General features: G+C 45.5%; 4 protein-coding genes across 14 annotated transcripts in view; 2 read left to right on the top strand and 2 right to left on the bottom strand.

Annotated features, from left to right (window-relative positions):
- LOC147454864 (Tetratricopeptide repeat (TPR)-like superfamily protein) overlaps nucleotides 1-103,083 on the bottom strand; it is a 128,748-nt gene extending 25,665 nt beyond the window's left edge. The window contains exons 1-21 of one of the 3 annotated variants that reach the window (XM_086516681.1): nucleotides 102,774-103,083; nucleotides 77,752-78,244; nucleotides 77,393-77,666; nucleotides 77,248-77,310; nucleotides 76,958-77,174; nucleotides 76,830-76,886; nucleotides 53,969-54,178; nucleotides 37,667-37,867; nucleotides 37,364-37,486; nucleotides 36,919-37,002; nucleotides 36,721-36,771; nucleotides 36,553-36,648; nucleotides 36,332-36,472; nucleotides 35,917-35,997; nucleotides 35,543-35,820; nucleotides 35,265-35,439; nucleotides 35,064-35,185; nucleotides 34,918-34,972; nucleotides 32,928-32,993; nucleotides 32,349-32,573; nucleotides 32,171-32,222 (exon numbers count right to left, since the gene is read on the bottom strand). In XM_086516681.1, the coding sequence (XP_086372807.1) occupies nucleotides 32,171-32,222; nucleotides 32,349-32,573; nucleotides 32,928-32,993; nucleotides 34,918-34,972; nucleotides 35,064-35,185; nucleotides 35,265-35,439; nucleotides 35,543-35,820; nucleotides 35,917-35,997; nucleotides 36,332-36,472; nucleotides 36,553-36,648; nucleotides 36,721-36,771; nucleotides 36,919-37,002; nucleotides 37,364-37,486; nucleotides 37,667-37,867; nucleotides 53,969-54,178; nucleotides 76,830-76,886; nucleotides 76,958-77,174; nucleotides 77,248-77,310; nucleotides 77,393-77,666; nucleotides 77,752-78,244; nucleotides 102,774-103,010 (3,301 nt within the window). In that variant the 5' untranslated portion in view covers nucleotides 103,011-103,083. Of the gene's footprint in view, nucleotides 1-32,170; nucleotides 32,223-32,348; nucleotides 32,574-32,927; nucleotides 32,994-34,917; nucleotides 34,973-35,063; nucleotides 35,186-35,264; nucleotides 35,440-35,542; nucleotides 35,821-35,916; nucleotides 35,998-36,331; nucleotides 36,473-36,552; nucleotides 36,649-36,720; nucleotides 36,772-36,918; nucleotides 37,003-37,363; nucleotides 37,487-37,666; nucleotides 37,868-53,968; nucleotides 54,179-76,829; nucleotides 76,887-76,957; nucleotides 77,175-77,247; nucleotides 77,311-77,392; nucleotides 77,667-77,751; nucleotides 78,245-102,773 lie in introns of those variants that run through there. The other 2 variants (XM_086516682.1, XM_086516683.1) reach the window with 2 other exon arrangements.
- Nucleotides 13,455-14,186, bottom strand: LOC147454865 (uncharacterized). The gene has a single exon (XM_086516689.1). The coding sequence runs from the start codon at nucleotides 14,158-14,160 to the stop codon at nucleotides 13,567-13,569; it is 594 nt and encodes a 197-aa protein (XP_086372815.1). The 5' UTR covers nucleotides 14,161-14,186; the 3' UTR covers nucleotides 13,455-13,566.
- A 24,129-nt stretch (nucleotides 103,084-127,212) lies between the features above and the next one.
- LOC147454863 (DEAD-box ATP-dependent RNA helicase 17-like) lies at nucleotides 127,213-257,579 on the top strand. Of its 6 annotated transcripts, none has more exons than XM_086516675.1 (11): nucleotides 127,213-127,512; nucleotides 127,584-127,656; nucleotides 127,779-127,888; nucleotides 127,994-128,164; nucleotides 128,878-128,946; nucleotides 156,309-156,417; nucleotides 156,839-157,191; nucleotides 157,301-157,374; nucleotides 157,462-157,766; nucleotides 194,658-194,904; nucleotides 257,174-257,579. In XM_086516675.1, the coding sequence occupies exons 1-11, from the start codon at nucleotides 127,383-127,385 to the stop codon at nucleotides 257,438-257,440; spliced, it is 1,908 nt and encodes a 635-aa protein (XP_086372801.1). In that variant the 5' UTR covers nucleotides 127,213-127,382; the 3' UTR covers nucleotides 257,441-257,579. The 6 variants fall into 6 exon arrangements, with proteins under 6 accessions (XP_086372801.1, XP_086372803.1, XP_086372802.1 ...); XM_086516676.1 differs by having other exon boundaries at nucleotides 127,215-127,512; nucleotides 128,021-128,164; XM_086516677.1 differs by lacking the exon at nucleotides 128,878-128,946 and having other exon boundaries at nucleotides 127,214-127,512.
- A 12,775-nt stretch (nucleotides 257,580-270,354) lies between these two features.
- On the top strand, nucleotides 270,355-279,861 carry LOC147454862 (uncharacterized). Of its 4 annotated transcripts, none has more exons than XR_015188704.1 (5): nucleotides 270,355-271,279; nucleotides 277,427-277,778; nucleotides 277,875-278,454; nucleotides 278,939-279,278; nucleotides 279,354-279,861. XR_015188704.1 is itself a non-coding variant. In XM_086516674.1 (5 exons), exons 4-5 carry the CDS (start codon nucleotides 277,493-277,495, stop codon nucleotides 278,225-278,227), a joined length of 639 nt encoding a protein of 212 aa, XP_086372800.1. In that variant the 5' UTR covers nucleotides 270,357-271,090; nucleotides 271,217-271,279; nucleotides 271,778-271,830; nucleotides 277,427-277,492; the 3' UTR covers nucleotides 278,228-278,624. The 4 variants fall into 4 exon arrangements, 3 of the variants coding, with proteins under 3 accessions (XP_086372798.1, XP_086372800.1, XP_086372799.1); XM_086516674.1 differs by lacking the exons at nucleotides 278,939-279,278; nucleotides 279,354-279,861 and adding an exon at nucleotides 271,778-271,830 and having other exon boundaries at nucleotides 270,357-271,090; nucleotides 271,217-271,279; nucleotides 277,875-278,624; XM_086516673.1 differs by lacking the exons at nucleotides 278,939-279,278; nucleotides 279,354-279,861 and having other exon boundaries at nucleotides 270,357-271,090; nucleotides 271,217-271,279; nucleotides 277,875-278,624.
- Nucleotides 279,862-288,358: the final 8,497 nt, after the last annotated feature.

The raw sequence follows: 288,358 nt of genomic DNA, 5'->3' as shown, positions 1-288,358 counted from the left end.
CCTCGTATGACAAGTTTGTTTTGGAGAGGATTGTTTGGGAACATGGGCACTATGCTCAAGTTCTCGTCTTCGTTTCATCCACAAACTGATGGACAGTCTGAAGAGGCTAATTCTACTTGCTTGGATTTGCTGAAATGCTATGTGTCACATAATAAGGGCAAGTGGGAACAGTATTTGCCTATGCTTGAGTATGCGTACAACAATACGGTGCATTCGTCCACAGGCAAAGCACCTTTTGAGATTGTTGACGGTGGCAAAAAGGTTCCTCCCATTTTGCATACAAAGGACAAGAACTTTGAGGCAAATCGACATGTTGAGAACATGGATGAAATGCATAAGAAAATCAAAGTTGCCTTGGAGAAGACTCACGCAAAGCAGAAAAGGGATGCTGATCATTACCGTCGTGAATTACTGTTTTCACCTGGTGATTTGGTACTTTTACAGTTTGAAAAGGCAAGGTTAAAGAAGATGAAGGGCAAGGAAAGGTTATTTCCGAAGCTCAACATGCGTTACTATGGGCCTTTTCAAGTGCTTGATAAAATCAGTGATGTTGCTTATAGGCTGAAATTGCCTGACACTTGGAAGATTCATAATGCGTTTCACGTGAGTCTTCTAAGACCTTTCCTGGGTGATGTGCCAGATAGGAGGATCAACCAGAAGTCGATGAACTCGATGAGATCTTGGTACCTGAGCAAATTTTGGCAGATAAGGAAAGAAAAGTTAAGGGACAGGTTGCAAGACGCTATTTGGTGAAGTTCAAAAACTATCCACCTATGGATGCAAAGTGGATGGAAGAGCATGAACTGTCAGAGTCACCAATTATATTGCAGCTTTACCTTGAGGCCTTTGGGTTACAGCCTACATACGCCCCAACCCAACGTGTTCAAAGGAGGGGTAATGATGGAGCTAACACATCAAATGTACATGCGAATTCAATGCAAAAGAAGTGTGCATCGCTCTTCAAGTGTTAAACGTATAATGCTCACTTCTATCATAGATGAAAATGACAATAGTATGAAGGTCTCATTAAGTCATTTGTATCTATGTGTTATGACCTTTCTTGTGGGTACATGGGATGATAAAAGCGTGCTACCAACACAAGATCATCAATGGCATGTATATATGGCATCAATCGAGGACATTTGCGATTTCAAGAGGATACCCCCCTCTTGCGATTTCAAGAGGGGGGTCTGTCACGAGGACGTGGCAATTGCTAACCTTAGTTGTTGGTTTCTTTCCCTTGATTTTTGTTTAATTTTTCGGCCCCTCTTTTTGAAGTTGCAAATGGCTGGACACTGTATGGCCAATGTGAAACGGTCGACGGCCGAGAGTTTCACCTGCAGAACGCGAAGGCCTTGTCGGCACGAGTTAGTCGGGCCAACCGGCACTGGAATCCGAGCAGTAAAAGTATGTCTAGGCTCTACTCAAAGTTTAAAGAGAAGATCACCTGATAACAGGGCTACATTGCCTTTTTGGATGTGGTCCCAATGGTGATAGATGGTTAGATGACCAGTGGAAGGGCCATGGAAGTTTCTCCTAAAATTTAGGAAATTGCTATTTTGGGCCATGAAATCTGTTCACGTCATTAGCTCCGAAATGACAAGAGGAACATTTTATTACTGTGCCGCTAAGTCAACTGAGCAACCGGTTTAGATATTTTTAGACCGGAAGGTGCAAAACGGGAAACCCATGCATGAGTGCCATTTGGCACATTTTTGGGCACTTTCCAGCTTGAGAGAGAGAGAGAGAGAGAGAGAGAGAGAGAGAGAGAGAGGCGTTGAAATTAAACATGGGGCTGTATTTTCAGCAGTATGGTGGATTGTTCCAGGTACCAAAGCTACTGTGTGCTTGCCTACCCTCTATGTACAGGGAAGTGCAAGAACTAAAGCCTTGCACAACATTCATTGCTCTCTCTCTCTCTCTCTCTCTCTCTCTCTCTCTCGGACCCAGACCTGTTGGGGTGGCAGTGGACCATGCTCTTGTGTCGTTGACCATCTCTTTTCAGTTTAGTGTAGCACACAGGCTACGGGCAACAACCCCTACTCGCTACACCTTCACGCGGGAGACGGATTCTGTATACATAGATGGGATCTACAGACGCTTGTGCACAGAGGAGCCAGGGCGACCTTTGGAGGAGCCTACTACTATATTGACACAGACACTACATGAGGCAGCAGCAGAGGCATACCCACATACCCAACCTAAGCAGAGACGCCGTTCGAGGAGCATGCCCCAGAACAACTCGTATGATGAGGAATGCCGGGACACTAGAGCTAGACTTCAGAGGGAGGTGCTTTTGGGGAACATCACTCACAGACAGTCACAGATTGCCTTCCGACGCCTAGTGTGGCGGAAGAAGAGGGCATTTTTGGCTTGCCTAGAACAAGATCTATACCAGCTATTCTTAAGTCAGGACTCACGTGAGGCATGGCGGCTCTTTCATGAGCACTCCCACCCCCCTGCCATCACTTCTACAGAGGCCTGGGGCCAGTATGCATCATCTCTATACACAGCTCCTAAGCAGCCCCCCCTTCTCGACCCCCCCAATCCATGCCCACACACATGTGCTTTTTTCACCGCTGAGATGGTGAGGAAGGCCATTGACAGGATGAGGACTAGGAGAGCATATGATTATGATGGCTTAGTGGCTGAGCATTTCACGCATGCCCGAGATTTACTAGCAGAGCTTCTAGCAGTTATGTTTAACCGTGCCATGTGTGAGGGCTTGCCTGATACTTGGAGCTTATCTACTATTGTACCTATCTTCAAGGCGGGAGACCCTATGGAGCCTGCGAATTTCGCACTATCATGATTGGACACACATTGGCACGGTTGTACGCATCTATTCTTGAATAGCAGCTGAGTAGATGGGCAGAGAGGGCGGGGATACGCGCAGTCGCGCAGGTAGGCTTCAGGAGGGGCTTTTCTACTCTTGACCATATCTTGACACTCAGAACCATCATTGAGGAGGGCAGATCACGTGGGAGAAGGATCTATTGTAGCTTTGTGGATTTCCGCAAACCATTTGACACAGTGTCCATAGCTAGATTGATGCACAGATTACACCAGATGGGAGTACCCACTGAGCTCCTTTGGGGGGTCATGCATTATACAGGTCAGAAGTAGGGCATGTACGCACCCCAGAGGGTCTATCCACGCTGGTTTACTCCACTATTGGGGTGAAGCAGGGATGCCGGCTCTCTCCTACTCTATTTGGTATGTATGTGGATGAGGTTTCTGACTACATTGAGAGAGATGGGGATAGAGGTGCACAGCTGGCAGGGACATGGATTCCACTATTGTTATATGCTGATGATATTGTGTTGATCTCCGACTCTCCGGAGGGGATGCAACGTCACTTGGATGCTCTGCATGGGTTTGCCCAGGAAAGTGGTTTGTCCGTCAACCTTGGTAAAACAAAAGTCATAGTATTTAATACCACCCCACAGTGGATCAGGAGGTCGGCGCCAGCATTCACATACGGCCAGCAGAAGGTGGAGTATACAGATGCTTACACGTACCTTGGAGTGGTATTTAGTGGGCCAGCATTTTCATTGAGGAGGGCAGCAAAGACTAGATTGACCAGAGCCCATGCAACATTAGGTAGATTGGAAAGGATGTGTTCACAGGTTCAATTTCAGGAGCCTCGGACGAAGCTCTGGCTCTTTGACACTTTGGTGGCTTCTGCATTGCTTTATGGAGCCGAGATTTGGGGACCTTCACTGGATCATCACGGGAGGACAGGCCGTAGTGATGGATGGGGGGACATGGAGAAGCCTCTGGTCTATATGATCTCGAGGCTCATTAGAGCCAAGGCTTCAGTACCACGTGCTATTGTACGAGCAGAGCTAGCAGTAACGAGGCCCAGCTACATGGACACCCACTTGTCTCATGGGATACGATGTGCTATTGGCCAGATACGCACATCCTCACACCAACTGCGGATCGAGACTGGGAGATACAGCAGAGTACCAGCAGAGGCCAGGACATGCCTCCTGTGTGACATCGAGCCTGAGACAGAGTTGCACTACACATGCTACTTCCCCGTCTACTATGAGATACGAGGCCGCTTCCATTGCTTGTTCAGAGAGGGCTTTGGACCATTCTCTAGAGTCATGCGGTACGAGGATCACAGATGCCTGGGTTTGTTTTTGCTCGAGCTGCGCAGACACAGACAAAGCCTGATGAGAGGAGAGGCTAGCCAGTCTCAGAGACAGCTCACAAACTTCTTTAGAGCTGCCACTGGACACCCGGAGGAGTTACTACCACAGCAGAGCTCGTCGCCTCACACTAGAGGCACACTGATCGACTGAGCGATTGAGTTGGGGAGATCCAGACGCCCACGACTGCGGAGGACTACACAGCATCGACGGAGGCTGCATCAGAGGATTCGGATCACTTTGGTTCGACATGCACAACGCCCGGTCAAACTACTAACCATGGAGGAGATTGATGAGATCTGCCAGCAACCGATGCTGGATCTCCTGTGATCTAGCTATCCCAGCTAGCTGTTTAGCGCTTAGTTCACACCTAACAGTTCAGGATTCCATAGTATTTTTATTTTATTTTCATTTTGTCATTTTTGTCATTTTGTCATCTTGTTACTCTGACTTTGTATCAGATCCACCACATTGTAACTTTCTGGTCTCATAGGTCACTCAGGCCTTTTGAAGACGTTAATATAACATTTCATTTTATTCCATTTCTCTCTCTCTCTCTCTCTCTCTCTCTCTCTCTCTCTCTCTCTCTCTCTGTGTCTCTGTCGCCCTGCTGCACCCCCTGCCTCTGCTGCCCGCTGCACTCGCGCTCCCGCCTGCCGCCCTGCTGCTCCCGCGCTTCCCTTGCACTGCTGCCCCCCGCACCTCCCGCGCGCTGATGCACCTTAGCAAACCCGCGCACGCCCCCCCCCCCCCCCGCTTGCTCGCGCCTTACTCCTGCGCTGCCCCCTTACCCGCCCCCCCGACTGCCTTGGCAACCCGCCCCCCACCCCTTCCTCTACGCGTTTCATGTCTCCAAGTTTCCCTACGCGTAGCATGTCCCCCAAGGTTTCCTACGCCCTGTTCCCACCACTTTGCAACTTTCGGGCCTCATAGGTCATTATGCCCTTTTGAAGACTTTAATATAACATTTCATTTCATCTCTAACACACTTTACCCCCCCTCCCCCCCCCCCCCTCCTTCACCTTTGTTTTCGAGACACACACACACACACACACACACACACACACACACACAACTGAGCATATTGAGGGCACCTGGCCACACCGCCTTGCCCTCCACCACTCGTCGTGATCGCCACCAGTGTGGGTGCACACATACATCCAGAGACTCCCAACCACCGCGTCCGCTGCTAAGGTGGGTGCACACGTACACCTAACTCCCTTGCGGACGGCAACCAAGCATGAGGAAGATGAACGATAAAGCCGACCCCCTAGAGGATGTCATTCAAAAATGCAAAGAGGAGATGACGGAGATCATGACCAAGATGAACCGCAACCTCTGGGGCACAATAAACATACTCGAAGGACGCGTGCTGATCCAAAGAGCAAGATAAGCACGCTGGAAGACCGAGTGACGACCCAAGAGGAAGAGATCGCGTCACTCAAGAAAGAGCTCGTCGAAGCACGATCAAGAAACACACTGGAAGAGGGCGAACTGCAACCCTCACTAATCGAAGAAATCAACACGATCAAGGAGCAAGTACGGGCGAAGGAGAAGAGCAGCATAAAGAAATGACGACTTCTTGGGTGGATGTTCTTACCAAAACTCAACAGAGGGCGGACGAAGCCGAGAAATGGATCAAGGTGGCCAAGAAAGGAAAAGGCAAGGAGATAACGCCCACGCCCACACCCAACAACATTATTAATCAGAGACTAGAGGAGGAGCAATGGAGAAGGGTGCGCGCTTTACATGTGAGAATTTGCGGTTTTAAAGACAAAGGCAATGTGGACGAAGAAGTAAAAGAACTCACAACCTTGATGGGGATTCATGAGCCGACGCACACAAGGGCATGGAGAGTGGGCAACATAAAGAAAAATGGAAGCAGTGGAGAAACCTCAAAGGAAAGAGCACTCATTATCCGTTTTCCGTCCATGGAAGCAAAGAAGACATTCTTGAAGAAAAGACCAACTCTTAAAGAGATTGGCATCTTTCTCGGGGATGATCTCACCCTCTCGCAGATCGCTCATATGCAGGAAGTAATGCCGGAGATTAGAGCGGCAAGGGACAAAGGCAAGATCGCTTTTTACCGAGACAGAAAAGTGGTAATCCTAGAACGACGCTCCACATGACGGTGCGAGACTTATGGGACCACACTCAAAGTAGCTGCCTGGAACTGCAATGGATCTATGCGTCTTGATGTGGGTGCCTTTGAGGATAGCTTTACTGGAGGAGACATCATCGTTTACTCTGAGACACACCAGGCCCCGGGGCAATCCATGCCTCACATCAGTGGATACACTTGGGAGACGGCCTACAGACAGGAGACACGCTCAGAGCACAGAGGGCGGGGCTCGGGGGGAGTGGCAGTGTTATTTAGAGAGGATCTGCAGCCACTCATACATATAGTCCGCAGGGACGAGCAGGCTAGGTACATGTGGGTGAGACTGAAAGAAGAGACAGGCAGATACCTCCATCTAGCTATTTGCTACTTTCCCCCGAGTACATCAGTTTATGCATCACCTAAAGGTCAGTCCCCTTTCTCTATTTTGGATGATGACATACGGGAGTTCTCTAGGGACGGTGACATTATCATCCTAGGGGACTTCAATGCTAGGACTGCCCATCACCAGGTAGTGTTTTATGATACTTCAGAGGAGATGCTAGAGAGCTAGATGTTGCAGAGACGGGCCTTTCCAGACTATCACATGATGTGGAATGTATTGAGTATGGGCGACACCTGATACACATGGGCACTGCACATGGATTGGCCATCTTGAACAGCCTACAGAGATTTCCTACTTCGGGAGGTTTTACATGCTTCCCACACAGACATGGAGCCAGCACAGTGGACTATGTCATGGCACAGCCGAATCTCATCTCTAGTATCCAGGATCTCACAGTTGAGCCATCATCGAAGAAGGTAGATCTCATGGGAGACGGATCTATTGTAGCCTTGTGGACTTCCGCAAAGCTTTCGACACGGTCCCCAGAACTAGACTGATGCGCAGACTACAGGAAATGGGAGTACCCACAGAACTCATTTGGGGGGTCATGGCATTGTACAGATCAGTAGTAGGGCATGTACGCACCCCGGAGGGACATTCTACACCGGTTCACTCCACTATTGGGGTGAAGCAGGGCTGCCCGCTCTCTCCTACTCTTTCAGTATGTATGTGGATGAGGTTTCTGACTACATTGACAGCGATGGGGATAAAGGTGCTCAATTGGCAGGGACATGGATTCCACTTTTGTTATATGCTGATGACATAGTGTTGATCTCCGAATCCCCAGATGGAATGCAGCGTCAATTGGATGCTTTGCATACGTTTGCCCACGAAAGTGGTTTGTCTGTCAACCTGGGTAAAACCAAGGTTATGGTGTTTAATACCACCCCACAGTGGATCAGGAGGTCAGCACCTACATTCACATACGGCCAGGAGACGGTGGAGTACACAGACGCTTACACTTACCTTCGAGTGGTTTTTAGCGGACCTGCATTCTCACTCTGAAGAGCAGCAGAGACCAGACTTACTAGAGCCCACACAGCATTGGGTAGATTGGAGAGGATGTGTTCCCAGGTTCAATTTCAGGAGCCCCGGACGAAGCTCTGGCTCTTTGACACCTTGGTGGCTTCAGCACTGCTCTATGGAACTGAGATATGGGGACCTTCACTGGATCACCATGGGAGGCCGCGTCGCTCAGACGGATGGGGGAACATGGAGAAACCTCTCGTCTCTATGATCTCGCGGCTCATTAGAGCCAAGGCATCAGTACCACGGGCCATTATCCGAGCAGAGCTAGCGCCCCCCCCACTTGTGGTGGAGGCGCTCACCAGATCAGTCTCCTTCATAAACCGCACATGACTTCCTAGAGACAGATATGCTCGCAGAGCACTTGAATCCTCTCGACAGCTAGCCATATAAGGAGATACAACATGCTGGTATGGGGAGATGACATCATGGTTTCAGGCATATGGGTTCAGCAAGACAGGCTGCCACCATTCCAGTACTCATTGGATGCACCATCTCTCACTCTTACACAGTCAGAGATCACCAAGCTCATCCGCCAAGACTTGACCCAACTAGACACCAGGAGGACATGGATACAACCAGCAGAGGGGTACCAGCAGAGGACAGGACATGCCCCTATGTAACATGGAACCTGAGACAGAGCTACACTATACATGCCGCTGCCCCGTCTACTACGAGATACGAGAGCGCTTCCATTGCTTGTTCAGAGAGGGTTTTGGACCGCTCTCAAGAGTCATGGGATACGAAGATCAGAGATGCCTGGGTTTGTTCTTGCTCGAGCTGCGCAGACACAGAGATAGCGTGATGAATGGCGAGGTTAGCCAGTCTCAAAGACGGATCACAGACTTCTTCAGAGCAGACACGGGACAACCGCAAGAGCCACTCCCATAGCAGAGCTCCCCCCCGTCTCACACCAGAGGCACACTGATTGACCGAGCGATTGAACTGGGGAAATCCAGGCGCCCGCGACTATGAAGAACTACACAGCATCGACGAAGGCTACGACAAAAAATTCGGAGCACGCTGGCCAGGCATACACGACGCCCGGTCAAACTACTTACCATGGAGGAAATTGATGAGATTCGCCAACGAACGATGCTAGATCTCTTGTGATTCAGCTATCCCAACAAGCCGCCCATTATTCTGCTTAGTTTTTTGCTTGACTCACATAGACCAACTTAGGACCCCATAGTATATATCTTTGTTTTGTACTGTTGTTAGGTTATTTTGTTACTCTGACTTTGTATCAGATCCACCACTTTGTAACTTTCGGGTCTCATAGGTCATTGTGGCCTTTTGAAGACGTTAATATAACATTTCATTTCATTTCATTTCTCTCTCTCTCTCTCTCTCTCTCTCTCTCTCTCTCTCTCTAGCGTATTGGGCTCTCTCTGTCTCTAGCACAGGATCAGCTCTCTCTCTCTCTCTCTCTCTCTCTCTCTCTCTCTCTCTCTCTCTCTCTCTCTCTCTCTCTCTCTCTCTCTCTCTCTCTCTCTCTCTCTCTCTAGCACAGGATCAGCTCTACTGCTGCTGCTTGCCATCTGTAATCCAGGCAGCGCTCTCCACAGAAGGTCAGCAAAACACGTCCGCAGGCAAGTGGAGGGCTACGCACGCGGGTACTGCATGTTTATTTGCGCTAAAAAATCCACGTCAGCCTAAGGTTAACGTTTGACGTGTAGTGGGCAGCAAACGGCCAAGGTCTCGTGCAACTTCTACAACAGTGTACAAACAGGAACCACAGAGCACGACTCTCTCTCTCTCACCATTCTTCTTGCTGCCCATTGCTCCCGTCACCTGCACATTTCACCCCCATCACACCCAACCATAGTCTTTACACACAGCAGCAGCACAAAACACTTTCACTGCACAATATTCATACAATATGTCATCACACACACCTGCATTGCATCATTACTACATAGTGCTGCACGTTGCACTTTATTAACAGAAACAGCACCAAAAAAAAAAAAACAGGAGGTACGTACAGACTGTCAGCCAAAACCAAACAGCAGGAACAGGTTACAGATCTTCAGACCTATCAGATTTTCAGCAGGCATAGAATTTCCAGAATTGCTTCTCTCTCAGCAGACAGATTTTCAGCTAGATTATGTATGCATAATTGAGGACAACAAATATATTCACATGGTGCAAGTATCTTGAATAAACCAAAATGGGGCTGAGCCTCTGGATATTTGGCAGAGCAAACTGAGTGTCCCGCAGTGGGCTGTGGTAGTGTATATACCCGCATTCGGGTTGTGGTTATTACTTCTCCGCCTGGAGGCCATGAGCGCTTCGCCAGTGGAGGCCATGATCGTTTCGCCAGTATGTAAGCCCCATACGAAGGCAACCTTTGTGCTTACAAACAAGCGGATAACACAAATGGAAAGGGAGATGAAAGAATGGAAAGCAGAGACGGAGGGATGGTGGAAAGAGAAGGCCAACCTTCTTCAAATGTTCCTCAACGAAGGCGCACAATGGAAGAAGGAGAAAGAGGACTTGCACGCAGAGCTACAAGCACTTAAGGCGGATTCACAAGCACTTAGAGAAGAGGTCACAGCCCTCAAGCGAGAGCTTGCGGATAGAGTAAGCAGTGGACTGGAAGAAGGGGAAGTCCAGCCCTCGGTGATAGAGGAGATCAAGGTCATTAAGGAGCAGGTACGGATGATCACAGAGGAGGAGAAGTAGGAGGTGGTAAAGACGTCTTCGTGGATGGATGTGATCACGAAGACGCAGAAGAAGGCGGATGAGGCCGAGAAATGGATAGAAGTCGCTAAGAAAGGGAAAGGGAAAGAAACCACATCCGTTCCCACTCCTACAATCATCAACATGACTCTAGAAGAAGAGCGCGAAGGAAAACTAGAGCCTTGCATGTAAGAGTAACCGGTCTAAAAGACCGAGATGATGTGGCAGGGGAAGTTGAAGAACTTCTCCGCATGATGGGTAGTGAGGCTACTCATACAAAGGCATGGAGGGTAGGGAAGAAGACACAAGGCAATGGGGAGACTTCAAAAGGGAGAGCTTTAATCATCCGTTTCCCATCCATGGAGGCAAAGAAGGACTTCTTGAAGAAGCGCCCTACACTAAAGAAAACGGGCATATTCCTTGGAGATGACCTCACTCTCACACACCTTGCGCATATGAGAGACGTAATGCCAGAGATTCAAGCGGCAAGGGAGAAGGGAAAGACAGCCTTCTACTGAGATGGCCGGGTGGTGATTGTAGAGCGGCGCTCCACATGACGGTGCGAGACCTATGGGACCACACTCAAAGTTGCCACCTGGAATTGTAATGGATCTATGCGCCTTGATGTGGGTGCTTTTGAGGATCGTTTTACGGGAAGAGACATTGTCTTCTACTCTGAGACACATTAGGCCCCGGGGCAATCTATCCCTCACATTAGTGGATATAGATGGGAGACAGCTTGTAGACAAGAGACACGATCAGAGCACAGAGGGCGGGGCTCAGGAGGAGTGGCAGTGTTATTCAGGGAGGAGTTGCAGCCATTGATACATATAGCCCGCAGGGATGAGCAAGCTAGGTACATGTGGGTGAGATCGAGAGCAGAGACAGGCAGATATCTCTACATTGCTATTTGCTACTTTCCCCCGAGTACGTCAGTTTATGCACCACCCAGAGGACAGTCCCCCTTCTCTATTTTGGATGATGACATATGGGAGTTCTGTAGAGACGGTGACATCATCATTCTAGGGGATTTCAATGCTAGGACTGCCCATCATCACACAGTATTTTATGATACTTCAGAGGAGATGCTGAGAGAGTTGGATGTTGCAAAGACGGGCCTATCCAGATTATCACAGGATGGAGAACACACTGAGTATGGAGGATACTTGATAGACATGGGGACTGCACATGGATTGGCCATCTTGAATGGCCTACAGAGATTTCCCGCTGCGGGGGGTTTTACATGCTTTCCACACAGACATGGAGCCAGCACCGTGGATTATGTCATGGCACAGCCGAGCCTCATTTCTAGTATCCAAGACCTCACGGTCGGACCCAGACCTGTTGGTGTGGCAGTGGACCATGCTCTTGTGTCGTTGACCATCTCTTTTCAGTTTAGTGTAGCACACAGGCTACGGGCAACAGTCCCTACTCGCTACACCTTCACACGGGAGACGGACTCTGTATACATAGATGGGATCTACAGACGCCTGTGCACACAGGAGCCAGGGCGACCTTGGAGGAGCTTACTACTATACTGACACAGACACTACATGATGCAACAGCACAGGCATACCCACATACCCAGCTTGAGCAGAGACGCCGTTCGGGGAGCATGCCCCAGAACAGTTGGTATGATGAGGAATGCCGAGACACTAGAGCTAGACTTCAGAGGGAGGTGCTTTTAGGGGACATCACTCATAGACAGTCACAGATTGACTTCCGACGCCTAGTGCGGCGGAAGAAGAGGACATTTTTGGCTCGCCTAGAGCAGGATCTATACCAGCTATTCTTGAGTCAGGACTCACGTGAGGCATGGCGGCTCTTTCATGAGCACTCCCCCCCCCCCTGCCATCACTTCTACAGAGGCCTGGGGCCAGTATGCATCATCTCTGTACACAATTCCTGAGCAGCCTGGAGCGCGGATGATGTGTCGTGCTCTCTACAGTGTGGGTGCCCCTCAGTGCAATGTGCGTGACAATCTCACTCAAACAAATGGAACTCTCTCAAACAGAATGAAACACAGAAATAACGGATAACAACAGAGACACAACAGTGGACCAGAACATGTGGACTCGACTAGCTCAAAGAACCATGTACAGACTCTGGCGTGGCAGCACACTCAGCTCCAGCCCAGGACTCACAGGTACAAATGGGGTGTCGAGGCTCAGATGTGCAAGGATGGTAAAGCAGTGCTCTGTGTAAGACTCCCTCTAGACGACTACGTACAAGATGATAGGAGAAGATGATCATCGAATGACCCGCCGCTACTACTCATAGGTACCACCATAAAGAGCCACCAACGGCTCATAAATGTCAGCCATGTGATGACCTGGCCACGAGGTCCACTAGACCACCGTCGGTACCCTGCCACGTGTCACTTCCCAGCCCAGAGGGTCCGTCCAGTGTCCTTCCAGTGTGAACCACCCTAGACCAACTGTACTAATTGTGTCCTGTGAAAGACACTGTACCGTGATAGACACTGTAGCCCTACTACAGGTTGCCCGCCACAAGACCGCTCACCGTCTCGGTGAGAGGAAATACTGAAAAAACTGATCCATTCTTGCAGATAACCTTGCCACACTTTGCAACAACACCTTCTCGAAAGGAGGGATGACCATAAGCCCGAGTAACACCGCAAATAGGGTTAAGCTGTAGGGTTAAGCTCCATCATAATGGCAGAATAGAAAGGCCTTCTCAGCAGCAACAAGATGGCAACCATTTGCCATCTGGGGGAAAACTTGCAGGATGGCCGAAAAACATGCTGAGGCTGAGAGGGGTGGGTAGGCATAGATAGGGGGCTGGTTAGGGTCAAGTGGAAGGGAGGGGGTGGATAGGGGCGAGGGTAAGTGAGGGGGAGGGTAGGAGCGAATCCTAACTGGGCTGGGGCGAGACAATTGGATAGGGGCGAATCAAGTTAGATAGGGGCGAGCCAAATTGGGCTGGGGCGAATCAAGTTAGGTAGGGGCGAACCAAATTGGGCTGGGGCGAATCCAGTTACATAGGGGCGAGCCAAATTGGGCTGGGGCGAATCCAGTTACATAGGGGCGAGCCAAATTGGGCTGGGGCGAGAGGGTGATCTAGACTAGTGGCTAATTAGCATGAAAGGAAAACCAGGTTCAAACACTTGAACAGGCATTCCATCACACAACTAAAAGGACCTTGGTTTGAAGCTTCTACTTGCTAAAACACGATCAAATACTGACCAAACGATATCTGAATGTAGCTATATGGTGTAGTGTGTATGAAGGCATGTCTTCAATTCGACTTACCGACTCCATTGCCAGCTCATGTTCAAGCTGCCCACGTGTAGCCTTCATCACTACATTGAACTCCGTGTATGAAGCACGCATGGCAAGCCACAAAGTATCCATAACTTTGAATGTCACACAATACAGCAGTTCGAAGGCCATCTCGTCTTCAGCAAGAATTCTCAAGAAACAAACTGCAGCCCAAGACCTCGGCTTTCCTGACCAAAGGTCAAGCATTTGAATCAGCATAAAGGTGATGTTCACAACAGCAACTAAGAACGGATACTCCCACGTTGCTCTTCTACCTCCTTTCTTGTACAACAGCTGCTGAAATGTTTTCGGGTATCGTTTTGAGAAGAACAACAAATTCTCGAGAGAGATAAATCCTCCACCCCTGAAATCTGTGGATGGGTCGGTCCCTTGCCACCCCATATCTTTCCATTGACTGGAAACAAAGCCATTCAAGTGTGAGTTGGGAAAAGCAGCAAACCATAAATCCTTCAATACCTCACACAAGATCAAGAGGAAAGACTTCATAGACTTCAATTGCGTGTAGAGACTGTTTTTGATAGCTGTCATTCTGATCACTTCCACAAAGGGAGCATCTGAGTGATCAATCTCTGTGACCTTTACACTTGCCATTGACTGAGGTGGCTCATTGGGCTCAGCTACTGTAAGAACTTTGGAGGATGGAGGTGGGGTATCCTGAGGCAAAGAGTGAACAGATACCCCATAACAAGGCATAGATTGGGTAGCTTCCAACCACTGCAGTAAGTCTTCATCAGACCCATCAAGAGGGACCGGTTGCTCCAAGTCAGGGTTGGACTCTACTGACAAGGAGCTATGCTGAACGACCGGATCCATACCTCCTTCGAGACGAATTTGTTGCATTGGAGAGCCAGGAGTATGTATCCACATGGCGTCGTTTCCCCAATCGTGAAGTGCTTTTGTATGTCGCAACCATGGCTTACCAATCAGCAAGGGATAACCTCCCTCTACCTGGGGAAGATTAACTACCACAAAATACAAGTTGAAAGTGAAATCTTGTACCTTCAGAGGCACCTTGTCGACTATGCCCACTGGGTAGACTGTTCTCTGATCGGCCAATGTAATAGTGAAAGGAGCAGTTCGGGTAGGCTTTAGACCTAAGGCCATCATAGTGAATTCGGGCATCAAATTGATTCCAGATCCCCCATCAACGATGACGCCAGACAGCTGGTGCCCAAGAATAGATACAGTGAGACGAGGACTTTTATAATCGGTGAGAGGAGCACATGGATAGGAAATCAAATAAGACTCTGAGGGCTGTACAGGGAGGTGCCGGCCACTAGGCCCAGCCCCCGGGTATAGAGACTGAATGACTGACAGGGTGTCACCTCTAAGTGTTGCGTCGAGCCTTAGCATGTCGTATAGTGACACCTGCTGAAAAGTATTTTTCAAGATGGCTTCTGCTCTGGGCTTGGCGCCTTCGAACTGGGCTCCCTTTGGGACCTTAATCTGTTCCAAGTCAGCCACTGCTTCCAAAAAGGCTCCATCAATGTCAGATAACAGGGAAGTTGGTTTGCTCTGAGCAATTTTGAAGGACTCGTCCTTTGGGTCAAATAGACCAGCTTGAGGAAGTGGGGACTGGCGGGGTGGACCTGTGGGCAGACTGAGACCAAGAGCTTCTCTTTGTGCCCGAGTAAGGACACCAACAGGCTCCTCCACTTGCAGTGGCTTAACCACATGAGTAGCAGGTGATGGTTGAGGCACGGTGTTCAGAGTAATCAAGTTTATCTTCGGGAAGGTGAATTCTTGCTAGTTCTGAGTCGAGCTTGAAGACATGGATGCCCTTTGCGTGGGACAATCCTTACTGTAGTGATCCTTCGAATCAGGGCAATGACGACAAGGAGGGGACCCCTATGGCAAAGGACACTTGCTCTGATAATGCCCATATTCTCCGCATCTGTAGCAGAGTATGGGCCGATTGGAAGGACGAAACAGGGGACGAGGTGGTTGCTGCATGGAGTTGGAGGCTGAAGTGTAGAAGCTCTGAGGGGTTGAGGTGGCATTAGTATTATAAAAACTTTGAGTCGGGAAAGTACTTGACATACCTTGGACAGCAGGGGTATTGAGCAAAGGTGGCATGTAGTTGGGATGGCTGTAGTGGGAAACCATGTTGGATGCTGGTGCTAACCCCTGTTGGAGAGTAGGACCAAGACTTTGCTGTATTTTGTGCAATCCCTTTAGATAGTAGCAATCCTGACCCGATTTTTCGCAGAAGTGGCAATAAGAGCGAAGGGGACAGTCCTGTTTAGGGTGTCCTACAGAGCGGCATGAACTACACCATACCATAGCCTTAGTCTCCTGCTGAGACTTGAGCTCTTCTAACTCTCTTTTAAGTTGATCATAAGCCTCTTGATGTGGAGGCTTCTCCTGTCTGAGAGAGAAGGATCTCTCTTCGTGAAGGGCCCGCTGTAACTTTAGGGCTTCCAATTCCCTTCTTAAAGAAGTCAAGGGGTCTGATGGACTGTCCACGAGTACACGGGCAGTATCTAACTGTGGAGAGTCAGTGAACTGCCTTCTTGCTCCCTCTATTCTAGTAGCAGTAGCAACAAAGTCCTCCAGACTGGCTTCAGGACAAAGACTTTCTCTGAGCTTTTGTTGAGAAGTCTTAGGCAGAGCCTTCTCTACCCATTTCTTCCCCATGAATTCCCCTGGTTGCTGAGGTAGTTTGGCGACCAAGGACTTTGTTCTCGTCATGAGCTCTGCAAATGTCTCCTTGGGCTGGAGCAATAGGTTGGCCAACTCATCTAGAATCTTCTCTTGATAATCCCCTGGTCGAAAAGCTTCACAGAACTGCTGTCTTAACATGGTCCAAGTAGTAAAGTGGTTTTCAGCAAACTGCCTGTACCATTTATCTGCAAGACCATCTAAGGTGGACGGGAAGAGCACCAGGTATGCGTCTTCTCTGTTGAGACCACGACCTCTGCAAAGAGAGACAAACCTCCGAGCATGGTCGTCTGCATCTTCTCCGGAGAGACCTTTACAGGTAGGGAGCTTGATGTTCACCTTTGCCAAAACACTTGTGAGCTCCTCCATGGCCTCCTGCTCCTGAGTCTGTTGCTCCCTAGCTTGCTGTAACAAAATGGGGGAGAGCCTTACCGGAGAAGGTGACCTAGAGGATGTAGAACCGGTCGAAGGAATGGAGGTAGCCATATGAGTAGGTATGGGTGATGGGGTTAATATGCTTCTACTGGGCACCAAGGGTTGACGCCTTCTGTGGTAGTACTTCAGAGGACTCAGTAGTGCACTTTGACGCTCCAATGACCTCCTTGTATGTGTCATGCAGTAACCGCCAACCCCACCAAGCTTTGGGCAAGAAGACCTTCACTTGGGCAAGACAACCTTCACTTGGCTGAACATTGGTCTAGACTCTACTAGACTAGGGCGAGTGACTAGACCACCTGGCCTGGACCAGGACGAGGAAGACTAGACCAGGGACGAGAAGGACTAGACCAGGACGAGCACTGGGTGGACCAGGGCGAGAGAGGACCAGACCAACAAGGCGAGAGACTAGACCAGCTAGATTAAGCTGTCAAGGGTGAAACTGGACCAGACCAATAGGCTGTACAGGCGAAGCGAAGAAACCAGCTACTCAACAGAGTGAGACTTCAGTTGAGGTCCCACCGTGATCGCCAAAATGAGAGCACCTGTAGCGCGGATAATGTGTCGTGCTCTCTACAGTGTGGGTGCTCCTCAGTGCAATGTGCGTGACAATCTCACTCAAACAAATGGAACTCTCTCAAACAGAATGAAACACAGAAATAACGGATAACAACAGAGACACAACAGTGCACCAGAACATGTGGACTCGACTAGCTCAAAGAACCATGTACAGACTCTAGCGTGGCAGCACACTCAGCTCCAGCCCAGGACTCACAGGTACAAATGGGGTGTCGAGGCTCAGATGTGCAGGGATGGTGAAGCAGTGCTCTGTGTAAGACTCCCTCTAGACGACTACGTACAAGATGATAGGAGAAGATGATCATCGAATGACCCGCCGTTACTACTCATAGGTACCACCATAAAGAGCCACCAACGGCTCATAAATGTCAGCCATGTGATGACCTGGCCACGAGGTCCACTAGACCACCGTCGGTACCCTGCCACGTGTCACTTCCCAGCCCAGAGGGTCCGTCCAGTGTCCTTCCAGTGTGAACCAGCCTAGACCAACTGTACTAACTGTGTCCTGTGAAAGACACTGTAGCCCTGCTACACAGCCCCCCCTTCCCGACCCCCCCCGATCCATGCCCACACACATGTGCTTTTTTCACCGCTGAGATGGTGAGGAAGGCCATTGACAGGATGAGGACTGGGAGAGCATATGATCATGATGGCTTGGTGGCTGAGCATTTCACGCATGCCAGAGATTTACTAGCAGAGCTTCTAGCAGTTATGTTTAACCGTGCCATGTGTGAGGGTTTGCCTGATACTTGGAGCCTATCTACTATTGTGCCTATCTTCAAGTCGGGAGACCCTATGGAGCCTGGGAATTATCGCACTATCATGATTGGACACACATTGGCACGGTTGTACGCATCTATTCTTCAGCAGTAGCTGAGTAGATGGGCAGAGAGGGAGGGGATACGCGCAGCAGGGCAGGCAGGTTTCAGGAGGGGTTTCTCTACGCTTGACCATATCTTGACACTCAGAGCCATCATTGAGGAGGGCAAATCGTGTGGGAGACGGATCTATTGTAGCTTTGTGGATTTCCGCAAAGCATTTGACACAATGCCCAGAGCTAGATTGATGCGTGGATTACAGCAGATGGGAGTACCCACAGAGCTCATTTGGGGGGTCATGGCATTATACAGGTCAGTAGTAGGGCATGTACGCACCGCAGAATGTCTATCCACACCGGTTTACTCCACTATTGGGGTGAAGCAGGGCTGCCCGCTCTCTCCTACTCTATTTGGTATGTATGTGGATGAGGTTTCTGACTACATTGAGAAAGATGGTGATAGAGGTGCACAGCTGCCAGGGACATGGATTCCACTATTGTTATATGCTGATGATATTGTGCTGATCTCCGACTCTCCGGAGGGGATGCAACGTCACTTGGATACTCTGCATCCGTTTGCCCAGGAAAGTGGTTTGTCCGTCAACCTTGGTAAAACCAAGGTCATGGTATTTAATATCACCCCACAGTGGATCAGGAGGTTAGCGCCAACATTCACATACGGCCAGCAGAAGGTGGAGTATACAGATGCTTACACTTACCTTGGAGTGGTTTTTAGTGGGCCGGCATTTTCATTGAGGAGGGCAGGAGAGACTAGATTGACCAGAGCCCATGCAGCATTGGGTAGATTGGAAAGGATGTGTTCACAAGTTCAGTTTCAGGAGCCTCGGACGAAGCTCCGGCTCTTTGACACTTTGGTGGCTTCTGCATTGCTTTTATGGAGCTGAGATTTGGGGACCTTCACTGGATCATCACGGGAGGACAGGCCGCAGTGATGGATGGGGGAACATGGAGAAGCCTCTGGTCTCTATGATCTCACGGCTCATTACAGCCAAAGCCTCAGTACCACGTACTATTGTACGAGCAGAGCTAGCTGCCCCGCCACTAGTGGTTGAGGCGCTCACCAGATCTGTCTCCTTCATACACCGCATGTGGGAACTTCCTAGAGACAGATATGCACGCCTTGCACCTGAGTCCTCTCGACAGTTAGCCATGCAGGGAGATACAACATGCTGGTATGGGGAGATGGCATCATGGTTTCAGGCGCATGGGTTCAGCAAAGGCAGATTGCCTCCCTTCCAGTACTCACTGGATGCGCCGTCTCTGACTCTTACACAGTCCGAGATCACCAGGCTCATTTGCCAGCACTTGACTCAGCTAGACATGAAGAGGACATGGATACAGCCGGCACAGGAGTTGGGCACGAAGATGGCTTTCTACAGAGAGCATCTCCTCCAGCTTACGGAGGATGGTTTTGTGACAAGGCCCAGATACATGGACACCCACTTGTCTCATGGGATACGACGTGCTATTGGCCAGATACGCACATCGTCACACCAGCTGCGGATTGAGACTGGGAGATACAGCGGAGTACCAACAGAGGCCAGGACATGCCCCCTGTGTGACATCGAGCCTGAGACAGAGTTGCACTACACATGCCACTGCCCCGTCTACTACGAGATACGAGGCCGCTTCCATTGCTTGTTCAGAGAGGGCTTTGGACCATTCTCTAGAGTCATGCGGTACGAGGATCAGAGATGCCTGGGTTTGTTTTTGCTCGAGCCGGAGGAGTTACCACCGCAGCAGAGCTCGTCGCGTCACACCAGAGGCACAGTGATCGGCCGAGCGACTGAGCCGGGGAGATCCAGACGCCCACGACTGAGGAGGACTACATGGCATCGACGGAGGCTGCATCAGAGGATTCGGATCATTTTGGCTCGACATGCACGACGCCCGGTCAGACTACTCACCATGGAGGAGATTGATGAGATTCGCCAGCGACCGATGTTGGATCTCTTGTGATCTAGCTATCCCGGCTAGCTGTTTAGCTGCTTAGTTCACACCTAGCAGTTCAAGATTCCATAGTATTTCATTTTGTCATTTTGGCATCTTGTTACTCTGACTTTGTATCAGATCCACCACATTGTAACTTTCTGGTCTCATAGGTCACTTTGGCCTTTTGAAGACGTTAATATAGCATTTCAGTTCTCTCTCTCTCTCCGTGCAGTTATGTGATGCCCCACAAGAGGGCTCTTCATTTGACCTATGTACAGTTGTATGGGTCCATGGGGCAAGAGCCTCTTGCACAGGTACTGGATTAGCTAGTTGCTAATCCCCCGCCGGTACAGGTGAATTCGGAGAGATTTCACGCGAGAAATCTCGTCCGATTCAAAGGGCAAGTAGCCCTATAGGTGTGGGAGCGCGAGGATTTGCTACGGATGCGACTGGCTCGCGAAACGGAGCCCAAAACAGGGAAATAGAGCCTGCTGTGTTTTTTTGTACGTTTAAGGTTTCGACCCTAAAGGGTTTCTAATACCCCCAAAAGGTCCGGGGACGCAAGGGGACCGTTGTGCGAGTGATCTAGCGCACTTTTAGGGCAGCGAAACAGAGAATTCAGCGTGCTGCAAATTCTTGCCAAGTTTTGTAAAGTGTCCGTATGCGTTGGGAAAGTCACTTTTTGCGTCGGGATAATGTTTGTGAAGCGTCCTAGTACATTTATGCTACCGAAATTGGGCCAGATCAGGTCATTTTCAGCCCGGATTATGCAGGGCAACTTGTAGGAAATGACAGATTTTACTCTCTTTTGAATACAATACAGAAATACTGAAAGGGGCACCGGTCTTTGGGGCCAATAGGTGTTGGTGTCTGCTTGGTAGCGCTCTATCTTGCAAGCCGTGTGTGTTTGAAGTATCAATTCCCGTTACAGGTTTTTATTTGCAACGTTTCTTTGTGTCCAATAAAGTTTCGGGTGAAAGCCTACGTCTACCTCCCTACGGGTTGGTTTCATCGTATATAAGGATGTTGCATACTGACCCCACACATTAGGGGAAATAATCACTCGGGGAGGGGAGTGCTCATGAAAGAGACGCCATGCCTCTCCTGAGTCTCTACTCAAGAACAATTGCTATAAGTCTTGCTCCATTTGAGCTAGAAACGCTCGCTTCTTCCGCCGCACAAGGTGCCGGAAGGCTATCCGAGACTATGTGTGATTGATGACCCCTAGGAGAAGATCCCTCTGAAGTTGTGCTCTCGTCTCTCAACACTGCTCCCAAGACGGTGTCTCTGATCAAGGTGAGTGTGTGGGTATGCCTCTACTGCTACATCATGCAATGTCTCAGTCTGCTGCTGTACATAGAGGACCATAGATCTCTATATAAACAGAGTCACTCTCTAGTGTAAATCTATAGCGGGACACCTGAGCTGTACTGTACTGAAAGGTGTACACTCACTGGTTTGGGAGCTATTGTGAAATCCTGAATGGAGGGGATGAAGCTCCGGCTGTGCCATGACATAGTCCATTATGCTGGCCCCATGCCTATGTGGGAAGCAAGTAAACCCAACTACTGCGGGAAATTGTTGTAGGCCCATGTGAGGCTGTCACAAACTGCAGACATGTCAAGCCACTGAAGACCTAGCGGGTTAGGACTCCCCGAGCCTAACCTTAGCCGACTTGCAAATCCCGGCCAAGGGGCCTAAACCCTAGAAGCAGCAGAAGAAGACAAAGTTCTCACCAACTTACAGATCCTTGCCAAGTGGGCGACATATTAAAGCTTTACCAACTTATAGGACGGTCCGATGGGGCCCAAGTCACTAGAAGTAAAGCAAGACCCACACACCTGTATCTAGCTGATGACGTGGCTGTTGTATGGACGATCGGATTTTTCGATACCTTGCTGACATGGCACTGCTGTACGGCCAGCCCGCAAAACGCGCTGACATGTTGACGTGGCACTGTGCGGATTTCCGTGAATAGCACTGATTGCTTTTGCGCTAGCTTTTAGAGATCAGATGCTTTTAGACTTACAGTTTTTCATGCAATGCTTCAAAGGAGGCTACAGCAAAGGAGCCATACATTTTCGTCGTCTAGAGTGCAGATGAAGATGGATCTCCACTTCCCTCCCATATTGTCTACACATTGTACTGCTTAGTTCACACATTTCACGCCTTTCACCTTTCACACCTATCAGCTTACTTTAGGATTCCGTAGTATTTATATTTTGTTATCCTAGTTTAATTTATTTTGTTAATCTAACTTTGTATCAGATACACTGCATTGTAACTTTCTGGTCTCATAGGTCACTTTGGCCTTTTGCAGATGTTAATATAACATTTCATTTCATCTCTCTCTCTCTCTCTCTCTCTCTCTCTCTCTCTCTCTCTCAGGTCGCAGACACAGGCAACCACAGGTCGCGAACCCTAACTGCGCAGGCATCTGGAGGTAAAGCAAGACCCACACACCTTTATCCAGCTGATGACGTGGCTGTTGTATGGACGATCGGATTTTTCGATACCTTGCTGACATGGCACTGCTGTACGGCCAGCCCGCAAAACGCGCTGACATGTTGACGTGGCACTGTGCGGATTTCCGTGAATAGCACTGATTGCTTTTGCGCTAGCTTTTAGAGATCAGATGCTTTTAGACTTACAGTTTTTCATGCAATGCTTCAAAGGAGGCTACAGCAAAGGAGCCATACATTTTCGTCGTCTAGAGTGCAGATGAAGATGGATCTCCACTTCCCTCCCATATTGTCTACACATTGTACTGCTTAGTTCACACATTTCACGCCTTTCACCTTTCACACCTATCAGCTTACTTTAGGATTCCGTAGTATTTATATTTTGTTATCCTAGTTTAATTTATTTTGTTAATCTGACTTTGTATCAGATACACTGCATTGTAACTTTCTGGTCTCATAGGTCACTTTGGCCTTTTGCAGATGTTAATATAACATTTCATTTCATCTCTCTCTCTCTCTCTCTCTCTCTCTCTCTCTCTCTCTCTCTCTCTCTCTCTCTCTCTCTCTCTCTCTCTCTCTCTCTCTCTCTCTCTCTCAGGTCGCAGACACAGGCAACCACAGGTCGCGAACCCTAACTGCGCAGGCATCTGGAGGTAAAGCAAGACCCACACACCTTTATCTAGCTGATGACGTGGCTGTTGTATGGACGATCGGATTTTTCGATACCTTGCTGACATGGCACTGCTGTACGGCCAGCCCGCAAAACGCGCTGACATGTTGACGTGGCACTGTGCGGATTTCCGTGAATAGCACTGATTGCTTTTGCGCTAGCTTTTAGAGATCAGATGCTTTTAGACTTACAATTTTTCATGTAATGCTTCAAAGGAGGCTACAGCAAAGGAGCCATACTTTTTCGTCGTCTAGAGTGCAGATGAAGATGGATCTCTATGAAGATGGATCTCCACTTCCCTCCCATATTGTCTACACATTGTACTGCTTAGTTCACACATTTCACGCCTTTCACCTTTCACACCTATTAGCTTACTTTAGGATTCCGTAGTATTTATATTTTGTTATCCTAGTTTAATTTATTTTGTTAATCTGACTTTGTATCAGATACACCGCATTGTAACTTTCTGGTCTCATAGGTCACTTTGGCCTTTTGCAGATGTTAATATAACATTTCATTTCATCTCTCTCTCTCTCTCTCTCTCTCTCTCTCTCTCTCTCTCTCTCTCTCTCTCTCTCTCTCTCTCTCTCTCAGTCGCGGTCGGTTGATACAAACGACCGCGACTGAGGAGAGGAGCTACACAGCATCGACGGAGACTACAACAGAAGATTCGAGCCATACTCTCTCGACATCCAGAGTGCAGATGAGGATGGATCCTCACCATTTCTTCCATCTTTGTTTCACACACTGTTACATCCAGTTTACCGGGTACCTATTGTATCAGCTGCTACACCCACGTAGTTTTAGATTGTAGTAGTAGTAGTAGTATTTTGTTCCACTTCTAGTTCTTTTCTAGATCTTTTGTACCCAGACATGGTATTAGATTCACCATAGTGGTCTCGTACGGTCCCGTACGTTTTGTACACGTACGATGATGTGCGGTACTAAACGAACTAAAAAATATTAAGATGTACGATGACGTTACGTACGTTCAAAATAAAAAAACAAAGAATTCTTACGTTTAAGGCTCAGGCCCTTGGGTTTAAACTTTACACTTAAAGAAACTTGACATTATGAGATCTTCAATGGGAGCTTGAGAGGGAGAGACCCAATGGAGAGAAGATGGAGAGGCAAGACTCTAGTCTCTAGAGCTTGTCACTTGAGAGCTAGAACATGGGAGCATTGAGTAGTGAGAGCATTGAGAGCAATGAGCATTGAGAGCAATGAGCATTGAGAGCTTGGAAGTGTTGGAGAACAAGATGGAGAGGCATTGCTTAAATAGGAAGAGGCTAGAGCATGAGAGAGAGAGAGTTGGGCTGCTCAATGTAATCCATTCACAATTGTGAATTTTGCCCCACAAAAAAAAAAACGTACAAAACGTACGAAACGTATGGGACGGTACGTGACCCGCAGTACGGAACAAGACGTTCCGTACGTCGTACGAAAACTACCTTGAGATTCACTATTTTGTAACTGATTGGTCTCATAGGTCATTTTGGCCTTTTGAAGACGTTAATATAACATTTCATTTCATTTCATTTCTCTCTCTCTCTCTCTCTCTCTCTCTCTCTCTCTCTCTCTCTCTCTCTCAGGTCGCAGACACAGGCAACCACAGGTCGCGAACCCTAACTGCGCAGGCGTCTGGAGGTTTTCCTCACCAACGCGCAGCCATTTTGCTCATTAATCCCAACAGGTGCCTTGCGCGTTCTGCCCACCTATGCGAGCTGTCTGTCTGCGCGCCCTGCAAGTGCTGACATGCTCCAGCCCTGCACGTCTTCACCTCAAGGTGGTACCAAACGTATTGTACGTGGCGTATATGTACGTACTGTACGTTGTTCCGTACAGGAAAAAATTTTATGTACGTAAAAAAAAGTACTCTTGTAAAAAAACTGCAAAGTACTAAATTTTCTAGGACATTTCCAATAAAAAACAATAGAGAAGCTAACAATTTATAGAGACATTCAAAGACACATTTTACAAGACAACCATATACTGTGTAACTATTGCAAGAGATTTGGATTTTTATTTTAAATCAGCACTCTACGGGCTTCCCACACCCCAAAAAAAAAAAAAAAAGGCGTACGGATCGTTCCGTACAGTACGGAACGGATCAGTACGTACATTTTGATCCAACCTTGCTTCACCTGCAAGCTCTGAACGTGATCTGTCCTGCACGCACTGTGCGTGATTTCCTCGCAGCAGTACCCCTCAGCGTGGTGGTTTTGCCTCTGCGCAGTCAGCTCCCCGCAGTTACATACATCACACGCCCCCCCCCCCCGCCCCCCCCCTTTCAGCCCGCAAGTACATACAACCGGCAAAATTCAAAAAATTCCAGGAGGAGTTTCCACAAGAATTCCCACAGTCTCGGCTTTTCCGGATTTTCCGAACTTTCGAATTTTCAAAAGCCTGCATTTTTCAAAACTGTAGGGATTTTTACAAGGAATTTGAAAACTGCAGAATTCACAGAAATTGCACATTGACACGTACGGAAATTAAATATATGCCATGTAGGCTGAATGTGGAAACAAATGTATGCATAATGCGGTGCGTATAGGTCGCTCTCTCCTCTCTCTTAGAAAGTGAATCAAATAACTGAAACAAATAAGGCAAGAAAGATAGCGGCACACTACATGGTCACAAGCAAGAGGATGACAACCATTGAAAGGGAGTTGAAAGAATGCAAAGCCCACATGGATGAGTGGAAGAAAGAGAAGAATTTAATTCTTGAATGGAAAAAGAGGGAGGAACAGGCGAGGGAACTAGAACGCAAGGAGTTCCGGGATAAATTCAAGCGTTAAAAGGTAGCATCTCAGCGCTTAGGAAGGAACTCGACGAAACCAAAGAGGGAGGACGCCTTGAAGATGGAGAAATTCAGCCATCAATGATCGATGAGCTGAATAGTATACGAGCACAAGTCAAAGAAATAAAGGAGGAAGGAGAAAAGAAGACCTCATGGGTGGAGGTTCTCTCCAAAACGCAAAAGAAGATGGATGAGGCTGAAAAATGTATTGAAGTTGTCAAGAAGGGAAAGGGCAAGGAAATCCCGACTACACCTGACATCATCAACAAGACACTTGAAGAGGAACAACGAAGAAGGGTACGCGCTCTACACGTGAGAGTGACCGGCCTAAAAGATTCAGATAAGGTGGACCAAGAGGTGAAGAGCCTCATGTCCATGATGGGGGTGGAGAAGCCCTCGCACACACAAGCTTGGAGAGTGGGCAAGAAGAGTGAAGGTAATGGGGAGAGTTCAAAAGGACGGGCTCTCATTTTGCGCTTTCCCTCTATGGAAGAAAAGAAAGACTTTTTAAAGAAGAGGCCAACCCTCAAGAAAACAGGTATCTTTTTAGGAGATGATCTTACGCTCTCAGCTTGCACATATGAGAGAGGTCATGCCAGAGATTATAGCAGCAAGGGAGAAGGGAAAGTTAGCTTTCTACAGAAATGGACGAGTAGTGATTACAGAGCACCGCTCTACATGAGAGTGCGAGACCTATGGGACCACTCTCAGGATGGCGGTTTGGAACTGTAATGGTTCGTATAGGCTTGATGTGGGGGCCTTTGAGGATAGCTTCAGAGACAGAGACATTGTTTTCTACTCAGAGACTCATCAGGCTCCAGGACAGTTGATGCCGCACATATCAGGATACAAATGGGAGACAGCTTGCCGGACAAGCACCAGATCTGCGCATGGGACTAGAGGATCAGGAGGTGTAGCAGTTCTTTTCAGAGAGGAGCTCCAACCACTACTGCACATAGTTCGAAGAGATGATCAGGCCAGATACTTGTGGGTGAGGCTGAGGGCAGAGACTCGAAGTTTCTTGTACATCGCCATATGCTATTTTCCTCCCAGCACTTCAGTATATGCTTCATCCAGAGGATAGTCTCCTTACTCTGTACTTGATGATGATATCTGGGAGTTCTCCAGAGATGGAGACATCATACTCCTGGGGGATTTCAATGTCCGTACAGGCAGCTCACAGACGGTCTTCTATGACACCTCAGAGGAGATGCTTAGAGAGCTAGAGCCAAAGGAGATGGGACTTGAGAGATGCTCACACGACAGAGAGCATACAGAGTATGGGAGATACCTGAGGGAGATGAGGACTACTCACAGTTTAGCCATACTGAATGGCTTACCGACTTTCCCATTGTCTACAGGTTTTACTTGTTTTCCACACAGGCATGGGTCCAACACTGTAGACTATGTTCTGACACATCCGAGCTTTATCTCTCACATTCAGGATTTCACAGTGGGGCCCAGACTTGTAGAGATAGCAGTAGATCATGCACTTTTGACATTATCAGTCTCCTTTGAGTACAGTACATCTCAGGCCTCACGGGGTGGTAGACATCCACACTATACTTTTACACCAGAGACTGACTCAGTCTATGCAGAGGAGATACGTAGGCTTTTATGCACATCAGAGCCAGTATACACAGTGGAGGAGATCACATCTATGCTAACAGTGACATTACATGGGGCAGCGCGACAGAGGCATACCCACACACTCAGCCTCGTCAGAGACGTCGCTCTGGGCACATGCCTTAGAACAGCTGGTATGATGAGGAGTGTCGACAGAGTAGAGCTCAGATACAGCGCGAGCTTACATTGGGAGTGATCACCTATAGATAGTCTCGTATTGCTACACGACGACTAGCGCGACAGAAGAAGCGAGCTTTCTTGGTCCACATGGAGCAAGATTATATCAGCTCTTCCTTAGTAGAGCTTCAAGAGAGGCTTGGCGTCTATTCCATGAGCAGTCTCCCCACCAGTGATTACTTCTACAGAGATATGGGGGCGGTATGTAGCATCTTTATACACTGTACCTGGACAACCACCACTACCAGATCCACCACAGCCATGTCCGGCTACGAGCACCTTCTTTACCACTTAGATGGTAAAGGAGGCCATTGACAGGATGAAGACCAGACGGGCACAGGATCCTGAGGGTTTGGTAGCAGAGCACATTATACATGCTGGGGATTTGTTGGCAGAGATGCTTGCACGGTTATTCAACTGTGTCATGTGTGAGGGCTTCCCTGAGTCTTGGAGATTATCTACTATTGTACCTATCTTCAAGGCAGGAGACCCCACTGTGCTATGGAATTACCGTACTATCATGGTAGGACACACATTGGCACGTTTATATGCATCCATCCTTGAGCATAGGCTGAGCAGTTGGGCAGAGATTATGGGCATACGGGCACCTGGGCAGGCTGGTTTCAGGAGGGGTTTCTCCACACTAGATCATGTCTTTACACTCAGAGCTACCATTGAGGAGGGTTGAGCACATGGTAGACGGATATATTGCAGCTTTGTTGATTTCCGCAAAGCTTTTGACACAGTACCGAGGGCCAGATTGATGTGCCGACTTATAGAATTGGGGGTACCCACAGAGCTGATATGGGGGATTATGGCATTGTACAGTTCAGTGATGGGCCATGTACGCACATCAGAGGGGATATCTGACATAGTTCACTCCACTATCGGAGCGAAACAGGGATGCCCACTGTCCTCTACTTTATTTGGTATGTATGTTGATGAGGCCTCTGATTATATTGATAGGAGGAGATAGAGGTGCTCAGCTTGCTGGGACATAGATCCCTCTTTTATTATATGCTGACGATATTGTGTTGATATCAAACTTACCAGAGGGTATGCAGAGACATTTGGACGCATTGCATAGTTTTGCAGAGGATAGTGGATTGTCTGTCAACCTTGGTAAAACCAAGGTCATAGTATTTAATACCACACCACAGTGGGTTAGGAGATCAGCACCTACTTTCACATATGGGCAAGACAATATGGAGTACACTGATGCATACACATATCTTGGGGTGGTCTTTAGTGGACCGAGGTTCACACTGCAAGTGGCAGCAGACACTAGATTGACTCGTGCCTATGCAGCCCTAGGCAGTTTAGAGAGGATTTGTTCGCAGGTTCAGTTCCAGGAACCTCGAACAAAGCTATGGCTTTTCGACACTTTGGTCGCTTCAGTTATGCACTACGGGGTTCAAGTTTGGGGGCCGCCTGTTGACAGTGCTCGATGGAGTAATATGGAGAGACCCTTGATATCTATGATTTCTAGGCTGATTAGAGCCAAGGCCTCAGTCCCACATGACATCATACGAGCGGAGCTGGCTGCCCCACCATGGAGGTTGAGGCTCTCACCAGATCAGTATCATTTGTACACAGCTTATGGGACACCACCAGGGACAGGTATGCCAGGCTTGCTCTTGAGTCATCTAGACAGCTGGCATTACAGGGAGATACATCATGTTGGTATGCATAGATGAGCTCATGGTTTCAGAGGCACGGTTTCAGCATGGACAGGCTGCCCCTTTCCAGTATTCTCTTGATGCACCATCTTTGGCTCTTACACGGATGGAGACTACTAGACTCATTTGGCAGGATCTTATCCAGCTTGATAGCAAGAGGACATGGATAGAGCCAGCACAGGAGTTGGGTACGAAGAGGGTTTTCTATAGAGAGCATCTTCTCCAACTCACGACAGACGGATTTGTCACACGGCCCAGTTACATGGACACACGTCTATCTCATGGGTTACGATGTGCTATAGGCCAGATTCGCACATCTTCACACCAGCTTGGGATTGAGACAGGTAGATTCAGAGGCATACCAACGGACAGTAGGATATGTCAGTTATGCCATGCAGAGCCAGAGACAGAATTTCACTACATATGTCGCTGCACAGTCTACTATGAGATACGGGGACGCTTTCATTGTTTATTCAGAGATGGTTTTGACTCGCTAGATACAGTCATGAGATATCAGGATCAAAGTTGTCTCGGATTATTCCTACTTAAGATACAGAGACATAGAGACGCTCTATTGAGTGGGCAAAGACAGAGACAGTCCCAGAGACGCATCTCAGATTTCTTCAGTCTGAGTACCACAGAGGCAGAGGGGACACCTCCATCACAGAGCTCGGTTCCCACCCATACACACACCAGCGGTACTCTCATTGATCGAGCTATAGAGTTAGGGAGATCGAGACGACCGCGGCTGATGAGGAGGGGAGCCACGCAGCACCGGCGGAGATTGCGGCAGAGGATCCACAGGATTCTAGCACGACACCCAGAGTGTCGATCAGGATAGGCTTCATGCTACTGTTATATTGTATTATGGTGACATTTATCCCCACTTTGTACCTTTATGGCATGATACCATTGATCAGCCTACCAGCCATCCATAGGAGTCGGTAGCACTCCTATCAGTTTCCTTGTTTGTAGTTTTCCTTGTTTGTACCCAGACTTGGTACTAGACTCATCATTGTAATCAGTTGGTCTCATAGGTCATTTTGGCCTTTTGTAGACGTTAATATATCATTTCATTTCATTTCATTTCTCTCTCTCCACTTTGTACCTATATGGCATGATACCATTGATCAGCCTACCAGCCACCCATAGGAGTCGGTAGCACTCCTATCAGTTTCCTTGTTTGTAGTTTTCCTTGTTTGTACCCAGACTTGGTACTAGACTCATCATTGTAATCAGTTGGTCTCATAGGTCATTTTGGCCTTTTGTAGACGTTAATATATCATTTCATTTTATTTCATTTCTCTCTCTCTGGCATTCTTGCAAAAGCGGATGCAGAGCAAAGCACGAACTTATATGAACTCCCTGTTAGAAGTCCAGATTCTGTCAGAATGAGGCAACTTGAAAATGCTTGCCACAAAAACCATGGAAGACTATTAACAGCAAAGAGCAAAATCTTTAACAATTCAACCATATGGCAAGGCTTGGTATTGCTTACTTCTTTGATACCGTGTTGACGCAACGCAGCCAAATACTCTCTTTTGTAGAGTGCTGCATCGATATCATATCCCTCGTGGATATGGAGGTATTTGGGAACAACTTTGTAGTTGCCTTTCTTTTCATGTGCTCCCTGCCTTAATCATTGCTCAGCCTTGGCAAGATTGAAAAAGTCAAGAGGCAAAAAGGCCATTACTGACAATTTTGCAAATTATGTCTATCACTCTCTTATTGGACGAAAGCACTAATTGGCTGACAAGGCCAACAAGGCTTGGCAGGTCGAGAAATGCGCTGCTTAGTGGGGAGATGTATTGTTTCAAGGCCGGCATATTCAACTTCCTTAAAAGGGAAACATGTTTCTATGGCGGGTTATGGTGAAAGGGCTTGCATTGGGAGCGAGTTTACACCGCCATCGTCTTTCCAATGGCAGGTGTTTCTTAAGCACCACTTTCGGAGAAGACAATAGACATCGCTTCATTACTTGCTCTCTTGCCAACAAAATATGGGCCTTTGTTTTATCTGTCAGGTTTCATGTTTCTGGTGAATCTTTTTCTCCTCATGATTGGGTTTTTGGAAAGTGCTCTCACGAATGTCATCTTCAGCATTTCAGCTGCTTTTGGATATGCTTCACTACTGGGGTTTTTGGCATAATCGGACAATGTGGAATGCCTTTACTTTTTATGGTGCAAACGGTGTTCAACAGCATGTATTCAGGTTGAGAGGAATTTTGCTTTGGAATGTTTCTTCGCTCACCATTGCTGGGGTCATTTCTGTGGCACATACACAGGTCTGGAAAGATGGCAGCGTGGCAGAGACATTCATTGCATGATCCTCTAGCATGACTGCTTTGGCATCTTGGTTATGGGCTTTCCATGTTCATGTTCAATATTGGCCTTCTAGCCTTTGTACATAGTTGTTTGACCATGTACATTTCTTTTACGTGATCAATATGATTACACATTACGGAAACAAAATGACAGTTTTTTGAGTAGTTGTTTGACCATGTACATTTCTTCCAAGTAATTAACATGATTACACATTACGAAAAAAAAAACATGAGAGTGCATCTCTGTAACTTTCAGGAACTATAACGCAGGAAAAATTCTTAGGAAACATTTGATGCATGCAGAAGAAACCTGCCTAGCCTTGCCAACATCTCATATTCTTCAACTGCCCTGTGAGGATCTCCAGCCTGCAATAATGAGTAAAGGTATAATTGAGATAGCGTCACACTAGAGGTTTACATTACTCCTTTTACATGAAGAGGTTGTCTCTCTCAAGGTTTCAATTACTCTTCGCTATAAAAATCATTGTCTACCTTACAAAGCACTCTTGCAAGGTTCGTGCTAGCTGCCTGTTTCTTCACTTCAAAAACACTTGGTTTCAGGTTTGCTGGTCCAACATCCACCGCAGCCCTTGACATGCTGAATGCTGTGACTGCACACCTGAACTTTCCTTGCAGCTCACAAACAAGCCCTTTATAATTGTGCACTTCAGGAAGATGTGGAGCCTGAAGCACTGCTTGGCCAATTGCAGCATATACCTTAAATCCAAGCATCAAGTCAAAACTCTAACCATTAAGGAAAAGTGGCAAATACTGCACAAGAACTGAGAGTGGACAAATTTGGATGTGAAACAAGTCCCAAAAATACAACATTTAAAGTGAGTGAAGTTTGGCAAGCTGAGTAAGTCACTCACCAAGTAGTTGTCACAATACGCTAACAAGAAAAAAAGAGCTTGAGGTTGACAGGAATAGAACACAGACAAAAAACTAGGTAAATGCTTGATAGAACTAGTACATACAGTAACAAATGATCCTGCAGTAAAGCAAGCAGCACCAACGATACAAATTTTAAGAGCTGCTCAAACAAACAAAAACTTCGAGGGAATAAGTAACCTGTGCAGAGTCAAGTTGATGTGTGGCTGCCGCAATTTTTGCTAATCCTAACTGAAAATTTGCAATCTGGTAACAAGACATGTCAATTTCCCAAGGTCAAATGTTACTTAGACAGTTGAACCACTGTGACTGTGCTTCAAAATATGCATACAAAAATTCTAAGAAGACAACAAGGCTAACATGCAGTTCCAAAATCTTTGTAAACTCCCTCTTTAAGTTGTTGGCCCATTGAAACACACAGGAAAAGGTCTCATTCGAGTAACAAATACGCTCAAAAACAACAAATCACGTTAATATAGGACACATTCAAGATGGAAGACCAACTTATGATTCCCGTGTACTTGATAAACCGTGTGTAACTATAACAGCTCAGTCAAATCCACTCCCCCAATTCAATGCTTCAAAAACAAGGATAGGCACACTTTAGCAATGGGTCATCTGTAGTTGATGCACCCGTACTGCCGTGTTTTGATATCCCACAGCCCATAAATAGGTTCCTATGGAAAACCAATAGTCCTTTGTTGTGAAAGATCCTGCTAATTTCATCATTAATACTTACCAGTTCCCGACCCCAGGAAATCCCATAGTGGGGGGATTTGTGTGTGTGTGTGTGTGTGTGTTGGTGGGGGGTGGGGGGGATGTACATTTAGCGTCAGTTGTGTTCTCAGGCACTCCAGTTTCAATTGTCCCACAAGCAGGAGGTTTTAAAGATTCACAGATTTCAAGGAGGTGATGTGCTGTACTGTCTTAAACCACTTTGATGGAACTGAATGTGCTGAATATAACAATAGTCGATGGCAACACTATCAACCAACTTCCATCACAAATTCATATGCACATTGCACAACCTATAACTTGACCTTGCAACTATTCACAATCTCAGACTTCTTGTCAAACAAACCAGCCCCTCCCCCCCACTCCTCCTTTCCCTTCCCCCCAAAAAACAAAAAACATTTCTCCGTTTCCAGGATTATGATAGCTGGCTGCAAACTTGCAAATCACGAATCTTTCGAAGTTACAAACCCTTGATCATTAAGTAAAACCTTCAAACTATTCTTTTGTGTGCGTAGACTATTCATAAGATTAGTCATGCTCTCTTCAAGTTGACCACTGCCGTTGAAAGTGCTCAAGAATGCAAGCGAAGTTTCTTTTGTAAAGGTGGCCAATTGGCAGACAGTCTTTGGCCTACAAGCAACTGTTAGGTATTCATGACAAAACACAGCAGCTACACAAAGTTCATAAATAGTTTCCAGCCACTTAAACAATGTGCATCATCAGGTATCAGGAAATCACTGTCCTGATTTCTTGTGACGGTAATTGTGTGCAGTTGCAGTTGGCTTCTCAAACAAGCAGCCTAAGCACAGTAGAGTGTGGTGCTCCTTGGATAAATGTAATGTAGCACTGCTCAAGCTCTGCAGAATGGCTATGTACAGCAGATACTGGCATTTTGGATAATGTATAACAACCTTTCTGTGGAAATAGCTGATGTTAAGTACATCAATAAGTTGGCAAAGACCATTTCACGTTCCATTAATAGTTCCACAGCGCATCCATGCAAGGTGTCTTGATTGTGCTTGTAAAAACGACTTAGCTGATTTCAAGACGGACTACTATTGCAATCATAAGTACACACTTAGATTTACCTGCTCAGACCACTCTCAACAAACATTATAAGTCTGTACTGTAATCAAGCCACCAATACAAATGTGATGTCTTTGTCACCTTAATAATAGAAGTTTTTCTCATTGTTGGACGCAGAGAAAAGGAGAAAATGGCTTGCCTACAGAACAGCTTTTAGAGCAACCGTAACCCTCTTCCTTCTGAATGAGATTTGCAATAAACAAGCTTGTTCTCACGCAGGAATTTTTAATGATGCGATCCTTATGCAGAATACAGGAATTTCAGGGCAACAGAAACAAAATAAAGCAACACTTCCATAGTCAAAGAAGACTGATTCTACAATCAACCATATAAGTGTTTGGGAACTTACAGGTGAAAGCTGTGCAGCATACAAAATGTTTGCAAAAGAATCCTGTAAATCACCACTGCAAACAAAAAAGCTTTGTGAAGCTTCAAGAACCCTTTGTATCGAAGTAATCATTTAAAGCTAAATTACAACAACTGTGAAGAACATACTCCCTATTTAAAGAATGCATTTTGGACATGGCAGCCCATGTAAGACCTAATGTGGGATCAGCACTCCTAGCACGAGTAAAAGCTTCCTCAGCTAGCTCTTGTTCGCCTGATTTCAAATATAGCTGGAAAAAGACAAGATCTTACTATAAGTAACTTTAGCCTTGCCATGTCCATCTACACTAATATTTGTGTAAGACTCACCTGGCCAAGCTTTGCCCATGCATGCGCATGGTTTCCATCAAGACGAAGAGCTTGAATAAAGGCATGCTGTTGAATTGCCTTACTTTGTGCAACAATACCCAGACACACCCACAAATCTGCATTGCTGCTTTCTAGAGCCAGACCGCCGCACGCCAACAATTCTGCTTCAAGAGAGCTGTCACGCAGTCCCACTTCCCACTTAAATCAATGCTTTAATTTCAACAAGTAATCAAGTGAGAGCTAACAGCAACCCTATCACATGAGATTAGCATTACCACCTTGAATTTTTTCTGTCCTCCATGTAATGTCCGATGGCATCCAAACATGAGCATAAATCTGCATACAAGTTACCCCTCTCGGGTTGTAGATGTAGTGCATGCTGATAAGCTCGTTTGCTTCTAAGTGTAGCTTCCAGGCGCTGTTTCTTCCATGCCTTTACTGACGAGCCAAATGCATTAAAAAAATCTTTTTGATCTTGGCTATCCCTTGAACTTCTGCCGTGCCCTTCCAGGTTGCAAGAAGAAAGTTCCCAAGGCAAACACCTTGCGTAGGATAGCTACAGCATATAGAAATCTTCATTTACAAAAGCTACCACCAAACAATTTACATAATAAATGCAGTTAATGTCACTATGAAACTGCCTGAGAAGCACCTCAATATCTCCCAAGAGCTTCCAAAAGGACCCAATGTTCTCGCATGTTGTCAAACCACGAGAAGCCACCATGGATGCCTCCTAGTGAACATAAAGAGGACTTGAAACAGGAAAATTTGAGAAATTCCCCAGGAAAAAAAAAAACATTGCCTGCAAACTAGAACAATCTTCACCCTTATTTTTCCGCTTTCCTACCACAGGTTAGCATGGGGAACAGTTTAAAGACTTGATCTTGCCCTGATGCCCGTCAAATTCGAAGATAGGGCAACATCCACCTCAGGAAGTTTTGAAATTTGGACACTCTTCAATTCTCACCCTCCTTAAACACTCTTTACATGCTTCCATTTGTTTTACCCTCCTTAAACACCCAACCAAATTGCTTAAAAACCAAAAAGAAAACCAATTAAAATAGCACCTGCAAAAGAGAAGCACTCCACCGCAGTGCACCCTTGGAAATGCATTCATGAGCTTGACCAAGCAAAGCAGAAGCCAAGCCGAATAAGCCTGCAGGATGCTCGGGTACCTTTTCTACAGCATCTTGGAACATCAGCACGGCCTGTCAATTAAGCCAATATTTCACAATGAGACTCAGGACCCAAAACTAAAGTTTGGTTTCTTCCAAAACTTGCATCAGACCTTTCGGTACATTCCAAGCATCAGAAGTACATTCCCGCTTTGTTGAAGTGCATACAATGAGCATTCACCATTGATTGTAAGAACTCGACCATAGGCCTAAAAATTCATAAGACAACCCAAATGAATACCAGTTATATGCATCGAGCTAAAAAAATGTCAAGCACTGACCTTAAGAGCAGCTGTCAACATGCCAAGCTGTTGGTATGCTAGACCTAATGCCTGTCCACAGAAACAAACTATTCATAGCCCTACCACGATCAGCTCTAGAGGTCTTATGAAAAAACCTCATTTTTAGAAGGCAGGCATGTGATGTAGACTGTTTTATTTTGGACAGCAAGCAGTCGAAGAAGAAATTCCAGAAGTTACCCCCCACACGTCAGGACAAGCTGGATAACCTCTAACAGCATGCTGCAGATTTCTTGCAGCTTCGGGCCAGTCCTTTCTCCTCGCCTGCTCAAAACAGATTCACTTCTGAAAACACCTCAAGTAAAATAGGCTTCTCAAGAGCCCCAATGCAGAAAGAAAGCACAGCCTACCTCTCTGGCATACAACACAAACAAATTGCTACATAATACAAACAAATCTTGAGCATCACATAAGCCACATAATGGCGAGCAGTTTCTATAAATCTTGGTTCACTATGCAGGAATCACAATTGTTAATGAAATCACACCCTAAGAGTTTGGCATGTCCACTAAAAATACTAATAACAATCAAGCATCAAAGCCACATTACATTGATTAGGTATCAAGGTCAAAACCCTCTCTGTAGAAAGATGGGCAGAGAATGAACACAATGAGCCACTTATCACCTGAATGTAACCGAGGCGCCTGAAAGCCCAGAATGCACGAGGTGACTTCTCAGATGCTTCCCGACAGCTGGCAAGCTCCAGCATCTCTTGACCATCGCTGTCCATTAAATCACACAGCGCCTCCTGAAGTAACATAGTAGTGATTAGCAACAGGAAAAGAGAAATCTGAATAGTTAATTTTGTCTCCTGTATTGGGGTACTAGTAGCCTTAGACAAATATAATCTCTTGATCTTCAGTTTTTCAAAGAAAATTAGCAAAAAGGTCCTTAGCTTAGTTGAAAAATAGTAACTTTCTCATCTCACCCCTGCTTCACTGTCCTCACAATTGATGGAGACCGCTTTCTGGTAGCATCGAATAGCCCTCTTCAAACCACCAGGAATATCTTTATGATAGTGGCCAAGGGTGCGGAACACCTCATACTGGCTGGAGTCCAACCTTGCAGATTCCAACAAGTGACTTAATGCCTTGTCTTTCTCACTGTCCGACTTCCAATAACCGAGTCCCTATGTAATACAAAAATTGGACATCATTTATGACACAGATAATTCCTTCAAAGATTAATAAAAAACTATTCTTAATCTAGAAACAGCACAAAGCCCAAGTGTCATATGTATACACAAATGTCAAAAGCAAGTTGGCAGCATAAGTATTCCAGTTTAACAGACTAATGCAGTAACACCAAGAGGATCCAAGTGCGAAACAGTCAACTTATAGACAAAAGGCTATCCTGGCATCAAGACGAAAGCAGGCGAAAGTGTCCAAGGATCTTCACAGGGATACATGATGTTGCGGTTAAGATAACCCTTGAGAATCATAACTCTATCTTTGTTCTCTTCTGGGCACATAGCAGCACAAACTTAAAATTTCCGGTCCAACCACATCAGAAAGCAGCAGACAAGCATTGAAGCGACTTTGGGTTAAAAGAAGGTGGCAGGGTGCTTCTCAATGTTTGAGAAGGCCAAATTGAGAAAGATGAAGGGTGAGGAGAAGCTTTATCCATAGCTAAGTATGAGATACTATGGACCCTAAAAAGATCAATGAGGTATCCTTTGGATTGGAGTTGCCAAGTTCTTGGAGGATTCACAATGCTTTTTATGTGAAGTTACTACAATCTATCAAGGGACAAATGCCATAGGACAAGTAGTTCGAAAAGCAACTTGAGGTAGAAGAAACTACAGAACACCTAGACTTAATGCATGTCGGGCGCCCTCACTGAAGAAGCAAACTTACAAAGGTCATCAAGCGCATCTTCCAGAGAATCATGAGTTACGCGACGGTTTTTTGGGAAGAGAGCCACCGAGGATCTCTGCACAAGCATGGTTAGAGCAGAAGGAGATATGTGATGACGGTTTTCCCCAGGGATCAAGAGACTCTCTCTATGGTACGAGTTACCATATTGGCCCTGACTCATGATCAATCACTTGCTCGATCCAATGCACATATTCAAGAATGTGGGTATTCTGCTGTGGGACCATCTGATCGGTAGGAAAGATACTTTGGGAACCAGAGTTGACCTTAGAAATGTGGATCGTATGGAGCAACATTGGCTGCAGACAGCACCCGATGGATCGATAAAACTCCCTAAAGCGCCATGGATTTTGACAGGAGCATTATACTTGAGCACATCCTAGTGTGCAAGGAAAGGAAAGTAAAGGATAAGCTGGTCCATAAGTTTTTAGTTAGATTAACGCATTACTCTGCTTGATGTGAAGTGGATGGAGGAGGACGACTTGGTAGATGCTTCTCACTTGTTAGACGTTTACCTTGAGGCTTTTCATTTGACTATGACCATTCCAAAAGTCCATGTCGATTCAAGAGGTTGAGTTTGGAGCAGTGCGTGTTGCACGAGAGGTGTTACTCGAAAGGAAAGTGAAGGGTAAGTACTTAAAGTTTTCAGACTACCCTGCTCACGATGGAGAAAAGTGAAGGACTACTTGGCAGATACTCCTCAATTGTTAGAGCTTTACCTTGAGTCTTTGGATTTGGGTGCAAAGAGGCTTGAATCTGGTGCAATGCATGCCATACAAGAGAGGAACCACTCCACTTCGTTGTCACAGATCAACAACAGATTGAGATAGAGCCAACTATTTTGTTTCTGACATTTTGGGATATTGATGTGCTACTTCCTGGTGACTGCTATATGATACGTACATAGATTATTTTGATATGTGATATTAAGGTAGGAATTCTAAAATGTGCAATTGACGCGTTCAAACAAATGATGAGTACTCTTTCAATTGTATATTGTTCGAGTACATGTGAGATTGAGTGTTTGGAGTGTTTTGTCTCTATTCACCGACACGGTGATACTGATGGTTAAAATGATGAATTTAGTGCATTGAGACATATGTGCGAGGTGGGTGATCCCCAGGGTCACCATAAGGATCATCATCAGTATCCTCAGTACACTATGGGCAGTCAGCCCATAAGTACTGACAGCCTAGCGTTTTCCAGCATCCACCCTAGCGTTTCCAAGCGTGTTCATATCAGCACCTTCAGCATTTTGCATCCAATATTCAGCAATCCCCCAGCAGTTCATCATCAGATCAGCATTCAACATAGCGATTTTGCCACGGATCAGCATTTACAGTTTTCAGCCTCAAATCTATCATCAAAACCAGCGTTTTTCAGTTTTCAGCCTTCATCATCATCGTCATCAGCACCCTCGAGTTTCTGGCAGCTTCTGGTAGAGTGGGGTATCCTGGAATGCTTGCCACGGAAACCCATGCAGATTACGACTTGAAATTTTTCGACATCTCTCATCAGGTGTCTCTTCCCAAGCTCAAAACCTTGGAGGTCCAGTGTGATTGCCAAGTCTTGGGACTACCATCACTGCCACAGGAATATTGCTTGTCGAGGCTTGTTTCGACTATTCAAGAGTTTATGGATCATGCCGAGGTCGGCTACGACCTTATGGAAAAAACCTAACCCTAATTTTTGGTGCAAGGTTTCAGGATGGAAAGTCGGTCAACTTTTCGAGCTCGATTGATGTCGACATTGCTTTTTATGTTTGAATCTGTTTGAGAACTTGTTTAGTAATCCTGTTTGGAATTTGTATGAAGTGGACGGTATCTATTTCAAACCTGTCTTGGTGCCGATTTGAATTGTTTGACTCTAGTTTTAATACTGGTTTCAATGATTGGTGATTTTCCTCCCGTGGTGGTATAGTGAGAAATGCTGCTTTGGTATTGTCTGAACCTCGGACCGATGAAACCGGCCAATTCAATCCAAAAAGGGCGGTAGACTTTACTTCAAACCTTGATTTAGCTTTCACCCATTATTAGTCGTCTATTATACCTGCGCTATAGTGACACAAGAGAGGGGAATGGGATACAGATGCTAGAATGCAACTGTATGAGAAGACCAACACCAAATTGGCCCCTAACTTAGGCGCCCCTTTCGGCATTTCTTTATTGTTAAGAACAGGGAATAAATGTTGTGGATCCCTACAAGCTGCCCCGGACAAACTTGGCTGAATTTCAACTGTTCCGGCCTGATTTCGGCAGCATAGCTGCACTAGGACCCTTCACAGTCAGTATTCCCACGCATTGACTGACTTTCCTGACGCATACGGGCACTTTGCAAAACCTGGCGAGAATCTGCAGAACGCTGAATTCTCTGTTTTCAGCCCTGAAAATGCGCCGGATCGCCTGTACAACGGTCCCCTTGCGTCCCCGAACCTCCTGGGGGTATTAGGGTCCGTTTAGGGCCAAAACCCTAAACCTGCAAAAATACACAGCAGGCTGTAATTCACTGTTTCGGGCTCCGTTTCGCGTGCCGGTCGCATCCATAGCAAGTCCTCGAGCTCCCGCACCTGTAGGGCTACTTGCCCTTTGAATCGGACGAGATTTCTAGCGTGAAACCTCTCCGAATTCACCTGTACCTACGGGGGAAATTAGCCGCTAGCTAATCCAGTACCTCTGCAAGAGGCTCTTGCCTCGGCAATCACGCATGAACCCACACAACTGTACATTGGTCAAATGAAGAGCCCACTAGTGGGGCATAACATACTGCCAAAGAGGAGAGAGAGGGCAGTGCGTAGCATGCAGGGCATCACTCCTGGCACCGCACTGTGCATAAGAGGGAAAGCAAGCACTCCATAGCTCTTAAGTTGTGACAAATTCTGAAAATGAGCCTCTCCCAGCTTAGAATTCAGCGCCACTTCCTTCTTGCATTGGAAACTGCACCAGAATGTGCCACTTGGCACATTTACAAGCATTTTCCCGTTTCCGGGTTGCCGCCTAAAAATCTCCCAACCAGTCGCCCAGTTGACTTCACGGCAGAGTAAGAAAATGTTCTCCTTGTCATTCCGGAGGTAATGACGCAAACACATTTTCAAGTCCCAAAATAGCAGTTCCCTAAATTTTAGGAGATACTGCCATTGTATCTTTCTAGGTCATCCGACCCTCTTTGTACACTGCGGCCACATCCAGAACTGAATTGTAGCCTCTGTAGCAAAGGATTCCACTTTGGCTAGTCAATGACCCCACTTTCGCTAACCATAGTCTTTGTCCAACCTTAGTGCTCTCTTGCCCTCAGGCCTGGACTCCCTCTGGACAGTTCCACGCTAGCTATGCAATGCAGGGCAGTTAGATTTCCCGAGGGGTGTTTCGAAAAAGTGAAAGTAAATAGATAATAAAAAAAAGAAATCAACAAAAAGGATAGATAGTAGTCACACGCTGGTGACATACCCCCCTCTTGAAATCTCAAACGTCCTCGTTTGCATCTATGTCATACATGCTCCTAGTAACCACTGATGTATTCAACACCTGTGGACACATATACGACACATACATGCTCAGTGTCACCCGTGGTGTATTCAACACCTCGTCGACTCATGTATTGCCTACGTGTGAACCCTGTCCCAATGACATAGTGGTAGCTGCGCACTCTGCCATTGCTTTGAGTCACTAACTTTCCAATGACAAAATGGTAGCTGCACATTTTGCCACTGTTTTATAGTACACGTTGGATCCCGTAACACTTTCGAGCATACCCAAACTGACAGTTTAAGAATGCAGTTACACATGTACTCTTTAATAGAAGCAATTACTGTATCCTTGACAAACTGACAAGAAATACTCGCTTCTATAGCACTAACCAAACTTTTGGACATTCCATAAGAGCAATTGCCAAACTGACAATCTATACAGCTCTAACATTCATGTAACAGGTATTTCATTTGAGCTCACTTTAAATATCATGTACATCATTTGTTTCAGAAGCCATTGTCACACTGACAATCCATGTAGCTTTGAAACTCAAGGGGTCAAGGTAGGTTGCAAATCGAAGGCTTCAAGGTAAAGTGATAACACAGTTGGTGACTCTGCAAGTTCACCTTCTTCCATCCACTTAGCATCCATTGGTGAATAGTTTCTGAACTTTACTAAGTAACGCCTAGCAACCTTGCCTTGCACTCTGGTGTGGACGGAAAATTCTGTCCATCATCCTATTGAACGTAGCAGGAGCATTTGTGAGACCAAAGGGCATCACTACAAATTCGTAAAGGCCAAACGTTGTTCTAAAAGCAGTCTTGTGCACATCCTCTGATCTAATGCGGATCTGATGGTACCCACTCTTTAGATCTATCCTGCTAAACATAGCTGCTCCTTCTAATTTGTCCATAATATCATCAATTCTAGGTATAGGGAACCTATTCTTGATGATATTCTTGTTCAGTGCGCGGTAGTCGATGCACATACGCCATGAGCCATCCTTTTTCTGCACCAACAACACTGGAGAACAGAATGGAGATGAACTAGGCTGAATCAGCCCCTTTTCTAACAACTCCTGTACTTGGCCCATTATCTCTTTCTGCTGAGCCGCACTAACCCGGTACGGAGGCTTATTTGGTGGGCTACTGCCTGGCACCAAATCTATCGCATGGTCCTCGGGTCTCTCTGGCGGTAATTGAGACGGTAATGAATTGGAGAAAAAGTCACTATACTGTTGTAAAAACATTGACCTTTCTTTATCTAACACAGATAAATTTGATTCATCACAATCTGACACTTCACGTGCAAAAACCAAGTACGCAGAAAGATGCTTTTTCATTACAGAAGTAATAGCAAATGCTGATACAGTGGGAATAGACTCCCCTTTAAGCTTTACATCCAGAATGTGAGTCTTTCCTCTGCTCTGTACAGTGATCTTTTTGTTGTAGGCATCCATGATTCCCTGTACACGAAACAACCAAGGAATACCTAGCAAAACATCACATCCGTCCAGTGGCATGATGTAAAATTCTTCAGCATCTACATAGGACTGGATATGTAGGCGCAATTTTCCAATGATGGGCGTCACAGCCTCTGTATGGCCAGGACATGCCAAACCTGCCTCTGCTGTATACCCCATCTCTTCAGGTCTGATTCCCAACTTTGAAGCCAATTCTGGGGAGATAAAGTTGGCTTTGGCCCCTGGGTCAAAGAAGATAAGCATTGTTTGATCCCTGACCTTTCCCCATGCTCTGCAGAGCTCACTTGCATCTGAATTTGGCTTGTCGCCCACCATATCTGGCACTAGACCAGCCATGGGCTTCTTTCCTTTCCTCTCCTCCTTGTCTTCAGAATCAGCTGGCCTTTTCTTTGTAGGACAATTGTAAGCAATGTGGCCAGGCTGCTCACATATAAAGCATTTGTTCTCTGTCCTCAGGACCTTCTTTTGCTCTTCAGACTTCCGAGGAAAACGTCTTTTCCATTTCTTCGCTGGTCCCGTTTCTGATTCAGCCGAAGCTCTGCCTTTCCCTGCGTTGGCTGGCTCTTGAGTCACTTTAGGAACCTCATTGGGAACATGCTTCTTGGCTGAATTTTTCTTGCCTGATCCTGCCTTAACGCTAGTGTTAAATTCACAATCTTCTCCCTTGAGCAAACCATTGCCAGTGTTTGCTACCTCGATGAGCTGCGTCAAAGTAGTGACTTTTGTCTTCGTACAGTAGTTTCTCAATCCTTTAGGTAGGCCACAACAGTATTTTTCAATCTGTTCTGTCAATGGCACAAACCTATAGGAAGTTATTGGAAGTAGAGCTTTCCAAAACCTCCGATTGTAATCATCCAGATTTCTGCAAGTGGCAGCATTAAGCTGGTGCCATTCTGTCATGACATCTGCTTCAAAGTCATCAGATAACCATGCTGCTGCAAAAATCTGCTTGAAGTAAATCGATGTGGACGGAGCTTGCCCTTGAAGCAATAAAGTTGTCCACCATTGTCCCGCATTCGCTGTCAAGAAAGTGGCTGCCTTGCGGACCTTTGAAGCCTCTGTAAAGTTTCCCCCTACATAGGCCTTGTCAAACTGCTGGAGGAATGAGAGAGCCTTCTTCCTGTCATCAAACCCTGTAAAGGTTGTGAAAGACATTCCCACGCATTGACTGACTTTCCCGACGCATACGGGCATTTTGGAAAACCTGGCGAGAATCTGCAGCACGCTGAATTCTCTGTTTTCAGCCCTGAAAATGCGCCAGATCGCCTGTACAGCGGTCCCCTTGCGTCCCCGAACATCCTGGGGGTATTAGGGTCCGTTTAGGGCCAAAACCCTAAACCTGCAAAAATACACAGCAGGCTGTAATTCACTGTTTCGGGCTCCGTTTCGTGTGCCGTCACATCCATAGCAAGTCCTCGAGCTTTCGCACCTATAGGGCAACTTGCCCTTTGAATCGGAAGAGATTTCTGGCGTGAAACCTCTCCGAATTCACCTGTACCTGCGGGGGGAATTAGCCGCTAGCTAATCCAATACCTATGCAAGAGGCTCTTGCCTCGCAATCGCGCATGAACCCACACAACTGTACATTGGTCAAATGAAGAGCCCACTAGTGGGGCATACCATACTGCCAAAGGGGAGAGAGAGGGCAGTGCGTAGCGTGCAAGGCATCACTCCTGGCACCGCACTGTGCATAAGAGGGAAAGCAAGCACTCCATAGCTCTTCACCTGTGACAAATTCTGAAAATGAGCCTCTCCCAGCTTAAAATTCAGCGCCACTTCCTTCTTGCATTGGAAACTGCACCAGAATGTGCCACTTGACACATTTACAAGCATTTTCCCGTTTCGGGATTGCCGCCTAAAAATCTCCCAACCGGTCGCCCAGTTGACTTCACGGCAGAGTAAGAAAATGTTCTCCTTGTCATTCCGGAGGTAATGACGCAAACACATTTTCAAGTCCCAAAATAGCAGTTCCCTAAATTTTAGGAGATACTGCCATTGTATCTTTCTAGGTCATCCGACCCTCTTTGTACACTGCGGCCACATCCAAAACTGAATTGTAGCCTCTGTAGCAAAGGATTCCACTTTGGCTAGTCAATGACCCCACTTTGGCTAACCATAGTCTTTGTCCAACCTTAGTGCTCTCTTGCCCTCAGGCCTGGACTCCCTCTGGACAGCTCCACACTAGCTATGCAATGCACGGCAGTTAGATTTTCCGAGGGGTGTTTCCAAAAAGTGAAAGTAAATAGATAATAAAAAAAAGAAATCAGCAAAAAGGATAGATAGTAGTCACACGCTGGTGACAACCGACGTAGACGGGATGTCTGGAGAGCGTTTTGTTGTATGTTGGAAAACCTCTGAACAATGCAGACGGGATGTCTGGGGAGCGTTTGGTTGTACCAAACCTCTGAACGCATGGCCCGGACCTTTTTAGGTTATTTGCGGGGGGGATGACAAGGTAGTCGTTGAGCAGCTTCATACCGCAGACCGTCTGTCTCGGAGGAGTGCTCAGCGGCGCTATTCGTTGTGTCTTGTAAAATACATATGTGAGCATTTGTGTTGCATTGTGATGTGCCAACCACTGAACATTCCTTTTTGGATGAGATACTTCTGGGAAACCAACGACCCAGGATATCAACAGTTGCGATCTAGAATGAGACTCCTTATTTGTATGAGATACTTCTGGGAACCCAATGACCCAGGATATCAAGAGTTCCAATCTGGAATGAGACTCCTTATTGGATGAGATTCTTCTGGGAAGCCAGTGACCCAGAAATCAAGAGCTCGGATTTGGAATGAGAAAACTGATTGTCCCTTGGATTGTCCCTCGAAAATTTTTGAGCTAACTTGAGTTGTTTTGCAAATATGCTGTAATCGCGGACGATCAAGAAGAGGGGATGTCACAAATTGCTGACGTGTCCAGCCATTAGAGAATGGAGCCAACCTGCAGATCTTGGTCGAGAAGCCTAAACCCTAGAAGAAGTAGACGAAGTACCCTGTAGAACCCACATAACAAGCAGAATGGTAAGAACCACAATACCTCTTCTTCTCAATTTTCCACTACACCTAGAGCATAGAAATCTTCACCTAAGATAATAAAGGAAAGGCTAAAACTCAAGAAACCCCTAAGTTCATACCTCGTGGAAAATCTGCTAGAGAGAGAGAGAGAGAGAGAGAGAGAGAGAGAGAGAGAGAGAGAGAGAGGCACCATGTAGGGCTTATGGGAGAGAGAAGTAACACGAAGAGCTTAGAGGGCGACGGTGGTGCTAGCATAGAGGCTTCTTAGGCTGAAATTTAGAGTGTAATTTCTGCAATAAAGTGATCTCTAACGCGAGGGAAAAGGGCTGCTTTAATAAAAAATGAACTTGCCTCTTGAATAAGAAGGTTATGTGTTAGCATTAGCACAAGTGTCTTGCCACTTGTCTAAAAAGATAAATTGTCTTTGACAAGTGTCCTTGTATGTTTCAAGTGTCTTGCCTTTTGAAAAAAAAAGTAAAAGTGAATTGTCTTTTGTCTTTGACAAGTGTCATTACACATGTAACAAGTGTTTTGACACTTGTTTTTCTTTTGGAACTCTCGTTTTAGATTCTTATAGCCCTTGACTAAAAGTTTCTAGAACATTTTAGAATCGGGGGAAAACTAATAACAAAAAGATCAATATGGGAATCAAATGATTACTAAACAGAATATCAAATTCTATTGTCACATGACACATCCAACCCTATGTGTCCGTGGACAAGCTACAACATGATCAGGGTTCAGTTCAGTCAAGTCAGTCTAGAATAGGAAGGGATCCGGCACTTTTGTGAGTCTGTTCGCAGACCGTGCATGTCCAGACACTTAGATTAGATGCATATCCTCTGGTTGCACACAGCATGACCATCAGATTTCCATCAAAACCCATCAGGAGCATTTTTACAGTGCATAGAGCTATTTTCCCTATTTTTGACATTTTTCACTTATTATTTTTTAGTGACTTTTGTTGGGAAAGTAGGTAGGGCAATTTTGCTAAGTTTGTATATAGGGCCTACAGAGATTTCCCGCTGCGGGAGGTTTCACATGCTTTCCACACAGAAATGGAGCCAGCACAGTGGATTATGTCATGGCATAGCCGCGCCTCATCTCTAGTATCCAGGATCTCATAGTTGGGCCCAGACCTGTTGGGGTGGCGGTGGATCATGCTCTTGTGTCGTTGACCATCTCTTCCAGTGCAGTGTAGCACACAGGCCACTGGTCGCAGCCCCCTACTGGCTACACCTTCACACAGGAGACAGATTCTGTATACATAGACGGGATCTACAGACGCCTATGCAATGAGGAGCCAGGGCGACCTCTAGAGGAGCTTACTACTATACTGACATAGACATTACATGATGCAATAGCAAAGGCATACCCACACACCCAGCCTATGCAGAGACGCCGTTCTGGGAGCATGCCTCAGAACAGCTGGTATAATAAAAAATGCCACCATACTAGAGCTAGACTTCAGAGGGAGGTGCTTTTGGGGGACATCACTCACAGACAGTCACAGATTGACTTCCGACGCCTAGTGCGACGGAAGAAGAGGGCATTTTTGGCTCGACTAGAGCAGGATCTATACCAGCTATTTTTGAATCAGGACTCGCGTGAGGCATGGCAGCTCTTTCATGAGCAATCCCCCCCCCCCTGCCATTACCTCTACAGAGACCTGGGGTCAGTACGCATCATCTTTGTACACAGCTCTTGAACAGCCACCCCGTCCCGACCTCCTCCATCCATGCCCACACACATGTGCTTTTTTCACCGCTGAGATGGTGAAGAACGCCATTGACAGGATGAGGACTGGGAGAGCATATGATCATGATGGCTTAGTGGCTGAGCATTTCATGCATGCCAAAGATCTACTAGATGAGCTTCTAGCAATTATGTTTCACCATGCCATAGGTGAGGGCTTGCCTGATACTTGGAGCCTATCTACGATTGTGCCTATCTTCAAGTCAAGAGACCCTATAGAGCCTGGGAATCACACTATCATGATTGGACACACATTGGCACGGTTGTACGCATCCATTCTTGAGCAGCAGCTGAGTAGATGGGCAGAGAGGAAGGAATGCGTGCAGCTGGGCAGGCAGGGGTCGAGAGAGGTTTTTCTACTCTTGACCATATCTTGACACTCGGGGCCATCATTGAGGAGGGCAGATCCCATTGGAGACGGATCTATTGTAGCTTTGTGGACTTCCGCAAAGCATTTGACACAGTACCCACAGCTAGATTTATGCGTAGATTACAGGAGATGGGAGTACCCACAGAGCTCATTTGAGGGATCATGGCATTGTACAGATCAATAGTAGGCATGTACGCACCTCAGAGGGTCTGTGGATGAGGTTTCTGACTACATTGAGAGAGATGGTGATAGAGGTGCACCGCTAGCAGGGACATGGATTCCGCTATTGTTATATGCTGATGATGTTGTGTTGATCTCCGACTCTCCAGAGGGGATGCAACGTCACTTGGATTCTTTGCATAGGTTTACCCATGAAAGTGGTTTGTCTGTCAACCTTGGTGAAACCAAGGTCAGGGTATTTAATACCACCCCACAATGGATCAGGAGGTCAGCGCCCTCATTCACATACGGCCAGGAGACAGTTGACTATACAGATGCTTGCACTTACCTTGGAGTGGTTTTTAGTGGACCAACATTTTCATTGAGGAGAGCAGCGGAGGCTAGATTGACCAGAGCCCATGCAGCATTGGGTAGATTGGAGAGGATGTGTTCACAAGTTAATTTTCAGGAGCCTCGGACGAAGCTCTGGCTCTTTGACACTCTGGTGGCTTCTGCATTGCTCTATGGAGCTGAGATATGGGGGCCTTCATTGGAACATCACGGGAGGACAGGTCGCACTGATGGATGGGGGGGCATGGAGAAGCCTCTGGTCTTTGATCTCGCGGCTCATTAGAGCCAAGGCTTGAGTACCACGCGCCATTATCCAAGCAAAGCTAGCTGCCACCCCACTAGTGGTTGAGCTGCTCACCAGATCTGTCTCCTTCAGACACCGCATGGAGGAACTTCCCAGAGACAGATACGCTCGCCTTGCACTTGAGTCCTCTCGACAGTTAACCATGCAGGGAGATACAGCATGTTGGTATGGGGAGATGATATCATGGTTTCAGGCGCATGGGTTCAGCATAGACAGATTGCCCCCCTTGCAATACTCACTGGATGCACCCTCTCTGACTTTTACACCATCCGAGATCACTAGGCTCATCCGCCAGGACCTCACTCAGCTAGACACCAGGAAGACATGAAAACAGCAAGCACAAGAGATGGGCACGAAGATGGCTTTCTACAGAGAGCATCTTCTCCAGCTTACGGAGGACGGTTTTATGAGGATGCCCAGATACATGGCCAGCCACTTGTCTCATGGGATACCAGCTGCCGATCGAGACTAGGAGATACAGCAGACTACCAGCAGAGGCCAAGACATGCCCCTACCTTGTCCACTACACATGCCACTACCCCGTCTACTACGAGATACGAGGCTGCTTCCACTGCTTGTTCAGAGAGGGCTTTGGAGTCTGGACCACTCTGCAAAGTCATGAGGTACGAGGATCAGATATGCCTTCAGAGGCTACATCAGAGGATTCGGATCACTTTGGCCCGACATGCACTACGCCCGGTCAGACTGCTCACCATGGAGGAGATTGATGAGATCCGCCAGTGACCGATGCTGGATCTCTTGTGATTTAGCTATCCCAGCTAGCTGCTTAGTTCACACCTACCAGTTTAGAATCCACAACATTGTAACGTTCTGGTCTCATAGGTCACTATGGCCTTTTGAAGACGTTGATATAACATTTCATCTCTCTCTCTCTCTCTCTCTCTCTCTCTCTCTCTCTCTCTATATATATATATATATATATATATATATATATATATATATATATATATATATATATATATATATATATATATATATATATATATATATATATATATATATATATATATATGACTCACCAGAAGGTATGCAACACAGTTTTGCAGAGGATAGTGGATTGTGTGTAAACCTAGGTAAAACCAAGGTTATGGTGTTTAACACCACACCGCAATGGGTCAGGATCAGTACCTACTTTCAAATATGGTCTGGAGATTGTGGAGTATACAGATGCATACACTTACCTGGCGGTAGTCTTTACTGGGCCGAGATTTTCTTTGAGAAGAGCAGCAGAGACTAGACTAACTAGAGCTGGTGCGGCTCTGGGAGCAATGGAGAGGATGTGTTCGCAGGTTCAGTTCCAGGAACCTAGGACAAAGTTATGGCTCTTTGATACTTTGGTTGCCTCTACTATGTTATATGGGGTGCAGGTTTGGGGACCTTCTGTAGGCCAGGATGGTTGGAGGCGTATGGAGAAGCCCTTGGTATCTATGATCTCTCGGCTGATTAGAGCCAAGGCTTCCGTACCGCATGATATTATTCGAGCGGAATTAGCTGCCCCCCTTATGGAGATTGAGGCGCTTACCAGATCAGTCTCCTTTGTACATAGTCTATGGGATACTACCAGAGACAGGTATGCCAGGGTGGCTCTAGAGTCCTCCAGACAATTAGCTCTTAATGGGGATACATCATGCTGGTATGCACAGATGGCATCATGGTTTCAGACACACGGTTTCACCATGGACAGGTTGCCTCCTTTTCAATACTCTCTACAGGCACCCTTGAGGTCTTTGACGCGGGTAGAGATTAATAGACTCGTTCGTCGGGATCTGATCCAGCTGGACACGAGGAGGAAATGGATAGAGCCGATACAAGAGTTGGGCACAAAGATGGCTTTCTATAGAGAGTATCTTCTCCACCTCACGGGGGATGGGTTTGTGATTCGACCTAGTTATATGGACACGCATCTTTCTCATGGTGTGCGTTGTGCCATTGGCCAGATACGCACGTCCTCACATCAGCTCGAGATTGAGACTAGCAGATTCAGAGGGACACCAGCAGATAGCGGGATATGCTGCTTATGCCATCTAGAGCCAGAGACAGAGGTACATTACATATGTCATTGCACAGTGTACTATGAGATACAAGGCCGTTTTCATTGTCTATTTAGAGAAGGTTTTGGGCCTCTATCTAGGGTCATGAGTTATGAGGATCAGAGATGTCTTGGGCTATATCTACTTGAATTACACAGACATAGAGAAACTTTATTGAGGAGAGCTGAAGAGAGACAACCCCAAACACAGATCACTGATTTCTTTACGCTAGATATTGTACACCCAGAAGAACAGACAGAGGAGCAGCCAACAGTGGAGAGGTCTCCCCGCACTACTGGCATTCTCATAGACCGAGCATTGGAGCTAGGGAGACCTAGACGACCCCGATGGAGAAGAGGAGCTACACAGTTTCAAAGGAGGCTACAACAAAAGATTCGAGCCATACTTTTTCGTCGTCCAGAGTGCAGATGAAGATGGATCTCTATGAAGATGGATCTCTACTTCCCTCCCATATTGTCTACACATTGTACTGCTTAGTTCACACATTTCACGCCTTTCACCTTTCACACCTATCAGCTTACTTTACGATTCCGCAGTATTTATATTTTGTTATCCTAGTTTAATTTAATTTGTTAATCTGACTTTGTACGCATTGTAACTTTCTGGTCTCATAGGCTTCACTTTGGCCTTTTGAAGACGTTAATAGAACATTTCATTTCCTCCCTCCCTCCCTCTCTCTCTCTCTCTCTCTCTCTCTCTCTCTCTCTCTCTCTCTCTCTCTCTCTCTCTCTCTCTCTCAGTGCTCGTCGCCTCACACCAGAGGCACACTGATCGACTGAGCGACTGAGCTGGGGAGATCCAGACGTCCACGACTGCGGAGGACTACAGAGCATCGACGGAGGCTGCATCAGAGGATTCGGATCACTTTGGCTCGACATGCACAACGCCCGGTCAAACTACTGACCATGGAGGAGATTGATGAGATCCGCCACCGACCGATGTTGGATCTCTTGTGATCTAGCTATCCCAGCTAGCTGCTTAGTTCACACCTAGCAGTTTAGGATTCCATAGTATTTTATTTTGTCATTTGTCGTTTCATTTTTGTCATCTTGTTACTCCGACTTTGTATCAGATCCACCACATTGTAACTTTCTAGTCTCATAGGTCACTTTGGCCTTTTGAAGACGTTAATATAACATTTCATATCTCTCTCTCTCTCTCTCTCTCTCTCTCTCTCTCTCTCTCTCTCTCTCTATATATATATATATATATATATATATATATATATATATATATATATATATATAGGTACAATTGAGGCCGATCGCTCTCATGTTAGAGGACAGTATGTGAGGGATTGGGCTTCAGCGTCGAGGTCAAGACGCAATTGATAATTGTGTCAGTCTAGAGGTCACATATACTCTCTATAGAAAGGTGGTCCACCCGTAGCTCTTGGTCAAAGTCAAAATCCTCGCTAGCCGCGTAGTGACTGTCACTCCCTACATTATCTGTCCTCTCTCTAGAGAGTGCTCGCTTTCTGTCTAAACCGGACTTTCTCTCTCAAGCTGATTCTCTCTCCTTGGGAAATTTTTTTTATCTAGAATATGCAATTTTCTCTCTAAAAAGTGTGCCCAATCTCTCTCTAAAAATGGTTTTCTCTCTCAATAGAGGAAAGCAAATTTTTATCTCTACCTCTCTAATTCTTTTTTTTTCTACCTCTCTCTAATTCTTTTCTATTCAGTTAATTCGAGTTGTTTTGAAGTACTAAAGTTGTCTCAAGCATGCAAAGATTGGTAGTTAGCGTCTTCTTTCCTACCACTCCCAGAAGTGGTTACAGGGCTGTTTGTTGGCCTCATCCCTAGCAGATCCACAAAGTTCATAGAAGCCTTAGATACAAAGAAGGGAAGTGTTCTTGTTACATGAAACTACCGAAAGAATCCTCGCTATAAAACCAGTCTTTACAGAAAACACCCAAAACAATCTTGTGCATGTGTACAATGAAGATATCACATCACACAAACCTTAGCCTTTTGTATCTACTTTATGTATACCCAGAGGGCTCCTATAAAAAATGGTCAGCCAGTTTTGAGCTCCACACGAGAGTCATGGACAGCGGAAGGGACCATCACGACTACATTTATAAAAACAGAACAAAGAAAAGAATCCCTTCTTCAGTTTTCTCATAAGTAATCAAACCGACTGCTGATCAAAGCAAGGAGCTGTTGGTCAAGTTACTTGGTCAGCTGTCTTTTCAATGTCTTACTGCAATCGGCAGTTTATTCTGCCTGTTACAGGAGCACCAGTAGAGGCCGTCGCAGGGGCCGCAGACTGGCTGCATGCTCGCAAGAAGGCCATTAACTAGAGCTCAGCTATAGAATGGCACAGTCAATACTTAATTTGAACAAAAGAGTAAGCATTTTAAAATAAAAACTAGATCCTTTACCAATTTATAATGGTAGCTTGGATTTGATCGTTCGAGATTGACTGCTCGTTCAAGTAAAGTTGTAGCTTGTTCGAAGTCCTTCTTCAGATAAGCCAGCCAGCCTTGCTCAGCCAAGGCCCATGGATTGTTGGATTCGAGGCTAAGTAAAGAAGCGAGACCACTTGAAGCTTCTTGCACCCGTCCCTGAGTGAGTAAAATCTTTATCTGCCCCTGGAAACCTCCAAAAAGAACCTCAGCAACTTGCAAAGTACACAACCAATAATCATTTCGTGCATGCATTGAAGGTTTAGTGCAGTAATCAATGATTCCAGAGTATCTCATGAACCACCTACGCAACTCCAATCATTCATAATCAATAAGAAAAACATTTTTTGGTTAGTCCCATCTGACAAAAAAAAATATGGGTAGACTCTGATCATTAAGATTGAAGCCAGGTTTGTCGTTGATAATGCCCGTTAGTAAGTGTTAATCATGCCTTTTGCTTGCTCCTTATCTGATTCCTAATTAAGTATATTAAGGAAGACATTGGCTTCACAAGATCAAGTGCTTGCCAAAACCAAGTGTTTTTGTTTAATAATTTCTGAAGGAGGATAAAATATCCTCATATGTTGGATTCTTGTACATTGTGTGCTTCCTTTTCACACAAATAAAGAAACAAAAAAGAGCGAAAGATATAATAACATTGAAATAAATGTCCCCAGACCTCTACAAAGTACAACTGATGATGATATCTGAGATCTCTCACCATAAAATGTAACAAAGTAATGATATACAAAACTGACCAAGGTCTACCTGGAATAGAGGTGTAAAAGCTCTCAAATGACCCTAGAGCACAACTGGCAAATCATAGGATTCATTTTTGCTCAGGGGTAGTGGCTCCAGAGTGTGTGTGTGTGTGTGTGTGTGTGTGTGTGTGTGTGTGTGTGAGTGAGAGAGAGAGAGAGAGAGAGAGAGAGAGAGAGAGAGAGAGAGAGAGAAATGAAATGAAATGTTATATTAAACGTCTCCAAAAGGCCAAAATGACCCATGAGACCACACGGATACAATCTTGGTAGATCTAATCCAATGTCTGGGTACAAAAATAAAAATTTGTGAAGTAAAGTGAAAGACTAAAATCATCATCATCATCATCATCATCAATGCCAGGCGTAGGGCGTTGTCAGAGAAAGTACTGCATAGTTGGCTGAAGAGCTTCGTCAATGTCCGCCTCTGTAAATAGACGTACTGGGCGTCTCCCATGTATTGCTAGAATAGTCCTGATCTTTTGATGGAGCCTCCGTTGATGTCGTGGTCGCCCTCGTAGACGTGGGTGTCTAGCTCTCTAAAGCTCAATGGCTCTGCCAACTAATATACCTTTGGTATAAGTTGGCTCTGAAGTCTGTTGTAAAGCATGCTCATCTGGCTGCTAAGTCCTTGCTCTAAAGAAGTCAGTAATCTCCCTCTATGAATGTCTCCCATTGCCTGATCTCCTCAAGAAACTCTCCCTGTGTCTGCGTAGCTCTAGCAAAAACAACCCGAGGCATCTCTGATCCTGATATATCATGACTCTGGACAATGGTCCAAAGCCCTCTTTGAATAGACAATGAGTATCTCATAATATACCGGACAATGACAAATGTGATGTAACTATGTCTTTGACACTATAAGACACAACTGGCATAACCTCGCCTCTACTGGTATTCTCCTAAATCTACGAGTCTCAATCTCTAGCTGATGCGATGATGTCCACATCTAACCTATCCCATAGGATAAATGAGTGTCCATATAGGCCGGTCTGATCACATATCCGTCTTCTGCTAATTGGAGAAGATGCTCTCTATAGAAAGCCATCTTCGTGCCCAACTCTTGAGTTGGCTGTATTCGTGTGCTCCTCGTATCTAACTAAATCAAATCCTAACGTATGTGTCTAGTGATCTTTGTCCGTGTGAGAGATAGGGGGGGTGCATCCAAGGAGTACTAGAACAGAGGCAGTCTATCCATGCTGAAGCCATGTGACTAAAACCATGATGTCATCTACCCATCCCAATATGTTGTGTCCCCTCGTAGCGCTAGCTGTCGAGATGACTCAAGGGCTAGCCGAGCATATATGTCTCTCGGAAGGTCCCATAAATTATGCATGAAGGATACTGATCTAGTAAGGGCCTCGACCACAAGAGGGGAGGGCAGCTAGCTCGGCTCGAATAATCTCATGTGGCACTGAGGCCTTAGCCGGAATAATTTGAGAGATCCTAAAGACTAGAGGCCTCTCCATACATCTCCAACCATCAGTGCTACCAGATCTGCCATAGTCCCTGCCGATTGTGCTCCTCTACCACCATCCCTCCATACATCTCGAACCATCAGTGCTACCAGATCTGCCATAGTCCCTGCCGATTGTGCTCCTCTACCACCATCCCTCTCAATGTAGTAGCAACCTCATCCACATACATGGCAAATAGTGTAGGAGATAGCAGGCAGCCTTGTTTCACCACAATAGTGAAGTGAACCAAATCAGAAATCGCATCAGGAATTCTTAGCCATGGAGATTCTTAAAGAAGAAAGAAGCATGACTCTAGACGAAGTTGAAGCATTGAAGGAGCCATAGAAGACTTTGTGTCGCTTTCAGCACGGCCCAAAGAAGCAAGCATTGCAGACCTTTAAGAAGTTCAAGTACCGCACGAACCACACATCAAAGTGGGCCGACAAAGAGTCCCTTCAAGGATTCCGGATGCTATTGACGATCTCCCTCGACGCCATACAGTTCGGTACCAGTACCTCACTTTGAAAAGGAGGGGATGTCACGTGACACATCCAACCCTATGTGTCCGTGGACAAGCTACAGCATGACCAAGGTTCAATTCAGTCAAGTCAGTCTAGAATAGGAAGTGATATGGCACTTTTGTGAGTCTGTTCGCATACCGTGCATGACCAGTCACTTATATTAAATGGATATCCTCCGGTTGCACACAGCATGATCATCATCATTCCCATCAGAATCCATCAGAGGAATTTTCCAGTGCATTAAACCTATTTTCCCTATTTTTGACATTTTTCACTTATTTATTAAGTGACTTTTGTTGGGAACTGGGTAGGGCAAATTGGGTAAGATAATATATAAGCAAACCTGGGCTAGCACTATCTGGCAGAAGAGCAAGAACACAGGCCATAGGCAGCAGGTTCCCCCTCTCTCTCTCTCAACCAGGACCTTTCCCCCTTGGTGGCGTTTTTCCTCCAAGCAAGACCCTCAGCACCCTAGCGTTTTCAGCATCAGCCTCATCGTCAGAAAACCAGCGTTTTCAGCCTCAGAGACCAACGTTTTCAGCCTCAGAAAATCAGTGTTTTGCATCAGCAAATTCGGCGACAAGAAGCATCCCAAGCATTCAGTTTTTCAGCCATAGTCTTGTCCTCGTCATCCACACCGTCGACATCGACATAGCCCCATTTAGGTTTGCATCAGCATCTTGTACCAGATTGTGCAATCAATAGTAGACCACTCTCGCCATCGAGAGTGGGGCCCTTAGAGGAGGGTTTTACAACGTCTCTGGTGTTCGTATTCTCTTCTCTCTCTGTCTCTCAGTCTCATACACTTTCACGCACAGTGTCCATTCACTTTGTTTGTGTCCATTGCACTCTCTCGTTAAGAACAGAAGGCTCTCCCTTCCATAAGAACAAAGGAACCTTGAGCACAGTTCGGAGCACTCATCTTGAGCAAAGTTCAACATTCATTCCGCTGCACCTTACACATTGTGATCAGAGCTTTGATAGTGTTCTATATCACTCAAGGAAAGAACCACAAGAACCACAGAATTTTTGTTTGCTTGTTGAGGTCACATGAACCCAAGTTCACTTGGGCGTGTCGATTCCTAATCGTGTTTTTGAAGAGTGACAGGATACCCAAGAAAGAAGGGCTTGTCCAGCCTCCCCTTGTGCCTCTTTTCTCTCATTGAGAGCGTGCACTTAGCGGCCGGCCAATCGACGTGAGGTGGGAAAAAGCAACGTTGGTGTGAGCGCAAGGCCCCTAAGGGGTGCGCCCGCAGAAAAGAGTAGAACTCGGGTGAAGAGAAGATCCTTCTCTAACACAAATTGCAAGCGAAAGAAGAACTTCAAGAACCTCAAGACCCGCAAGAACTCAAGAACCCAAGAACCAAGACCCCCAAGAACCCAAGTTCCTCGTGAACTTAAGAACCCAAGACCACAAGAACCCACAAGAACCCAAGACTTCAGTGGATGGTCATCACTCGAAGCGGAATGGATACTTCGCTTGGAGGTGATAAGCATGAGAGAGGCGAAAAAGAGTTTTCCCCACCAGGAGGTTTTCCGACCCTCCCCCTTCCCCATCTACGCCAAGGATTGCACTAACTCCTATGGAGGAGTTGGAGATATTTATGGAAAGGAAGTTAGAACGTGAAGCAAGAAGAGTAGAAAGAATGGCAGAAATGGATCACAGTGTTGGGGTTAAGGCCTATGTGCCTTGACCGGTCGCCCAGGTCATGGGCGCCCGCCCACTGTTACCCTATACTTATAGTAAGTATATTGTATAGGGGGAGCTGCCACTTCACAGTCTCCCCACCCACATAGTGTGTGTGTCTCCTTCTTTCTCTCACTCTCCGTCTGTGGTGCTCCCCGATCCCCTTCAGCCAGGTCAAGGGCGCCCGCCCACTGTTACCCTATACTTATAGTGAGTATACTGTATAGGGGGAGCTGCCACTTCACAATCTCCCCACCCACATCGTGTGTGTGTCTCCTTCTCTCTCTCTCACTCTCCGTCTGTGGTGCTCCCCGATCCCCTTCAATTGGTATCAGAGCAGTGACCTTGTTGTGCAGGTTGCGTCTACGGATGCACAGGTAGAGCGGGACAGCTCTAGTGAGTCACAGCAGGATGAGTCATCAGAGGTGATGACAGAGATGACTCACATGGAGGCTGAGATGTCGGCTATTGTGGAGTCATTTCTTGATATGCTTATGCCAAAGCTTGATGCAGATTCAGGACAGATGGATACTCTTGGTACACATGTGATATGTGGTGGGCACGAGGAGTCACTCCAGAGCTCGGAGTCAGAGTGCCATGGTCTCTATGATAGGGGACAAAATTGCCATGAGTTGAGTTCTGAGTTGGAGGTGGCAGAGGTTGCTAGGGTTGCATCAACGTTCGGTGTCCTCATGTACGAGATGCTGATCTCGAGGCCCGACATAGCAGCTGCAGTGGGAGCATTTGCAGCAGGGTTGATTAGTTGTTCGATGATTGATCTCGGCATAGAGCATAGGGGAGGTTTGCAGGTATTGGACCGATACTTGCAGGAGTGCATGAGCTCTTGTAGACTATTTGCAGAGCATGGAGCTAGCTCTGTGTGGCTTCCGCAGCAGGATGTTTGTCTATCAGTAGAGCCGGATGCACTAGCTCATCGAGAGTCAGTGGGCATAGGTTGAGAGAAAATCTCACCTTCTATTAGTTGTACACTAGTAGATCTTGCTTAAAGGCACATTGGCCTTTAAGTGGGAGGTTGTTGGGGTTAAGGCCTATGTGCCTTGACCGGTCGCCCAGGTCATGGGCGCCCGCCCACTGTTACCCTATACTTCTAGTGAGTATACTGTATAGGGGGAGCTGCCACTTCACAGTCTCCCCACCCACATCGTGTGTGTCTCCTTCTCTCTCTCTCACTCTCCGTCTGTGGTGCTCCCCGATCCCCTTCACGCAGACACGCAGAAAGAGAAGCAGAAAGAAAGGCAGCCATAGAGCGTGAACATGAGCAAGCGCGACACATGCAAGAGTTGTTGCGACTCGTTTCTCAAGTGCAAGCACAAATGCAAGAGATTCGGGAAAAGGAGACTCTCGGTCTCTTCTTCTCCAAAGCATGATACACAAGATTTGCATGATGATTTGAATGATAATGATGAGCATGATGATTTGGATGATACTAACAAGCATGATGATTTGCATGATGACCACGATGTGATTTCTCACAAGCATGATGATTTGTATGATCAAGACGTGATTGTTCACCAGGATGATGGTTTAGTTGATGCTTTTTCTAGCGAAGCTAACCTCGTTGCAGATTCGTTCAATCAGATCTTGGCTTTTGAGTCAAGGTCCACAACACCCCCCCCCCAAAAGGCAGATTCGATCAAACACGACGAACCGATCTTGGCTCTCGAGCCTAGGTCCAAAGAACCCTTACAGGAAGCATTATATGTTCGAATGATTAGTAAGCACGCATTGTACGAGTGTTTCATTCGTGATCGTTTCCTGTATTTTAGTCAGCGTCTTTATTTGATCCCTTTTCCTAGGCATGACATATTGTACGTTGAGCACATTTCACTCATGAATGGGCACGAATGTATGCGGATTGTTCATGAAAAGCTGAAAAGCATGTATTCAAGGAAGTCACAATCCATGTCTCTTCCATGGCACGACACATTTGTAGAAAGAGCACAAGAAAGTATGAGCACCAAGCATAGGCATTTCCGTTGTGAATTGCTACAGTTGATTGCTTTAGATCCACAGAGAAAGATTCAATCTCATGGTTTGCGTGTGTGTGGTGAACGGTTTGGCACTCCGTCTATTTGTTCATCTACATTGCATACACGGTCTTTTAGGAAGACAAGATCACTTTACATGGAATAGGTATGTTCACGTTTTTGTGTTGGAAGTGGTTTCAAGAATTTTCAACCATGGAGATTCTTGAAGAAGAAAGAAGCATGACTCTAAACGAAGTTGAAGCATTGAAGGAGCCACAAAAGCCTTTGTGTCGCTTTCGGCGCAGCCCAAAGAAGCAAGCGTTGCAGACCTTTATGAAGTTCAAGTACCGCACGACCCACACATCAGAGTGGGCCGACAAAGAGTCCCTTCCAAGATTCCAGATGCTATTGGTGATCTCCCTCGACGCCATACAGTTCGGTACCAGTACCTCACTTTGAAAAGGAGGGAATGTCACGTGACACATCCAACCCTATGTGTCCGTGGACAAGCTACAGCACGACTAGGGTTCAGTTCAATCAAGTCAGTCTAGAATAGGAAGTGATCTGGCACTTTTGTGAGTCTGTTCACAGATCGTGCACGACCAGTCACTTAGATTAGATGCATATCCTCCGGTTGCACACAACATGATCATCATCATTCCCATCAGAATCCATCAAAGGAATTTTCCAATGCATTTAACCTATTTTCCCTATTTTTGACATTTTTCACTTATTTATTAAGTGACTTTTGTTGGGAACTGAGTAGGGCAAATTGGGTAAGATAATATATAAGCAAACCTAGGCTAGCATTATTTGGCAGAAGAGCAAGGAGAACACAAGCCATAGGCAGCGGGTTCCCCCTCTCTCTCTCAAGCAGGACCTTTCCCCCTTGGTGGCGTTTTTGCTCCAAGCAAGACCCTCAACACCCTAGCGTTTTCAGCATCAGCCTCAAAAAACCAGTGTTTTCAGCTTCAGTAGACCAGCGTTTTCAGCCTCAGAAAACCAGTGTTTTCAGCCTCAGAAAATCAGCGTTTTGCATCAGCAAATTCGGCGACAAGAAGAATCCCAAGCATTCAGTTTTTCAGCCATAGTCTCGTCCTCGTCATCCACACCGTCGACATCGACATAGCCCCATTTAGGTTTGCATCAGCATCTTGTACCAGATTGTGCAATCAATAGTAGACCACTCTCGCCATCGAGAGTGGGGCCCTTGGAGGAGGGTTTTACAACGTCTCTGGTGTCGTATTCTCTTCTCTCTCTATCTCTCAGTCTCATACACTTTCACGCACAGTGTCCATTCACTTCGTTTGTGTCCATTGCACTCTCTCGTTAAGAACGGAAGGCTCTCTCGTCCATAAGAACAAAGGAACCTTGAGCACAGTTCGGAGCACTCATCTTGAGCAAAGTTCAACATTCATTCCGTTGCACCTTACACATTGTGATCATATGCTCTCCTGGTCTTCATCCTGTCAATGGCTTTCTTTATCATCTCGGTGGTAAAAAAAAGCACATGTATGTGGGCATGGCTCTGGTAGATCTACGAGAGGTGGCTGCCCCGAGACTGTGTAGAGGGATGATGCATATTGACCCCATACCTCCGTAGAAGTGATGACTGGTGGGGGAGAGTGCTCATGGAAGAGTCGCCATGCCTCGCTTGAATCCTGGCTCAAAAACACCTGATAAAAATCATGCTCTAGTCGAGCTAGAAACGCCCTCTTCTTCCGTCGTACCAAAAGCTGAGAAGCGATCCGTGACTACTTGTGAGTAATGACTGCTAGAAGTACCTCCCTCTGAAGTCGGGCTCTGGTGAGGCCATTCAAAATGGTCAATCCATGTGTAGTCCCCAAATCTGTCAGAATTCCCCCATATCCAGTATGCTCTTCATCCTACGAACACCTAGCCAATCCCACATCACTGACATCCAACATTTCCTCTGAGGTATCGTAGAAAGCTGTCTGAGACTCAACGTCTTGGCATTGAAGTCTCCCAAAAGAATGACATCTCCATCCCTAGAGAACTCCCATATATCCTTATGCAATATCATGTAGGGTGACTGTCCCTTGGGTGATGCATAATGAGATGTGTTGGGGGCAAAATAGCATATTGCAATGTAGAGTGGCCTCTCTGTCTCTGCTCTCACTCTGACCAACATATATATGGCCTGCTCATCCCTCCGAACAATACAAATGAGGGGTTGAAGCTCCTCCCTGAATAGGACTGCCACACTTCCTGACCCGCGTCCTCTATGCATTGATCTCACATCTTGCCTACAAGTAGTCTCCCAATGGTATCTCGTCACTCCGCCAGGAGTCTGATGCGTTTCTGAGTAAAAAAAAATGTCTCTTCCATTAAAGCTATCCTCAAATGCGCCTACATCCAACTTCATTGATCCATCAGTTTTCCATGCTTCCATTTTAAGGCTGGTCCCATAGGTCTTGCACCGTCATGCGGTGCGCTTTTCCAACACCATAATCTCCCTCCCCTATAGAAAGCAATTTTCCCTTTCTCCCTCGCCACCTTGATCTCCGGCATCAGCTCTTGCATGTGTGCTACCTGTGTTAGAGTGAGGTCATCACCCAAAAATATCCCAATGTGCTCGAGTGTTGGTCTCTTCTTTAGGAATTCCTTCTTAGCTTCTAGCGTAGGGAAACGTATAATGAGTGCTCTTTCCTTGGGCCTTCCTTTCTCATCACTTCCCTTCTTGCCAACTCTTCAAGCACCTGTATGTGAGGGTTCAGAAATACCCATGCGCTTCAAGAGCTCTTGCACTTCTTCTTCTACTTTTCCAGTGTCTTTGAGACGTGTAACATGCACATGAAGGGTTCTAGTCTCTCTTTTTTGCTCCTCCTCAATTGTCATATTGATAATAGTGGATGTCATTGTGGCTTCAGGCATCTTATCTTTTCCTTTCTTTGCGTCCTGGATCCACTTTTCAGCTTTATCAACCTTCTCCTTTGTTTTGAATAGGTGCTCCGCCCATGAAGAGGTTGTTCCTACCTTCTGCTCTTCCTCTTCCCGTAGAGTTTTCACCTGCTCCTTAATGCTTTCGAGCTCCTTTATCATTGAGGGTTGATTTTCTCCCTCCTTTGCGAGGGTATTTTTGCAAGCAGAGCAGCGAGGTCTCCGTTAAGTGCTTAATCAATGCATCCTTTTCATTCATGCGTTCTTTCATTTTTTATTTCCAGGATTCAAACATAGCAAGAACATCCTCTAGTCTTTTTTGCATCACGCATTCCATTACATTCACTTTTGCCCTCGCAATTGTTTGCATTTCGGCCTTCAATGATGTGAACATCTCATCACGCTTACTAAGCATCTCTTTGTCCAACTTTTTCCTCATATCTACATACATAGCTTTTTTGTAAGTCTTCGCCTTTGCATAGATCTCTTTTTCAATGTCACCCTTCAAAAGGCTCAGCTCCGCCTTGATCATCACCTATACCTTCTCATAAATTAAGTCATCTTTGACTCTAGACAGCTTCTCTGCTCTCACTGAACCTGGCAATAGTGCGCTCTCTCGAAACCTCCGCCTAAATGTCGCTTTCGATTTAGCCGGGGTTTCATGAATAACATCATCCGCGAGGTCAGCTGATTGGTCCATCATCAGAACCTGCTCAGTGATGCAGCACCTGCTCGCGCTCAGGAAGAACCCGCCCGCATGAAGAACCCAATATCTCCAATCCTCTTATCGTGTGTCTTGCTGCCCTTGTATAGGTTCACCTTTTGAACACTTCTTCTGCTGCCTTAATGAATTCCGAAGGGTTAGTTTCCACCACGTGCCCACCTATTATCATCTCATCCAAGATGGTATGCACCTGTAGCAACGTGCAGGTCCTGCAAGGCAAAAACACACGAGTATAGGACTGTTGTACAGGTGTAGGGTTATGTTGGATAGGCGCAATGTACAGAGTAGCAAAGGAAGTAGGCGCAGTCCTAGCAGGTCACGAGTAGGAGAGAGATAGATAGATAGATTACATTATCGTCCACGGAGGTCAGATATGACCCATGGGACCAAAAACAAGACATTACAACCACTTCTTCTAAGTGAGGGCAATCGATACATATCAGTTAGGGACTAAGGGTCCATCAAACGAAAAAGCAAAGCCTAAGGGGGGTCCTATAGGGCAAGGGCCAGTTTAGGAGTTCGAAACTTTTGGATCATGGCCTTCCCTCCGCGGTATACTCTTCACGCACTTTTTTCAGCTCTTCACCTTTGTGCTTCACTTGTGTCAGGGTGAGTTCTTTGGCGATCCAAAAGCCGGTGTCTTTGAGGAGACGCGATTGCTGGTAGTCGGAGCCGTTCTTCCTTGTCTTTGAACTCAAGAATGGCATGTCCACTAGGTGTGCGCTTGGTGTTGAACTTGTTGACAATACATTCTACCGCATCGTAATCGACATGGACCGGTTTAAGAGTCTCGTTGAGGAGGTCGACTAATTTGCAGAAGTCTTGTTTGCACTCGTCCCATCCTTGGGACAGCCCTCCAATGCAAAGCTTCAGGGGATTCTCTTCTTGAAGCTGACGTTCCCGCAGTTCTATCTTCACCAAGTTTACACTTTGGTGAGTGCGATTGAGTGAGCTTGAGTGACTTTTTCTTGGACTTCCTTCACCTTGTCTGTTGTGAGGCAGACCATGGAGTCAAATCGAGCCTCGAGCCTCGAGCGTGCTAAGGCGCGCTTTGAGGTCGCGGTTTTCTTCCATGACCATGTCGAGGGCAGCTTGCAATTGTCCGATGTGATCTCTCTTGCTCGGCGCTCCTGGCGCAGCGGCAAAGCTGGCCCGTGCTCTCCCCGGTGTTCTTGGGCTGCTAGGGGGGGGGGGGGGGGGGGGGGGGGGGGAGAGAGAGAGAGAGAGAGAGAGAGAGAGAGAGATGAAATGAAATGAAATGTTATATTAACGTCTTCAAAAGGCCACAATGACCTATGAGACCCGAAAGTTACAAAGTGGTGGATCTGATACAAAGTCAAAGTAGCAAAATAACCTAACAACAATACAAAACAAAGATATATACTATGGGGTCCTAAGTTGGTCTATGTGAGTCAAGCAAAAAACTAAGCAGAATAATGGGCGGCTTGTTGGGATAGCTCAATCACAAGAGATCTAGCATCGGTCCTTGGCGAATCTCATCAATTTCCTCCATGGTAAGTAGTCTGACCGGGCGTCGTGTATGCCTGGCCAGCGTGATCCGAATTTTCTGCATAGCCTTCGTCGATGCTGTGTAGTTCTTCGCAGTCCCGGGCGCCTGGATTTCCCCAGTTCAATCGCTCGGTCAATCAGTGTGCCTCTGGTGTGAGACGGGGGGGAGCTCTGCTGTGGGATTGGCTCTTGCGGTTGTCCCGTGTCTGCTCTAAAGAAGTCTGCGATCCGTCTTTCAGACTGGCTAGCCTCGCCATTCATCAGGCTATCTCTGTGTCTGCGCAGCTCGAGCAAGAACAAACCCAGGCATCTCTGATCTTCGTATCCCATGACTCTTGAGAGCGGTCCAAAACTCTCTCTGAACAAGCAATGGAAGCGGCCTCGTATCTCGTAGTAGACGGGGCAGCGGCATGTATAGTGTAGCTCTGTCTCAGGTTCCATGTTACATAGGAGGCATGTCCTGTCCTCTGTTGGTACTCCGCTGTATCTCCCAGTCTCAATCCGCAACTGGTGAGAAGATGTGCGTAACTGGCCGATAGCACATCGTATCCCATGAGACAAGTGGGTATCCATGTATCTGGGTCTCGCCACAAAACCATCTTCCGTAAGCTGGAGGAGGTGGTCTCTGTAGAAAGCCATCTTCGCGGCCAATTCCTCTGCTGGTTGTATCCATGTCCTCCTGGTGTCTAGTTGGGTCAAGTCTTGGCGGATGAGCTTGGTGATCTCTGACTGTGTAAGAGTGAGAGATGGTGCATCCAATGAGTACTGGAATGGTGGCAGCCTGTCTTGCTGAACCCATATGCCTGAAACCATGATGTCATCTCCCCATACCAGCATGTTGTATCTCCTTATATGGCTAGCTGTCGAGAGGATTCAAGTGCTCTGCGAGCATATCTGTCTCTAGGAAGTCATGTGCGGTTTATGAAGGAGACTGATCTGGTGAGCGCCTCCACCACAAGTGGGGGGGCCGCTAGCTCTGCTCGGATAATGGCCCGTGGTACTCATGCCTTGGCTCTAATGAGCCGCGAGATCATAGAGACGAGAGGTTTCTCCATGTTCCCCCATCCGTCTGAGCGACGCGGCCTCCCATGGTGATCCAGTGAAGGTCCCCATATCTCAGTTCCATAGAGCAGTGCTGAAGCCACCAAGGTGTCAAAGAGCCAGAGCTTCGTCCGGGGCTCCTGAAATTGAACCTGGGAACACATCCTCTCCAATCTACCCAATGCTGTGTGGGCTCTAGTAAGTCTGGTCTCTGCTGCTCTTCTGAGTGAGAATGCAGGTCCGCTAAAAACCACTCCAAGGTAAGTGTAAGCGTCTGTGTACTCCACCGTCTCCTGGTCGTATGTGAATGTAGGTGCTGACCTCCTGATCCATTGTGGGGTGGTATTAAACATCATAACCTTGGTTTTACCCAAGTTGACAGACAAACCACTTTCGTGGGCCAACGTATGCAAAGCATCCAATTGACGTTGCATTCCATCTGGGGATTCGGAGATCAACACTATGTCATCAGCATATAACAAAAGTGGAATCCATGTCCCTGCCAACTGAGAACGTTTATCCCCATCGCTGTCAATGTAGTCAGAAACCTCATCCACATACATACCGAAAAGAGTAGGAACCGGTGTAGAAAGTCCCTCCGGGGTGCATACATGCCCTACTACTGATCTGTACAATGCCATGATCCCCCAAATGAGTTCTGTGGGTACTCCCATTTCCTATAGTCTACGCATCAGTCTAGCTCTGGGGACTGTGTCGAAAGCTTTGCGGAAGTTCACAAAGCTACAATAGATCCGTCTCCCATGAGATATGCCTTCTTCGATGATGGCCCTGAGTGTTAGGATATGGTCAAGAGTAGAGAAGCCTCTCCTGCATCCTGCCTACCCAGTTGCACGTATCCCTTCCCTCTCAGCCCATCTACTCAACTGTTGCTCCAGAATGGATGCATACAACCGTGCCAGTGTGTGCCCAATCATAATAGTGCGATAATTCCCAGGCTCCATGGGGTCTCCTGATTTGAAGATAGGTACGATCGTAGATAGGCTCCAAGAGTCTGGTAGGCCCTCACACATGGCCCGGTTAAACATAACTGCTAGAAGCTCTGCTAGTAGGTCTTTGGCATGCATGAAATGCTCAGCGACTAGGCCATCATGATCATATGCTCTCCCAGTCTTCATCCTGTCAATAGCTTTCTTCACCATCTCGGCGGTGAAAAAGACACATGCGTGTGGGCATGGATCGGGGGGGTTGGGGAGGGCCGGCTGTTCAGGTACTGTGTACAAAGATGATGCGTACTGTCCCCAGGTCTCTGTAGAGGAAATAGCGGGGGGGGGACTGCTCATGAAAGAGCCGCCACGCCTCACGCGAGTCCTGACTCAAGAATAGCTGATATAGATCCTGCTCGAGTCGAGCCAAAAAAGCCCTCTTCTTCCGCCGCACCAGGCGTTGGAAGTCAATCTGTGACTGTCTGTGAGTGACGTCCCCCAACAGCACCTCCCTCTGAAGTCTAGCTCTAGTCTGGCGGCACTCCTCATCGTACCAGTTATTCTTAGGCATGCTCCCTAATCGGCGGCTCTACTCAGGCTGGGTGTGTGGGTATGCTTCCGCTGCTGCCTCATGTAATGTCCGTGTCAGTATAGTAGTTAGCTCTTCCAGAGGTCGCCCCGAGTCCTCAGTGCATAAGCGCCTGTAGATTCCGTCCATGTATACAGAATCCGTCTCCCGTGTGAATGTGTAGCGAGTAGGGGCTGCTACTCGTGGGTTGTGTGCTGCACTGAACTGGAAGGAGATGGTCATCAACACCAAAGCATGATCCATTGCCACCCCGATCAGTCTGGGCTCAACTGTGAGATCCTGGATACTAGAGATGAGATTCGGCTGTGCCATGACATAGTCCACTGTGCTGGCTCCATGTCTGTGTGGGAAGCATGTAAACCCTCCCGAAGTAGGAAATCTCTGTAGGCCGTTCAAGATGGCCAATCCATATGCAGTGCCCATGTCTATCAGGTGTCGCCCATACTCAGTACATTCCACATCGTGTGATAGTCTGGAAAGGCCCGTCTCTGCAACATCTAGCTCTCTTAGCATCTCCTCTGAAGTATCATAAAACACTACCTGGTGATGGGCAGTCCTAGCATTGAAGTCCCCTAGGATGATAATGTCACCGTCCCTAGAGAACTCCCATATGTCATCATCCAAAATAGAGAAAGGGGACTGTCCTCTGGGTGATGCATAAACTGATGTACTCGGGGGAAAGTAGCAAATAGCTAGATGGAGGTATCTGCCTGTCTCTGCTTTCAGTCTCACCCACATGTACCTAGCCTGCTCGTCCCTGCGGGCTATATGTATTAGTGGCTGCAGATCCTCTCTAAATAACACTGCCACTCCCCCCGAGCCCCACCCTCTATGCTCTGAGCGTGTCTCCTGTCTGTAGGCCGTCTCCCACCTGTATCCACTAATGTGAGGCATGGATTGCCCTGGGGCCTGGTGTGTCTCAGAGTAAAAGATGATGTCTCTTCCAGTAAAGCTATCCTCAAAGGCACCCACATCAAGACGCATAGATCCATTGCAGTTCCAGGCAGCTACTTTGAGTGTGGTCCCATAAGTCTCGCACCGTCATGTGGAGCGTCGTTCTAGTATTACCACTTTTCCGTCTCGGTAAAAAGCGATGTTGCCTTTGTCCCTTGCCGCTCTAATCTCCGCCATTACTTACTACATATGAGCGATCTGCGAGAGGGTGAGATCATCCCCGAGAAAGATGTCAGTCTCTTTAAGAGTTGGTCTTTTCTTCAAGAATGACTTCTTTGCTTCCATGGAGGGAAAACGGATGATGAGTGCTCTTTCTTTTGAGGTTTCTCCACTGCGTCCATTTTTCTTTATGTTGCCCGCTCTCCATGCCCTTGTGTGCGTCGGCTCATGAATCCCCATCAAGGCTATGAGTTCTTTTACTTCTTCGTCCACATTGCCTTTGTCTTTAAGACCGCAAATTCTCACATGTAAAGCGCGCACCCTTCTCCTTTGCTCCTCCTCTAGTATCTGTTTAATGATGTTGTTGGGTGTGGGCGTGGGCCTTATCTCCTTGCCTTTTCCTTTCTTGGCCACCTTGATCCATTTCTCGGCTTCGTCCGCCTTCTGTTGAGTTTTGGTAAGAACATCCACCCAAGAAGTCGTCATTTCTTTATGCTGCTCTTCTCCTTCTTTGATGGCCCATACTTGCTCCTTGATCGTGTTAGAGAGAGAGAGAGAGAGAGAGAGAGAGAGAGAGAGAGAGAGAGAGAGAGAGAGAGAAATGAAATGAAATGAAATGTCATATTAACGGCTTCGAAAGGCCAAAATGATCAATGAGACCTGTTATAAAATAGTGAATCTGTTACCATATCTGGGTACAAAAGAAATACAACAAAAATACTACTACTACTAGAATCCATCCTCATCTGTACTCTGGATTTATTGATGTCTTCTAAGCTCTAAAGGCTGAAATCAGCCTACGAAACAAAACAACGCATGTGTGTGTTCTCTAGGAATCCAGCAAAAACGACCAAAGTGCTAAGAATAAAGCTGTTACAAAGAAAATACACAAACATGGGGGTGTGTGCATATGTATACGAGGGGTAAGCGGCATGCACCTCTTAGCTCTAATGGATGTGGAACTGTAAGCATATGAGAGTACAACCATGATATCCAAAGGGCTAGCTAGCTCCATCCATTACTAAACCGGGGTGCAGTATGGCATGCATAGGTGGGTAGAGAGTGAAGAGTCCCCATAGTATAGAGGTAGAGACCGAGAAAGCCCACTCTATCCCCCCTTGTCTCATCTCCTTGTGACCCCTCTCTAAGTGTCAATGGGTGAAACTGAGGCAGCTCTCTGAAAAGAATCTATGAGTTGTAGATGTTACCTCCATTGGTGTGTGTGGGTGACTGAAGGAGAGGCTCCCTATGTCTTTGAATCTCTAGTGAGAAGCGACCTAGCTGTCTTTCAAGGTGGGACTGCACAAGAGCACCATAAAAAAATCCCCTCTCGAGGGGGGTGAAAGTGCTTATATTCAGCCATGAGCAAACACCCCCTTGCTTACAATCATGGCAACGTGACTAATGTGGCATTTTGAGCCATATTTGACCCAAAACGTGTAAATTTTTTAACCCCTTTTTTTTTGCCACTTTTCACACAAAAAAGACCCATTTTGAGCATAAAAGGCCCAAAGGAGCCAAAAAAAATCCCTAAATCCGTTGAGCTTAATTTCCATGTTGGACATCATTTTTCCACTTGTCATGATCTCTACACACACCTTTGACAACCGCACACGGAAGCTACTATTTTGGGACATTTATTGCTTGCGTCAAACTTTCTAGGCGAAATGAGTTTACCACCATGATGCACTTGAAGAGAAGTTAACCACAAGACCTGTTTTGATACTTCCAGGTTTGCAGAAGTCTTTTGAGGTCTACTACGATGCATGTCCTAGCAGTTTTGGAGCGGTATTGATGCAAGAGGGTCCCGTGGTAGCTTATAAGAGATTGATGCTCTTGAAGTCGGAAAGGGTTGCACATATTTATAAGCAAGAACTCTTAGTTGATGCATGGTTTGAGTTAGTGGAAGCATTACTAGGTCGGTGCCGACTTTACAAAGTACATAGATCATCAGAATCTTAAACACTTCTTGTTGTGCTAAGTTGTCAAAGAAACAGATGAGATGGGCAAACATTCTTCACTTCCAAATTGTGTATCCCCAGAGCAGTGTTTGCAAATACACTATCTCACAAGCCACAGATATCTACAGTCACAACAGTGTTTCATCATGACTTCGATGACTTGAGGGGGAATAAGTTTTTGATCTAGATTTTGCTATCATATACACTCTCTATTGTGTGCCTTGAGCTTCCTTCGTCTTCTCCAAACTGTGTGTTTCTCTGCAACCCTAATTCCAGCAATTGGTATCAGAGAAGGTTGCGTCCTCCCGGGCTTAGTCGCCAGCTACTCCAGTACACGCCTGCTCACTTTCTCCGATTTCAGTGAGCTTTAACAAGCGTTCGCAGATCGACAAATATTTCGGGACACCTCATAGAGCTTGGTCTGCACACATTTTTTATTTGGGCTCATTTCGGCCTCCGTTTCCACTACAGGCAGTACTGCACACGCTATTTCGTCATTTTGTGCAAAATTTTTGTCAGTGCCGTTTTTTGCATAACAGGTGCCTTATAGTCTTCTACGGTTTGTGCTATATAGCACGTGTTGTTCCCGCTCCGTTTCTCCTATTTTTTGGCACTTTTCACATTAGGTGCAGCATTTACCATGGCTGACAACAACAACACAGATGTGTTCAAGATGTTTGCTGTTGAGGACAGGATGCAACATGTTTTTGTGTCAAAAGGCGTCTGGAACATTGTGCAGGGCATTGATATACGTCCTGGTTCTGAGGATGTAGGCGATGTTGAGGATGTTGCAGGTCTTGCTGCAAGAATTATTGTTGTTAGAGTTGTTTTGCCTACGGCAGAACAAGCTCGTTGGGATGTAAAGGATGTGCAAGCTCATGCATTGATTGCGTTGTCTGTGAAGCGCACCAATGTTCCTCACATCCGTTCAGCAAAATCTGCAAAACAGGCTTGGGATATTTTGACTGGTCTTTATGCAAGTCGCAATGAGGCTAAAATTACTTTGCTGCGTAAAGAGTTGGAGTCGAAGATTATGCATGAGGAAGATGATATGGACACTTTCCTTGCTAGTGTTAAGGATATCAATGAGTAACTTATTTCTGCAGGAGAAGTCATTTCAGACAGTTCTCTTGTGCAAATTGTTCTTGATGCCTTACCAGATTCTTACCAGACTTTTGCTAGTACTTGGAGACTTATGACCCAAGGAAATCCAGAAGTTGTCAAGTTTGATGCATTATGCACATTGCTGTTGCAAGAGTCACTTTCCAGAAAAAACAGGACTAGGCAGCGTGCAGTTGAACAAGCTTTTATTGCTTCTCAAAGAAAGGGTGGTAACAGTAGTGCAGCCACTTCTTATGGTTCTGCTGCGAGTGGCAAAAATGTTGTTCCTGATGCTTCTACTGGCAACAATTCGTCTGGAAATTCTGGTGACAAGGGCAAAAAGAAGATGCGTTGCCATTATTGTAAAGCTAATGATCACTTGATCAAGTCGTGTCCTAAGTTGAAGGCCAAAGAGGCTAAGAGAAAGAGGGTGGTTCCACTGCAAATGCTGGTTCCACTACAAATGCAGCCATTGTTGAGTCTTCTGTGAAAGGAGACTGTGATGCTGATGTTGATGCAGAATGGGCTTTTAGCGCAGAGTGCACTTACAATCCTGTTGTCCATGATGCATGCTTGTCAATTGCTGCAGATTCACATGTGTGGTATTTCGAAAGTGGTGCTACAAAGCACATTACCTCACATCGTGAATTGTTTACCTCTCTCGAGTCTGTCCCTCATGGGAATTCAGTCACTTGTGCCAACAATGCCTCTTATCCGGTTCAGGGAGTTAGAAAGATTGTGCTTACTACTGCAAATGGCAGTTCCTTCACACTTGTTGATGCACTTTATGTACCTGGGATCAAGAAGAATCTCTTGTCTGTATCCGCACTTGCTAGACGACTTGTAGTCAAATTTGTGGATGACAGATGTACAGTTCATGATCTCAGTTTTGGTGATGAAATTGTTGCATCTGGCCTTTTGTGCCGTGGGCTGTATAAGCTCACTTTGTATGACAAGTGTGGACAAAATTTTGCAAATGCTGTTGCAGATTCAAGCGTTGTTTCAAATGAAAAACTTTGGCATGCACGTTTTGGTCATCTGAATTTTGCCAGTTTGCTGCGTTTGCAGAAATCTGATATGGTTGCTTCTTTGCCGCCTCTTGAAGCACCTGTCAAACATGTTTGTGAAGGCTGTATTCTGGGTAAAATGCAACGTTCTAAGTTTCCAAAGGATGGTATGCCAAAATGGCTGGTGCACACTTTGCGTGACAGTAAATTGGATACACCTTTGTCTATTCGTACTCGTTCAGGCTCTCGCCATGCATCTTATGCATCATATTGTTATGCTTTGGCTGTGCCTAGCTTACATGATGTAGAGGAGCCTCTGTCTTTTGATGAAGCACAAAATTCAGAAAATTGGATGGCTGCCATGCAATCAGAATATGATGCACTTATAGAAAATGACACATGGACTTTATGTGATTTGCCTCCTTGCAAAAAGGCCATTGGTACGAAGTGGGTTTACAAGTTGAAACGCAAGCCGGATGGTGAGATCGATCGCCATAAGGCTCGACTTGTTGCAAAGGGTTATGCACAGCAAAAAGGCATTGATTATGAAGAGACTTTTGCTCCTACTTGTCGCATGACTACTGTGCGTTTTCTATGTGCATTGGCAGCTCATTTTGGTTGGGATGTACATCAATCAGACATTGTTACTGCTTTCTTGAATGGTGACATATTTGAGGAAGTTTATGTAACGCAGCCTCGCGGTTTTGTCATAAAAGGACAAGAGGACAAAGTGTGCAAATGTAACAAGGCTTTGTATGGGTTGAAGCAATCTCCTCGTGCTTGGTATGAGAAAGTTGACACTCATTTGGTCAAACAAGGCTTTCGTAACATTCCAACAGAAAGCACATTGTATGTAAAGCGTGAGGGTGATATACTTCTCATTGTGGTTCTTTATGTTGATGATTTGCTGATCACTAGACCAAATGAGAGACATATTGCTGAATTTAAGGCTGATTTGAATGCTACTTTCAAGATGAAAGATTTAGGGTTCTCGCATCATTACTTGGGTATACAGTTTAAGCAGTGTGATGGTGGTATTGCCTTGTGTCAGAAAAGTTACATAGAGACATTGCTATGTAAGTTTGGACTTGAGGATTGCAAACCTATTGCCACTCCCATGGAAACAGTTTTGAAGTTGAGTCTACATGATGCTGGTGATCCTGCTGATGTCACTCTTTATCAAACTGTTGTTGGCTGTCTCATTTATGTATGCAACACAAGGCCGGATATTCAGTTTGCAGTCTCACAGGTCAGCAGATTTATGCATAGCCCAGGGTCTAAGCATTGGCAAGCTGTCAAGAGGATTTTCCGCTACCTTAGTGGCACTTTACATCTTGGCTTGTTTTATCCCAAGGGGGGATCATTGCCACCAGACTTACATGCTTTTTCGGACTCAGATTGGGCTGGTTGTTTTGACACGAGAGTGTCCACAAGTGGTTTTTGTTTCATGCTTGGCAGTTCATGAATATCATGGTTGAGCAAGAAGCAACCTACTGTGGCCACTTCGAGTTGTGAGGCTGAGTACAGGGCAGTCTTCACAGCTACGGTTGAGTGTGTATGGCTCAGACGCCTTATGGCTGATTTGGGTGTTGGACAGGACACTGCCAACACTATCGACACTGACAGTCAAAGCGCATTGGCAGTTGCGAGGAACCCAGTTTTTCATGCTCGCACAAAGCACATTGAGGTGCATTACCAGTATGTCAGGGAGAGGCTCTTAGCAGGAGAGATCAGCTTGGCGTATGTGCCAACACAGGACAACCTTGCACATCTTTTCACAAAGGCATTGTCTCGTGAGAAGCTTGAAGCTTTCCGCAAAGCTTTGGGCTTACTCCCCTTTGTGGACTGATCATGTCCTTAGGGCATGGCACTTCCCTTTACTCATGTGCCAGCTCTCGTTCACCGCATCACTCCAGGGGGAATTTGTTACCATATACATGTGGTAGTGATGTGTGTGAACACACTAGGACCGCCGGGGCATTTTTTCCCTCTTTAGGAGGTCTTTTCCCCGTGCATTGTATATACGCCCACCACTCTAGGGCTATCTATCTTTCCATTGCACACTAAGTACCACACTCTCTATTGTGTGCCTTGTGCTTCCTTCGTCTTCTCCAAGCTGTGTGTGTTTCTTTGCAACCCTAATTCCAACAATGATATGTACATATGTTATGCCACGACACATGACGTTATATGTTATGCCATGACATGTGATGTTACAATTGGAATTCCACTGTGCAATTGACATGTTGAAACAAATGGTGTACTCTTTCACATTGAATGTTCTTTGAGTATATGTAGGCAGAATGTCTGCAGAATGTTATCTCTATTCACCGATAGGGGTGATAATGATGGTTGATGATGAATTTAGTGTATCAAAAGATCTGTGAGAGGTCAAGGATGCCAGGATGTGATGGCGAATGATTCATTGTGATCACAGTTTGAATCTAACGTCTTGACGCGAAGTAAGTTGTGAATGTAATTGCCAATTGTTCTTTGAGCTAGTGCATGCTTTGTGATTGTATTGCCTTGTGTGTGATGGATAATGGGATGTCCGCATGGAGTCAGTGTCCACTGAGTCCTAGTTTTTTGTCTGTTTTGAAGGCCTAATCAAGGGCGATCGTTCTTCTTTTGAGGGGAGGCATGTCACCAAGTGATGGCATGGCATGACCTGACCAAACCGGATGAGGAGAGGTAGAGCGGACTGAAAGAGCCAAACATGGCGCGCTTTGCGGCATAGACCACTGATGTAGCAGGGCTGGACAATGGGTGAACTTTTCAGTCAATTATTGGAAGCGTTGACTTTTAGGGCTTTTGGGCGTCAGCTTTTGATAGCAGATGCTTTCGGACATCTGGTAAAAGCGGGGCGTCAATGCCTTCAAATATGAGGCATTGGGGGAAGCCATACTCACTTGTGCTGTTGCAGAGTTGGCGCATCCCCCGTAATTGTAAACACTAAGAGCTTAATCGAAAAGAAATACTGCAAGAGGCGCCAACCTTAGGGGCCATTGCATATGAGTGCCCCACTGTCCCACGACTCAAGTGTTCAGTTCTCTTTTGAGTATATGCTGTTTTCAGTTCAGTTCATGGTGGTGTTGTCTGTCCTACTGTCTTGTCAAGTGACTTCACGGATACAATTCTCTATTCCCCTGACCATTCCAACATTCCAAAGATCCAACCTCAAGGCGGCCCATTCATAAGCTAGTGTAAGAGTCATCCAAGAAACCTCATATTCCACCATGAAGGCAGGTCCAGTTATCGCTAGAGCCTAGGACACTTGATACAATGTCCCCAGGTTATGACCCCAATAATTTAATGCACGGTCTTAAATTGCCCTGCACGCAATGCTGCCCCACAAGGAAACAGTCGCGAGACAACACTCATTTAAGTTCTCTTTTTCTTTCTCTGGTTGACGTTAAAAGAAGGAAGCAGAAAAATTCTTCTCAACAAGAACTTAATTAGCAGAAGCACATAGAGCTGAACTGAAAATTTTTCTTGCTGAAAAAGGACTTGTCATGATGTGGATAAATACACACTACCTCTTTGGCCTTGGCCAGCTCTGTGACAGCTTCTAAATCTCCTTTTTGTTCCACAACCTGCCTTCAAGCAAAAATGACATTAGCGTCAAGCCAAGCATGACCATAACCAGGGCACATGTATTCGCTACCTCAATGATATTTTGGTAGACTTTAGAAGCTTCATCATAGTTTCCTGACTTGACATATGAATCTCCTAAAATCAGTTGTAGCTGGAGTTCTGCGCATTGCAAGCTTAATCCGTACAAACTTCGAAATCCATTTACAACTTGCAGACCTCTCCTTATGCACTCAGTTGCGATTGAGTATGCACCTTCAGACACCCGTAGCTTGGCCAAAACCTGCCAACTGTACCAGATCTTTACAGAAAAATGATTCATAATTAAATTTGAAACCCTTTCTTAGAAGCATAAAAGGGTACCCTAAAATGCTGTTCTGGTTGATTCGCAGACCATTCTCGCATAGTGACCTTTTCTGCACCAAACTGGCCACATAACCCACATATTTTGCAGGGTAAGAATCAGATTCTTCAAAAACTGCACAACCACATGTTAAACCAGACTTACCTTGTGGAACAGGACTTGTCCAAAAGAAAGGCAAGGACAGGCATCAAAAGCGCATGATCAGGGTATGCATGAGCCAGTCTTATGCCAAGAAAATGAAGCCTAGTTATTTGCCCCTGAGCAAGCTCTACCATGCCCATTGCACTGAAAAGATCATTTACATTGTCTTCTTCACATAAGGCCAGGAGTAACACCATTGCCAAACTTGATGCATGCCAAGACAATGCAGATAGACAAAGCTGCAATACCTGCAAGCAGGATTGACGCCATGCATGGCCTGCAGAAAAGAAGCTACTGGCATCAGACTCGTATTTTGTATATATTTCAATAGCATGACCTTAAAATATGGTGATATGCAAAACCTTTGTTGATTGAGCTTTCTCGGAATCGCCAGACCAATAATTGCAAAAGCATTGTCTCAAATTTTTCATTGCTGGGATTTTCTTTCAAACTATCCCGTAAAGATTTCTCCATATTCAAACCATCTTGACTGCTCGCAAATTTATTTTCTGCCATGTTTCGAGCTGAATTAGCATCAAGCATCTTATCATGCGATAGATACAACTTGGCATTTTCCTGTATCCAGCTTTCCATTAAAACAGCCTTGGAGGCCAGGACCCCAGAAAGAGCTTCATTATACAGCCCTTTTGACACAGATTTCATTTCAAGGATGGTCTTCCATGCATTCAAAGCACTCTGATGATCCTCCAAAGCTGCATGAGCATTCGCAAGCCGCCGTGTGTATTCAGCCAAGTGTATGAGATCACCTTTATCCTGGAAAACGCAAATCACAGCCTTGCAAGCTTCAAGAACTTTTGCATAGTTGCTAGTTGATTCGTGTAATTCAGCAAGACCCTGCGATTGTAAATTACCCCTTGATGATCAGATAAAACACAAGAAATAGAGGCATAAAACAGCCGATATGTTTCTCCTCCAAAGTGGAGACACAGACCACTTCAATAAAATCACTTGCTTGTAAGAAAAAAAAATTAAGATGATGAACGATGGTAATATAATTTTTCAGTACATATGTTGTATGTTGTATGACAATTGATGGTGGCCAGTGCATGTTTAAGGAAAAAGTTCTGTTTCCTCGAGGAAGAAATATTTGCCAAGTCAAACAAGCTCACTATCAAACCAAATTAACCCATAATTCCAAAATGTCTTACAAACAAAGACCAAGGTCCCTGGACAGAACAGCAAACTTCTCAGCTTCTTGAAAGAGGTAAAGCAAAAAGTTTCAACCACCACATGTGGACCAGAGGGACAAAAAATGCACAAAATGCCCATGTGGACAAGCTCTGACCACGTAACTTCAGATAGCAGGGATGCTTCCCCCCAATTGCGTCTCAATCTGAAGCCAGCTGCATGGAAGGATACCTATTGAGGCAATCATGTGACAATCTAGCTTCAAATTCAACTTTATTTGGAGTTGAAATTGACAGAAGCTGCCCTAAGAAACAATGGTTTTTCCCAACTAATATCAAACCAAAGAATGGGCTGATCTTTGAAGGCAAACAATATGCTTTTTGTGTGTGTTTGGATAATAAGATTATGTAACAAATAACAAGGGCACACAAGGTAAATACATGTAGGAAAAATTGTGTAGGCTTTTGGAAATTTTGCGAGCAACATCTGCATTCAACATCTATGGCTTGCTAGAAGCAAAAGGCCTTAGTGAACTAAGAGCTCACATGAAAGAGCTAAGCAAGTGGGACATCTTTAATAGCCAGTGACCCTGCAATCAGGTTTCCTAGTGAAAACAAGAAAAAAGAGTCCAAAAACTTTGAAAATTATGTGGAAGAGGTGAGACTATGACAAGCTTTCTTGATGGCACCTTAACAAGACCCTAATAACTCGACGTGCAAAAGGTGGCACCTTAACAAACACTCTTGTAAACAAAATCACCGTACTTTCTGAAAAAACTGAGAACAACCGTAAGAGTATTTTGCAAGAAACCAAATTGATCACCGTTAAGCATTAGTGCTCAAAAAGGAGTTCAGTTGTCCATTTTCATTGAGTAAATATACACACTTGGAATCGTTTATGGGCACGACAAGGATGACATCAGTTCAGTCATCTTTTGTGATGAGACTTCACCTCATGGCTTTTTCATTGAGACCTACCATAACAGTGCCAAGGTTGCATAAAGATGTTAAGTTCCATATGGTAAGTAGTGATCATCTAATAGTATAGTACTGAACATTTATTTTTTAAGCCTTCATTTTTGAGATATCTTGATTCCTTATAGTTTGAATGTTATATTTTTGCAATCCATTTTCTTGTGCTAAGAAAATTTTACAATTGTGCTTTTAAAGCCTAATATCTATAACGGGTAGCCAAAGTTCAAACTTCTTTAAAAAGAAGTTTTGAGTTATAAGCTTGAAGGTTTGGTTTCACATGGTATGTATAAGCTTGATATCCAGTCTTTAGTACTGTGTGTGCACAATCACACTTACCCTCTAACTCATATTGAGATACACAGCATACCTACATTGCAAAGTGTGCAGGGTGCACGCACACGCACGCACGCACAAATTCACGCATAGATGCATGCCACATGTTTACAATAGATACGGTTTTGTTCTTAACATAGTTCAGGTCCAATACCGCACAACGTTCTTTATCAAATTTCACGTATCGTATTTAACGTCTCTATCAACCTTGAAAGGTGCTCACACAAGTTCCAAGAGAGTCAAGACCATTGCCTAGTGCTAAAGATGGAGCAACTTCAAATAGACATCTAAGAGTTAGATAACAGTTCAAAAGCAATTACGTAGAAAGCACTGGCTCCCAAAAGCTAGTGCTCAGAGACCTACCCGTAAAACGTCTCTATCAACCTTGAAAGGTGCTCACACAAGTTCCAAGAGAGTCAAGACCATTGCCTAGTGCTAAAGATGGAGCAACTTCAAATAGACATCTAAGAGTTAGATAACAGTTCAAAAGCAGTTACGTAGAAAGCACTGGCTCCCAAAAGCTAGTGCTCAAAGACCTACCCGTAAAACACCAAATTCCGCCGTTGTGCCACATCGATAGGATGCCGAAAAAGCGGAAATCCATACGATCTGCCATGTCAGCATCAATATGCAAGTTGGGTCCTTTTGCTTGATTCCAATTGTTTAGGTCCCTTGACCGAGTCCTGGTAAGTTGGTAGGGTTAGGTTTTTAAAGCTAACCCTCTTTGGGCCACTTAGCCAAAATCTACGAGTTGGTGAAACTTCTTGGTGAAAACTTCTGCTCCTTCCATTAGGGTTTAGGCCCCTTGGCCACGATCTACCAGTTAGGCCATGCGAGTCGCGACATCATCAATTGTGAAAGGGAGACCTACTATTAGAGTTGGGAGCTCGCCACCGTCTCATCATTTACAACGGGATGCCACAATGGCCAAAATTGGGAGGGCTAACATACTTTCCACACGAACACTCACGGATAGGACGTACAATGGTAGACTACATCATGGGGTTCTTTGGAGGTATCAAACTTGATCACTTCATTCTTTGTTCCACCACACCCCATAGGTGTGGATCATACATATATTTGGAACTCTTGCTAGCCGAAGCCCACTAACATCAGCTTTCTTAAGGATCGTTCCCTTGGAGGCCCAATGCGAGCGATACACCATTGGACTACCATCACCATTGCAGGAATATTGTCTCTCCAAGCAAGTCTCCACCATGCAAGAGCTTATGGACCATGCCGCGGTCGGCTGTAAATTGATGAAAGGAAAGCTAGAGTTTACCACAAAAGAACCTCCGGCCACTAACCACAACTCTCGGCAACAACGAACAAATTCTCGAGAGTCTCCTAAAAATCAATCGTAAAGGCCTCGTTTGACGCCTCAACAACGAGACACCTTACTACAAGAAGGCCGATGCTTTGCATGCTTTCAAACAAGGCATAATGAAAGCAGGGCATAACCATTCTAGTTGTCCCCATCGCACTGATAGACCACCAAAGCCAACGCCCGCACCAACGGTCGACGGAACCCCAGCGCCACCTCAAGCTAAGAGAGCTAGACCCGCTATTGGATTAGTCCCTGATATCTATGGCATACGCCTTAAGAGTACAAATGAATTGTGTTGAGCATATCGCAAAGTCAATGGCTTCAAAGCCCTTATTTCTTTGACCCCGGAGCTACAGAGAACTTCATCCATCTAGAATTCTTAAAGAAGATGCACTTTGATTATGATGCAGAGGGTAGAGAAATTGAAGCTGAGCTAGCCACGAGGCAAACTCACAAAGTGGTACCGCTTATTGGTGCTCTTCCAATGACTATCCAAGATTATCATGGAAAAGTTGATTTCCACATTATGAAGTTGGGCAATTGCGACGTTCTCTTGGGAATGCCTTGGCACGACAAGAATGATGCGACTCTCCAGGTTCGGAACCGAACCATCACCGTGATGTAGAAGGACAAGCCAGTCGTCCTCAAAGTTCGGTTGTCCGAACAAAACCTTGAATAAACTCTCTAGTTGTTTTTATAGCTAGATACTTTTGAACACTGTTTGAGAAAGTATTGTCTGAAAATTTGTTTGAAATGGATGGTATCTATTTTGAACTTATCTTGGTGCCAATTTGAAATGTTTGACTCTGGTTTTAATATTGGTTTCTTCAACTTTCAATGATTAGTGATTTTTACTCCCGGGTGGAGTAGTGAGAAATGTTGTTTTGGTAATGTTTGAACCTCGGAACGACGCAGACAGGATGTCTGGGGAGCGTCTCGCTGTACACTAGAAAACCTCCGAACGACGAAGACGGGATGTCTGGGGAGCGTATGCTTGAAAAAAAAAATGTTGTTGTTACTCTCGGCCCGGACCTGGATGGTTATGCGGGAGGAGTATTAAGAAGTCTGAGCAATGGTTACTCTCGGCACCTCCAAACGACGCAAGCAGCGGTCTGGAAGGCGTTTGGTTGTAATAGGCCTCTATATCTCCCGGCCCGGACCTTTTTAGGTTATGCGGTAGGAGTGATGAGGGAGTCGTTAAAAATCTCCCGGCACGGACCTTGTAAGGTTATGCGGCAGGAGTGTTCATCGGCGACTTTATGTTTATATGATTTGTAACATGCATATGTGAGCATTTGTGTTGCATTGTGATGTGCCAACCACTAAATATTCCTAATTGGATGAAATTGCCTGGGTATGTAATTTTAGTGCATCTAGACACCCGTGGAAGATCAGTGCAGTCTGGGTGTGATGGCTCATTTTACTACGCCGGAATATCAAGAGTTCTGATCTGGACGAAATGAGAAGCCAACTCCTTAACAAAAAAAGAGCAAACTGATTGTCCCTCGGAACATTTGAGCTAACTTAAGTTGTTTTGCACATATCCTGCAATCGCTGACGATTACTCTGTCACAAGACGGGCACCACGTGCCAATAGAAAAGAACAAACTGAACAGACTTTTAACACTTCAATAACAACTAAACTGAGAGAGAGGGAGACGACACGCGACACGGCGTGGCGGAATTCCACCCGAGAGAATATTGGCCCCAAGCCTTGGCGCCCATTTGAGTATTTCTTTATATTGCATCAACACAATACAAATCGGTACTCCAGACTCATACCTTCTCCAAGAAGCATGCCAGAGAATGAGCCCTTAGCACATATTTAAAGGCCCTAGGCCCAAAAAGCAATTTACAATGAAAAGCCTTCAAACTCAAAAGCATCTGGTGCAAAAGCAATGCCAAAAAAGCTGCCAGTGTAATTTACAAAATTCCATACAGCTGCCACGTCAACAGCCAACACAAAACACAAATTCTGTACAGCCTGCCACGTCATCAGTCAACGTAATTTCTTTAAAACCTGCCACGTCATCAGTTCCACGCAATTCCTTCAGTGTGCGTGTGTGGGTCCTGCTTTATTTTAATTCCTTGATGTCTCTTGGGGCCCCATCAGATGGGGTCCCCATAAGTTGGTAGGACATCTTCTTCTGTTACTTGTTCTTCTTAGGGTTTAGGCCCCTAGACCGGCATCTGCAAGTTGGCTCCCTTCTTTAGGGCTTTGACACGTCAGCAGTTTGTGACATCTCCCCTTCTTGAAAGAGAGTAATCGTCCGCGATTACAGCATATTTGCAAAACAACTCAAGTTAGCTCAAAAATTTCCGAGGGTCATTCCAAGGGTCATTCCGAGGGACATTCCGAGGAACAATCAGTTTGCTCTTTTTGTTAAGGAGTTAGCTTCTCCTTTCAGCTCTTTTGATCAAGGAGTTAGCTTCTCCTTTCATCCAGATCGGAACTCTTGATAATCCGGCGTAGTAAAATTAGCCATCACACCCAGACCGTACTGATCTTCCACGGGTGTCTTGATGCACTAAAATTACATACCCAGGCAATCTCATCCAATTAGGAATATTCAGTGGCGCACATCACAATGCAACACAATGCTCACATATGCATGTTACAAGACATAGAAACATAAAGCCGCCGATGAACACTCTCCCCACAAATAACCATCCAGGTCCGGGCCATGAGCTGTTCAACGACTCCCTCATCACTCCTCCCGCAAATAACCTAAAAAGGTCTGGGCAATGAGATATAGAGGCCTTTTACAACCAAACGACCCCAAACCGCAGCCTACGTCGTTTGGAGGTGCTGAGAGTAGCCACTACTCAGACTTCTTAATAACCCCCCCGTAAATAACCATGCAGGTCTAGACCATGAGTAACAACACTTTTCAATCATTCAATACTCCCCCCGCAAATAACCACACGCGTCCGGGTCATGAGTATGAACCAGCATTCTCAAACATTATTTCTCACTACTCCACCAGGGAGTAAAATCACCGATCATTCAAACTAGTATTAAAACCACAGTCAAACATTTCAAATCGGCACAAGACAGGTTCAAAATAGATACCATCCATTTCAAGCAAATTTCAAACAGGATCACCAAACAAGTTCTCTAATAAAACTCAAACAAAATTCAAACTTAAAAGCAATCTCGACATAGATCGAGTTCGAAAAGTCAACTGACTTTCCATCCTGAAACCTGCACCAACAATTAGGGTTAGATTCATTCCATAAGGCCGTAGCCGAGCACAGCATGGTCCATCAGCTCTTGGACAGACAATGTTTCTTTGGCGGCGATGGTGGTCCCAAGATAGCAATCGTACTAAACCTCAAAGGTCATCTGCTCGTGAAGAGACATCTACTAGGACATGTCTAAAAATTTCAAGTTATAATCTGCTAGGGTTTCCATGGCAAGCATTTCAAGATATCCCACTCTGCCAGAAGTTGCGCTCCGAAGGAAGATGTCAGAAACCATATAGCTTCGGGCAAAATTTTCTTGAAAGCTTGCCAAGTCCTTGGAAGTGTGCTGCTTGGTAGCTATAGACATCAACATCTGCATGGCACTGCTTTTGAGAAAAACAGTGACTCAAGACAAATATTGGATCCTTCTCTTGCAAGTGATCTTTATGGCTTATGCCCTGTAGGACATGAGCGATGAAGACGACGATGCGCGATGAAGTAAGGGTGGGAGTGGCTAGTAAGTCCGCGGTCGAAGCACGAAGCTAAAATTTCCAATGAGCTTTGGAAGTGCGATCTTGCTCTGTCTGCTCTTTTGTGGGACCCGTATGCTTTCAGAAAAGCACACGCCTGATGCTCAGCTACCACTATCACAAGACGGACACCACGTGCCAATAGAAAAGAACAGACTCAACAGACTTTTAACAATTCAATAACAACTGAACTGAGAGAGAGAGAGAGAGAGAGAGAGACGACACGCGACACAGAGTGACGGAAATCCACCCTAGAGAATATTGGCCCCAAACCTTGGCACCCCTTTCAGTATTTCTTTATATTGCATCAACACAGTACAAGCCGGTACTCCAGACTCTGCACCTTCTCTAGTAAGGATGCCAGAGAATGAGCCCTTAGCACATATTTAAAGGCCCTAGGCCCCAAAAGCAGTTTACAGTGAAAAGCCTTCCTCAAAAGCATCTGGTGCAAAAGCGATGCCAAAAAAGCTGCCAACGTAATTTACGAAAATCCGTAGTTGCCACATCACCAGCCAACGCAAAACGTGGAATTCCATACAGCCGGCCACGTCATCAGCCATCGTAATTTTCGAAAACCTGCCACGTCATCAGTTCCAGGCAATTCCTTCAGTGTGTGGGTGTGGGTCTTGCTTTATTTGATGTCTCTTGGGGCCCCATCGGACGGGGTCCCCATAAGTTGGTAGGACTTCTTCTTCTGTCACTTGTTCTTCTTAGGGTTTAGGCCCGATCACTTGCAAGAGAAGGATCCAAGATTTGTTTCGAGCTGCTGTTTTTCTAAGAGACAGTACCATGCAAATGTCTACAGCTAGCAAGCCGCACACTTCTAAGGACTTGGCAAGCTTTCAAGAAAAAAATTTGCCCAAGTTATATGGTTTCTGTAACAAACTGCTGACGTGTCAGAGCCTAAAGAATGGAAACCCTAATTTCTGCCAAAAATCCTAACTGTTGAAACCCTAATTCTGGAAACCCTAACCCTAAAACCTGCAAACCCTAATTCTGGAAACCCTAACCCTAAAACCTGCAAACCCTAATTCTAGAAACCCTAAGAAGAACAAGCAACAAAAGAAGTCCTACCAACTTATGGGGACCCCGTCCAATGGGGCCCCAAGTGACATAAAGGCATTAAAAATAAAGCAGAACACACTCAAAAGACTTTGCACATCAAAATATGATGATGTGGCACCTGTACGGACGTCCCGGAATTCGCGGCGGATTTTTAGGGAAATCCCGAAATTTTAGGAAAGTGATTTTTTGGAGTCAGCTTTTCATATTTGATGCTTTTAGGCTTTGGGCCTTTAAATATGAGCCTAGGGAGCCCTCTCTGGCACTCTTCAGCGTACAGATTGCAGAGCAGGTGCTCCCCGACTGTTGTACTTTGCGAATCAGCAGTAAAATAAAGAAATACTGAAAGGGGCGCCAAGGTTTGGGGCCAATACTCTCTGGGGTGGAATTCCGCCACTCCGTGTCGCGTGTCGTCTCTGTTTCTCTCTCAGTTCAGTTGTTATTGAAGTGCTAAAAGTCTGTTCAGTCTGTTCTTTTCTATTGGCACGTGGTGCCCGCCTTGTGACAGTGGTATCAAAGCATCAGGCGTGTGCTTTTCTGAAAGCATACCGGTCTTACAAAAGAGCAGACAGTGCTATTGGAATTGAATTATATTTGAGGTATCAGCCACTCCCACCCTTCATCGCGCATCGGGCACGCTCCCGTCTTCGTCGCAGTGTCTTACAGGGCATAAGCCAGTTAAGAACCCAATACTTGGAATTCATGGATTCAACAGAATATTTGCAGTTTCTGCTCAACGAGCTTCACGACATTCTTTCGCGGCATCCTCAGCAGAATCTTTCGATGCTGCAAAGTTTGTAACAATTTTTGAACTACATGTTACCCTCTCTGATGCCCCAGGGGATACCTCCTCCTCCGGCACCAAAAAGTACGAGAGCTTCCAATCGGCAACCTTCTCAACCGTCTGTTCCGATCGGGGGAGTCTTCAGGAATATGGTGCAGCTATCTGACCCTGATCCAGTGCAACCACCTTTGCCACCGCCATTGCCCCCACCTCCACCTCCACCGCCACCAGGCTACAATGTTTGGAGCCCATATGGATACCCTTATTATCCATACCCTGGACATGCGCCTAACCAACCCAAAGATTTCAAAGATGGTGGCACGACAGTCAAATTTTTCACTTTTTCCGGGGTGAGAGATCGCAAGAAAGCATTGCAGTTCCTACAGCAATTCGACAACATCTATGCTTTGGGGAACTATACAAAAGAATCCAAGATTTCTCGAGCAGCGGGATTTCTTAAAGATAATGCTATGCAATGGTTGAGTTCAATCGCGACACAACCGCATGTTCCAAGGACTTGGCAAGCTTTCAAGACAATTTTTGTGCGTAGTTACATGACTTCAATGTTTGAAGTCCGGATTTTGGCAGAGTGGGGCAACTTGAAAATGCTTGCCACCGAAACCATGGACGACTATAACCAAAGGTTTCTCGACGTGTACCTTCCGGTGTCCTTCTTTAAGTTCATTCCCTTGGAGGACCAGTGCGAGCGCTACACCATTGGACTACCATCACCATTGCAGGAATATTATCTCTCCAAGCAAGTCTCTACCATGCAAGAGCTTATGGACCATGCCGCGGTCGGCTACAAGCTCATGAAAGGAAAGTTGGAGTTTACCATAGAAGAACCTTCGACCACTAACCAGAACTCCCGGCAACAACGAGCAAATTCTCGAGAATCCCGTGAAAACCAACCTCAACGGCCTCGTTTGACACAACTTCAACGAGACGCCTTGTTACAAGAAGGCCGATGCTTCGAATGTTTCCAAACAGGGCATACGTTCAATACATGTCCTAAGCGACCCTCGATGTCCTCAGTGCAACCTTCTGCTCCCACGACAGACAGATCCCCGCGGCCACCTCTGGCCAAGAAGCCTAGACCTGCTATTGGACTAGTACCCGATATTTATGGTATACACCTCGAGAGTTTTAATGAATTATGCAGAGCTTATGGAAAAGTCAATGGCTTGAAAGTCCTTATTTTCTTTGACCCCGGAGCTATGGAGAACTTCATCCATCCAGAATTCTTGAAGCAGATGCACTTTGATTATGATGCAGAGGGTGGAGAAATTGAAGCTGAGCTAGCCACAGGGCAAACTCAGAAAGTGGTACCGCTCATTGGTGCACTTCCAGTGACTATACAAGATTATCATGGAAAAGCAGATTTCCACATTATGAAGTTGGGCAATTGCGACGTTCTCTTGGGCATGCCCTGGCACGACAAGAATGATACAACTCTCCAGGTCCGGAACCGAACCATCACCGTGATGCAGAAGGGCAAGCCCGTTGTCCTCAAAGTTAGATTGTCCGAACAAAACCCCGAATGACCTCTCTAGTTGTTTTCTACTTAGATACTTTTGAACATTGTTTGAGAAAGTATTGTTTGAACTTTGTTTGAAATGGATGCTATCTGCTTTAAACCTGTCTTGGTGCCGATTTGAAATATTTGACTTTGGTTTCAATGCCGGTTTCATTGATTGGTGATTTTTACTCCCGAGTGGAGGAGTGAGAAATAATGTCTTGATATTGTTTGAACCTCGGAACGACGCAGGCCGATGCCTGGGGAGCGTTTCGTTGTATGCTTGAACCTCCGAGCGACGCAGACTGCGGTCTGGGGTGCGTTTGGTTGTACAGTCCTCTGAGCTCATGGCCCGGACCTTCTTAGGTTATTTGCGGGGGGAGTGACGAGGTAGTCGTTGAGTAGCTTCATACCGCAGACCGTTTGTCTCGGAGGAGTGCTCAGCGGCGCTGTTTGTTGTGTCTTGTAACATGCATATGTGAGCATTTGTGTTGCATTGTGATGTGTCAATTACTGAATATTCCTAATTGGATGAGATTGCCTGGGTATGTAATTTTAGTGCATCAAGACACCCGTGGAAGATCAGTACGGTCTGGGTGTGATGGCTAATTTTACTACGCCGGAATATCAAGAGTTCCAATCTGGACGAAAGGAGAAGCTAACTCCTTGATCAAAACAGCCGAAGGAGAAGCTAACTCCTTGATCAAAAGAGCGGAAAGGAGAAGCTAACTCCTTGATCAAAATAGCCGAAAGGAGAAGCTAACTCCTTGATCAAAACAGCCGAAAGTAGAAGCTAACTCCTTAATAAAAAGAGCAAATTGATGTCCCTCGGAATGACCCTCGGAAATTTTTGAGCTAACTTGAGTTGTTTTGCAAATATGCTGTAATCGCGGATGATTACTCTCTTTCAAGAAGGGGAGATGTAACAAACTGCTGACGTGTCAGAGCCTAAAGAATGGAAACCCTAATTTCTGCCAAAAATCCTAACTGTTGAACCCTAATTCTGGAAACCCTAACCCTAAAACCTGCAAACCCTAATTCTAGAAACCCTAAGAAGAACAAGCAACAAAAGAAGTCCTACCAACTTATGGGGACCCCGTCCAATGGGGCCCCAAGTGACATAAAGGCATTAAAAATAAAGCAGAACACACTCAAAAGACTTTGCACATCAAAATATGATGATGTGGCACCTGTACGGACGTCCCGGAATTCGCGGCGGATTTTTAGGGAAATCCCGAAATTTTAGGAAAGTGATTTTTTGGAGTCAGCTTTTCATATTTGATGCTTTTAGGCTTTGGGCCTTTAAATATGAGCCTTGGGGGCCCTCTCTGGCACTCTTCAGCGTGCAGATTGCAGAGCAGGTGCTCCCCGGTTGTTGTACTTTGCGAATCAGCAGTAAAATAAAGAAATACTGAAAGGGGCGCCAAGGTTTGGGGCCAATACTCTCTGGGGTGGAATTCCGCCACTCCGTGTCGCGTGTCGTCTCTCTCTCTCTCTCAGTTCAGTTGTTATTGAAGTGCTAAAAGTCTGTTCAGTCTGTTCTTTTCTATTGGCACGTGGTGCCCGCCTTGTGACAGTTTCTGACATCTTCCTTCGGATTGCAACTTCTGGTAAAGCGGGGTATCATGAAATGCTTGCCATGAAAACCATAGCAGATTATATCTTGAAATTTCTCGACATCTCTCAGTAGATGTGTCTTCTCAAGTTGATAACCTTGGAGGTTTGGTGCGATTGCTACCTTGAGACTACCATCGCCGCCAAAGAAACATTGTTTGTCCAAGAGCTGATGGACCATGCTATGATCGGCTACGACCCTATGGTATGAACCTAACCCTAATTTTTTGATGCAGGTTTCAAGATGGACAGTCAATCGAATTTTCGAGCTCGGCTGATGTTAAGATTGCTTTTTAAGTTTGAGTTTTGTTTGAACTTGTTTGGTGATCCTGTTTGGAATGTGTTTGAAATGGATGGTATCTGTTTTGAACTTGTCTTGGTGCCGATTTGAAATGTTTGACTCTGGTTTTAATACTGGTTTCATTGATTGGTGATTTTACTCTTGGGTGGAGAAATGAGAAATATTGTTTTGGTATTGTTTGAACCTCGGAACGACGCAGGCCGATGCCTGGGGAGGGTTTCATTGTATGTTAGAAAACCTCAGAACGACGCAGGCCGATGCCTGGGGAGCGTTTGGTTGTATGCTTGTAAAATAATTGTTGTTGTGACTCCCGGCCCGGACCTGGATGGTTATGCGGGAGGAGTATTAAGAAGTCTGAGCAATGGTTACTCTCAGCACCTCCAAACGACGCAGGCTACGGTCTGGGGGGCGTTTGGTTGTAAAAGGCCTCTATATCTCCCGGCCCGGGCCTTTTTAAGTTATGCGGGAGGAGTGATGAGGGAGTCGTTGAATATCTCCCAGCCCGGACCTTGTTAGGTTATGCGGGAGGAGTGTTCATCGGCGACTTTATGTTTCTATGTCTTGTAACATGCATATGTGAGCATTTGTGTTGCATTGTGGTGTGTCAACTACTGAATATTCCTAATTGGATGAGATTGACTAGGTATGTAATTTTAGTGCATCAAGACACCCGTGGAAGATTAGTACGGTTTGGGTGTGATGGCTAATTTTACTACGCCGGAATATCAAGAGTTCCAATCTGGACGAAAGGAGAAGCTAACTCCTTGATCAAAAGAGCCGAGAGGAGAAGCTAACTCCTTAACGAAAAGAGCAAACTGATTGTCCCTCGGAAATTATTTTTTGAGCAACCTTGAGTTGTTTTGCAGATATGCTATAATCGCGGAAGATTACTCTCTTTCAAGAAGGGGAGATGACATGTCAAAGCCCTGAAGAAGGGAGCCAACTTGCAGATGTGGGCCGAGCGGCCTAAACCCTAAGAAGAACAAGTGGAAGAAGAAGAAGTCCTACCAACTTATGGGGACCCCGTCCGATGGGGCCCCAAGTGACATAAAGGAAATAAAGCAAGACACACACACACACACACACACACACACACACACAAGAACTTGCGAAGCATGCTGATCACGTGGCACATTTTCGAAAATCACGCTGGCTGATGATGTGGCAGAATTGTACGGATTTCCGCTTTTCACGTTGGCAGTGCTAACGTGGTAGGCTGTACGGATTTCCGTAAGTTGCGCTGCAGCTTTTTGGCTTTGCTTTTGTACCAGATGCTTTTGAGTTTAAAGGCTTTTCACTGTAATTGCCTTTTAGGCCAATGGCCTTTAAATAAGAGGTTAGGGCTCATTCTCTAGCATGCTTCCTGGAGAAGGTGCAGAGTCTGGAGTACCGGCTTGTACTGAGTTGATGCAATATAAAGAAATACCGAAAGGGGCGCCAAGGTTTGGGGCCAATACTCTCAGGGGTGGAATTCCGCCACTCCATGTCGCGTGTCGTCTCTCTCTCTCTCTCTCTCTCTCTCTCTCTCTCTCTCTCTCTCTCTCTCTCTCTCTCTCTCTCTCTCTCTCTCTCTAAACCTAAACCTAAACCTACGCGACCCCTCCTGTCTCCCCTTGGGCGAGGGCAGCCCTGTGGGGGGGCGTTAACTCTCAGCCCCGCCCTGCCCGAGCCAAAGCCCCGCAGCCCTGCCGTAGCCAGTCGACACAGCCTGCAGACAACGCTGCCAATCGACACTCATTTCTTGCTTGTTTTCTTGCTACCCGGCAGCGAGTGGCTGCTTCTCAACTCGGCCCTGTCCTGTGGCCATCTGTGCTCGGCCCTCCCGTGGCCTTTTGTGCTTGGCCCCAGCAAAACCCGTGCCGACCTGCTGACCCGTCTATACAGAGCTTTGAGCAAGGCTTAATTTCCTCTATTTTCAAATCAAACTAAGCCCTCAATCCCGCCCACCACACTCTCAGATCGACAGAGTTGCCAACTAGACAAGGTATCACTAGCACCGATGTCATCATTTGACACTCCCACTGCACGCAAGAGTTTTCTTGCAGTGGCTGCAGCACCAAGGAAGGACCTTGCCGCCCGCCAAGAAGCAAGGTTCACAGCCCTCGAGGCTTGGATTCAAGAACTCATTGGGGAAAATGAGAAACTCAAAGAACGGCTACGCAAGCTTGAAGACGCAAAGGAGGCAGAGAGCCAAGCTCTACTTGCAAAAACACAGGAGGTTCAAACCTCACTCACCAAGACTGTCATGGAAACAATACAAAAAGAATCACACGAAGCAACACATAAGAAGATCGACAGCAAGATACAGGCAGCCATACATGAATGCCGACTACAAGAATCGCTCGGCCTCAAGGTCAGGATTGGGGGGCTCCACTCACCGTGGTGCACCATCGAGGACACCCTCGAGGAGGCAATCTCCAAGCTAAATGACATTCTTCAACCTGTCTACATCAAGCCCGAAACTATTTCATGGATCAACGACACACATAGGCATGTGCCACCCGAACATTGCATACTCACCTTTAAGGACAAAGATGAGCGTATGAAGCTGTTATGCCAATCTCGACTTCTCAAGGGAAAAAAGCTTTGGATTGCTGAAGAATTGACCACGAATCAACTCAAGAGTAAAGCAAGTGAGCTCAAGAAGATGCATGAGGCACGTAAACAAGGCAAATGGGCAGTCTACTGAAATGGCAAAGCGATCATCCAGGAATTTCGAAATCCTAAGCCGGCTATCCCCTCAGTTGAACCCCCTTAGGTTTTGTTCTCTCTTTTATTTACTTTACCCTCTTGATGGACCCTCAGTCCTTAACTGATATGTATCACACCCCGCTCCAAGAAGAAATTGTTGTAGTGCTCCTTTTTGGTCCCATTGGTCATATATGACCTCCGTGGACGATAATTCAATCTCTCTCTCTCTCTCTCTCTCTCTCTCTCTCTCTCTCTCTCTCTCTCTCTCTCTCTCTCTCTCTTCAATTGTTAATAAAGTGCTAAAAGTCTGTTCAGTCTGTTCTTTTCTATTGGCACGTGGTGCCCGTCTTGTGACAGAAATACAGAATGGGGCGCCACGGTTTGGGGCCAATACTCTCTGGGGTGGAATTCCGCCACTCCGTGTCGCGTGTCGTATCTCTCTCTCTCAGTTCAATTGTTAATAAATTGCTAAAAGTCTGTTCAGTTTGTTCTTTTCTATTGGCACGTGGTGCCCGTCTTGTGACGCCTTTTACACTGAACATCTATGCACCCAATGTGGCAAGTGCACGTGCAAAGTTTTGGTCTCACATTGTAGAGTCTCTGCCGCATGCAAAGCAATGGTGCATTGGGGGTGACTTCAACATGCTGGAGGACCCCTCTGACAAGATTGGAGGTAGCCATGCTATTGTGCACGAGGCTGAGTTGGCAGCTTGGGAGAGGCTATGTATGACTTTGAGGGTTTCAGATGTTTGGCATCACTCTGGCTTTGTGAGGCCCCTAGACAGCTTGCCCTTCTCTCGCTCGGACCGTAGAGTGGGAGGACTGAATCTATCTAGGATAGATCGCTTCTACGCCAACGACCACATCTGTGACTTGGGTGGATCGCTTCTACGCCAACGACCACATCTGTGACTTGGGTTAGTTTGCGTTTTGGCTAGGACATCTTTTTCGGACCATGCACCAGTGATCCTCATTGTGACAAATAGACAGAGGAGGGGAAGCATGATGCTACGCATCCCTGAGAGGATCTTGTTCGATTCAGAGCTCAGAGAGCGAGTGGTGGCTCTTTGGACAGAGGGCTTGGACACACAGGACTCTCCTGCTGACAGAGTGGCCTCTAGACTTGCTCAGCTTAGTCGTTTCTTTCTTCAAGAGTCTACAGCTCGTCTAGCTGCAGCGAGAGAGGATGAGCGGCGTCTCCGAGGGGGCGTTGCTTTCTTGCAGAGGATGCCGTAGCAACACCCAGACAATCCTTGGTTGGAGGAGCGGTTGCAGCAGGCTCGCTAGGAGCTTGCTAGCATAGAGGAGAGGCGACATGAGTTTGCTTTCCATCGACAAGCGTCTCGGTGGACCCAGGTGGGTGACAGAGTGACTCAGGCATTCTTTGAGGCAGTGGGACCCCGCCAAGCACACACCAATGTCAGCCAGTTGAGGAGACCTGACAGGTCAGTGGCTTCAGAGCCAGAGGATATGCGTGCAGTTACTACTGACTTTTACTGTGACCTGTTGTCAGCAGAGCGTCAGGATGCATGCAGAGAGCAGATTTGGGCACCGATGCCTAGTCTTGTGACTGAGGAGATGCGCCATAGGCTTGAGCTACCTCTTCAGTTAGAGGAGCTCCATGAGCCGGCATGAGGCCCTCATAGCACTTCCCCGAGGTAGTTGCCCTGGTGAGGATGGTTTGACTCCCAGTTTTTTCTTGGAGTACTCGGACTTGCTTGGCTCAGATCTTTGCAGCGCTTTTCAGTACATCTTGCACACAGGAGAGATACCTGCCAGCATGAGTGAGGGCTTGATCTACCTCATCCTCAGGGAGGGTGGCTCCTTGGATGAGATTCGGTAGTCGCACCCCATCACCATCCTCAACTCAGTCTACAAAATTCTAGCCAAGGCTATGAAATTGAGGATTCAGACACTTCTAGAGAGCATTATACATGGGACCCAGACAGGTTTTGTAAAGGAGAGTTGTATCTTCACTTTTTGGGAGGCGTCTCCCCTCGCGCGCCTCCGATGTGAGGATCTGGTGATACTTCTTCTAGATTTTGAGAAGGCCTACGACAAAGTTGATTGGGATTTCTTAGAAGGCACTCTACGCAGGATGGGTTTTTCAGATGCTTGGACCAGAGGAGTGTCAGCTCTCTACATACGTGCACACAATCAGGTGCTTCTAGCAGGAGGCACAGGAGACCGTTTCATGCTCACACACTCGGTCAGACAGGGCTGTCTTCTAGCCCCCTTCCTCTTTCTGTTCTATACTGAGGCAATGAGCAGATTCTTGGTTTCGCACCATGTTGGTCTGCGTGGAGGGCCAGGAGGCCAACCTGCACAGGTGTAAGTAGGCTCTAGCGACGTTTTATTGTGCATCATGTGCACTGATCAATTGGAGGAAGACAGTGGCTTTCTGGGTTGGCAATGCTCCTATGCCTGATCGCTTGCCAGGTGAGGGTTTTAGATGGATTCCCCCAGGGACTGCAGTTCTCTACTTGGGCTATCAGGATGGCCTAGACTTGTCTCCTGATTGAGCAGCAGATTGCTCCCCTCCGCTTGTCCATCAGGAGGAAGTTGTTACATTGGAGTTCGGCACGGCTCTCCTTGCCAAGCAGAGTTGTAGTGGCCAACCAAGTGTTGTTGGCTACTATGTGGTACATTACATCTTGCTGGATCTTTTCGAGCTCTTGCATCAGCCAGGTAGAGAGGCTGATCAGGAACTTTCTTTGGACAGTGCACGACACTCAGATAGCCTGTGCCAAAGTAGCCTGGCAGGTCATCACTCTACCTTGTTCTCAGGGGGGGTTGGGGATCATAGACCCAACACAACCGAACAAAGCCCTTCTTGGGAAGTTTGTTGTCAGAGGACTGCTTCCACGGGAGGAGCCCTGGAAGGAGTTTTTGCTTCAATGGCTTAGAGCTCGAGTGCCTCAGGGAGGAGGCCCCATGAGACCTTCCACCAGATGGATCTTCACACAGATGCGAAGAGTTGGTCTGAGCAAGAGACCGGAGGGTCGTTTTTCTGTGAGCATGCTTCGCTCCTGGGAGCACTTGCGGAGAGGCCTGGAGCAGCATCAGCCCACTTGCACGGAGGAGCGCCTGAGATAGCCCCTTGTTTGGAACCCTATGGTCAACACTCAAAGAGGCCACTTGGTTGGTAGTAGGCCTCATGTTTCTTGGGGTCCCATGGCAGAGGTCAAGCACGCACTCTAGGTGACTGGCTGCAGTTCTCAAGTTTGTTAGAGAAGTTACAAAGCATCCAGCTACAGGGCATGAAAGGGAAAAAGAGAATGTGTCAGGACATCACAGAGGCATCAGCTCAGTGGCTCACACCTCTAGAGACAGCAGCTCCCAAATGGATGGGGGCCATCACGCGACTAGAGGTCCTCATTGCAGTTCGAGCTTGCTTAGAGACTGTACCCTCCATGTTCTTTGAGATACAAGGCGAGTGTCGATTACACAGGCTCAGTATAGGCTCCACAGGTTGCAGAGTGTTGTTTTCAGAAGATCCGAGTAGTGGGCGTCTGCGGGAGAACTTGTGTCATAGATCCTGTTCTTGAGACAAGCCATTGGAGGCCTTGGGCTTCGCAGAGCTGTTCACTGGCACGAGTGCAGTGGGATCCTGGAGAGTGGTTTTGGAGGGACCCTTTCTCTTTAGCCAACCATCCAGGGGTCCCTTTCTTTCAGTACACTATTCGACTGGGACGTCACATACTAGCAGCACAGAGAGGCTCATCCTGCTGCAGTACCTCATTGGCAGGAGGAGGGTCTCACAACTGAGGTCTTGTCAACCTTTTGGGCGAGGTTTTGGGACGCCACATAGCCGAAGCGAGTCACTTTGTTCGAGTGGCTAGTTGCACATAGAGCTAGAACAGTGTGGAGCTGGCTAGTACAAAGTGGCCTTTCGACAGCATGCGCATCTTGTGACCATCGTTTCGAGAGTCAGCGTCACTGTCTATAGAAATGCCCTATGGCACAACAGGTTTGGCTTCGGGTCCTTCGGCTGATGCCAGCTCTTTCCACAGCACGACGGTACACTTGGGGGGCAACTGCTTGGTCCACTCACGGGCCCTGCACTACAGTTTGAGCTATCCTCCACTAGCAGGATGATAGTGATATAGGGAGCTTGACCTACACTCCGGCCTGCTACAAAGCTCACTCCACAGGAGTGGTGCAGTGAGAGAGAGGTGTGTTGGGAGCTCGTCTATGGCCTGTGTCACCAGGAGGTGTATTTTTCCTGTTGCCTTCCGTAAATAAGTATTAGATATATTTATTTTATTTTTACTTGTTTGTCCCGAAACCCTTGAAAAGGTGCAAGTGGACATTGCATGGCCAGTGTGAAACGGCTGCAGCCAAATGGGTTTCTCACATCGGGGATCTAGGTCGGTCAGACAGGGACTGCCCAGGCCAGTTAGCACTGAATTCTGATGAGTATGGAAGCTCGTGTGCACCAAACTGGAATTTGGGCCACTCGTCAAGTCACTGCAACTTTATAAGTTGAAAGGGGCCAGTAAATTAACCCACATTGTAGATGTTGGTCAAATGGTAGTCTTCAATGATGGTCACGAGACCGATAGGGACGCCATGTAAGCATCTCCTAAAATTTAGGGAACTGCTATTTTTGACCGGAAAATGTGTTCGCGTCATTAGCTCTGGAATGACAAGGGGAACATTTTATTGCTCTGCTGCCAAGTCAACTGACGCACCAGTTGAGATATTTTTAGCAGGGAAAGCCCAAACTCGGAAACTGGGCGATGTGTTAGCCTGTGAGCGATTTTGCCACTCTGAGAGGCAAAAACGAGCTGCATATCAACAAAGGGGGCGCCATTTTCAGCCTCGGGTGGATTGTAGCAGGTACAGAAGCTATGGAATGCTTACCTTGCCCTCTATGCACAGTATGGTGACGGGAGTGATGCCCCGCACGCTACATACTGCTCTCTTTCTCCCCTACGTACAGTATGTTATGCCCCACTAGTGGGCTTCTCATTTGACCTATGTACAGCTGTGGGGAAATATGCTTTCGTGCCAAGGCAAGAGCCTCTTTGCACAGGAACCGATGTAGCTAGCTACTGCACCAAAGCAGGTACACGAGAGGGTGATAACCTCTCGGTTGCGCAGTAAATTCAGCACTGTTTGCTTGCTGTTTTTACTCTGTTTTGTGCCCGGGATGCTTCCAGAATCAAGGGGCACCAAGCCCAAGGTGCAGGGAACAGTGTAGGGACCGTCGTGTGCCCAAATCAGGTGAAAAACAGGAATGAACCAGAAATTACAGCGACCTGGAATTTACTGTTTTGTGCTCCCGACTAAGGGATAACGCCAGTGGGATAGAGTCCTGAGCTTGGAAACTGATTCGGGTTAATTTTGGTACCGTTATGCTGCCGAAATTTTGCCGAATCTGGAGCGTACTAGCTAGATGCAGGTGTTATCTTCCAAGGACTCTCTTTTTTGTAATTCCCTCTCTCTAAATTAAAGAAATACCGAAAGGGGCGCCAGTCTTTGGGGCCTACAGGGTGTCGGTCTCGTGTGCGCAGTGACATTCTAGTCGCTAGACGCAACTGTGTTCTCTTCCCTTCTCAGTGCTCTGTGTAAAGTTTACAGGTAATTGAAATAGTACCGCCCTCTACGTTGTACAGGCCAGTTATAGCCTGACACTCTGGTTCATCTGGCAGGCCCACTCCTTCTGCATCTTCGAGGCTTGCCTTGTGCCACCAACAGAGACTGTTCGAGATTTTTGGCTGGAGTTGATCCATACTCTCAAGGGACAGTTCGAGAGACTTTAGGGCAGCTCCGACCGCATGCGAGAGCATAGAGATGCGTTCCTTCAACTCTGGCGCCCTCGGCCTTTCTTCACCATGTTCCGAGGTGAGCTTTTCCCTCCTCCCATCTCTTGATTTAGCCCTCATTGTACATATGTTGTTTTTTTCATTGGGAGAGTCTCCCCTTATGGTTGTTGTAGCCCTCTGTAGTAGAGGTGGTTGTAGCCCTATGGGCATTTTATTAACTAATAGAAGGATCTTTTTCTTGGGAAAAAAAAAAGTTAAGGAAAAAGTTGCAAGACGTTATTAGATGAGGTTCAAAAACTATCCCCCTATGGACGCAAAGTGGATGGAAGAGAGTGAATTGTTAGAGTCATCAAATCTATTGCAGCTTTACCATGAAACCTTTGGTTTACAACCTACATATGCCCCAACTCAACGTGTTCAAAAGAGGGATGATGTTGGAGCTAGCACATCATATGTACATACGGATTCAGCGCAATAGAAGTGTACATTGATTGGCAAGTGTTAAAGGTACAATGCTCACTTCTATGATAGACAGAAATGAAAAAATTATAAAGGTTTCATTAAGTCATTTGTATCTATGTTTCATGACCTTTCTTGCGGATACATGTAATAATAAAAGGGTGCTAATTACACTAAATCGTCTATGGCATGTATATCTGGCATGCAATCGAGGACATTTGCGATTTCAAGAAGGGGGTAGATTATGAGACTGTGACAAACACTAATCTTATTTGTTGGTTTCCTTCCCTTGATTTTTATTTAATTTTTGGGACCCTCCTATTGAAGTCACAAATGGCCAGATAGTGTATGGCCACTGTAAAACGATTGAGGGCCGAAATCCACAACAGTGAAGGCCAGGCAGCCACGAGTTGGTTGGGCCAATCAGCACTGAAATCCGAGTAGTAAAAGGGTGGCTTGGCTCAGTTAAAGTCATTAAGGCCCCACGCGACACTTCATAAGTTGGTGGGTACTAGGAAATTAACTCAATAGAGCACATGGCAACCTTTGAGCAATCTGCAAGGACAAGTTGGCAATTTGGGCGCCCCAAATCGATCAAGAGAGAGAGAGGAGCTGACTTGTCTTCATTAGGTGACTACTGTGTGTGTGAATAGTTGTTGCACGTGATCGCAGCTTTAATGGCAAGCTGTCTTCTCCTCTATCTTATGTAGCACAATGATTCCACTCTCGTGCACCTCTTTCCCCTTTTGAATACAGAATCGTTGGCTATTCATTTGTATGTATAGTTATGTGGGTTTATGCGCGATTGTTGAGGTGAGAGCCTCTTGCACAGGTACCGGATTAGCCAACTGCTAATCCCCAACGAGTATAGGTTGATTTGGAGAAATTTCTCGCGAGAAATCTCGTCCAAATCAAAGGGCAAGTAGCCCTACATGTGTTGGAACTCGAGGACTTGCTACGGATGCGACCGGCACGCAAAAGGAAGCCCAAAACAGAGAATTATAGCTTGCTGTAATTTTTTGCAGGTTTAGGGTTTTGACCCTTTTTGATGCCTAAAGGTCCCCAACAGCTTTGGAGAAGCTAGGGGACTGTCAAATAGGTGTTCTGGAGCATTTTAGAGGCTGAAACTAGAGAATCAGTGTGCTGCATTTTCTCGCTAGGTTTGCAAAAGTGCTCTAATGCGCATGGAAAGTCACCTAGTACATGGAGATTTTGTCTGCAAAGCCTTCACCTGCCATTATGCTGCCAAAATAGAGTAGCCCATTTTCAAGCCAATAGAGGTGGGGACAGCTTGTAGAAGTTAACAGGTTTTTCTCCAAGTTTAATGAAATAAAGAAATACCGGAAGGAGCGCCAACCTTTGGGCCAACACGGTGTGATTGTCTACTTGGGTCGAATTCCAAACACAGGTTTATTCGTGAAGTTACTTTGTGACGTAAAGTACAGGAGAGTTAAACATCATATAGATTGGGTGAAAGCCAAAGCTACCGCCCTTTAGTGAGGCTACAGGCCGGTTTCAATGCCCAAAAAAGGTGGTAAGATGATGAGTGCAAAGCCTTATACTCACGGCTCCAAAGTCCATGTACACAGAGCTTTGGGGATCATTACAAAGCAGGAGTCCAAGGAGAGAGATGCAATGTCACGTGACACATCCAACCCTATGTGTCCGTGGACAAGCTACAGCATGATCAGGGTTCAGTTCAGTCAAGTCAAGTCTAGATTAGAAGTGATCTGGTACTTGTGTGAGTCTATTCGTAGACCGTGCATGCCCAATCACTTAGCATAGATACATATCCTCTGGTTGCACACAGCATGATCATCAGAATTCCCATCAGAATCCATTAGATTCAGTCAGGGGAATTTTCCAGAGCATTTAGCCTATTTTCCCTATTTTTGGCAATTTTCACTTATTATTTTTAAGTGACTTCCCAACAAGAGTAGGTAGGGCAATTTTGCTAAGAAAATATATAAGCAAACCAAAGCTAGCACTATTTGGCAGAAGAGGCAGCAGGAGCTTCCCGCTCAACAGGCACCTTCTCAGCAAGAACCCCTCAGCACCCCTAGCGTTTTTGGATCCCCATCCTCGCCGGGCATTTTCAGATCTCTGGCGTTTCCATCCTTTGCATGATCGCCATCACCCTCAACATGCCAGCGTTTGTAGACGCCCCATGATTGCCATCAAATCCCAGTGTGGCTAGCGTTTTCCAAATCAACCCATTGGCGTTTTTGCTCAGCAAGCATCAGCGTTTTTACTGACGCTCAGCCATAGTCCAGCGTTTTTGTTTTCAGCCTGCTCTGCAACAGAATACTCAGCGTTTTCAACATATACAGGAGGTAGCAGATTCATCTCCATTGGTTGCAAAAGTTCCCCCATTTTCAACCCATGAAAACGCAGTCAAAACAGTCATTTTCAGCCAACGAAACAGTCCCGAAATTCAGCAGATAGAAGACCGCAGATTTCAACCCTAGAGTCGTCGCCGTCATCCCCGTCGTCGTTACCGACATAGTCCCAAGTTGCATCACTTTCCATGCATCATCATTGTACCACTTTGTGCAATCATAAGTAGACCACTCTCGTCGGCGAGAGTGGGGCCTTTGGAGGAGGGTTTTACAACAGTTTCTGGTGTCGTATCTCTCTTCTCTCTCTATCTCTCAGTCTCATACACTTGCACGCACAGTATCCATTCACTTCTTGTGATCATAGCACTTTCCATTAAGAACGGAAGGCTCTCCCTTCCATAAGAACAAAAGGAACCTTGAGCACAGTTCGGAGCACTCATCTTGAGCAAAGCGCAAACAATCATTCTGCTGCACCTAACATGCAAAAACTTACTTTTCATAAAAAGTAAGCTTTTGCGGAGGCCCAAGTGCTAGAGATCTTTCACTTCTTCATGAGTAGAGATACTTCACAGAGCCCCAGACACCGACACCCATTGCCGACCCACAAACTTGGCACACGTATATGGAGGGCCAATACCACACCCTACACCACCTATAGTGAACCTGACACAGTAGCTGGGCGGTGTGCTGGGGAGCCTTGGGTGCAACTAACAAAACATGAGGGCAGGAAGTGGAAGGCCAATTGCTCTCGAATGGGCTGGTGGAGTAGCCAACAGCTATAAAACAACAAGAGAAGCCATAGGCACGGACAATGGAGGTTTTGCACCGAGATGTTGTCGACTAAGGGTATGGCGACGAGAATCCCACTGCAATCCATCAGCAAACTCCCTACCCGCTTATGCATGCTACCCCTGTTTGGTACCAAACAAGGTGGAAAGATACATAGTGTTCGGTATGTAAGGTACATAGTGTCCGGTACGTAGTACTAAATGGTTTGAGTTATTAGGTACGTAAAATTTGCATGTATACACACATACATTAACATGTTTAGATGCATACATGTGTGTATGCATGCATACAAACGTATACATACATACGTACATCTAAACATATACGTAAGCAGATTTAGGCTTGTATGTATATGTTTACATATATGTGTATATGCATGCATGCGTACATACATGCCCACACATATGTATACCTCTAAACAAGCGTACGTATGTATGTAATTTGTATGTTATAATGCCAGTATAATTTACTTACATAGATTAAATCTTTGTATCTTGAAAAACTTTCTGCGTATGGTGTGTTTGCACTCATGTTTGTGACAAAAAAACAAAACTACTACCTGCCAAGCTCTTGCGTCCCCAGGATTGATTTCTGAAGCATGCCTATACGACGTTTCAGCCTGTTCAAACTTCTTGCTAGCGTAGAGAGACTTGCCAAGGACGACGTGGGCTTCATAATTGAGACGGTCCTGCTTGAGAGTGTGCTTACAGCAGCGCACAGCTTCTGCGTGATTACCCTGAGCAAGGGCCTCCAAGGCCGCTCGCACTAGCGCATTCTTCTTGGGAGGCTGGGCCATCGCCAAGGAGCTGCTTTTCACCTTCTAAGTTCTCACGGCTGAGTGAGGCTTGAGCTGCACTATTTGAAATACGTCCACACATATATATACCCCCCTCACGACCAAAGGGTTGCCATAAAAAAAGGCACCGAGTTCCAAGCTAGCACCATATAGGGAGATGAATAGGTGGCTTGGGGCAATGTGTGATCAAAAAGGCTTTGAGTACAAGGTGTCCCCAATACATTTAAATTGAAGAATTCTTCAAAAGTGAATAATTAAAGGTCTTAAATAGTAGGAGAATCATAGTTTGAAAAGTGTGAGATCTTGTGAGGAAAATAGATGGACCCGAGGATATGGAAACTCAAGAGTGTAGAGAAGATGAAAGGTGAAAAGTTTTTCAAGGATATCGATAGTCAAAGAAGAGGACATAAAATGAGAAGTATCCATTGTCTTATAGAAGAAATTTTGCACGAAAGTCAAAGAAGAGGACATAAAATGAGAAGTCTCCATTGTCTTATAGAAGAAATTTTGCATGCCATAGAGGATTTTCATCTCTCTCTCTCTCTCTCTCTCTCTCTCTCTCTCTCATATTCACATTCCTTAGGTGTTCGGTGTGATGTAGACGGAATCATCTAGCTAATTAATCCATTTTTTCAAGCTATTGAATTGATCGAGCTTGCACAACTGACTCCAGCTAGAAAAGTATCACAAGTGCTTTATATGCCACCCAAAAGGAGACCTCCACAATTTTTTTTTAAAAACTATGTGTAATGGAAATGGCCTATGAACTTTGAGAGTAGCGGAATTAGGAAATTAGATAAAACACTTTTGTGAGATTACTTTTGTGAGCATAGCGGGTGAACTTAATTGATGGTAGCAACATAAACATGGTACTTAGTTAACTTGGCAAGAACAATACTTTTGCAAGAGAGAGAGTTTAGAGAACATGACAACAATTGAGGACCGGATTCATACAGAGCGATCCCCCCTTCAATAGGCATTTGTATTGCAGTTTCTCCCATCAAGAGAGATTTGGTACAATACAATCTTTGTGTTCCTTGTGACCCTGGTGATGCAATGAAGATGGAAAGCTTCATGCATCACAAGCATAACATAAACTTTATAGAAAGCATTGACTATCCCAAAGCCTCAAACACCTTTGACGGTGGAGAGAGCTAGCGGGGAATGAGGATAGGAAAGAGGAAGAAGAAACATTCCATAGGAGAAAGAAATAGTTCCTCACTTATCATCACTCTTCTTGCTAGCATACATAATAGCATATTAATGAAGATGGGGAAGATGGCAAGCTTAAGCATTGAAGCATGGCTCTTGGTTGGATTTGCATTCCATAGCCAAGAGTGTTGGTGTAGGCTCTTGCTTCTCACAAGCTTGGAGAAGGAGGTGGAGTTCCTCAACTTTCACCAAGTGAGAATGCTTCCACAAAATGAGTGTGTGTGTGTGTGTGTGTGTGTGGTGTATATCCCCCCATCATCCCCCTTGATTGCTTGGGGCGAGTTGTAGCTTTTACACATGTTTCAAGCTCATTGGACCCCTCTCCCCCCTAGCCAATCACATGCAGCATACATTGAAGTACATGGGTGGTCTTTGGACAAGTGTCCTCCTTACCCCTTAGAGAGAGAGAGCTTGAAAATATCTAGATATTTGTTGGATGGAACTGGAAGCTCATTGGACCCCTCTTTAGCCCAACCAATAGCATTCAAGCACACCATGTGGCTAAGCATAGGGAGAGTCTCACATGTGTCCTTTGAGAAAAGGGATGCCCTTTGGGTGAGTGGAAAGTTAAGTCAAAGATTCCCCTAAGTTTGGGACTTTCATCATAGGAAGCTTCTCAAGCACCTCCCTCATTAAGTTTGTAGGGTCTCTTTTTGACTCAAGCAGCTTACCCCCCATGTATGGGAAGCTTCTCAAGCACCTTCCTCATTAAGTTTGTAGGGTCTCTTTTTTATTCAAGCACCTTACCCCCCCATGCATAGGAAGCTTCTCAAGCACCTTTCTCATTAAGTATGACAAGCACCTCAAGTACCTTAGTCATCAAGCACGACAAGCACCTCAAGCACCTTAGTCATCAAGCACGCACCTTAGTCATCAAGCATGACAAACACCTCAAGATTAGGTCGGGTTCCCACCTCAAGCTCAATCCTAGCTTCCCTAAGGAGGAATTTTAACACTAACCATTGGAGGTCTTTGATGAAGCTAACCCTAAGGTCTTTTCAGCTCCATTAGATGCACGTTTCTCTTTGATAGACTACCTCCTTTTGGACCCCTATTGACATGTCACCATCTCTCCATTTGGTCCCCTGTTGAGTAAACTCTAAAATCACTTCTTGCACATTGCTCTTTGATAGACCATCTCCTTTTGGACCCTATTGAGATGCAACCATCTCTCCTTTTGGTCCTGTGTGAGATAGGTCTACAACAAGCACATGTCTCTATTCTAACTCTTGTTCCCGTTTATTCTCCCACATTAACTGATCAGTTTAATATGAGAAAATCATTTGGTATAGTTTGATATTATATTTGATGACACTATGGAATATGGGAGTTGCACGAAGCCTACAAAGGAGAATCCAATGATGATGATAACAAAGAATGCGAACAACCAAACTCAAAGTGCAAAATCCAGGAAGTGGAAAAAAATTGTTGAGGAAGAGAAATTCTATTGACACAATCTAAAGCAAGTACCCAAGATGTCAAGACACAGGTAAGAGTGCTCCCTCTCTCTCTCTCTCTCTCTCTCTCTCTCTCTCTCTCTCTCTCTCTCTCTCTCTCTCTCTCTCTCTCTCTCTCTCTCTCTCTCTCTCTCTCTCTCTCATCGTCTAGCCCCTCATTCTGGAAATTTAGGCCTTTGCCATTGTGTTGGTCTTTGGATGCCACCATTTTGTCGAGTAGGTTGGCATATTTTGGCTCCTCTTGATTTGCTTGTTGTATGTTGACGCTGCTATGTGAGACAAGTCCTTCAGCTCTTGTAGGGACTGATGTAGCCTTTGGCTATTTCCCATGAGACGCGATTGTCAATAGGCGTGGGTTTTTTGTGATTGAATTTTCACTAGCGATTTTGGATTCCACCTTGTCTTCGGTCCTTGTATGACCGTCTTTGGCATTTGCTCTTTCACTTTGGCTTGATGGAGACTAGGCTTTGGTATCCATATATGATTAGGCTCCATGGGAAACCGTATTGCTCTTACAAGGTGTGAATAGATCATAACAAGAGGTGTATGATCTAGAAGGCTGTATGTATCAAAACTGCCTTCAACTTCGCCATAGTACATGCCTTCAACTTTTTTCCCCCTCTAACAATTTTTTTGTGCCATGCATCCTTTTGTGCCTTCACTATCTGGTACTTCTTTTTGGTGCATTTGATCAAATAGAAATCATGTCCTTTCTCTGCTGCCTTGACTGCAAAGTTGACAACAATTCACACAAATAGTCAGGGTTCCCTTCATACAAGTCAACCTCTGCTTCAATTGTTGAAATGCTTTCTCACATTCTTTATTCCATTTGAATTTTGTGATGAGAGGTTTTAACAACAATTGCCTACATGTAAATAAACCTTCAATAATAGCCACAATGACCCATAAAGGCTTGTACCTCTCTAACTTTGGTGGGTCTCGAAAGAGAAACAATCACTTTTATCTTCTCCAAATCTGTAGAAATACCATTTTTGGACACAATATGCCCCAAAATTTTACCTTGTCTTACCATGAAGACACATTTTTTATGATTTAGATAGATATAATAAGTCTTGCACTTCTCAATAATATTTTTCAAGTGCTTGATATATTCATCTCTTTGTAGAGAGAATGCACATACAAGTCATCCATATAAATATCTAAGAATTGCCTTAGATACTCCTTGAATGCATGACTCATCAGCCTTTGGAACACGGCAGGTGTATAGATTAAGCATCATCCAATAAGTAAAAATGTCCCATTCTATGGCAAAGGCCATTTTGTGCTGATCTTTCGGCGAGTTGATTGTAGCCCAAAAATCCATCAAGAAAGCTGTGTGATTCCTTGCCCGCGACTCTCTCAATCACATAATTTATGATGGGTAAGTGATAGTTGTCTTTGATTGTGGTAGTATTCACCTGCTTGAGATTTAAGCACACTCGTAATTTGTCGTTCTTTTTGGATACTACCACAATTGGCGACACCCACTCCATTTGTTTGATCTCATAGATAAGCTCCACTTCTTTAAGCTTATCTATCTCTTCTTTAATTTTCTTCGTGAATGTTTCATTGTATGAGGGGTATTGTATGTTGACATATGTTCGGATCTACTTTCTTAGGATCTCTGTACAACCAAGCAAACACATCTCTATATTGCTTGAGAGATGTTATCAAAAGTTGTTCCTCCCCTTCGGTGAGATATGTGGCTATATAAACTGCTCTTGGTTCTTTCCCTTTTTCGGCAATATCAATTCTCTTTGCGTTCTTAGGCCTATCATATGATGTTTCCGGTCCTTTTGACTCCCTCATTGCTTGCTCAATCACTCTAAAACCAGAGGACTACTAGGTCCTGGTCCATCCGCCCAACCTCCCTTTAATAGGCTCCTAGCCACTTTCAGACCCCTTCCCACTGGCAGCCGGCCCTTGGCCGAGTCCATGACCCCTTGGTTGGCCCTTGGCCTGACATTACTCCCCCCTTGGAGAATCCTTTTCGTCCTCGAAAACAAAAGTGGGGAATTTCTTCTTAAGAACACTAATGTTTTCCCAAGTGGCACCCTCTTCAGGGCGATCTTTCCACTTGACTAAAGCTTGACTACGTACATGATGACGAGTACGGAGTTCATGAAAATCTAAAATGCGTTCAGGTTCATGCGGTGGAATGGGAGGTTCAGTGAAATCAACCAATATCTGCTGGCCGATAACATTGTCGTCCCCATGTAAGCGTTTATGTAAACGACTTACATGAAATACCGGATGGACACGAGAGTGTGTAGGTAACGCAAGTTTGTAGGCCCTATCTCCAACTCGCTTGAGTATCTTGAATGGTCCACAATAACGTGGAGATAATTTGGGTGTAGGCCCAATCTTCAGACTTTCTGAATGCTCTGGCATACGCAAAAATACCTCTTCCCCTTCCGTGAAGGTAACTTGCCGACGTTTCTCATCAGCATACTTCTTATACCGATCCTGTGCTTATCAAACATTTTGACGAGCAAGTCTCAGCATTTCCATATGATCTTGGAGAAACTCCTTAACTTGTTGGAGCTTCTCAATTGCCAACCCCACCGTCACTGGTGATCTAGGTTGAAAACCATACATAAGCATGAATGGACTAAAACCAGTTGTAACATGCTTAACACTATTATATGCAAACTCAAGAATAGGAAGATAATCTTCCCAATCTGATTGCTTCTTGATAACGTATGCTCGTAGCATATCCTCTAGCACTTGGTTAACTCGTTCCGTCTGACCATCTGTTTCAGGGTGATCAGCCGTACTTAAATTAAGTTGTGTACCCAATCGTTTAAAAACAGCCCTCCAAAAATGACTATTAAACTTGGGATCACGGTCACTCACAATGTTACTTGGCAATCCATACAACCTGTAAAGATTGTCCACAAATAACTTTGCTAATTATGGAGTCTTAATGGTTGACTTGGTTGGAATAAACCGACAAAATTTAGTCAACCGGTCTACGACTACCCATACCGAGTCATGTCCTCGAATAGTGGTTGGTAAACCCACAATAAAATCCATGGAGATACTTTCCCATTTACCATTGGGAATCTCTAAAGGATGTAAGAGTCCTCTTGCTTTCAAGCGCTCTGCTTTATTAACTTGACATTTTTGGCAATGCAAGACATAGTCTTGAACATACCCATGCAAACCTAGCCAGTAAAACTGTCGTCTTACGAGTGCATAAGTTTTCTTAATTCACGGGTGCCCTGCACTTGGACTATCGTCACATTCATAAAGAATTTGGCGCCAAATGTCTGCGTCCCTCGGTACACACACTCTCCCCTTGTGGAGTAGGTACCCATCATCGATGGAAAAATTCTTCCATCTCTGCAGTTCATCACTCGAAAGAGGAGAACTGGGTGTGGAGGAAACAAAACCACTACCAACATTGGAGTGAGAAGGATCCCTCTTTCTAACATAGCTCCACACCTTGGAGTATGCGGTATCATGCTCACACTTACCTTTGAGAGATTCCAAAAACTCACTCCGCAATTCCGTGAAAAGGAGAGAGTTGATCTCTGACATTCGGCTGAGAGCATCAGCCACTACATTATACCGCCCTTTGCGATATCGTAGCTTGGCATCATACTCTTGAAGAATATCAGCCCGCCTGGCCTTGCAACCCTTCAAATCACTTTGTTGTGTAAACCACTTGATGCTTTCATGGTCAAACACAATCTCGAATTGTGCACCATACAAATAATGTCACCATGTCTTTAAAGCAGACACTATTGCATAGAGCTCTCGTTCATAAGCAGAATAATTCTACTGTGCTGAATCCAGCTTCTTGCTTTCAAATGCAATTGGCCTTCCCTCCTGCAGAAGGACTGCTCCAATCGCACGATTACTAGCATCCGTTTCCAAAACGAATGGCTTTAAGGGATCCACAATAGCCAAAACAGGAGCTGTGGCTAATGTGTCCTTAAGTTTGTCAAAACTTTGTTGTTGTTCTAATCCCCATTGAAAGGTCTTGCCCTTGGCTTTTAGTTGATCTGTCATGGGAACAATAATATGGGCATAGTTTTTAACGAATCGACGATAAAAACCTGCAAAGCCTAAAAAAAGCTGGAACTCTTCCAAATTTTTGGGAAAGGGCCACCTCCGAATGGCATCCACCTTGGATTGATCCATGTGTAACCCTGCAGCCGAAATAACATGCCCCAAGTAGTGAATTTCCTCCTTGAGGAAATCACATTTGGATTCCTTGGCATATAACTGATTTTGGCGTAACAAATGAAACACTTGTTTCAAATGTACTAAGTGCTCTTCCTCAGATGCACTATATACAAGAATGTCATCGAGGAAAACGATAACAAACTTTTCCAAGTATGGTTGCAAGACACTATCCATGAGTGTCATGAACGTAGCTGGAGCATTGGTTAACCCAAAGGGCATCACCAAAAACTCATAATGTCCAAACCTTGTTCGGAACGCTGTTTTGGGTATATCCGCAAGCCTGATGCGTACTTTATGATATCCCGATCTTAAATCAATCTTTGAAAATATACGAACGTGGGTGAGTTTATCAAACAACTCATCCACTCGTGGCAATGGGTACTTGTTCTTAACATTAACCGCATTTAATCCACGGTAATCTACTCACATGCGCATACTACCGTCCTTTTTCTTCACCAAGAGAATGGGAGAGGCCCATGGTGAAGAACTTGGTTGAATAAACCCTCTACTGAGATAGTTAGCAAGCTGACGTTCCACCTCAGCAGCCTCAGAATGACTCGTTCGGTAAGGCGGTTTACTCACTGGCTTACTGCCTGCAACCACGTCTATGCCATGTTGCACAGAACGTGTCGGTGGTAGCCCTGGTGGCAAATCATATGGGAACACATCCTTGAATTCCCTTAAAAGTTCTTTTAATTCATTAGCAACATTTGCTTGTTTTGAATTAGTAGACATAGCTGGAAGAGGAGAGAGAGAAGAATGTAGCGTTGAGGAAGTTTTATTCAAAACTTTATCATCATTAAAAACATTATCCACATTGGAAATAAAATGGCACAGTGAGTAACACAAAAAGAGTTCTTCTATTGCATCATCAGAAGCGAGCTTCATAAGCTCAGCTGTACAAATAAGTGGTGAGGAAGGTACATCCTTCTCCCCCAACAGCAACACGTGCATACCATTGGATTCGAACATTAGACTATTATGCTCATAGCTACGTCTAAGGGATGATCCTAAACTATGCAACCATTCACGACTAAGAACCACATCCGCCCTCTCCATATTCATGACTTGGAAATCCAAAGAGGTACGGTATCCTTGAATTTCCAGAGGTACATCTTTAACCTGAGTCTCCCATATCTCAGCATCATGGCCGTTAATCATTGCTACCTTGTAGCGATGGGAACTCGGGCTTTGGGGCAATTTGAGTCGTTTCACCAATTTATAATTGATGAAATTGTGCGACGCACCATCGTCTACCAAGATCCGCACCCTGTGCCCTTGGATAGAGCCATGCATACGCACATGCACATGCGAACTATGCAATGCCCAATCATCGGGATCATCATGGATGTGAGCTTGAACTATTGCGTCCTCAAGTGTTTGTGGATCATGGGTTTTAACGTGCTTCTTAAGCTCGGGAGTTAACCCACGGATGAACCCACGCACCTGCTGAAAGGTATCCATCCCTTCCAGCTTGAGGATCACATCCCGATAATGGGAAATATATTCCAATAATGTTTTATGCTGGCGCATAGAACATTCATCCCAGGCGGTCCAATTTCTATCCTTCTCATTGGTAGGTAGAAATTCCTTCCTGAAGACAGTCTCAAAAGCTGCCCAAGTCTGTGGTAGCATGCCCTTCTCCTTGAGAGACATCCACCATTTGTAGGCCTTGCCGTCCAAAGTCAGACTTGTCTGCAGCGCCTTGGCTGCATCCGGGGTACGTCTAAGGTTCTGAATACCATCCCACTTACTGAGAAAAATATTCACGGTGTCCTTGTTTCGCTCACGCTCTTCTCCGCAAAAAATTGGTGGCTTTGTATTTTTCAACAAATCGTCCACCTCTTTTTGGGTCAGAGAGTGCAGCGGTCCCGGAGGAGGGCCTTGCCCAGCAGCCGGCCCTTGGCCTGGTGTGGAGCCGTGCTCCTCAGTTGGCTGACTAGCAGGGCCCATGGCCTGCTGCCGCATATGCAACTTAATCAAATCGGATAATGCTGTGACATTCTGATTTAATTGTGCAAAATTCGTTTCAAGCACACTCATGCGTGTTTGCAATGCACAGAAATCTTGCATGTCCAACAACTCATACGCATCGTCTATCGCCGTTGTGGCACGATTACTCTCCGTGAGAGGAACCGGCCACATGGCATCAGTAGACGAAACGTGTGCGGACTGCTCGAAATTGAATGCATGATGCATATCTATGTCCAAATCCATGTTGTGAACGTACTGTGCAAGAAAAGAAAGAAAAATACCACATTCTTGACGAGCTCGTAGCCGTTTGCAACAAGGAATCGTATAATTATGCCTTTGAGAAGAAAGAACGCCGACGCCGAAAATGAAGTTCAATCCACAACCGCTATTAGCGTGACAATAACGAGCAAAACTGCAGTGGATGATTCACTCGAAAGCACGGAGCAAATTCGAGTTGCCAATAGTCTGGTTTGCGTCGTATGCAATACCGCAAATACACTTGAAAGTTGGTGACAAAATTTACAGCCAAGAAGAAACTTGAAGACACAAATCAAGTTGCAGTTGCCACCGATTGGGCTTGCATCGTATGCAAGAAGCCACAACGAAGAAAGTTACGAGCAATTGTCGGCTCTTGGAAATTTGTAAGGCCGAGTTGCACCACAGCCGGACTACTCAGTTTTTAAGAATCCACAACCGATGTTTTGGGTATGGCCACCGAGGAAAGGAGGGCAGCAAAAGAAGTAAGCTGGCCTTGCTGGTCCGTGACCCCGTGGGCAAAGGCTCTTCATTGAGTCTTAGGGTAACTCAAGTGAAGAGGGGAAAAAAAAATTTGATGAATTTTCTGGTTACAGAAGCTGTCGACTGCGCGTGGCAAAGAAGGAGATGGAGCGAGCGATGCAGCAGGGTTTTGGGGGTGGGCCAAGCACAAAAAACTCCTGATTTTGCCTTGCTGTCCCACTGATCCTAACTCCGGCCAGTTTGGTGCTGCTCGGGATTTGTTCCTTTCCCGACTTGGAGCTCCTGCACATCACGGCCTCGGCTTCGTCTTCCTCTTCCCTTTGAGGTTGCATGCAACATGCAGCAAAGCAAAAAACGTGCCCAAGTTCTCAAAATAGCATGAAGCTCTAATACGAATCTAAAACCAGAGGACTGCTAGGTCCTGGTCCATTCGCCCAACCTCCCTTTAATAGGCTCCTAGCCACTTTCGGACCCCTTCCCACTGGCAGCCGGCCCTTGGCCGAGTCCATGACCCCTTGGTTGGCCCTTGGCCTGACAATCACAATACATTGATCCTGAATGGTGTACTTTTTAGTGAGAGGGTGTGTCAATTTTTGTGTGTGTCAAATCCTCTTCACTTTCCATCTCAGTCATCCAAACCTCTTTTAGTGTTCGCTCGTCTTCAGCCTCATTTTCGAAGTCATTGCTCCGTGAATAATGAAAATCATCCTCGTCATTGTCATCTTGAACAAAAACTTCATTCATTATTCGTTTGCAATTGATTGTTTCATTAGCTTTTATTGTTCCCATTTCCTCTTTTAGTTCCAAGATAGCATTCACCATCTGGAAGGGCATATGTCATAACCATCTTTGTCACAAAGTGTCATGGGGGTTACCTCGTTTATGCAAACATCTAGAGTCGTCAATATTTTTTCCCATCCAAAGGGTTCAAATAACTCCTCTAGAAATGGCTTTTTCACATAGTGATTACCTTGTATCAGGCGATTTAGGATGCAATCCTCCTTTTTTAGGCTTCCACACTCCAACGCTGTGCACATCCAAATATGTGCGTCCTTCATCAACCAAGCAGTCAAGTGTGTTCTAGAATCCATAGCTACACCAAACTCTTCCACTAGAATTCGGTTTACATCTTTGTAATTATGGTCCTTCGTGCTGACCCTGGTTGTGATACCCTTATCTCACAAGTAGAGATGGTTGTAGCCCCAATCATTTTGATTTGACTCACGAATGGTCGTCCCAAAATAACCTCAAAGTTGTTGCCTTTTTCGAAGTCAACTACAACAAAAGTATGCTTGTACACTATTCCACATGAGGACACAATAACTTATTTCAACATTCCTAAAAGTCTCTCCACGTACCCATTTGCTAGTTGTAATTTCATGCACGGTTTTTTGAGAGCTGGTCTTTCCCATTTCTCCCAAATTCCATTTGTAGCAATGGCTACTCCGGCCCCACTCTCAAGTATTGCTATCGTCTTTACTACCTTGTACTCTAGCGGTAAGATCTTGTTTCCTTCTTCGCCTTCGCAATAGTCACCCACCTTATTCACTGGTACAGACTCCGCTTTCAGTCTCTCTAGTTGATTTGTTTCCATGATTTCGTGTACAAGTTTATCATGTGGATGGATTTTTAGCCCCATTCTTTTAAAGTTTTTTCTCATTTGTCCCCACAGATGTGATCTCATTTTCAGAAGCTTGGTGAGAGTAATGGTGCATCTTATAGGGGATGACATCAGATCGTGCAAACCTTTTGTGTCTGTCATCTATGGAATCGAATTTCATTGAGATGGCACAGCTCTCACTTTAGACTTTGTCTCGCATTCCCCTACAAAGGAAGGTAAAGTCATCATTGTCACTCGTTTACTCTCCAAAGACATTAAATTGTTAAGTAAATGGGAGGAAAAGTTCATTTTTGAAGGTCAAAGCACATACCAATTGTCAATGGATGATTATATGTATGCACCAAGCGATTGCCTATTGATGCTTTTGATGATGTAGATTAAGGATGGTTGGCACATGCCGGCCTAATTTTTTTGCATTTTAAAACCCCTTCTTTTGAACTCACGTAAAACATTAACATCATTACATAGTGCACCCTCTCTCTCTCTCTCTCTCTCTCTCTCTCTCACATGCTCAGGCTATGATCGTTCTCTTGGATCTTCATAATCTTAAGCCATATCTCTCTCTCCCCCTCATGCTCAAGCAAATCTCTCTCTCTCTCTCTCCCTCTCTCTCTCTCTCTCTCTCTCTCTCTCTCTCTCCCCAAAAAAAGCTCGATAACTCTCTCTTGTCCTCATACTCAAGCGGAGATATCCCTCTCTCTCCACCAATACCAAGCTCCCATACGCTTAATCTCTCTTAATCATAAACTTTAATCTCTCTTACTCCCTTGTAAGGAGCTTAATCTTCTCACATATTCTAGGCTTCTGATACCTCTTTCTTGCACACCCTGAAGCTCCCATACCTTCCTCATAATCGACTTCAAGGGGATAAGCAGAGGAAACTCTTGCTCTTTTAAAGGATATTTGGGCATGAAAAGGGAGAATTAAGAGAGGATCGAGAGGAGTGTTAGCGGGTCGCCGCGACGAACATCTGTATCATAGCTATCTGACACTAACATAATGTCAATAAATGCAACGAAACTTTAGGAGGAGGTTTAAGACACCTAGGGACACTATCTACCAAGTCTAGTCGCTATCCGACAAGGTATCAAAATCACGATTCATCATGAAAAAGGTCCTGAAAACTACAACAGATCAGTCCAACAAGGTCGCCCTATGGTCTAGGAACACTCTCCTATGGTCAAAACGATTAAAAACAATGATTTAAGCACTCAAATCTGCAAATAAGGTTCAGAGACGTGTAGTCACGAACCACAACAAAACTGACAATGCTTACACTTGAATGAAAGAGCAAAGAGAGAGGAACACAATGCAATTTTGAAAATTGAAAACGAATTACCCAATCGTTAGAAAAGTTGATTACAAGTTGGAGCAGCTTCGTAGCTTGAGCGTAGGTACAGTAGAGCTCTTTCTCTTCTAAAGATAAGCCTTCTTTCACGTTAGAGTTATTGATCTTTATACCTAGGACTTTCTAATGGCCAGTCGCTGATTCACATGGACTTTTACAAATGTCATGACAGAATTACAACTCAGGGAATCGACCTGATACTATGGAATCATGATAGAGTATCATTACACTAGCTCGAAAAACTAATGTAGTACACGTGGTGTTCGGCTACGTGTCCGGCCAAGTGGACGCTCACTCGTCAGTCCGCTAACATTACCCCTTCCTAGCTCATGTTGTCCCTTGACACGACCATGTGTAGTCTTGTCATCAGGGCTGTCTTTAGCTTAGTCTTCAAGGTTGGTGTTTAGCTTTGAAAGAGATTTGTCGTTGATGACGCTCCCCCTTCCTTGAGTGATTCATATCTGTTGTGTTCTTCTTGATGCGTGTGTTTTTTCTTCAATTGTCAAGGCAATTTCACATTGTTTTGCTCATTGTTCTTTTTGCTGCCACTTTTGGCCGTGAAGATTTCTTTTGATGTTGCCTGCCTTTGTTGGAACTCAGCTGCGTGGACTGTTGAGTTTATGATGGATTTGGTTTCAAGTTCGACTTCAATGTGAGTTGTCTGCAATAGGTCGCCAGCATTGAAGCAATGTGTGAGCTACTTCTGATTGTTGTTGATCGCTCTCTTGCAAAATTTCTCATTGCTTGTCATTGTAGGCCATTCTTCGACTCTCCATTGCTTGCTGAAGCTGTGTCATTGTCCTTGAATGTAAGATTTGCTCTTGATAAGTATCTTGGGATCTTCAGCTCTTGCTCCAAGTTATTGTCAATTGATTTGGGTAGTCACATTCTTATTGCTGATGTAAAAGTAATATATACAAGAAGATGATGATGAGGGTTTCTAAATTAGGGTTTGAAAACCTGGATGACCGAAGGAAAAAAACCCGGTGGAAAAAGAGTGCCGTTGGTATACGCTCTTATTGGAGTTGAGTATTTGGACTTAAAGTACCTGTCATAAAGGTGAGTGCGTGGGAGAAACAAAGGAAGAGTGCCTAATGCAAGTGCCAATTATGGGACACCCTATATGCATATGAGAAATTTGTCAAACAAAAGCATGCAATGCAAAAGAGGGATTGATGGGTGCTTCAAGGAACAAATATAGCACATGCGACATCAAAGGACGTCACAACAGCTTCCACGTTTCCAAGAAGAGTCTTTGTTGTAGAAGCTTCTTCACTCATACCTCATTGTGCTTAGTGCGTGAGTGTCTTTTGAACTTCCTCCTTCACTTCACCACACATTTTACATAGATCGACTCTTATGCTCATCTATCAACACAACGTAATTATGCTCCAGTCTTCCAGTTTGAGCAATACCTATAATAATTACGACGCTTAAACCACATATAATATTACATGAAGGTTTGGGACTAACGCCTCGCTTATTTAGTGGTTTAACTGCCCCACTCTAACTATTATGCCATGTATGTTTAATGGCGACTTGGACTTACCTGTTCAAAACCAGAAACCCAATTCCATCAAGGTGACCAGGGGCCTTACAAAAATGATGCATCCCCTATAAGGTTGTTATCTTTCAATTCTTATTACTGTTCATTATCACATATGGCAGGTTTTAATATGTGTATACATGTGTGTAAGTTGGAAGTTACATTAATAAATAAAAATTACATGTGTGTAAGTTGCATATTACATTAATCAATAAAAAGTCACAGGGTAGGAGCTAAAGGTTGTGAACATAGCTCAATCGTAAATTAAGAGAAAAAAAAGGTCTATGGATAAACATGTGCTTGTACATTATGTGTGATTTTGTCCAAAGACCAAGGTAAGTTTTAAAAATGGTACATGCATCCATCATACACAAAATAAAAATAAAAATTATATGTGTCATCTCTTCAAAATGCTTGTTATCGATGTCCACTTAGGACTTAAAAACAAAACGCACGAATAATATTACACACGAAGGTACTAAACGTGGCTACCCACCATGTTCATGTAATTGGTGTTGGAAAAATATGTCCCACTTAGGAAATCCTCAAACTATTGTTTCTTTTGGTCTAATGCTACTTACTAGCTTTAAAAAGATTTGCAATGACGGGTCCATTGTGCAAGCGAGACTAGTGGAGGGAGATGGGGAGTCAAGGGAGAGAGGATTGGTCCACTACAAGCGAGTGGAATAAACCTCCCATGCATGCAAATTATAGTTCTTGCATGAATATAAGGTGCATTCTCTTGTGTGTACACATACAGAGTTTACATAATCCAAATCCCCTTTTTTATTGTACATATATATCAACATACCCTAAAGTACCTACACTTGGATTGTTTCTCAAGCTCTAACAGATGATGTCTAATGCACATAGACAAGGCCTTGTTTTTTTATAATAGAGACATCTCTATTTATGAACACTCTCTTTCTATGCTTGTAACTTTTTTGGAACTTATAAATAGACTTAATTGGCTCATTGAGGGACACCCATGTGAGGGGGAGTAGCTTGGCCCCAGTCTTGTGTTGATCTTCTCCTTGCTCATCTTCTCTCAGGCATGTGTAGCACTCCCCTCTCAGAGGTACGCGTGTTTTCTTTCTCTCTTATGCTCACTCTCTCTCACATGACTCGTCTTTGATGTTGTGTATTGACAGCATAGATTACGCTCTTAGTGATGCAATTGCCTTGGAGATGGAAATTGGCATAGATATCTAAGAACACTCTATGCTTTGATTTAAGCTTGAGCTAAGTTGTTGTATTATTTTTGCTTTATTCAATATTTGACGTTCTTTCTATCATGGTGATAAGCTTGAGCTAAGTTGTTGTACTATTTTTGCTTTATTCAATTTTTGTTCTTTCTATCATGGTGATATGATTGCATGCAGACCTTTTAACGTAGAGGAACCTTTAAATGCATCTTGTGATTGCTATTGCATGTATCAAGATGAAGAAAAGTTTAGAAAATAAGTGCTTTTTAGATAATTTATGGTTGGGAACTACACACATGGAGTGATGAGCAACTCTGGCTCTAAGGATCTTAAGTTTATGTAGAAGTTGTTGATGCAATGCACTACAAAGGGCTTATGGGCATCACTTATAAGCCAACACTACACTAGTTGTGTGTGTGTGTGTGTTGTGTGTGTGTGTGTGTGTGTGTGTGGTCACTACAAACCCACGCAATCTATCTAGCAGTGCCAATTAGTCGTTTGGGTACATGTCCAACATCTCAAAAAGTTGGCAATTAGGCAGTCTTTTATCTCACGAACATTATTATTATTGTTACAAACAATAAGGGGTTACATGCAACACATGCTTTTCCTCTTATCCCCATTCTCTATCACTTTCTTTAATGAGCTGAGGAGCCCCATCAATGAACACACATGTAGAGCAACAGTAGGCGCCAAGTCCGCGAGTAGCATTGATCATGGCTATTTATCTTCAATGCCTCAATTGCATACTCTCTCTCTCTCTCTCTCTCTCTCTCTCTCTCTCTCTCTCTCTCTCTCTCTCTCTCTCTCTCTCTCTCTCTCTCTTCTTCTTCTTCTTCTTCTTCTTCTTCTCGGGTGTGTGTGTGTGTGTGTGCGCGTGCTAATAAGAAGAGGAAAATGGTATAAATAACCTTTCTATCACCCAAGTGTGGTAGATTGAATATGTCGCTTCCCTCTTGAATAACAAGTCTTGAGTTCAATTCTCCTCGTCGAATAGATCTTTAAGGTCTCTTGGGATAGTTTCCTACGACGTTAAAATTCTCTTCTTCTTCTTCTTCTTCTTCTCTCTCTCTCTCTCTCTCTCTCTCTCTCTCTCTCTCTCTCTCTCTCTCTCTCTCTCTCTCTCAATAAAAGGCTTGTGGCAATGTTAGTTGTATTGTGATGTGCAACAAGGCAACGACTCTGAAGCAGCTAACATGAATATTATACATGGTACAATAATATGCATTTATTATATGGTTGGCAGATGGAAAATTGTCTCTATCGTTGAATTGGCTCTTAAGATCTAATCAGATGCACATGGACAAGGCTTTGTTACTAATAACAAGGACACCTATATTTATAAACACTCTGTCTGTGATTTTGTAATTCTCTTCATACTAATAATTAGGCTCACATAGGTTGATTGAAAGACCCATGTTGGGGCAAGTAGCCTTTGCCCCAAAGGTCTAGTGTTTCTCTTCTCTCTCAATGCAAAGGCAGAGATGAGAGGTAGAGAGGGGAGGAGAAGAGAGCAACACCAAACCATCAAGGCAAAGGCTACTTCCCCCCACATGGGTCCCTCAATGAATCGATATGAGCCTACTTATTAGCACGAAGAGAATTACAAAAATAGAGAGAGTGTGATTATAAATAGAGGTGTCATTGTTATTAATGAATGAGGCTTATCCATGTGCTTTGACATTATCTGTTACATCTTGAGAGCCAATTCAACAATAAATACAGGTTTCCATCTATCAAAAAAGAAACTTCCCTCTTCTCTTTTCTATACAATTAGTGCTTAGTCTTTGATCCATTTTATTTGAGGGTAGCAACAATAGAGGTAAATCGATAAGACATGAAGTTTTTTACATTAAATTTTGTAGGTTTTTGGCTTGTAGGTTTATAAAATTTAAGGATAAAATACAAAACTATAGATCGGATTTTCATTGAATAGTTAGTTTTCCCATTCCAAGCATTGATATGCACTTGTGTCTCTAGTCCTCTTTTAGAGGAACACAATTGCTCTACATTCTTTGAGTGTTTAATATGGTACCGGATCTTTAAAAAAAGTCAAACAATTGATAAAGTAAGATGCTATTGAATATCAAGAAAATAGTAAGGTTCACTCTTTGATACTTCAACTCCGACAATGTACGGGTTTCTAAAAATGTTACAGGCTTTGGCAACTTTAGGTTGCACTCAAAACTTGTATCAAGTAGGTTGAACCATAACTTAGATATAGTAAATATATATCTCAAAACAAACAATGAACCTAAAGTGTACTTCTGTTTTGTGATTGGTTTGTGGCCTATATTTGCCATATATCGTCTATATATGTGTCCTATAATTATTCCTTATTTTCTTTTTCAAGCACATTGATGCATTTAACAACATGCGCAAAAGAATTCTTTTGGAATGTTTACTCTCTTTAGTTGACTATATGATTCAGATATCTCTCTAATAGAAGGAGATACATCATCAAACTCATTGTTATTTATGATATCTTATCAATGGCGCTCCAAATCATGCTATTTGTTACCTCTCTTGGTATGCATGTACTTTTGTGCACATCTTATGTTCTTTATTTATGTGACAATAGGATTACCTGTGCATATGTGGTCATCATCATCACATATATATCCTTTCAAAGAAGATAAACTTATTCTATTGGAAGTAGGATACAACATTTCTTTTCTATTCCACTAGGAAGTTAAGATTATTGCAAGATACTAGGGTTTTATTCCTCCTTCTCGGAAATAACATTGTGAATGAAAATAAGCGGGTTTACTTTGAGATGAGACAAGTCAAATCTATACATTTAGGTAAAGCTAGGCGGATGAACTAAGGGAATTTTGAATAATGAACACAATGGTTGTAAGTGCGTTTTTTGCCCAAACAATAATTGAAATGAATCCAAAAGCAAGAGCCTATAGAACTTATTTGTGTCATAAGTCCACCAGTTAGCCGCACAATCTGGTATGGACCAATCTCTATGGTTGTCCTCGTCGTTTGTGATCAATGGGATTTGGATATTGCTTATACCAGCTCCCATAGTAGCCCAAGTGCCTGTAAACGTGTATGCAAGTCCAAATTGTCTTCTAGCCAGAGAAAACAATTTAAAGTGGTTGTAAGAGTCCCGATCTAATAGGCATTGTTCTTGTGCAAAGAAAGTGCCCTTCTTCCTAGTACATAAACATTGGATTTCTTTAAAGCAAAAGACAAGAAGAGATTTTTCTATAGCAAGAGAGTTCCTTGTGTACTTAACCCATCCGTTCCATGCACATTTAGAACATGTAAGCTTCCAAGACTTGACAAGCATTTGAGAAGTAGCAAAGTTAGTTTTAATAGGGGCAACATAAAAAAGTTTATCCCAAGAAGACCATTTTGAGAGACCATGAAAGTACACCACGGATGCATCCACCAGTAACCACATGCACTCTCTATCAATATGCAGCATATGTTTAAGAAAGGTTGCTCTTGGCATGAGCATGCATTTCAAACTTCAAAATTCCCAAACCCCCTATATCCAGAGGGATGGACATAAAGTCCCAATTGAACATAGTAGCATATCCTTTATTGGTACCCCATAAAAAAATTAATCAAGACAGATCTAAATGTAGTTAGATTCTTTTTTGACCACTCCAAGAGAGGCAAAAAATAATGAATATAAGGAATCAAGATGCACTGCAAAATTCTTACTTGGACATGAAATGGCCACTCGGCACAGTGCCATGCAGCTAACTTCTTCAATACCCTAGCTCAAACCCAATCTTGCATCTATGTCTGGGACACCAGACCCCCTAATGGATAGCCCAAATGTTTAAATATGAGACCGACCGGTTTCTTTCATTGTTTTCCCTTGCCAAATCAATGAAAGAAAGAGCACTTACATCAACCAATCAAGATTTAAGCACATTAACATCATGCAGACCAAGGATGCGTTCATTGTCGTGGCCATGTTGACATTGTTAGCCTTTAAAGATAGGATAGTATCATTTGCAAACCCTTACCCAAACATTTATTTTTGTTTCAACTGCAGACCTTGAATGTGTTCCTTAGAAGCTAGGCACTCTAAATATGTGTACAAGGGATGGGAAATCCATTATCAACGAAGCCTGCAATGTCGTTGACATAGGGAAGACAACCAATAAAGTAAATAGCAAATGATTTTTCTTTGATGATGTTGACATGATTCCAAACATGCAATGTTGAAATTTTAATTCTATGTTGCCCTTTCACCTCAGGGTCGATAGTAAGACTATCCCTAAGCATGGATTTCATGGCCACAGGGTCGAAGGGCTTATCATTTTCACCTAAGTCTTGGGTCGAAGCCACGTCTTTGGGGTTGAGAAAAAAGCTTCAGGAAAGGTCCACAGCAGATCTGTGTAGCCGCAATTCTATGTCGATAGAAGATGGGGACCAGAGGGTGGTGTGTGTTTTGTGACTGAATAACCATGGCAAACCATGGCAACATTTACTTTGTCGTGCATGCTGATCTCTCTCTCTCTCTCTCTCTCTCTCTCTCTCTCTTCAGCAATACATCTTCCAATGTCGATTAAATGAAACCTTTATATGCTACAAGAAAACGAGAGCGGGGGCAATTATCTAGGAGCCAAGGTTGAAGTTGGTGGCATAGGCCTAGGCCTAGGCATTGTTGATGGTGGGGTGGGCGAGGTTGTCTAAGAGGTTCTGGATGGGCCCTTTCATGTGACAATGTCCTGCACGAAGAAGCCGAACATGGAGAACATGGCAAGGCCCCTGTTCTTGAGCACCTTCATCTTGAGCTTGGCAAAGACCTCAGGGTCGGCAGCCAAGCCCAAGGGGTTGAACTGGTTGCCTAGGTAGATGGGGTCAGACAAGTCGCTCACAATGGCCGTCGACCACTCCATAGCCCTCCATGGCACCCATGAGGATGACATGGCAAGCCCAAATTGTGAGGATGCTTTGCTTTGTGCAATAGGCCAAGTTTGTCAAGTAGTTCAATCCTCTGTCTCGTTGAAGATCTACAAGTCGCGCCTAGCCTGGTAGTTATCGGGATCAGTTATTGAAGTAACCAGCACAGGGAACAATCAGTCAGAAGCCAACAGAAAGCTATAAATAGGACCCATTACTTCATTTTCAAGGATCCGATCCCTGAGTTCCCAAATCCCAAGCCTAATATCATTATACATTTGTAGCCAAGAGCTATTTGTACTTTGTGACTCTCATTTAGTTGGAAGCTTGTTACCCTGACTTCATTTGAAGCAAGTGGGAGGAGAGAGAAAGAGAGAGGGTATCTTCAATGCTTGCAAGAGAAAGTCGGAGAGAGTAAAAGAAGAGACTTTATCTTAGGCGCTTGGACTAAGGGAGAGAGAGTGAGAGTCCAAGGGAAGAGAGAGAACATCTTAGGCACGCCTAAGATGGATCAGGGAGGGAGATTTTTTTTAATTTTTTGACCCTTTAAACCTTATTAAATCGCAAGGGAGGATTCTCACCTACACACGCCGTCAAAGTTGGATTTTCGTCCGAATCTCGAAATTTTACCCGTTGAGTCCACACAACCATTGATATTCGCCAAAGCAAACGTCCAAGCTTGCGATCAACCACCGGCACTCATCGAAATCAATGTTATTCAATTTTTTTAAATTGAGCCCGAAAATGCCAAAATTAGGCCGAAAACGCTAAAAATCACGTGAAAATCCAAAAACCTTCCTAGAAATTCCAAAAATCTCAGAAAATCATTGGCAATCACATTCAAACAATTTTGACACACATAAACACACCATAAATAGTAATTTTTGCTGAAAACCTCAGTTATGACAAAATCAACAACCTGGCCCCCAAAAATAGCGAAACGCACAAAACTTGACTAATGAGGGCACAAAATTGCTTAAAACGATCCCGAAAATACCCACACAAAATAGCTCGTCAAGATCACAAGATATAAAAATTTTATGAAATGAAGCGGAAATCAATGCAAAAATAGTAAAAATTGCCAACAAAATTATACAAATAATCCAAAAATACCGTTTTTTGTGTGAAAATTATCCACACATAAAGGACTAGGGCAGCCAAGTCAAAACTCAATAATCACATCGATTTCATCGCCTTCCGTCAACAAAATCCAAAACAATGCAATTAAAACGACAAAATTAAGTAAAAAATTGATGCAATTCAAGTGTGTAAATCCTTGTTTCGAGCTCCAAAACTTAGCAATTAACCATTACACACATCAAATATGCAATCAAACATCAAATTAATCATGCACATTAAGCACTTTATACGCGTGCGCACGCGCGCGCACACACACAAATAATTGGCAGTTTTTAGCAATTTTTAAGTGCGCACACACAAGGTTTAATCATGTCAAATTTGCAATTTGAATTCACAAATGACTAATTGGCATAACCACAACACAAATCAATCATCAAATTAGAAAAATCTTTATGCACACATTGATTTTTAGGTGTGCACACACCTAAAATTAGGCGTACACGCATTCAATTAGAATGCACACAAACTTGATTTTAGTTCACACACTTGCAATTGACCATCCAAACATGTAATTAAGCAAATAACATTGCACATTAGCACATGAAACCATCAATTTTGCACATTCGATTCTAGGAAAAATTGGGCATTACGACTGTATGCAAATGCACAAAATCGAAAGTTCCAAATCATCAAATTGACAATCTAGAAGCATACCACACAAGATTTGAGTTCAATGGCACCATCCAATTGCCAATATTTCATTTTTTTACCCTAAGTATATAAGGCACCATGTAGATGAAATGAGGGTTCTCAGCGTCATTTGTTGAGACCACTCTTTAGTGAGAGCTCATGAGGTGTGTGATTATGGAGCTTCTCCTTGCTCATGTGATTTGATTTACACTAATCAATGCTTAATTCTTTTTCACTATGCCTCTCTTATACTCTCTTGTGATTGCTAATAATGCTTTGATTAGCTAGATCGTAACTAATTAGTGGTTAATCTCGCTCTAATCTTGTGTGATTGCCCTCTAATTATTGTGTGTGCATGTAGGTTCGATTGGAGTGTAGATGCTCAATGGATCTATGTATGTGCGCTTGTGATTAGTGCGTTGCATGATAGAATTAGTGATATGTGCATCTTTGCAATCATTAGTGTGTGTGATGTGGTTGATTTGAGGTGAAGAGAAGTGGATATAGAGATTGCCAGACATCGTGACTTAGCTCCTCCATACGTTGAGAAGCCCACTTCATAGAGTTTCCATTTATGTTGCCATGATTAACTCGATAATTGTTGAGTGTTTCCATGGCCTAGCCGGGTAGCTCATCCCTTCGGATTGACAATTAATTTATTCATTACTCCCTTAGATGCTTTCTGAGATTCTCTCTCAAGTGCATGATTCACTACCTATATTACAAAAGGGTAGCCACAGATTCGAACCCCCACCAAGCCAAAGATTACCCATCCAAGTGCTCCCATAACCACTCGAGAAAGAATGTGGAGTTGATGTTGTTTCGAAGTTGTACAAACAAAACACACACCTTATCTCCCCCCTCCCCTCGGGTCGGGTGTTGCGCTGCAGCTCCTAGCCAACATTGTGCGCCTCCTTCTTTTTCTCCTTTGCTCACGTCCAACCTATTTGCCTGCCCTAGTCGCCTGCTCACGCCCGCGTCGCCATTCCCATCACCATAAGGGAATCCTCTAAAGATTCTTCTCCCAATTGTTTTTCCAGAGTGTGCTGGGCATACTCATCCCTCCGGATTGACAATTATTGTTGGTCATTGGAGCTATGCTACGATGGTACCCCCAACATTTGGCGTCATCGTCAAGGAGCGATGGTCTATGCTAGTGTAATTATGGCATAATCGGATCGGTTTTCTCACTAATTTCACTTGTGTGTCTATGATTTTGTGGATTTTGGATGTGTGTGCATGAAGCAGTGTGCTCAATTTTTTCTAAGTTGATACCATATCTTGCTAATTGTGTGCCTACACACTTTAATTTCACACTAAGCCCTTGCTAATTTCACTAATTTTTGTGGGAGTAACCAAGTTGGGCCTCCTCTCTTTTGTTTAGCCATGGATTCAACTTCTTTCTCAGTTCTAATTGCATCTTGTTAATTGCCGTTATTGTAGCAGGAAGTTATATTCCTTTAAGCAATGCCTTGAGTATGTGGCCACGATTTTCCAAAATCCCCATTAATAGGAATCTTCGCACGATTGCTTTTGGTCTTTCATAGCAAGAAGCGTTGGCAACCGAGAAACGACGAGAGGAGAAGGCAGGTGCAGCTGAGGGGTGACGGGAGGAGAAAGTGCACTTTTCCTATTAAAAAAAAGGAGGAGTGCATGTTAGCATACATACCCTGCACTGATTTTTAGCTCATAGAGAGAGATAACCCATTTACCAGTGTTCAAACACAACTTGAGAAGGTGAGCAACAAAGGAGAGATTCTCTAGATTACAATAAGAGTTGATTATCTTTTATTGAAATTGACCATACATACTAACTAGTCTACTCTACATACTGGCATACTAGAATAATACTTGATACCCCCGAATCTATCCCCCCTCCCCCTTTCCACGTCAGCTCCCTTGCGAGAGACAAAGAGAGAGAATCCCCCCCCCCCCCCCCCCCCCCCCCCCCCCCCCTCTCCCTCCCCCTTTCGCCTGCCCCACCTCCCTGACTCCATCTCTCAGGCCTGGTTGCTCATCCTACGACGCAGAGAGAGAGAGAGAGAGAGAGAGAGAGAGAGAGAGAGAGAGAGAGAGAGAGAGACTACTCCACCTACTCCCCTGCAAGAGCTTGTGCAAACACAAAGGAGCACAATAATATATAAGAGGGACAGTCGGCAAACTACCGCCCACCTGCTTCGCAGAGAGAGAGAGAGAGAGAGAGAGAGAGAGAGAGAGAACCCCTCACAACATTTGCAAAACTTTAGAGAGCGAGTTCGAGAGAGAGAGGACGAATTCCCTGCATCCCTACCGCCACCTCTACATCACGCTAGGGAATCCTCACTACATTCCACCAAACTTGACCACATCATACTAGCTTGAATCTTTTTCAAAGAACACGTTCACGCCACTGTGATTGCCTAAAACACAGAACCTCACTGTAGACACTAGCGATGAATAGAAAGAGACGGCGGGCAGCGGCGGCGGAGGAGGAGCTGGAAGCTCAGCGGCAGCAAACACCTTTTGTGCACTGCAGCTTCCAGGATTTGGGTCTCTGTGAAACCCTCTGCACACACATGCGCGGTAATTCTTTTTCTGCTCAGGACTTTCACCTTGACTCAGCAGTGAAATTTGATTTCCTGTCTTTGCTCCAGAGCGCATGGGATTCTCCGCACCCACCCATATCCAACAAGCTGCCATTCCTTCAATTCTCTCCAACAGAGATGTGTATCTTTTATGAATGAATGTGCCGTGCTGCATGAATGCTTTTTTTTGGTGTGTGTGTGTGTGTGTGTGTGTGTGATGCTTTCAACTTTCCTGGACATCTTCCTTTACTGTCTCATTCTCAGTTTGGTTAATGCCGAAACGGGTACTGGAAAGACTGTTGTGTACCTGGCACCAATTGTTCATAAATTGCAGGCCAAATTGAAGAAAATATCTCGGACTGATGGCACATACGGTAAAAGGCTTTTTGTGACATCAAGGTCGTCTTTCAATGTGATTTTGTGTCATGTTGTCTTGCCTCTAAAAGAACTCTGTTGTCCTTCGAGCAATAAAATGAAAGGGAGCATTCTGATGGATCAGGCAACAGCTTTGGTGCTTGTTCCCACTCGGGAGCTTTGCTTGCAGGTCTACGAAGTTGTAAAACAATTAGTGCATCGATTCCAGTGGCTGGTTCCAGGCCATGTCATGGGAGGAGAGAGCAGGATGAAAGAAAAGGCGCGACTCCGTAAAGGTAACAAGGCTTTTAGATATTGCATGTAGAGATTATATCTTGTCTCGATTGATGATGCGTTATACAATGCCACTCCCCCACCCCCTCCCCGTTCACATTTGAGGGTATTTTTTGTTGTACTCAAAACGTGGGCACATTTGCAACATTTTCTATTTAGTTTGGTGGGACATGAATCTCGAAAGCATGGGGAGAGCAAGTAAGATATGCTTGGGGGACCTTTCTTTGTTGGGGACTTCTTTGTGGTTTCCGATCACTTTCCCCTATTTCACATTGGTTTTTGGTGCTTAAAGAACAGAACTGGAACTTTTAGCACTTCCAACACAATTGAAGAGAGCATCCACACGGTAGACACGGAGTGACGGAGTCAGATGCACCGGCCCCGAAACCTTGGCGCCCCTTTTGATATTTCTTTTATATTGCTCTTGACAAAGGTACAACTGCCGGGGAGAGCTTACTCTGCAATCTACATGTGCTAGAATGTCGGAGAGGTCCCCCAAGTCACATGTTTAAAGGCCCTAGTCCCTAAAAAGCATCAGATATAGACAACTAGGGCCCAAAAACAGAATTTCGTCAGCTTCCACGATTCATAACGCGATTTCTAGGATTTCGTACGTCAGCCATGTCATCAGTTTTTAGGTGCTATGTTCATCAGTTTTTATGTGCTATGTTTGGTCTCGTCAGTGGGACATGTGACATCATCACTTTTATGACAGGTCCAATAGTCAACTTCTACTTGAGTCTCTCAAATGCTGCAATCTGTGAACGTCTTCTCCAAGTGAAAGGTATCACTTGGATTCTAATGAACCGCATGTAGTAGGAGCATAATTCCAAAAAGCACCTTGCATCATGTATATTCCTCAACGTAAGCCAATCACACGAATAGCCTCCACTTTAGCTGGACCCATTCTAACACCCTTGGCCAAAACAATGTCCCAAAAAGTGTATCTTTGATAAAAGAACTCGCTCTTCTTCCTGTTGATAACCATTTTGTATTCTCTTAGTGCTTTGAATATCTGCAACAAATGCTATCTCAGACTTGGAGAAAACAATGGATTACTGCAAGATCCGTCTTTCTTTAGTACAAGTAATATTGGAAAATGAAAAGGTGAAGTACTATGCTGGATCAAACCCTTTTCAATGGGGTTCTGCACTTGGCTGATAATCTCTTCTTGTTTGACTCTCCTCACTCTATAAGGTATTCATTTTGGAGTAGTAGTGTTGGGGATCAATTTAATGGTGTGATCCTCAGTTCTTTCCAGAGTTAACTTGCCAGGCAAACCTTTGTAAGTGGACAAGCACCACGTGCCAACGGAAAGGAACAGACGAGACACCTTTGAACAGTTCAAAACAACTAAACTGAGAGAGAGTGCATGATACACGAGACGGGAGTGGTGGAGTTCCACCCCAAGAGAGCATTAGCCCCAAACCCTGGCGTCCCTTTTGGTATTTCTTTATATTGCTTGAACTCAGTACAACTCTGCGGGACTCTGATAATTGGCTCTATTTCACCTTTCTGGTTGGAAGAGCCCAACCCATCTTTTTAAAGGCCCTTGGTCTCTCTAAAAACAGTACATGAGAAGCTTTAACTCTAAAAGCTTCCGGCTCCAAAAAGCTGGCAGTGTAATTTCAACAAATCTATACAATGTCTTCAGTGGCTCGACATGTCAGCAGTTTGTGACATCCCCGCTTCTTGAAAGAAGAGTAATCGTCTGCGATTACCGTATATCTGCAAAACAACTCAAGTTAGCTCAAAACTTTCCGAGGGACATTCTGAGGGACAATCAGTTTTCTCATTCCAGATTGGAGCTCTTGATATTCCGGTGTAGCAAATTAGCCATCACACTCAGACTGCATTGATCGGTAATGGGTGTCTCGATGCACTAAAATTACATATCCATGCAATCTCACCCAATTGGGAATATTCAGTGGTTGGCCGCATATGCATGTTATGTCACGAAGTGATGACGTGGCATGACCAACTGGAAGAGAAATGGCTGAGTGGACAAGAGAAACTGTTCCAATCAACTTAAGGAACTTATGGAGCAGCGGCCGAGAGTCCAAATAACAAAAGCTTGGCCTCTGGGAGAGGTTTTCGTAAAATGAGTTGACATGCTAACGTGGCAGATCATACGGATGGTGATGTGGCAGGGCCATACGGAATTTCCGCAATTTGCGCTGCAGGTGCCACATGGCAGGTTGTACGGATTTTCGCAAATTACGCTGGTTGCTTTTGGGGGAAAGTGCTTTTGAACCTGCTTGCTTTTGGGGCTCTGCTTATGGGCATCCCTTGTAAGAATAAAAGAGCCCTTTGGGCCTCACTCTGCAGAGCATCTGGACGTAGAGTCTGTCACAGCGATTGGGCTTCCCAAGTCGGGAATCGGACACGACACGAGAGAATCACTTAAAATACTTCACAACTTTAAAATCACAGTTCAATTTGGTTGACACGGCCCAACGTAGTTCCGTGCCCAGAGAGATTGGCCCCAAAGATTGGCGCCCTTTTGGTATTTCTTTTATATTAATGCTTGAGCAAAGTACAACTCCCGAAGGGTCTTATGGAATTCTGTGATCTACTAGTTGATTCCATTTTCTTTCTTTCCTTGTGCCCTGGGATGTGTGGGTAGCTTCCCTATCCGCCCTTGTCCGTTGTGTTTGTCAGGATCTTGAGGCGCACTATCATCTGATCTCTTTCACTTTCCTTTCTTTGTGAGCCAGGACGTGTTCTGGAATGAGAATTTCCTCTCTCTTCCTCTTTGGGTTGCTCCTCTGGCTCCCTGTCCACTGGCGCCTCACCTCTGAAAGGTCTCAATAGACTCGCATGAAATGCATTGTGAATCTTCCAAGTATCTTGTAACTTCAGTTTGAAGGATACATTATTTATCTTCTGTTGAATCTGAAAGGGTCACAGTATCGCATTTGGAAAAAGTCGCTCCTTACCCTTTCGTTTCCGTAGTCGTGCCTTTTCAAACTATAAAAGCACCTAATCATCCTCCTTCAGCTGCAAGTCATGTCGATGCTTGTCTGCTACCTTCTTATGCCGTGGTTGAGACGCCTCGTGCACCATAGCAAAAGTAGTGTCCACATCCTGAACGCACTGATCTGCTTCAAAAATCTTATCCTTGGTGCTTAGAATAGGTGGAACCTTCTTAGCACCCTCAATAATTTCAAATGGCGCCTTCCTCGTAGATGTATGTACTGTGTTGTTGTAGGCAAGCTCCAGCAAGGGCAAATACTTCTCCCACTGAGCCTTCCGATCAGAGATGTAAGACTTCAACAAGTCTAGAACCTCTGAATTTGCTGTCTTCAATTGCCCATCTGTCTGTGGACAAGAATTGTAACTGTGTACCAATATTCTCCCAGATTGCCCTTTAAAACAAACCAGTAAAATGGGGATACTCTATCCAAAACTATTGACTGAGGCATGCCATGTAGTCAAAATATCTGTGAGACAAATTGTTTAGCCAAATGATTTGGCTTAACTGTCTTCTTGACCGGAACAGAATGAGCCTGCTTGCTAAATCTGTCGATGACTGTCCAAATGCCATCATGCCCGCTTTGAGTCTTGGGGAGATAAAAAATGAAACCCATTACTATACTTTCCCAAGGTCGGCTAGGTATAGGTAAAGGTTGCAGGTGCCTTATGCCTATTGAACTTGACCTTGTGGCATATCAAACAATTGTGAACAAACTTATCCACGTCCTTTTTGAGCCAATAGAAAAACTGCTCCACACCTTTCAAGGTGGTGTTTGCCACGATGGCCCGAAAAAGATGGACAATGGCACTCTGTCAAAACCCTATTTGTAAGGTGCAACGGATGTGAATGTTGAACTTTGCTCAAGATGAGTGCTCCAAACTGTGCTCAAGGGTTCTTTTTACTTACGGAAGGGAGAGCCTTCTGTTCCTTTAGTGAGAGAGTGCAAATGATCACAAAGAAAGTGGAAAAACACTGTGAATGAAGATGATGTGAGAGAGAGAGAGAGAGAGAGAGAGAGAGAGAGAGAGAGAGAGAGAGAGGAGAGAATACGACAACATTCTGAGAGAGAGAGAGAGAGAGAGAGAGAGAGAGAGAGAGAGAGAGAGAGAGAGAGAGGAGAGAATACGACACCAGAATGTTGTCAAACCCTCCTCCAAGGGCCCCACTCTCTACGGCGAGAGAGGTCTATGCTATTGATTGCACAAATCTGGTACAATGGTCTAGATGGATGGACTTGCCGACGATGTCGATGACAATGATGACGGGACGAGACGGGCTGAAAATTGGTAACGCTAGGGGCTGAAATCTCTAAATCTGCTATGTGCTGAATTTTGACAGTGTCGGCAAGGACGGCGATGGTGACGACGCGACGACGATGCGCTGAAAACACAGATGCTGAAATCTGCGAACAGTGGGCTGAAACTGGAAACGTCGGCTGATCTGACCGTGCGGTGAGGATCTGTTGCGGGAAGGTGAGGCCTGCGAGGTTAGGGGCTGCTATTGTGGAGTCTAAGGGCTAAAACAGAAAACGCTGATGCAATGGCTGATCCTGTCGCCGGGAATCTGCAAACGTTGATGTGAATCTGCAAATGCAAAAACGCAAGGCTGTTCTGTGATCTGTTAAAACACTAGCTCCTCTGCTGTAGAAATGCCAAGGCTGATTTGCTATAGAAAACGCTAGGTGGTCTGGTTGGCTGAAAAACGCTAGGTAGTCTTGCTGGTCTTGTTGAGAAGGTGCACTGCAAGTTGTTGGGTGTCTGCTGCCTCTTCTGCCAGAAAGTGCTAGCGCTAGGTTTCTTTTAAAGAGACTAACAAATTTGCCCTACTCAGTTCCCCAACAAAGTCACTTATTAATAATAAGTGAAAAATGGCTAAAATAGAGAAAATGGGTTTTGTGCACTGTAAAATGCTCATGCTGGCTACTGACTGTAATGCTGATGATCATGTTGTGTGCAACGAGAGGATATGCAACTACTCTAAGTGCGTGGACATTGGTCAATTAAGTTTCTCTTGTCCACTTAACCATTCCTCGGAAATCTGTATAGCCTCTCACATCAGCATGTGAACGCGTTTTACGGAAATCAGCTTCAGGGTTCCATGATGTGTGCTCCGTAAGTTCTTCAAGTTGGTCAGTTCAGTTTCTCTTGTCCACTTGGCCATTTCTCTTCCACGTAGTCATGCCACGTCATCACTTTGTGACATTAGGTTTCATCCATAAAGTTGTAGCCGACCGTAGCATGGTCCATAACCTCTTGAATAGTCCAAATTGGCTTGGACAAATAGTGTTCTTGTAGCGGTGATGGTACACCCCCCCCCCAAAACAACTGTGCCAGAAGCTTAGTTTTCAAAATTGTCGGATCAAAATATGCTCGCATCCATACGTAGGGCTCGATGAACCCCTTCTTCCTTATCTCCTCCTTCTCTTACAAGTGGTCTTGGGTTCTTTATGGCTTATGCCCATAGTCACAAGGGACGCGTCCCAGGGACGAGGGACGGGGCTCAAATGGATTTTTAGTGTAAAAAAGAGGGCGGGACGGCAAGTGGGGACGGGAAGCCCAAAAATGGGCGTCCCCTGTGACTATGCTTATGCCCCTTAAGACAGAGTGATGAAGATGGGAGCGTGCCCGATGCCCGATGGACTAAGGGTGGAGTGGCTAGTCAGTGCAGGGCACGGAGTCGAAGATTCTTTGATAAAAACATCCTAGAGATGTTCTTTAGGTTCTTTCTTCTTCATCCAACTCGGTTTGGTTCTCTCTCAAGAAATGGAAAGCCATTTCTATAAAATTTGAAAGCGCACGAAGACTGGCTAGTAAGTCCGAGGCAGGAACTCGAAGGTTTTTTGATAAAAACATATGAGAGATGTTCTTTGGGTTCTTTCTTCTTCATCCAACTCCGTGTGGTTTTCTCTCAAGAAACGGAAAATCATTTCTATAAAATTTGGAAGCGGATGAAGAGTGGCTAGTAAGTTTGGGTAGGGACACGAACATTCTTTGATAAAAACATATGTGAGAGGTTCTTTAGGTTCTTTCTTGAGTGTTGTTTCTTCTTCATCCAACTCGGTTTGGTTTTCTCTCGAGAGTAGAAAGTCATTTCTGTAAAATTTGGAAGTGCCTTCTTGCTTTGTCTGCTCTTGAAGGACAAGTATGCTTTCAGAAAAGCACACGCCCGAAGCTTTGATACCAATGTAACAGGAGGGTACCAAGTGCCAACGGAAAAAGAAGTGATTGAACAACTTTAGCACTTCAAATAACACTGAACTGAAAGCTATGCACGACGCACGAGACACGGAGTGGCATAGTTCTACCCCTAGAGAGTACTGGCCCCAAACCCTAGTGCCCCTTTCGGTATTTCTTTATATTGCTTGAACTCAGTACAACGCTCGTACACTTCTACGCAAAAACGTGCCAAAGAATGAGCCTATTTAAAGGCCCTGGGCCTCAAGTTTTAAAAGCATCAAGTTCTTTAGGTTCTTTCGAGTGTCTTTTGTTCTTCATTTAACTCTATAGATTCCATTCTAATTGCACTTTGGAAGGATCGGTATGCTTTTAGAAAAAGCACACGATTGGAGCTCTGATACCACCGTAACAGGCGGGCACCACTTGCTAACGGAAAAGAATAGATTGAACAACTTTAAGCTCTTAAAATAACAACTCAACGGAAAGAGATGCAGGACGCACAAGACGGGGAGTAGAAAGTTCCACCCCAAGAGAGAAGTGGCCCCAATACCTAGCACCCCTTTCGGTATTTCTTTACATTTCTTGAACTCGGTACAACCCAATATTCCGTTCTTTTCACTTCCACGTGGAAACGTGCCAGAGAATGAGCCCATGGTACATATTTAAAAGCCCTGGGCCTTTCCAAAAGCAATACATGAAAAGCATCAAGTTTTTAAAGCATCTGATCCCCAAAAGCTTGCGCAAAAGGGCCTGGGCCTTTCCAAAAGCAGTACATGAAAAGCATCAAGTTTTTAAAGCATCTGATCCCCAAAAGCTTGCGCAAAAGGGCCGTCCGTACAATTTGCCGCGTCATCAACAGTGGATGCGATTAACAAATATCGTGTCACGTGGCAGTCAGGGCAAAACGCGGGGTGTCTGTACACCTGCCACGTCATCAATTTTTATGCTAGAGAGTTTGTGAGTGTGTGCTGGCCATGCTTTATTTATGGCCCTAGGCCCTTGGGCCCCCATCGGACGAGGCACATAAGTTGGTGGGAACTTCTTTTAAAATTAGGCCACACTCGGCGAGGAACTGTAAGTTGGTGAGACTTCTTCTTCTTCTGCCGCTTCTTCTCTTAGGGTTTAGGCCCCCCTGCCGGGATCTGCAAGTCGGCTCAGGTCTTTAGTGGCTTGATACGTCAGTAGTTTGTGACATCTTTCATCTCATGCAAGAATTCAGCTATGGAGTTGCAATAATGGCCAGAATAAGTGGCAGTATTGCATTTGTGCACATTCCAATTACTCAATTTAAAGCAAATATCACATGGGTAACGGTGTGGGGGCCCATGAGAGGGTTGGTTGGGCTCCGTCTGTTTGTTTTATCCTCCCTCTCTCTTTAGTAACACCAACTGCCACCAGCGTGTGACTACTATCTATCCTTTTTGTTGATTTCTTTCTTATTATTTATTTACTCACACTTTTTGGAAACACCCCTCGGGAAATCTAACTGCCCTGCATTGCATAGCTAGTGTGGAACTGTTCAGAGGGAGTCATGGCCTGAGGGCAAGAGAGCACTAATGTTGGACAAGGACTATGGTTAGCCAAAGTGGGGTCATTGACTAGCCAAAGTGGAATCCTTTGCTACAGAGGCTACATTTCAGTTCTTGGTGTGGCTGCAGTGTACAAAGAGGGTCAGATGACCTAGAAAGATACAATGGCAGCATCTCCTAAAATTTAGGGAACTGCTATTTTGTAACATGAAAATGTGTTCGCGTCATTATCTCCGGAATGACAAGGGGAACATTTTATTACTCTGCCGTGAAGTCAACTGGGCAACCGATCGGGAGATTTTTAGGTGGCAACCCCGAAACGGGAAATAGCCTGTAAATGTGCCAAGTGGCACATTTCTGTGCACTTTCCTCATGCAGGAAGAAGTGGGCGCTGATTTTAGGAGAAGGGAGGCTCATTTTCAGTTTCTGTCACTGGTTGAGAGCTATGGAGTGCTTCCTTTCCCTCTTATGTACAGTGCGGTGCCAGGAGTGATGCCCTGCACGCTACGCACTGCTCTCTCTCTCCCCTATGGCAGTATGTTATGCCCCTCTAGTGGGCTTTTCAATTGACCAATGTATAGTTGTGTGGGTTCATGCGCGATTGCCGAGGCAAGAGCCTCTTGCACAGGTACTGGATTAGCTAGCTGCTAATTCCCCCGCAGGTACAGGTGAATTCGGAGAGGTTTCACGCCAGAAATCTCGTCCGATTCAAAGGGCAAGTAGCCCTACAGGTGCGGGAGCTCGAGGACTTGCTACGGATGCGACCGGCACGCAAAACGGAGCCCGAAACAGTGAATTACAGCCTGCTGTGTATTTTTGCAGGTTTAGGGTGTTGGCCCTAAACGGACCGTAATACCCCCAGGAGGTTCGGGGACGCAAGGGGACCGCTGTACAGGTGATCTGGCGCATTTTCAGGGCTGAAAACAGAGAATTCAGCGTGCTGCAGATTCTCGCCAGGTTTTGCAAAGTGCCCGTATGCGTCGGGAAGTCGGTCAATGCGTGGGAATACTGACTGTGAAGGGTTCTAGTACAGTTATGTTGCCGAAATCGCGCTGGAACAGTGGAAATTCAGCCGAGTTTGTGCGGGGCAACTTGTAGGAACCACAGCGTTTATTCCCTCTTTTGAACAATAAAGAAATACCGAAAGGGGCGCCTAAGTTAGGGGCCAATCTGGTGTCGGTCTTCTCATACAGGTGCAATCTAGCAGCCTGTATGCCTTTCCCCTTTTGTTGTGTCTTGAAAGTACAGGTAAAGTGGGCGACAAATTAAATGGGTGAAAGCAAATAAAGTTTAAGTCTAAAGTCTACCGCCCTTTACCCCCCTCTTGAAATCTCAAACGTCCTCGTTTGCATCTATGTCGTATATGCTCACAGCAACACTCGAGTGTGCGCACACCTGTCGACACATGCACGACACATACATGCTCATTGTCATCCGTGGTGTATTTAACACCTCGTTGACACATGTATTGCCTACGTGTGAATTGTGTCCCAATGACATAGTGGTAGCTTCGCACTCTGCCATTGCTTTGAGTCATTAACTTTCCAATGACAAAATGGTAGCTTCACATTTTGCCACTATCTTTTAGTACATGTTGGATCCAGTATCACTTTCGAGCATACCCAAACCGACAGTTTAAGAATGCAGTTACACATGTACCCTTTAATAGAAGCAATTACTGTATCCTTGACAAACTGACAAGAAATACTCACTTCTATAGCACTAACCAAACTTTTGGACATTCCATAAGAGCAATTGCCAAACTGACAATCTGTACAGCTCTAACATTCATGTAACATGTACTTCAGTTGAGCTCACTTTAAATAACATGTACATTTCTTTCAATAGCCATTGTCACACTGACAATCCATGTAGTTTTGAAACTCAAGGGGTCAAGGACTCAAGGTAGGTTGCAAATCGAAGGCTTCAAGGTAAAGTGATAACACAGTTGGTGACTCTGCAAGTTCACCTTCTTCCATCCACTTAGCATCCATTGGTGGATAGTTTCTGAACTTCGCCAAGTAACGCCTAGCAACCTTGCCTTTCACTTTTCTTTCTTTATGTGCCAAAATTTGTTCCGGGACCAAGATCTCGTCAAGTTCCTCGACTTCCGGCTTATATTCAGCTGGCATATCTTCTGGCACATCACCCACATAGGGTCTAAGAAGACTCACATGAAACGCATTATGAATCTTCCAACTCTCAGGCAATTTCAGCCTATATGCAACATCACTAATTATGTCGCATACTTGAAAAGGAACATAGTAACGCATGCTGAGCTTTGGAACCAGTCTTTCCTTGCCCTTCCTCTTTCTTTAACCTTGCCTTTTCAAAGCGTAGAACCACAAAATGACCAAGTGAAAATACCACTTCACGACGGTGACTATCAGCTGCTTTCTTTTGCTTTGCCTGAGTCTTTTCTAAGGCCACTTTGACCTTCTTGTACATTTCATCCATGTCCTGAACATACTTGTCTGCTTCAAATATCTTGTCCTTTGTATGCAGTATGGGAGGAACTTTCTTGCCACCTTCAACTATCTCAAAAGGTGCCTTGCCAGTTGATGAATGCACTGTATTATTGCATGCATACTCCACCAATGGCAAATACTGCTCCCACTTTCCTTTATGCTCTGACACATAGCACTTCAACAGATCTAGGACAGTAGAATTTGCCTCTTTTGACTGCCCATCTGTTTGAGGATGAAATGATGGAGAGAATTTGAGCGTGGTGCCCATATTCTCAAACAAGCCTTTCCAGAACAAACTTGTCATGCGTGGATCACGGTGGCTAACAATCGACTGTGGCATGCCATGATACTTGAAAATATTGCTCATAAACAAGCGTGCCATCTGATCTGGCTTTATCTTCTTCCTGACAGGAATAAAATGAGCCTGCTTGTTGAATCTGCAAATGATGGTCCAAATACCATCGTTTCGTGTCTGTGTTCTCGGAAGATCAAAGATAAAATCCATAGCAATACTTTCCCATGGTTTATCTGGAATAGGTAGTGGTTGCAATAACCCTGGTGCCTTTTGCCTGTCAAATTTGACCTTCTGGCATATTAAGCATTCTGGCACAAAGGCATCCACATCCCTTCTCAGTGTAGGCCAATAGAAGAATGTCTCAACGGCTTTAAATGTAGCATCGATACCACGATGCCCTGCATACGGTGGGACATGACTCTCTTACATAACTTTGCTTCGCAATGGCTTTGTGACACAATCTGCCATGCATCATCATGAACCCATCTTTGAGAGGATAGTGTTCATGACGTTGTCCATCCATTAGCTGCTCGAAGACCCTTGCAAAATCTTCATCATTTGCATACTGTTCCCTCATATCATCAAGTTCATGATGATAAGGAATTGACACAACTGAAATTTGTGGCTTCCTTGACAAGGCATCAGCCACAACGTTCTTCTTGCCTTCCACATGCACAATCTGAAAATGGAACATGGACAAGATATTTGCCCATCGCATATGCTTCTCAGATAACTTTGCCTGTGTCAAGAAGTATCGCAAGGTCTGATGATCCGTTTGGACAACGAAATCTGCACCTAGCAGGTAGTGTTTCCAACTTAAGAGCGCATGAATGACGGCCTGCAGTTCTTTTTCATAGACTTGCATAGTCTTTTCTGGCCCTTGCAAGATTCTACTCTCATAGGCTACTACCCTGCCATCTTGCATTAGCACTGCACCAATGCTACTACCATAGGCGTCACACTGGACCACAAATGACTTCCTAAGATCTGGCAAGACAATGATTGGCTTTGAAGTCATCTTTTCCTTTAAGAGATTAAAAGCTGAAATCTCTTTTTGTATCCATTTGAAGGTGACTGCCTTCTTTTGAAGAGCATGTAAAGGTGAAGCAATCTCAGCGAAATTTCGGATAAACCTTCTGTAATAGGAGCATAGTCCTAAGAAGCTTCGAACATCGTGCACCGTCTTCAAATCTGGCCATGACCTTATCGCTTCAACTTTAGCAGGATCCATTCTGACACCATCCTTTGAGACAATGTGTCCCAGAAAATGAATCTCTTCCAGAAAAAAATCACTTTTCTTTGCATTGATGAGCAACCTATGGCTAAGTTATGCCTATGCCTATGGCCAAGTGATGCCTATGCTCCTCTTCATTCTTTGAGTAGACTATCATGTCATCAAAGAATGTACCAACAAATTGCTGGTGTGGACGGAAAAGTCTGTCCATCATCCTATTGAACGTAGCAGGAGCATTTGTGAGACCAAAGGGCATCACTAAAAATTCGTAAAGGCCAAAAAGTGATTTAATCCCGAAAAAGTGATTTAATCCCGGCGATGGAACCATGTAACCGGCCTGTACTTTCAAAAAGGGCGGTAGACTTTAGACTTAAACTTTATTTGCTTTCACCCATTTAACCCTAAACGGACCCTAATATCCCTAGGAGGTTCGGGGACGCGAGGGGACCGCTGTACAGGTGATCTGGTGCATTTTCGGGGCTGAAAACAGAGAATTCAGCGTGCTGCAGATTCTCGCCAGGTTTTGTAAAGTGTCCGAATGCGTCGGGAAAGTCATCCAATGCGTGGGGATACTGATTGTGAAGGGTCTTAGTACAATTATGCTACCGAAATCGGGCCAAAACAGTTGAAATTCAGCCAAATATTGTGCGGGGCAGCTTGTAGGGAATCACAGCTTTTATTCCCTCTCTTAAAGAATAAAGAAATACCGAATGGGGCGCCTATTTAGGGGCCAATCTGGTGTCGGTCTTCTCATATAGGTGCAATCTAGCAGCTTGTATCCCTTTCCCCTTTTGTTGTGTCTTGAAAGTATAGGTAAAGTGGGCGACAAATTAAATGGGTGAAAGCAAATAAAGTTTAAGTCTAAAGTCTACCGCCCTTCTACCGCCCTTTTTGAAAGTACAGGCCGGTGACACCAACACCACGACGCTTCCTTTTAAGTAACTCCTACAACTCCTCATCATGAGTAGGCCTCCTCAAATGCGCAAAAGAATTAGCCAATGTGTCATTGATTGTGCCAGCTCCATTGTGAGAACTCTCTTTTGTTAGGAGCTTTATGTTCACCTTCTAGATGCTTGCACTCATGCTTTACTTTTCTCACGTGCACTCAGGTCCTTGATTGTGGGTTAGCCACCCTTTCACCCTTCTGGTAGGGATTCTAGGCACACATAGGGTTAGCAACACACATTTTACCCATTTTATATTTTCCCAGTTTGTGGATTTTTTTTGTGCTGGATATTTTTAGGGGTTTTGCCATAGTTGGCTCACTATATCAGTGCAGCCTCAATCCACATACCGATCATCTTATATCGTTGTCTTTAGAACCGATCATCTTATAGCATTGCCTATAGAATTATTGAGTTGCTGGCTTCACCTCTCTCTCGGGGAGATGACATCATGGTTTCAGGCACATGGGTTCAGCATAGACCTGCTGCCACCATTCCATTACTCATTGGATGCACCATTTCTCACCCTTACGGAGTCAAAGATCAAGACATGACCCAGCTAGACACCAGAAGGACATGGATACAACCAACACAGGAATTGGGCACGAAGATGGCTTTTTACAAAGACCACCTTCTCCAGCTTACGGAAGATGGTTTTGTGGCAAGACCCAGATACATGGATACCCACTTGTCTCATGGGATACGATGTGCTATGGGCCAGTTACGCACATCTTCTCACCTGTTGCGGATTGAGACTGGGAGATACAACGGAGTACCAGCAGAGGACAAGACATGCCCCTTGTGTAACATGGAACCTGAGACAGAGCTACACTATACATGCCGCTGCCCCGTCTACTACGAGATACGAGGCCGCTTCCATTGCTTGTTCAGAGAAGGTTTTGGACCACTCTCAAGAGTCATGGGATACGAAGATCAGAGATGTCTGGGTTTGTTCTTGCTCGAGCTGCGCAAACACAGAGATAGCGTGATGAATGGCGAGGTTAGCCAGTCTCAAAGACGGATCACAGACTTCTTTAGAGCAGACACGGGACAACCGCAAGAGCGAGTCCCACAGCAGAGCTCCCCCCCCTCTCACACCAGAGGCACACTGATTGACCGAGCGATTGAACTGGGGAAATCCAGGCGCCCGCGACTGCGAAGAACTACACAACATCGACGGAGGCTACGACAGAAAATTCGGAGCATGCTGGCCACGCATGCACGACGCCCGGTCAGACTACTAACCATGGAGGAAATTAATGAGATTCGCCAACGATCGATGCTAGATCTCTTGTGATTCAGCTCCCAACAAGCCGCCCATTTTTTGCTTAGTCTTTTGCTTGGTTCACATCGATCAACTTAGGACCCCATAGTATATATCTTTGTTTTGTACTGTTAGGTTATTTTGTTACTTTGACTTTGTATCAGATCCACCACTTTGTAACTTTCGGGTCTCATAGGTCATTATGGCCTTTTGAAGACGTTAATATAACATTTCATTTCATTTTCTCTCTCTCTCTCTCTCTCTCTCTCTCTCTCTCTCTCTCTGTTACTCAGACTTTGTATTAGATCCACCACATTGTAACTTTCTGGTCTCATAGGTCACTTTGGCCTTTTGAAGATGTTAATATAACATTTCATTTCTCTCTCTCTCTCTCTCTCTCTTTCACACATACATTTTCGTGTTTGTGTTTCTTCTTCCGTTGCATACTCAGAGATGGTATTAGAGCAATAGGTGCTTCCCCTTTGAGATCTGCGATCGCTTTTTTGCCCTCCCTCGCAAGGGCTCTGCCTCTGCCTCGATTGCCATTGCTTTTGGGCTAGCCTTAGTGTTAGCATCTTTAGCCTTAGCCTTCTTTTACCACCTCTTAGAGTTCAAAAGTTGAAACGTCGGTCCTTGAATTTTTTAAACGCTGGTGTATTAGCGTTTAAACTTCTATGCGTGCAAACTACTTGTTTCTTTTGGCAATGCTCCACTCCCACACACTCTCCCACAAGTATCTCCTTAGCAGCGTTCTCTCTTTGCACCTTCTTCCTTGACGTGCAACCTCAGAATCTCTCGTGTTGGCCTCTCAAGTCTCGGCCTCGGCTTCGGTGGGAGTTTCCTCTTTCCGAGCTGCTTTTGTCTTGTGTGACCTCGACATTGGCTTATGGATTCTTGAAGTTTGCTATTTTCAGCTGTCCATTCTCTCTTTGCGCTCATAATTTTGCACTTTGGAATTGCTCTATCATCGGCCTTGGCTTGTGCTACCAGTCCCCACTTGTTGTGTTGACATTGGACGGATGCGCTTGCTCTCTTTGCGATCTCTTGGACCTTGTGGCTCGATTGCGGTTACTTCTCCATCCTCGCACCGGCTTTACTTCGTTCCTTGGGGGTGGCTTCCAGATTTCCTTTGATCCTGTGCTTCTACTTTGCGAGACCTTTAAGATTTTTTGATGTACTTATATTTTCCTTGCAGTTACGTACATTCAGCAACGGAATGTCGATCTTTCACCCGCCGGAGAAGTTGGATGGCTCAAAATTTATGGTCTGGAAGATAACCATGGTTTTCTTATGGCGACCGACTTGCGGGATTGGCTTATGGACCGCAACAATGCCACGTGTCCTAGTATTACGGCTTCCTCGACTACTTTTACATTGGCGACTCCTACCTCTTGAGCTAGCTTATTGTGTATTGGATTTGGTACTTCATCATCGGTTGTTACACAAGTCATGGTTGTACTCAATCATATGATGTTTTCCTAACTTTGCATCAATTGTGCAAATTCTGTGATTTCACTTCTTACATCATTTCGATCAGCACATAAGGTTTGGGACTGACTACCTTTGCAACCTGTATGAGGCGGTTACTCCTGGCCGGATCCTTGCTCTTGAGAAGGCTCTGCTCAACTAGTAGTCCTCACAGTTCTCTCGGTATGCAGCAGCTTTAAGACGAGCTTGCTGTTTGTGGCAAGGTGGTCACCTCGGAGGACATGGCTACTCTACTTTTGGCCAAACTTCCCTCACAATATGACTCTTTATACCAGTCCCTTGTTTCCTCTTACCTATGCAGCAGCTTTAAGACGAGCTTGCTGTTTGTGGCAAGGTGGTCACCTCGGAGGACATGGCCACTCTACTTTTGGCCAAGCTTCCCTCACAATATGACTCTTTATACCAGTCCCTTGTTTGGGACTGACTACCTTTGCAACCTGTATGAGGCGGTTACTCCTGGCCGGATCCTCGCTCTTGAGAAGGCTCTGCTCAACTAGTAGTCCTCACAGTTCTCTCGGTATGCAGCAGCTTTAAGACGAGCTTGCTGTTTGTGGCAAGGTGGTCACCTCGGAGGACATGGCTACTCTACTTTTGGCCAAGCTTCCCTCACAATATGACTCTTTATACCAGTCCCTTGTTTCCTCTTAACACAGAGAAGAGGAGACAAAACAACACTAGATAGAGAGACAAGAGTGAGAGAGTGTAGACAAGCCTTGTGGGAAAACCTCGCTCAACAGGAGAGTTAAGGGGCTCCACACAATTTGCCTGAAATGGGGGGACTTGATTTCCCTAGATAGGGATGGTCCTAGGCTGCCTGACCCCATAAAAATCCTCCATGGCCCACAAAATGGGAATATGGAAAGTCATAGTGCCTACGAAAAAACGCCCCTCATCTAGAGGCCTACAAGTGTCCATACGGAACATGTAGTGGGCGCTGCCCAAGACCTACCTCCAGAAGATGAGCCTCACAAAAGGCAGGGCATAGCCACAAAGAAGCCTCCCCCCCTACGGGGAACCCAGGAGATGACCTCTGAACTAAACAATCTCAAACGAGTTTGAATTTGGAGTAGGTTGGAAACGACATTCAAGAGAAGGTAAGGTATTTGGTAGCTTTTGTGCAACTCAGGCGGCCTTCGAGATAGTAATTGCACTTTACCGTTCGAGTGAAGAATGGGAGAAACTGTGTTTGTCAACTTTTTTTGGGATATATGTGGATGAGTTTTCGGACTATGTAGAGCGTCGGGGGGACAGGGGGGCTCAGCTAGCAGGGACATGGATTCTGTTGTTACTATATGCTGATGATATTGTGCTGATTTCAGACTCCCCAGAGGGGATGCAATGTCATTTGGATGCTCTGCATACATTTGCTCGTGACAGTGGATTGTCTGTCTTCTGGGGAAAACCAAGGTTATGGTGTTCAACACTACACCACAGTGGGTCAGGAGGTATTTATGTATGGCCAGGAGACGGAGAGGTACACAGATGCATATACCTATCTTGGGTAGTCTTCGGTGGACCGGTGTTTTCACTAAGGAGAGCATCAGAGACTAGACTGACGAGAGCATATGCAGCTTTGGGAGGACTGGAGAGGATGTGTTCGCAAGTTCAGTTTCAGGAACCGCGAACAAAGTTGGCTTTTTGACACTCTAGTGACTCTAGCTATGCTCTATGGAGTTCAGGTATGGGGACCCTCAATAGACCACCATGGGAGATCTGGCAACACAGATGGATGGAGATGTATGGAGAGGCCTCTGGTCTCTATGATCGCTCGGATGATTCGGGCTAAGGCCTCAGTACCACATGAGATTATCCGAGCCGAGCTAGCTGCCCCCCCCCCCCCCCCCCCCCCCCCCCCCCCCCCTCGTGGTGGAGGCATTGACGAGATCAGTTTCCTTTATGCACGGTCTATGGAATCTCCCCAGGGACAGATACGCGCGGCTTGCCCTAGAGTCATCTCGACAACTAGCTCTACAAGGCAATATAGCATGTTGGTATGGACAGATGACATCATGGTTTCAGTCGCATGGTCTCAACATGGATAGATTACCTCCGCTTCAATACTCCCTGGATGCACCCTCCCTGTCTCTCACACGGACAGAGATCACCAGACTCATACGTCATGATCTGATTCAACTAAATACCAAGAACACATGGATACAACCGACATAGGAGTTGGCCACGTAGATGGCCTTCTACAAAGAGCATCTTCTCCAACTCACGGAGAACGGCTTTGTGACTAGGCCTGCATACATAGATACACATTTATCTCATGGGATAAGATGCGCTATTGGACAGATACACACATCCTCACATCAGCTCCAGATCGAGACTGGCCGATTTTGAGGGGTGCCGGCAGGAGCCAGGATATGTCACCTATGTAACTTAGAGCCAGAGACAGAGCTGCACTACACGTCACCGCCCGGCATACTATGAGATACGCGACCGCTTCCACTGTCTATGCAAAGAAGGGTTCGGACCTTTTTCTAGGGCCATGAGATACAAGCATTAGAGGTGTCTCGGATTGTTCTTGCTAGAGCTGCGCAGACTTAGGGAGAGCTTGCTGAGGACACTAGGGGAAGACAGTCTCAGAGACGAATCACAAATTTCTTTACACCAGATAGAGGAGAGCCAATGGAGCAGTCATTACAGCAGATCTCAGAGCTTACTCATACTAGAGGTACACTGCTTGACCGAGCCACTGAACTTGGTAGATCCAGACGTCCACGACCTCGGGGGGTCTCCCACTACCGACGAAGCCTGTCATAATAATCAATATCTAATTCTCCTAAATGATTTTCTCATGTTAAACTGATCATTTAATATGGGGAAGTGCCAGGGTAGAAAAAGCTAGAATATTGGTTAAGCTAGCAGACCGGCCACAGTAGGGATCCAAAGGAGGGAAAATAGGGATCCAAAGGGGGGGCCATCTGCAAAAGAGCCATGTGCAATAATGGGCTAAAAAGACCCTAAGGTTCAGCCCATTACGACTTCCAAAATGCTAAGGTTCCAAAATTCAAAGGTTGTGTCCAAAGGTCAACCATGGGGAATTGGATGCTTTGTGTGTGTCAAAAAAGTCTTTACAAATCCCTACTTAGGAGGGGGCGAGCCTTGCTTGTAGGGGATGAGAGAGAAAGCCACACACAACACACACAAGCTCCTTTTACACAAAGGGAATGAGGGACACATGTCAGCTCCCTAGGCCAAATGCCCACAAGGTGTACCCAATTCCTATTGGATGACCTTGGAGGTGGACCAATGAGAATTAGGCTAGAGTAAATCTAGTTTAATTAATTTAAAAACTCTTAATAAAAGAACCAATGAGAATAAAGTCCTCTACAAGACTATTGGACATTCTCCCAAGGGGTCCAATGAGCATTCAACAGTCCAATGGCTTGCCTGATTCCTATTGGCCAGGAGGCAAAGGGGTCCAATGAGAGTTTAGTTGAATTATTAAATTACCTAAAGCTCTCACAAAAGGGCAAAGGGGACACATGTCAGAAGGCTATCACTTATGCTGCTTAATTGTCATTGGCTAGCCCTAGGGAGGTCCAATGAGAGGGTAGCAAGAGCAAATAGCAAGAGGGGTCGCCCAAGAGAGAGGGGGCTGATTTTTGCAAGGCATTATCACACACACACTCACACAATCTCATGTGTGAAGTAAAGAAGACTCTCTCTCCTTCTCAAGCTTTAATGGAAAGCTTACCACCTACTCCAAGCTTGTGAGAAGGGAGGCCTACACCAACAACTCTTGGCTTTGTGATGCAAATCCAACCAAGAGCCAAGCTTCAATGCATGCTCATCTCCTCTACCATGCTAATTAGTAAGCTAAGCTATGCTAATATGAGTGATTATGTGAGGAGATGTACATCTTTCTCGTAAGAATACTCCTACTTCCTCTCAATCTACTCTCATACCCTGCTAGCTCTCACCATCTTCGAAGGTGTGTGAGGTCTTGGGTCTGAGACCGGGGATAATTGATGTTGTGTTTGATAAGTGTTTTGCTTCGTGCATCTTCATTGCACTAGCTAGTCTTGAAGGAACACAAAGAATTGTATTGGACAATGTCTCTCTTGATGGGAGAAACCATAATACAAAGCCTTTTGGAGGGGGGACCGGCTCCATGAAAATCCGGTCCTCAACTGTTATCAATAGCTTAATTTCTCTCTCTTTTGAAAGTATTGTTCATGCTATCTAACTAGGTGTTATGCTTTTTGTTGCTCTCTCCACCCAAGCACTCTTGTAATTCTCATTAGGAATCTATTCTAATGAAATGCCCACTATGTTCATGCTAATTTCCGCTACACACAAGTTTTTAGGCCATTAAATGTTACATTGGTATCAGAGCACAAGGTTTCTCTTTCTCAAGAAGGGAGGTCCTCAAGCTAGCTATAAATGGTTGGTATTATTAATTGCATGTGAGTAAGTAGAATAGGGATTTTTCAGCTTTGCACTGCGCCTGCCTTCGTGCAGCTAACGGGGCATCACCGTCGAAAGCTATGGTTTTAATAGTGGAGTCCTACGGGGCTTGCCTACGGCTTAACCACTATTGAGCTATTAGAAGCTTGACAGGAGCCGGTGCTGTTTTGGTGTTGAACGACCCTCTCTTCTATTCCTTGCAATTAATGGTATTCGAGCCGCGGGTACAGTAGCTTGAGTGCTTTTTCTAAAGGGGTAAAGAGGTGTAGCAACTAGGGCTTGAAGTGCCAAAGTACACCTAAAAAGTTTACACCTAAAAGTTGTTAGAATGGTTGACAATAGTAAAGAGAGTGAAATTAATGTTGATAACTTTGATTTTGCTAATGAGCAAGCTACTAATGATGCTCCAATGCTTGTTAAGTATCTTGTTTCTAGGCTTCAACAAGCCATGGGCAATCCATCTCTCCAAAGTGAAGTGCAACGGCAGCTCCGTGCTCACGGGATTCTCCAAGCTCACTACCATGACGAGAGAACACCTAGGAAGCCTCCTTGTGAGACTTCCAAAAGAGGTCTCTCTCCGATTCGGAAAGAAGAAGAGAATCCATACGAAGGGCTCAAGAATTTACTTCTTGATGATGCATCTCCTTCCCAAAGGAGAACTCAAGAGCCTCCACCAAAGGAACGAGAAAGAAGTGAGTCTCCCGCCACCTCGGCAGAGATGGCTCCACGAAGATGGCGGGCTAAACGCTCTCCATCACCACCAAAGCGGAGAAGACCATCGCACCCTTCTCCACACCATAATTCAAAGAGGGATGATAAAAAGCAAGAGAAGAAAAAGGCGAGAAAGAGGACACCCTCTTCTCCACCTTCTTCAAATTTTTCACCTTCTGAAGAAAGTGATGGTGCAACCTTTGAACCATCAAAAAGAAGAGGCCATAGGAAATCCTATGCCGCATGGAAGAGGTCGTCCAAGCTGAAGAAGTTCAAAGAGGGAGGGAAGAGGATCTCTTCCCTTACCTATGATGGCACCTTTGGTGCTACGGACAAAGTCTTTGCCTTGATCCAACAGTTTGATGCGGCGTTTGGAGATGAGGGCTTCACGGAGTCCTCTAAGCTACGCCATGTAGCTATGCACTTAGAAAAGTCCGCCAGGCAATGGTGGTCTAGCCTACGAGCCAACGGTGAAGCTCCGCGAACATGGAAAGCTTTAAGAGCTTCCATTATGAGCAGTTTTTGGCCACCGATGCCAAAGACAAAGTACTCACCGAATGGCGAAGCTTAAAGCTCTCTCTCTATGAATCCATCCACAAATATGTAGACAAGTTTTGGGACCTACAACTCAAAGCCACTGTCTTCAAAAAGTTGGATTTTGGAGAGCAAAAGCAACGATTTTGTGCGGGCTTAACCGAAGAAATGGCGGAGTATGTCAACTCCCAAAGGCCACGTACCATATCGGCGGTAATACACCATACTATGGTGGCCTCTCGAATCAATTTCCAAACGAGGGCTAAAAGAAATAATAAGCCCACGGAAAACAAGGGTTCCAACGAGCCTAAGGGGAAGGACAATGTCCAAAAGTCTCCTAAGGGCAACTCCAACAAAGCTAAAGAGAAGGGAGTATACAAAGGTAAAAACAAACTCTCTCCTGAAGAGCTTGAGCGTTATCGCAAGGATAACCGGTGTTCCAAGTGCGGCGAACAAGGGCATGCGTACCGCGCTTGTCCCCAAAAGAACAACCGCCAAGATCCTCTAGAGCTACCTTGGTTGAAATCCAAGAGGAGGAGACTCACCAAATTCACCACAAAGGATCTCCTCTATGCCATGCTTGGGGAAAGGTAAGAGAACATGATGGTTTTATTCTCTGACCCTGGTTCTACTCACAATTTTATATCTATAGAGTTGGCCACCAAACTAGGCATACAAGCCTATGAGATGGGATATGTGCTACCCGCAGACAGTGCTTTCAAGGGGCAAGAAGCTTCAGTCACTCCCTTAATCGGGAAATTGAGGCTTCATGTCCAAAGCTATGTGGACAAAGAGGACTTCTTTATCTCTCCTCTCAAGCATGAGGATGTAATCCTAGGGGCACCATGGTTTGATCGCCTGGCTGCCAATGTTAAATTCCCTGAAAGAAGAATCTCCTTTAAGTTCAGGGAAAAAGACATGTATATAGATGCTAAGGAAATGGGTAACACTATCCCCATTGTACATACACCAGCTTTCAACAAGTCAATAAAGAGCTCTATTTCCGTGTACATGATTTTTGTTAAAGATTCTCAAAATGAATCTAATGCTTTAGCAAAAGAAATAAAAGCAACCAAAAGGAATTAGAGTTATCCAATTTTCTCAAGGGGTTTCAAGATGTCTTTTTTGACGACATCCCTTGTGAGCTACCTCCTAAACGAGGTAATGATGACCATGCAATTGAACTTCTTCCAGGAAGTTCACCGCCTAACAAACCTCCTTATAGAGTTTCTCAAGCTCAACAAGAGGAGATTATGTGGCAAGTGCATGAGTTAGTTGAGAAGGGCATGGTTAGGCCTAGCTCATCTCCATTTTGCTCACCTGTGCTATTAGTGCAAAAGAAAGACGGCACATATTGTATTTAGGTCAAATTATCTCTCAAGATGGCATCCAAATGGATCCATCAAAGTTATAGGTAATAAAAGGATGGCCTAAACCAAGGATTCTTCATGAACTAAGAAGCTTTATAGGTATGTGTGCATACTATAGACTCTTCATAGAAAAGTTCTCACAAATTGCGGGACCATTACATGACCTAACAAAAAAAAGCGTTAGGTATACATGGTCTGCTAAGGAGAACAATGCTTTCGAAAAGCTTATCTCTCAACCTGTGCTTACACTACCGGATCTCTCAAAACCATTTGAGGTCCGATGTGATGCTTGTGGTGATTGCCTTGGAGCTGTTTTGCTCCAAGAAGGACACGCCATAGGCTATGAAAGTCGAAGGCTCGACCCTGTTGAGCAGGAAGTTCACCACCTAACAAACCTCCCTATAGAGTTTCTCAAGCTCAACAAGAGGAGATTATGCGGCAAGTGCATGAGTTAGTTGAGAAGGGCATGGTTAGGCGTAGCATCTCCATTTTGCTCACCTGTGCTATTAGTGCAAAAGAAAGACGGCACATATCGTATGTGTGTCGACTATAGAGCACTAAATAGGATCACTATCAAGAATAGGTTTCCCGTTCCACGGGTAGAAGACCTATTTGATAAGCTACAAGGATCGACCTACTTCAGTAGGATTGACCTAAAAAGTGGCTATCATCAAATAAGGATAGTTGATCAAGACATTGTAAAGACCGCATTTCGCACCACATTTGGTCTTTACGAATACATTGTCATACCTTTTGGCTTGACCAATGCACCGGCCACATTCAACCGCTTGATGGAGAAGCTGTTTAGGCCTCATTGAACCTTCACTGGAGTGTTCTTTGATGATATTATCATCTACTCTAATTCATTAGACGAACACGAGCAACACCTCCGGGTAATATTTCAAGTTTTAAGAGAGAATAAACTTTATGTTAATCGAAAGAAAAGTGAATTTTTCTTGCAAGAGATTCAATATTTAGGTCAAATTATCTCTCAAGATGGCATCCAAATGGATCCATCAAAGTTATAGGTAATAAAAGGATGGCCTAAACCAAGGAATCTTCATGAACTAAGAAGCTTTATAGGTATGTGTGCATACTATAGACTCTTCATAGAAAAGTTCTCACAAATTGCGGGACCATTACATGACCTAACAAAAAAAAGCGTTAGGTATACATGGTCTGCTAAGGAGAACAATGCTTTCGAAAAGCTTAAAGAAAAGCTTATCTCTCAACCTGTGCTTACACTACCGGATCTCTCAAAACCATTTGAGGTCCGATGTGATGCTTGTGGTGATTGCCTTGGAGCTGTTTTGCTCCAAGAAGGACACGCCATAGGCTATGAAAGTCGAAGGCTCGACCCTGTTGAGCAAGCTCTAGGTATATATGAAAAGGAACTCCTTGCAGTTCTACATGCCTTAGACTCATGGAAGCACTATTTATTGGGGACTTCTTTCATTCTGCGAACGGATCACCAAAGTCTTAAGTACTTCATGACGTAGACCAAGCTCTCCGACAAACAAATGAGGTGGGCAAATTTCCTTTCGCAATTTCATTTTCATATTGCTCACATTACTGGCAAGCATAATCAAGTAGCTGATGCACTCTCAAGACGGCCGAGAGTGAATACGGTTTCCATAGCAACTCACAATGATCTATCTTCAATGATAGATGAGTATGCTATTGATCCCGATTTTAGAGATGTAATTTCAGCCCTTGCATTAGGGAAGAAAGAAGAACCATTTACTTTACAAGATGGTTATCTTCTCTATGGCAATAGACTATGCGTTACTAACTCACTACGTGAGAAAGTAATGTATGAATCTCATGCTCCTCCTTATGCGGGGCATAGAGGGATTCAATCTACCTTAAAGGGAATTGAAACATATTTCTATTGGCTTACCATGAAAGTGAACATACAAGAGTAAGTTTCTAAATGTGTGGTATGCCAAAAGACAAAATTTGATAGAGGGAAGCAACTGGGATTGCTTCAACCCTTGCCAATCCCTAATTCACCATGGGAGAGTATATCCATGGATTTTATCTTTGGATTGCCTAAGTCTATCCCTGGGAATACGGGAATATGGACGATAGTAGACAGGTTCAGTAAACAAGCTCATTTTATACCTGTCAAAAAGACTATCAAAGCCCACCAAATGGCGACCCTCTTCATTTCACAAATTTTCAAGTACCATGGCTTGCCAATGACCATAGTGTCGGATAGAGATCCTAAAATGACCAGTAATTTCTGGAAGGGTCTCTTTGAGAATTTAGGGACAAGGCTAAACTTCTCTTCGGCCTATCATCCACAAACGGATGGCCAAAGTGAAATAGCTAACCTAACAATTCTCGATCTACTAAAAGCCTATGTAACGGAAGTAGATCAAAGATCCCAATGGGAGAAGTACTTACCCTTAGTGGAGTATGCTTACAATAACACTGTACATACTTCCACGGGAAAAGCACCTTTCGAGGTAATTGAGGGAAGATCAAAATGTCCCTTGCTACTTAAGGTACATGGGAAGATCTTCGTTGCATATGAGTATAGCCGGGACCTACAAGAATCTTTTCAAAAGATTAAGGATGCTATCTCTATCTCACAACAAAGGCAAAAGGCTGCTGCTTACAAGCACAGGAGAACCCAAGCCTTTCAAGAAAATGATTGGGTCTTGTTGAAGTTTCCCAAGGCTCGATTAAGGCAGACGACGGGCAAGAATCCTACGGGACACCAAAAGTACTATGCTAAACTAGCAAAAAGGTACTATGGTCCCTTCCAGATTCTTATGCAAATCAATGAGATGGCCTATCAACTCAAGTTGCCCAATCATTGGCTCATACACAATGCTTTCCATGTGAGCCTATTAAAGCCTTACAAAGGAGAGCCACCTCAAGAACCAACTACTGAAGACTCACTGGAGATCGAGGACCAACAGGAGGTGCTGCAGTCCGAGTCCATCCTCCGACATGAAGACAAGGTACTAAGAGGGGGTTAGACTATCCGACGATATCTTATTAAGTTTAAGAATTATCCTTTTGAAGATGCTAGATGGATGCAAGGCATACAATTAAAGGATAACCTAAACCTTGTCAATGCTTACAATGCTTCCCAACAGCAAGCAAATGTACAAAATGTTAAAAATGAATAAAGTTTTTGTCTTATAAGACTCTCTTTTCTTTCTTGTGCACAAAAATAAAGTAGTATGTATGCTTAGATCAAGTTTGCGGAGACGACGTCTCCCAAACACCAAGTAGAGCTTGTCACTCTACTATGGAAGATTAATAGGACTAATGTGCAGACATGCTTGCGACAGCCGCAGGCTCTCAAGCACCAAATGGACTAGTCATCCATTGTGGAATGATGTCGTAGGGTAACATAGGGATCCTCTACTCGCTAAGAAAAGGACTCATGAATATGCTTTATCTTCTCTACCATAGTCGAGGACGACTATGATTTCAAGAGAGAGGTAATGTCATAATAATCAATATCTAATTCTCCTAATTGATTTTCTCAAGTTAAACTGATCATTTAATATGGGGAAGTGCCAGGGTAGAAAAAGCTAGAATATTGGTTAAGCTAGCAGATCGGCCACAGTAGGGATCCAAAGGAGGGAAAATAGGGATCCAAAGGGGGGGCCATGTGCAAAAGAGCCATGTGCAACAATGGGCTAAATAGACCCTAAGGTTCAGCTCATTAAGACTTCCAAAATGCTAAGGTTCCAAAATTCAAAGGTTGTGTCCAAAGGTCAACCATGGGGAATTGGATGCTTTGTGTGTGTCAAAAAAGTCTTTACAAATCCCTACTTAGGAGGGGGCGAGCCTTGCTTGTAGGGGATGAGAGAGAAAGCCACACACAACACACACAAGCTCCTTTTACACAAAGGGAATGAGGGACACATGTCAGCTCCCTAGGCCAAATGCCCACAAGGTGTACCCAATTCCTATTGGATGACCTTGGAGGTGGACCAATGAGAATTAGGCTAGAGTAAATCTAGTTTAATTAATTTAAAAACTCTTAATAAAAGAACCAATGAGAATAAAGTCCTCTACAAGACTATTGGACATTCTCCCAAGGGGTCCAATGAGCATTCAACAGTCCAATGGCTTGCCTGATTCCTATTGGCCAGGAGGCAAAGGGGTCCAATGAGAGTTTAGTTGAATTATTAAATTACCTAAAGCTCTCACAAAAGGGGAAAGGGGACACATGTCAGAAGGCTATCACTTATGCTGCTTAATTGTCATTGGCTAGCCCTAGGGAGGTCCAATGAGAGGGTAGCAAGAGCAAATAGCAAGAGGGGTCGCCCAAGAGAGAGGGGGCTGATTTTTGCAAGGCATTATCACACACACACTCACACAATCTCATGTGTGAAGTAAAGAAGACTCTCTCTCCTTCTCAAGCTTTAATGGAAAGCTTACCACCTACTCCAAGCTTGTGAGAAGGGAGGCCTACACCAACAACTCTTGGCTTTGTGATGCAAATCCAACCAAGAGCCAAGCTTCAATGCATGCTCATCTCCTCTACCATGCTAATTAGTAAGCTAAGCTATGCTAATATGAGTGATTATGTGAGGAGATGTACATCTTTCTCGTAAGAATACTCCTACTTCCTCTCAATCTACTCTCATACCCTGCTAGCTCTCACCATCTTCGAAGGTGTGTGAGGTCTTGGGTCTGAGACCGGGGATAATTGATGTTGTGTTTGATAAGTGTTTTGCTTCGTGCATCTTCATTGTACTAGCTAGTCTTGAAGGAACACAAAGAATTGTATTGGAGAATGTCTCTCTTGATGGGAGAAACCATAATACAAAGCCTTTTGAAGGGGGGACCGGCTCCATGAAAATCCGGTCCTCAACTGTTGTCAATAGCTTAATTTCTCTCTCTTTTGAAAGTATTGTTCATGCTATCTAACTAGGTGTTATGCTTTTTGTTGCTCTCTCCACCCAAGCACTCTTGTAATTCTCATTAGGAATCTATCCTAATGAAATGCCCACTATGTTCATGCTAATTTCCGCTACACACAAGTTTTTAGGCCATTAAATGTTACAAAGGCTGCAACAGAAGATACAAATCGCTTTAGCTCGACATGCAAGACGCCCAACCAGAGTTCTGACCATGGAGGAGGTCGATGAGATCCGACAGTGACCGATGAGAGATTTCGTCTGAACCCCCCCCCCCCCCCCCCCCCCCCCCCCCCCCCCAATTGCCTTTTTCCTTAGTGTTTTAGTGTTAGTTCTTTGTAACTTTGTAACTTTGTCATTTCCGTATTTAGACATGGTATCAGATTCACCAATTGTAACTTTTTGGTCTCATAGAACATTTTGGCCTTTTTGAAGACGTTAATATAACATTTTATTTCTATGGCTGGTGCGATTGGGCCCAAGGAAATATTTGTCACCACAAAGTCGAAGATGTTGAAACTTGTTACTCCATTGGGAATCTTACTTGTCCATGAGAGACTCTTACCACATAATGTTTGAAAGAGATACTATCTTAAGTGTCTCGACTTTGTTGTCCAAGAGTCACTAATTGCAAAGATTACTGCAAGGTCTATGAAATCTGCATGGATATCACTTGAAGCATCTTTGTTATCTGAATCTTCCAACTAATAAAAAATTCTTTGTAATCGCAGTACAGAAATAAAGCTTTGGTTTTGATGTTGGATACGAACTTAAGAATATGATTTTTCAGGGACTTGTATTGTAATACCCAGCATCTTAGTCTCATTATGTGCACCTTTCATCTTCAGGTATCACAATCTTGGTTGCCACTCCTGGGCGTTTACTGGATCACTTGCAGAATACATCATCCTTCTGCTATAAAAATCTGCAGTGGATTGTGTTTGATGAAGCTGACAGGTAAACAATGACATAGTAATAATTATTTGTGCGCGCTTCTGGGTTTTGACAGACAGAGGCATTTACAACATACTGATGTAATTGACCGGCATATGCAATGTTATGCTCGTGTGCATGTCTTGAACTTTGTGTGTATGGTCATGTAGCATTGGATTGCCAGCATGTGCTACTTTATACTATAAGAATCTCATGGAGGCACTCTTTTTCAATCACTTTACCTACCATGTTTTACACTCTGAACAGAACTAGAATTGTGAAGAGCTTCTAAATTAATGTTGCATAGTGTGAGCTCCGTTGAATGACACCCTTTTCATTTAGTGTATTTTAGAGATGCTCAAATGGTATTACGCAGTTAATTTTTTTGTAGTTTTACATTCAATATGGTTGATAATTGCTTTTGTTTCATTTCTCTATGTTGCAGGCTCCTAGATCTTGGCTTTGGAAAAGATATAAAAAGTATCTTATTGTTCGTAGACTCCCTGCAACATGTCAGTTCAAAAAACCAGTCAAACAGTCGAGGCATTGTCCGACAACATTTACTGCTATCTGCCACATTGGGTGATGAAGTGATGGAGCTTGCATCGTTAAGCTTGCAAAACCCAGCAAGAATTGGCTTTTCAGAACCTCTACAGCATGAAGAAGAGCCAAGTGCCAGTGCATCTTCCAGAGTAGAGAAAATTTCTGCTAATTTGAATGACTCTTCAAAGTGTAATGCTGGAAGGAATCCCTTGGAATATAGCATGCCAGTGCAGCTTGCCCAAAATTTTGTATTAGGTGGAGAGCTCTCAAAGTTTGTGTTGATGTCATATGTAATTAAAACGGGAGTTTTTGGTGTGTATCTCTTGTTCGTGAGGATTTCATTTTGTGTTGATTTTGGTTGCAGTACCATGCAATTTGCGGTTGGTGACTCTGCTGGTTGTTTTACACACGTGGCTGGACAGGTCTAGCGGTCATAAGGTTTCTTTCTCCTAACCGATAAGAGCACCAAAACGTTATATGCATTTATGGATTTTTTTTGAACAAGTTTTAACGTTTCTTGTTCAGGTAGTTGTATTCCTTTCTACTTGTGATTCAGTGGACTTTCACTATGCTCTTTTAACTGATTTCTTTTGGAGTTTTTCTCCAAGAGAGGAACAAGGTCACGACAGGGGCCTAATCAATGGCAAGTGTTTTCGTTTGCATGGCAACATGTCGCAACAAGAGCGAACAGAAACGTTTCTTGAATTCAACAAAGAGAATTCAGCCCTTCTGCTCTGTACAGACGTAGCTGCAAGGGGTCTGGATATTCCAAAGGTCACACATATATTACAGTATGACCCCCCTGGAGATGCCAACGCATATGTTCACAGGTACAGGCAAAATCGCTGATTGGGCTCTTATTTGAGCTAAAAAGTGGAAGCATGGTTACCTTGCTTGCATGTAGTACCTTTGACTTTCTTGTACGTGGAGATTTAAATCAAGTTTGTCAGGCTTCACAGGATTTGTGTATCAATTGCAACTGAAGATACTTGTAACCACTTCGGACTAATGATCAAGAGAATATGCCTGTAAATGACCAGAATTGGCAATGATTACCTTTATGCTTAACAACTGAACAATCTGAACTGAAATAATAGTGAACGTAGAAAGAGATAAGTTTATGGATTGGGCTGCGGGATGCTTTTGCATAAGAGATTTCAATGGCCCTAAACTGCCACTGTCAGCACCCCCCCGTGGATATTTGTTTATTAGTTTGAAGTTGTATGAAGGCTCAACAAGTTCAAATATTATATTAACGTCTTCAAAAGCCCTAACTGACCTATGAGACTAGAAAGTTACATTGTGGTGGATCTGATACAACGTCAGAGTAACAAAACTAACAACATAACAAGAACAATATGGGATCCTAGATTGGTCGATGTGAACTAAGCAAAATGGGCAGCTGGCCGTGGACCTCATGCCTTTCACTCGGCTCTTTATAAGGATGCAATCAAGCTCCTCTGACAGTTGTACTCTGTGATTATCAATATAGGAAGAAGTATCGAAAGGGTGCTAGACTTTGGGACTAGTGCATTTGGAAGAGGAACTTCGTCGCTTCGTGTCGACTTCTCTTGTTGTTTTCCGTTAACTGTTTTAACTTCTTTCAATTCTGTTTGTGCTTTGTTGAAAATTACCGTCTTGGGTGGCCAAGCCGGTTACAATTGCAGAGGCATCTTTAACCAATAGTGGAGTTTATTCTGTAGTAGATCCTAAGCAGAATGTCTATAATCCCAAGCTAGGGTTTGATTCACTTGTCATCACATCCATTTCTCAAGCTTTTACAAATCAATGAGCAAGGTAAGTAGACAATCACAGGAGATCTAGCATTGGGCGTTGGCGGATCTCATCAATCTCCTCCATGGTCAGTGGTCACACTGGGCGTCGTGCATGCCTGGCCAGAGTGCTCTGAATCTTCTGATGAAGCCTCCGTCGATGCTGTGTAGTCCTCGTAGTCGTGGGTGCCTGGATTTCCCTCGCTCACTTGCTCACTCGCTCGGTCGATCAGTGTGCCTCTTGTGTGAGACGAAAGTGAGCTCTGCTGTGGTAGTAGCTCCTGCGGCTGTCCAATGTCTGCTCTAAAGAAATGTGTGATCCGTCTCTCAGACTGGCTAGCCTCTCCACTCATCAGGCTATCTCTGTGTCTGCGCAGCTCGAGCAAGAACAAACCCAAGCATCTCTAATCCTCATATCCCATGACTCTCGAGAGTGGTCCAAAACCCTCTCTGAACAAGCAATGGAAGCGGCCTTGTATCTCGTAGTAGACGGGGCAGCGGCATGTGTAGTGCAACTCTGTCTCAGGCTCCATGTCACACAAGGGGCAAGTCCTGGCCTCTGCTGTGGTACTCCGTTGTCTCCCAGTCTCAATCCGCAGTTGGTGAGAAGATGTGCGTAACTGGCCAATAGCACATCGTATCCCATGAGACAAGTGGGTGTCCATGTATCTGGGTCTCGTCAGAAAACCATCCTCCGTAAGCTGGAGAAGAGGCTCTCTGTAGAAAGCCATCTTCGTGCCTAGCTCCTGTGCCGGCTGTATCCATGTCCTCCCGGTGTCTAGCTGGGTCAGTTCTTGGCGGATGAGCTTGGTGATCTCGGACTGTGTAAGAGTGAGAGATGGTGCATCCAATGAGTACTGGAAGGGTGGCAACCTGTCTATGCTGAACCCATGCGCCTGAAACCATGATGTCATCTCTCCATACCAGCATGCTGTATCTCCTTGCATGGCTAACTGTCGAGAGGACTCAAATGCAATGCGAGCATATCTGTCTCTAGGAAGTTCCCACATGCGGTGTATGAAGGAGACTCATATGGTGAGCGCCTCAACCACTAATGGGGGGCCGCTAGCTCTGCTCGGATAATGGCATGTGGTAGTGATGCCTTGGCTCTAATGAGCCGCGAGATCATAGAGACGAGAGGTTTCTCCATGCTCCCCCATCCATCAGTGTGACCCGACCCCCCGTGATTATCCAATGAAGGTCCCCATATCTCAGCTCCGTAGAGCAATGCAGAAGCCACCAAGGTGTCAAAGAGCCAGAGCTTCGTCCGAGGCTCCTGAAACTGAACTTGTGACCACATCCTCTCCAATCTACTCAATGCTGCACGGGCTCTAGTCAATCTGGTCTCTGCTGCTCTCCTGAGTGAGAATGCCGGTCGGCTAAAAACCACTCTAAGGTAGGTGTAAGCATCTGTGTACTCCACAGTCTCCTGGCCATGTGTGAATGTAGGTGCTGACCTCCTGATCCACTGTGGGGTGGTATTAAACACCATATCCTTGGTTTTTCCAAGGCTGACAGACAAACCACTTTCATGGGAAAACCTATGCAAAGCATCCAAGTGACGTTGCATCCCCTCGAGAGATTCGGAGATCAACACAATATGATCATCATATAACAAAAGTGGAATCCATGTCCCTGCCAGCTGTGCACCTCTATCACCATCGCTCTCAATGTAGTCAGAAACCTCATCTACATACATACCGAATAGAGTAGGAGAGAGCGGGCAACCCTGCTTCACCCCAATAGTGGAGTGAACCGGTGTAGATTGAAACCGGCCTGTTCAATCCAAAAAGGGCGGTAGACTTTACTTCAAACCATGATTTAGCTTTCACCCATTATTAGTCGTCTATTATACCTGCGCTATAGTGACACAAGAGAGGGGAATGGGATACAGATGCTAGAATGCACCTGTATGAGAAGACCGACACCAGATTGGCCCCTAACTTAGGCGCCCCTTTCGGTATTTCTTTATTGTTCAAAAGAGGGAATAAACGCTGTGGTTCCTACAAGTTGCCCCGCACAAACTCGGCTGAATTTCCACTGTTCCAGCGCGATTTCGGCAGCATAACTGTACTAGAACCCTTCACAGTCAGTATTCCCACGCATTGACCGACTTTCCCGACGCATACGGGCACTTTGCAAAACCTGGCGAGAATCTGCAGCACGCTGAATTCTCTGTTTTCAGCCCTGAAAATGCGCCAGATCACCTGTACAGCGGTCCCCTTGCGTCCCCGAACCTCCTGGGGGTATTACGGTCCGTTTAGGGCCAAAACCCTAAACCTGCAAAAATACACAGCAGGCTGTAATTCACTGTTTCGGGCTCCGTTTTGCGTGCCGGTCGCATCCGTAGCAAGTCCTCGAGCTCCCGCACCTGTAGGGCTACTTGCCCTTTGAATCGGACGAGATTTCTGGCGTGAAACCTCTCCGAATTCACCTGTACCTGCGGGGGAATTAGCAGCTAGCTAATCCAGTACTTGTGCAAGAGGCTCTTGCCTCGGCAATCGCGCATGAACCCACACAACTATACATTGGTCAATTGAAAAGCCCACTAGAGGGGCATAACATACTGCCATAGGGGAGAGAGAGAGCAGTGCGTAGCGTGCAGGGCATCACTCCTGGCACCGCACTGTACATAAGAGGGAAAGGAAGCACTCCATAGCTCTCAACCAGTGACAGAAACTGAAAATGAGCCTCCCTTCTCCTAAAATCAGGGCCCACTTCTTCCTGCATGAGGAAAGTGCACAGAAATGTGCCACTTGGCACATTTACAGGCTATTTCCCGTTTCGGGGTTGCCACCTAAAAATCTCCCGATCGGTTGCCCAGTTGACTTCACGGCAGAGTAATAAAATGTTCCCCTTGTCATTCCGGAGATAATGACGCGAACACATTTTCATGTTACAAAATAGCAGTTCCCTAAATTTTAGGAGATGCTGCCATTGTATCTTTCTAGGTCATCCGACCCTCTTTGTACACTGCGGCCACATCCAGAACTGAAATGTAGCCTCTGTAGCAAAGGATTCCACTTTGGCTAGTCAATGACCCCACTTGGCTAACCATAGTCCTTGTCCAACCTTAGTGCTCTCTTGCCCTTAGGCCTGGACTCCCTCTGGACAGTTCCACACTAGCTATGCAATGCAGGGCAGTTAGATTTCCCGAGGGGTGTTTCCAAAAAGTGAAAGTAAATAGATAATAAGAAAGAAATCAACAAAAAGGATAGATAGTAGTCACACGCTGGTGACATACCCCCCTCTTGAAATCTCAAACGTCCTCGTTTGCATCTATGTCGTACATGCTCACTGTCAACACTGATGTATTCAACATCTGTCGACACATATACGACACATACATGCTCATTGTCAACCTTGGTGTATTCAACACCTCGTCGACTCATGTATTGCCTGCGTGTGAACCCTGTCCCAATGACACAGTGGTAGCTTCGCACTCTGCCATTGCTTTGAGTCACTAATTTTCCAATGACAAAATGGTAGCTGCACATTTTGCCACTGTCTTATAGTACACGTTGGATCCCGTAACACTTTCGAGCATACCCAAATCGACAGTTTAAGAATGCAGTTACACATGTACTCTTCAATAGAAGCAATCACTGTATCCTTGACAAACTGACAAGAAATACTCACTTCTATAGCACTAACCAAACTTTTGGACATTCCATAAGAGCAATTGCCAAACTGACAATTTGTACAGCTCTAACATTCATGTAACAGGTATTTGATTGGAGCTCACTTTGTTTCAGAAGCCATTGTCACACTGACAATCCATGTAGCTTTGAAACTCAAGGGGTCAAGGTAGGTTGCAAATCGAAGGCTTTCAGGTAAAGTGATAACATAGTTGGTGACTCTGCAAGTTCACCTTCTTCCATCCACTTAGCATCCATTGGTGGATAGCAACCTTGCCTTTCACTTTACTTTCTGACTTTTACCAAGTAACGCCTAGCAACCTTGCCTTTCACTTTCCTTTCTTTGTGTGCCAAAATCTGTTCCGGGACCAAGATCTCGTCAAGTTCCTCGACTTCCGGCTGATCTTCAGCTGGCACATCACCCACATAGGGTCTGAGAAGACTCACATGAAACGCATTGTGAATCTTCCAACTGTCAGGCAATTTCAGCCTATATGCAACATCACTGATTATGTCGCATACTTGAAAAGGCCCATAGTAACGCATGCTGAGCTTTGGAAACAGTCTTTCCTTGCCCTTCATCTTCTTTAACCTTGCCTTTTCAAAGCGTAAAAGCACCCAATCACCAAGTGAATATACCACTTCACGACGGTGACGATCAGCTGCTTTCTTTTGCTTTGCCTGAGTCCTTTCTAAGGCCACTTTGACCTTCTTGTACATTTCATCCATGTCCTAAACATACTTATCTGCTTCAAATATCTTGTCCTTTGTATGCTGTATGGGAGGAACTTTCTTGCCACCTTCAACTATCTCAAAGGGTGCCTTGCCAGTTGATCAATGCACTGTATTATTGTATGCATACTCCACCAATGGCAAATACTGCTCCCACTTTCCTTTATGCTCTGACACATAGCACTTCAGCAGATCTAGGACAGTAGAATTTGCCTCTTCTGACTGCCCATCTGTTTGAGGATGAAATGACGAAGAGAATTTGAGCGTGGTGCCCATATTCTCAAACAAGCCTCTCTAGAACAAACTTGTCATGCGTGGATCACGGTCGCTAACAATCGACTGTGGCATGCCATGATACTTGAAAATATTGCTCATAAACAAGCGTGCCATCTGATCTGGCTTTATCTTCTTCCTGACAGGAATAAAATGAGCCTGTTTGCTGAATCTGCAAATAATGGTCCAAATACCATCGATTCTTGTCTGCGTTCTCGGAAGATCAAAGATAAAATCCATAGCGATACTTTCCCATGGTTTATCTGGAATAGGTAGTGGTTGCAATAACCCTAGTGCCTTTTCCCTGTCAAACTTGACCTTTTGGCATATTAGGCATTCTCGCACAAAGGCATCCACATCCCTTCTCAATGTAGGCCAATAGAAGAATGTCTCAACCGCTTTAACTGTAGCATCGATACCACGATGCCCTGCATACGGTGGGACATGACTCTCTTCCATAACTTTGCGTCGCAATGGCTTTGTGACACACAATCTGCCATGCATCATCATGAACCCGTCTTTAAGATCTATCCTGCTAAACATTGCTGCTCCTTCAAATTTGTCCATAATATCATCAATTCTAGGTATAGGGAACCTATTCTTGATGGTATTCTTGTTCAGTGCACGGTAGTCGATGCACATACGTCATGAGCCATCCTTTTTCTGCACCAACAACACTGGAGAACAGAATGGAGATGAACTGGGCTGAATCAGCCCCTTTTCTAACAGCTCCTGTACTTGGCCCATTATCTCTTTCTGCTGAGCCGCACTAACCCTGTATGGAGGCTTATTTGGTGGGCTACTGCCTGGCACCAAATCTATCGCATGGTCCTCGGGTCTCTCTGGCGGTAATTGAGACGGTAATGAATCAGAAAAACAGTCACTATACTGTTGTAAAAACATTGACCTTTTTTTATCTAGCACAGATAGATTTGATTCATCACAATCTGACACTTCACGTGCAAAAACCAAGTACGCAGAAAGATGCTTTTTCATTACAGAAGTAATAGCAGAAGCTGATACAGTAGGAATAGACTCCCCTTTAAGCTTTACATCCAGAATGTGAGTCTTTCCCCTGCTCTGTACAGTGATCTTTTTGTTGTAGGCATCCATGATTCCCTGTACACGAAACAACCAAGGAATACCTAACAACACATCACATCCGTCCAGTGGCATGATGTAAAATTCTTTAGCATCCACATAGGACTGGATATGTAGACGCAACTTTCCAATGATGGGTGTCACAGCTTCTGTATGGCCAGGACATGCCAAACCTGCCTCTGCTGTATACCCCATCTCTTCAGGTCTGATTCCCAACTTTGAAGCCAATTCTGGGGAAATGAAGTTGGCTTTGGCACCTGGATCAAAGAAGATAAGCACTGTTTGATCCCTGACCTTTCCCCATGCTCTGCAAAGCTCACTTGCATCTGACTTTGGCTTGTCGCCCACCATATCTGGCACTAGACCAGCCATGGGCTTCTTTCCTTTCTTGTCTTCCTTGTCATCAGAATCAGCTGGCCTTTTCTTTGTAGGACAATTGTAAGCAATGTGGCCAGGCTGCTCACATATAAAGCATTTGTTCTCTGTCCTCAGGACCTTCTTTTGCTCTTCTGACTTGCGAGGAAAACGTCTTTTCCATTTCTTGGCTGGTCCTTTTTCTGATTCAGCCGTAGCTTTGTCTTTCCCTGCGTTGGCTGACTCCTGAGTCCCTTTAGGAGCCTCATTGGGAACGTGCTTCTTGGCTGAATTTTTCTTGCCTGATCCTGCCTTGACGCCAGTGTTAAATTCACAATCTTCTCCCTTGAGCAAACCATTGCCAGTGTTTGCTACCTCGATGAGCTGCGTCAAAGTAGTGACTTTTGTCTTCGTACAGTACTTTCTCAATCCTTTAGGTAGGCCACAACAGTATTTTTCAATCTGTTCTATCAATGGCACAAACCTATAGGATGTTACTGGAAGTAGAGCTTTCCAAAACTTCCGATTGTAATCATCCAGATTTCTGCAAGTGGCAGCATTTAGTTGGTGCCATTCTGTCATGACATCTGCTTCAAAGTCATCAGATAACCATGCTGCTGCAAAAATCTGCTTGAAATAAATCCATGTGGACGGGGCTTGCCCTTGAAGCAATAAAGTTGTCCACCATTGTCCCGCATTCCCTGTCAAGAAAGTGGCTGCCTTGCGGACCTTTGAAGCCTCTGTAAAGTTTCCCCCTGCATAGGCCTTGTCAAACTGTTGGAGGAATGAGAGAGCCTTCTTCCTGTCATCAAACCCTGTAAAGGTCGTGAATGACAAACCTTTGCCAGCTTCTTTGTACGGAGTTGGCCTCTCCAGCGGCGTTAGATTGTCGTATGGAAGTGACTGAAACATGGGAACACTATTAGGGTTCATATGTGTTCCTTGGCCGCTATTAACTTGACTTGGAAATGCTATATTTGGCTGCTGATTTGTAATTCCAGCCATACCAAAATTTGCCTGTGGCATCCCAAATTGGCCCTGAGTGCTCTGAAACCCTGGTTGCATACCCATGACACTGTACATGGGGTTAGGCATCATCGTTTGAGCACCGCCAAACACTGTTCCTGGCGTGTAAAACTGATTCCAGGTGCATGACCAGCCATGCTCTGGAATACCGATCCACCTCCAAAATAGCAAGGGTGTACTGAAGGTGGTGGGAAGACTTGTTGCATAGCCTGTAAGTTGCTTCCCTGCACATTAGAACGAGCTATAGGCTGCTGAAAGGTGGCGGGCTGAATTGGTACAGCTTGAAAAACTGGCATTTCAGCCACCTGTTCTTGCACCTTAGGTATAGGTTGTGGAGACTGCATGTTCTCCATCAAGTGTACAGGTGTTTCCATTGACTGTGTGGTATGAATCACCTGTGCTCGAGCCTTAATTGGCTTTTGAATATGATCCAGTGACCCAACTTGAATATGATCCAGTGACCCAACTTGCTGAGACGGAACAGGAGGTTGCAGAAAGGCTAAAAACCTCGGGTTCTGCATTACTTGTGTAAACATAGCCACAGCAGTAGCCAACTGGGTCCTGAATATATCATCATCTGTCTGTGGTGGTCTTAAGGACTCACCCACTTCATGTGTCTGTTGACCCTGTGAAGAGGAAACCTCTTCAGTCACATCATCTGGTCTGTCAGCCATAATTGCAATTCCCTTTGTCTTCAAGCCCAAAACTGACCAAGGCTCACTTCTATGGGAAAAAGTGATTTAATCCCGTCGATGGAACCATGAAACCGGCCTGTTCAATCCAAAAAGGGCGGTAGACTTTACTTCAAACCTTGATTTAGCTTTCACCCATTATTAGTCGTCTATTATACGTGCGCTATAGTGACACAAGAGAGGGGAATGGGATACAGATGCTAGAATGCACCTGTATGAGAAGACCGACACCAGATTGGCCCCTAACTTAGGCGCCCCTTTCGGTATTTCTTTATTGTTCAAAAGAGGGGATAAACGCTGTGGTTCCTACAAGTTGCCCCGCACAAACTCGGCTGAATTTCCACTGTTCCAGCGCGATTTCGGCAGCATAACTGTACTAGAACCCTTCACAGTCAGTATTCCCACGCATTGACCGACTTTCCCGACGCATACGGGCACTTTGCAAAACCTGGCGAGAATCTGCAGCACGCTGAATTCTCTGTTTTCAGCCCTGAAAATGCGCAAGATCACCTGTACAGCGGTCCCCTTGCGTCCCCGAACCTCCTGGGGGTATTAGGGTCCGTTTAGGTCCAAAACCCTAAACCTGCAAAAATACACAGCAGGCTGTAATTCACTGTTTCGGGCTCCGTTTTGCGTGCCGGTCGCATCCGTAGCAAGTCCTCGAGCTCCCGCACCTGTAGGGCTACTTGCCCTTTGAATCGGACGAGATTTCTGGCGTGAAACCTCTCCGAATTCACCTGTACCTGCGGGGGAATTAGCAGCTAGCTAATCCAGTACCTGTGCAAGAGGCTCTTGCCTCAGCAATCGCGCATGAACCCACACAACTGTACATTGGTCAATTGAAAAGCCCACTAGAGGGGCATAACATACTGCCAAAGGGGAGAGAGAGGGCAGTGCATAGCGTGCAGGGCATCACTCCTGGCACCGCACTGTACATAGGAGGGAAAGCAAGCACTCCATAGCTCTTAAGCTGTGACAAATCTGAAAATGAGGCTCTCCTCTCTTCAAATTCAGCGCCACTTCTTGTTGCATGAGGCAAGTGCACCAGAATGTGCCACTTGGCACATTTACAAGCATTTTCCCGTTTCGGGATTGCCGCCTAAAAATATCCCAACCGGTTGCCCAGTTGACTTCACGGCAGAAAATGTTCCCCTTGTCATTCCGGAGGTAATGACGTCAACACATTTTCAGGTCCCAAAATAGCAGTTCCCTAAATTTTAGGAGATGCTGCCATGGTATCTTTCTAGGTCATCCGACCCTCTTTGTACACTGCGGCCACATCCAGAACTGAAATGTAGCCTCTGTAGCAAAGGATTCCACTTTGGCTAGTCAATGACCCCACTTGGCTAACCATAGTCCTTGTCCAACCTTAGTGCTCTCTTGCCCTTAGGCCTGGACTCCCTCTGGACAGTTCCACACTAGCTATGCAATGCAGGGCAGTTAGATTTCCCGAGGGGTGTTTCCAAAAAGTGAAAGTAAATAGATAATAAGAAAGAAATCAACAAAAAGGATAGATAGTAGTCACACGCTGGTGACAACATATTCCCTCAGGATGGCCAGTCCATGTGCAGTGCCCATATCTATGAGGCGCCGCCCATACTCAGTATATTCCACTTCCTGCGATAGTCTGGACAAGCCCGTCTCAACAACATCTAGCTCCCTTAGCATCTCCTCTGAAGTATCATAGAACACTGTCTGGTGATGGGCAATCCTAGCATTGAAGTCCCCTAGAATTATAATGTCACCATCTCTAGAGAACTCCCATATGTCATCATCCAAAATAGAAAAGGGGGACTGTCCTCTGGGTGATGCATAGATTGACGTACTTGGGGGAAAGTAGCAAATAGCGATGTAAAGATATCTACCTGTCTCTGCTTTCAATCTCACCCACATGTACCTAGCCTACTCATCCTTGCGGGCTATATGTATCATTGGCTGCAGATCCTCTCTAAATAACACTGCTACTCCCCCTGAGCCCCGTCCTCTGTGCTCTGATCGCAACTCCTGTCTCTAAGCTGTCTCCCATCTGTATCCACTGATGTGAGGCAGGGATTGCCCAAGGGCCTGATGCGTCTCAGAGTAGAAGATGATGTCTCTTCCAGTAAAACTATCCTCAAAAGCACCCACATCAAGACGCATAGATCCATTACAATTCCAGGCAGCCATTTTGAGTGTGGTCCCATAAGTCTCGCACTGTCACGTGAAGCAGCGCTCTAGTATTACCACTCTTCCATCTCGGTAAAAAGCAATCTTGCCTTTTCCCCTTGCCGCTCTAATCTCCGATATTACCTCCTGCATATGAGCGATCTGCGAGAGGGTAAGATCATCCCCGAGAAAGATGCCCGTCTCTTTAAGAGTTGGCCGTTTCTTCAAGAAGGACTTCTTCGCTTCCATGGAGGAAAATGGAGGATGAGTGCCCTTTCTTTTGAGGTTTCCCCACTGCTTCCATTTTTCTTTATGTTGCCCACTCTTCAAGCTCTTGTGTGCGTCAGATCAGGAACCCCCATCAAGGCTATGAGTTCTTTTACCTCCTCGTCCACATTGTCTTTGACTTTAAGACCACAAATTCTCACATGTAAAGCGCGCACACGTCTTCTTTGCTCCTCCTCTAGTGTCAGATTAATGATAGTGGGTGTGGATGTGGGCGTTATCTCCTTGCCTTTTCCTTTGTTGGTAACCTCGATCGATTTCTCGGCCTCACCCGCCTTCTGTTGAGTTTTTGTAAGAACATCTACCCAAGAAGTCGTCATCTCTTTGTGTTGCTCTTCTCCCTCTTTGATGGCCCGTACTTGCTCCTTGATCGTGTTGATTTCTTCGATTACTGAGGGTTGCAATTCGCCCTCTTCCAGTGTGTTTCTTGATCGTGCTTCGGCGAGATCCTGCTTGAGTGACGCAATCTTTTCATCGTGAGTCGTCACCCGATCTTCCAGTGCATTTATCTTGCTTTCTTGGATCAAAACGCTTCCTTCGAGCATTTTTATTGTGCCCAATAGATTGGGTTCATTTTGGTAATGGTCTCCGTCATTTCCTCTTTGCACTTTTGGATGGCATCCTCTAGGGGTCGGCTTTATCGTTCAGCCTCCTCATGCTTAATCGTCGCCCGGAATTCTATAGCCACTAAGCGCACATTGCATCCACATTACGCATACATTATCTCCCGCGTCAAGCATACATTTTGCGCGGCTTTGCAATTTACTGTGAAATCTGCCAAGAAAATCTGCTATCTGAATTTCTGAATTTTTGAATTTTCTGGGGTTTTTTGTATTTCTGGAATTCTGTCAGCAGATTTTTGAGAATTCCTAAAAAATTCCTAAAACTTCCCTGCTGCTGGAAAATTGCTGGACTTGGCAGCCGATTTCTGAAAATTCCCTAAAATTGCCTGCTGCGTGTATGCTCTGTTCCTGTCAGCGTGCTGCAATTTCACCTTGCTGCTGTTCGTGTCTACCTGAAGGGGAGCAACTCTACCTGACGGCGAGCGGCGAGCACCTTTGGAAAGGGCGAGCAATTTTGTTAAACGAGCAGGGCGAGCAACTTTGTTGGACTAGCAGCTTGGACGAGCACCTTTGGAAAGGGCGAGGACGAGCACAGAGAGAGAGAGAGAGAGAGAGAGAGAGAGAGAGAGAGAGAGAGAGAGAGAGAGAGAGAGAGAGAGAGGCGAGGGGCGAGGGCGAGGGCGAGCAGTCATGGGCGAGGGGCGAGGACGAGGACGAGCAGAGAGAGAAATGAAATGAAATGATATATTAACGTCTACAAAAGGCCAAAATGACCTATGAGACCAACTGATTACAATGATGAGTCTGGTACCAAGTCTGGGTACAAACAAAGAAAACTACAAACAAAGAACTGAGATAGGAGTGCTACCGACTCCTATGGGTGGCTGGTAGGCTGAGCAATGGTATCATGCCACAAAGGTACAAAGTGGGGATAAGTGTCACCATGATATAATATAGCAGTAGCATGAAGCCTATCCTGATCGACTCTTTGGGTGTTGTGCTAGAATCCTGTGGATCCTCTGCCGCAATCTCCGCCGGTGCTACGTGGCTCCCCTCCTCAATCGTGGTCGTCTCGATCTCCCCAACTCTATAGCTCGATCAATGAGAGTATTGCTGGTGTGTGTATGGGTGGGAACCGAGCTCTGTGATGGTGGTGTCCCCTCTGCCTCTGTGGTACTCAGACTGAAGAAATCTGAGATGCGTCTCTGGGACTGTCTCTGTCTTTGCCCTCTCAATAGAGCGTCTCTATGTCTCTGTATCTCAAGCAGGAATAATCCGAGACATCTTTGATCCTGATATCTCATGACTCTATGTAACGAGTCAAAACCATCTCTGAATAAACAATGAAAGCGTCCCCATATCTCATAGTAGACTGTGCAGTGACATGTAGTGAAACTCTCTCTAGCTCTGCATGGCATAACTGACTCGATCTCCCCAACTCTATAGCTCGATCAATGAGAGTACTGCTGGTGTGTATGGGTGGGAACCGAGCTCTGTGATGGTGGTGTCCCCTCTGCCTCTGTGGTACTCAGACTGAAGAAATTTGAGATGTGTCTCTGGGACTGTCTCTGTCTTTGCCCTCTCAATAGAGCGTCTCTATGTCTCTGTATCTCAAGTAGGAATAATCCGAGACATCTTTGATCCTGATATCTCATGACTCTATCTAACGAGTCAAAACCATCTCTGAATAAACAATGAAAGCGTTCCCGTATCTCATAGTAGACCGTGCAGCGACAAATGTAGTGAAACTCTGTCTCTGGCTCTGCATGGCATAACTGACATATCCTACTGTCCGTTGGTATGCCTCTGAATCTACCTGTCTCAATCCCAAGCTCGTGTGAAGATGTGCGAATCTGGCCTATAGCACATCGTAACCCATGAGATAGATGTGTGTCCATGTAACTGGGACGTGTGACAAATCCGTCTGTCGTGAGTTGGAGAAGATGCTCTCTATAGAAAACCCTCTTCGTACCCAACTCCCGTGATGGCTCTATCCATGTCCTCTTGCTATCAAGCTGGATAAGATCCTGCCGAATGAGTCTAGTAGTCTCCATCCGTGTAAGAGCCAAAGATGGTGCATCAAGAGAATACTGGAAAGGGGGCAGCCTGTCCATGCTGAAACCATGCCTCTGAAACCATGAGCTCATCTGTGCATACCAACATGATGTATCTCCCTGTAATGCCAGCTGTCTAGATGATTCAAGAGCAAGCCTGGCATACCTGTCCCTGGTGGTGTCCCATAAGCTGTGTACAAATGATACTGATCTGGTGAGTGCCTCAACCTCCATAGGTGGTGCAGCCAGCTCCGCTCGTATGATGTCATGTTGAACTGAGGCCTTGGCTCTAATCAGCCTAGAAATCATAGATATCAAGGGGGGGAGAGAGAGAGAGAGAGAGAGAGAGAGAGAGAGAGAGAGTAGTTCTGGAGAAAGAATCATTCCCTGCTTCAGAGAGGGGAAATCTGTCGTAATTCTAGAGAGAGAAAGGTATGTTAACGTCTACAAAAGGCCGATGTAGCCTATCAGAGCAGTACCAACTTATGTCCATGTCTGATGTCATCTCATCATCAAAAAATGAAAATAACATCCCACACTAAGGGTAAGAGCTGGACAAAAAAGGCCAAATTTTGAGAAGAGGGGGAGATCTTTTACTCTCTCCTCAGGTCTCTAGATAGCCCATGAGCTTGGCTATGAGGTGGGCGATGGCTGTTGCTGAGGCGTCTGGTGCTGTGTCTCTGATGTCTCACTAGGATAGCTCTCATTTGACCATAATATGGTCTCTCGTGCGTCGCCCTGGTGGGCATGGTCGTCAGGCTCGACAAAGTGCGGTGGCTGTCAAGTGTGACTCGCAGGGGGTGTGTGTGTGTGTGTGTGTGTGTGTGTGAGGTATGTGGCGGAGTGGCTCTATTGTTGCTGATCTGGTGGGTGTGGGGTCTGGTCTGCTCTGTCTGGGTGCTTCTGGTGGAAATGGTCTCCGGTCTCGTAGTGGTGCTGTGCTGCGTCTTTGGAGCTATTAAATGAAAAGCCCTAGGCATTTCTGGTCTTCAACTCCATGACATGACAGAGGTGCCCGAAACCCTGTCGAAAGAGGCAGAATACCTCCCCCGTATGTCATAGTCTACTGTGTATTTGCGTACGTAGTGTTCCTCTGTCTCCGACTCTTGGCCGCAAAGCTCACAGATCCTGTCCTCCATTGTAGTGGCTGTCCATCTGCATCTGTCCTTTCCGTCTATGTGAAGAGGTGCGAATCTGTCCAAGGGCAGCTCACATGGATGAGTTGGATTTCCAACTCTCTGGTGTAATAATGAAACCATCCTGTGGTTCCTATAGAACCCCATCTTTGACCCTATAGGAAGTGGTGGTCGGGTCCATGTCCTCTCTGTCTCAATCCTCAGAATACATCCGTCTCTGACTCTCTGCCTCAAAGCTCACAGATCCTGTCCTCCATTGTAGTGGCTGTCCATCTGCATCTCTGTCCTCTCAGTCTGTGTGAAGAGGTGCGAATCTGTCCAATGGCAGCTCACATGCCGTTGGGAAGTTGGATGTCCAACTGTCTGATGTACTAATGAAACCATCCTCAGAGAGGTTCAGAAAGTGGTTCCTATAGAACTCCATCTTTGACCCTATAGGAAGTGCTGGTCGGGTTCATGTCCTCTCTGTCTCAATCCTCAGAATATTTCCTCTTGTGACTTGGTTCACTTTAGTCCGACTGAGGGGGAGTGCCGGATAGTCTAGACCAGTGTTACCGGGGAATGCCATCTCGTGAGCAGGGAACGCCGGAATGGTGTTCCAAGGAGTGCTCACGGCTCTGGTTTGTTCCGGACAGGCAGGTGATACCGGTCTGGAACAGCCCAGAACGGCTTGGAATGGGCAGATTTTCAGATTTGGGTGTTTTTATCTTGTGAGCCTCCCCCTTATAAAATGCCCCTCCCCCCACACCTTACCGTCACAATGCACACAAGCTTTCAAGGGCCAAGGCTCAAGCTCTACCCTCTCGAGTCTTGACTCTCAAGCTCTAGCCTCTAGCCTCTTTCAAGCTTTCAAGTCTAGACTCTACAAGGCCAAAAGCTCTCTCTCTCTCTCTCTCTCTCTCTCTCTCTCTCTCTCTCTCTCTCTCTCTCTCTCTCTCTCTCGCTCGCTCTATACAAATCAGTGATGGGATATGTACGCATCCTCGAGGGGATCTCTGATTTAGTTCACTCCACCATTGGGGTGAAACAGGGTTGCCCATTGTCTCCTACTTTATTTGGTATGTATGTTGATGAGGTGTCTGATGACAGAGAGGGTGATAGAGGTGCCCAGCTGGCAAGGACGTGGATCCTATTGTTATATTCTGATGATATTGTGTTGATCTCTGACTCACCAGAGGGTATGCAGCGACAATTGGATGCATTACTCAGTTTTGCAGAGGATAGTGGATTGTGTGTAAACCTTGGTAAAACCAAGGTTATGGTGTTTAACACACCACAATGGATGAGGAGATCAGCACCGACTTTCATATATGGTCAGAAGATTGTAGAGTATACAGATGCATACACTTACCTTGGGGTTGTCTTCATTGGGCCGAGGTTTTCTTTGGGGAGAGCAGCAGAGACTAGACTGACTAGAGCTTATGCGGCCTTTGGAGGCTTGGAGAGGATGTGTTCGCAGGTTGAGTTCCACGAACCTCGGACAAAGTTATGGGTCTTTGATACTTTAGTAGCCTCAGCTATGTTGTATGGGGTGAAAATATGGGGACCTTCGGTAGGCCAAGATGGTTGGAGACGTATGGAGAAGCCCTTGGTATCTATGATCTCTCGACTAATCAGAGCCAAGGCCTCCGGAGTCCGTACCCCAGGCTATCATTTGAGCAGAGCTAGCTGCCCCTGCTATGGAGATTGAGGCGCGTACCAGATCAGTCTCCTTGGTGTACAGCTTGTGGGAACTCCTAGAGGAAGATATGCTAGACTGGCCCTTGAGTCTTCCAGACAGTTAGCTCTTCAAGGGGACACTTCATGGTGGTATGCACAAATGATATCATGGTTTTAGATGCATGGCTTCACCATGGCACAATAACAGGGAATGGGTGGAAGGGCAGCTTCCGTACCAAAACGGCCGGAACGGGGAGAACGAGTCGGGAACGGACAGGCGTTGCGGATGCGTCACCCAACTTTGGAATGGGAGGAACGGGTCGGAATGGCCGGGGGAAACGGGGGGCGGTAGTTTGAATTTTAAAAACGGGTGGCAGTTTTCAAATTTTGAAAACATGCGGGTGCCAAGCCGTTTGGGGGCCGTTCACACTTGAGCTTGCAAGACTCCTTTGGGGGGGGGAGGGGGGTCTTTTTTTTCTATAAAAGCTGACCCTCACCCCTCACACTTTGATACTCTCTAGTCTCCCTCCCTCTCAAGCTTGAAGCATCGAGTGGCAAGCCACTCTCACTCTTACCCTCTCTCTCAAGCTTGAGGCTTCAAGCCACTCTCACCCTCTCTCTCAAGCTTGAAGCCACAAGCTCTCAGGCTCCATCCCTCTCGCAAGCTCCATTCCTCCATCGCATCCCTCTCTCAAGCTCCATCCCTCTCATTCAAGCTCCATACCTCCATCGGACATCCCTCTCTCTGGGTTTCAAGTCTCGAGGCTCAAGCCTCAAGAGGACACAAGCTTCCGGATCTCATGAAGGTCCCTCGGTTGTTAAGAGAGGAAAGAAGGATGAGCCTTCATGGTGGGATGAGGTGCACTTGGGAATCTTGGGCAAAGACGGATCATGGACATGCAAACTATGTGGCTTCCATCGCAAATCTGGGACCAGGAAGGTTCGAGCACACCTCCTTCACGTAGTGGGGGAGCAAGTGAAGCATTGCAAGAATGTGACAGCCGAGAAGGAGGAGCTTGAGATCAAAGATGCCATTATGAGAGCCAAAGCAAATGATCCACCTAAGCGGCAAGCCATTGACCCCAATCACTTGATTTTTCCTTCTTCTACCACTCATTCGCAAGCTTTCGTTGGAGGTAGTATTGCAGCGGCTTAAACATCATTTTAAACGATTTCACCCTCTCTTCCCACCCATCGGCAACGAACTCTTAGATGCGTCATGGGATCCAAAAAAGGAGGATGTGGATGCCTCCGTTGCCCGCCTTTTTTATCACGACCATATCCCTTTCATAAAGGCTCTGTAAGTTCCAAGTTCTCAATGCTAATACATATTATGACCATAACTAGTATGTCCATTGTCCATTCAACATTGTCTTTGTGACATGTACATTGTATAGGTCGGACTACTTCAAGGCGATGTGCACAAGGATTGAGGATTACGGGCCACGCTACGTCCCACCCACTTCAGAGGCCCTCCATACTACTTTTCTTGATAGAGAGAAGGCCGTTGTGGAGATGGAAGCCGTAAACATGAAGCAACAATGGGCCAAGTATGGAGTGACACTCATTGCAGATGGCTGGAGGGACACTAGGAGAAGATCCATTCGTGGGCTTGTGGCTTATTGCAAGGGAGAGATGTACTTTGCCCACTCACATAATGCCACAAAAACAAAGAAATCCGTCGATGTGCTTGCAAGAGAGTGGGCGTCTGCCATAGAGATCATTGGCCCAAAGGTAGTGTTGCAGCTTAGTCACTGATGGGGAGGCATCAAACAGGGCAGCCAACGCCATTTTGGAGGGCATGTATCCCCGCATCAAAGTGTCATTTTGTATGGGACATTGCCTTAACAACCTTTTAAAGGATATAGGGCGCCTACTTTGGATTGAGCCACTCATTACAGATGCGTCCAAGCTAGTGTCCTTTATCGACAATCACAATCTCCTTCATGGTGCATTCTTGGAGCGATCAGGGGGCAAGGTTTTCTTGAAGTATTGTGAGACCCGCTTTGCCTACAACTACCAAATGGTTCATCGCCTATGCGAATGTCAGAGTGCAATGCCGCAGACCCTCATCAGTACGGAATACACTTCCTCATACTACGCAGGTTTAGTCGCAAGGATCTTATGTGCAGGCAAGTCAGAGGATTCCTAGTTTTGGGAGTCATTGAAGACTATATATAGACAAAATGGTGCAGCCTGTACTCCACTTGCTTCGAGTAGTTGATGGCATGCAACCTTGCATTGGCAAGGTTTATGAGGCCATGGATCGCATGGTGGAGGCCCTCCAAACACTTGAGCCAGATGCAGGCAGGTTTGAGGAGATTAGCCAGCTTTGTTAGAGCAGATGGAACTCCTATGCTTCCCCTTTCCATGGTGCGACTTTTGTGCTGGATCAAGAGTTTCAAGGTGCAGGACAGGAGCATGATGGGGAGGTGACCAAGCGATGGAACGAGATCTTGAGCATGTTTTGCCTTGATCGAGAACAAAGTCGCAAAGTCAAGGATTTGCTTTCTATGTACAGGGATATGGGAGGATCATTTGGGCTTGCCGATGCCCAAGTTGATCGCACCAAGATCTCCTCAGTTTTGTGGCGGAAGGACTATGGCTCAGATGGGTCAAAGCTTCAACGACTCGCTATCCGCATCCTCAGCCAAGCGGTTAGCTCCTCTTGCCTGGAGCAATTGTTGAGCGTTTACAGCCACGTTGCATCCGGGAAGAGAAACCGACTTGCCTTGGAGAAAGCAAATGATCTTGTATTTGTGAGTGCAAACTTGCGTATGCTTTGCAAGTCGGCATCCAAAGTATCAGATCCCTTTTTACAGTGGGAGATGGAGGCAGAGGTGGAGATACTTGGGGAGGTAAGTGTATCTACAGAAGTTTTGCATAAAGTGGATGATGAAAACGAGCCTATTGGGGATGAGGATTGGGATGACATCCATGATCTCCACGCCACCACTACAGACTGGCAGGCCATTGGCTCTTCTGGTCCTTTAGCCTTGACCCTTGACGTGTTTCCATTTTGGCATCTATGTATTGAGCTCTTGAGTCCCTAGTGGCTAGTCTTGACTCTTGAGCCTCGACTTTTATCTTTTCTTTGAGTTCTCAATGTTTACCTTTTTGTAGCGCCTTGGTTGGGCTTATAAGCCACTCTTTACGTATAGTCATGGTCTTTTTACTCCATCTTTCTGTCCTTTGAGCTCTTTGATCTTTGCACTAGATAATGTTATTTGTGACGCGCTTAGTATGTTATGAGGTGTCTTATTACAATTTACATCCGCAACCACTAACGCGCACAAGCAACATGTTGAAACATGCATGAACATGATTCTAATTGTCCAACTAGATGTTAGAAGCTTGGCTTATAGTTGTTTACTAACTTATACGCTGTTTTGAGGTTAATTTCAGCGTTTTTTTTTCGGACCGTTATGGCGTTCTTGTTCCGGTCCCCGCCTCTCCGTTCAGGTCCTGTTCCGGAGTGCCCCCGGTCCCGTTCCCCGTTCCCCGTTCCAAGTAGCTTTGCACCATGGACAGGCTGCCCCCTTTCCAGTACTCTCTTCAGACACCCTTGATGTCTCTTACACGGGTGGAGATTACTAGACTCATTCGTCAGAACCTGATCCAGCTGGATACTAGGAGGACATGGATAGAGCCGCCACAGGAGTTGGGCACAAAGATGGCTTTCTATGGAGAGCATCTTCTCCACCTCACTGGAGATGGGTTTTTGATTTGACCCAGCTACTTGGATACACTTATGTCTCATGGTTTGTGGTGTGCCATTGGCCAGATACGCATATCCTCACATCAGCTGGAGATTGAGACTGATAGATTTAGAGGGATAGACAGTAGGATATCCTACTTATGCCAGCTAGAGCCAGAGACAGAGCTACATTACATATGTCATTGCACAATGTACTATGAACTGCTTATTCAGAGAGGGTTTGGGTCCTTTCTCTAGGGTCAGAGGATCAGAGATGTCTTGGCCTATATCTACTTGAGTTACACAGAAATAGAGACACTTTACTGGGGAGAGCTAGAGAGAGATAGTCCCAAAGACGGATTACAAATTTCTTTTCACTAGATATGGGACAGCCAAAGGAGCAGCCATCATTGCAACGCTCGGCCCACACTCATTCGACCACTACCGGGACTCTCATCGATCGAGCAGTGGAGCTACAGAGATCTAGACGGCCACGATTGAGGAGAGGGGCTACACAGCATCGACGGAGACTACAACAAAGGATTCGAGCCATACTCTCTCGACATCTAGAGTGCAGATTAGGATGGATTCTAGTAGTAGTAGTAGTATTTTTGTTCTAGTTCTTTTGTACCCAGACATGGTATTAGATTCACTATTTTGTAACAGATTGGTTTCATAGGTCATTTTGGCATTTTGAAGACGTTAATACAACATTTCATTTCATTTCATCTCTCTCTCTCTCTCTCTCTCTTTTTTTTGTGTGGAAAAATCAGGGCTGTATATTACTGAGTACAATATAATCCCCAGCGGATGCCAAAATAGCCTCTCACGTGGGGTGTACAAGCTGAATGTAAGAATGAGAGCCACTATAGTGACAACTCGGCTAGAACAATCTCATGGTGGTCTGTGTGATGAGTGGAGGAGAAACCACCGAGGAGGGGCATAATGCCATGTAATCTGGCCACCTGTAAGTGTGAAGAAGAGTGGGAATCGGGCCCAACGCCGAAGGAAGGCAAATCAATGAGCCTCGGCTGCTGGAGATGTACGTAAGGAAGAATCCCACTGCCAAATCAGAGTGTGAATGATGTCCAGCCAAATGGTAGTGAGGGTATCCTGGAGGAGCTGTGGAGCCGCACTGAGAATCTGAAGACAACGAGCTCTCCAAACATTCCATAGTGTAATGCTAGTGATGACTGAAAAAACTTCATCACGTGTCTGCGGATCCCCCTGCCAGGCAATCTGTGGTAACATAGCCAAAGTCCCTCGCCGATAACCAGTCGAGGCAAGCATAAGGGCTGGATCTGTGTCTGAGCCCTTGTAGAAAAGATGCGGTCCGGGCAGCGGCATCAACCATGAGACAGATCCCCAAGTGAGAAATCCATGCCGAACACCGGCTCTGCTAAGTAAAAAGCAAACTGCTAACCACACTACATGAGAAGATGAGCATGACCAAAGACAGTGTGCAGGTGACTCAAGTAGTCGCAAAGGACAGCGGGTACATAACGGATCATGACCCATAGTAGCTAGCCAAGTCCGAACTGGAAGTCCTGCATGTGCAATCATCCACATGAAAAAAGAAATACGACGAGCCGCATGTGAATCCCAGATGGCTGACCAAAACTGCTGTAGATAAGCATGGGAGAGACCTGAATGTAACCAGAAACGCATACGAGTGGGTTGCTCTGGTTGCTGTCTCATCAATGCTAACCTTCCAATCCTGACAATGTACTCAAAGAATGATACAGGTTTACGGGTGGGGTCAGAGTGAGGCCAATGCCACTCTCCTGGGTCCCAAAAAAGCTGAGATAGGGCACGACCCTCCCACACCCAGAGGCTCCAAAGTGCAGCATCAGCAGAAGCAAAACGGGGGTCAACACAACGACGCTTCCCACGGGAGCCGACTACTTGTATGGCCTCCCATCGAGCGCCGGGGGAGATAGGGTGCGGAGAGGTGGCATCATATGTGAATCTAGCATGAATCCCCTGCGAGTAGTCAGTATCAACTGTGAACAGCATGGTGTCTAAACGAACTAATAAGAGAGTGCTCTGAACAAAGAGGCCTTCCCAACCACAATGTGGAGGCATCTGAACCGTGCCTCGCATGATTGCATCCGACTGTGAAGGAACGGCGGATTCAATCTCAAGCAGTTTGTCAGTCACCCCGCGACCAATGTCATAATGTTTTTCCACAAAATCTGCATCCAGCATACGTGTCTCATGAAACAACCGCATAGAGGCAGTAGGGCTAGTGTCCCAAGCAGCCCAATCAATGTGAGTCCTCTCTCCAAGCTGATGAGGTGGATTAACCGAAGAATCAAGAACTGCATCATTCCAAATGAGAGGCTCGCGCTCAATCTCGTCACGACATGCGGGAGGTGAGCGTATGATAGCCCGTTGCATGGAAACCCAAATCTGAAGGAGCGATCTGATGAAGGGTGAGAGGGTGGTGGTGGACAAGGGGGCATCCGTAAAGAGGAAACGATACCCTGTATGCCAAGTATGACCCTCTCTAGTGCCGAGGCGTGGAGTCACTGTGCAAAGAGCGGCCTGAAGAAGCATCTTCCAAGGTTCTTGGCCGGGAAAAAGACCCCGAACAATAAGCTTGGTAAGAAGGGCGCGGCTCTGTAATTCTAGATCAATAATGCCAAGGCCTCCCTCTGACCTAGGACGAATAATCGTGGACCAGCGAACTCGAGCACGAGTATCAGTAGTCTTATCTGTGCCACTCCATAAAAATTTCCCCACTAGTCGGCGGAGTTGCGCTATTACACCAGAATGTAGCATCCAACAAGAGGCCGTATACCATACTGTAGCCAGAATGACCTGGTTGGCGACCAATGCACGGCCAGCCAACGATAGATGGCGTGAAGATTAATGACATAGCTTCCTGGGAATATACTGTAGTACGGGTGCAAACTGCTGCTGTGAGGAAACATCAAATCCAACCTCAAAGCCCGGATATCTGCATGTCTGTCCCGGCTGCAGCCATGTGAAACCATCAGCTACCCCCCAAGTAGGTATGTCATCACTGCCAACCAGTAACCCATGGGATTTATGCCAGTTAATGCGTGCACCACTGGCAATGCAAAAAACCTCTAGGGCCTACCGCATGGCATCAAGAGCAACTAGCAAATAGCGCAACATCAGCATATTGTCATTAGCAAACTCCTGATCAATAAGGTCCGGAGCTGTAGGTATTGGCATGGTCAAGCCACGAAATGCATGACTCTAAGCACGAAGAAAGTCGGACATAGTCTCTCCTACAAATAGATACAGATATGCTGCTAAAGGACATCCTTGACGGACAGATCCAGAAAGCTCAAAACTGCGACTGACACGGCCACCAATAGTAATAGCACTGCTTGCAGTCCTGAAGAGAGCGGAAATGCCTGAGATCCATCTCGAAGGGAAACCCATCTTGGCTAATGATCCGGCGAGAAAGTCCCACTCAACACGATCGTATGCCTTCTCGAAGTCAAGGATGAAGAAAGCGAGAGGTTTAGAAGATGATCAGGCCCACTGTACTGCCTCATAAAAAGTGAAGATGTTATCTAGTGTGCATCGATCCATGACAAAGTTTGTCTGAGAAGTATGAATAATATCTGGTAAGAACGGTGTCAAGCGATGGCTGATCAGTAATGCTAATATCTTATAGACCGAAGGGAGTAGTGTAATAGGTCGCCACTGTCGGAGCTGAGTGGTGTCACCAACTTATTCCGAGACCTGAGCAAAGATCCGGATGCATATATCCTGATGGAAAGATGTCCTGACAACCGCGAAGCAGTGGTATATGCAATACATCCCACTAAGTCAAAAAGAAAGCTCTAGTGAGGCCATCCTCTCCTGGACAGGAGGATGGATCAAGACTCTCGATAGCAGCATGGAGCTCTGTAAGTGAGAAGGGTGCCAACAAGATCTCTGCCATAGTGTCTGTACAACGGTGTCGAGTGTGATGCTAGATCTTCTCACGGGCAAGTAAAACCTTAGTAGTGCATACATCAGCAGTGAACAATGTCTCAAAATAATCTGCAGACATATCAAGAATAACATTAGGATGCATATGTAGAGTCCCTTGAGCATCACACAAAGTCCGAAGGGTGGTGCCAGGAGGGCGCTCTTTATGTGCAGCGAAGAAGTCTTTATTCATTCGATTAGCTTTAGCTATCCAATGAGAAACTGAAGCATGATGAGTGAACTCAGACCTAGCCTCCTGTATGCGACGAATCTCCTCTGTGAGCTCTGTCTGTCTAGCAGCGAGATAAGCATCCTGAGGCCACTCCTCAAGCAAGCGCTGAGTGGAACCAAGAGGAATGTGAAGATCAGACTCACGTACTCTCAACTGACGATGAATAATAGGAGTCTGATCACGGCAGTAAATACTAGACTGAGTAATGCAATGAGCAAGAAACTCTCCAGGGGGACCACAATAAGAAGCACCCGTGGACCATAAGTCACGAATCTGTTGTTGCAAAACTTCAGTGGTGAGATCACTGTCAGGGATGCGGCAGCCTCGTCTTTGCGCAGAGGATATAGTGAAGGAGATGAACAATGAGATGGGAAAATGATCTGAGAGGCTGGTCTCTCTCCAAATAGTAGTAAATCCACCTAGAGCAACTGTCGAAGGGCCAATGTAAAAACGATCAAGTCGCTCTAATAATCTTCCCTGCTGTCTTTGAAACCCCCACGAGTAATGTAGTGTAGCAGGGTGGTGACCAAAAGAGGGTAGGTGCCAGGCGTCAACACCTTGAATAGCTAGAAGGAATCGATCCCAAGCTGGCTGCTCATCGGGAGAAATGGATGATAGAACTGGAGGTGTGATGGATCGCGAGTGAGAGTTGCTCTCGACATTGTTGAAGTCACCTCCAACAACCCAAGAGTCTAGAGCAGGTAAAACAGCAGCCAAGGAGGACCAAAAAGTAGCCCTCTCCCGAGGAGTAGTGGGTGCATAGACTGACATAAAACCAATGATAGATTCCCGAATCCGAATAGAAACATAGACTGCTCTGCTAGCGACAAGGGTACCATGCTGCTGAACTGCGGCCAAGTAACGTGGCCCCACTGAGATGCATACACCGCAACTCTGTCCATGAAGGCCCAGAGCAGGCTCCCAAAAAGTGTGGGCTCCCGAGGGCATGAGATTACCAAAGGGAGTGGCAATCTTATGCTCCTGTACTAGTAATATATCCACAGTGCCCACTACATGAGCGTGTAAATCTCTGCGAAGTAAAAGCTTACGGGAACCTCATATCCGAGGAGTCTGTAAACCATTAGCATTCCAAGAAACTACATGCAAATCCATACACTGCATGAAAGAATTTGTAGAGCATTTGACTAACTGCGCATCTTCTTGGAGGCAGTTGGGCCATCCAAGGGGTGAGCTTCGGGCGGTAGGAAAGCAACCCGCAAGCCCTCTCTAAAATATGGTGTCTCATTGCACCAACTGCGGACCTCAGCTTGTTTACATTGCATTACCTATGCTGCAACTTTGACACCCCAAATGCGCATAGACATAGGGAGCACCACATCTGAGGATACATGAATGACCATAGGCAATGAATACCATGCATAAACATCACTCCACTCCATAGCACCAATACATGAAGGGTAGTGAGGAGGCAAAACATCAGGAGCGGAAGTAGACAACCATAAATGAAGCTGAGCCATAGATTGTGCATGCACAAAATGTAGAACCTGATCCTCGGACCATTCCTGAGCAGCGTGGAATGGAAGGAAGAAGGAATGGGTAGGCTGAGAGCGGCTGCCAATTAAAGAGGGAACACAACCTGTCTTGTGATGCATAAGGTAGAGCTGCACCCACAATGGCCCTTCTGAGTCACCGCACATCTCAGCCCGATGAGTGCCCCAGGAAAGAGGGCAAGAGCTGAGAAAACTGCGTGGGACGTAAGTATGAGCTGCTGAGGGAGGGGGAGGACCAGAAGGTGGAGGGGGGAGAGTAATGGTGAGAGGAAGAGGAGGAGAAGGGAGAGGTAATAGCGGTGAATGATCCATCTGCATGGGAACAGAGACCTCGGGAAGAGGGGGAGGAGCGGGTGGGGGAACGGCAGGTGAAGGAGGAGCTGGTAGCAGAGGTAAGTGATCCTGTGCCAAAGAAGAAGAATGGCGAGGAGAAGCAGGGGGTAAGGGGGTGGTGGAAACTTGAGAGGGAGCAGGAGAGGTAACACTAGGGGCTGCATGCGTTGTTGGTTGTTGACGAGGACAGAAGGAATGGTTACGACCCACTGTCTGCCTTGCTGCCTCAGTGGGAGTTGAAGCGGAGGGAGGAACATGGAGGGTCGAAGCAGCACCTGTAGACTGCTGAGGTGCTCGAGTGGTAGTAGGAGGAACCGGTTGTTGACGCTGACCACGTGGCTGAGCATGTGTGCCACGAGCCGACTGTTGTTGCCGCCGATGGCGTGGCTGGGTGGGGCAATCTCGCGCCAAGTGTCCCATCTCGTTACAGCGTAAGCATTGTCTTGGGCGGCCAGTGACTACCATTCGGCAAGAGTAGTCTCTATCGCGCACAGCCACAGTAACTGTATCAGGTAATGAAGTATCCCCGAACACCAAGACCTGAATGCGAGGTGGACGAGATGAGAAGATGTAGGATCCTGGAACTACCGTGCCAAAATGAGCAGCAATCATCTGGAGGAGATGCTCATCAATAAAATGGAGAGGCATATCCGGGAAGGAGAGTGTCAGAGGGAATCTGGGAATAAGATGTCGACTGTCAAACTCCTCTGTAGTAAACTCGGGATACCACCTCGTCAAGTATATCATCCTGCGATCAGAGAGTATCGGAGAGCGGGCCATGAGAGCTGAGGCAGTGGTGGGATCTGAAAGACGTACCATGAATATGCCCCTGCCAAGGAATGTAAGCTCATTGATCCGTCCCTGAGTAGTGCCCAAGGCAGTCTGACACCAATCGCGTATAGAAGATCGAGGTGGAGACTGTCCAATCATCCGGCCAACCAAGGCATGCTGTGCCAAGTGTTTCACTTTGGAGTCAATGCGTGTCAACAGGTCGCCAGTGCAGTCCACGCGATAGGCAAGTGGTGATGGAGTGCCATGTGTAGCACTCGAGACTGGCAAAGCCGCCATGAAGAATGGGCGAGACTAGCAAACGGTAAAAGCAAGACCCGAATTGAAGCTTGCACTCTCTCTCTCTCTCTCCCTTTCTCTCTCAACTTTCAAGCTCTCTCCCTCTCCCCTTCCATCTCTCTCTCCCTCTCAAGCTCTCAAGTCTAAATTAGACATGTTTGCCATAGTAAGGTTGAATGGTCTTCAAATAGAGTTTTTTGTGAGTGTTATATTCAAAGGACTCTATTACTACTTCTATTCAATAACACAAAGCTAAAAATTGCATTATTTGGGTGTTTATAATTCTCCCGTTCCAGACCTCTCTAGTATTCCCCCGTTCCGCGGGGATCTCGTCGCCGTTCCCGTTTCGCGCTCCAAGTAACTTCGGTCTAGACTACAGTCAAAGGGTGGGAGTTCGTCAATGTCCAGCCCATGCAATCTCGTCCAAGTGGTCATCTGTGAGTATCAACAATCTCTGTCTCCCTCTAGTGATAATTCCCTAGAGGAGGTTAGAGCGTATCACTGGTGTGGGAGCTCCCACGTTCTTTGTAGGAAGGTCATTGGCTTCAGTATGGCCTCCACTACCATGGGTGTTACCCCAAATTCTACTCTGGCAATTGAGTGTGGTGTAGAGATTTGCTTTTGATAATGTGTGATGGCATCATGATGAGCAGCCTCTCCATGTTATCCCAACCATCATAGTGATCCCTCCTATGGCCAATTTGTTTAGCGAGCGGACTCAATCATTTGTGGTATAGGCTGCATCCCCAAACATAGTATGGCGGCTGTGACTAGGGTATCAAAAAGCCATAGCTTAGTGCGAGGCTCATGGAACTGTACATGGGGACATTGACTTTTGAGCTTTCCTAGTGCTGCATACCCTCTCGTCAAATGGACTTCTGCTGCCTTCCTTAGTGTGAATCTTGGACCAGAGAAGGTGACTTCCAAGGAAACATATTCCCTCACTTGTTCCATTGCTTGCCCATAAAAAATAAACCGGTACATGACCTAGTCACACATGCTGCAGATGTGTTAAAGACCATGGCTTTGGTTTTTTCGAGGTTCACAAAAAGTTCTCTATCTTTACAGAAGGCATGTAATGCGTCTAAATGTTCCTGCAATCCCTCCTGTGAATTTGATATGGGGACAATATCATCAGCATAGAGAAGTATCGGTATGAGTATTTTGGCCAAACTAGCTCCAATCCTATCACCGTGGTCTAGGTATCTAGAAATCTTATCTATGTATAGCCCAAACAGTGTGGGGGCATCCGTGTTTCACCTCTATGGTGCTACCAATTTTGCAGGATAGTCCCCCCCAGGTGCTCTTATGGGGCCCGTCACATTCTCACACAAAGCATATATGCCCAATAATAGGCGCTTTCGTACCCTATGTCAACAATCTCTGCATGATGAAAATTCATCATTCTTATCTCGAATCGAAAGGATATCCATTTCATTCCCGAGCTGTCGTTTTCTCGATCTCACCATCTCATCCTTGATTTCACCTGCAAAATAGGCAAGGAGATGTCTCACCTCATTGCAAAAGAGTGGATGTCCAGCTCCATGCTTCTTAATCCATACAGAAGCGAGTTTCTCGCTCCTATTTCCGGTTATCTGCCACAAACAACCAGATGTCAATACATCAGTATCTCTTTGACTGTCCTTTCCAGTATCTGGTTCATCTCTGTTCCAGCTCTTCCTGTGAGTAAAGCTTCCGCTTTTCTGCAGTCGTCTGTCCTTTCAACTTTCTACTCCATCTTGAGAGGAGACTCAATGGCTTCACGCCATCTCAAGTGAATCTCATCAATCGGGTAATTCTTCAGGTGCTTCGCAAATCTCGGGTCTCTGGAGTACTTCATCAATCTTTTCATACCCATGTCAACCTGCACTGGACGTTGGGATTCTACTCTGGCAAACTTCTCCACCCCAAAAAAAAAGTTTTCCCAAATCTTGATTCTTTTTTTCAGTTCCCGTGCTTGATTTCAACTGGGAGGTGTTATCTCTGTCAGATTCTCCACGAGAACCCATGTGTAACCTTGGATTCTTATTGGCTTTATGTCCTGTAAGACAGAGCGATGAAGACGGGAGCGCTCCCAATGGGCGATGATGTAAGGGTGGGAGTGGCTAATAAGACTGGGTTCGGAGCACGAAATCCTTCTATAACAATTTCCAAAATTTTTATAGAGTGCCCTGTCTACTCTTTGATAGGACCGATATGCTTTGAGAAAAGCACACACCTGATGCTCTGATACAACTGTAACAAACTTGGACACCCCAAGTCCAGAATCTGTCGCGACCCGAGAGAGAATCAGTTAAGAGTACTTCATAGCTTTAAAATCACAGTTCAATTTGGTCGACACGGCCCGGTGCAGTTCCATGCCCAAAGAGATTGGCCCCAAAGATTGGCGCCCCTTTCGGTATTTCTTTTATATTAATCTTTGAGCAAAGTACAACTCCCGAAGGGTCCTCAGCTCTCAGACTCTGCGTCCAGATCCTCTGGAGAGTGAGCCCCCTTGGGTTTAATTTAAAGGTTACAAGGGATGGTAAAAGCAGAGCCCCAAAAGCTTTCAAACTCAAAAGCAAAGTGTCCCAAAATTAACTGGCTCAAAATCTGCCTATAAAAGCCTCGAGCGCTAAAAGCGGAATTCCGTACAACTGCCATGTCAGCATGTAAGCGTAAAATTAGGAAATCCGTATGCACTGCCATGTCAGCAGTCAGTTAGCATTAATCAGTAAATCCGTACTGTCCTGCCACATCGGCAATCAACAAAATCAGGGAATTCGTACTTTCTGCCATGTCATCCGCGCGCGCATGTGTGTGTGTTTGGGCACTGCCTTGTCATCAGTTTGTGACATGTTACCTCCTTGATGCCCCAGGTGGTACCTCCTTCTCTGGCACTAGAAAGTACAAGAGCTTCCAACCGGCAATTGTCCCAGCCGTTTGTTCCGATTGGGGGAGTCTTCAAGAATATGGTGCAATCATCTGACCCTGATCCAGTGCAACCGCCTTTGCCACCACCATTGCCTCCACCTCCCCCACCACCACCGCCACCAGGTTACAATGGTTGAAAGCCCGTATGGATGCCCTTATTATCCATACCTGGGACACGCGCCTAACCAACCAAAAGATTTCAAGGATGGCGTCTCGACAATCAAGATTTTCACCTTTTCGGGGATGAAAGACCGGAAGAAAGCATTGTAGTTCCTACAACAATGCGACAACATCTATGCTTTGGGGAACTATACAGAAGAATCCAAGATTTCTCGAGTAGTGGGATTTCTTAAAGATAATTCCCTGCAATGGTGGAGTTCAATCGCGAAGCAACTGCATGCTCCAAGGACGTGGCAAGCTTTCAAGACAATATTTGCGCGTAGTTATATGACTTCTGTGTTTGAAGTCCGGATCTTGGCAGAATGGAGCAACTTGAAAATGCTTGCCACAGAGACCATGGACGATTATAACCAAATGTTTCTCGATGTCTATCTTCCGGTGTCCTTCTTTAAGTTAATTTCCTTGGAGGACCAGTGCGAGCGATACACCATTGGACCAGTTAAGTTAGTTCGAGATCCGAAGGTCACTCAAATATCCTAGCACCATTCAAATGCAAAAGCCACATAGAGAGAGTTGATCATAACACAAAGGGTCCCGGCTTTGACCAAGAGATTGGCATGGACCACCTTTCTAGGGATAGTGAGTCTGGGGTGGGCCAAATGAACGCACTGGACCGATGCGTCTATGACCTCACCGCAATGTGTTCACTTTTATAACTGTCAGAAGAGGATGAAGTCTTCTCCTCTAAACTGCTAGATGGCTCCATGTGCCTTCTAGACTTTTAAAAAAATTTACTTTTCTTGCTTATTCTCGGCTTCTTCTGCCTTCTCTCATCCTCTTTGGAACTAGAGGACGACGAACCGACGGAATTATCTTAAGACAAACAAAAATCTTGGTCACCCTCGAAACGAACATGCTTCTTGGATCTACTTACCACCTCCAAAGTCGACTTTTGGTCCAAGGAACCGGGAAAAATCCACTGATTTCCTCTTCTTTTGAGAGTTCTTTAAGCCTTTTATTAACTGGTTCATCTTCTTTTTTAAGAGTTTTTTCAAACTCTTTGTGCGAGTACAATTTCTGATTTTCTGCACTTGGTTTTTCTTTCAGCTTCCTTAACGGCTTAAGAGGAGAATCGACCGCTTCTTGTCATTTGGAGTGAATCTCATCAACCGGGTAATGCTTCAGGTGATTCACATATTTTAGGTCTCTTAAGTGCTTGATTAGTCTTTCACACACGTGTCAACCTATAGTTGACGTTTGTACTCCGCTCTCTCGAGATTCCTTGCCGGATAAAATCTGCCAAAATCTCCACTAGTTTCTGTTGGTCGCATGCTGGGTTTCAGCTTTTCTTCATCTCCTCGGCAACCCACAATCGAAGGGGTGTCGTCTCTGTCGGATTCTCTGCAAGAACCCATGTGTGCCGCAGAAGGGATGGATCCTCCGTAGAAGAAAAATCGTTTTGAGCTTTGAAACCATTGTTACAGGCTTGGGCACTCCAAGCGAGAAATCAATGGCAACACACGAGCAGAAAGTGCAAAATCACTAAAAAAGAGAGGAGGAGAGTTGCCATGGCATGGTGGTGTTTCGAGGCAAGACGCATTGGCCCCAAAGATTGACGCCCCTTTTGGTATTTCTTTATTATTGGTCTTCACAAAGTACAACTCCCAAGGGACCAACTCTCTTCGAGACTCTGCGTCCAGATGCTCTACAAAAGAGTGGCTATTAGGGCTGTTTTAATCTTACAAGGGATCCCCAAAAGTAGAGGCTAAAAGCATTAGTTCTAAAAGCACAAACTCGCAAAAGCATCTGCTCTTAAAAGCTCGCGCGAAAAGCTACCCAAAACAGCCAACGCAAATCGTGGAAATCTGTGCAGCTTGCCACGTCATGAGGTGGCGCAATTTAGGAAAATCAGCCCTAGATGTCAAGCTTTTAATTTTTTAAGTTTTAGGCCCATTGGCCGGTGCTCCATGAGTTGGTAGGGTTAGGTTTTTATTAGAACCCTAACTCCTTTTGTTTAGGGCCCTTCGTCACACTTTCCAATTGAGTTCTTGTCCTCTTAGCGAGTTCTTCTTAGTTGGGCACGCCACATCATCACTTTGTCATTTGTGAGTCGTGGCACATACTAATATGGGTGCCAAGGTATCACAAGCATGTGCAAAATGTTGTGCTACAAAACCTTCCTCACCCTGTGTTCTTCCATTTTGTAACCTGTAGATGGCCTCTTTGACCATTCCTCCAGACCATTCAATTGGTTTACTATCCTTTGGGGGTAGTATGGCTGGCTGTCCTAGTACATGGTAAAGCTGTCTCCCATAGGGATGTGGTTTGTATAGGGGGTTGTCTTTCTTGCAGCATCTACCAAGTCCTCTTGTCGTCCTGTCCTAAGAAGAGCTGGTAAATTTTTGCTTCCTTTTTTGCCAACACACAAGGCGTCTGAAGAGCGTCCTTGCTTGGGTTATGTGTCGGGATGCCCAAGCGTACCTCCTTGCTTAGGCTGATGCACGTGGTCCTACATTCATCATCATACCATCCATTCTCAGGTGTACTCAAGTGCCATGGTTTGGATGAGAGTGGGGTATGTGGAAAAGCGTAAGCGGCCGAGATATGCAGTGCCTATGTCAAGTCTCTTGTGCACCCACACACTCTCTCTGCACTCTCTCTCTAGAACGTGAGCTTTGCGATTTCTTTTAGCAGCCGGTTTCACATGCTTTCCACACAGACACGGGGCTAGTACAGTGGACTATGTTATGGCATAGCTGAGCTTTATTCCTTGTATTCAGGATTTCATAGTGAGAGCCAGACCAATGGGCGTAGCAGTGGATCATGCTCTTTTGACATTGTCCGTTTCATTTTAGTATAGTACAGCCCAGAGATCAGGAGGCACATACCCATTATACATTTACACCAGAGATTGGCTCGGTTTATACAGAGGGGATCTAGAGGGGATCTAGAGCCTTCTATGCACAATAGGTCCTGGCCTCTCAGTGGAGGAGTGTACCACTTTATTGATTGAGACAATGCATGGTGCACCATCAGAGGCATACCCACACACGCAGCCGGATCGCAGGCGACATTCTAGGAGCATGCCCAAAGATAGTTGGTATGATGAGGAGTGCAAAGAGATGAGAGCCTAGCTTCAGAGAGATCTTCTTTTAGGAGTCATCACTTATAGACATTCTCGATTTACTTCCTGGCGCCTTGTGCGACGGAAGAAACGAGCTTACTGGGCCCAGATGGAGCGAGACTTGTATCAGCTGTTCTTGAGTAGAGACTCAGGAGAGGCATGGCGATTCTTTCATGAGCACTCCCCTCCCGGAGTGATTACTTCTCCTGATGTGTGGCGCCAGTATGCGACATTGTTATATACAGTTCTTGGAAAGAACCCCCCTCCAGATCCTACAGAGCCATGCCCACCTACCAGCACCTTCTTTACCATTGAGATGGTAAAGAGAGCCATTGACAGGATGAGGACCAGATCATGATGGTCTAGTAGCAGAGCATTTTACACATGCTAGAGATATGATGGTAGAGGTTCTTGCAGTGTTGTTCAATCGTGCCATGTGTGAGGGGTTTCCGGAGACTTGGAGACTGTCTACTATTCTGCATATCTTCAAGGGAGGTGATCCTACACAGCCTGCGAATTACTGCACTATTATGGTTGGGCACACATTGGCACGGTTTTATGCATCCATTCTTGAGCAGCAGTTGAGGAATTGGGCAGAGGGTGAGGGTGTACGGGCATAGGGACAGGCCGGTTTTAGCAGGGGTTTCTCCACTCTTGATCTTATTCTGACACTCAGAGCCATCTTTGAGGAGGGAAGGTCACATGGCAGCCCGATTTATTGTAGCTTTGTGGATTTCCACAAAGCATTTGACATGGTACCGAGAGCTTGATTGATGCGCAAACTGTAGGAGATCGGGGTGCCCATAGTGTTGATTTGGGGGATTAATCATTATGGCTTTATACAGATTAGTGATGGGACATGTACGCACCCCGGAGGGGATCTCTGATTTTGTTTACTCCACCATTGGGGTGAAACAGGGCTGCCCATTGTCTCCTACTCTATTTGGTATCTATGTTGATGAGGTGTCTGATTACATTGACAGAGAGGGTGATAGAGGTGCCCAGGTGGCAGGGACGTGGATCCCATTGTTGTTATATGCTGATGATATTGTGTTTATCTCTGACTCACCAGAGGGTATGCAGCGACAGTTGGATGCATTACACAGTTTTGCAGAGGATAGTGGATTGTCTGTAAACCTTGGTAAAACCAAGGTTGTGGTGTTTAACACCACACCATAGTGGATCAGAAGATCAGCACCGACTTTCACATATGGTCAGGAGATTGTAGAGTATACAGATGCATACAGTTACCTTGGGGTTGTCTTCACTGGGCCGAGGTTTTCTTTGGGGAGAGCAGCAGAGACTAGACTGACTAGAGCTCATGCAGCCTTGGGAGGCTAGGAGAGGATGTGTTTGTAGGTTCAGTTCCAGTAACCTCGGACAAAGTTATGGCTCTTTGATACTTTAGTAGCCTCAGCTATGTTGTATCGGGTGCAGATATGGGGACCTTCGGTAGGCCAGGATGGTTGGAGATGTATGGAGAGGCCCTTGGTATCTATGATCTCTCGGCTGATCAGAGCCAAGGCCTCCGGAGTCCGTACCCCAGGCTATCATTTGAGCAGAGCTAGCTGCCCCTCCTATGGAGATTGAGGCGCTTACCAGATCAGTCTCCTTGGTGCAGAGCTTGTGGGATACTACTGCTTCACCATGGACAGGCTTCCCCCTTTCCAGTAATCTCTTCAGACACCCTCTATGTCTTTTACACAGGTGGAGATTATCAGACTCATTCGTCAAGACCTGATCCAACTGGATACCAGGAGGACATGGATAGAGCCATCACAGGAGTTGGGCACGAGGATGGCTTTCTGTAGAGAGCATCTTCTCCACCTCACAGCAAATTGGTTTGTGATTCGACCCAGCTACATGGACACACATATGTCTCATGGTTTGCGGTGTGCCATTGGTCGAATATGCACATCCTCACATCAGCTGGAGATTGAGTCTGGTAGATTCACAAAGATACCGGCAGAGAACAGGATATGCCTCTCATGCCAGCTTATTCGGGGCCGCTTCCACTGCTTATTCAGAGAGGGTTTCGGTCCTTTCTTTAGGGTCATGAGTTATGAGGATCAGAGATGTCTTGGGCTATATCTACTTGAGTTACACAGATATAGAAACACTTTACTGGGGAGAGCTAGAGAGAGACAGTCCCAGAGACAGATTACAAACTTCTTTTCACTAGATATGGGACAGCCAGAGGAGCAGCCATCACTGCAAAGCTTGACCCACACTCATTCGACCACTACCAGCACTCTCATCGACCGAGCACATTCGAGCCATACTCTCTAGACATCTAGAGTGCAGATTAGGATGGAGTCTAGTAGTAGTAGTGTTTTTGTTCTAGCTCTTTTGTACTCAGACATGGTATCAGATTCCCTATTTTGTAACAGATTGGTCTCATAGGTCATTTTGGCCTTTTGAAGACGTTAATATAACACTTCATTTCATCTCTCTCTCTCTCTCTCTCTCTCTCTCTCTCTCTCTCCCTCGTCAAAGTCACTTCCCTCGCTCAAGTCAAAGTTTTGCAGCCTTCCTGCACATAATCACGTGAGGTGGCCTCCTATCTGGGATACTTAAGGATACATGGTGCTGCCTCTCTTGAATAAGCATAGAGTGTTGTGAATGTCAAAATAGCATAGTCTGCTCTGCTATGCCAATAGGGCTCTTGGTGTTGGAAATCTTGAAGCTCTTAATGTATGGTATCAGTGATGTTGAACCCGTCAATTAGTCTACCGGACTTGCCCCCCGTTTATGGTTCCAGCATGTGAGTGCATCGTGTCCCAGCCAACAGGAGAGACCCAAAAAAATAGCCAGTCTGTGTGTGCTGCCAAGTAGTTTTGGAGAGGAAAATCTGCTGGGAGAGAGAAACTGTTAGAGAGAGAGAGAACAGTCTAGAGAATCAAAATCAGGTTTAGGGAGATTGTAGCATTCTCTATAGCATAGAGATTCTAGAAAGAGAAAGTAAGTACCTAGCTAGTGGCATTCTTACTCTTAGAGTTTGACATGGACCACCTCTCTTGAGAGAAAATATCTGTGCCCGGCCAGATGGACCAAATGATAATTTGCATCTTTGACCTAAACATAGAAACCCTAACCCTAAAAGCCAACACAAAAATGGTTGTTATTTTGATTGAGGGATGTGTACATTAGATAAGTGGACTATCGAATACAATGGAGACTGCTGGAGTCTATGTCCTTTCTCATTGCATCTGCAGAAAAGCATCTCTTGATCAATTGCAACTAAAGCTCTTCAGATTTTCCCCCAAATGTACCATACATCGGTGTAACTTGCTTGTGTAATGACCAAATATTCACCTTGCATCTCATTTTTTTGTGCAGAGTTGGAAGAACTGCTCGTCTTGGACAAAAAGGCGAAGCACTATTATTCTTGCAGCCTTGTGAAAGGGACTATCTGACTGAGCTACATAAGCACAGTGTGATCTTGCAGGAGGTTTCTTTCAGGGGAATGTGGGCCAAATTATTTAGAAAGATCAAAGTAAATACTGCAACAGATTGCGACCTGTTAGAAACACATCCGACTGTGTCAAATTTACTAAAGTCTCTTGAGAGCTTCATCAGCAAACAGGTGTGGTGTCTTTTACTGGCGTGCACAAGCATATAGAAGAATTTCAAGCTTGTGTGTTTCTTGGTATGGTGTAACAGTTTTAAAATAGATAGGGCATCATTGTTTGTGCGTACATTCCTCTCTGTACCTTGCATTGCTCTTGACAGCAACTGGGGTCATATCACTGGAAAAATTTAGAGCAACCAGAAAGCAGCCGGTTATAGACAGGTTTCCCTTGTCAGCCCTGCTTTTATGTACTTTCGTATGAATATGTTTGTGGTGTGTGTTCCCATGTGCACGTCTGCACACATAAACTTGTTGTCAACTGAGCATTTGCTGTAGCTGTGAGAAAAGCAGTGGAAAGTATATTTTGATTGCTTAGTGCATTCACTCTTATGTTTAGGCAACTAATGCGTGTTAGTTTGAAAAAGTCTTAGAAAAGTTGGTCAAACCCCTAGGTTAGAACCTACCGAAGTTGGTGGTGCAATAATGGGCAGCACCTCCCCTTCCCTCTTTATTCCCTACCCCTGTGCGTTCTTTTGTGCTCTAGGGAATTGTCCACGTGTGAGCATCTTGGGTGCTTGTGTATGTTTGCTTGTTTGTGTGTGTGTAGACGCCCACGCATGCAGGCAGGGTTGTTGGATTCCTGTTGGCTTTGGCTTCTTCTTCCACCTAAGTGCTTGGCTTTGCCTGGTCGTCTTCTGCATCATGTTTGCCTTCTTCCATATAGTTTAAAGTTGGCACTTGCGTTGTGGGTTTTGATGCTGGTGCTGCCAATGGTCCTCTCTCTCTCTCTCTCTCTCTCTCTCTCTCTCTCTCTCTCTCTCTCTCTCTCTCTCTCTCTGCGCGCTGCCCATCCCCAGCTGTAGCAGTGCGCGGCACAGCCGCTGCTGCAGCCCCACCTGCCACTGCCGCCCCTTGCTGCCCTGCGTGTCCGCGCGCTGCCCACCCCCAGCTGTAGCAGTTCGCGGCACAGCCGCTGCTGCAGCCCCACCTGCCACTGCCGCCCCTGCCGCCGCTGCCATTCGCTGCCGACTCCCCCTGTTGCGTCGCTCCCGCCATTGCCCCCGCCTGCTGTTGCCGCCTGCTGCTGAACTGCCCCCAGCCTCCCCCTCACACAGCCATCTCTCTCTCTCTCTCTCTCTCTCTCTCTCTCTCTCACACACACACACACACACACACACACACACACACACGGATACATACCCACACACACACTACACACATACACGCATACATACACGTACTCCCCTTCTCCCCTCTTCTTCACAATATGAAGAGAGGGTAGCTCCGAATACAACTATGTCTTCCCCCATCATCAAGACGCCGAAATCGACAATGAAGACAACCTTCATGCTCACGAACAAGAGGCTTGCACAATTGGAGAAGGACATGAAAGAATGGTGGATGGAGAGAGAGATATGGAGGGAGGAGAAAGCCACCTTCATCAAGCTATGGAACGAAGAAAAAGAGGACATGAGAGCGGAAATCCAAAACCTCAAAGAGTAGAAGGAGAGAAGGGCACGGGAGAACGAGAAGGAGAGGGAGAGATGGAGGAAAGAGCAAGAAGAGATGAAGGCACAAATCGACCTCCTTCATGCTTCCATCACATCCCTCACCCCCGAGGAAGGAGAGATTAAAGAGGAGGCTAAGGAAGCCCTCAAGGAGGAGATCACCAAAGCCCTCACCGCAAGCATTGAGGACAAATTAGAAGCCACCAAAGAAGGATGGGTCGAAGTGGTCAAAAAGAATATCAAGAAGGTAGCAAGAGAGGAAGCCCAAAAAGATGACGTACTCATCGTACACACAACCATCGAGGAGGAGAAAATGCGACAAGCTCGCCGTCTCAATGTGCGAGTGACCGGCATCAAAGAAGAAGAAGGGTCCACACCCGAGAGCGATGGGAAAGCCTTATGCAAGAAAGTGGGATACAAGGAAGAAGAGATCCCTTTCTCCAAAGTTTGGAGAGCCGGCAAAGATCCAAAGAAGAGAGCTCTCATCCTCCAATTCGCCTCCGAGGAGTCTCGAACTTCTTTCCTCCGAAAGAGGGTCATCTTGAGAGGGCTAGAAGGCCCCCCGATTTATCTTGATGATGACCTCACAAAGATGCAACAAGATCACCGCCGCACGTGCATGCCTAGAGTCCACCAGGCCCGCAAAGAAGGGAAGAAGGCAGTATATCGAGATGGCAGGGTTATCATTGATGGCAAGACCATCGCATAGGGACTCGCGGCCTGTGGGACACACGAGGAGATTCATGTCACGGTTTGGAATTGCAACGGAGACCTATGGACACACCCAGAGAGACTTGAGGAGGTGATGAGAGGTCGAGATATCATTCTACTTACAGAGACACACGAGAGCCCAGAGAGAGGGTTACCACGGATACATGGTTTCCAATGGGAGTCTCTACATCGGGGATGTATGCGCCAGCACACCACTCGCGGTTCAGGAGGAGTGGCTATACTTTTTAGACAGGGGCTTCACTGCAGACTACAGATTGTTGCCCGGGACCCACAGGCCCGATACATGTGGATTCGCCTCGAGCTCTCACGAGACAGGATCGTCTACATTGCCCTTTGCTACTTTGCTCCCACAGGCTCCAGATTAGCCCCTATTGAGCTGGAGTCACCGTACGCATGCCTCACGGAGGAGATTATGGAGTACTCCACACTGGGTGAAGTCTTCCTTATGGGAGACTTCAATGCTCGTACGCGCAGTGAGCAGTGTGAGACATATGACCACGAGGACCCAGAGGCACTACACACTCTAGATGAGGAGGCTACTATGAGAGATACAGCAGACAGAGCTCCAGTCACAGCCTACGGACGACACCTACTTCGACTTGGCTCCCAGCACCGTCTCGTTATTTATAACGGGATGGCCCAGTGGCCCACCTCAGGGGGCCTGACTTGTATGCCACATGGAGTTACAGAGGGAGGGGGGAGTACAGTCGACTATATTATGGGACCCAGGGAGGCTACACACCTTATCACATCCTTCACCATTCCACCCATACCCATCGGAGCCGACCACACATACCTCTCTTTCTCCATCACCGGAGATACCATCCCACATAGCTCCACAACACACACTCCACACACCACCATCCATTTCACACATGAGCTAGCCTCTCTTTACTCAGCCGAGGTCGAGCATGGCCTATGCCTCCTCCACCCATCCACACCACTCTCAGTTCTCACATCACATATCTCTTCCGTTCTCCACACTTCAGCTATTAGCTCTTTTCCACACACCACTCACACAGGACGCACTCCCCCCCCCGGGACTATGCCTCAGAACCGCTGGTATGATGATGAGTGCAGAGAGTTATACCGACGCCTCCGTGCACGGCGAGCCTTAGGAGAGATCACAGAGAGAGAGGCCAGACGAGATATGAAGACGCTGACACGCCAAAAGCGGCGAGCATTCGAAGAGGCACAGGAGCTTGAGCTATACCGCCTATTCATGAGCATAGATAGCGCGACGGCATGGCGCACCCTGCGCGAGCCACGTCTGACCACAGCTATTGAGGATCCACAGATATGGCATGATTATGCAGAGCGCCTCTATGAGGTGCCAGGGCAGCCTCCTATCCCACAGCCACATGAGCCACGCCCCACGTGCTCCTCCTTCTTTACAGCAGAGATGGTAGAAAGGGCCATACGCCGCATGCAGCACAGACGATCAGCTGACCACACTGGATTACAGAGTGAGCACATCATTTATGCGGCCTCCACTATAGCCCCGTTGATTGCACATGTCTTCAACCGGGCTATAGGGGAGGGCTTCCCAGAGGAGTGGACACAGCACACCATAGTGCCTATCCACAAATCTGGCGACACCCTGGACCCAGGGAACTACAGGACTATCATGATTGGCCACACGATGGCCAAACTATATGGAGCAGTACTTGAGGCACAGCTTAGCTGCTACGCAGAGACCGAGGGTTACGAGCTCCAGGCCAGGCAGGTTTCAGACGAGCTTTCTCCACCACTGACCACATCTTCGTTCTGCGCTGCCTCATTGATGGGGCAAAGGCGCGGAAGAAGAGGCTTTACTGCTGCTTTGTGGATTTCCGCAAGGCCTTTGACACAGTCCCACGCGAGAGACTCTTCCAGCGCCTTCACAGCATTGGGGTACCGACAGAGATGATTTATTTGGGCCATATATACTCTCTACGAGAGGGTGACGGGTCGGGTTCGTTGCCCAGGCGGCTTTTCAGAGACCATTGCTAGCACCATTGGTGTTAAGCAAGGATGCCCACTCTCCCCGACACTCTTTGGGCTCTACATCGACGAGATCTCCGACTACATACTACGAGCAGGGGGAGAGGGGAGCGACTTGGCAGGTACTCCGGTACTCCGGTCCACATCATGTTATATGCTGATGATATTGTGTTGATTTCAGAGTCACCCGAGGGCTTGCAACGCCATCTTGAGGCCTTGGACGAATTCAGCACACACAAGGGGTTGACTGTGAACCTTGGCAAAACCAAGGTCATGATCTTTCACACATCCAGTGCAGTGAGGAGCGCTGCCACCTTCACAGCAGCAGGAGGACAGGTTGATGTAGTCACCTCCTATGTCTATCTTGGCATCACATTCACCAGCCTACCAGGACCCTTCACTGTGAGGCAGGCTGCTGCTGACAGGCTCACCCGAGGATATGCAGCTCTGACCATGCTAGAGCGGAGATGCCACCAGGCACACTTTCAGGAGCCCCGCACGAAGGGCTGGCTTTTTGACACCTTAGTCACCCCGGCCCTGATGTACTCGGCGGCAGTATGGGCACCAGGATTGACGGATGACCAGTGGACACAGCTTGAGAGGCCACAGGTATGTATGATCTCACGCTTGCTCCGCAGCAAGAAGACGGTGCCACATGACATTATTAGAGCCGAGCTCGCCACACCACCTATGGTTGTAGAGGCACTATTCCAGACAGTCTGCTTCATCCAGAGGATGAGAGAGCTACCTCCTGACAGACTTACTCGTAGAGCATTTGAGGCAGCTATACAGCTATCAGAGAGTGGGCATGCGAGAGCTTGGTACTCACAGGTCAGAGCATGGTTTGAGGGACACGGTCTTGACATGGAGAGCCTACCACCATTCCAGTACGACCCCCACTCACCATCTGTTCACCTCTCTCGCAGTGAGAGAAACTTGGTATTGAGACAGGATTTGTGGCAGCTATACACTAGGAGAGTCTGGGAGTCACCTGGCTTGGGGACGAGGATGTCAGATTACAGAGACCAGTTTCTCACCATATTGTCTGGGGGGTTCATACAGAGACCACGCTATATGGACACATATATGCCACATAGCTCACGGGTGGCGATTGGTCAGCTGAGAGTGGCTTCACACAGGTTAGAGATTGAGATCGGGAGACATACTGGTGTTCCCAGGGAGGAGCGAGTCTGCAGAGCCTGCACAGAGGAGGTGGAGAGTGAGGAGCACTTTGTATGTAGATGCAGAGCATACACTGAGATCAGAGGCAGATATGAGGCCTTATTCAGAGGACAGCCCACTCTCCGAGAGATCATGGACTCTCGAGATCAGAGACAGCTCGGACGTTTCTTACTAGAGATACAGAGCCATCGGGACACACTACTACAGCCACGCACAGCTACACAGACAGAGGGGAGACAGTCGCAGCTCACAGACTTCTTTCAGAGGATTGCCACCCCTACCTCACCAGATACTCAGAGAGGAGTGACACTCCCACAGGCGGAGGTGAACCGAGCTAGACGACGACCACGAGTCACAGGCTACAGGGGCGTGAGCTCCCACCACCGACAGATCGAGGAGATCCGAGCCCGGGAGCGCCGTGCCACTGAGGAGCGAGTAGCTCAGATGAGGGCCGACCCGACAGCTTTCATCCGGGTAGCCTTGGCACCAGCCCCGCCCATGTACCACATCTTACATCCCCCCATTTGTACAGGATGGAGCTAGAGAGCTTGATGCATTCTCATGATTGTACTACCTTGAGCATATAGACATGCATATACCCCTAGAGATAGAACCCCATCCCTCCTCAGATACTCCATTACCTACATTCAGTTCAGTTTTGTATCAGTTTTGTTTCATTTGTCTTTCCGATAGACGGATGACATACACGCCATGTACATTTGATTTGTCTCATAGGCCGATTTCGGCCTGACATAGACGTTAAAAATCTTTCTTTCTTTCTTTCTTTTCTCTCTCTCTCACACACACACACACACACACACACACACACACACACACACACACACACACACACACACACACACACACACACACACACACACACACACACACACACACACACACACACACACACACACACACACACACACACACACACACACACACACACACACACACTCTCTCTCTCTCTGAAATTGGCCCGTAGGGCGGTAGACTTTGGCTTTCACCCGAAAACTTTACTTTAGACTTTAGGACATAAAGAAACTCTGCCAATAAAACCTATAATTGGAATTAACACTTTGAACACACACGGCTTGGAAGCTAGAGCGCTACCAAGCAAACACCGACAACCTGTTGGCCCCAAAGACTGGCGCCCCCTTTCGGTATTTCTTTATTCTTATTGCGAATAGACGACCCAAACACTTTCACCTATCTGTCACCAAGCTGTCCAAACCTATCCATGGCTGTAATTGCAGATTTTTGACCCAATTTCGCCAGCATAACGGGCAAAACCCTCTGTAGGTCAAAAGTACATGTCAAGGACACTTTCCCTTGCGGTTAGGAAGCTTTCTAGTGAGCTGCAGGTCAATTTCAGCGTGCTGTAATTCCTTGTTTTGACACTGTCAGGTGCCCAAAGCCCTGTTTAAGCATCCCGAGGCTTTCCGGAGGCTCCCTTGACGTTGTCGTGCAGTTTAGGTGCGAAACCCTAAACGTGCAGAAAAAGACAACAGGCTGTCATTTTCTGTTTTAGATCATTTTGGACGCACATGTCCACACGTGTCTTTGGTGCACCTAGCACACAATGGGACAGTTCCACTCTGAAACGGACGAGTTTTCACGCGAGAAAACTCCGTTTTTGCAATCCTTTGCGATGGAACTGTGCGTACTTGGTGGGGATTTGAAATTAGCTAATCCGGTTCCTGTTTAGAAGGCTCTTCCCTTGGCAAACATGCATAAAACCCACAGAACTGTACATGGTCATCTGAGAAGCCCAACTAGTGGGGCATTACCATATGTGCCTAGGGGAGAGAGAGATACGCGAGAGCAAATCATCGCACTACATAGAGCAAGGGAAAAGGCAAGCTTTCCATTAAGCTCTGATCACCTACACAGACATTGTAGTCACTTGAAGAGCAAAAATCAGTCCTCTCTCTTGAAATGGGCGCCATGGAGACTGTGAAAGTGCATCTGGAGCCGCCATGTGTTGAGTTTGCCTCTTTTGAGTTAATTTCCTAGTACCCACAAAGTAATAAGTGTAGCAAGGGGCCTTAATGACTTTGAACTGAGCCTAGACACCCGTTTAATGCTTGGATTCCAATGCCGACTGGCCCAACCATCTCATGGCAATCTGCCCTTCCCGATTGCGGGTGAAACTCTCGGCCATCGGCCGTTTCACATTGGCCACACAATGTCGAGCCATTTGTGACTTTAAAAAGAGGGTCCCAAAAATCATAAAAAAATCAAGGGAAAGAAACCAACAACTAAGGTTAGTGGTTGCCACAGCCTCGCGACATACGTCCCTCTTGAAATCGCAAACGTCCTCTATTGCATTCCGTATATACATGCCATTGATGATCTTGTGTTGTAACTTGTTAGTAGCCTTTTATCATCGCATGTACCCGCAAGAAAGGTCATAACACATAGATAGAAATGACTTAATGAGATCTTCATACTTTGTCATTTTCATCTATGATAGAATTGAATATAATACCTTTAACACTTGAAGAACGTTGCACACTTCTATTGCACTGAATCCGTATGTACATATGATGTGCTAGCTCCATCATTACCCCTCTTTTCAACACGTTGAGTTGGGGCATACGTAGGCTGTAACAAACTTGGACACCCCAAGTCAAGATTCTACCGCGACACAGCAGAGATTCACTTCAAAACAGTACACAAAGACGACACGGCCCTGCGTAGTTCTGTGCCCAGCGGTATTGGCCCCAAAGACTGGCGCCCCTCTCGATATTTCTTTTTATATTAATCTGTGTTCAAAGTACAAGAGAGCCGGCAGGTGTTCACTTTCAGATTCTGCGTCCGGATGCTCTGAGTAATGAGTAGGCCCGACCCACTTATTTATTGGTACAAGGGATGCCCAAAAGCAGAGCCCCAAAATTTTTTAACCCAAAACCTACTAACTCAAAAGCAATTATCCCAAAAGCTGCTAATAAAAATCAGCCAGCGTAATTTGCAAAAATCCTACTGCGTACGGACTGCCACGTCATCAACGAATTTCCAAATCCGGGTTGCCATGTCAGCATCCAATCAGTGCATTATCCGGGCGTCCGTACTGGCTGCCACGTCAGCATGCGTCTGTGTGTGTGTGTGGGCACTGCCACGTTATCAGTTTGTGACATACCCCCCTCTTGAAAGAATTGTAATCGCCCTCGATCACGCCTGCAAAAACAGAGAGGCCATAAACTGTCTTAGTCGACACTGATTGCTAGTACCGACGCACTAGACACGACACATCTAGCACTTGTACAAATCGAGAGTCACATCATAGGACATCGCATGACAAATCACATTCAAATTCATTCCAAATCTCAGACCATGATTAATCGGCAACGTATTTAGTAATCACATCTAGATCTAGTCGGGACCTTACAGATGCCCAATGAACTAATCCTTGTTGCAATGATGTCTATAGAGATTTATGAGACAAAAATGCTGCAGTTATTTTGTCTTTCAATTTCTGCAGTCAAACAAGTCAAGTACAAATCAATCATTTTTATATTTTCGTGAATTCTAGTTCATAAAGCCATACAACAGAATACTGTCAGCCCAACCGTATCCCTGAAACCCAAAGGGACATCAGTGACTCTATATTAAAATCGGGGTAATCCGTTAACAAAGGAGCGGAGTGACTCCCCTCTTGTGCAAGCTCGTTGCACTAGATTCACCCATGCTGAATTCAGGGTTCTATCGGAGTAGACTATGCTAAGCCGAATGCTTCAAGGTAAAGGTTGAAAATTTGAGGAGTATTTGCTAGGTCCTCCTCCTCCATCCACTTTGCATCCAATGCAGGATAGTTCTTGAATTTAACCAAGAACCGCCTAATCGCTTTACCTTTAAACTTTCTATCATCGTGTGCCAATATCTGTTCTGGAATGAGCATCTCCTCGCTTTCCTCCAGTTCGGGTTGTTCATCTGGCTCCCTATAATCGGGCATATCGCCTTTAAAAGGCTTTAATAGACTCACAGGAAATGCATTGTGAATCTTCCAAGTATCGGGCAGCTTCATTCTAAAGGAGACATCATTAGTATTTTATTTTATCTAGAAAGGTCCACAGTACCTCATGCTAAGCTTTAGAAAAAGCCGCTCCTTTCCCTTTTTCTTTCTTAGGCGTGCCTTCTCAAAACGTAAGAGCACCCAATCCTCTTCCTTTGGTTTCAAATCGCGACGGTGTCGATCTGCTGCCTTCTTGTGTCTTTCTTGAGATTTCGCTAAAGCCTCCCGGACCTTGGCAAAAGCAATGTCCAAGGCCCTCGTGTATTGGTGGGCTTCAAAATTCTTATCTTTCGCGCTAAGGAAGGGTGGAACCTTCATAGCACCTTCAATAATCTCAAATGGCGCCTTCTCCGTAGAAGAGTGGATCGTGTTATTGTAGGCAAATTCCACCAAGGGCAATTTTTTTTCCGATTGAGTCTTCTGATAAGAAATGTAAGACTTCAATAAATATAGTATGACTGAATTTGCAATCTCAGATTGCCCATCTGTATGTGGGTGGAAAGATGACAAGAACTGCAACCGTGTGCCAATGTTCTCCCAAATAGCCTTCCAAAACAAACTCGTGAATCGCGGATCTCTGTTAGAGACTATTCTGTGGCGTACTAATCGACCATGTCCTCAAAGCTTCTATGATGAATCACGGAAATAGTCAAGACTAACGGCTTCCGGGACAAAGCATCTGCCATCAAGTTCTTCTGTCCATGTACATGGACAATCTAGAAGTGAAACTGTGACAAGATGTTAGCCCACCGCGTCTGCTTTTCCGGAAGCTGCTTTTGTGACAAGAACTAGCTTAAACTCTGATGATCAGTGAAGACCGTAAAATTGGCTCTGAGTAGGTAATGTCGCCACTGAGTAAAAGCACGGATAACCGCCAAAAGCTCTTTCACATAAATCTGTGTTGTCAATTCCGGTCTTGAAAACAATCGGCTATCATAGGCAATGACATGGCCTTCTTGCATTAAGACCGCACCCAGACTACGACCACAAGCATCACAATACACTTCGAATGACTTTTGCAAATCCGGCAAACTCAATACTAGTCCCATAGTCAATTTCTCTTTCAATGTCTGAAAGGCAATCACCTCTGTCGTCCCCATGAGAAAGGGACTCCTTTCAATGTCAGAATGTGCAAACGGGAAGCAACCTCTGCAAACTTTCAAATGAACCGCCGGTAGTAAGAACATAAGTCCAAGAAGCTTCTAACTTCATGAATCGGGCCAATCACGTATAGTGTCAATCTTGACCGGGTCCCTCTGTACTCCTGCTGCTGAGACGAATGCGTCCCAAAAAGTGTATCTCCGGCAAGAAAAATTCACTCTTCTTGGCGTTGATAACTAACTTGTGATCTCGCAATGCCTGAAAGACCTGAAGCAGATGGTGTCTATGTTTTGCCTCATCCTTGGAGAAGACTATAATGTCATCAAAGAAAGTGCCGACAAAAGATCTGTACTTTCTGAAAATCCTATCCATCATTCGGTTGAAAGTTGGTGGAGCATTGGTAAGGCCAAAAGGCCTCACGAGAAATTTATATAAACCGAAGCTCGTCCGAAAGGCTGTCTTGTAAACATCTCCGGCTGTGATTCTGATCTGAGGATAACTGCTTTTCAAATCAATCATGCTGAAGCAAGAGGATTGTCACAAACTGCTGACTGTCAAAGCCCTGAAGAATGGGGCCAACTTACATATGCCGGCTGAGGGGCCTAAACCCTAAGAAGAAGATGTAGCAGAAGAAGAAGTCCTACCAACTTATGGGGACCCCGGCCCCAGTGACATAAAGGGATAAAATAAAGCAGGACTCACACACACTCACGCAAAGTGGATGACGTGGCAGCTGCACGGAAGTTCCTCAATTTACGATGATTGATGACGTGGAAAGTTGTAGAGATTTACGCGTTTTGCGCTGGTTGATGACGCGACAGGCTATACGGATTTCCGTAAATACGTTGGCAGCTTTTGGCATTGCTTTTGGGACCAGAAGCTTTTGAGTTTTGAAGGCTTTTCACTGTAACTGCTTTTCAGGCCAAGGGCCTTTGAATATGAGGTTAGGGCTCATTCTCTGGCATGCTTCCTGGAGAAGGTGCAGAGTCTGGAGTACTGGCTTGTACCGTGTTGATGCAATAAAAAGAAATACCGAAACGGGTGCCAAGGTTTGGGGCCAATACTCTCTGGGGTGGAATTCCGCCATTCCGTGTCGCGTGTCGTCTTTCTCTCTCTCAGTTCAATTGTTAATGAAGTGCTAAAAGTGTGTTCAGTCTGTTCTTTTCTATTGGCACGTGGTGCCCGTCTTGTGACAAGTATCCCTGTAGTCGGTCAAGAATATCATTGATCCTTGGAATCGAAAATCTGTCCTTGATGGTGATTTTATTGAGAGCCCTATAATCAATGCACATTCTCCAAGATCTGTCTTTCTTTAAAACCTACAACATCGGAGAGCAGTAGGGTGAAGTACTCAGCTGGATAAGACCGTTTTCCTAAAGGTCTTTCACTTGGTTCATAATCTCTTCATTCTGGGCTCGGCTAACACGGTAAGGTGGCCGGTTCGGTGGTGTGCTTCCAGTTATCAGATCAATAGTATAATCCTCAGGAGGAGATGGTGGCAACTCGCTTGGTAGGCCCTCAGAAAAGCAATCGGCATGAGTGTGGAGAAAATCTTGGCGTTCTTTATCAAGTTCAAACATATTCGTTCTGTGTTCATCATTTAACTCTTTCTAGTAGATCGAGTAAACAAACAGAGTGGATTTCATTAATTTGGAAACAGCTGAAGCGGATACAGTAGGGACAGACTCGCCCTTCAATTTCACATCAAGTACAATTTTTCGGCCCTTTTCATTTGTCAAAGTCGGTTTCTTCGCCCGATAGTCGACCACGGCGTTGTTCTTATGATACTAAGGGACTCCAAGGAGGACGTCATAACCTGCTAAGGGCATTATGTAAAAGTCCTCGTGCCCCAAATACCCCTGACAATGCAACCGAAGTTTGCCAATGTCAGGTGTAATGGCTATGTCCCGTCTGGGTGCCACTAGAACTGCCTCTGATGGTGGTCCATCCCATCGGGTGTAATCTCGAGCGGCGCCGCCAATTCAAGTGAAATGAAGTTGGCCTTGGCTCCTCCATCAAAGAAAAACAAGGCTTCTTGATCTTTCACTTTGCCCCAAGCTCAGCAAAGTTCTGTACTTTTATCAATCGTGCTTGGGTCAATACCCATGCGATCTGGAACTAGTCCTGCTTTCATCTTGCCTTTTCTGCCACGTTCCTCAGCTGCTCTTGGATTCTCTGGTCTGTCTTCATGTTGTCTTGCTGTGCCTTTTTGGGGCGAAGTCGGAGACGTGCCCATGTTCCCTGCACCTAAAACACTTCCCTTCTTTGATGTAACTAGCCCTGTCTCGAAGAGTGAGCCGGGGTCGTGTATCCTTGTCTTTCTTTTCTTGGAAACTCTTGTTCTTTCTACTTCCATTGTGAGAGGTCTGTTGGGTTCTCTGAGTCAAGATCTCATCAGTGGGGTAGGTCAAATTTTTCGAAGGTATCGCAAAACTCCGTTTCGCATGACCCATCAATTCTTGAATAGAATTTGACTTTTGTTCCAGGCAGTAGTCTCAGATCTTTGTAGGGAGTCCGCAGTAAAACTGCTAAAAGAAGAGGTTGGTAGAATAGAGTTCCAAAATTTCTCGCAATAAGCGTCCAAAGCATCTCCCTTGGTCATCCGAAGATGATTCCAAGCAATTCGTATATCTCGTTTGTACTCCCGAGTCGACCAAGAAGAAATAAAGAGCCTATTGAATTTCAACCATTTAAATGGAGCTTCCTTCCTCAAAAGAAGAGTGGACCACCCTGTTCGAGCATTTCCCTTGAAGAAGAATGTAGCCCTCCTAATCTTGGAGTGCTCTGAGTAATGATGTAAAATTGTTGAATGAAAATCAAAGCCCTCGGAGCATCTCGGAACCCAGAAAAGGATTCAAATTTAATCGACTGTCCACCTTCTTTGAATTCTTTCACTTTCTTGCTTTTGTCTTCGAGAAAGTCATATTGGTTGGCTCTGTAAAAATGCTTCTTCTTTGCATAAAACATGCGATCGTCGGAGTCCGAACTGTCAGAGGATGACTCCTCTGTAGGACTGTCAGAAACTGGGGGAAATCTAGGTTTCTTTGCCTTTTTCTTGCCCTTTCCGAAGCTTTGCTTTTTGCTTCGCTCTTTGTCTTTTCTGTCTTCCTCGCTCGAGTGAAAAGAGCTAGAAGAATTGTCAGAAGAAGAAGAAGCAAAAGAACTAGGTAGTCCTTTAAATCGTACACGCTTCTTCTGCTTTCTTGCCGATGCAAAAGAAGATTGACGACCCAAATAATCAGGGAAGTCAGTCCCCTTTTTGTGCTTTTTCTCTTGCTTTTTGGATTTGTTGTTTGCGTCCAAAAGCTTACTAATCTGTGCCTGAACCACCTCTTGTAATTCTTGCTTTGTAAACATTCCCTGAGAAGGAGGTTTCTTGATTGCCGGTTTAATGGGTGGTTGTGTGGCTGTGTGCCACTGGGTGTGCACTTCTGTGATGGATTTTGCTGAGACAAAAATTTTGCAAATTGCGGATCCTTCGCAATTTTAATCGTCTGCTTTGTGCACTCGTCAACATGCTGTCGACGTTCCATCTCTTCAAGTTCGTACTGAGTGGGATGAGGTGGTCCGTACTCTGCCTCTGTTTGATCATGAAAATCTTCTTCGTGATCTCCTGCCGCATTAGCAGATGCAGAAGAAGTCTACTGTTTTTTGTTGGAAGCCATAAGTGTCGCGAGAGAAGGATCGGATTTCCCGGTAGAAGAGAAATTGGCCACGCTCTGATACCACTGTAACAAACTTGGATACCCCAAGTCAAAATTCTACCGCAACAGAACAGAGATTCACTTCAAAACAGTTCACAAAGGCGACACGGCCCGGCGTAGTTCCGTTCATAGAGGTATTGGCCCCAAAGACTGGCGCCCCTTTCAATATTTCTTTTTATATTAATCTGTGCTCAAAGTACAAGAGAGTTGGCAGACCCTCGCTCACTCTCAGACTCTGTGTCTAGATGCCCAACCCACTTATTTATTGGTACAAGGGATGCCCAAAAGCAGAGCCCCAAAAAATCTCTAACACAAAAGCTTACAAACTTCAAAGCAATTATCCCAAAAGCTGCTAATAAAGATCAGCCAGCATAATTTGCGGAAATCCGTATTGCGTATGGGCTTCCACGTCATCAGCGTAATTTCCGGCGCAATATCTGGTCTGCCACGTCATCATCCAATCAACGAATTACCGGGTGTCCGTATTGGCTGCCACGTCAGCATGTGTGTGTGTGTGTGTGTGGACACTGCCACGTCATCAGTTTGTGACATAGGCTGAAACCTAAAGGCCTCAAGGTAGAGCTGTAGTACATTTGGAGTTTCCAAAAGTTCACACTCTTCCATCCAACTTTGCATCCATAGGTGGATAATTTTTGAACTTCATGAAGTATCGTGCAACTTTTCTCTTTGTTTTTCTTTCTTTATGTGCCAAAATCTGCTCAGGTACCAAGATGGCGTCAACTTCATCAACCGGTTGATATTGTGCTAATTCTTTCTATCTTTTGTGGTGCATATGCCCTATCAACTACCTCATTTTTGTGCTAATTTTTCCGATTTAATGCTTCTTTTAGTGCTAGGCTTCATTATGGCCGAGTCTGCCCTTGATCTCCGGAGTCATGACAGAAACTCAGCACGCTGAACTTTGTGTTGATGTATGCTCATGTGTGTGTGCGTGTGGTGTGTGTTGTGTTGGGGAGCATATGTTAGTACCTAGTTCTACACCCACTATTGGGCACTGACACGTTAGTGGGGATGTCGTGGTATTTAGTCAATACTATGCATGATGGAGCTGATGATTATATTGTCTTGTGGGTGACTACCATGGGGCTATACCTTGCACTTTCCTTCAAGGGTGAATCTGGGCTTATCCTGGATTCATCTAGGTATATCAACTTCATCAACTTCTGGCTAATCCTCCTATGGCATATCTTCTGGCACATCACCCACAAAGGATCTTAGAAGACTCACGCGAAACGCATTATGAATCTTCCAAGTGTTAGGCAATTTCAGCCTATAAGCAACATCGCTGATCTTATCAAGCACTTGACAAGGCCCATAGTAACGCATACTGAGCTTAGGATACAACCGTTCCTTGCCCTTCATCTTCTTTAACCTTGCCTTTTCAAACCTCAATAGAACCCAATCACCAGGTAAAAACAACAGTTCATGTCGGTGACAATCAATTGTTCTTTTCTGCTTTGCCTGAGGCTTCTCCAAGGCAACTTTGATTCTTACACATTTCATCCATGTTCTCAACATATCGATCTGCCTCAAAGATCTTGTCCTTTGTATGCAAAATGGGAGAAACCTTTTTGCCACCCTGAACAATCTCAAAAGGTGCCTTACCTGTGAACGAATGCACCGTATTGTTGTACGCATATTCAAGCATAGGCAAATACTGTTCTCACTTGCCCTTATTATTTGACACATAACATTTCAACAGATCCAACATAGTAGAATTAGCCTCTTTTGATTGTCCATCAGTTGTGTGGATAAAACGAAGACGAGAACTTGAGCGTAGTGCCCATGTTCTGTCACAAGACGGGCAACACGTGCCAATAGAAAAGAACAGACTGAACACACTTTTAGCACTTCAATAACAATTGAACTGAAACAGAGAGACGACACGCGACACGGAGTGGTGGAATTCCATCCTAGAGAGTATTGGCCCCAAACCTTGGTGCCCGTTTCGGTATTTCTTTTTATTGCATCAAATCAGTACAAGCCGGTACTCCAGACTCTGCACCTTCACCAGGAAGCATGCCAGAGAATGAGCCCTAACCTCATATTTAAAGGCCCTAGGCCCCAAAAGCAGTTTCAGTGAAAAGCCTTCAAACTCAAAAGCATCTGATCCAAAAGCAATGCCAAAACGCTGCAAACGTAATTTACAGAAATCCGTACAGCCTGCCACGTCATCAGCTAGCGCAATTTTCGGAAATCTGCCACGTTGTGAGCGGGATGAAAACACACAACGCCTCTATAATGACCCGACACACACTCTTGGGAAGATACACACACACACTATGGGGCACCACTCGGCTTAGACAACACACCTGGCCGAGACAGGGAACACACCTCTGGAGTGAGAGGAGAGAGACTATCCACTTGCCCACTCCAGACACGCACACACACACACACACCCAAAAAACTCAGCTCAAAAGAGGAGAATTTCTGATGTTTAGATACAATTGAGCTTGGGCCAACACCAATGGGGCAAATAGCTCACACAATATGGGTAAAATAAGCCAGATACAATCACAAACTAGAGCAGAAACTTCGCTCATAGGAGAAACTTACACAGAAAAACAGCAGGAAAAGAGTGAGGAATTTGGCAAAATGGACAACGCCATCGCGTCCGGAACGGCCCAAAACCCCAGTCTACAATGTCAAAGTGCTCAAATCCGACCTCGGATGAGCAGTTTACGACCAAAACAGGCTCCAAAATGAGCAAAATCACAGCTGCGGCTGTTCCTCCTCTCTTCTCCACGTTTTTTCTGGTCTTCTCTCAGTTTTTTCAGTTCCCACACTTAGATTTTTTACTTGGGCACCCTTGGCCTTTTAGATGACCTCAAACAGACCCCGAACAAGCCAAAAATTGACCTCGCAGTGCATAGTTGTCACCTTTTTGCATCATTCGCACACCTGAGACTCAGCTTTTTTTCAATAATGCATCTCGCCACCATGTGAAGTGGCCCCAAAAAGTGGTCCTAATGATGACCTTTCTGCATAACTCTCACGAGAAAACACCCACGTTGTGTCCGTCCTCATCCGCGTGCAAATATTAACCTCGTTCGCCCTCCTGGCGCCACTAGATGCCATCTGACGCACCTGCTGACCTCACGTCGTGGGCCCGCGGATAGCTTCCTCGAGAAGTTTTACGCGCTACCAACTCCTCCTTATTGTAGAAAAAACACACTAGTATTGATAATAGTGAAAATCGCTGCACTATGTACATGTTGTCCTACCTGTACACATGTGGGCCCCACGTAACCACCTGGCTATGGAAATTGGGTAATCCTTTATTTGATGCACCATGCATGTGTATGTACATATGCGCAATCCCTTGCTCAAAAAAACTCCTGACATAATTTGCCCATCCCCTAGTCTGCTAGATCATTCATGATCAGCAGCAGCAAAGAGAGATATGAGACTCGCCGCATCACAGATCTCCTCATCCTTCACCAACATTGCTTGCTCCACAGACATCTCATCTTGCTCCACCATCATCAATCTAGCATGATACAATTTAAGACGCAATCCATTTACCCTTGACTTATGTAGAACACCATCCAGGTTAGCCAGTTGATATGTGCCATTTGGAAAACACTCCACTACCTTGAAAGGGCCTTCTCACTTAATTTGAAACTTCTTTTGGAAGGTGTTGTCCAGCTTACTGTTGTAGCGCAAAACCAAGTCATGCTTCTTGATACCCTTACTTTTGACCTTTTCATTTATCTTTGCCAAAGCCCTATCTTGCATTTGCCCATAATGTTCCAATACACTCATCCTATCCAACTGAACCTCTTGTAGTTGTAAGAGCCTCTCTTCGAATGCATCACTAGGCGGCCCAAGCAACTTCTCTAACATCTTGATTGCAGGCAACTCTACTTCCACAGGCAATAGTGCTTCTTTTCCATACACCAAATGAAATGGAGTAAACCCTGTACCTGTCTTCACCGAAGTACGGTAAGCCCATAATGCACTAGGCAATTCCAAATCCCAATTCTTTCCTTGGTGCTCTGTCACTTTCGAAAGAATCTGTACCAACTCACCATTGAATCTTTCATTTAAGCCATTACATTGTGGGTAATAAGGAGTGGTATGCTGGTGCCTAATCTTCATCTTTGTGCATAAGAAGTCTTGCAGTTTAGCTCTAAATCTTGGGCCCTTATTTGAAAGTAGCTCTAATGGCACCCCAAACTTGCAACATATTTCATCATACACAAATTTTGCCACATCCTTTGCAATGATTTGTTTTACTGCTATAGCCTCTGCCCATCTAGAAAGATAGTCCACTGCCGTCAAAATATAGCTTTTGCCCCTGCTTGTGATAGGTAACGGGCCTATTGCATCAATCCCCCACTTTTCAAACACATTAAACGCCATAATGGTTTTTCGTAGCTCTGGCATCAACACTCTCTTCCCAAACGCTTGACACCTATTGCAAGACCTACACCAATGGTGAACATCCTTGTGCAAACTAGGCCATACATACCCCTCTTGCAAAATCTTATGCAAGGTGATCTTTAGAGCAAAATGGCCACCACATGCGCCTTCATGATTCTCTTCCAACACTCTGTAAAGCTCCTCCCGCCAAGGTACACGTCTCAACACGAGATCAGCCCCTTTCATGTATAAGACATCACCAATCAATTTGTACCTGTATGCTCTACGCACAAAGCCATACTTCTTAGACTTCTGAATCTCCTTTGGAATGATTCCTGTTAGCAAAAACTCCTCTTCTTGAGCCAAACTTTCCCGGCCATGATAAAGAGGTAAAGTGGTCCTCAACACAAATAGCTCCCCAATCATGCCTTGAGCTGCTTCATGTGCCTCTCCATTTGGAGCACGTTCAATGTGTCTGATGATCCATGCTTCGAACTTTTTTAACAGGCCTTTAATTCTGAAGCACATTTCCTTCAATGAGGTGTTCTTGCTCTTCCACACACCCAGCACTTGCTTCACCACTAACAAGGCATCACCTTTTATGCTCAACCTTCGAACCCCATGCTTCAAACAAATGTGTAATCCGGCTTCCAATGTAGCATATTCAGCCTCATTGTTACTACGCGCATCCAATTTGAACCCTCTCTTGCATACTGGCTTCCCCTCTGGATCATAAAGTGCTATACCCCCTGAAGCTGCATCGTGGCTCTTTCTGTATGAACCATCAAAGAACAACACATGTGCATTGCTGATCTGTGGCACTTCTTCAACTACCTTTCTCACCACCTCTTCCTTAACAATAAGGGGATTCTCCTTGTAGGTCAACAAATCAGCTAGGGTAGCCCTTGTACTATCTTCCACTAGAAAAGAGAACTCAAACTCTAGCAGCTCAATTACCCATTTCTTCACCACATTTGACATGTTAATACCATTAATTAACTGTGGCTAAAAGGCATAACTTGTCAAGAAAACAAAAGGCCGTGGTAGCAAGTAATGACGAAATCGTCGATAAGCAAATATTACACTGGCCATCACTAGCTCTACTTCCGATAACTTTCTCTCCGCTACCAACTTCACTCGGCTTGCACAATACATTGGCCTCATATAATGGCTGCCCTTCCCCTTTTGCAATAGCATGGCTCCAATGGCATCATCCCCTACTGATGGATTTACATAAAAAACTTTCTCCCAATCAGGAGCCTGCATGGCTGACAACCCCCCTAACACCTCTTTCACCTCTTGAAACACTTCTTCACACTTGTCATCCCATTGCAATGGATCATGCTTTGCCACTTGCTGTAATGGATAAAGGAGCTGCGAAGACAATGGAATAAACCGTGCCATGTACTTCACTTTGTGTATAAAGGTTGCCAATTGCTTCGTACTCGTAGGTGATGGAAGAAGAATAATAGACTTAACCTTGTCTGGATCAGACTCAATGCCATTTTCTGACACCATGTGGCCCAATAACTTCACCCTTGGCTGTGCTAGATGACATTTCTTTGGATTTAGTTGTCCTCCACATTCATCATATCGAGCCAATACCATCTGTAGCTTCTAATACCATCTGTAGCTTCTCATGGTGTTCAGCCCTACTGCTATAAACACAGAAGTCATCCATAAAAGCTTTAACACAACTACCAATGAATGGTTCCAACACCCAATTCGCTCTCTCTTGATAGAAAGATGGTCCATTTGACAACCCAAACGGCAACACTGTGTAGCAATAGCAGCCCCATGGCGTAATGAAAGTTGTCTTTGTGCAGTCTTTAAGAGCAATCTTCAATTGAAAATAGCCTGAAAAACCATCACACACACTGTACCTCTCATAACGTGCCATTGAATCCAAGATCTGATCGATGAATGGAAGAGGATATGGGTTCTTCTTAGTGGCTGCGTTTAAGGGCTTAAAATCTACACAAATCCTCCACTTCCCATCCTTCTTTGGACTGACTACTACTGGACTCACCCATTCTGTGGTCTCCACAGGGACTATGAACCCTGCCTTCAACAACTTGTCCACCTCTTCTCGCAAGGCTTCCATTTGCTCTTGACCCATCCTTCTTAGCCTTTGCCGCACTGGCTTAGCACCTTCTTTCAGCTCTATATGCATCTCTTCACCCTTGAACCCTCTGATCTCTTCATATGAAGTAATGAACAAATCAGGAAAACTAGCCAGCATGTGCAAATATATATCCTTCTCCATAGCTGAGAGGTCTCCACTAATCATTTGTGTCATTAATTCTTGCTTCTTTGACAACTCAACCTTGGTTTGCATCAGCCCTTCAATCACTTCATAAGGCCCTTCACTTTCATCTTCAACTTCATTCGCAAATGCGACTAAACCACACTCCTGGATTTCTTTATCCATCAAAAGAAATGCAACATCAGCATCCTCATCACTGCTGGTAGTGCTATCACTGTCCTCATCCGTCACCGTGGAAGAGTCTTCATCACTAGACTCATCCTCATCTTCATAAAGCTCCTCTAATCGTTTCCTTGTGTCCATATTATAAAGCTTCTTGGTACCTGTCTTTCCATAGAGGCTAATCGTACCATGTCGCCAATCTTGAACAGCTCCCACTGCACGTAACCATGGTCTGCCCAGTATAATAGGATATGCTCCCAACCCTGCTGGCATCACATGAAAATGAACCACTGCCTTTGCATCATATGCCTCCACTTCTAAGCTCTTGACAACACCCAAGCATTTTACTTTTTGATGGTTTGCCAATCTGATCCGAAAACCTGACACCCCAGCCACTGTGAGACCCATCTTCTCAACGCATGAGTGTGTTATGACGCATATTCGGCATAGTTACCGAGGAACGCCCCCTAGCCCCCGTTCCGGCGTTCCGGGGGGGCAGTTCGCTTCCCGAACGTTCCGGAACGTCCCGGAATGTCTGACATTCCGGGTGGCCAATGCAAACCGGAACGGCCGTTCCGGAACGTTCCGAAACGCCCCCGGACCGTTCCGGAATGCCCCTGGAACATTCAACGGCTACAAACAAATTTGGCAAAAATTGAAAAAATTGAAGTAAATGTTTGGGCTTCTTCTGAAAGTGTGCAAGGCCTCAAGGACTCATAAAATGCACCTCCCTTCCCCTTTCTCTTCACAAGCTAATCCTCAAGGCTCAAGCTCTCCCTCTCACTCTCAAGATCCTCTCCCTCTCAAGACTCACTCTCTCAAGGCTCAAGGCTTCAAGCCTTCAAGCTCTCTTCCTCTCCCTCCCACTCTCTCAAATCTCTCCCTCTCCCTCTCTCTCTCTCTCTCTCTCTCTCTCTCTCTCTCACATCATCTAGTCATAGCAAGGTTGAATGGTCTTCAAAACGAGTTTTTTGTGAGTATTAGAGTCAAAGCACTCTAATACTCCTTGTATTTAAACACAAGGAGCTAAAAATTGCACTATTTGGGTGTTTTTTATAGCTCCCGTTCCGCGACGTTCCCGTTCCAGACCCCTAGCCATTCCCCCGTTCCGCGGGGATCCCGTTGCCGTTCCCGTTCCGCGTTCCGGGTAACTATGATATTTGGGCTCCGCCATCCACATAACCTTGTCCCAAATTTTTCCTTTTATGCCACACATCTACTATTGGACAAATGTCTGGTAGCTCGTCCATTGCCAACACCTTCACTGAACCTCTCTCTGGCTCTTTCTCCATTGGGTTAACCATCGTCTTCCACTGTCGCTTTAGCTTGGCACCATCTCTATAAGCTGCCCAAAAGTAACATCTGCCTTCCTGCTTGTCAGATCCTCCTTCAAGTCATAGCTTAATTGCCCATCCCCTAGTGGAAAATCTGAAACATGAAACTTTCGACGAGCTCTCCTTTTCCTCTTGGCCTTGACATCCTCGCCTTCATGGCTCTTTCCTTTCTTCTTACTAGGACCTGGGGCACTTCTTCCTTCCTTATCCTCTGTGGTCCTCTTCCCAATAGGCATCACTAATGTATCCTCTAGCTTTGATGCCTTCTCCAAAGTGACTACACTTAGCACTTTTGTCTTTCCCTTTTCCTCCTGGGTCAGTCCACTGGTTCCTTCATCTCCCTTAATTTCGATGCCATAATCATTTGACCTAGTTAGCACCTGACTTGGCAATGGATACATGTCTCCCCCCTTCCTTGGTGGCTTATCACATTGCGGGCTGATGTGACCCAACTCTCCACAATTATAACATGTGGGCGTCTGCCTCCAAAACCTACCATTGCTTTGTCCAACACCATTCCTAGGCCTTTCTTCACCTCTTGGCTGATTTGCAAACCTCCCTCGACCTCGATTATTTCCCACTTGACCTAGCATGTTTCGGCTGAGATTCTTCATCAAATCTACCATTTGCCTCATGTCTTGCCTTAGCCCATCATCTTGCACTGCTGTAGTGACCACTGCTGGCATAACCTGAGTAGTAACAGGAACCACTGGTTCATGATGAACCCCTGACATGCGCCCTTGTAAAGACTCTATAGGCTGAAATTCAGACCTCATTGGCAAAGACTCCACCCCTAACTGGCTCATTTTCCTCAGCTTCCACTCTTTGTTCCTTGCTACCTCTAGTGCATCCTCATATGTCCTAGGCTTCTTTAGCTCCACTCTCCAACGCATATTCTCCCAAAGACCAGCCAAGAACCTGTCCTTCTTCATCATGTCAGGCGGGGGTACTTGTGGTCCTAAAGCCTTGCACATTCGCTCCCATGCCAATGAAAACTTACGTATGTACGCATCTACTGGCTCACCTTCCTTCTGCACCAAACCTTGTACTTCTTGCCACACTTTGTCAGGATCTTCTATCTTCACAAACTCCACTTCCAATCCATGCCTTAGATTGTCCCAACTCAATCTTACAGGTGGATCAGCCATACGCAACTCCTCTTCAAATGCTTTGGACCAAGCTCGTGCATCACTCTTCAAACAAATTTGGAGAAGACGTAACATTTGCGCCGATTGCACATCAAATGAGTTTTCATAGTTGATCATCGGAATTACAACAGGCAAAGGACATTCCAAGATCTCTCGTAACCTTCTTGGCCCAAACATAAAGACTATGCGCTGCTAGAAAAAGATCTTCCTGGACACATGAACATTAATCTGAATCCTTTGAGTTAAATGAAAAGGAGTGAAATGAGGGCCATTTTGATCATCCATTAAAGCCAACCATGAAGCTCCCAAGAAGGCACACCTGACTTATCCTCTGATTTTTGCCCAAATTTCAGCAGCATAACAGCATAAATGGCTCAAAATACCAAAAAACCAGCCATCATAACTTGGGAAAATTTCGACAGAGTTTCCCCAGAAGTAGAGCAGTAGGAACCCAAAATATAGACTGTCTATGTATGCATAAACTGTCAACAATAGAACCCGAGCATCAAGTAGGATTCACTAGTACATAGCCTATGGCGAGGTCACAAAAAGGGTGCTCCAGCTACCTGTATCACCGAAAGGATCTCTACATTTGAGAATCCCCCAGCTCAATAAAAACCTCACGCTATCGACCCTCACACGAAGGCTAATGCAAATCGCGTATAGTCAAGTCTCAGAAATGACTATCTTCCAGACCAAGTGTTAGAAATGGCTGGGACTGCCAAATACAACCAAGTATGGCTCCACAAATGCGTACAATGGCAGTTTCCACAAGTAACGTACAATCCAGCAGACAATGCGCTCAAACAGGCGCCAAGTGATGCATACCCACAACAACTGCAAAGTGACATCACTGCTAGTATATCACTGTACTCCAGCTACCTGTACCTGTGTGAATCAACTGTACCTGTAACCTGTAATCTGCACCCTGCAACCTGTAATCCCGAATCTCGAAGCTTGAAGCTCGAAGCAGAAGGTACTCGAAGAAGATCCTCCGTGGGGGCGCCAAAAGAATGTGAGCGGGATGAAAACACACACAGCGCCTCTATAACGACCCGACACACACTCTTGGGAAGATACACACACACACTATGGGGCACCACTCAGCTTAGACAACACACCTGGCCGAGACAGGGAACACACCTCTGGAGTGAGAGGAGAGAGACTATCCGCTTGCCCACTCCACACACACATACACACACACACACACCCAAAAAACTCAGCTCAAAAGAGGAGAATTTTTGATGTTTAGATACAATTGAGCTTGGGCCAACACCAATGGGGCAAATAGCTCACACAATATGGGTAAAATAAGCCAGATACAATAACAAACTAGAGCAGAAACTTCGCTCATAGGAGAAACTTACACAGAAAAACAGCAGGAAAAGAGTGAGGAATTTGGCAAAATAGACAGCGCCATCGCGTCCGGAACGGCCCAAAACCCCAGTCTACAATGTCAAAGTGCTCAAATCCGACCTCGGATGAGCAGTTTACGGCCAAAACAGACTCCAAAATGAGCAAAAACACAGCTGCGGCTGTTCCTCCTCTCTTCTCCACGTTTTTTCTGGTCTTCTCTCAGTTTTTTCAGTTCCCACACTTAGATTTTTTACTTGGGCACCCTTGGCCTTTTAGATAACCTCAAACGGACCCCGAACAGGCCAAAAACTGACCTCGCAGTGCATAGTTGTCACCTTTTTGCATCATTCGCACACCTGGCACTCATCTTTTTTCCAATAATGCATCTCGCCACCATGCATGTGGAAATCCCTTGCTCAAAAAAACTCCTGACAACGTCATCAGCAGCTACACAATTTTTTCAGTGTGTGTGTGTGGGTCCTGCTTTATTTTAATCCCTTTATGTCACTGGGCCCCCATCGGACGGGGTCCCCATAAGTTGGTAGGACTTCTTCTTCTTCTGCTACTTGTTCTTCTTAGGGTTTAGGCCCCTTGATCGGCATCTGTAAGTTGGCTCCATTCTTTCCTCTGCAAAACAAACTCGTCATGCGAGGATCACGATCACTGACAATCGATTGTGGTATACCATGGTACTTAAACACATTGCACATGAACAACCGTGCCATTTGGTCAGATTTTATCTTCTTCCTAACAGGAATAAATTGGGCTTGCTCGCTAAACCTGCAAATAATGGTCCATATACCATCATTCTTGCCCATCGCAGATAACTTTGACCATAGAAAGAATGCTTGCCCATCGTAGATAACTTTGACTGTGTCAAGAAGTATCGCAAGGTTTGATGACCTGTCTAGACAACAAAATCAACACTTTACAGGTAGTGCTTCCAGCTAGAGAGCGCATGAATGACTACCAATAGCTCTTTCTCATAGATTTGCGTAGTCTTTTCTGGCCCTTGCAAGATTCTGCTCTCGTAGGCTACTACCCGACCATGTTTCATTAGCACTACCCCAATACTATTGCCACACGCATCACATTGGACCACAAATGACTTCGTGAGATCTGGTAAAACAGTTATGGGATGTGAAGTCAACTTTTCCTCTAAGAGACTGAAAGCTGAAATCTCTTTTTGGGTCCATCTTAAAGTGACTTTTTTCTTTTGCAAAGCGTGAAGAGGTGAAGCTATCTCTGCAAAATTCTTGATAAACCTTCTATAGTATGAGCACAATCCCAAGAAGCTTCGGACATCATGCACAGTCTTCAAGTCTGGCCATGTCTTAATAGCTTCAACATTTGCGGGATCCATTCAAGCAACATCCTTTGACACTATGTGGCCAAGAAAGTGGATCTCTTCCAAGAAGAATTCACTTTTCTTAGGATTGACAAGTAACCTGTGACTGCGCAGCTCTTCGACGCCTATGCTCCTCTTCATTCTTCGAATAGACTATCATATCATCAAAGAATGTGCCAACAAACTTTTGATGCAAGCGGAAAATCCGGTCCATTATCCTATTGAACGTAGCAGGAGCATTTGTAAGACCAGGTAGCATCTCTAAAAACTCATCGAGACAACATGTCGTCCTAAACGCAGTCTTGTGCACATCCTCTGGCCTTATACAAATCTGATGGTACCCCTCTTAAGGTCTATCGTGCTAAGAGTTGCAGCACCCTCTTAACGGTCAAGAATATCGTTAATCCTTGGAATAGGAAACCTGTTCTTGATGGTATCCTTATTCAACGCACGGTAGTCAATACACATGCGCCAAGAGCCATCCTTCTTTTGCACTAGGTGTCACAAAAATACGGAAGCGTAAACTGACGTTTAATTGCACTGCAAATACTCAAGAGAATTAGAGGGAGAGAAAACTTGACACTCCATTGGGGACCAGAAGATGGGTTGGTCCCCCCCCATAAAGAGAATATCTTTATTACTAAGGGAGAATCTTTACAAGCATAGGAACGGGGCATAGGCCCGTCCTCTATTCTTTCTTCTGTTCTGTTCTGACTACTGACTGAGAAAGTGTTTCCACTTTCTTTCTGCTTAGGGAATTTCCCATCTTCTGCGAGACTGGTTGGAAGCTCTCAAAAAGAGAGTCTATCTTCCAAAACATCTAATCGGAAGCTCTCACAGAGGAGAGTCCATCTTCCGTTATGTGTTGCCTTCATGCTCATTCATTCATGCATCGAACACAAAAGAGAAACAAGCAAAATGCACATGCACATGCTTGCTGTAATTTTCTGCACATAACCTGAAATTCTTACCTGTGCACACCCCTATGCCGAAACAGAGGTCTTCTTCGCGATGGAATTGCGCCAAACTTGATGTAGACTTAGGATAAGGAGAGAGAAGAGAATTTCTATGGCTGGTCTGCTGAAAACAGCCCTAATCGAGGTGATTAGGGACTGAAAACAGAGAATTACAGTAGCCGCACTCTACTAAGAGAGCGTCTACGGCAGCTTCTCGCGATGAACCTTCACCAGAAGGTGTCTATGACTGTGAGATCCCTTGTTCTTGACAATGGGAGCACAAGGCTACCACATATGTCGCAAGGGGCTGCTCTCAAGCTTCAATGGAGGGCTCCACCGCGTAGAGCACGCTCACATTAGGGGGGGTAGGTGCACTGCCAGCCCTGAAAATGGGGGAGGGGGGACTCCTAAATAGCCATCAGGGAGAGGGGGCGCTAGGAAGAGAGAGAGGGTGAGAATGAGAGTGAGAGAGAGTTAGTTTACATTGGTAAGTGTGCCACTTGGCACACTTACTTTAAAAACTTAAAAACCATTCAACTTTTGACTTTAAAAACTTCTAGCTCATTAATTAAAAAAATGTGCAACTAACTAACAACTGCTACCAATGATTCTTTTATGAGAACACCAAAGGTCTGCCGGCGCAATGCCGAACGGGCACTGCACCGCCTTTACTTGTTCACACTTGTCCGGCCGCCCGCCCGGGCACGGACCGATAAATTTAATTTCACGAAACTTACCCTAAGGCTTTATTAACTTTATTAGCCTTAGGGTCACTGTTCTAAGGACCCCATCTCATTCATGTGCTTGTACTGACGCGCGTATTTTTCCTGAGCCTAAAATCTGAGGCTACTGCTTACCCCTTTCTGAAGACCCGATTTCCCAATCACTAGGGCTTCAGGGTAATTTCTGCTAAGGTCCCTCTGAGGTGTTCTAGCCCGCATTTAGGCTCACCTGAGGCCTTAGAACTGCTAGGTCTATTCTGGTGTGCACACAACTAATTAGATAATTCTTTTCTCGTAAATAAATTAATTATTTACAAAGTCTGACTTAGTTACACTAGGAAGACTGGGGAGCAAAAAGGTGAAGAACTAGGCTGAATCAGCCCCTTCTCTAGAAGCTCCTCTACCTGGCCCATCATCTCTTTCTGCTGAGCCGCACTAACCTTGTAGGGAGGTCTTTTTGTTGGGCTACACCCTCGCACCAAGTCTATCGCATGGTCCTCAAGCCTCTCCTGTGGCAATTGTGACGGTAATGAATCGGAAAAACAGTCATTAAACTCTCGCAAAAATGTTGACCGTTCTTTATCTAACACATATAAATTTGTCTGATAACTATCTGAAACATCACGTGCAAAAATCAAGTTCGCAGAAAGATGATTTTGAATTACAGAAGTGATAGCTTTCTTGACCGTAGAGGCCTCTGTAAAATTCCCCCTTGCATAAGCTATATCAAACTGCTGGGGGAAATAAAGAGTCTTTGCCTTATCCTCAAAGCCACTGAAAGTGTCAAACTTTACAGTTGCATCACCTTCTTTGTAGACTTTTGGCTTTTTCAGTGCCTGTAACAAGCTTGGAGGCCTCTGTAAAATTCCCCCTTGCATAAGCTGTATCATTCTACTGGAGGAAAGTAAGAGCCTTTGCTTTATCCTCAAAGCCACTGAAAGTGTCAAACTTTACAGTTGCACCACCTTCTTTGTAGGCTTTTGGCTTTTCCAGTGCGTGTAACAAGCTTGGGCACCCAAGTCTAGAATCTGTCGCGACATGAGAGAGAATCCACTTTAAACATACTTCACAATTCAAGAGTCGACATAGCCCGGTGCCGTGCCAAGAGAGATTAGCCCCAAAGACTGGCGCCTCTTCGGTATTTCTTTTTTATTAATCTTTGAGCAAAGTACAACTGCCGTGGGTGCTCGCTCTCAAACTCTGCGTCCAGATGCTCTGAGAAGTGAGGACCTTAGGGCTCTTTTATTCTTACAAGGGATGCCAGAAGCAGAGCCCAAAAAGCAATAAACTTGAAAGTAGTGAGTCCCAAAAACAACTTGTTCCAAATATCTGCCAGCAAAAAGCACCAGTGCAAATTGCGGAAATCCATACAGTTGCCACGTCGGCATTTCAGCGCAAAAAGGGGGCGTCTGTACAGCTACCATGTCACCTGTTCGTACAGTGGCCACGTCAGCAATCAGCTAGCCTGTCAGCATCCGTACTGCCAGCCTGTCAGCACGTTTTACGGCAGATCCGTACATGCTGCCATGTCATAAGTTAGTCACGTGTGTCTGGGCAGTACTGCCACGTCATCAATTTGTGATATACCCCTCTTGAAATAATTGTAATCGCCGTCGATTGCGCTTGCAAAACAGATAGAGGCTATAAACCAATTCAGTAGAGACTAACTCTAAGTACCGACGCAGTAGACGACAAAAACCCAACACTTGACATCACATCACATCCAAATCACACCTAGATCACATCACATAGATTCATTCCAAATCTCAGACAAGCAACGTATTTAGTAACCGCATCTAGATCCTCACGGGACCTCACTGATGTCAGATTAACTAATGCCATATTGCGATCATGTCTATAGAGATTTTCGACTCAAGCACTACCGTGTGCGAGTAATCATTCGCCTCAAGCACTATCGTGTGCAAGAATCATGCGCCTCAAGCACTATCGTGTGCGAGTAATCATTTCCGGGGATTCTAATCCATCACTAAGTTAATATCGAACAGAGTGGTCCAATCATTCAATTCCAACTGTGTGTCCATCTCATCCCGCACGAACTCTTGATGCGCGCAGGACAGTTCCATTGAATCGGTTGTGATCCAATTATCAGGTTCATTCAAGAGCTGTCACCACTCCAAAATCATCGTCTCATTCTTAATTTTGCTCTTTGTCCAGAAACAACAGATTCTTTTATAAAACATTAGTTTTATTCAAAATTCAAAATCATCTTAAAAAAAGTCTTATTTTCATAAATTCATAAAGTAAAATATTGCTAGTTCATCCATAATTTTTTGTATCTAAAATCTGTTCTGGAACGAGTATCGCCTCGTCCTGTTGTCCTTTCAATCTGTTAGTCGTCTTGATTTTTGTGCCTTTTTGGGGCACTGTGTAGCGATGCGTCCTTGTTCTCCACATTCAAAACACTTTCTTGCTTTGAAATATTCATCTCTCTGGGCTTGTGTCAGTGGAGGTCGTCTATCTCTTTGTTGTTTGTTTTTGCTATGACTTGTTGAAGGTTCATCTAATGGGTAAGTCAAGTTACCCGAATGTATAGCAAATCCCCGCTTCGCATGTCCCAACAACTGTTGTATGGACTCGAAATCCTTTCAAGACAGTAGCTCGAATTTCTTTGGGAAGTCCACAACAAAACCGCTCAATTTGCTCCTTAAAACTGATCTTCTTAAAGGATGAAGCAGGTAGAAAAGTTTCCCAAACTCTTTCATAGTAAGAATCCAAAGATTCTGTCTTGACCATCCGAATATGGTTCCAGTCAGTAATCACGTCTCGTTTGTATTCTTGTGTGGGCCATGAAGAAATAAAGAGTTTCTTAAATTTCAACCACTTTGTCGGCGCTTGTTTCCTCAACAAAAGAGTGGATCACCATGTCCGTGGATTGCCTTTCCGAAAGGATGTTGCCCGTTTGATCTTGGAGTGCTCTATAGCAGCCTCCTCGAAACCTTGAAAAGTGCTTAAACTTTCCTGCCTGTCCTCCCTCTTTGAATTCTTTGGCCGTTTTGCCCTTGTCGTTGAGGAAATGATACTGATTGGCTCCTTAAAAGTGCTTCTTTTTGCATAAAACATATGATCTTTCCGTCATTTCTTACCCTTTTTGTCCTCATCACTCGAGTCAGAAGAAGACGAGCTGTCCGAGCTGTCAGAAGAAGATGCGGACGAACTGGGCAATCCTTTGAAGCGTATACGCTTCTTCTGCTTTCTGGCATTTTCAAAAGTGGAATTTTGGCCCAAGTAACTGGGGAAGTCAGTTCCCTTGTTATGGTTCTTCAGTTGCTTTTTCGATGGCTTCTTTGTGTCCGGAAGCTGATTGATTTGGGTCTGAACCGCGTCATTGAGTTCTTCTTCAGTAAACATTCTCGTAGTAGGAGGCTTCTTGATTGCCGGTTTGATTGGTGGCTTGGTGGCTTTCTGCCACTGAGTATGCACTTAAGCCATTATTGCTGGGTTAAAAATTTTGCAAATTGGAGATCCTTAGCAAATTGAAGCATCTGCTTTGTGGAGTCGCCAACCTGCTATCGACGTTGCATCTCCAAGAGTTCATACTGTGTGGGCCGAGGTGGCCCGTACTCATTCTTTGCTAAATCGCTTAAATTTTCCGTATTGCCTCCTCCCGCCTCAGCGAAGGTAGAAGAGGTCGATTGATTCTTTTCGAAATTCATAGCTGCCGTGAGGAGGAGGATCGGACTTCCCGGTACAAGAGAAATCAGCCTTGCTTTGATACCACTGGGCACCCCAAGTCTAGAATCTGTCGCGACACGAGAGGATCACTTTAAAAATACTTCACAATTCAAGAGTCGACTCGGCCCGGCGTAGTTCCGTGCCAAGAGAGATTGGCCCCCCTTTCGGTATTTCTTTTATATTAATCTTTAGCAAAGTACAACTCGTGCGGGTGCTCGCTCTCGGATTGTGTGTCCAGATGCTCTGAGAAGTGTTATTCTTAGAAGAGATGCCAAAAGTAGAGCCCCAAAAGCAATAAACTCAAAATCTAAAAGTCCCAAAAACATTTTGTTTCAAAAATCTGCCAGCACAAAGCACCAGCACAAATTGCAAAAATCCGTACAGCTGCCACGTTAGCATGTTAGCGCGAAAAGCGGGCGTCCGTAGAGCTGCCATATGACCTGTCTGTACAATGGCCACGTCAGCAGTCTGCCAACCTGTCAGCGTTCGTACTGTCAACTTGTCAGCACGTTTCACGGCAGATCCGTATACGTTGCCACGTCATTAATCAGTCGACATGTGTGTGTCTGGGCAATACTGCCACGTCATCAATTTGTGACAGTGCCCTTAAATTGTCATAGGGAATTGTTTGCAACATGGGCACTGTAATAGGGATCATCGGCGTTCCTTGGCCATTGACATTTTGTGTCATTGGTGCCATATGTGGTTGCTGGTCGGAAAAACCAGCCATGCCAAAGTTGCCTTGTGGCACCCCAAACTGCCCTTGGTTGCACTGAAAGCCTTGCTGCATGATGATATTACCATACATAGGGTTGGGTATCATGCCTTGCATACCCCCACTTATTGTTCCCAGCATATAATGCTGGTTTCCAGGCGCATAACCAGCCATACTTTGGAACACAGGTCCACCCCTGAAATACCTAGGATGTACTGTGGGTGGTGGAAAAACGTGATGCATTGCTTGGAAACTGGTTGCCTATCCATTTAATTGCAACATGTGGACTTTGAAAGCTGGCGGGTTGAACTGGCAAAACTCGTGGAATTGGCGTCGTAACCACCTGTTCATGGACGGAAGGAACCTGTCTTGGAGCCCCAACAGACTCGGCAAGGTGCAAGTGCTCCCTGTCGTGCTGGGACGCATGATGGACTTGGGCTTGAGCCTCAACGGGCTCTATCGGTTGTGTGAGTTGCATTGTCAGCAGTGGCATTGGTGGCGCTCGCAAAAACTCCATAAACCTTGGGTTCTGCACCAGTCGAGTGAAAGCATTTACAGCGGCAACCAACCGAGTCCTGAATGCATCATCTTCAAGTTGCCTAGCCATAAAGCCCTGCATTGGTGGGGCATTCACATCAACAAAAGGTACAGACAGAGGTGGCCTAGAAGTACACACGGGGCTTAGAAGCTAGAGCGCTACCAAGCAGACGCCGACAACCTGTTGGCCCCAAAGACTAGCGCCCTTTTCGGTATTTCTTTATCTTATTGCGAATAGACGACCCAAACACTTTCACCTATCTCTCACCAAGCTGTCCAAACCTGTCCATGGCTGTAATTGCAGGTTTTTGACCCAATTTCGCCAGCATAACGGCGCAAAACTCTCTGTAGGTCAAAAGTACTTGTCAAGGACACTTTCCCTTGCATCTCGAGGCTCCCCTGGCGTTGTCGTACAGTTTAGGTGCGAAATCCTAAACCTGCAGAAAAACACAACATGCTGTAATTTTCTGTTTTGGGTCGTTTTGGGTGGAACGAACATGTCTACGTGTGTCTCTGATGCACCCACACAGAATGGGACAGTTCCCCTTTGAAACGGACGAGTTTGCACGCGAGAAAACTCCGTTTTTGCAATCCTTTGCGATGGAATTGTGGGTACCTGTGGGGGATTAGCAATTAGCTAATCTGGTTCCTGTTCAGAAGGTTCTTGCCTTGGTCATCTGAGAAGCCCAACTAGTGGGGCATTACCATATGTGCTGAGGAGAGAGAGATGCACGAGAGCAAATCATCGCGCTACATAGGGCAAGGGAGAAGGCAAGCTTTCCATTAAAGCTGTGATCACTTGCACCCACTACTCACACACACACACACACACTGTAGTCACTTGTTAGAGCAAAAATCATCGCCCTCTCTTGAAATGGGCACCCCCTCTTCATGGAGACTGGGAAAGTGCATCTGGAGCTGCCATGTGTTGAGTTTGCCTCTTTTGAGTTAATTTCCCAGTACCCACCAACTTATAAGTGTAGCAAGGGGCCTAAATGACTTTGAACTAAGCCTAGACGCCCTATTAGGCTCGGATTCCAGTGCCGAGTGGCCCAACTATCTCATGGTGACGTGCCCTTCCTGACTGCGGGTGAAACTCTCGGCCATCGGCCATTTCACATTGGCCACACAATGTCCAGCCATTTGTGACTTCAAAAAGAGGGTCCCAAAAATTAAGTAAAAATAAAGGGAACGAAACCAATAACTAAGGTTAGTGGTTGCCACAGCCTCGTGACACTCTTACACACACACACACACACACACACACACACACACACACACACACACACACACACAAAAAGAGGGCTTGTACCCTGTTGGTATTACTTGAAAAATTACAAAAAGGCAAAGGCTGCTTGCTCAAAATACAAATCAAAGCTGTATAACAAGATACAATTATAGGTGGAAAAAACCCCTAAAGATAACAAGGAAGCACATAGGTGAGGGGAAAAACTAATGGAACAATATTGGTATCAAATATGTGCATAGTTATCGACAGGGAGAATAGGAAGTTGAAGAGGCTTATGACTTAAGGACAGGGCCCCACAAATGTTCCCAAGACATTATACACAAAGTTACCTAGAACGGGAATGGGAGGGTCTCGAACTATACGGGAACGAGGGGGAGGAGGGTAAACCGGAACGGGAACGTGGCCGAAACGGTAGACTAAAGAAACACTTGAATTGCCTCCCTTCAACTTAGCTTCAAATATGCTCCCAAACAACTCCAAAACGGCCTCCAAATCTACCCCCAAACAAACCCAAATATGCCCCCAAATAGCCCCAAATATGCCCCTGAACATCCCCATTTGCCCGTTATGCCCCCCATTCTCCTATTCCGGCCCCCGTTCCGGTTACACCCCGTTTCGAAACGGCGTTCCGTTCTGAAACGAACGCGGAGAAGGGATCTCCTGACCACACAGACCGCCTACAGATACGCGTCGGACGAACTACCTGACCATAGCCACCATCCGGTAGCTCCCCCGTTCTGGGGCCAGCGTTCAAGGACGTAGGCATGCACCTGTAAGACCGGACGTCCCATACCATCCGGCCTCACCTCCTCGAGGTGACCTCGCGCACTCCTAGCCTCGCGGGCTAACCACTGGCACTCTGTTAATGGGGTCGATAATTGCAAATGAGGCCTCGGCCTCCCTTTTATAAAAATGGCCGGCCACACTGGCCGGGTTCACACTGCGTCCGCCCGGACACTGGACGCCCATCCCGACGACAGCTGGGCTGGATCCCCTCTCCTGTGAGCGGGAGATAACATACTTCCCCCCTTAAGAACCATTGATGTCCTCATCAATGAAGTGGGGAAACTGAGCCTTCAATGCTCGAACAGGTTCCCAAGTAGCAAACCTTTCAGATTGACCCTTCCATTTAATTAAGTACTCGTCATAAGCCTTTTGGGGCAAATGACGGGTATGATGATCTAAAACTGCTTCTGGTTCTCTAGGAATATACTCAGTTTGCATATCTTGCCATACATTTTCCTCGATAGGCACCACAGCATCAGCTTCGCCCAATTTCACTTTAAGGCGGCTGACATGAAACACTGGATGTACAGTAACATCGAAAGGAAGAGCCAGTTTGTAGGCAACCTGGCCAATTTTCTTTGTGATCAAGAACGGACCACAATATCTAGCTGAAAGCTTATAATGCTTTCGTGTTCGCATAGTCTTGGAATCCTTGGGTATCTTCAAATAAACCCATTGTCCCACATCTATAGTCCTTGGAGATCTCTTTTGATTAGCATAAGTAGTGACTCGATCACGAGCCGTTCTTATACTATCCTTAGCCAATTAGAGCATCTCTTGCATGTCATACAAGAAATCACGAGCTTGGCGTTCCTTGACTTTCTCTAAGCCAATAGCAATCGGGGATTTAGGCTCAAATCCATACATCAGCATGAACGGGCTAAATCCAGTAGCAGAATGCTTGCTACTATATAGGCAAACTCTTAATTGTGGAAGATACCTTTCCCAATCAGATTGCCTGTGAGAGACATAGGCTCTAAACATGTCCTCTAACGTCTGATTCATCCTCTCAGTTTGTCCGTCGGACTCAGGATGGTTAGAAGATGACATACTCAACTTCGTCTGAAGGTGAGCAAAAACATCTCGCCAAAATCGGCCAGTGAACTTAGTATCTCGATCACTGACGATATCTTCTGGGAGACCATACATCTTATAAAGGTGATTGACAAATAAAACCGCTAACTCATGGCTTTTTATTGTCGATTTCGTTGGTATAAACTTCGCCATTTTTGTGAGTCTATCAACCACAACCCAAATAGCGTCATTGCCTCGGCTAGTATTTGGCAAACCAACGATAAAGTCCATGGAAATACTTTGCCACTTGGCATCTGGGATCTCCAATGGATGTAGCAGGCTAGCTTTCCTAAGGTGCTCTGCCTTATTGACCTGACACTGAGCGCATCTCTTCACATAGCTCTCTATGTAAGAGCGCATTCTTGGCCAATAGAAATATCGCTTGACCAAAGCCAAAGTTCTCTGGATGCCTGGGTGCCCAGCGCTAGGAACATAGTGGCATTCGCACAAAATCCTTTGTCGAATCTCATCGATTTCCGCACGCCGACTTTATCATTTCTAAACAAAAGTCCACCTTTAATGGAATATTGTCGTTGTCTCGTCTCTCGAGCCCGACTCACTTGGGTCTCCGGACCACCCAAGCCTGTATGCGAGTCATGCCCCGCTTCGACCACGCTCCATATCTTGCCAAAATGGCTATCAGAACGACTTAGCCCTCGAAGAGAGAGATAAAAATCCGTCGAGATTTCAGCCATAGACAAGGCATTGACCTCAGGAATCCTGTTGAGCGCATCAGCAACTCGATTGCTGGATCCTTTTCTATAGCGGATCTCAAAGTCAAACTCTTGCATAAGCTCAACCCATCTATCCTTCCGGCCTCTGAGATCACTGTGATCACAAATATAGCGCAAGGAATGGTGATCTGTCCATTCAACAAACTTAGAGCTATACAAGTAGTGCCGCCATTTCCTCAGGGCGTGGACTACAGCATAAAGCTCCTTTTCATAGGTTGGATAACGCATTTCAGCGTCAGAAAGCTTCTTACTTTCAAACGCGACAGGACGTCCATCCTCACATAGTGCCGCACCAATAGTATAATCACTAGCATCCGTTTCAACCACAAACGGTTTGCTAGGTTCCACAATGTGTAATATTGGTGCAGTAGTCACCTAGTGCTTTAGTGTCCGAAAGCTCTCGTCGAGACGCTCATTCCAGACAACAGGGGGATTACCTTTACGACGAGGGCCCGAAGTCTTCGGCCCTTTCACCCCTCCTTTTAAAAGTTGCGTAAGCGGAGCAGCAACCTTATAGTAATCCTTGATAAACTTGCGAAAGAATCGAGTAAAGCCTAAAAAGAACTTTACTTGGCGCACATTCTTCAGAATGGGCCAATTTCGCACTTTATCCAACTTTTCAGGGTCGACGCGAATTCCATCGCGAGTAATGATGTGACCCAAGTACAGAAGCTCTTTCTTAAAGAATTCACATTTAGAAGCCTCACCGTAAAGCTTCTCAGTTCTCAGTACTGCGAGGACAGTACGTATATGTACTAGGTGCTCAGACAAACTTCGGCTGTAGATCAAGATATCATCGAGAAATACAACAACGAAGTTGCCTAAAAATGGTCTCAGCAGATCATTCATCATCTGCTGAAACGTAGCTGGAGCATTGGTCAAACCAAAAGGCAAGACCAAAAACTCGTAGTGACCGTAACGCGTATGGAAGCCTGTCTTAGGAATATCTTCCAGTTTGATCCGTATTTGATGGTAGCCTGATCGCATGTCTATCTTCGTAAAATACAACGCTCCATGGAGCCGATCTATCAGATCGTCCATGCGTGGGAGCGGATATTTGTTCTTGACAGTAAGTTTTTTCAACCCCTTGTAATCCACGCAAAAGCGCATAGTGTTATCCTTCTTTCGAGAAAGTAGCACTCGCGCTCTCCATGGCGATTTGCTAGGCCGAACAAAACCCCTGTCGAGATAATCCTTTAGCTGCCGCTGAATCTCGTCCTCCTCGGTTTTACTAAACCGATAGGGTTGCTTTGAGAAGGGTTGACTACCAGCCACCAACTCAATGCCATGATCTACTCCTCTCGAAGGCGGCAAGCCAGGAGGTAGATCATCAGGAAAAATATCCTTGAAATCAGTCATGATTTCTCGGATAAGGTTGGATTCGTCGGAATCCCCAAGTTCAACAGAAGAACATGAAACATTTTTACGAAATCCAGTGACAGAAGTACCAAGCACTAATGAATCAAACCAAGCAGACGGTACACATTGATAAAAGTCAACATCAGAAGACTTTATTTCTTTATACATTTCCAAAGCAGTAACAGACTTCTGATTACAAAGCGACACTGATACATGAGGCATGTTCTACTTAACAAAAACAAGAGAGTGATGTACATAGTCTATATACAATGAGTCTCGTTTATCATAAGACCATGGAATTCCTAAAATAACATTTGCTCTGTCCAGGCGCATGATGTGGAAGTCCAGGTTCTCTTTGTAATCAGCCAACTCGAGCGACAAGTCTGGAACCATCCGATTCCATACATCCGTATCCACGCCATGAGCCATCTTCACGCGATACTCATGGTCACTTTCCTGCGTCCGCAGGTTCAGTTTCTGCACCAATTTTGCATCCACAAAACTGTGTGAGCTTCCATTATCAAGGAGTACGGTCATATCGTGACCATTTATCTTCCCGGGGAAATGGAGAAGATCGTGCTTACCAAACACTTTGGTGCTAAAAGTACAATTTGTGCATGAACTGTGTGCTAAATGATGGATTTCAACTTGAAGAACATCAGAGTTACCTGAGATCTCGTGAATCTGAATCGAAGGACGGCCGTACGGTTTCTGCGTCTTTTTCTTCTTATGGCAATCCTTGATTTGGTGACCCGTTTCGCCACATCCGAAGCAAGCCCCCTTCTTCACTGCATCAGCAACTGAAGCGTTTCTGGCTTTCTTCTTTTCCTGAAAAGATCTCGGCGGTGATTTGGACTAATGCTGGAATCGAGGTCGCTTCCTCGAAGCACCCTCACCGGATTGATGGTCTGCAGTTCTTTTCTTCTCATAATTTGCTCCATTTATCAAATGGAACGTCCTGGCCTTGGTCACTGTATCCTCGACATCAGTCGGGGCTTTATCCTTGATCAAGGCCCAACGGTAATCTTCATGTAACCCTAGCAAGTACATGTGCATGGCGTGTGTGGATTCCACCTTGCAGAAGGTGAGTGCCTCTTTGAAAGCTGTCGTATATTTATCAAAAGACAGAGTTTTCATTGAAAGACTCTGCAGTTTGGCGTAAGCTTTCAGAGGGTCCATTTTAGCGAAATCCTTCTTGAATTTCACGCAAAAATCAGCCCACGTCGTAGGCTTTTCTGACAAATCACGCCACCAGGTAAGCGCCTTACTGCGCAGATAAAGAGGATTCGTCTGAATCCTCCGTTCATCATGCTCCCCATGGAGATCAAAGTATGTGGTCCTCTGGTGCAGCTAGTTATTTACAGCCAATTCCGTACACTCCTTCTCTTCACCTGAGAAATTTGTAGTTTTATACGGATTTGTGGCAGTTGGATCACCCTGCGAACACCCAAAAGCAGCAATCTGCGTCCGCAAATGCTGGAGATGGGTTTCGCCCTCGGAAATACGCGCAGTCGTCGACTGAGCCATATTTTCGAGAGTAGGAAGTCGAGAACTGAGCCCCTGTACGACCCCTTCGAGAGAGGCCAAGCGAAGGTTCGTCTGAACATTCACGTTTTCCAGAGCGGTAACACTTTGGTCAAAGCTTTGGAAAGTGCTTGTAATCCATGTGTAGAGAGCATGCGTGAATGGAATTTGAATGTTACCTGGCGCGTCATCATGTTGCACATCCGAGCTGGAGGAATCCATGGCGAAGTGTGTGAAAAAACTGGAAAGTTCACGCGAAACCGAGCCTTTTCTGCACTCTTCGGTCGCGAAAAGTTGAAGTTGCGAAGAGCTCCACGCGTCGGCGTGAGTGCCTGAAGGTGAGCAGGTGATGGCGGGAGCGTGGGAGCGCAAGCGGGTGAGAGGGAGGAGCAATAGAGAGAAGTGGAGAGCTCAAAAATGAGTTTCTCTGCAAAGTTTGCAATCTCTGTAAGTGAGTTTTTTTTTAATAACTCAGGTTTCAGACCATAGCTTAAAAAAAACTCAAAAAGTCCTGTCCATACTTTAAAATAAGTGGCCACTTAAATAAACCCTTAAGTGCCAACGTTTTCTTAACTCTTAAGTGCCAGTGTAAAAAAAAGAAGCCATAAGCGTGGATTTTTTGAAGGCAGCGCTGGCCAAAATCTGACGCGTGGAGAGAAGGGGGGCGCCTTGGGATTGTGCCCGCTTGCGGAGAACACACGAAGGGAGCAAGCGTGCTAGTGCAATCCACGCGAGAGAGGCCACGCTGGCTCTCTCTCTCTCTCTCCTTGCGTAAATTCCCTCTCTCTCTCTCTCTCTCCTGCAACGTCTCCTTCAGATTGAAGGAAACCAACACAGAGAGGTATTTCCCCCTCTCTCTCTCTCTCTCTCTCTCTCTCTCTCTCTCTCTCTCTGTGCTTTGCAGAGTGAGAGTTACAGAGAGAGGAATTGTCAGAGAGATGGAAAAATACACCATATGCTGAAATTTAATCAAGGACAGTAAATTAATGAGTAACATGCTGATTTTCATCGAAAAACCAGTAAACTCAAGAAAAAGCCTCCGATTTTCAGCACTCCCACTGTTAATTTGCTGCAACCGAACTTCATTTTTTTACCTGCAAACATGCTTTCGAGAAAAGTAAATAATTTCAGCAATTTAATCACTAAAAAATTACGGGAACACGAGGTTTTCCGACCCGAACCGTTCTGTAGGTGTGCACACGGTCCTTCGTGCAGCCAAGCCGGCTCTGATACCATGAAACGAACGCGGAGAAAGGATCTCTCGGCCACACAGACCGCCTACAGATACGCGTCGGACGAACCACCCGACCATAGCCACCATCCGACAGCTTCCCCGTGCTGGGGCCAGCGTCCGAGGACGTAGGCGTGCACCTGTAAGACCGGACGTCCCATACCATCCGGCCTCACCTCCTTGAGGTGACCTCGCGCACTCCTAGCCTCGCGGATTAACCACTGGCACTCTGCCAGTGGGGTCCATAACTGCAAATGAGGCCTCGGCCTCCCTTTTATAAAAATGGCTGGCCACACTGGTCGGGTTCACACTACGTCCGCCCGGACATTGGACGCCCATCCCGACGGCATCTGGGCTGGATCCCCTCTCCTGTGAGTGGGACATAACACGTTTTGAGAGGCTGCACCCGTCCAGAACGTCATTTTGGAATGTTAGGCCGCGTTCCGTCCATTCCTTGTTACACTGATTCTACATCCCTAGGGGCGGAACAACGTTGCCAAGACAACATCCTTTGAAAACTACCTAACTAATTAGTCACGAGTGGTGCTCACACGAAGTATGTGACGTGGCATTAGATGGGTGAGGGTTTCTAACCGTAAACCATGATCAACTTAAAAGACATGGCCGAGAGGACTAAAACACAAAGAATTGACCAACTTGCAGAACGTGGCCGACGGGCCTAAAACCTAGAAGAAGAAGACACCCAAATTTACGAAATATGTTGACGTGGCACTGCTGTATAGAAAATCCTTGAAAACACATATGATTGCTGACGAGGCTACGTTTTGGGCTCTAGATGCTTTTGATACAACTTTTCATAGCAATCGCTTTTGAGGCCATGGGCCTTTAAATGTGTACATTGGGGTCTCCTTTCGGCATTCTAGATTGCAGAGAAGTAGAGGAACCCTCGACAATTGTACCCGTTGAAGCAAAGTAAAGAAACACCCAAAGGGGTGTCGGGAGTTTGGGGCCAGTGCTCTTTGGGAGTGGAACTCTGCCACTCCGTGCTCTCACGTGGATTCTCTCTCTCTCTCTCTCTCTCTCTCTCTCTCTCACTTCATTTGTTTTGAAGTGCTTAAAGTTTGTTCGAGTCTATTCTTTTTAGTTGGCACGTGGTACCCTCCCATTATGTTGGTATCAGAGCTTCATGCTTCTGCTTTTTTGAAAGCATACTGGTCTCTTTAATAACACAAAAAACAAGATGGTGCGTCTTGATTCTATAGAGTACTCACAGTTCCTACTTGACGGACTCTGTGATATACTCGCGAGGCACCCTGAGCAGAACCTCCCGATTCTGTAGAGCTTTCAAGATTTTCTGAACTACATGTTGCCACCTTTGTTGCCTCAGGTTTTTCCTCCTCTAGCACCCGAAAGTGCAAGGGTTTCCTCTCGACAACCCACTCAGACCTCTATTCAGATCGAGGGAGATTTCAAGAACATGGTGCAACCATTTGACTTCTACCCGGTGCAACCGCCTTTGCCATCGCCGTTGCCACCACTTGCCCCACCGCCATCTTCGTATAACGGTTGGAGCCCGTATGCCTACCCCTATTATCCACATCTTGGATTTGCACCTCATCAACCCAAGGATTTTAAGGATGGTGGATCTATAGTGAAATTTTTCACCTTTTCAGGAGTGAAAGATCGAAAGAAAGCCTTATAGTTCGTAAAGCAGTTTGGCAATATCTATGCCTTGGGGAACTACTCCGAAGAATCTAAGGTCTCAAGAGCCACCATTTTTCTCAAAGACAATGCTATGCAATGGTGGAGTTCTATAGCTACCAAGGTGTCACAAAGTGATGACGTGGCATGGCGTGAAGGACAAATGCCGGACAGAAGGGGGCCTAATCCCTAGGAAAGAGTCGAAAGAGATTCTAACCAACTTGCAGGTTTCTATTGAGGGGCCCAAAGGGGTTAGAATGAAAAACCTAACTCACCCAACTTGTGGAACTCGGCTGAGGGGCCTAAAACCTCCTAAAAATAAAGCTAGGCCCAACATGGCATGGAGCTTACTGACGTGGCAGGGTTGTACAGACACCCACGATTTTCGATGCGAATTACAGACAGGGTGCTGATGTGGCAGTGTGTACGGACAGCCGTTAGGCGCTAGCTTTTGGGACTCCACATGCCTTTAGAACCTACTTTTTTCATGAAACTACTTTTGGGCATGGCCAAGGGCCCTTAATAGAGTGCCAGGGCCTCTTCTCCCCGCATATTAGCTTGGAGCTTGCCAAAGACAGAGGACCCTCGGACTTTGTACTTTGTGGAAGTTTAATAAATAAAGAAATACTGAGAAGGGGCGCCCATCTTTGGGGCCATTGCTTTTGGGCATAGAACTCCGTCTTGCTGTGTCGTCTCTCTCTCTCTCTCTCTCTCAATTTTGTTAAGTTATTTCAATTTCTCTCACATGTGTTGCTCTAGATCTTTGGCTTAGAGTGGCCAAGTCTATTACAATAGTATCAGAGCCCAAACGATCTTCCTCTACGGTGAATCCGATCCCTTTACTTGTAGCACGGATTCAATCAAGGAATCTCTTATGTGGTACCTGATCACTTCGGCAATGAAGAAGCCAATGGGGATTCCAACGGAAGCCGACCCCTTTTCGAGGACTCGGAAGAGGAGTATGGTCCGCGTCCACCCACAACTTAAGAAAGAATGGAGATGCAGCGTCAATAGCAGGTCGACAACTGTGCTCGATAGAGGCTACGCTATTCCAAGGATATCCAATATGCGAAATCTCTGGCGAGGCATCCACTTGACGAGTTGCACTCTTGATGGCGGGCCGCCATCTAGTCACCTTTGAAGTTGGCTCTAAAGAAGAAACTTACCATGGCGGTATTTAGACAAAGAGTGTACTCAAAGGATGAATTTGATGAAGCAGTAGAGCAACAAGTTAGTAGACTCATGAAGACCAAGAGGCAGTCCTGGAAAAAGAGTCAAGTAGCAATCTATCCTGGGTACTTGGATCGCAAACCTACCTTTGAGGCTTCCAGTAAACCAAAGAAACCTGTTCGCTTAAGGAGGGTTAGCAGGCTCTAAAGTTTGATACGTTTTCAGGCTTTAGGGATACCTATAGAGCACTCCAAGGTACGAAGAGCGGCGTCATGGTGGTCGACCCTATCGTTACGTAGGGAAGCACCGACTAAGTGGTTGCAGTTTGAACGGGTTTTCACCTCTTCGTGGCTCACACAGGAATACAAACAAGACGTGATCACCACTTGGAATCATCTAAGGATGACCAAGGATGACACCCTGGACACCTATTGCTATAGATTTTAGGCGACTTTTCTACTTGTTTCTTTGTTCAAAAAGATAACCTTCAAGCAACAAGTTGAGCGGTTCTATTGTGGGCTTGCCTATAGAAGAAGTCTTAGTTCATGGGACATGCCAAACAAGGTTTTTATATGCACGGTGGCACACTCACCTACATTACAACTAGACTTGTGGCAGTGAGAACCGGACAAGAATCGACTAACGAGAACAGGAAGAAGGGAAAACAACAGAAAAAGAAACCATCAAGCCCTAGATTGTCAGCAGAGCAGCGCGCCGAGTACTACAAAGAGGGCAAATGTTACGGATGCGGGGAACAAGGGCATATGCTTTCCAAGCGCCCTAACAAAGTGTCCAATGACCAAGCCAAGGACAAGCCAGAGAGTTCCAAAGCGGGGGAGGAGTGAGCAAAGAAAGGAAAGACCAAGGCAAGCTGGTACTGGATTTTGTGGGGATCGACCTAGAATATATGGATGAAAGTACGGAGCTCTACAGAGCGTGGGGCAAAGTACGAGATCAAGAAGCACTTATCTTCTTTGACGGAGGAGCCAAGGCCAACTTCATCTCGACTAAATTGGCGGCTCGATCCGGGATCACGCCCGATGAAATGGGACCAACGGCCGAGGCGGGATGTTGCCATTACACCTATCATAGGCAATCTTCGATTGCATTGTCAGGGGTACGGAGGACACGAGGACTTCTACATCATGCCGATTCGAAGGGTGCGACGTGCTTTTGGGAATCCCCTGGTACCATAAGAATGGCATTGTGGCTGACTACAGGGCTAGGAAGCGACATTGAAAAATGAAAAGAGTAGAGATATAGTACTTATGTAAAATTGAAGGGCGAGTCCGTCCCACTTGTATCGGCTTCGGTCATTTCAAAATTAATGAAATCAGTCTGTTTGTTTACTCGATCCACTTGAATGAGTTAAATGACAAGAAAACGTCAAATTTGTCTGACCTTGAGAAGGAACGACAAGATTTTCTACAAGCTCAAGCTGATTGCTTCTCTGAAGGCTTACTGGAGAGTTACCTCCTCAGCGACCAGAAGATCACATGATTGATTCGATTTCAGGCAGCACGCTACCGAACCAGCGACCTTACCGAGTTAGCAAACCCCAGAATGAAGAAATCATTATTCAAGTGAAAGAGCTTCTCTAAATGGAGCCAGAATTTTTCTGTAGACAATACGATCAAATTTCTTTTGGCAACAACAAAACCGCTCAATCTGGTCCTTCAAAGTGATCCTTCGAAACGAGGACACTGGCACATAGATGTCCCAAAACCTCTAGCAATAGTTATCCAAAGTGTCTTCCTTCTTCATTCGTAGATGATGCCAAGCCGTGATGACATCTTCTTTATATTCTTTCGTTAACCAAGCAGAAGTGAAAACGCTCTTGAATTTTACCCACTTCTTATGTGTTTCTTTGTGCAACGACAGAGTAGACCGCTATGTATTTCCGTTTCCTTTTAAGTAAGAATCTGCCCTATGTACCTTAGCGCTCCTAGAAACGACCTCGCAAGAAGGTGATGTCAAAGTGCTATATGAAGGCAAGGGCTCAATGGGTGTCCTAACAGCCTAAAAACATGTCAAACTTGATTGCTTGACCCCCTTCCTTGAACTCAGTTTTCTTTTTCTTTTTCTCAATGTGTGAACTATTAGAAGAGGACGAGGTCTTTTCCTTTGAACGGCTAGATGGCTTCATTTGCCTTCTATTCAGTTTTCTTTTTCGTTTTCTCAATATGTGAACTATTAGAAGAGGACAAGGTCTTTTCCTCTGAACGGCTAGATGGCTTCATGTACCTGCTAGACTTCTTCTTAAATTTGCCTCTCTTGCATTTCCTCTTCTTCTTCTGTAACAAACTGCTGACGTGTCGAAACTCTAATTCTGCTGAAACCCTAACCCTAAAATAAAAAACCCTAATTCTGCCCGAAACCCTAATTCTGTTGAAATCCTAACCCTAAAATAAAAAACCCTAATTCTGTCCAAAACCCTAATTTTTTTGAAACCCTAACCCCAAAATCAAAAACCCTAATTCTGCCCAAAACCCTAACCCTAAAATCAGAAATCCTAACCTTACCCTAATCCTGATTTGCTGATGTGGCGGGCTGACACGTGGCCTGTTGTACGGACACCAACGCGATTTACGAAAAGCTGATAGCTTTTGGCATTGCTTTTTGGACCAGGAGCTTTTGAGTTTTGAAGGCATTTCATTGTAATTGCTTTTTAGGCCAAGGGCCTTCAAATATGAGGTTAGGGCTCATTCTCTGGCATGCTTCCTGGAGAAGGTGTAGGGTTTGGAGTACCGGCCTGTACTGAGTTGATGCAATATAAAGAAATACCGAAAGGGGCGCCAAGGTTTGGGGCCAATACTCTCTGGGGTGGAATTCCGCCACTCTGTGTCGCGTGTCGTCTCACTCTCTTTCAATTCAGTTGGTATTGAAGTGCTAAAAATCTGTTCAGTTTGTTCTTTTCTATTGGCACGTGGTGCCCGCCTTGTGACAATGGTATCAGAGCATGAGGAGTGTGCTTTTCTGAAAGCATACCAATCCTATAAAAGAGCAGACAGAGCTATTGATGGAATTTTATTTGAGAGATCTTCACCCTCCAACCCAAATCTATTAGCGACTCCCACCCTTACTTTATCGCGCATCTGACGCGCTCCTGTCTTCACCGCTCATGTGTTAGAGAGCATAAGCTAATTAAGATCACTTGCAAGAGAAGAATCCAGACTTGTTTCAAGTCACTGTTTTTCTGAGAAGCAATGCCATGTAGATGTTGATGTGTACAGCTACCAAGCAGCCAGCATACTCCAAGTACTTGACAAGCTTTCAAGATTTTTTTTTTTTTTTTTGCCCGAAGTTATATGGTTTTAGACATCTTCCTTTGGAGTGCAACTTCTGGCAGAGTGAGGTCTCCTCAAATGCTTGCCATGGAAACCCTAGCAGATCATATCTTGAAATTTCTCGACATCTCTCAGTAGATGTCTCTTCACGAGCAGATGACCTTTGAGGTTTAGTGCGATTGGTATCTTGGGACTACCATCACCGCCAAAGCAACACTGTTTGTCCAAGAGCTGACGGACCATGCTGTGCTCGGCTATGACCTCATGGAAGGAACCTAACCCTAATTTTTGGTGCAGGTTTCAAAATGGAATTTGTTTGAAATGGATGGTATCTGTTTTGGTGCCAATTTGAATTGTTTGATTCTGGTTTGATACCGGTTTCAATGATTGGTGATTTTACTTTCGGGTGGAGAAGTGAGAAATACTGTTTTGGTATTGTTTGAACCTCGGAATGATGCAGGCCGATGCCTGGGGAGCGTTTTGTTGTATGTTTGAAAACCTCTGGGCGATGCAGGCCGATGCGGGGAGCGTTTGGTTGTATGCTTGTAAAATAATTGTTGTTGTGACTCACGGCCCGGACCTGGATGGTTATGCGGGAGGAGTATTAAGAAGTCTGAGCAGTGGTTACTCTCAGCACCTGCAAACGACGCACGCTGCGGTTTGGGGGGCGTTTAGGTTATGCGGGAGGAGTGATGAGGGAGTCGTTGAATATCTCCCGGCCCGGACCTTGTTAGGTTATGTGGGAGGAGTGTTCTTCAGCGGCTTTATGTTTCTATATCTTGTAACATGCATATGTAAGCATTTGTGTTGCATTGTGATGTGCCAACCACTGAATATTCCTAATTGGATGAGATTGCATGAGTATGTAATTTTAGTGCATCAGGACACCTGCAGAAGATCAGTATGGTCTGGGTGTGATGGCTAATTTTACTACGCCGGAATATCAAGAGTTCCGATCTGGACAAAAGGAGAAGCTAAGTCCTTGATCAAAACAGCCGAAAGGAGCAGCTAACTCCTTGATCAAAAGAGCAGAAAGGAGAAGCTAACTCCTTAATAAAAAGAGCAAATTGATTGTCCTTGAAATGACCCTCGGAAATTTTTGAGCTAATTTGAGTTGTTTTGCAGATATGTTGTAATCGCGGATGATTACTCTCTTTCAAGAAGGGGAGATGTAACAAACTGCTCACGTATCGAAACCCTAAATTCTTTTGAAACCCTAACCCTAAAATCAGAAACCCTAACCCTAAAATAAAAAACGCTAATTCTGCTAAAATCGTAACCCTAAAATCAAAAACCCTAATTCTGGCTAAAACCCTAACCCTAAAATCAGAAATCCCAACCCTGTTCCTAACCCTGATTTGCTGACGTGGCGGTCTTTCATGTGGCATGCTGTACGGACACCAATGCGATTTACGAAAAGCTGATAGCTTTTGGCATTGCTTTTGAGACCAGGAGCTTTTGACTTTTGAAGGCTTTTCATTGTAATTGCTTTTTAGGCCAAGGGCCTTCAATTATGAGGTTAGGGCTCATTCTCTGGCATGCTTCCTGGAGAAGGTGTAGTGTTTGGAGTATCGGCTTATACTGAGTTGATGCAATATAAAGAGATGCCGAAAGGGGCGCCAAGGTTTGGGGCCAATCCTCTCTGGGGTGGAATTCCGCCACTCCGTGTCGCGTGGCGTCTCTCTCTCTCTCTCTCTCTCTCTCTCTCTCTCTTTCAGTTTAGTTGTTATTGAAGTGCTATAAGTCTGTTCAGTCTGTTCTTTTCTATGGGCACGTGGTGCCCGGCTTGTGACATCTTCCACTTTTTCTCATCCTCATTGGAACTAGAGGACGACGAATTGTCGGCACTCTCTGAAGTTTAAGAACCGGGGAAATCTGTTGATTTGCTCTTCTCTAGAGAGTGCTTTAATCTTTTCATCAGCTAGTTTTTCTTCTTTTCAAGAGCTTTGTCAAACTCTTTTTGTGAGTACAATATCTGCTTTTCTGCGCTCGGCTTTGCTTTCTGTTTCATTACCAACTTGCGAGGAGCATGGACGGCCTCTCGCCATTTGGCATGAACCTCGTCAAGCAGGTAATCCTTGAGGTGATTCACATATTTCGGATCCTTGAAGTACTTGATCAATCTTTTCATGCACGTGTCAACCTGGAGTTGACATTTGTACTGCGTTCTGTCAATTTTCCCTGTCGGAAATTTGCCAAAATCTTTCAATTCCTTGAAAAAAGGCTTACACCCCATTGGTTTTCTTTGTTCACCGTTGGGATTTTGCTTTTTCTTCATCTCCCTGCAGACTAATAGTCGGAGGGGTGTTGTCTCTGCCAGATTCTCCGCGAGAACCTGTGTGTTCTGGAGAAAAGATCGGATCCTCCGTAAAAGAAGAATCGTTCTGAGGTCTGATACCATTGTTATAGGCTTGGACACTCATAAGCGAGAAATCAATAGCAACACACAACAAAATCTGTAAATAACTGAACTTATATATATATATATATATATATATATATATATATATATATATATATATATATATATAGATAGATAGATAGATAGATAGATAGATGGATGGATGGATGGATGAAAATGAAATGTAATAATAACGTCTTCAAAAGGCCAAAATGACCTATGAGACCAAAAGGTTACATGTGGTGAATCTAATATCAGGTCTGGGTACAAAAAGTACAAAGAACTGAACAGAAAATAGTGGGTAGGGGTGGGGTGAAAGCTGATACAAAGGGAATACAAAGGGTGAGCTGATATAATGGAGCTCTCTGACAGTCGAGGCATCATATACATATACATCAGTACCCGGGACGGCTCCTATCTCGCGCAAGTATGGTATGGATCCTTGTCACAATCTGCGTCGATATCGAGAGGGCCCTCTCATCCGTGGGTGACGGGATTACCCCAACTCTATCGCCCGATCAAGCAGTATGCCTCTTGTGCCTCTGGTGTTGTTATGCTGTGGAGGCTGCTCGAACTCCTCTGTCTGTGATTGAAAGAAATCTGTAATCTTCCATTGTTGCTGGATCTCTCTCATTGTGTCCCTCTTCAAGTGGTCCTCTTTGTGTTTGCGAATCTCCAGTAAGTATAATCTGAGGCATCTCTGATCCTGGTATCTCATGACTCTAGAAAGTGGCCCAAAACCCTCTCTGAATAGACAGTGAAAGCGGCCTCGTATCTCATAGTATACTGGGCAGTGACATATGTAATGTAGCTTTGTCTCTGGCTCTATTTGGCAAACCTGACAAATTCTGGACTCAGCGGGTACTCCTCTAAATCTGCCTATCCCGATCTCTAGTTGATGTGAGGATGTGCGTATCTGAACAATAGCACATCGTATCCCGTGGATAGATGAGTATCCATGTATCCTCGTTTGATCACAAAACCAGCCTCTGTGAGTTGGATAAGATGCTCTCTATAGAAAGGCATCTTCGTACCTAGCTCATGTGTAGGTTGTATCCATGTCCTCTTGGTATCCAACTGAATCAAGTCCCGTCTGATGAGCCTGGTTATCACTGCCCTAGTGAGGGGGTTGGAGGGTGCATCCAGAGAATGCTGAAATGGGGGTAGCCGGTCCATACTAAACCCATGTAACGGAAACCAAGATGCCATCTCTGCATACCAACATGATATAGCTCCTTGCAATGCCAGCAATCGCGAAGACTCTAGTGCTAATCGAGCATATCTGTCTCTAGGGGGAGCCCAAGTACTAAGGATAAAAGAAACTGATCGAGTGAGTGCCTCCACTACCAATGGAGGAGCAGCGAGCTCTACCCTAACAATGTCATGTGGTACGGAGGCCTTGGCCCTAATCATCCGAGAAATCATAGACACCAAGGGCTTCTCCATACATCAGTACTACCAGCTCTACTATGATGATCAACTGAGGGGCGCCATATCTCCACTCCGTACAGCATGGCTGAAGTGACCAAAGTGTCAAAGAGCCAAAGCTTTGTCCGAGGTTCTTGGAGGGGGGGGGGGGGGGGGGGGGGGAGAGAGAGAGAGAGAGAGAGAGAGAGAGAGAGAGAGAGAGAGAGAGAGAATGAATGAAATGAAATGAAATGTTATATTAACGTCTTCAAAAGGCCAAAGTGACCTATGAGACCAAAAAGTTACAATGTGGTGGATCTGATACAAAGTCAGAGTAGCAAGATGACAAAATGACAAAATAAAATATTATGGAATCCTAGACTACTTGGTGTGGACTAAGCAGCTAAAACAGCTAGCTGGGATAGCTAGATCATAGGAGATCCAGCATCGATCGCTGGCGGATCTCATCAATCTCCTCCATTGTCAGTAGTCTGACCGAGCGTTGTTTATGTCGAGCCAAAGTGACCTGGATTCTCTGATGCAGCCTCTGTCTATGTTGTGTAGTCCTCCGCAGTTGTGGGCATCTGGATCTCCCCCAGCTCAGTCGCTCGTTCGATCAGTATGCCTCTGGTGTAAAGCGACGAGCTCTGCTGTGGTAGTAACTCCTCCGCGTGTCCAGTGGCAGCTCTAAAGAAGTCTATGATCTGTCTTTGAGACTAGCTAATCTTTCCTCTCATCAAGCTCTGTTTGTGTCTGCGCAGCTCGAGCAAAAACAAACCCAGGCATCTCTGATCCTCGTACCGCATGACTCTAGAGAATGGTCCAAAGCCCTCTCTGAACAAGCACTGGAAGCGGCCTCGTATCTCGTAGTAGACGGGGCAGTGGCATGTGTAGCGCAACTCTGTCTCAAGCTCGATGTCACACAGGGGGCATGTCCTGGCCTCTGCTGGTACTCCGCTGTATCTCCCAGTCTCGATCCGCAACTGGTGTGAAGATGTGCGTATCTGGCCAATAGCACATCGTACCCCATGAGACAGATGAGACTACTATATGGAGAGGGACCAGCCTCTCATATCATTTACCCACCTCATTGTTTATCTCCTTCACTAGATCCTCTGCACAGAGACGAGGCTGCCGTATCCCTGACAGTGTTCTCACCACTCAAGTAGTGCAGCAGTAGATTCGTGACTTATGGTCCACGGATGCTTCTTATTGTGGACCCCTTGGAGAGTTTCTTGCTCATTGCATTACTGTGTCTAGTATTTACTGCCGTGCCCAGACTGCTATTATTCATTGTCAGTTGAGAGTACGCGAGTCTGATCTTCACATCCCTCTTGGTTCCACTCAGCGCTTCCTTGAGGAGTGGCCTCAGGATGCTTAGCTCGTTGCTAGACAGACAGAGCTCACAGAAGAGATTCGTCGCGTACAGGAGGCTAGGTCTGAGTTCACTCATCATGCTTCAGTATCTCATTGGATAGCTAAAGCTGATCGAATGAATAAAGACTTCTTCGCTGCGCATAAAGAGCGCCCTCCCGGCACCACCCTTCGGACTTTGTGCGATGCTCAGGGGACACTACATATGCATCCTAATGTTATTCTTGATATGTCTGCAGATTATTTTGAGACATTGTTCACTGCTGATGTATGCACTACTGAGGTTTTACTTGCCCGTGAGCAGATCTGGCAGCACACTCGACACCGTTGTACAGACACTATGGCAGAGATCTTGTTGGCACCCTTCACACTTGCAGAGCTCCATGCTGCTATAGAGAGTCTTGATCCATCCTCCTGTCCAGGAGAGAATGGCCTCACTAGAGCTTTCTTTTTGACATATTGGGATGTATTGCATATACCACTGCTTCGCGGTTGTCAGGACATCTTTGCATCAGGATATATGCATCCGGATCTTTGTTCAGGTCTCATATCTCTTATTCCGAAGGGGGGTGACACCACTCAGCTCCGTTAGTGGAGACCTATTACCCTACTCCCTTCGGTCTATAAGATATTAGCGTTACTGATTAGCCATCGCTTGCGGCTGTTCTTACCAGATATTATTCATACTTCCCAGACAAGCTTTGTCATGGATCGATGCATACTGGATAATATCTTCACTTTTTATGAGGCAGTAGAGTGGGCCAGATGATCTTCTGAACCTCTCGCTTTTTTCATCCTTGACTTCGAGAAAGCATACGATCGTGTTGAGTGGGACTTTCTTGAAGGATCTTTATCCAGGATGGGTTTCCCTTTGAGATGGATCGCAGACATTTCCGCTCTCTTCAGAACTGCCAGTAGTGCTATTACTATTGGTGGCCGTGTCAGTCGCAGTTTTGAGCTTTCTCGATCTGTCCGTCAGGGATATCCTTTAGCAACATATCTCTATCTGTTTGTGGGAGAGACTATGTCCGACTTTCTTCGTGCTCAGAGTCATGCATTTCGTGGTTTGACCATGCCAGTACCTACAACTCCAGACCTTATGGATCAGGAGTTTGCTGATGACACTATGCTCATGTCGCGCTATTTGCTAGCTGCTCTTGACGCCATGCGGGAGGCCCTACAGGTTTTTTGCATTGCCGGGTGTGCACACATTAACTGGTATAAATCCTATGGGTTACTGGTTGGCAGTGATGACATACCTACTTGGGGGGGTAGCTGATGGTTTCACATGGCTGCAGCTGGGTCAGACATGCAGATATCTGGGCTTTCAGGTTGGATTTGATGTTTCCTCACAGCAGCAGTTTGCACCCGTACTACAATCTATTCGTTGGAAGCTATGCCATTGGTCTTCATGTCGTCTCTCGTTGGCTGGCCGAGCATTGGTCGCCAACCAGGTCATTGTGGCTACAGTATGGTATACGGCCTCTTGTTGGATGTTACATTCCGGTGTGATAGCTCAGCTCCGCTGACTAATGCGGAACTTTTTATGGAGTGGCATAGATGGGACTACTGATGCTCGTGCTCGAGTTCGCTGGTCCACGATTATTCGTCTTAGGTCAGAGGAAGGCCTTGGCATTATTGATCCAGAGTTACAGAGCCGTGCCCTTCTTACCAAGCTTATTGTTCGGGGTCTTTTTCCCGGCCAAGAACCTTGGAAGATGCTTCTTCAGGCCGCTCTTTGCACAGTGACTCCACGACTCGGCACTAGAGACGGTCATACTTGGCATACAAGGTATCGTTTTCTCTTTACGGATGCCCCCTTGTCCACCACCACCCTCTCACCCTTCATCCGATCGCTCCTTCAGATTTGGGTTTCCATGCGACGGGCTATCATACGCTCACCTCCCTCATGTCGTGAGGAGATTGAGCGCTAGCCTCTCATTTGGCATGCTGCAGTTCTTGATTCTTTGGTTAATCCACCACGTGAGCTTGGAGAGATGACTCACATTGATTGGGCTGCTTGGGACACTGGCCCTGTTGCCTCTATGCAGTTGTTTCATGAGACACGTATGCTGGATGCAGATTTTGTGGCAGAACATTATGACATTGGTCGCGGGGTGACAGACAGACTGCTTGAGATTGATTTTGCCGATCCTTGACAGTGGGATGCAGTCATGCGAGACACGGTTCAGACGCCCCCCCAATGTGGCTGGGAAGGCCTCTTTGATCATAGCACTCTCTTATTAGTTCGTTTAGACACCATGCTGTTCACAGTTGATATTGACTACTCTTAGGGGATTCATACTAGATTGACATATGATGCCACCTCTCCACAACTTATCTGCCCCGGCGCTCGATGGGAGGCCATACGAGTAGTTGGCTCACGCGGGAAGCGTCATTGTGTTGACCCCCGTTTTGCTTCCGCTGATGCTGCACTTTGGAGGCTTTGGGTGTGGGAGGGTCGTGCCCTATCTCAGCTTTATTGGGACCCACGAGAGTGGCATTGGCCTCACTCTGACCCCACCGGTAAACCTGCATCATTCTTTGAGTACACTGTCAGGATTGGAAGGTTAGCATTGATGAGACAGCAACCAGAGCAGCCCACTCGTATGCGTTTCTGGTTACATTCAGGCCTCTCCCATGCCTATCTGCAGCAGTTTTGGTCCGCCATCTGGGATTTACATGCGGCTCGTCGTATTTCTTTTTTCATGTGGATGATTGCACATGCGGGACTTCCAGTTGGGACTTGGGTAGCTACTATGGGTCATGATCCGTTGTGTACTCGCTGTCCTTTGCGACTACTTGAGTCACCTGCACACTGTCTTTGGTCATGCTCAGCTTCCCATGTAGTGTGGCTTGCAGTTTGCTTTCTACTCAGCAGAGCAGGTGTTCAACATGGATTTCTCACTTGGGGATCTGTCTCATGGTTGATGCCGCTGCCCGGCCCGCATCTTTTCTATGAGGGCTCAGCCACAGATCCAGCCTTCATGCTTACCTTGACTGGCTTTCGGCGAGGGACTTTGGCTATGATACCATATATTGCTTGGCAGGGGGATTCTCAGACACGTGATGAAGTTTTTTCAGTCTTCACTAGTATTACACTATGGAATGTTTGGAGAGCTCGTTGTCTTCACATTCTAAGTGCGGCTCCACAGCTCCTTCAGGATACCCTCACTGCCATTTGGCTTGACATCATTCACACCCTGATTTGGCAGTGGGATTCTTCCTCAGGTACATCTCGAGCAGCTGAGGCTCGCCGATTTGCTTTCCTTCGGCGTTGGGCTCGATCCCCACTCTTCTTCACACTGACACGTGGCCAGATTACGTGGCATTATGCCCCTCGTAGGTGGTTTCTCCTCCACTCATCACACTGACCACCATGAGATTGTTCTAGTCGAGTAGTCACTATAGTGGCTCTCCTCCTTACATTCAGCTTGTACACCCCACGTGATAGGCTATTTTGGCATCCGTTGGGGATTATATTGTACTGAGTAATATACAGCCCTGACTTTTTCCAAAAAAAAAAAGACAGTTGAGTGTCCATGTATCTGGGCCTCGTCACAAAACCATCCTCCGTAAGCTGGAGGAGATGCTCTCTGTAGAAAGCCATCTTCGTGCCTAGCTCCTGTACTGGCTCTATCCATGTCCTCTTGGTGTCTAGCTGGGTCAAGTCCTGGCGAATGAGCTTGGTGATCTCGGACTGTGTAAGAGTCAGAGAGGGCGCATCTAGTGAGTACTGGAGGGGAGGCAATCTGTCTATGCTGAACCCATGCGCTTGAAACCATGACGTCATCTCCCCATACCAGCATGTTGCATCTCCTTGCACGGCTAACTGTCGAGAGGACTCAAGTGCAAGGCAGTTCCCACATGCGGTGTATGAAGGAGACCGATCTTGTGAGCGCCTCAACCACCAGTGGAAAGGCAGCTAGCTCTACTCGTATAATAGCACGTGGTACTGAAGTCTTGGCCCTAATGAGCCGTGAGATCATAGAGACTAGAGGCTTCTCCATCTCCTCCCATCCATCACTGCAACCTGTCCTCCCGTGATGGTCCAGTGAAGGTCCCCAAATCTCAGCTCCATAGAGCAATACAAAAGCCACGAAAGTGTCAAAGTGCCAGAGGTTCGTCCGAGGCTCCTGAAACTGGACCTAACTGGACCTGTGAACACATCCTTTCCAATTTACCCAATGCTGCATGTGCTCTGGTCAATCGAGTCCTTGGTGCCCTCCTCAATGAAAATGCTGGCCCACTGAAACCCACTCCAAGGTAAGTGTAAGAATAGATGCGTACAACCGTGCCAGCGTGTGTCCAATCATGATAGTGCGATAGTTTCCAGGCTCCATAGGGTCTCCTGACTTGAAGATAGGTACAATAGTAGATAGGCTCCAGGTATCAGGCAAGCCCTCACACATGGCACGGTTAAACATAACTGCTAGAAGCTCTGCTAGTAAATCTCTGGCATGCATGAAATGCTCAGCCACTAAGCCATCATGATTATATGCTCTCCCAGTCTTCATCCTGTCAATGGCCTTCCTCACCATCTCAGCGGTGAAAAAAACACATGTGTGCGGGCATGGATCGGGGGGGTCGGGAAGGGGGGGCTGCTCAGGAATTGTGTACAACGATGATGCATACTGGCCCTAGGCCTCTGTAGAAGTAATGGCAGGGGGGGGCGGGGGGGGGGGGGATTGTTCATGGAAGAGCCTCCACGCCTCATGTGAGTCTTGACTCAAGAATAGCTGGTATAGATCCGGCTCTAGGTGAGCTAGAAATGCCCTCTTCTTCCGCCGCACTAGGCGTCGGAAGTCAATTTGACTGCCTATGAGTGATGTTCCCCAAAAGCACCTCCCTCTGAAGTCTAGCTCTAGTGTCCCGGCATTCCTCATCATACCAACTGTTCTGGGGCATGCTCCCTGAACTGCGTCTCTGCTCAGGCTGGATATGTGGGTATGCCTCTGCTGCTGCATCATGTAGTGTCTGTGTCAGTATAGTAGTAAGCTCCTCCAGAGGTCGCCCTGGCTCCTCTGTGCACAGGCGTTTGTAGATCCCATCTATGTATACAGAGTCCGTCTCCCACGTGAAGGTGCAGCGAGTAGGGGGTGCTACCTGTAGCCTGTGTGCTACACTAAACTGAAAAGAAATGGTCAGCGATACAAGAGCATGATCCACTGCCACACCAACAGGTTTGGGTCCAATCATGAGGTCCTAAATACTAGAGATGAGGCTTGGTTGTGCCTTGACATAGTCCACTGTGCTGGCTCCATGTCTGTGTCGTAAGCATGTGAAGCCTCCCGAAGCAGGAAACCTTTGTAGGCCATTCAAGATGGCCAGTCCATGTGTGGTGCCCATGTCTATCAGGTGTCGTCCATACTCAATATATTCCGCATCATGTGATAGTCCGGACAGGCCCGTCTCTACAACATCTAGCTCTCTCAGCATCTCCTCTGAAGTATCATAAAACACTGTCTGGTGATGGGCAGTCCTAGCATTGAAGTCCCCTAGAATGATAATGTCACCATCTCTAGAGAACTCCCATATGTCATCATCCAAAATAGAAAAGGGAGACTGTCCTCTGGGTGATGCATAGCCCGACGTACTCAAGGGAAAGTAGCAAATAGCAACGTAGAGATATCTGCCTGTCTCTGCTTTCAATCTCACCCACATGTACCTAGCCTGCTCATCCCTGCGGGCTATATGTATCAATGGCTGCAAATCCTCTCTAAATAACACTGCCACTCCCCCCGAGCGCCGTCCTATGTGTTCTGAGCGTGTCTCCTGTCTGTAAGCTATCTCCCATATGTATCCACTGATGTGAGGTATGGATTGCCGAAGGGCCTGGTGTGTCTCATTTAATGATCAAAAGTCAATGATCAAAAGATAGTGTTGAATCATGGACTGCGTTTTGTATTGTCATTGTAGGTGGATCCCACAGGTTGAAGATGGTGGCAGATCCTACTGCGGAGGAGGTCAATGCACGGATTAGAGATGAGTAGGAGGAGATCCTTCGAGAGTTGCACAGGTAGCTAGAGAGCGTGGATCACCGGGTCACTAGATCTCGCTCTCGAGCTTACAGTATTCCTCTTCGCATTGCTGCTGCAGATCCAGAGGTTGCACACAGAGAGAGCATTCGCAGAGGAAAGTTACCCGTTCGGCCTGCTCGTAGACGAGCCAATGAGGCTGTTCGACTCAGCCACACCCAGAGTTCAGAGGCTGATGATTCAGATGAGGGTGATGCACCCCTAGCATCTGTGCCAGAGGAGAGAGAGCCCGATTATGATGATGAGGGCAATGTCTTGACAGATGGAGACATGCTCTCTGAGTCTTCATCCACCTCTGATGATGATTTTGAGTAGTAGTGATTGCCTAGTGCTTTGGGTCTTGGGACTTGGACATTTGTCATGACTCATTTATGCTTTTTATTTTGTTGCTTGAGCCACCCAGACTCTTTATTGAGTGACTATGTTATTTTTGTATCAAGATTCAGCATTCAGGTATGTACTATTGACTTACACTATGCCATGTGGTCCGGACTCGATTCTAGCGGTTACTTAACTTGTGGGGTGATTTTAAGTGTTTTCTGAAAGTTGTGGCTATGTTTAAGTATTGTGCAGTGTTTTTAAACTAGATAGGTTGTATATAAATTTGAAATTCTTTGTATTTTTAGCTTTCAAAAAATATACTACGAATTTTACGTACCTTATGGCCCAATCCATACGGTACAACGTACAGTACATATTGAACACGTACCGAATACTACGTACCTTACAACCTTGGTCTCAGAGTAGAAGATGATGTCTCTTCCAGTAAAGCTATCCTCAAAAGCACCCACATCAAGATGCATGGATCCATTACAGTTCTAGGCAGCCACTTTGAGTGTGGTCCCATAAGTCTCGCATCGTCATGTGGAGCGTCGCTCTAGTATTACTACTCTTCCATCTCGGTAAAAGGCAATCTTGCCTTTTCCCCTTGCTGCTCTAATCTCCGGCATTACTTCCTGCATATGAGCGATCTACGAGAGGGTAAGATCATCTCCGAGAAAAATGCCCGTCTCTTTAAGAGTTGGTCTTTTCTTCAAGAAGGTCTTCTTCGCTTCCATGGAGAAAAAACGGAGGATGAGTGCCCTTTCTTTCGAGGTTTCCCCACTGCTTCCATTTTTCTTTATGTTGCCCACTCTCCAAGCTCTTGTGTGCGTTGGCTCATGAACCCCCATCAAGGCCATGAGTTCTTTTACCTCTTCGTCCACATTGCCTTTGTCTTTAAGACCGCAAATTCTCACATGTAAAGCGCGCACACGTCTTCTTTGCTCCTCCTCTAGTGTCTGATTAATGATAGTGGGTGTGGACGTGGACGTGGACGTTATCTCCTTGCCTTTTCCTTTCTTGGCCACCTCGATCCATTTCTCGGCTTCATCCGCCTTCTGCTGAGTTTTGGTAAGAACATCCACCCAAGAAGTCATCATCTCTTTGTGTTGCTCTTCTCCCTCTTTAATGGCCCGTACTTGCTCCTTGATATTGTTGATTTCTTCGATTACTGAGGGTCGCAATTCGCCCTCTTCCAGTGTGCTGCTTGATCGTGCTTCGGCGAGATCTTTCTTGAGTGACGCAATCTCTTCGTCCTGAGTCGTCACTCGGTCTTCTAGTGCGTTTATCTTGCTTTCTTGGATCAGGACACGTCCTTCCAGCATTTTTATTGTGCCCAATAGATTGCGGTTTATCTTGGTAATAGTCTCCGTCATTTCCTCTTTGCACTTTTGAATGGAATCCTCTAGGGGGTCGGCTTTATCACCCAGCTTTCTCATGCCTAATCACTGTCTAGAAAAGAGCCACTAAGCGCACATATGCATCCACACTATGGATACATTGTCTTCCGCATCAGGCATACATCCGCATCAAGCATTCCACTGCGGGTAAAGGTACAACCACAGCCCACTGCGGGTGTCAGCCTTAAAACCAAAATAATGGGGGGTCTTGCGCCCAATGTCTTGGTTTGCTCCTGTTCTAGCACCTGTAGGGGAATTGGCCTTTCTGATTTTTCTTTTTGCTTTTCGGTGGGCAGTGCTTTCCGCATGGAAAATTAAAGCAAGGTAGAGCAAAGCAATGCCATGCAATTTCAATTGATTTGTGCTTTAATGCCACGGACGAGGGCGACCCTAAACCGGGCGAGGGCAAGGAGAGAGGGCGAGAGGCGAGGGCGAGGGTAGGTTCAAGGGTGAGGGATGAGGAAAAAGGGCGAGGGACTAGGGGAGGTGCAAGGGCGAGGAGATAGGACGAGGGGCGAGGGCTAGGGGGCGGGGGGCGAGAGGATAGGGGCGAGGGCTAGGGGCTAGGGCGAGGGGGCTAGGGCGAGGGCTAGGGGCGAGGGGCGAGGGGCGAGGGTTGGGGGGCGAGGGGCGTGGGCTAGGGGCGAGGAGGTGCAGCGCGCGCGAGCAAGGGCGAGGGCGGGTGCATAGCAGCACACACACAGAGAGAGAGAGAGAGAGAGAGAGAGAGAGAGAGAGAGAGAGAGAGAGAGAGAGAGAGAGAGAGAGAGAGAGAGAGAGAGGTTGGGGGGGGGGGGAGTTCCTTCCATGTTTTAGAAGAGATCAATGATGGGTCTTTCAGATTGACGTTGCTAGATAATTGGAAGATTCACAATGATACTAGAGCTTTACCTTGCGGCTTTTGGTTTAGTTGTGCCTATTGCAAAAGTGCATGTCGAATTAACGGGTTGAATAGATCACCTTAAGGAGGTGAGGCCAGGTGGTATGGGACGCTCGGTCTTACACGTGCACGCCTACGTCCTCGGAGGTTGCCGAGCTAGGGGATGCTGCGAGAATTTGGATGGTAGCTACGGTCGGGTGGCTCGTCCAGGTAGCTGGGAGATCCCTCCCATTTATTCATTTCACCTACCTACAGAGGGACCTAAAGCATGGGACAAGCATCTCATCCCACAAATGCAGCAGGAAAGAGATCCACTTTGAGAGGATGGAAAGTAAAGAGTAGAAAATTGGGAAACTCAGGTAAAGGAACTGCAACAAGTCTAAGACGAATGAGGCAATGTTGACTACTTGACTCATTAATATTGATATCGAGCAAATCAATGACATCATTGTCTAGGAATTATAGAGAAGATAAAAGAGGAACAAATCCAGGAAAACAAGGCCTATTATTATCCAAGTAGGGGATCTTCCTGAAGGATGGGAGGTGGCAATGGAGTACTTGAGAAGATGAATTATCCCAGAACATGAAATACTATGCAGGAAAGTGGGGAGAGCCATTTCATAGTGAATTGAAGGCAGGCATATACTTCTCGCCATGAAAAGCTACATGACAAGAGTGAAGCAGACGAGGGCAATGCAAGGAATCAAGTTATGCTAATTGGCAATTGTTATGACCTCTTTTTTCTTTTGGAGTAATTGTATCCGTCTTACCATGGATGTAACTTTTGGTTGCATAGGTTATCTTGGGCTTTTGCAGATGTTAATAGAACATTTTAGTTCATGTCTTTTCTTTCTTCCCCCTTTCGCTGCTCTAATGTCTTACTCTTTTTTGAAACTTCACCCTTCTGCTGTGCACTCTGATATGTCTGCCTCTTGGTTTGCATGTACAGGGTGACTATTGTTTGTGTCACAGAGCTACTTCAATTATTGGTTCCCCAAGGCAGTGAAGAGAGAATGTGACCATTGAGGGTGTTTAAAGTTGTTCTTTTCTTTTGAAAAAGCAAGACACTCCAGTACGTTGTGTTAAACTTGCAGTATATTAATCTTGAAATAGTTGCAAGTGGTAAATTTAGTTAAAATAGGTATCAGAGCTTTCTTTGTTGTTGAAGAGAGGATAGTCTAAGGGCACCGCGAGTGTGGGTGCAAATTCTTCTCGATTCATAAGAGGAATTCATAACACATTTTTTGATGCTGCAATAAGAAGCTGTATACTGCTTTTGTTCAACACCAACAACCTTATTATTCCTTTAATTGGACTACTTACTATTGTTTATGATAACTTGATGTGGCTGAGAATGTATTTAAATTGCAGTGGTGAATGTTATTGAGTAAGATTCTGTGTTCAATAGAGTGTTTTGCACGAGTGTTTTAGCGCATGAATCAGTTTGTAAGTCAATACTTTTCTTACCTTCTGTTTCATGCAGAACTATGTGATCTGGCTTTTTTGAGAGAGCTTACCTGTATCATTGTTTGGCTGCAGGCTAGTATGAAAGAGATTGCTGCTGATGCTTTCCGGTCGTATGTACGTGCATATACTGCACATAAAGGAGATTTGAGAGCCATCTTTCAAGTAAAGAAATTGCATTTAGGACATGTGGCAAAAAGTTTTGGCTTGGCTGATCGTCCCTCTCTGCTTGGAAAGTCTCTCACTAAGAAGAGGAGCAGAGAAGCAAAAGCAAAAGCAAAGCACTTTAAGAGGGCCAAGAAGCAGCAGCAGTCGCTTAAGCCCGCTCGGATGGCAGAGTAAGTAACAAGAGAACAGCAGCCTTGCTGCAAGAAATGGGTCTTATTTCTCTCCAATTTCTCTTGTAAAGTATGAAGCTCCCTTTTGATGAATCGTTGGGTGATCTTGCCAAAATCACAATGCAGTGATGGTGACAATTTGAGTCACAGTTTTGCAGAGATGTGCTTCATGCCAATTTCAGACATCTACTCTCGACGTACAAATTTGTTTAGTGTAAAGATGGCTTCTCCGACAGTTGGCATTGATTTAGAGTTATGCCCATGGGATTACAGGCAGGTCGACGACACTGGAAGCGCTGATACCACTACTTTAGGTTGATGTCTGCAGTACTGCATACAAATCATTAGGTTGCGAATTTTCAGACTTTGGAAGATGAGTTCTGATGTTTGCTGGGGCATTTCGTACTTTCTTTTGCCCATTTTTGCATCTTTTCATGAGTTTTAGTAATTGGTCCTTTGAAATTCACTTGTGTTTCTCTTGTAAACAACCCAATAAATAGCAGTAGAAAGGCCTGCTTTGTGACAAGCAAATTGTAGTGAGGTGCACATGCATACATATACTTTGTCTGAAAAGTGGCTTGAAGACGATAAGATTTTTAAAAATTTATACGCTGCTACTCTGTGTTAACATCATATAAATTGTTGTACAAGAAGAGTTTATCAGGGACATTTTTTTCTAACCAGGGAGAAAAAGGGCACACTTGAAATCTCCTGGATTCGAGGGTAAAATTCCAAGTGTTTGCCAGTATTTACTTGGACTTGTAAAATTTTATAAGCGTGCTTCAAGGAAACCTTGGAATCTAGCTGGAATTTTGCAACTTCAGCTGCAGCGAAAGCGACGTTCGAAAGTTACAGACGCCAATGATTGGCTTAGAATAAGATTTATTCTCTCTGCCGATGTGTCAGTCATCCATGGCTTTATGCATATATTATGTGAGTTAATTGCCATTTAATGGAGGGCCACGATCCCCCCCCCCCCACACTTGACTTTGACGGTGTAGGAAAGGGGCATTGGGAGGTGCATTCTGCAGTTTAGGCGACCGGCGGTAGCCGGGAGCCTGCTGCAGAATGGGCCTCCTAATGCCCGTTCCCGGCCGTCACCGTCGCTGGGAAGGTGCCAAGTCTGCAGGCGGAATACGGAATGCTGTGCCTTGTTACACGTCAGCAGGCAGAATTTTAAGGCTCAGATTCCGCCGGTGTCTCTCTGTTGTAGCCAGTCACTGGTTGTAGAAGCAGTCGACCAGCGACTGCGGTATGGGAAGCTTTGGGCTGTCTGCAACTCTTTGGGTCTCAGTATCGTTTTGTTTGCTGCGTCAGAAGTGTAAGATATGAATACCCTTGTGTGTCGTCTGCTCAAGGTGATACATGTCCCCGTACGATTATCATTTTCATAGGAACGTTTACTTGTGATGCTTACCCACATCGAATGCAGTTAGAAGGCTTACGGTTACTATTTAGAAGAAATTGTAGCTCTTCAAAGACTAATCCTCTCACTGATCTGCTTTCATACGGAGTGGGCAAAAAGCCTACAAAAAATTTCCATGAAGATAAAAAGAAGACGAAAAAGACCTCAAATCTCTCTCTCTCTCTCTCTCTCTCTCTCTCTCTCTCTTTTCATGACAATTGGTCACCTGGTTGAGCCATGAGAGCTATGGGACACTCTGTGCACTTGCTGTCAAGATTAGGTCTAGGATCCACATTGGATGGTCTCTTTGGTGGTCAAACCACATGATTAGCTTCTCGAGTCCTACCTGTGAAGTTTGGTTCAATTTGGAGCACTTTTGGGTACCTGCTCTTCTGGGGCCCTGTGGAATTAGGGTTTTTTTGGACACAACCTAAGGCCTATCCGGGGTCATATGGTTGTTTCCTAAAGCATAGCCATTGTGCCCTTCAAGTTTGGTTCAATTTGGAGGTCCCTAGCCATTCCTACAAGCCGACCTAGGTTTGTCCTCTATGTGTTGTGTTGGTGGCGAGGTTTTGCGACCATTTGTGGTATTGGTGACGTAGAGGCAAGGTTGATGGACTCACCTCTCTTATCTGTCAAAGTCTGGATGACCACGCGTAGAGAACGGAGTCCTGGAAGTCGTCGTCCACAAGAAGAGAGCTCTCCCCCTCTGAAAGCTCCAAAGTCATAAATGAGGAATTTCTAGTAAGCTTTGCCTATATGTGCTTAGGTCTTCGACATGGAACTTGCTCAAACTTTACCAGTGCTCATAACTTTTCACAAGATGCAGTTTAGACTCGCTAATTTCTTGATTTGGACTCCGATTGCTCACAGTCCATCAGTTTTTGTAACTGCGCCTTTTTGAAAGTCTGTCTTGACGGTGGCCAAATTTGCACTTTCTCCCATGAGCTCCAGAATTTTTTTGTGAATCCTTCTCCTCACTATGTTCAAGCATCACTTCAGTTGTTTTTTGATATCTTTTAGGCAGGTGATCCTACAGAGCCTGGAAACTACCGCACTGTTATGGTTGGACACACATTGGCACGGTTGTACGCATCCATTCTTGAGCAGCACTTGAGTAGTTGGGCAGAGGGTAAGGGTGTACGGGCAAAGGGTCAGGCCGGTTTCAGGAGGGGTTTCTCTACTCTTGATCATATTTTGACACTCAGAGCCATCATTGAGGAGAGCAGGTCACATGGGAAACGGATTTATTGTAGCTTTGTGGATTTCCGCAAAGCATTTGACATGGTACCGAGAGCTCGATTGATGCGCAGACTACAGGAGATGGGGTTGCCCATAGAGTTGATATGGGGGATTATGGCTTTGTACAGATCAGTGATGGGACATGTACGCACTCCGAAAGGGGTATCTAATTTAGTTCACTCTACTATTGGGGTGAAACAGGGTTGCCCATTGTCTCCTACTCTATTTGGTATGTATGTTGATGAGGTGTCTGATTACATTGACAGAGAGGGTGACAGAGAGGCCGAGCTGGCAGGGAGGTGGATCCCATTGGTGCTGTATGCTGATGATATTGTGTTGATATCTGACTCACCAGAAGGTATGCAGCGACATTTAGATGCTCTACACAGTTTTGCAGAGGATAGTGGATTGTCTGTAAAGCTTGGTAAAACCAAGGTTATGGTGTTTAACACCACACCACAGTGGATCAGGAGATCAACACCTACTTTCACATATGGTCAGGAGGCTGTGGAGTATACAGGTGCATACACTTACCTGGGGGTAGTCTTCACTGGGCGGAGATTTTCTTTGAGGAGAGCAGTAGAGACTAGACTAACTAGAGCCTATGCGGCTTTGGGAGGATTGGAGAGGATGTGTTCGCAGGTTCAATTCCAAGAACCTAGGACAAAGTTAGGGCTATTTGATACTTTGGTTGCCTCTACTATGCTATATGGGTGCAGGTTTGGGGACCTTCTGTAGGCCAGGATGATTGGAGACGTATGGAGAGGCCCTTGGTATCTATGATTTCTCGGCTGATTAGAGCCAAGGCCTCCGTACCACATGATATCATTCGAGCGGAGCTAGCTTCCCCCCCTATGGAGATTGAGGTGCTTACCAGATCAATCTCCTTTGTACACAGCCTAAGGGATACTTCCACAGGCATATTGCGAGGTTGGCCCTAAAGTCCTGCAGACAGTTAGCTCTACAGGGAGATACATCATGCTGGTTTGCACAGATGACATCATGGTTTCAAACACATGGCTTTACCATGGACAGGCTGCCTCCTTTCCAGTACTCTCTACAGGCACCCCTGACGTCTCTGACACGAGTGGAGATTACTAGACTCATGCGTCAGGATCTGATCCAGTTGGACACCAGGAGGACATGGATTGAGCCGGTACAGGAGTTGGGCACGAAGATGGCTTTCTATAGAGAGCATCTTCTACACCTCACAAGGGATGGGTTTGTTATTCGGCCTAGCTATATGGATACGTTGTTCCCTACTCTATTTGGTATGTATGTAGATGAGGTTTCTGACTATATTGACAAAGGAGGGGATAGAGGTGCTCAGCTTGCCAGGACATGGATTCCTCTGTTGTTATATGCTGATGATATCGTGTTGATATCGGATTCCCGGGAGGGTATGCAGAGACATTTGGACGCATTACATAGTTTTGCAGAGGACAGTGGATTGTCTGTAAACCTTGGTAAAACCAAGGTTATGGTGTTTAACACCACACCGCAGTGGGTCAGGAGGTCGGTGCCTACATTCACATATGGTCACGACACTGTGGAGTATACTGATGCATACACATATCTTGGAGTGGTCTTTAGTCGACCAAGGTTTACCTTGAGGGGAGCAGCAGAGACTAGATTGACTCGAGCCTATGCAGCCCTGGGAGGGTTGGAGAGGATTTGTTCGCAGGTTCAGTTTCAGGAACTTCGAACAAAGCTTTGGCTCTTCGACACTTTGGTAGCTACAGTTATGCTTTATGGGGTTCACGTTTGGGGACCCTCTGCGGATACCGATGGCTGGAGGTGTATGGAGAGGCCCTTGGTGTCTATGATTTCTTGGATGATTAGAGCCAAGGCCTCAGTATCACACGAGATCATACGAGCGGAGATGGACACCCCCCCCCCCCCCCCCATGGAGATTGAGGCGCTTACTAGATCAGTCTCATTTATGCACAGCTTGTGGGATACCTCCAGAGACAGATATGCTAGGTTGGCATTGGAGTCGTCTAGGCAGTTAGCGTTGCAGGGAAAAACATCATGTTGGTATGCACAGAGGACTTCATGGTTTCAGAGACATGGCTTCAGCATGGACAACAGGTTGCCTCCTTTCCAGTATTCCCTTATGCACCATCCTTGTCTTTGACGCGGGTGGAGATCACTAGACTCATTCTGTAGCTTTGTCACAGGCTCACGATTAGTTGGACGATAGGGGCTATGAGGAGTTATTATTAGATGGAATAGGTCAAATAAGCGAGGGTGGCAGTTACAGGGATATGGATGGAGTTGGACTGGAGGCTACAGTCAATGGTGGCACTTTAAGACTAGGAGCCCGGACATCTCGACCACGGCAGATAGCTGAACGTAGGGAGAAGGAGAGTAGGCGAGAAGGTAAGTGGGAAAGAAAACAAAACTAGGTCAATGGGAAAAGATGTCTTCTAGGGATGGCATGGCTTACTAGGTCAAGAGGACGAACCCCTCAATGAGATGAGCAAGGTTTGATGTGCTAGTTGTGATCGGTTTCCTGCCAGACCTTGAGAATGAAACCTCCCCTGTGAAGAGAAGAGAGATGCATCTTGCTCGGGCACAGGTGCAGCCAAAAAGGTTCTTTATTGAGCAGTCGCTTCATAGGCAACTGCCATCACCCAAGTGCGCTTTTGTGGTTTTTTTCTTCCACACAAGCTCACAGCACAATCATAGAGGCATTCAGGCATGGGTACTTGTGTATCACTACAACAAAAAAAGGTGTCATCGACGTATATAGCGACGCTTAACGTCGCTATCTGCGTCCCTGTAAAACTGTCAGAATCTGCATCGACATACGCGTGGAAAGGCTTTATTTGTGACGCAGATAGCGACACAGATATAGATGCAGTTATAGACATAGATAGCAACGCAGATTCCGACGGAAGTATAGACGCGGATATAGACACATATATCGATGAGCATAACAGAAAAAAAAATTCTGGGGCAGAGGACAGGTAGCCTGACTTGTGCCCAGTGAAAAGATGGACACAGCCACCACAACCAGACTTCCTGCCCTCTGTCCAAGAAAGCGAGTAGCACCAAAATTAACTGTGCTCCCGCAGAAATTTCGACAGAGTTCTCTTCGTTTTTACATAAACTTTAAAAAAAAAACCATATCATGTATACGCCTCCTACATGCTATCCATGTAGGATCTCACATGAGATTTAAGGCCAATGAAACAAATGAAATGAACTTTGTGCAATACCATAACCGTACCAAATTAAAAGCATAACCATAATTTAAAACCATAACTGGCCATAACCACTTTGATCAAAACCATAATGCAGATAACCATAACCGTAAACAAAATTAACAATAACCATAAGCATAACCAGAAAGTTAAAGATAACCATAAACAAAACCTTAGCCATAACTATGTCTATACAAAAATAGGAGAAATAACCATGTTAATACAACGACATTGACAATAACTATAACCATAAGGAAAACAATAACTGTCTGAACAATAACCATAACCATATATGTCTATACAAAAAAGAGACACAGAAGCGTGTCTGTGTTTCACAAAGCATATATATGAAATCCGGTCCATTGATATTAAGCGTCACAACCTGCACATAGGACAACTCACAAAATTAGTATTGATATTACTTCACATATACTTACTTAATTAAATCAACTCACACTTATTCACGTTTCACCTCAAGAGATCAGCGAGATTGTAAGACCTCCCAGTCTACAGACTCTCCTGAAGCATCAAGATCATTCAATACTTCATAGATACATCTGTGATATCCATCTGACTCCTCCTGGCGTGTCGAGGCTCGATGCATCGCAAGATTCTGCGTTTATATAAAAATCAAAGTAATAAGAATACATGATTCATTGCGTTTAAAAAAATGCCATAGTTAAGATTGGATTAGAAAAGGTGTCGAAGCCTCCGTTGTCAAGATGAGATGTTCCCTTGGTCATCTGTCATATCTGCGCGACCTCACACTGCTGTCTAAACCGCGTGTCCGCTGTCCGCTCATCCTCCCTGATCTGCAGCCACGTCTCGTCTGGGATGCCCGAAGGCTTCGGCGACCCGGTCCTGAAAGCCTTCCGAGCTGCATATCGTCGATGTTTCATGGTGTCCCGTGCAACACCTTTGATCCACCTCCTCGAAACAACGTTTGAACCCGAAGCAGGCTGGTACTCTCTCAGGATGGTCTCCACTATGTAACTGACTTTGTCCTTATCCTGCTCACCCCAAGACGTCAGAATGCTGGTCAAAAACTGCAGGCCTATGAGCTGGCGAATCCTATGTTTCATCTCAGTCCCGATTCTATCCATGTCAACAGAACCATCTGTTCGTACAGTATAGAGCTTAAAGGCACTAGGATCGTGTGTCCTCCAAGGTGTCTGAGGTGTGCCAAGAGGTGTGTCGAGAGGTGTGCTTGGTTAGGACGGGGGTAGTGAGCGAGGAGGGGTCGAAGCATCTGTGGACCCTCCTCCACATCAACCACCACCTCCACCTGACGATCGTCGAGATCGACGGGTGCGCCTGTGCTACGGAGATGAGGACGTACCCGCCTCTGTCCCACCCGTAGGTGTCGAAGCGGCCGTGATGGGAGAAGCAGGCGTCGTACCCGTAGGCGTCCCCCCCCATAGGTGTCCCCCCTCCTAGGCGTCGGACCCTCGGGTGTGAAGCCCGGAGGCGTAGTAGTTGTGCCTTCTGCTACCCAGTACTGAAAAGCCTCTGCCATCTGAGCAGGCGTCATCCGTATAACGAAGCCCATGAATGCATCTGCACTTATAGAAGTGGGATCTGGAAACTGGTCTGCCATACTAAAGTCCTTCACAAAGAAAGTAAAATAAAGCGTCAGAACACAGTTGTTTAAATTAACTTTAAGCTTAATTTTAAATCAACGTCTTCACACAAACACTTACAGGCCTAGGCCTCGACGAGTGAGGCATCATCGATAAGATCTTGCATCGTATCATCGTCTATCTCTAATTGCAAACATAACTGTGCCCCAACTCGTTCTGGCAGATTGTCTTCATCCATTGCATCTTCATCTACAAGTGTCAATTCTGCCTCGTCTGCGTCATCCCTCGTATATCTGTCAGCTTCCTTTGCCATACCTTCGTCCATCTCATCTAATCTCACAATAGTATGGACGTCATCTGACTGAGTTTCCTCCAGGAGCTTTTGCCCTTCAAATACTTGTTTATTTGTTGGAGCAACCTGAACCACAAACCACCATTGTCGCTCTCGAGGATCCGGTACAAAGACCACTTGCTCGCAATGTTCGAGGAGAGCAAATGTGTCGCTCGCATCTGTCCAAACCTTTGTAGAATCTATTTGGGTGAAAGCATGGTTTGGTGGTACAAAAAAAGGACCTATTTTGCTTCTACCTGGTTGGTACTTCTACATATGTCCACACTTTGGAGGGAACCTTTTTTTTCATCTATGTTAAAGAATGGTAGGAGGGAAATTTGTATGATTTAAACTTTCCGTGAAAGAAAACGTGGGTGGGGCAATAAGTAATGCGAGTGGTGTTTTGAAACCGTGCCAAAAGTCCCATCACAGACTGCGTTTGTGAGTGGCACAGTTGCTCAACACATTTTTCAGCTTTTGCCTTGCTCTCTTACTACATCGCCTTCTGCAAACCACTATAGTTGCAGGTAACAAGCTCCCCGGCTACTCACAATTAGGAAGATAAGGACGCCAGCGAGGAAATCAGCAGCCAAAGCGTCACCAGACAATGGGAAAAAGAAGAAGAGGACAATGGATGCAAAATCCCCTCGGAACATCGACACCCTAAATACGAGGGCTAGCAAGGGGGCCTCCTTTGTGGAGAGGGAGAAACCTGCTGTGTCCATGGAAACTTCATTTAAGCCTGGGCTTCTTTTTGCCGATGATGAGACTCCACGGTCATCTACAACATCTAAAGGTAGGTGCTATGAGAGCTGTGCGTTTTCTGGTGATTTACCATTTTCTTTTCCATGCATGCAAGCTTCTGCATGTCTTTTATCTGATGAGGTCTGCATGCAGCAAGTACATGTGCATGTTTGGGATCTTCTTAGGAATTTAGGGTTTAGGAAAGTTACAAAGTTACATGTATAAGCTGCTCTTTAGATTGCTAACTTGCATGTATGCAAGTGCAAAAATCAGTATATGTTCTGCATGAGCATAGCACAAAGTTGAAGCTCAGTAGGGATGTCAGCATAACCAAATTTGGTACTAACCAGTACCAAATTTGATACTAACCACTACCAAATTTGGCTTTGTACACAACTGAATTTTGCAATTGTCTCCTGAATGAGATACATTCATTTCATTCCATGTGTTTTGTTTTGCACAACTGAAATGAGGCATATAATGAGGGCATGTCTTTACTTGCGTGTTGTTTCCACATTGCAGGAAAAAACAAGATAGAGGAGTATCCTATCTTGACAAAGTTCTGCTATACAGCACAAGAGCTTCATGATGAGTACGGATTGAGCATGGAGGGGGTGCTGCCAAAGGATCTTACGGAAGATGACATCCCTGATGACCATTGGCTCACTGTATTCAGTCATTCCAGCCAGAAGAAGACAAAGATTTACTTAAATCACGTGCAGCCACGGCTTCAGGATGAATGCAGGTTCCTGTTCCATAAGGTGTACCAAGCCCCACCATCATGTGGGGAGATCACTACAAAATTTGCCCTCTGTTTTGCATATGAGAAGTGTCATGCAGTCACAAAGGACCCTGCGGGCCACAGGGTTGCATGGGCCAGGTTTGGTGAGAGTGTACTCAACATGTGTTCCTCCCGACTAGGAGGCTTGGAAACGAAGGTTGAGAATTGGCGAAAGGCAAACGGTGCGTCCCAAGGAGGCCACCCATCAAATACCAAGAAGCCCCGACTTACGCCAGTCAGTAGTATGCCCCCTACACAAAAAGTCCCCCCACAGCGTCATGAGGAGAAGACACCTGATTATATTGCGGACCTTGAAGCTATGGTTGGGAGAGTCCCTCGGACATGTGTGGAGGTAGCCGATAGGCTGAAAGAGCTGACAATGTCTCTGAAACAGAAGAAGGAAACACTCTTGAGGACAGAGGGTTCCAATAAACTTGTCAAGCAGATTATGGACGACATCAAGGAATATAAGACCCAACTGGAAACACTGAGAGAGGCCAACACTGGCGATGACGCAGAAATCAATCTGATAGAAGCTGATTTGGCTGCTAGTCGAAGGATGCTACATCGATACGAAATCAGTGAAGATACGTCATTGCTCGACAAGGAGATTCTAGAGCAACAGGTGCTGATAGTTTTGGGAGTTTTTGGTAGAACTGTTTATGCTTGGTTTGGTTGGATTGGTAGTGTTAGGTACCTTTGGTAGAACTGTTTATGCTTGGTTTGGTGGGATTGGTAGTGTTAGGTACCTTTGATAGAACTGCTTATGCTTGGTTTGGTGGGATTGGTAGTATTAGGTACTCATGGTAGAACTGTTTTTATTCGAGTGTTACCATTCACCGAGCGAGCTTTTTCGAGCAAGCAAAAAATCGAGCAAGAGCTTCACAGAGAACACACGTACACACACACACACACACACACACACACACAAAACTCAATATAACAAAAAAATCATCCTAGCTCATAGATTCTAGAGGTTGCACATTGTCTTGCACTAAAACAACCAACAAAAAAGCCAGATTTTGTCAGTGATATCTTTTTACCAGTGATGAGGAAAAGAGGCAAGTGGAAGCAACACAATATTGTGCAATCTTTCTTACCTAGGCATTGCAAGTGAACAAATAATTAACATAGTGTACTAAGATCTATCATGACATAACTCAAAAATGAAAAGAGCCCACAAAGAGAGCTAGTGCTATAAATAACCTAGGAAAATTGATGTTGGCATTATCGACGAGGGTCATGAAATGCAAGAATGATCATCAGAACATGATTGTGTCTATATATGAGGTCACAAACTCTCTAATACAAATCCCCCAAAACTTGTAACAGGGGAGGCACTTACTAATTATGTATCGTAAAATGGAATTGGAAAAAAAAATTATAGATTGAATAGAAAAAAGGTGTAATTTATAATTTGGTCAAAATTTTACAAATAAGAAATTTTAGAAATTTATGAATTGGGAACACTCCCCCCCCCCCCAAAAGCCTAAAACCATGCACACCAACGTGAGGATATGTGTGTGTGTGTGTGTGTGTGTATCAAGAACATGTATTAGACGTTTGGAGCTATTTTGAGAATACCTTTGTTTTGTAAAGGATAAGAAAATCCCTAAAACAAGGATGCATCGCAGACCTACCTGTGATCCTATATGTGTCATGAGTTACAGCTCTTGCATGGGATGGCAACACATGATTGCAAGGCAACGACCATCTCACGATAGCATTGCGACATACTAAGCACTGACTGCCATATTCCATGGAACAAGCATAGACGCAACCCATAAGCCATAAAGCATCAATGAAATGGAAAGAGAAAGCCAATGTAGACCATGGTTAAAAAATCCATCTCTCTATCCGTCGTCTCACTGTCATAGATGACATCCCTCCCCCCCCCCTCTCTCTCCCCCCTCCATGTGCCATCCTCTAGCTTTTTCCCTTGGCCAACCTGCAAGCATCTTAAAAGATTCTTACTAAGAGAAGTACCTCAAAAATATTTGTACCCTCTTGCCTTGTCCCACCTCCATCGCCTGCTCTATCGAGTGATGGCACTCCTCACCATCACCAGCAGAATGAATCATCTTTCATCCAGCTTGTCCCCATTCACCATCACTTGCAAGACAATCTACTCTAGCACAAAGCCTTGTCATCATCATCTCCATGGTTGTTGCATCTATCGATAAGACAAAGGAGAAGGAAGGGGAGCGGGAGCGGGAGAGAGAGAGAGAGAGAGAGAGAGAGAGAGAGAGAGAGAGAGAGAGAGAGAGAGAGACTGCGCTTCCATCTATTGGTACTACTAGGTCATGTACACAAGCACACACACAGAGAGAGAGAGAGAGAGAGAGAGAGAGAGAGAGAGAGAGAGAGAGAGTACATGGTTTGCACCACAAAAATCAGGCAGCACGACGTGCCTATAAAAAATCATATTCCTCTGCCCTACTCTTGCATTTTCTCTTTCCCGAGAATTGTGAGACTTCAACATGTCTTCTACATTCGCGGCCAGAAAAAGGGAAAATGTTTCTAAAAATAATGAAGCAATTCATCTCCAAAGCCTACATAAACGACTCAAATTATAGTTTTAGCATCTTGTATTGATTGACAATAAGTCTTCTTATGAAAAGCTACAATTATTTTTATCTTTAAAGAAATTTATCTTTAGAGAAACTTAATCTCACGACCAAGGGTATTTTGGGAATTTTGGAAAAATTGAAGGGCATTTTGGGGTGTTTTGGAAATTTTTGAAATTTGAGGGATATCTTGGGAATTTCCACAAATTAGAAGGGTATTTTGGTAATTTTCCCTTTATTCTAGTACCGACACGTGAAGTGGTGTCCGAGGTGACATCGGCAAGTGTCGTGATTGAATTTCCTCTTTCTCAGAGTGAAGAGGAGCTAGCTACTTGACTACTCAATAACAGCATCAGTAATACTCCCAACTAAGCTCTCGCCTCTTGCCAACATCACGGACAACTTGCTTCTTTGTACCAGCAGATTTATCAACCACACCCTTAGCAATATCCTCTATGGTCTCTGCAACATCATTCGCACTGATTGTCGTTCCACTGCTTTTGAGTGTCTTCTACTAGTGAATCACTTCTAACCCTATCCACTTGTTGCAAGATGCCATTATTTGTGTCCTCAAAAACCATCATCAAGCTGTGTCGTCGTTTGCAAGTGCTGGCCCACTACCCCTTGTTGCAGCCTGCAAGCTTGTTACTCCAAATGTGTACTTGTTGCCCCATCACTGTCTCAGAGACTGTTGATACTTCGCCACCTCCCCACCTGCACCATCTGCTGCCCCACAAGGGGATGAAAAGAGATTGCAAGGCGGATCACCTACTAAACACCACACCAAATCTCTCTATGCGGATGCAGAATTAAGGTTGGACCTCTCACGTTGCTGATGTAGGTGAAGGCAGCTTTGCAAAGAGATTATGCTGTTGCACAATGACGATGATACTGGCTATCAACAACAAGCCAAGCGCAGGCGGATTCAAGAAGCCTCCCAAGATCAATGGTTACTGGGATGCGAACAAATCATCAGAAGCCAGATGGCCCAGTCAGAATTGAGCTCAACAACATGAACAATATCACTCATCAGACTCAGCATGAGTCCATAGTACCGAAGCTAACAGTATCAAGATCCTTGGCTGTTGTCTGCTAGCCATCAACATCGGTCGTCTCTAATTTTTGCCACGCCTTGCCTCGCCACCTGCCAGTGTGGTATCTGAAAGCCCCCAAATCAAGCCGCGTCGCCGCTGACTGATTTGAAGTAGCGTTTAAAAAATGATCTCAAGAAATTCCATCTGTCTTGCCCAGTCGCGTCACTCAATGCCAAAACTTGTTGCCCCACTCCATGCTGCAGGTACGAGTGCAGGAAAGTGTCTAGAAACTGTCCTCGGTCTGCTTGCTATCCCCCGCAACAAATATCTAGGAACTTTTTACATGGGAAGCATAGGAGGCTTATTGAGCTATCTGCGTGCTAAAGCTATCCACGTGGACAAAAGCCTCTTGGCCTTTGCCTAATGCAAGCGTGGCCTTCTCGTTTTTTACCGAGCCGCTTTCGTTTTCCCAGCTGCTCTCGCTTTTTCCCAGCCGCGAATGTATTACAAGGTAGCTCTCACTCTCGCTTTTTCCCAGCCGTGAGTGTATTACGAGGTAGTTCTCTCTCTCTCCCTCTCATAAGGTCTTCCTCAGCGCCATGCAAGGCTTTTGCTGAGCTCCATGCCATGCAGACCTTTTTCCACCCGCCATTCACAGCTTCTCTCTCTCTCTCTCTCTCTCTCTCTCTCTCTCTCTCTCTCTCTCTGTCTGTCTGTCTGTGTGCGCGGCGATCAAATATGGCCACCAAGCTCTACATTGTGTAAGTATCATCTTCCTCTTTCCGCCTTTTCTTCCTTTCTGTTTTGCCACCTCTTTGTCGAGTTTCTTTCTTTAATTCTGATGTACATTCAACAACTACTATTCCATGTACGGCCATGTGGAGAAGCTTGCCCAGGAGATCGAGAAGGGGGCGGACTCTGTTGAAGGTGTAGAAGCCACTCTTTGGCAGGTAAGTTTGCATTTTCTCTCCTATAACTTTTTCCTGCTAGATTTCCATGTTGTAAACATCTCATATGCAAGAAGATAGCTATTCTGTTTGAAAATGTGCTTGATATGTCAGCTTCACGAGTCTTTTGTTTTTTGTTATGATGCATCAAGGTATCACTTGTTGTAATTTCTCACAAAGTGTCAAAGGAATAGCTGCCAACTCTTGGTATTTTGAATCGTCATTTTCAGATGAGATTGTCTTTGAAGTAAGCAGAATTTTGAATTTCCTGGTTGAGATATGGCCTTAGCTGATAAGTTCTTGTGATTGGACCCGTTTTAGCCATGTGATGGGGCTTGGTGATTAAAGTATATAGAATCATTCTGTCTGATCTTCAATCAGTGGGTATAGCAAGGACAATGTGCCATTCTGTTTTGGGTATGAATGTATGTACTAATGTACAGATTGGGTTGCCGGTACATCTCACTGATTTGGATTGTACATTTTGAACGATTCTAACAGCTGAATGTGATACCTATTCCCAACACTGGAGAGCAATGGATTTAGATTAATCGGTATGTCTTTTAACATAAAGTATTTAGTTTTCTGCCTGCCATTATCTTCTTCAATTCTTAACAATAGTGTTAAGCCTTTGATATATCCGCTCAGGTTTGGCAAACATTGACAGGAGAGTCTTTCTCCACCCAGGATTAAACGACTTATCTCACGTAGCATTCTGTTCTCTGAAATAATCTCAGGATTAGGCTTTTAGTTTTCAGAAATAATCTCAGAATTTTTAACCTGCTTCCAAGGGATCGTAGGTGCACTCGCTGGCTCCAGTGAGCAGGCATTAGCTTTATCGATTCAAGAGGGTTATGGCTTCTCTCTTGTTCTTCAAGATGACTGGGCTTCTCTCTTGTTCTTCAAGATTGCTGTCACTATTTGTGGGCTGTTTGTGAAATCTCAATCAAGAAAGGGAAAAGTTGCTGGGTTTGTTGAAATGCATTTTCTCAAGTAGGAATTGGGAAATTACCATCGTCAGTTTCAGCCCAGCCATAGAGGTGCTGAATTTTACTCCAGTCTCCGATCACTTTCAGGAGATGACTTTAAGGAGGAGAAGTTATTGTCATGCATACGTGAGTTTCATTTTTTCTTGACGGTGTTTGTCAAGATCGGCTCATCTTAGGTATCAAAATATTAGCATCAACGTTGAGCACCTACGACAAGCCTTAGTGTAGCAACAGTTAGAAAGGCTTGTCTATGCCACTTTAAAAGAAATTTCTAGCGGAATACTGGTTGTCGCACTCCTCAGACTCAGATAGCATTTGTGTTCAATAGTTTCAGTCATCTTGACAAGCTTTCAGCAACTCCCCCCCCCCCCCCCCCCCCCCCCCCCCCAAACACCCCACCCCAATTTATGTAGCGTATTCATGAGTTTGTGTGCACGCTTTTTTGCTTCACAGGTCCAGAGCCTACCTATGTTGGCAAAGCACGATTCTCCTTTTTAATCCAAGGAAATTATTATGATCCTTACATACATGGAATCACACAATTCTACAATTTATGCATTGGCAAAATCATGGAATCACTACAGGGTTCACACATTCAGGTAGAGTTGGATGCTGTGAGGCAGAATATAGCCAATCCTAGAAATAGGCTTTTGAACACACTGAGACCTTTGATGTTAGGAGTCTAGTAGCACTAGGTAGGGGTTTGGATTTTTCTCTTTTGTGTAGAGCCCTTTGTTTTATCCTCTAACCCGTGGAAGTGGCCTTTTGGGATCTCTCTGAAGCAGGCTTGGTATTTGGTAGAATTGTGGGTTGATTATATTCTGATTATTTATGTAGCCATGGTTCATAGATGCAGTTGAAAGTCTGCAGCAAGCATCATTAGTACTCTCAAGCATGATAGAAGAGTATGTATCTTCTAACTTTGAGTCAGTTCTAGAGACGATGGAAAAGGTATGGATGCTTATTTAATGGAAGCAAGCACATCTAGCACTGAAAAAGGATCTTAGGAGTTTTGACTTGTCTGCTTATTGTTGTTGTGGGCAAAATTAGCCATGAATAGAAGGGTCTAGGCTTAGAATTAAGGGGATTTGACCTCACTACTTGTTTGTTTAGAAAGGCCAATCAAATTGTTGTAGTGCTCAGGCATGCTGCTCAATGCTATACACGAGGTCTAGTCACTTCACTCAGTAGTCGAGAATACACTGTGCTTCTAACTCCTCCTCAGCATATAAATTGACGATATTGAGTGTAAGAGTGTTTTCGAGAGTACTTGACATTCACATTAAGTCAATATATTAAGCTACCATTTCAAAGTGTACTATTCCTCAAAAGTGTCTCATCTGTGGATGAGGCAAGGCTAATTTTTTTCTCAATGCTTGACGCATATCCCAACCCCCTGCCTTTCCCCCTTCCCATGCATTACTAGTTGACTTGCAGCAGCCTACGGAGATTCTTCCTCTTACGATGCACTGCCAACTATCCTCGCATCTTATCTAGAGCATAAAACCGTCACTGCAAATCTCTCACACCCACCCTTCTTTGGCGCTCACAGATTTGTTCCTCCATGCAGCACGAGCTTTTTTGTTCACAGATTCTTGCTGAATCATTTGCACAACCACTTGCTACCCCCCAAATCAATCCGCATCGCCGCGGACTGGTTTGAAGGGGTTTTGGCTTCTCTAAATATGATATAAATTACTACTAACAGGGCTAGAAAAACACATTTTTCCTAACTTGTGAAATAAAGGAAAACTTGAAATTCTCTGGGTTTTGGGTCAATATCTGAAGCTTTTACCAGTAATTACACTAAACTTTGTGTAGATTTCTTGGTTTTCTTAAAGGGCCCTGCCCCTAGCAGCTATCACCTCATTTGCCTCCTCCTCCTCCATGCTTACTAGCTGAAGCCAAAAGTCAGCAATGCTCTATAATCAAAGGACCTATGCAAATGTTACGGATGTCCTTTATATCTTCAAATGCTTTCCATAGGCCACCCCTTGATCCTTGCACCACCTTGCCTTGGTGCTCATGTCTTGCCTTCCACAGTTGCTTGCGGGTGCAAGCTGATATTTCAAGAAGTCAAAAGGTTGTTATCATCCATATGTCTTACACCATGTAGATGTTGTGGATGTATTTTAGGTCCTTGAATGCCTTGCACACGCCATCCCTTGATCTTTCACCACCTTTCCTTCATGCTCATGCCTCGGCCCCCACACTTTCTTGCGTGTGCAAGTTGATTTTCAAGAAGCCGAAAGGTTGTTATCATCCATGTGTCTTAGAGGCTTCTAAGGGTCCGCAAAGCCTTCAAAAAAATTCGTTTGGGAGTTGGGAAGGATTTCATTAAGATTCTACTAGACGTCTTTTTAGCCTTGCAAAGAAAAGGCTCATAGTCCAACCCTGGTAGTTGTTGATGAGGCTATTCTCAAACATTTGGTGTACCCATGCCAATCGAAGTGTACTAGAGGCCTTGTGTGGAGGCAAAATGTTTTCTAGACCACACGGTACCATTTCTAAAAAAAAAAATATATAGATGGAGTATAAGTTTTGATTTTAGAGAGAGAGAGAGAGAGAGAGAGAGAGAGAGAGAGAGAGAGAGAGAGAGAGAGAGAGAGAGAGAGAGAGAGAGGGGAAGAAGCGAGTCTACTTCTTGACAGAAACTCTTTGTGTGTGTGTTTGTGTGTGTGTGTGTGAGAGAGAGAGAGAGAGAGAGAGAGAGAGAGAGAGAAGAGGGAGAGAGTGTGTGTGTGTGTGTGTGTGTGTGAGAGAGAGAGAGAGAGAGAGAGAGAGAGAGAGAGGGAGAGAGAGTGTGTGTGTGAGAGAGAGAGAGAGAAGAGGGAGAGAGAGAGAGTGTGTGTGTGTGAGAGAGAGAGAGAGAGAGAAGAGGACAAAGAAGAAGAGGAAGAAAGCGAGTCTACTTCTTGAAAGAAACTCTTTGTGTGTGTGTGTACGTGTGTGTGTGTGTGAGAGAGAGAGAGTTTGTGTGTGTGTGTGTGTGAGAGAGAGAGAGAGAGAGAGAGAGAGGGGATCAGAAGAAGAGAATTTTGTAAGGTTGGAAGGGATCTACTTATTGAGAGAGGTTGTGTGTGTGTGTGTGTGTGTGTGTGTGTGAGAGAGAGAGAGAGAGAGAGAGAGAGAGAGAGAGAGAGAGAGAGAACAATCACTTTGCAGCAACTTACACTCTAGATGATTTGAATTTGCCCATTAATTCCTTGTCCACGTGATCATGGATGGTTGGCAATCATGCATCTCTAGTTAGCTGTGAGCTTAATCATGCAATAGTTCTTGTATGAGTCTCATGTTTTCGTGCACACTCCACGACACTCAATTTGGTACTCAATTGAAATCAACAATTAACAATTGTAAGGGGACATAGCCCTAAACAAAACTTAAGTTGATATAAAAATATTCCTTTTTTTTCCAAACTCACAATAGTGAGTATATGCATTGTATTCATCAAAATAATGTACAAAGACACCTCAAGCACGTGCCAAGCCTTGAGGGTCATCAGATTATAGATAGAAGCAAGGCTTCCCAGCGCAACAACCCCCACTACCCCACGATAGGTCTATCCTATCAAAGTGACGTTAACCAATCATCCAACTCCTTCCCTTTACCTACAGAGACAATCAAGTTTTATCATGGCTTTGTTTATATTTATTGCCATGATCTATACACATTCACTTCAGTGCCTTGATGTATTTTACTATGATTTATATAATTGTTATACACAAAAGATACATTTTACTTTATTGATTTCCTCATGTATGTCCAGTATAAAAAATGCATGTTTTGTGCATATGATGGTGTGTGTGTGCACGCACGCACATGAGAGAGAGAGAGAGAGAGAGAGAGAGAGAGAGAGATTCCTTTATCGCTCTTAAAGGTCAAATACAACTTATGAGACCAAAAGAATCATATCAAGTGAGTGCACAACTGATTATTAGTGACTCTCAATGCTTGCATTTGTGTGTGTGTATGTGTGTGTGTGTGAGAGAGAGAGAGGGGGGGGAGGGAGAGAGCAAGATATAAATGGAATGTGCACACCTATAAGAAAATTGGTTTTTCCTTGCATATGTGAAGATGCCTCTAGATGTAGAGAAATATAATGAGCGAATTTTATGGTGTTTGCTAACTTTATGAAATTTCACATGAAATTAAGTATTGTCAAAATGTACCTCGAGTTGACAATGCTATGTTGCTATCCTCTTTGATTGGTTAATTTTGCTCGATTTTTGTTTGCTCGATAAATCTTGCTCGATCTTTGGAATTCCTCTTTTTATTCTAGGTAGTTTATGGTTTCCTTCTGTCTTATGGTTTGGTATTTCTGGTACTATGAAGAAGTTTTGGTAGTTTAAGGTACTTTTTGAAAGCGCTGCAAAAGGTGTTATGGTAGTTTTATTCTGATAGCTTTGGTAGTTTTGCTAGTTTTGGTACTATTTGAAAGTGCTGCAAAAGTGTAATTGGTAGTTTGATTTTGGTAGTTTTTGAAAGTGCTACAAAAAGTGTTTCTTTGGTAGTCTTGGTAGTTTTGGTACTATTTGAAAGTTTGATTTTGGGAGTTAGGTACTTTTGGTATTTTTAGGTACTATTTGAAAGTGCTTCAAAAAGTGGCTTCTGTAGTTTGATTTGGTAGTTTTGGTACTTTTAGATACTATTTGAAAATGCTGCAAAAAGTGGGTTTGGTAGTTTGATTTTGGTAGTTTTGGTACTTTTAGGTACTATTTGAAAATGCTGCAAAAAGTGGGTTTGGTAGTTTGATTTTGGTAGTTTTGAGTACTTTTAGGTACTATTTGAAAGTGATACAAAAAGCTTGTTTGCTAGTTTGATTTGGGTAGTTTTGGTACTTTTAGGTACTATTTGAAAGTGCTTCAAAAAGTGGCTTTTGGTAGTTTGATTTTGGTAGTTTTGGTACTTTTACGTACTATTTGAAAGTGTTGCAAAAAGTGGCTTTTGGTAGTTTTGATAAGGTTTGGGTAGTGTAGTTCTGCATTGAGGGTATTTATATGTTTTTGGTACTATATGATTCCCGAGTTTGGTAATTTTGGTAGTTTTGGTGGTTTTGGTAGTTTGGGTTCTGTTTCGTAGTACAGTATTTAGAAGTACTAGTCTCGGTATGACTTCTTGGTAGTTTTTGAAACTAATTAGGACCGCTGGTTGTCAACAGGCTGAGTATGACACTCTGGAGAAAAAATGGAAGGAAGGTCAAGAGCATACCCTATTTGTGAAGGAGATGTTGTCTGATATCAGGCTTGGGAAGAGGTTCCTACTATATCCTAGGCCCCAGGTTAATGATTCGGTAAATGTGATCCCGGTGTTTGGTATGTGTGTTGCATGCGGTGCGCCCTTGGAGTGCGCACATGTAGTCGGAACCTTCGTGCTAGAGTGCCGACACCAATATCATCCCTTGTGCTTCAGTGCTCTGTTACAAAGCAAGGATCAGTGTGTCAAGCCGGGTTGTAATATGGTAATCTCTGATTTGGCAAAGTCTTGGGCCAGTGGGCTTCAAGTTGTCAAGAGTAAGTATGTGTGAATTTTTGAATACATATGCGCACTTGCAACTCAGTGAGGTTTTCATACAAGTTAGTATGTGCTGTCTTTCTTTGTGTTTGCAGAGGAGCAGGATGCTGCAGTTGTTGACCAGCACGCCACAAAGTCGGTTGCAAGTCGAATATGGGACGTGGATGAGGTGACAAGGGAGATATCAAATGTTCTCCACGATCTGAAGCAAGGTAATTCTGTAGGGAAAGACAATGTGACGGGGCAAAGATGTGAGGCAATAGGTGACAGCGAAAGTAAAAGTGAGGAGGAGGCCAGAGATGATAAAAAGACAGGTGACAACGAAAGTAAAATTGAGGAGGAAGCCAGAGATGGTAAAAAGACTAAGGACAAGGAGGAAGGTAAAGTCTGTTGTTGTGGAGCTGGATGTGCAGGAAAGCCAGGATGTTGCCAACACAAAGCTCGATGAAGCAATGGTCAAGAAGGGAGAGGAAGAACCCACAAAGAGGGGTGTTGGGGAGGGGGTGGAAACCACAAAGGGGAGTGAAGGGGAGGTCAAAGAGAGATCGAAAGGCAACAAAGATCGGAGGGAGGCCGAGGATGAGCAGGAAGAAGTACTTGCGAATGATACTGTTGTGGATAGCACCGACGGGGGTGTTGACTCTACTGCTGCCGATGCTGTTTCAAAGCGGAGAGGTGATTCCCTTGATTCTGTGACCCTGCAAGAACTTTTTTGTTTGCAGAGAAAGAAGCGCAATCGCGCCCGTGATCAATTATCTCGTGCATGCAAACTGTAGCCAGTGAGAATTTATTGTATTCCGCACTTTGTGCGTTTTAGTGACTGAGTCAACTTGATTTTTTGGCCCTGAGCTTTATCTGTTCTCTCTATCTAGTTCTGTGTTGGTATGTTATTTTTAGTTACATAACTGTTTCAGTTGTCCTCACTATATGTGCATTACAGTACCAAATTTGGTACTTTTTGGTACTGTTGAACTTGGGTGCACGTCTGTCCACTATTACAGTACTAATTTGGTACTTCTTGAACTTGCGATTTCGGATAGTCCTTATCACTTGTGCAATACAGTATCAAATTTGATAGTTTTTGGACCAGTTTTTTGTTTTAGATATGATGTTTGCACTGTGTATTTGTCCCCACTCATTATGTTTGTTGATGCTGTAGTAAGTTGGTGGCTAGACGATACACCGACAAGCACATTGTTGTAGCCTGATGTGGTTGCTAGACGCGGTTGGATGATTGTGCTTGATCTTAATGGCGTGCTACTAACCAGCTGTGCAGCGAAATCCTTGAGGAACTTGAGTGCCTGCAAAGGAGCACACGCCACGGGTAGTCTATCTCGGAGGGAATGTAATTTGTCTTGTAAGGCCGGATGCGGAGCAGTTCATCCTACGGCTTAAACTGAAAACCTGCCTAGTGTTGTGGTCCTGCTGTAGAAGAGAAAAAATGTTACACATGGTGAACGCGTGCTTCCCCAACCATAGAAGGCAAAAATATTTTGCAGGTAAAGCATGCCCGCTTTGAATGTTGCAGGACATAAGTTACGCATACCTCTAACCTCGTTTTTTGGCCTTAGCAGATATTCTCTCCCAAGAGGACTGTGAAATATGGCGGCCCCGTATGTCGGGAGGTGCCGGTTGTTTCCAAACACATGGGCGATAAGCCCGTTTTCCTGAAGAAGTTACGGACGCTGTGGGCAAGGCACCCGAAGTATGATGCCAGCAACACTGTTCTTGTAGATGATTGTAGATACAAGTCTTTTAAAAATGACTATGAAAACTGTATGGCAATCCGATCATACGATCCCATGGTAGTAGGAACCGATTACCCGTTTCACTTGCTGGATTTTGTTTTGCCTTGGTTGCTCGGGTGGATAAGGGATCGGTACCCAACAGCGTACACTCGCAAAAACCCAATCTTTGACACTGAAGACGATATTTCTGGGTACATTACTGATTACTTCATACAGATGGAGGGGTACTCCTATAAATTTGATCCCCCGAGGTAGCAGATTGCCATAATCATGTAAATAGTGGAATTTTGTAACCCGATACTATACATAATGGAAAACCACTTCTCTTGTTCAGACTGTCTTGATATCTTGATCTCTACTGTTGAAACCTCTGACTAATTCTGTTGAAACCTTTTGGAGCTAACCAGGTTGCCCAACATTTTAATTTTTGAGGCAGATAGCATCTATGTTTGGCATACCTTTCATGTTATCAACGTAGTTCTAGACATTGCTCAAGGTGGTCGTATCAAATACGAATAGACAAACTGAAAAATACCAAGAAATCAAGTAAACCATAAGTGATACAGCAAGTTCAAGGAGTACCAAATTGTACCAAATTTGGTATTGTAATAGTGGACAGGAGTGCACTCAAGTTCAGCACAGTACCAAAAAGTACCAAATTTGGTACTGTAATAGTGACCGACGTGCACCCAAGTTCAACAGTACCAAAAAGTAGAGATATAGTGAGGACAACTGAAACAGTAATGTAATGAAAGGTAACACACCAACACAGAACCAGATAGAGCAATAAAGTAAACCATAAGTGATACAGCAAGTTCAAGCAGTTCCAATTTGGTAATGTAATAGTGGACAAACGTGCACCCAAGTTCAACAGTACGAAACATTACCAAATTTGGTACTGTAATAGTGGACAGAGAAGCACCTAAGTTCAACAGTACCAAAATGTACCAAATGCACATATAGTGAGGACAACTGAAACAGTAATGTAATGAAAGGTAACATACCAACACAGAACTAGATAGAGAGAACAGATAAAGCTCAGGGCCAAAAAATCAAGTTGAAGATCTTACTAAAAAGCACATAGTGCAGAATACACTTGGTATTGTTGACTACCGGATTTGGTACTATTGACTACCGGATTTAGTTGTTCAATCAGGGCTTCTCATTGCCCTCAAGTAACATGGACACACCTTCGTCGCTCTCATCATCATGATATGACATGCTATTGTATATCCTCTCATATACTTCAGTAGACAACTTGTATTGTAAAATTTGACCTAGGGATCCTGCAATAGGCTCCATCGGGAAACGTATGGCCCTAACAAGATGTGAGTAGATCATTATCGGAGATGTGTGATCCAATAGCCGGTATGTATCAGCTTTTCCTTCAACTTGGCCATAAAAAAAGCCTTCAACAACCTTCCCTCCTCTAACGATTTTGTTATGCCACTTATCCTTTTGTGCTTTCACCGTTTGGTACAACACTTCTGTGCATTTGATAATGTAGAAGTCTTCGTTTGCCTCAGCTGCTTTTACTGCAAAATTATCCCCTATGGATAGCATGCCACTTAACATTTCAGGGCATCCTTCATATAGTGGCAGGTTGGACACTTGGCTCATCGGAATCGATGTTGAATCTCCACCCTCCTCCTCGTCATCTGATTCGTCATCCCTAATTGTATCTGCGGACTCTGGCAAGGGTTTTATGCAAACATATTTCCATTCTTCAATGTGTATTCTGTTCCTGCATCTTCTCCACAACCCACACATACACGGATCATAAAAGCATGAAAGTGATCGAAAGCGTATGGCGGTGCGGTTGTCTTGTGAATAGCCATCAGCACAATGAAATGAGCGGGAGCCAACGATGTGCTCACAGTCCCATTGGAGATTGCGCTGCACTTCATTCATGCCAATAAGCCAAAAGACTTTGCGTATTACACCTCTGAGACTGTTCTCTTGGCTGAAAAGTTGCTTTCGAAAAGTTGACAACATCGGCTGCACACTTCATACGCCAGCCATCTGGTTTCAATTCCTCATGCGTCAAAGTTCTCTTGATGACCGCCCCTGCCCCATCATGTTCACCTTTTTCATGGCCGGATGCAGAGAAGTTATGTATCATGTGCAAGCCTGTCATTTGATAGTACCTGGCCACAAAATAGTAAGGTCTTCGGGCCTTGAATTGTGAAGCAGCACCATCTGACCAAACCCAATGTTGTTGCAGAGAATGTCCTCGTTCTTTCAGTCACTTGTCATGCAACAAGAAACAATGTTGTACAAACAATGTGTCATGCTGCTTGTCATCCGATATGTAGAAGTGTAGCGTCTTCTGTGTACCACCTGCTGCATTTCTTAAATAAGTGATGTGCACAAGTATTGTGACTTGGGTAGACCACCAATGCAGTGACTGAATTTCATTCTGAACTTTAAAGGAATAATTCTCCGCAAAGTCAATAACAGATACTACAATGTTGCTAGGAAAATTTTGCAAACAGTCCTTGAATTGTTGGGCTTGCCAGCGGAAGACAAAGTTGTGCCTGATGAAGCCTATCAGATGGGCTGAAAATAGGCTAAGAAAAGTCCCACTTTTCATCCGTTGCACAATCAAGTCCTTTCTCTTCTTCTCACTCCCACCTTCGTGAACCTGTCCTGTTCCAGCCTCCATGAAAGCCTTCACAGACACCTCCTTGCTATCCTCTGCTATCTTATCGGGACAAAATGTCAACCTCCGTACTCCACATTGTGAGTAGTTCCCCATCAAGCATTTCTTTGCATGGTATTCACAATTTGGAGGCTTTGGGCACATGATGGATTCCCACATAACGGTGATGTGCTGACACGCTGCTTGGTTTCCAAAACACGTTCCTCTCTCATCACCTCTGCAACAAACGGAGCAAGTGCAAAGGTGACCGTTTCCGTGGTGCCCGAACTTGTTCTGCCGCATTTGATTAAGGGCCTCTTTGAAATAGAGCATCTGCACATGAACCACATAGCAAAAAGTATTTCTGTCCTTCAACTTCCGTACAAAGTATGGCTTCAATGTCTCGAAGCATCTAAGAGACACTACCACTGTTGGGTGAGCCTTCTTGAATCTTTGGTACAACTCAACCTATGGCACAAAAACAAAACGATTCAAAAAAAAACCAACATCATGGTACTGGTAAAATTTCACTACTGCAGTAGTGCCAAAACTGGCTTTCGACAGTTCCAAATATGGTCCTATAATAGTGGACAGACGTGCACCCAAGTTCAACAGTATCCAAAAGTACCAAATTTGGTACTGTAATAGTGGACAGACGTGCACCCAAGTTCAACAGTACCAAAAAGTTTCAAATATGGTACCGTAGATTTGGTATTGTCGGTAGGCTTTGGTACTCTATAGATATTATTTGGTACTCTACATATAGGCTTTGGTACGATAAGAAGTGTGGGGTACAATGTAAATATACTTTGGTCCTATAGTGGTAGGCTTTGGTACTCTACAGATAGGATTTGGTACTCTTCAGAGAGGATTTGGTACTCTACAGATAGTCTTTGGTGGTATCTGATGAGTTTGGTACTCTATATATAGGCTTTGATACTATCAAAAGTGTGGGGTACCCTGTAAATAGACTTTGGTCCTATAGTGGTAGGCTTTGGTACTCTACAGATAGGATCTGGTACTCTTCAGAGCGGATTTGGTACTCTACAGATAGTCTTTGGTGGTATCCGATGAGTTTGGTACTCTGTAAATAGACTTTGGTTCTCTATACATAGGCATTGGTACTGGATAAATAGGTTTTGATACTCTGTCGAGAGGATTTGAAACTCTATGGATAGGCTTTGGCACTCGATCGCTAGGATTTTGTACTTGATATATCGGATTTGGTACTCTACAGATCTGAGTTGGTACTCCATAGATAGGCTTTGGTACTCGATATACCGGATTTGGTACCCTACATATGTGCTTTAGTACTTTATAGATACCCTTTGGTACTCGATAGACAGTATTTGGTACTCTACATATAGGCTTTGGTACTATCAGAAGTGTGGGATACCCTGTAAATAGACTTTGGTCCTATAGTGATAGGCTTTGGTACTCTACAGATAGGATTTGGTACTCTACAGACAATATTTGGTACTCTACAGATAGTCTTTGGTGGTATCCGATGAGTTTGGTACTCTGTAAATAGTTTTTGGTTCTCTATACATAGGCATTGGTACTGGATAAATAGGTATTGGTACTCTATCGAGAGGGTTTGAAACTCTATGGATAGGCTTTGGCACTCGATAGCTAGGATTTTGTACTCGATATACCGGATTTGGTACTCTACAGATCTGATTTGGTACTCCATACATATGATTTGGTACTAGATACACAGGATTTGGTACTCTACAGATGTGCTTTGGTACTCCATAGATAGCCTTTGGTACTCGATAGACATGATTTGGTGCTCTACATATAGGCTTTTGTACTATCAGAAGTGTGAGGTACCCTGTAAATAGATCCTGGTCCTATAGTGATAGGATTTGGTACTCTACAGAGAGACATTGGTGGTATCCGTTGAGTTTGATACTCTGTAAATAGACTTTTGGTTCTCTATACATAGGCATTGGTACTGGATAATTAGGTTTTGGTACTCTATAGAGAGGGTTTTAAACTCTATGGATAGGCTTTGGCAATCGATAGCTAGGATTTGGTACTTTATAGATATTCTTTGGTATTGGAAACACCCTCTGCCGTACAACAGACTACCAAATTTGGTACTGTCTGGACCAAATAAGCCTTAAGTAGCACCAAACAAGATGTACAATTACTAGAAGTTGTTGGTACTTGAGATTCGTCGAGTAGATGTATAGGATGTTTGGCGACACTTTTCCTTCCAATTCTCATCTTGCATATGTCTTTCTTGTTGGGTGAAACTATGCTCTCTGATGTCCAAAAGGCATATACCAAATCTCTTGTTTCATTGGTAATAACGGTTCCTCGTGGCAATTGTCTCTCACAAGCACTCAATGGCAACACTTCATCTTCATCTTTATTCTCTAGCCGTGAGCTTGCTGCAGCTATATTCCTTCGATGGATCCCCAAGATACTAGCCATTCTGGATTGTTTTACTGATTGTGAGTTTGTACTATTGTTCAGAATCATTGCCAAAGAGCTTCTCTTTACAAAAAGTTCACTTGTTGAATGAGGGACCTTGATTTGAGTCAAAGTGTTGCGCACACCCGATACAACAGTGTCTTCGACTTTGCTGAAATTTGATGGTTGCAGCAAGGAAAATGTTTGGTGGTCCAGGAGTTGCCGGAATATTTCCTTCTGCTCATTCTTTGCAATCCCTATTGTTTGCTTGCGCCAACATCGAGCCACCGCTGCACAAATGTTCTTTCTTGACCTGGCTTCCCGTAATCCAAGAGCACACGTAGGATGTTTTTCCTTGCTTCTCTGTGCGCGTTTCTTTGCAGCCCAATAATCACGAAGAAAAGCCCGATTACCGGTTGGAATACTAGTGCTAATGGAATTGATGTGCATCTGCTGAACATTGCTTGGGCCACCTTGTACCTCGTCAAAAGAGAGGAACTGTGCGCACCTTCCATCTCGTCGATAGAGAGGAGCTGTGCATCACCTTCTACCTCGTTGAAAGAGAGGTCCTGAGCATCACCTTCTATGTCATTGAAAGAAAGGTCCTGAGCATCACCAAGACAGTAATCTCCTGCGCTACTATCCATTTGCAGAGAGAGAGAGAGAGAGAGAGAGAGAGAGAGAGAGAGAGAGAGAGAGAGAGAGAGAGAGAACACAGCAGCTCGGTGGCTATGGAGGTGGCAAGGAAGGCGAGAAGGTGCAAAACTGAGGGAGACACACAGGGAGAGGGACGTGTGAGGGAGGGAGGGAGAGAGAGGGAGAAGTGCTGGAGTGAAAGCTCCCAACCGTAACCCCACCCCCCGGCCCCGCCGTCACCCCCACCTCTTCTTAGGATTGCATGCTTCTAAAGTTAAAAAACGTCTACTTAAAAAAGAAGTTTATTTGTCCTCCCCAATTCCAAAAAAATGCCCCTGGTTTTTACACACAAGAATCACCAAGCATATGTTGTGTCAAGGACACTACTTTTTGTACCACCAAACCATGCTTTGACCCATTTGCACAAGTTTGTTTCCATCTCTGCGTACCGTTGCATTGTGACAAGAAGTAATCACTTTTGAACGATTTCACATCCAACAAAAACATCTCAAACCGTTGTCAGGAGTTTTTTGGAGCAAGGGATTGCGCATATGTACATACACATGCATGGTGCATCGAATAAAGGATTGCCCAATTTCCATAGCCAGGTGGTTACGTGGGGCCCACATATGTACAGGTAGGACAACATGTACATAGTGCATCGATTTTCACTATCACCAGTACCAGTATGTTTTTTCTACAATAATGAGGAGTTTATAGCGCGTAAAACTTCTCGAGGAAGCTATCCGCGGGCCGATGACATGAGGTAAGCAAGTGCATCAGATGACATCTAGTGGCGTCAGGAGGGTGAATGGGGTCAATACCTGCATGTGGATGAGTACGGACACAACGTGGGTGTTTTCTTGTGATAATTATGCAGAAAGGTCATCATGAGGACTATATTTTGGGGTCACTTCACGTGGTTGCGGGATGCATTATTGGAAAAATCTGAGTGCCAGGTGTGCGGATGATGCAAAAAGGTGACAACTATGCACTGCGAGGTCAGTTTTTGGCCCGTTCGGGGTCCGTTTGAGGTCATCTAAAAGGCCAAGGGTGCCCAAGTGATAAAGATAAGTGTGGGAACTGAAAAAACAGAGAGAAGACCAGAAAAAACGTGGAGAAGAGAGGAGGAACAGCCGCAGGTGTGTTTTTTTGGGTTTTTGGAGCCTGTTTTGGCCGTAAACTGCTCATCCGAGGTCGGATTTGAGCACTTTGACATTGTAGACTGGGGTTTTGGGCCGTTCCGGACGCGATGGCGCTGTCCATTTTGCCAAATTCCTCACTCTTTTCCTGCTGTTTTTCTGTGTAAGTTTCTCCTATGAGCGAAGTTTCTGCTCTAGTTTGTGATTGTATCTGGTATCTTTTACCCATATTGTGTGAGCTGTTTGCCCCATTGGTGTTGGCCCAAGCTCAATTGTATCTAGACATCAGCATTTCTCCTCTTTTGAGCTGAGTTTGTGTGTGTGTGTGTGTGTGTGTCTGTGTGGAGTGGGCAAGTGGATAGTCTCTCTCCTCTCACTCCAGAGGTGTGTTCCCTGTCTCGGCCAGGTGTGTTGTGTAAGCCGAGTGGTGCCCCATAGTGTGTGTGTGTATCTTCCCAAGAGTGTGTGTCGGGTCGTTATAGAGGCGCTGTGTGTGTTTTCATCCCGCTCACATTCTTTTGGCGTCCCCACGGAGGATCTTCTTCGAGTACCTTCTGCTTCGAGCTTCGAGCTTCGAGATTGGGGATTACAGGTTACAGGTTGCAGATTGCAGGTTACAGGTTACAGGGACAGGTAGAGGTACAGGTGATTCACACAGGTACAGGTAGCTGGAGTTCAGTGATACATTGGCAAGTGGGTGTCACTTGCAGTTGTTGTGGGTATGCATCACTTGGCGCCTGTTTGAGCGCATTGTCTGCTGGATTGTACGTTACTTGTGGAAACTGCCATTGTACGCATTTGTGGAGCCATACTTGGTTGTATTTGGCAGTCCCAGCCATTTCTGAGACTTGGTCTGGAAGATAGTCATTTCTGAGACTTGACTATACGCGATTTGCATTAGCCTTCGTGTGAGGGTCGATAGCGTGAGGTTTTTATTGAGCTGGGGGATTCTCAAATGTGGAGATCCTTTCGGTGATACAGGTAGCTGGAGCACCCTTTTTGTGACCTCGCCATAGGCTATGTATTAGTGAGTCCTACTTGATGCTCGGGTTCTATTGTTGACAGTTTATGCATACATAGACAGTCTATATTTTGGATTCCTACTGCTCTACTTCTGGGGAAATTCTGTCGAAATTTTCCCAAGTTATGATGGCTGGTTTTTTGGTCTTTTGAGCCATTTATGTTGTTATGCTGCTGAAATTTTGGCAAAATCAGAGGTTAAGTCAGGTGTGCCTTCTTGGGAGCTTCATGGTTGGCTTTAATGGATGATCAAAATGGACCTCAGTTCACTCCTTTTCATTTAACACAGAGAATCCAGATAAATGTTCATGTGTCCAGGAAGATTTTTTTCGAGCAGCGCATAGTCTTTATGTTCGGGCCAAGAAGATTACAAGAGATCTTGGAATGTCCTTTGTCTGTTATAATTCCGATGATCAACTATGAAAACTCATTTGATGTGCATGTGTTTGTCCTTATCTAAAGCTGAGCTCCATTGAAGTTTCTGGGGATTGGGTAGTCAAAAGTCTTGGGTTCTTGCACGTGTGTTTGAAGGGGTTCTCAAAGCATAGTAGCTTGGGTAGCCATGATCTCTTATCCGGAATTTCATGGAGGAAGTGGTGAAGATGCGGAAGACTTTCTGGAGCAAGTCGAGGTGGCATGCATAAGCAACAATATGTGTGACGAGGAGAAGATTTTGAGGCTATTTGGATTGCTTTTGAAAGATGAGGCCCGTGCTTGGTTCATGGATTTGGAAGCTAAAGAAGCAATGGCTTCTTCTTATGGTTTGAGTCTTGACAAGTTTATAGAAGCTTTTTTAGAGCGTTTCCAGGTTTTTGAAGATGCAAATGCAGTATGGAATGAGCTCAATGCTTTTAAGCAAGGTTCTTGTCAAGGTGTTGATGCGTATGTACAAGGTTTTACAGATTTATGGACTCGTTGGTGTGTTGCTCTTAAGGATGAGACCCCCCCTTGTTCATTGAAGAAAAGTTTTT

Source organism: Adiantum capillus-veneris, chromosome 7 (genome assembly GCF_014529385.1).
Source record: "Adiantum capillus-veneris isolate H3 chromosome 7, ASM1452938v2, whole genome shotgun sequence".
NCBI classification, from domain to species: domain Eukaryota; kingdom Viridiplantae; phylum Streptophyta; class Polypodiopsida; order Polypodiales; family Pteridaceae; genus Adiantum; species Adiantum capillus-veneris.
Note: the sequence above shows the minus strand (reverse complement) of the source record. Positions and strands in the feature narration are given on the sequence as shown.

Coding starts and splice junctions, on each gene's coding strand:
- LOC147454865 (XM_086516689.1), bottom strand. CDS start 14,160: ATGAAGTCTTTCCTCTTGATCTTGTGTGAGGTATTGAAGGATTTATGG.
- LOC147454863 (XM_086516675.1), top strand. CDS start 127,383: ATGAATAGAAAGAGACGGCGGGCAGCGGCGGCGGAGGAGGAGCTGGAA. Junction 128,947..156,308: donor ACGTCTTCTCCAAGTGAAAG/GTATCACTTGGA, acceptor TTTCATCTTCAG/GTATCACAATCTTGGTTGCC. Junction 194,905..257,173: donor AGAGCTTCATCAGCAAACAG/GTGTGGTGTCTT, acceptor GTTTGGCTGCAG/GCTAGTATGAAAGAGATTGC.
- LOC147454862 (XM_086516672.1), top strand. CDS start 271,196: ATGTACGGCCATGTGGAGAAGCTTGCCCAGGAGATCGAGAAGGGGGCG. Junction 271,280..277,426: donor TAGAAGCCACTCTTTGGCAG/GTAAGTTTGCAT, acceptor GGTTGTCAACAG/GCTGAGTATGACACTCTGGA. Junction 277,779..277,874: donor TGGGCTTCAAGTTGTCAAGA/GTAAGTATGTGT, acceptor TTGTGTTTGCAG/AGGAGCAGGATGCTGCAGTT.